A 288,358-nucleotide genomic window follows, 5' to 3' on the forward strand; every position below is an offset into this window, starting at 1 on the left:
AGTAAAAATAAAAACAACGGACATGAGGGACCAAACCACAAAGTACAATCCCCAGTGCTTTCCTTGCCTCGCCGACTGTTGGCTTCTTTTCTACATGTATTATAACGAGTACCCTCATTTCCCCTTCATTTATCTGCTTGTAGCCTACGGGGGTCTCGGTTCTGGAAGCCTTGAAGCCAAAGGTAGCATAAGAGGGTTCTAGCACAGCTTTCGCCATCGCTCTTGATCACGTTCTATGTGACGCTGGCGGTAACACAGGACATTCCATTTCCACCGCAATGGTTGAGGACGGCGCTGGTGAACACTCTCAAGGTTCGTATAGAGACAACATTAATACGTAAGAAAGTAGCAGGTGGAACAGCGGCCGATGTAGCTCAGTTGGAAGAGCACCGGACGCGATATTCGAAGGTCGTGGGTTCGGTCCCCAGCATCGGCACATTGTTTTTCCTTCTACTTTGTGTTTATCTTTCCCCTAAACAGATTATATTACTAATTTGTGTGATTACCTAAGCAAAAATTAAAAAAAAACAAAAAAAAAAAACAAAGTACAATCCCCAGTGCTTTCCTTGGCCTCGCCGACTGTTGGCTTCTTTTCTTCATGTATTATAACGAATGCCCTCATTTGCCCTTCATTTATCTGATTGATCGATAGGATATGGTTCGAAGGCCCTTTGAAATATCTGTTCGACTGAGGTATTACATTTTGTGGGGGTCTGATGCTGAACAGTCCGTATGCTCGAGTCAGTTCTTCAGATTTCTGAAGTTCAGAATCGAAACTTTTTGAATTGAATTGTTGTCAAATAATAGTATAGCACCTACTTGTCCCGTTCCCAGAATGTTTGGAAAGACAGCTGAATTTTTGGATCTGGGATATAGTCCTGCTTTTTTTTGCATTTTGCAGATGTCGCACAGTGAAAACCTGTATCCAAGCCCAAACCCAACAGGTGAAGAGCAGCAGAACAAGGGAACCTATATGCAAGCTGCAACCTGGTGGACCGAAAGTAGATGTTTTGTGACCGCGGTGTGTCAGCCATGCTGAGACATGGCATGAATAAAGCCAATCCAGGTTACCACATGTGTCTTTTCCAACATGCATGCTTTACACATGAGGCATATCTCATGGAGGGCATCATTTCTGCAAAACATTTTGTCACAACTGCAGCAAACACTGATTGAGGCCTTGCACAAGGCCTAAAGATGGGATATTAGTATTATGCGCAACACAAACATGAGGAGTGGTGTAGGAGCCTTGCAACCATGCAGAGTATCACTATAGCATGGTAGCATTCCTATGTCAATGTCTCTTGTCCTCCAAGATCACACTGCTGTTTTGCATCTTTTGAGTCCTGAGTCTCGAACAATCCTCACGCTGTGTGCGGGTCGGTAACCACGCACAGGTTTTTGCATGCCGTACCTTTTGAAGCGAAAGCTTGTCTACGCGTATCAGACTGCAGCTTCGCGCGGCTTCACATAGCCTAGTTCTGCGCATGCGTGTGACGTCACAGCCAAGGCCAGCTGTGCAGCCTCCTCGCCAAGCTCTGCCAGCATTTCCTAGCAACGCTTAAGAGGTGTGCGACTCCTCCTCAAAAAAAAATAAAAAATTGTCTCCACCGGGAATCTAACCTCCATCCCTTGGATCCCCAGCCAAGCGCTTTACCACTGTGCCACCCCCAAATCGTTAAACGCTGTTCATAATTCCGCTTGTCTACCGTGATACAATGGCTTGGCGCCACATTTGAATGTATCAAATACTAAAATATAGTTAAGTCAGTCAATTAGGGTGCGGCCGAGATGTATCAAATACATGTTAATTAAACCAGTCAAGCTGACGCCACGCTACCTGAAGTGGAGCCAAAAAAAGGGCATAGGAAAGGATTGGGCGTGCAATTTGAAAATACCAAAGACTAAAATAATCAAATCAGTCAATTAGGGTGACGTCAAATATGTGACACGCAACCGGAAGTAGAGCCGGAAAGGGGCATAGGAGGGTGTTGGCACGCAATTTGAAAGTACCAAAGACTAAAATGGGTAAACAAGAAGTGAATTAAGCAACCAACAGCAGCATCCGTGCTTTCATATTACTCCAATGCAGATTCTTCACTGCTCTAATTTATTACACACCTGTCATGCAACAGTACTACGATACATATTTTCAAAACATATTGATGCAAATACAAGAATTGTAACGCAGACTGAAGAGTCCCCAAACATAAATTGCGTGACATTACACTCCTGCTACATATTAAGGTTTGCACTTGATCGACGATGTCAAATACATGACAAGAAAGCGCAACTTCCCAATTCAACCTGCGAAGGGGACGGGCAAATCAGGTGGTGATAAACATTAAATTTTGGCATGCAGCAGACCTCAAGGAGCAGAAGAAAATAGGACATGAAACATCTGGCCCACAGACCAGTGGCAGCTCTTAACATACAGCTCTGCATATATACGCGTTTAGTATTGTGATGGGATTACGCAGTCATGCATGTCATGTATGTCGTACACTTCACGTAGGCTGTACGGCCACGTTGGGTGTACGTTCACCTAGGCTGTACGTTCACGTTGGTGTACGCAGCAATAATTGCGTACAGCAGTCTTGTACAAATCTCGTACAATTTTTCTAGTAGGGAAGTGGAGGTACTTGTCGAACAACAGGCGACTTTTTTATTGTTCTTATATGAGAGAAAATACTGGAAACAGCAGTACATTTCAGCTTCTTTTTGCCGTCAGTCCTTGCCGTTTCAGACATATCAAGATTGAAGTTATTCTCTAAATTAAAACTATGTCACACCAGCATGTCATCTAGGCTCTAGCGCATAAATTAAATACTGGTATGACTACGTAAAACGCATTCAGGCCAATTACATTTTTTCACATGCAGACCGTAAATTACAAAAGAATAAATGAACACCTAGCTCGCAGAGCTTTGTGTTTTTCGCCGGAGAAAAATTTTTCCGCTTTATCCTGTGAAGCCTAATAACACAACCTTTGTTGTAGTTTTTGCTGCTCGCAATTGCTAAAAGGGCTTTATCGGATTTTCAGCGGTTGGTGCACCTGAAAACGCAGTAACCGGACATATTTAGGAATTTACAGTCCCTTGACTCGGTTTTGTAGAACAGCAATAGCGAGAAGAGATGATATGCCACAGATGGCGTAAGCTATCTTCCAACTGAAGCAATGGCGCCAGGGAAGCCGCTGAAACACTTATGGCGCCGCGTGACCACGTGACCGCGGGAACCAGTTGGAGGCGCAGCCTGGAGTAGCGGCGGAGAGAAAACGGATGCGGTTCTATCTCAGTTCCAGCGACTTTATTTTCTGTCTGCGGAAAATAAAGTCTACCTCCGCCGAATAGTAGACAAATACACTCTTAGCCCCCCCCCCCCCCCCCCCCCACCCTCCTATCTAATTTCTTCGAAAGTCAGAGTAGGCTCCACGTTTCCAGCAGCCACAATAAGAAGGTTTTCTGGACTAATGCCAGGAGGCCATCCTGCTGTTGGGGCGTCTTCAACGCGCTCCGCGTCTCTGTATGCGCACACAATCCTACCTACAGAGTATCTTGAACACCTTATTATTATCACAATTTCTCGACTACTTCGGCCAGCAATCGCAAAGCCAAGTTGCGCAGTCGGGTGTTAAAATCCATGCTTGACATCGCGACTCCCTCGCGATGACTAACCTTCTAAAGGCCCCTTAGCAGATTATTCTCCTCGGTGCCTAGGATCTTGTGGCTTGGATTTCACGCGCTTCTTTTGGTAACGTAAAGATCGGTGCCTGTCTGGAAGGACCGAAAAAAGACAAAAACTTACAGATATCATTCGTTGCTCCTGTTGCAGAAGAAATGTATACTGCAGCCTTTCTGAAAAGGATTGATAATCAATTGTGAGCGCGTTACATTTTCACCATGGCGGCCGATTTATGCTACATAATCCTGCCCGGAAAAGCCGTGGCTCTAGAAAATACACGGCAATAGATGAGGCGTTGGCAGCACGGAGCGACTGCCCTAATGACTTGGAACAATCAGGCTTTGTGGGTGAAACCACGCTAATTTCCGTGCCTATGTCTGTACAGAACCGGGTGCCGGAGAATATATCAGTTACCATAAATGGCGGCTCGGACGACTGGATGGACCACACGCCGCCGTTAGCGATTCCGGAGGGCGTTTCGCGACCACAAATAGGATGGTGTACACCTGGCGGCCCAGTGTCAAAAACGCCGGTGGTACCAGTACACAGCCGGTGGGGCTGAGACTCCGTGCTTGACGTGTGCGCGAAAGATCCGATGATCGAGACGAGACGGCTGAGTCCCGTGGGGTAGGCTGCGGAGTGGGGCGGCTGAGGTGGCAAGCTCATCGAGACGCGCCTCGAGGCGCGAAATTACCGGGTCTGTACGCTGCAAAACAGCAGTGACTGGTGGGAAGGTCACCTCATGAATGTTGTCGGCGACCTCAGGCAGGCGGTCGGAGGTGACGTCAACGATCGCCGCAAGGGTGAGGCGGATGGGCTGGGGAAGGCCTTGGAGGAAGAGCTGCCGAAGCAACGCTGAGTGGTTGGAGGCTTCGCTCTCACCGATAAGCTGGCGCATATAGCGCAGAAGCTAGAAAGGGCTGCGATTCCCGATCTCTTCCTCGGTAAAGAGCTGCTGAAGGCGGGATTGCTCTGATGTCATACATATCTTCATCACCTTAGGTTTCAAGTGCTGATATGGTGTATCGCCCATGGGACGGAGAGAAGATCGTAGAGCTCGCCCGTAAACCCGGGAGAAAAGGTCGAGGCGACGTACTAGTATCGCGTCATCTCCGTGGTTATGCGGGCAAGGCAAAGTTGCGCCTTGATCTGGGGGAAAGAAACTTGCGGGGTCTGGGACCAGAACGGTGGAAGACGAACCTGCAGTGACGAGACATACTGCGGAAGTGAGACATGTTGCGTAGATTCTGTCAGATCGGTCATTTCATGTCCGAGTCACCAGAGGAAGGCCTAACGCCTCAGGAGCGAAGGAACAAGACTGCTGTTGATTGGCACCAGAACAAGAATGGCTGCCGAGACTGCACGAGCCACAACCAGGCGCCGTCTTTATATTCTTCGTCGGGCGGCGCGCGATATCTGGATTCCCAGCGCCGCCCAAGAGGGCGCTAGAAACTTCAGCACTTCTTTGAGCAGCTAAATGTCAATTGCTATTGTGAAGTGATTCCATTCTTCACCTCCCAGTGGGCGGTGAGGCAATGCGGCAGGTTGCAATACCAGCTTCTGGCACGGCGTGGTACACCACATTGTTCTGAGGCTGCTGCTACTGTGATGTGATGTATTCACAACGCGGTGACCCGGTTTTTTTCTTTAAATGGGTGCTATATTCGCGCATCTATTTTTCATTGAATTAGCCTGAGTTTCTAAGCAACGCATGGAGCTACTATGAGCCGAGTCAAATCATCGTGGTAAAATGGGCCTTCCGCTGTACTCCCGCTGCTCACATGCCTGCGATGAAACGGCTGCAAGCGCAGTCGGGTCTCCGCAGCTCCCGCAACCCAAACGCTATTGTGCTACCCGGTATGTTTATGGTTTCTAATTAAGCAGAGACCAATGGAACGAAAATAGATATAACGTTAAGAGACAGGAAGCGCGAGGAGTGGGACAAATAAATAATTGCAACTAATTTTAGTTGTACATGAAAAAGGTAAAATTGATTTGGCCGGCCATATAATGCGGAGCTAGGCTAACGAATGCTCGCTAAATCAATAAATCGGATTCCTAGGGAAGGAGAGCATAGCAGGGACTAGCAAAATCTTTGGTGGGCGGAGGAGGTTAAAAAGATGGCAGGGGCCAAGTGGGTGCAACCACAGAGGTGTCGGTAGTTTTCAGCAATATGGAACACACTTTTCCTTAATCCGTGAATGCCTTGCTGTGGAGGAACACTGGGCAATGAGCTCAAGGTTTTGTGTCCTCATTCTTTGAAGGCATGGTAGGACTGAAGTATAGAGAACGTCTCTGAGATTCAAAGCTTAGTCTGGACTAGAGTGTCGAATGTTCGTTGTCACGTTGTTGCAAAACATTTTTGATGTATAACGGGTCCAATGTTCATCGTTATAAAGGTAATCATCGTTAACTTGAAACACATGCATTTGCTCTCATGTTCATGAGACATGTCACCCATTGCACTAGCTTCGAAAGAATGTAACCTACCCACACGGCTCGTGTATCGCACTAGTAACCTTGTCACGAATAAGCGGAACGCTTACATGAAAATGAAACAGTTGCGACCGACATCGAGTCTGCGTTGCCGCCCTCATATGTCAGCGACTTAACACTTCAGCTACGATAGCAGCGCGGCCTTCTGTTTGAATATTTCATTGCATATCCTAATTTTAGCGCACATTCGTGTAATAGACATTTTTGGTTTATGTTTTGTCTAAGTCTCAGATTCTGCTAGGTGTGAAAAATGTTACCTCGTACAAGATAGCCACTATGCCAGTAAAGGGCTTCTTTCAAATATATTGCACTGCATTTAAATTGAAAAAAAAATAACTTTGCTGGCAAGTCAAGATGCTCGAACATTTTGCAGCAGTATATATCAACCGGATTTGATGATAATTTAACAACGAGCTGCCAACTTCGTAGTCTAAAATGTTCATAAATATTAAAACTACGTACACTATTCATAAATTTTGTGAAATCTTAACATGTGTTGTAAAAACTGCTGACGACAAGTTTTAAAGACGTCATAGATCTCTTCACTCAGAGCAGCAGCAGTGTAATCATCAGTCGGCTGCAGCGTGCAGCGTGGGGATTCGTTGAGAGTTGGCTGTGAAGAATATGGAACAGTTACACTGTTTCATTAGTCCTCTATAGAGAACAGTGGACGTTCCTCCCACACCGACATCCAAGCCGTTGCCTTGACACACAAAGAATGCGGCGATTGGCGATTGACAATGTGGTGATGCGTAATATCCTCACTATAGCATAGCAATGAGTATTGGAAAGAGCAAATACGTTTATGGCCCTTTTTCGCAATGTTAAATGAAGGCAGCATATACTGAGGCTAATTGCACCAAAGGTAGGCAACAACCGCCGCACTAAAGATTTATATTTAGCAAATGTTCATGCATTTAAATGATTTAATTAAAGGAGTAGAAATATTTCATGGAAAGGAAATGCATACGGATCTAATAATAACCACGGATTGTGTGTGAATTGTAGTTCATTGTAGTACTTTCCTTGCGCATTGTCTTCTTTTCGTGCATATGTTGACTGGTGGCCGAAGAAAAGAACGCACCTGAAACATACATAAATTTCAATCCCCAGACAGTAATTAGACATTTTTAGCGTAAAGCAGAATTCTTTCCAGTTGCAAAATCTCCTGGTCATGCCAAATTTGAAAACGTTATTCTTTCAAGCTGCGGCAGGAGTTCTATAATCCTCGAAGATATGTGGATGCCTTTTGTTTGTAGCGTGGCCGGCTACACAAGTTCTTTTAAAGAGTGTGGGGAGGGAAGAAACAGTCAGGATGGATTCGTACAGCGCGCGCAGCGCCCCCAGGAGAGATGAGCATTTCTATTCAAGGCTTTACTATATGGTACCGGGGCTCACTCGCTCCCTCCTTCTCTCCTGTCCCTTTGTACCACTCAAGCTGCCATCGCCTCATGGGCCGGGGGTTAATGAAGAAAGAAGGGATGGTGTCATCTGCGATGTCTTTTCAGAGAAGCCAACAATAGCAAAAGTAAAAAAAAGAAAAAACTTTGGAAGGTGGACGGGGAGGCTGTTTATTTTTTCAGGTCAAGCGCTTGTTGATGTTGCTGCGCGGCTGCGCTGCCTTCTCCATGAGCGTTTACTTTAAAGCTTGTTGGAGACGCTACAAGACCTGTGACCTCTTTTTATGCCTTTATTTAATTTATTCCTTCGTTAATTTTCTTTTACTTTGTCCTGTGTATGATGTTCCTCTTTTTCACCTATACATGTTACATGGCTCCAGTTTGTGCTTGCCGCTTATTTGTAAATAACAAAGCTGTGAAATTTCCCCGACGTACGGAGTTCAGAAAAGAACCTTCACACAGAAAAGGGCCCTGAAATGCAGACAAATGGTTTAAAGGAACTTGTAGACAGGCTTGATGGTTTTCAGCTGGTGGAAGTACAGCAATGGCAAGAAAAAATCGCTGCTATCAGACTCGGAGAACATCGCCAACTTAAGCTGTGAGTATATATCCTTGCAGCATGCCTTTGGGCCTTACGGGTTCTGTATAATCTCCTATCAATACCAAATGTTCTGTTATCGTATCCTGCTCGAAATAACTGCGCAAATCATGACTTTCTGCATCACACTGCTGTAAGAAGTCTATACCTATATTTATTTCAATTTTAGAACGAGGCAGAACTATGAATGGGTTCGAAACGCTTGGTCGCCAGTCGCAATGTTCGCGCAGCACACACGAAGAGGCACCAATGATTCACCGCCAAGACCACCGAATGCCCCAGCGTGATTCACACTGAATATAACTTTACGCCCAAATAATTCTTGGTCCTATACTCATAAGAGAGACCATTGCCCCATTATCAATTAATGGCATGGTGTGGATCCCGTCAATGAATACTTCGAATTTGTTCTTTACCATGCATATACACCGGCAGATGTATTGGGAACGTGAATTCTCTGGACACCTTACTTCCAAGGGCCGCCTCTTCTAGTTTTCCGAAGGGGAAGAACGTTGCCGAGAAGACGGTGAGTGTCGCTGTCTTTAGGTTGGTGGCATGAGGCTGTGGTGGGAAGCAAGCGGTCCATTTCGCATTTATGCCGGGCGATACCTATCCAAAGTCGGTGCCGGATAATGTTGAGACAATCACAAGCGTTGGGAAGCGGACGATGGTCTTGTGGCAGCAGGCCCCGTTGACGGGAGTAACGCGAGATGCATCCGGGCACGCCTTCGCTATAACACACGGGTTGCGGGCGCTACCGGTCAGAATTCAAGTCACTAAAACTTGTTCTGGATGCCTGTTGTAGTCGGGCTTGCGTTACTGACGGCCTACCCCGCGTGCGTCAGCTGTTCGTCGGCCCATACGAGGCTGCGTTCGTCAAAGTGTGACGCATTTAGTGGCGGAGTCTAAGCTCGGAAAAACTACAGAAAACTTTCTGATGTTACGACAGACTTTCTGTGCGGTTTTTGACGGTCGAACCTGTTCTGACAACAGAAAATTCTGTAGTAACATAAGAAATTTCTGTAGTTACAACACAAAAGTGCTACAGTACTACAGACAACAGAAATATACTGCAGAAAACAACAGAACTACAGAAAAGTACTACAGAACTACAGAAATATCTGATGGTTACGACAGAACTACAGGATATTTTGTCGTAGTTTTGACACAGTTCTAGTTTTTTTCGTCTGCAGCGTGCAACCGTCATACTGTTGTTCATCACGGCAAACAGAATCTTTGGTACGCTGCAATTCTTTCAACACGATCCGGCGTATCAGATCAGGAATCGACTCCGGTGCACTGAGAATAACGCTCGCGATGGATGTGACGTTGGCCAGTAGTCCAAATTAGGCGTGACACGGGGAACTTCAAGGCTACAAAAATGCGGCAGTTTCTGATGAGATCAGCTGTGGGGTTCAAATTGTTTTTATCTCTTCGCGGTCTCAGCCTCCCGGCAGACGGCTTGTTGCTGCCGAGCGGGGTATTCGCTCCGCAGCAGGGCTTTCCAGCTCTCTCAGCTATTGATACTTTCCTCTACTCGCGGGGAGTCGACGCATTTTCATATAAGGTGGTACAGAGTACCCCTCTCCCCACAAGCTTTACAAAGATCATTTTCCTGTTCCTCTGGTGGTATGTGAAAGGCCAGTGCTGGTTAACGAAATTTCACGCCTGCAGTCGCCATCATGCGATCGCCTCTCTATTACTCAGTGTCTTATCCGGTGGTGGCAGTAGTTTTCTGTTTAATCTATAATTCAGAACGATTTCACAATATGTTTGCGCGCGTTCATCTAGGTTCTGGCAATCCGGCGGTTGTACGGTTGTACGGTTGTACCCGGAAGCAGCTAGCTCGGGCTAACTCGTGCACTGCATCATAGCCAGTAACCGACGCATGCGCTGGGGTCCATATTAGGTTGACTTTGCATGTCAACTCTTTGCCGGCCGGATCCTCGCCGCTTCCGGCGAGATTCTGCCTTTCATGAAATTCCAGATAGTAGTTTTACTAGTATCGCTGACTACAAAGTTTGCTTCCGTTCCAAAGCAAACGAGCGCTATAGCAATCTCTTAGGCCCTCTCTATGTTGCGGCTGCGAATGGTGGCTGCCGACATGGAGGCTCCTAGTCCGTTGACTACTTCGGCAAACGCCGCGCCAGACTTCCACTAGCTGCGTCCACGTAGGCGATCTCTGCGATATCCATTTTTCCAAAGCATTTGTTAGCTCTTCAGCTCTTTTGTTCCTCCTCTCGGTATTATGCTCCGCATGGATATTTCTCGGGAGTAGGGGTATCAGTACTTTCTCCCTACATTTAGGGGAGATGTTAGTTTAGGGTGCAGCCCGTGGTCAGACTGCAATCCTGCCATCTGCAAGATGGCTCTGCCAGTGGTAGTGCTGCTAAGTCTCCATAGATGAGACATGCGAACTGCATCCACGTATTCTTCCCAGTTATTATGCACCCCCATGGAGAAAAAGTTCTCCGTAGAGGTGCACATGGGGAATTCTAGGGCACTCTTTATACATCTTCGGATGCGAGAGTCTAATTTCCTCTTTTCATCAGCTCAAAGATTTAGGAAGGGTGTAGCGTAGCACACTCGGCTGAAGGTGTAAGCCTGCACAGCTTTCATAGGCTTCTCTCTTTAAGGCATCTATCTGCCCCTAAGAGAGATTCTCCTAAAGATGCCTAGAACATGCGACGCGTAGTCGTCTAGCTTTTTATGACGCCGTCATTTTATCCGTTTTCCTGGATAAAGAAGCCCAGGATTCTTATTAGTGAAGGTCCCATCCCCTAGACCTGCGTGCCGGGGGTGGGGAGTAAGGGGCCTCTATTTAGGGTGGACAATGAAAGTTGTCATCCATCCATGAAATTCGTTTTTGCTGATCAGGAATGTATAGACATCTTCAGCGATCTCTTTGGGAAATTCTCCCACTTTATCTTCGTCGGGCATTTGTGGGTTTGCATTCTTGCACAATTTCACAATATCCTAGATATATGTGGTGCCAGTCTCGCCAGGTACCTGGGCTTGCTGCAGAAACGTTCTCCCTGCGCGTTTCCTCTTCACGCATCCATCGACAAAACACTTCTTTACTTCTTCTGTAAAACAATCCCAACTGGTAAGTGGGTATTGATGATTGCGAAACCAAATTAGTAAAGTACCTTCCAATACGTACATACATTCTCTAGTTTCGCGGTCGAATTCTAACGATTATACTGGCTCACTCGTTCGTAGTTGGTTGGCCGCTCGTCGATGTACTTGTCAGACTTTCCACCAAATGTTCGCGGCCCCAATTAATGCTTCCAGTTTCCCACCGCAAGTGTTGCTCGGTTGGTTTCACCGTCGTTAGCATTATTCGATGATAGGAACGGTAAACCAGCGATTCGGCGGCTTCGTCGAAGACAACTAGGATCAGTGTTGATCTGCCGCGCACCTCTAACCCAATTGTTACCTACTCAGTAGGTAACGGGGTTTATTTCTAGGCTGAACACTGCGAGTCCACAAGGCACGCCAGCCTCTCCTTCGTTCTCAGCATGTGACAATACTGCGAAATCCATTTATGACAAATATTCTTCAATCCTGATATGAATCCGTGGATTCAAGCAGTTACTTTCGATGAGAGGCAGGCAGAGCATTTTACTCCTGTTAAAACCCCTAGCAAATATCTACAGCCAAATATTAAAATCTGACCCATACGGGCACGCGTTTTTTCCTCGAAATGCGTTCTGGAAAAGTGGCCACGATGAAGTCCAGTTATAGTGCAGGTTAAGTGACAACGCTGCATGTGTTTTGCATGAAAAGCAAGATCATGCAAAGAACGGTCAATTGCGTGCCAGAATATTTGAACGTAGGGTGTCAAGGGACTACAGTAGTTATATTCCAATTTGCCAAATACCGAAATGCCAAGACAAATAAATGAAATATATATGGCTTTATATTAAGACGTGCCACTGCTTACGTGCATTTATTAAACACAATTTTACTGTTATATGAGGCTTAACAGGGCAGGGTACCAATGCAGTTATTTGGAGTTTAAGAGAAGCCTCCAATTTCCGAAGGATTAAATGGCAGAATGTGTAGAGAGGAATTATTTCCGTGATTGATTCTTAGGCTGAGTGGGAGTGTTGATGGCCTTCATTTATATAATTGTGTGTTTCTTTTTTAAGTAGGAAAGCTTAAACCTTCTGAGGATCTTCTTTCGCTTATGTATGGATTCTACTTCAAGACGTTCTGCCTCGATCTTGATAATCATCATCATCATCATCAGCCTGATTATACCCACTGCAGGGCGAAGGCCTCTCCCATATTTCTCCACTTAACCCGGTTCTGTGCTAGCTGCATCCACTTGACCCCTGCGAACTTCTTAATCTCATCCGCCCACCTAACTTTCTGCCGCCCCCTGCTACGCTTTCCTTCCCTTGGAATCCAGTTTGTTACCCTCAGCGACCATCGGTTATCCTCTCTTCGCACTACATGTCCTGCCCATGTCAATTTCATCTTCTTAATTTCTACTAGAATGTCGGTAACTTGAGTTATTTTTCTGACCCACTCTGCACGCTTTCTATCTCTTAATGTTACCCCTAACATTTTTCGTTCCATAGCCCTCTGGGTTGTCCTCAACTTAAGTAGAACTCTTTTGGTTAGCCTCCACGTTTCAGCGCCATAAGTGAGTACAGGTAAGATGCAACTGTTATATACTTTCCTATTTAGCGATACCAGTAAGCTGCTAGTCATAATCTGCGAGTGCTTGCCAAATGCGCTCCATCCCAATCTTATTCTTCTTGTTATTTCCTTTTCATGGTCTGGATCTGCGGTTACTACCTGTCCTAAGTAGACATATTCGCCTACTACTTCCAGTATTTCGCTACCTAATGTAAACTGCTGTTCCTTCCCGAGGATGTTGAACATTTCCTTAGTCTTCTGCATATTTATTTTCAAGGCTACCTTTCTACTTTTCCTGTCTAGGTCAGCAATCATTATTTGCAGTTCATCCCCCGAGTTGCTTAGCAAGGCAATGTCATCAGCAAATCGCAGATTACTGAGGTATTCTCCATCTACCCTTATCCCTAACTGCTCCCATTCCAAGTCTCTGAATACTTCCTCTAAACAAGCTGTGAATAGTACTGGGGAGATTGTGTCTCCTTGCCTAACACTTTTCTTTATGGGAATTTTGTTACTTTCTTTATGCAGAACTATGGTTGCTGTGCAGCCACTATATATATCTTCCAGCACTTTCACGAACGGCTCGCCTACACCCTGATTTCGCAATGCCTGCATGACCGCCGAGGTTTCAACTGAGTCAAATGCTTTTTCGTAGTCAATGAAAGCTATGTATAAGGGCTGGTTATATTCCGAGGATTTTTCTATCACCTGATTGATGGTATGGATATGATCGATAGTAGAGTACCGTTTCCGAAACCCTGCTTGATCCTTTGCTTGATTGCAGTCTAAGGTTATCCTGATTCTATTAGCGATTACCTTAGTAAATACCTTATACGTTACAGACAGTAAGCTGATTGGTCTGTAATTTTTAAGGTCCTTAGAGTCCCCTTTCTTGTGAATGAGGATAATGTTTGCATTCTTCCATGCTTCCGGTTCTGTCGATGACACCAGGCACTGCGTATACAGGGTGGCCAGTTTTTCTAGCACGATATCCGCCCCGTCCTTCAGCAAATCTGTAGTTATCTGATCCTCCCCAGCTGATTTCCCCCTTTTCATAGTTTCTAGTGCTTTCTTGACCTCGTCCTTCGTCACTGGTGGAACGTCTGACTGTTTTTCCCTACCGCCAATCTCATTACGGTCCTGACTACTTTGGCTACTGTAGAGATCTGTATAGAACTCCTCGGCTACTTTGACTATCTTGTCCATATTAGTGATGACGTTGCCTGCCTTGTCTCTTATCGCATACATCTGGTTTTTGCCTATGCCCAATTTCTTCTTTACCGCTTTAAGGCTTCCCCCGTTTTTTACAGCATGCTCACAATTTTCTCCATGTTATACTTCCTTATATCGGCCACCTTGTGCTTATCGATTAGCTTTGATATCTCTGCCAATTCGATCTGGTCTGTTGGATTGGAAGCTTTCATACTCTGGCGTTTCTTAATCAAATCTATCGTCTCCTTACCGGTATCCTCTCTAACTATCCTACCGCCTACGTCTACCGCGCACTCACTAATGATATCTGCGAAATTATTGTTCCTTGCCTCTAGGGTAATGTCGCCATCCTCAATTTGAACTGAATACCTACTCTGTAGCGAGATCCTGAACTCTTCTGAACTCCCCCTCATCGCTAATCCGTTGATGGGTTTCTCTCTTACTAATCTGTTGCGTTCTTTCTTCAGATTTAGGCTAATTCGGGACCTCACCATCCTGTGGTCACTGCATCGCACTTTCCCGATTACCTCTACATCCTGCACAATGGCGGGGGTTGAACTCATTATGAAGTCGATTTCATTTTTAGTCTCTCCGTTAGGACTTTTCCATGTCCATTTCCGGTTCTTCCGTTTGCTGAAGAAGGTATTCATGATTCTTCAGTTATTGCGCTCTGCAAACTCAACTAGTAACTCCCCCCTGCTATTCCTAGAACCAATGCCATAGTCACCTACTGCCTTGTCTCCTGCCTGTTTTTTCCCTACCTTGGCATTGAAGTCGCCCATTAGTACAGTATACTGCGTCTTTACTTTTCGCATTGCCGATTCTACATCTTCATAGAAGCTTTCAACTGCCTGGTCATCATAACTACATTTAGGTGCATAGGCCTGTACAACCTTCAGTTTATACCGCTTATTAAGCCCAATTACGATGCCTGCAACCCTCTCATTAATACTATAGAATTCATCTATATTACCCGCTATATACTTATTGACAAGGAAACCTACTCCTAGTTGTCGCCTCTCTGGTAAACCTCGATAACACAGTACATGCCCATCCTTCAGTACAGTATATGCCTCATTCGGCCTCCTAACCTCACTAAGCCCTATGACATCCCATTTCATGCCCTCTAGTTCCTCTAACAGCACTGCTAAACTAGCTTCACTAGCTAGGGTTCTAGCATTAAACGTTACCAGGGTCAGTTTCCAATGGCGGCCTGTCCAGCGGAGCCAGGCTTTCTTAGCACCCACAGCTGCGTCACAGGTCTGACCGCCGGCGTGGTCAGTTGTTCCGCAGCCTCTGGTGACTGAGGGCCGGGGTTTTATGGAGCTTATCATAGGAGGTTGCGGCCAATTACTGCACCAGGGTGGCCAACTCCTGTTCTGGTGAGGGAGTGCGTTGCCGGAAGTGTTCTCCGGCATCAGGTCGCAGCCCAAACCGGTTTATGCAATTCCATCAACACGCGGATTTTTTTTTCATCCGGTGGAGAATTGCGCGGCACCGGGATTTGAACCCCGGTGCTCTTGTATGCGAGGCGAATGTTCTACCGCTACGCCACCGCTGGGCTGATCTTGATAATTGTGTAATCATCATTATTATGATCTTGATAATGATTACACAATTTTCAAAAGTTCTAAACGACGCAGTTTGTTTTATTGCGTGTTGTAGAAAGTGTTAAATGAAGACCCACTTAAATCTATTTATTTAAAGAGCATTTGAGACCTCCTTATGATTTATTTAACAGACCTCACACTGCAGGGAAAAGAAATCCACAAATCTAATGCGCCCATAAAATTGGTTTATTTTGTCACATAACCAATCAGGTTGAAGCATTGCTATCCACTTCTAGTTTTCCATTGTAATAAATCGCAAACATCTTTCTCGGTGTTGTAGACTTCAGAAACTTGAGGCGAACATGCCGTAAGAATCGCGAACTGGCAGCAGGGAGGAATAGGGTTTCGATGGCCGACCGTCCACAGAGTGCACTCACTTCTTTCTGGAATTTAAAAATGCATTGAATACGCAAACTTATCAACTGCAGCATTTCGTATTTTTGAGCACTCCTCTTGCAATCGCTTTTCATTAAAAAAAATAATGGGCAGTCGTGTGAAGCTTATACACGACAGCCCCACCGAACGAGATAATTAGACGCTTTTTTCCGACACTTAAGTGATACACAGTTCATTGTACGCACCAAAAGCTTGGTGCTGACGTCGGCTGCTGGCCTGTTCTTGTGACTGCGACAGCAAATTTGAAATGCTCGCTGTACTGTGCTATGTGATGTACAATATTTCGCTGCGTTCCTATAGCCGAAGCTGCGCTTGTGGCAGCCAGATACTGTGGGTGTCTAACGAGTAACCAGTTAACCAAATATTTCACGACTTTTCAAAATTAGCCTCTCAGTTCGAATTTAGTGCCCTAGTCATTTCAATCAGTAGTCCAGTGGACGTCGCGCTCGTACTGAGATGCCTCTGCGTCCAATGCGCTCATTCTAAAATTCCAGCCTAAAGAAACACCGCAAGTCGTCCTATTGCAGAGCTCAGAAAATTTCACTTTCCTTGTTTCAAAGCTAATATGGTATTACTTTTCCGTGGTTTCAAACTCTGTATTTACGCTCACAACCTTTCTGCATTATTTATTAACAAAATTATTGTATTTATTTTTACTGTATTTTTAAGAGACACTTTCAGTAAACTGTCTCATCAGCTACAAGTTTTGCTCCTGCAGTTAGTTTGGTTTCGTTCGCTTTTTTACTTGCAAAATTTTAATATTGTTTATATAAACGGCCGGCACACACATGTATATAATGAAATGATCTGGCGGCTGCGAATACCTATGTTCAAATTCGAAGCGGACACTAAATACAGCTTTCTTTATAATACTTTTGTCATAAATCATCTGTTCAGTCCCTGATGTGAGAGGCAAAAAATGTCTAATTCGAAAAAGATGGGTGCAGAATTAACCAGAAAATCCGATCGACTTTTAGATTCTTACCAGCAAGGCTAATGTCCGAGATAATTCAGGCTTTTAACCAACTGCGAATGGTGTCGGTATCGTGGTTACAAAATGGGCTATATTATAGACAAATCAAGTCTTTATTGATCAGTTACGCCCTAAAGCTCGGATATAAAATTTACAACCCAAGTGCTAAAACTCTATCCTACGTTTCAGGTATAGACATATATTTCTCAATTAAAGCTATGAACAATGTATGCAGCCTGTCACCAAAGTACCACTGACAGTGGCCTCTATACTAGGTCCCTTAGGCTGCTGCAGACAGCAGTTTGTGCAATCACATCCTTAATTTCCTTTTCAAATGCTATTGGTGTTTTATATGAACTCTAGATTACCCAGTCAGTTTCTCGCCTTGCATAGCATGCACCTTATTGAACTTCAGTGTTATCTAAAAAGCGATTTTTCTATTTTCAATAACCACACTATTTTCTAACCCTTAACCAATCTTTATTCTTTAATCCTCTCATGCAGAGTAGCATGTCTGTGAATATTCATGCTGGCTAAATTCCTTTTTCATTAAAGAGCTCTCTCTCTAAATACCAGACCCGCCCCGTAATGGTGGAGCAAAGAGTAGAATGCAATATTGAGTTTAAAGATACCCATTGTACCTAAAGAAAAAAACTCGCGGAGAGCCATCGAGAGGTGTTGGAAGATGCACTATGAAAATTTGTTTTTTTCCGCTCTGAGACCTGCCAGCCATGACAATTTTGTCGTTTGAAGGTTAGGTTTAAGGTTAGGGGGATTAAAGCCCCAAAGTAACTCAGGCCATGAAAACGCCGTAGTTGAGTGCTCCTGAAACTTCCAACACGTGAGGTTCTCCATCAACTGACATCTCTCATTACACGGGATCCTTGTTTTTGCCTCGATCGAAAAGTGGCCGCCATGGCCAGAATTCGAACACGCAGCCATGAGCACAGCAGGGGAGCGCCATAAAAAATCCCCCACCTCGGCGGGGCTTTCCGTTAAACGGCTTTTCGATTTCTTGTTTGGGAATCTCGCAAATAAACCTACTGTTGGAGTCTTTATATTGCATACAGTTTTTATTTGAATTTCAAAACACCAGTGCGTAGCTGAAACAAGACGAAATATCTACACAACTCATTTCCCTTGGATTTTATGTGCTATACTTTGTAAAATAAATCCTTCCTTTTTCTCATGTGATTGTTTATGAGATAATCAAGTAATTACTGCTGAATAATATTACTGCGGCTGGCCATCATTTTGGATGATGCCGCCTTTCTATGGTGACTCGCTGGAGATGTGACCTTGCTTGCAGTTCGCGGAAACATCACAGCCGTTAGATTAGGCTCACGACTTTGGGAGTCGCACTATGTTTTGTTTTGGATGATCTTAGGATTGTGCTTCAATCTGAGTTGCTCTCTCTGATTTATGATTTACAGAAAATATTATCGGTTGTTGATGCAAGGAGACCTTGCAGCTGCCTAATGGCATACGTAGAAGCTGCCAAAACGCAGCACATGGTTAAAGGCCAGCAATAAACAAAAGCAGTTATATCCAGCATACTCTCCATGTGGTTAGAGTAGATTCTATCTTTAATTATGTTCCCCAGAAGCTCTTTCAGACAACCCTCTATAATAGGTATGCAATTAATGCTCTGTTCTATTCTAATCGTGGAATGATTCCGCTGCAGTGACGTTGAATGTATCATGGAAATTGTGATCAGGCGATTTGTTAATCTGACATCAGAAGTAAGAATTATAATAATATCTGTCACCAAAACATTCTTGTTAGTAGAAGGCCCTTTAAAAACGTTAGCGCCACCTAGTACATGGTGGGAGAGCTGCGATGCCTCCATCATTACTTGAGCATGCGAGTACGCCTACCAGGGCAACAGGGGCGTAGCCATGAGAAGGGTTTAGGTGGCTTCAGCCCCCACGAATTTGTTTCGCACTTTCATGCGCCTCAGACCAAAACATCCATCGGCGCTGAAAATCTATACATATTTTGCGTAAAATGCCTTTTTTCATGCTGAAAAGGTGCAGTCTTTATACAAAAGTGTATTTGACTATTTTCTTGCATTAAAAAGACATTTCAGAGCGAAAATAAAATTTTCACGCGAAAGGTGCATTGAATTATTGATAGTGAGCATAGCCTCATTGAAATAAGACAAGCCGCACTACCTTACAAACTGACAAATCACGAAGTACGATGCAGTAGAAAAAAAAAACTAGTTATGAGGTACTGGGACGCCGAATGAGCTGTCTCTGAAGCTCTACCTGCTCTGATGCTCCTGCCATTTTCACATAGAAATTTTATTCGCAGTGAATCGCTGTCTTTAAGGTAAAAGCGCATTATTCAGCAGAAAATCGTCTTTTAATGTGGTGTGCAAAATGTCGGCGTTTGTTTTGTACAGATCTCGCATTCTAATAAGTGTTAAAGGCGCACTGTTACACATTTTCAGTTCTGCATTTCCTATACTGCGTTAACAATCTCAGCCGGCAGCAATACGCGAACAGTATACTCGATGGAAATGAATTCACTGGCGGTAGTATTCTTTCGTGCAGTTTATGCATCTCATGTATGCAGCATTTATGGTGGTTTTGATTAAAGCCATCCAAACATTGCAAAAGACACAGGTGAACTATGACGGCGGCTCCAGTGCATGTGCCCGTGAGAAACTGCAAAGTGTAATCGTCTGTGCGAAGCGCAAGGCTCAAGGTTCAAGCGTAGGCATCGCGTAGCGCCGCCAATATTTCATGACCAGAGCTTGTGCAACTGCAGCGGAAACCAGGTAAGGGCTACAGCATCCCTTTTATGTGTCACATGACGGCCAATTCCCCTCTATGCTTTCTGGCATATATTTCGGACCAAGCTTTGCCTCTCTTCCATGCCGCTACCTGCAAGTTCTGTGTGGTCCGATGTTACAAAGTTCTGTAGTGATTAATTTCCGCCATCATATCAGAGAAACTGATATGAGAATTTCTTTTATCTTGCTCCGCAGTGTCCAAGAAATTAAAACCTGCACAGGTAAATACTTTGACAATTATTTTTTCTGTGTAGACTTCTATTAGGAAGCGCACAATGAGCCTCTTGAATTTTTGTGGTTCTCGACGCCCGCCTGCATCCGGAGCAAGCAGCTCTCGACTATACCACGGCGCTTTTATCCGTACCGTCGTGGCCAAAAGTAACCAGACAAGATGTTTCGTTTCTCGCTTCTATTATAAAGCCAATAAGTATTCCCACTTTATCACAACTAGTTAATAAGTGAGGACAGGTGCTCACCTTTACATTGCAGAGATTTAGAGCTTAAGAAGTGGTATGAATCTGCCAGCAGATGGCTGAGAAGCAGGTCCTGCAACCTGGTTACTTTTGGCAAAGATGGTATGTTATGCGCGCTTATGCGTGGCCCTGTGGATATTGGCCTTGCAGCGTTTTGGGGCTGGCTAGCAGACGGGAATGAAATTGTGGTCACTCATCGCCATCCCTATGAGGACTATATAAATGCAACGTGTTCACTTAGGGGTATCATCTTCACTCCGATTTTATTGCAGTGTTACTAAACGCTTTTTCTATCTCTGGCCTAGGGCACCGAGCAGTATGCGTATGACACCATGGGAAGGTATTGTGAGCACTGTGTGGCGCTTCATCTTCCACACTGCTGAACGTGCTGCTTCATCTTCATCCTGCTCCCTCTTGTAGATACCCATCGTCATCGCGGAGTGTGTTTGGCTGCAGTGTGCGACCAAGGCTTCAGGTCTGTAATAAAGCCTGATTCCCCAAGTCCGACCTTCGCGTTGCCTTACACGTGGTGGAGGTGCGGGTGTCAGGTGCCAACTTACGCCCAGATCACGTCCTTGCCGCCCGCAGTTGGAGCACCTACGCCACCGGCGCCTACCACTGCTCATGTCGCTGCATTGGCACCACCTGCCGCCGCGCCGACATACTACCCCAACTGGCGCCCAGCCCGCCCTGTGTGTTATTACTGCGGGTACCGAGGCCATATTTCCCGCTTCTGTCGTCGCAGGCTCCAGAATGAACGCCGCGGCTACGAATCATTTGAAGCAGACTACCCTCCTCGCTTTTCCGGCTCTAACCACCGTTCATTCCCTGATTATCCCCGACGTTCATCACCCCCGCCAGAAAGCCCCGCTCCGCCTGCTGGTTACAGGCCTTCAAGACGCCGTTCTCTTTCGCCTTTTCGCCGCTCCACCTCGCCTCTCCGTCAAGCTTCTCTGACGACTCCCCGCCTGTCGGAAAACTGACCACTGCAGTTTTAGGAGGGAAAACTGCACTCTTCGGCCATCCCAAAAATCCTCCGGAACGTCCCTGGAATATTATTTTAGTGCGGGTTGAAGGATTATCTGTTGAGGCTTTGGTTGACACGGGCGCCGCTGTTTCTGTGATACACACTGACTTGTGCTCCCGCTTGCGAAAAGTGAAAACGCCTTATGATGGACCTGAACTCCGCGGAGCTAATGGTGCAATAATTCGGCCTTCTGCAAAGTGTACTGTGCGAGTTTTTGTTGATGGTGTCCGCCACCATGTACAATTTGCCGTGATGTCACCGTGCGCTCACCCAATTATTTTAGGCTGGGATTTTCTGTCTGCCGCATCAGCCAGCATTTCGTGTCGCGACAGGGTCATTTACATGAACGAGAGCGATCCGTCTTCTGAACCTCCCGAGCCCCGTTATCGCCTGCTTGCCGCTACTAACTCAGTGTTGCCCCCTGGATGCGAACAACTTGTCGCGCTTACTTCTACTGACATTGATAACGGAGATGTGCTAATCGTGCCTTCTGATCGCCATCTGACCCGCGGAATCGCGCTACCACCAAGTCTTGTTCGGTTTGAGCACGGCACAGCGCTTGTCGCTGCTTCGAACACTTCCCCAGAGCCCATTGTGCTGACTAAAGGGACATGTTTTCCTTGTGTCCTGGACATTCACCCGGTGTCCCTCACCACCCTTACCGCCCCCTCTTCCTCACCAGCAGCTTCTTCCGATGCTTCTCTCTGTGTTCTCTTTGGCACCATCAATCCTGACCTTCCTGCGACTCACCGCCAAGCTTTGCAGGAATTACTTCGAAAACACCAAGCCTCCTTTGACGTCACTTCTCCGACCTTGGGCCGAACGTCTTCTGCACAGCACCGCATTATTACAGAAGGTACTTCTATTTTTAGCCGCCGCCCTTACCGTGTTTCCTTATCAGAATGTAAAATCATAGAAGATAATGTGAATGATATGCTCCGGCGAGACATTATTCGGCCATCAGCTAGCCCCTGGTCATCTCCGGTCGTCTTGGTCAAAAAAAAGGATGGGTCCGTGCGTTTTTGCGTTGATTACCGCGCACTTAACAAAGTCACTCGAAAAGATGTTTACCCTATGCCACGAATTGACGACTCCCTCGACTGTCTTCAGGGCGCCGAATATTTCTCCACTTTGGATTTGCGTTCCGGTTACTGGCAGATACCGATGCACGAAGCCGACAAAGAAAAAACCGCATTCGCTACTCCCGATGGGCTTTACGAATTCAATGTCATGTCTTTTGGACTTTGTAATGCCCCCGCTACGTTTGAGCGCATGATTGACACTGTTCTTAGAGGACTTAAGTGGAAAACATGCTTGTGCTACCTAGACGACATAGTTATTTTCTCTGCGACTTTTTCTGATCATTTATGCCGCCTTGATCAAGTATTAACGTGCCTGGCATCCGCCGGTCTCCAGCTGAACACAAAAAAGTGTAATTTCGCCAAGAAAGAAATCAAGATCCTGGGCCACCTCGTCAGCCGCGATGGCATTCGACCCGACCCTGACAAGCTTGCTGCAGTTTTGAACTTTGCACGCCCTCAGCGCACTAAGGAACTACGCAGTTTCCTTGGCCTGTCTTCGTACTTTCGCCGTTTCATTCCAAATTTCGCTACCATTGCTGCACCGCTCCACCGCCTCCTTACAGACCGTACTACTTTCAATTGGTCCGAAGAATGCGAAAAAGCTTTCCAAACCCTAAAGAATGCCCTCACTTCGGACCCTGTTCTCGCTCACTTCGACGACACTGCTGCCACCATTCTTCACACCGATGCCAGCAGCCTCGGTATCGGCGCCGTACTTCTGCAACGTGATACAGCTTCTCGGGAAAAGGTAATTGCGTTTGCCAGTCGAACTCTAACAATAGCGGAACGCAACTACACCATCACTGAGCAAGAGTGCCTAGCCGTCGTTTGGGCAGTTCAGAAATTCCGCCCCTACCTTTACGGCCGCCATTTCACGATCGTTACCGATCACCACGCTCTGTGCTGGTTATCAACCCTCAAAAATTTGACTGGACGCCTGGGCCGTTGGATTCTGCGTTTGCAGGAGTACCACTTTGATGTCGTATTCAAATCGGGACGCAAACATCGAGATGCCGATGCTCTTTCCCGCTGCCCGCTCTCAGATTCACCACCTAGTGCTTCCTCGAGCCTTCCTGTGTGCACCCTCGACGTCCCAATGTCGTCCAGAGCCCCAACCTTAACCTGTGCTACTCTTGCCGCTGCTCCAGATCGCTACGCCATTATTTCAAACCAGCGAGCAGATCCCTACTGTATTTCCCTAATCGACCTTCTCACCGGTGCTTCTCACCCTCCTACCGCTAGGATGCGCAGGCAACTCCAAAAGTTCAAACTTGACAACGGCGTGCTCTCCCGTTATATTTATTGCTCCGAAGGCACCCGTTGGGTCCCCGTTATTCCGAAAGCGCTTCGCATCCGTATCCTGGCGGCTTTCCACGATGATGCTACAGCCGGTCACTTAGGCTTTCATAAAACTTACCACCTCGTGAAAGCCCGTTTCTTCTGGCCAGGCCTCGCCTCAAGTGTGGCAAAATACGTCGCCTCTTGTCTGCCATGTCAGCGCCGCAAACGGCCCACTTCTCCTCCTGCTGGCCTACTACAGCCGCTACCTTGCCCTGCTACTCCCTTTACCGTTGTTGGCATAGACTTATACGGGCCACTTCCATTGTCCGCACGAGGTAATCGCTGGATCGTCACCGCCGTCGACCACCTAACACGCTACGCTGAGACCGCTTCCCTGCCTAATGGCTCAGCACATGAGGTCGCGACCTTCTTTTTGGAATCGCTCGTACTGCGCCATGGGGCCCCTCAAGTGCTTCTCAGCGATCGTGGTCGGACATTTCTGTCGAAGATTGTAGCCGAAGTTATTGAGGCCTCAACCACACATCACAAATTGACCTCCAGCTATCACCCGCAGACCAATGGGTTGACTGAGCGGTTCCACCGCACGCTTTCTGACATGTTGTCTATGTATGTCGACCAGGACCACCGAAACTGGGACGTAATACTTCCTTTTGTTACGTTCGCCTACAATACGGCTGTACAGCGGACCACAGGTTACACCCCGTTTTTCCTCGTCTACGGCCGTTCTCCCGCTACCTTTCTTGACGCCTCTTTTCTTTCTACACATGCCAGTTCCTCATCCTCTCTTCCTGACCAGTTCTTTTCCCGAGTGGCCAAATCACGCCGGCTTGCTCGCGTCAACACGGAAGCTAGCCAGGAAGACCGCAAGTACCGCTATGATGCAACCCATCGCCAAGTTTCGTTCCGTCCCGGCGACGAGGTGTTACTTTGGACCCCATTACGCACTCCTGGCCTTTGTGACAAGTTACAGCACCGTTACATTGGTCCTTACACAGTTGTTGCAAAAACCTCCCCGGTCAACTATCGCGTCTCCCCTGTTTACCCTCCTCCGGACTGTCGTTACCGTGGCACTGAAGTTGTCCACGTTTCACGTATGAAACCTTTTATTCGGCGCAATCCTGCGGACTAATTGCGGCCAGGTTGGCCGCTTGAACTGCGCGGGCGAAATAGTGTGAGCACTGTGTGGCGCTTCATCTTCCACACTGCTGAACGTGCTGCTTCATCTTCATCCTGCTCCCTCTTGTAGATACCCATCGTCATCGCGGAGTGTGTTTGGCTGCAGTGTGCGACCAAGGCTTCAGGTCTGTAATAAAGCCTGATTCCCCAAGTCCGACCTTCGCGTTGCCTTACAGTATCTTCAAAACACCCTGAAAGCCTATTAGCACGAGCCTATTAATGTGATGGGTGCGGGCTCTATGTAATGGAGACAGAGTGCGTCTTGCGGTGTTAGCATTGCTTTCTTTTGAGTTGCTTTGAAGTGGTAGGACGAAAGTAGCTGCTGCCACCGCATTACGTCAGCATTTTCAGAGTAGCTGTATGCGGTGATGAAAAATATGTTGGCGTCCGGGTAACGCCATGCTTGCTGATTTAGTTTTCTTATGTGCTACTGTCGCTTTAAACACTTCCCTCATCCGGAAAAACTGCGGCTTTATTTTGCAAACAAATATCACACCGCCTAAACATAAGCATCGCCGGGGATTAAACCATTTATTTATAAGGCGCGAAACGAAGATTCGATAAGTACTTGCTTACCACAAAACAAAATTACTGGCTACTTCAACACTTGAATTGTCGATCAGGACTGATTGACTGTTTGAGCCAACTGAGGGTTCGAAGAACCCGTATTTAAAAAAAACCACCACCTAGGGGGCGCGCTGGATGGGATAGACTGGTTATATATTCTCTAAAACGTGTACCAAGCTTTAGTAACACGTTTATCCTACAAAATATTTAATTTCTAGTAACCTGCTTTTATTTCTTTTTTTTTTAACAAAAACCCTATACCCGCTTTGCTTTTGGGGGCAGAATAATTTTGTAGCTGCACAGCCTGATAAATGCACCCGTCGGTTTCATTTCTACATTCCTCCTTTATTATACTATCGACATGATAGTGACGCGGCAACGCAATCGTCACCCCTAGTGCTTGGGCAGCCTTCTCGGCAGCGGGTATAGGGTGTTCGAAACTCGCAGCAGGGTGCAAGCTTTCCTCATAACCTCCCCGGTTATGAGGAATTATGTTCCAAGCCTATTTCCGCAGGCTTTGTGCGTGGGAGGGTACCAGAGGGTACCAGCGCACACTTGTGGGTACTAGCGCACTATTTACGTAACCCGCCGGGGTGGGGCAGTGGTTACGGCGCTCGACTACTGATCCCAAGGACGCGGGATCGGTCCCGGCCTCGGCGGCCGCTTTTCGATGGAGGCGAAAAGCAAGGTGCCCGTGTGCTGTGCGATGTCAATGCACGTTAAAGAACCCCAAAATCGCTAAGTTTTGTAGTGCATGCGAACAGGATGCAACCCCATCTTCTCGAGACCTATGACACCATCACGCGGAATGCAGCGCCGACTTTTAAAGCTTCAGAGCTCTGATGAAGCGTTAACACAGCAAGAAAAGCTCGAGATGTTTAAGGGCATGAGTGGTACATCTGAGGCTTTACCCCAGTACTGCGAAGTTAGCTGCCAGAAAATCGCGCTGCTTCCCAACACAAAGCAAGAAAAACCTGACCATGCCAAGGCTGAGAAAACATTTTGTAACGAGAGAAGTGTACTGACTTTGCGGGAGATTGTCGTGCCTGGTGAAGAGAGGCTTCCTCTCACAACAGAAGTTTCGAGGGTAGCGGTAGCAGCATGCTCGTCCGATCGCATTGTCCAGCAGGGAATTCATGCCAGCTCAAACCGAAGCGATCGAAACACAGAGGAAGGTTTTGCAGTCATGTGGGCGCCTGGGAAATTCGACAAGGGACATTTCGGGGCTAATGTGAAGGTCGCGACAGACCGCAAACCGTTCAGTTTCCTGACCCGTTCAGCGCCCATTAGTGTGCAATTGATGCGTTGGTTGCTAGTATGGCAGAAGGGTGACCTGGAGGTTGTGCATCTCGCTCGTCGGGAATGCCACCAGCAGCAGCCCTAAGAGATTGTTTTTGTTTGTTTGCGCGTTTGCTCTGTTGGCAGCTGCAAAATAGTGATGTGAAGTTAGTTGTTTTTGCGTCATTAAGTGTATTGATTGTGCGGTAGTGCCTGACTAGCTCCCTGCGGCAGTCACTGCGAAAAGAGATGGTTAGGGCCTAGCCTGACAATTAGCATACAGAGAACGAACATGGCAGGTTCTGGAATGTGCTGACTTGTGTCCTGACCTTGTGTGCGCGAAACGAACCAATTCTGTATGTGCGCGAAGTGATGCTAGAAACTTTGCGGCTGAACGCAAATCTCACACTGACAGCAAGTGTCCTTGAAACATTCTTGGTTGGGAGGTGTGAAGATCAGTGAACTTTTGCGCCGTTAGGTTTCTCGCACAGAGCATAGGAACCGAGGTAGATACTTTGCAATGTACACCTGTTTCCCATCGAAGGGTTAACAAATTGGTGGAACCGCCGATGCATAAAGGAGGCGCGGTGGCAGCTCTATTGTTGCCAGCGTAGAGTGCTCCTTCCCTTTGTGCAGTGTTCAGTGTTGAATTTCATATCGTGGACCAGTGGAGGTTTCTTTTGCATGCTTTCTCGTATTGCTACGTTCGCGTCTTTCCCTCTGCTCATGTGCATACTGCCTTTGTGGGGTAGCAGGTTTGCGGTGGCTGACCAGCGCGCGATGTGGCGCAATGGGTCATTGAGCCACAGGTGTTGTTCACGCGGGATACGTTGGTCCCGATGCACGTGTGCGAAGAAAAACAAGGGAAGGCAGAGGTTCGGAATGTAGTAACGTCAGTGCCTTTCATATGTTTGCTTGGGACCTCTCCTTTCCCAAGTGTTTGTGTAGTTAATATCCTTTCCCTAGGCTTTGATTGGTGAGAAAGGTTGTCTTATTGCTTATTAGTTGCTGTCCCCGCCAAGGGCGGAGACAGATGGCTTAGAAGTAAGCGCTCTGGATTAAACCAGGGCTGATTTTATCCGACCAACGGGTCAGTCACGTAAATAGTTTTCTCCTTGCTTTTTATCGTCTTGTTTCATTCATATGTAAATAAATAGTTCATCTTTCTGTCGTGCCATCAAGTAATGTGATTGTTGCCAGTCTGAATCTTCAAGTTATCTAGAACATCAATATCATAAAGTGTTTCCTCACCTGGCCACCTGAAGGGGAAGCTCAACTACCTCTACCAGGCAGTGGTCCTAACCGGCCAATAATGTTGTGCACTGCACCACCTTGTATCACGTTGCTTTCAAATTCGGACTAGCACGATATGGTATACTATCTGTCATGAGGCCCTATTCTGCATAATACATTTCACCATTCATGAATACACATGTGCCCTTACGTAGTTGTTGAAGTATTGACCAACAGCGATCTTTGACGTAAGCAAGACGCGGTGACTGGGGGTGAAAAGCACGGTTAGCGCAAATAGAAATACAGAGAACCGAAAGATTTCAAAGCAGTTTCCTCATTTCATGGACCACCTATGATGTCGTTATTCGTCACAAAGGAACCATGAACTTCTTAGAACAGATCGTGAAAGTAGGAAATCTCATTACCGAGGCTAAGTATTCTTAAAACACCGCTTAATGTATGGGGGTGCGAAATGGGAGGGCGACCCATAAAAAAACATGCAAACAGAATTGCTGCAACATTTTTCTTGTTTCTCGGAGCACCAGAAGTAGTTGCCGGTTGTTAAAAGTTGACCAGCGCTTTGAAGAAGTGTGTGACAAAGTACGCTGCTTCATTACAATCTACTGCTAAAACCCCTTGTAGTCAAGAATCTGAGCTAGAAATGCATTGCAGTAACGCAGCCCATACACAATATATGTAAAGAAAGGTTCTCAAAGAGGCTGACTCAAAAAAGAAGGCAAAGGCAGTTGTTTAAGAGCTGGTGCATTCTTGAAACACCATGAATATACGTATTCAACAACATTTCGCGTCTGATGTCTCTGTAAAGCATATTTATCAATAACTATGTGCGGCGCGTTTTCAGACGAAACCCCAAGTCTGGGAGGCGAGTCGCACAACCGGCGTTTTTGTTTCTTTGGTCAACGTCTTCTGCCACACCCCAACATCATGTTGCAAGGCGGAACTAAAAAAAAAAACATTCCAAGTGCTGGCGAGGCGCATGAGCCGAGTAATGATGCCATCGCCACAGTTCATTTTGTAAATTGAGATGAATAAAGTGCAAAATAACGGGCACAACGTCATTCCGTTCTGACCAATCGATCGTGGATAAGTAGAGGCGGTATTAAAATGAACGCATATGTAGTTGAGTCGCGATGCAATAATGTGGTGGGTAAGTCATAAATAAGTAAATATTTTGAGAGGATTTGTATTCCGACGTTCGTGCACGCGCAGGATGGCCTGCGCCGTACAGAAAGAAAAATAGGAAAGACGACGAAGCCGCACAGAAAGCGCAGAACGATATGTGAGAACAATCGAGATAACACGGGGAAAAGAAAGTAAACGAAAAAATAGCTAACTAGCATATCTGCCCGTTGAGGACCTTGCGCACCCCCCCCCTCCCCCCCCCCCAGATTGAATATAATTGTAGGCCTCCAGGGACTTGTATGCCTGGACGATCTTTACAGTGGAGCCACTCTCTACAAATACACTACAATATTTGCTATGCCCAAAGGTGGCAGAGAGCCCACGTCAGTTCAGATGGCTTCTCAATGAGTTTCAGGCTAGCATGTTGGTCCGAGTGCACAACGACGTCAACCTACAGCTTTTCATTCTAGCGCTGTTTAGTCGATTCCGACAAGCTTTTTACGCAGTCCGACATTGCTGCAGCGCACAATACATTACTTGCAAGTATTGCAAGTCTGATGATCTACGGGCCGGTTCACAACACGATAAACTGACCGCGCACAGTTGCAGACGACCATGCACCACCGGCGCCGTTGCTAGCAGACGCTCCTGAGCTGGAGGCGGCGGGTATCGCCTGCTGCAATGCGCGATTCATGCATGGCCCATATTGTCGTATAGCGTTTGAAATTTGTTTTAAAAGTAATTCTTTCTAGGATGCATCATTTGAGCAACAGTATTATTAAGCTAATTTACTCCATGCGGCAGCATAGCAGACTGTAGACAAAACTGTGCGATTCGCATGATACTTTTGGGGGTGCCCGAATTCACACCATAAATTTTTTAGGCGTTTGAAAAGTGGGAGTGCCGCTGCAATGACGCAGCATACTTTTCACACGCTTCTTCGAGGCGCTGGCCAACGTTTAGCGACCGGCCACCACTTGTGATGCTCTGCGAATCGAGAAAAATGTTGCGATAATTTGTCTTTACGTGTGTGTCCATGGGTCGCCCTCCCATCTGGCACCCTGGTATGTTTCGAGGTGTTTTAAAAATACTTCGCCTCCCTAATGAGATTTCATACTTTCAAGATGTGTTCTAGAGTGTACATGATTGCTCTGTGTCGAATAGCGACATCATACATGCCCGCGAAAAGGGAACACTGCTTTGAAATCTTTCGATTCCATGTATCCCTATGGATGCTAACCCTATATTTCACCCTCAGGGGTATGCCGTGCATCCAGCGCCCCCTTTTTTGTAAACATGGTGTTAGTCTATATACCAGTGTTGTGACCTCATCTATCTCTTCCACAATTCACATCACTTCCCCTGTGGGCACCCCTCAGAGGGTTCTTCACTCTCCGTTCCTGTTTATTTGGCATTAATCAAGACCCCAGATAGACTCTTCAAATACCAGGAGTACCGCACAGCCTCTACACGGAGTAGGAGGAGAAGGAAAACTTTTATTAAAAAAAACTGTAAACACTCCCAGGAGGACTTATTATTCCAGGAGCCCTCTGGCTATTCTTTCCAGCTTAGCCAGCTCGACTAGCCGCAACTGATCTGCAGGCTGCGTGGCTAGAAGGGCAGCCTGCAAGGAGGACGGGGTGGTGTGTTTGACGGAAGGAACAGGGATGGGATGTGGGCAATCCCGTAAGTAATCGTAGAGGGTGAGTGGGGTGGCGTTGCATGTGGTGCAGTACGATGGGAAGTCCGTGAGGTGAAATATGTGAGTAAATTGAGGAGATGAGTACGAGTGTGTTTGGAGTTGTCGCCAGTACGTGCTGTCGATGTGAGAAAGCGTGTGATGTGGTGGCGGGTACGTAGCACGGCAACGACAATTGTAGTGAACAACTGTAGTGTAGTCAAGGTGTTTGATGGGGGTGTATAAGGAAGGTTTGGGGAAGCCATCCACTGGCGCCCGGAAGCTTAGTTCTCGGGCAAACGCCTCAGCGTGATCATTTCCGAGGATGTCCTCGTGCCCAGGTACCCATGTGATGGGGATGGGATCGGGAAGGGTAGGTACAGTAAATAATATTTTAGCATCTGAGTGTGGGAGCGCTCATCGCAGGAGATATCTATATGCTGTTTGGGAGACTGTGCACATCCTGGTGTGCTGAGTCGACTAACGATAAGGGCGTCTAAGAGTCTTAAATTGTCTTTTTCCTTGAGGTTATGATTGCGGCTTGAAATGCGACGAATGAGATGTGTGATCTGTTGATTTGGCGCTGCAGGAGGTGTATAGTGTGGGTGGCTCTAGTGTCCTGTTGAATGTGGAGACCCAGCAGTCGGAGCGGTGGTACTTTGGGAATCGGAGCGTTTTCAAGGAGTACGGTGATTGTTGGGGCACGTGGGGAAGGTTTGACGACTAGGAGCTCAGATTTCTGCGGTGCACACGCAAGACCTATAGCCTGCGTATATGTGTGGATGGCATCTGTAGCGAGTTGCAAAATATGTTCAATTAGGCGAGAGCAACCCTCAGTAGTCCATAGTGTGATGTCGTCTGCGTATATTGCGTGCTGAAGGGCAGGTATAGTTTCTAATATCCGGGCTAAGGGAGTTAGGGCGATGTTAAACAGGTTGGGTGAGAAGACTGAACCCTGCAGTGTGCCTCGGTTGGGTAAATAGATTATCCGGGATGTGTAGGACCCGAGTGTGATATGAGCCGTGCGTCTGGTTAGGGAATGCCTCAATGTAGCTGCAGATGCGTAGCCCGCCGTTAGTTGTGGCAGGGGTAGAAATAATTTGATCATGGGTCACGTTGTCAAATGCCTTATGTATATCAAGGGCAAGTATGACCCGTGTGGCATGTTTATGGAGGGTATTGTTTAGGACAGTCTCTTTCAGGTGCAGTAGAATGTCTTGGGTGCAGAGATGTGGCGGAAGCCGTATTGAGAGTGAGCAAAAAAGGCGGTAGATTCAAGTTCAGGTTGAAGTCGTCTGGAGGTTACGTGTTCATAAAGTTTGTCTAGACAACTTGGCTACGTGGACGATATTACGGTGTAGGCAACCGAGGGCTCTCATGGTGAAATCGAGGCCGCTCTTCAAGCATCTGCAGACGTCATCGATGAGGAGGCCAGGAGAGCGTGCCTCTAATGCTACCCTGAAAAATCAGAGCTTATAATGTTTAATAAAAGCAAATTAAATGCGCCTTTGACGACAGTCATTATACAGGGCGTGGACGTAAGAGATTTCAAAGGGATGAAGATCCTGTGTTTCAGGTTGCAAACAAGCACTGGAAACGCGAAACAATCAATTAACTCAAATGGGCGGTTCGCCAATTAGCCAGACTAGTGCAAAGAATACTAATTGAAAACGAGGCATGAAAGAAACGAACACTTCAAACTCATAGACACCTTCATCATAAGTAGGATTGCATACTCACTCCCGTACTTAAAACTACGAAGAAACAAAGTTGAGAGAGTCGACACCATCATTAGAATGGCTTATGAAACCGCAATGGGCCTGGTTCGCTCGACTCCCAACGAATAGCTTTTCAAACTCGGGGTCCACAATACCGGGAACTCAAAGAAGCACAACGAAATGGCCAAATAAGGCGCCTGTCTAGCATGGCCGCCGGTAGGAAAATACTTGAGAGTCTAGGTATTGAGGACGAACCCCTACAAGACCTCCCTCAAACTATTCGACGTAATATCGGAAAGAGCCGATATTACGCAAACCTTAAACCAGCAAACCTCTTCCTCGGAACATGAACCCCCCACGCACATCAAGGCTGCAGTTAAGCATGAGCTAAGAGCTTGCATAAGACCCTGAGCCAGCTACAAGATGTCATCTACGTCGACGCCACAGAAGACGCGAAAAATTCTAACAAATATTTGATATGGAGAGTCACACACACCAGCAATAACCCAGCAAGACTCGTTATGGCGAAGACGGCTTTCACATCCAGACCCTTAGTGGCGGAGGAGGCCGCCATCGCCGCGGCCATTGCCTTTCCTACAACAGACATAGTAAGCGACTAGTGAGCGACTAGAGATCCGAAATTTTGCTTAAGTAATTTTGCTTGAGACATATCGAATTAATAAGGACCCCAGCTCGTGCGGGGAATCCGGAAAGTGAGGCTGCCCACCAATACGCTCCAGAGTTAGCCGGCCGAACGGTGGCGCAAAATAAGGAACCGGAACCATTCGGTGAGCAAGTCGTATCATACCACAAACTCACTGCACAATACAAAGCAATAAGAACATTCCCACCTCTCATAAATCACTGACCAGACAAGTCATATGGAGACAGCTACAGACGGGTACACTCCACAAACTAAACTACATGTCAAAATCCCTTCTGCCGATTTTGCGGAGAGAAAAACAACTTCGAACATATTGTTACTTAGCTGTATTCGGTGTTCGTGATGAGGATGAAGAAGTGCAACAGACTCCGAGAAGACGACGACTCTGAGATGTGAAATCGGTGCCCTCATCAACGTTATTTGTGCGGACAGCTTTGGGACTGTAAATCATCAACGTAACATCTCTTGGTGCAGGTGAATCTATTCGATTCTCTGTAACAAGCTGAATCTCCGCAGCGGCCGCCACATCGGAACCACCACAATGACTACAGACGCCTCTACCTCTACAGCCGCTGCACCTGCTGTTGTAATGGCCCACCCCCGTAACCCCGGAACCTTCTGCGGGACCGACGACGTCGACGTAGACGACTGGCTAGCCCTATACGAGCGCGAGAGCAAGCACGACAAGTGGGATGCCACACTCATGCTCGCGAATGTAATATTTACTTAGATGGTACCACGCGGGTGTGGTTTAAAACCCACGAAGACGAGCTAGCATCTTGGGATATTTGCAAACAGAAGCTCCACGACCTATTCGGAAAGCCTATTGGCCGCCACATTGCCGCCAAAAAAGCGCTCGCCTCTCGCGCCCAAACGTCTACGGAGTCTTATCTCACTTACATCCAAGATGTCCTGTTTCTATGCCGCAAAGTCGACCAAGGCACGCATGAGGAGGATAAAGTCGGCCATATAGTAAAAGGCATTGCAGACGATACCTTCAACCTCCTGTTGTGAGGGATTGCTCCACCGTAAACCGAGGACTCTGTGCTGCAGGTGTGCCGACGTTTTGAGTGCGCGAAACAGAGGCGCATATCTCATCATTTCGACCGGCTGCCGAACACGACTGCTAGCTCCTTCTGTATCGATATCCCGATTCCTCGACCGCCTGCTAACGACAGCACTTTGACACGCATTGTCCGCCAAGAGCTTGAGGCAATGACTCCCGCGGCCTCGCTGTAGCATACACCCGACAACACCCTGGCTACTATATAACTTATTAAGGCTGTTGTTCGCCAAGAGGTTGCGAATATGGGCCTCCCTTCTATCAGCACCACCGGCACCACGGATTCAGGACCTGCCCCTCCAGTAAATGCTGCCGCCTCAACCAACGCCGGTTTCTCGCCCGATATCGTTACCGCAACCCAAATGAATGGCGCACCCACGACAATCGCCCCATCTGTTTTACTTTTCTCGCGTTGGCAACATTTCCCCCCACTGCCGTAGTCGCTGGTACACGCCATCTCGTCAGTACACCTACGTCGACCGCCGTGGAGACTATGCCCCTCGCTATTCCCCACCTCAACCCGATCAGAACCGTGCTGACCCCGGTTCCACTGTCCGTGCTGCCAACCCCTCACCATCCCCGCAAGCACGACGTTCACGTTCTCCTCTTCCTCGCCGCAGTTCGCCACCGTACTATTCTGGCCACGCACCCGAAAACTAGCCAATGCAGCTCCCGGAGGTGACGCAGCATTTATTACCCGGACCGAAAAACCTCTGTTGACCCCAGCCCTACAAAATAACTGTATCGACTTCCTTGTGAATGGAGTTCCCTTTTCTGCTCTAATTGATAAAGGCGCCCAACTGTCCGTTCTCATCTCCTAATTTCGCCGTCGCCTCAAGAAAGTCCTTACGCCAGCCATCTCGTCCACAATTCGCGTCGCCAATGGCAGCCCTGCTGCCCTGGTTGGCATGTGTACGGCGCGAGTTACAATTTCTGAGCGTCATGCCCCAGTGTTGTTCACCGTCCTACATGAATGCCCCCATGACGTTATCCTTGGCATTGACTTCTTAGCAGCCCACTCTGCCCTTATTGACTGCTCTAGCGGCCTACTTCGCTTGGACCTTCCGCTCTGCTCTGAAGACCCCTCCTGCTCCCCCCACCTTCGATCAGCATAGTTTAGCCGCCTTCCTCCTGAAACTGCCGTTTACATCCCTATGTGCCATTTCCACCCGTCCCAGATGGCGTTTATCTCGCTTGTCCCATTACTGATATTATGCAGCAGCGGCACGTCACCCTTCCTCATATACTTGTGCACATCTCCCATAACCGCATCACTCTCTCTGTCCTTAACCTCAGATTTTCCACTCAAGTTCTGCCCGAGAGAATTTCATTAGCTGCGCTGTCCCCGATTATCGATTGTGCGAATTCAGTTCTGTCTAGAGATCATACAACTGCCGTCCCTGCAACAACTCCTCGACGTCCACATCGCGCCCTGATCCGCTTAACAGCATGATTGCAGCTGATATGCAACCTGAATTCGCCGCTGAGTTACACAAGCTTTTGTTTACCTACAGTGATTTTTAGACTTTGGTGCTCGCCCATTGGGTAAAACGACAGTTGTCACCCACCGCATTGACACTGGTGACGCCAGTCCTATTCACAGGCGGCCCTATCGTGTTTGGCTTGCCGAACGACGCATCATTCAAACGGAGGCTAAAAAGATGTTAGTGAATGACATAATCGATCCTTCCTGTAGCCCCTGGGCATCCCCTTTCGTGTTGGTCAAGAAGAAGTATAACAGTTGGAGATTCTGCGTTGACTGTCGTGATTTGAATAAGATATAACCAAAAAAGATGTATATCCTCTTCCGCGCATCGACGACGCGCTTGATTGTTTGCACGGAGCCAGCTACTTTTCATCCATCGACCTTCGCTCCGGCTACTGGCAGATTCCTGTCGACGAGAGAGACCGTGAAAAAACAGCGTTCATCACCCCTGATGGCCTTTACGAATTCAAAGTCATGCCATTTGGCCTATGTAACGCCCCTGCAACTTTCAAACGGATGATGGACTCATTGCTGCGCGACTTCAAGTGGATGACTTGTCTTTGTTACTTAGACGACGTCATTGTTTTCTCTTCCACTTTTAACAGCCACCTCTCTCGCCTTTCTACCATTCTCGAGCTATACCGCCGCGCCGGCAACTCAACTCAAAGAAATGCAGCTTCTGCCATCGGGAAATCAAAGTGCTTGGTCACTGGGTTAATGCTTCCGGTGTTCAGCCTGACCCTGACAAGATACGTGCCGCCAGATTTTCCCACTCCGCGTTCATCCAGCGATGTTCGAAGCTTTATTTCCGACGATTCGTCCCGAACTTCGCAGTCCTTGCTCGTCCGCTCACCCAACTCCTCAAGAAAGACGTTTCATTCTATTGGGGGCCTGAACAAGTTGCAGCTTTCTCAGAGCCTATTGCTGCCCTAACTACTCCACCAGTTTTGACCCACTTCAACCCTTCCGCCAATACTGAACCCCGTACCGACGCAAGCGGTCATGGAATAGGAGCTATACTCGCTCAGCGACAACACGGCCGTAAAAGGGTGATTGCGTATGCCAGCCGCCTCCTCTCAACACCCGAACAAAATTATTCTATTACAGAGCGAGAGTGCCTGGCGCTTGTCTGGGCTATTACGAAATTCCACCCTTATTTGTTTGGCCGCCATTTTACTGTGATAACAGACCATCATGCCTTGTGGTGGCTTTCCTCTCTCAAAGATCCTACTGGCTGTTTGGGGCGCTGGGCGCTACGATTACAAGAACACACCTTTTCCGTTGTCTACAAGTCCGGCCAGCTTCACCAAGGTGCAGACTGCTTGTCACGTCATCCCGTCGACTCCCCTAGTCCTACAGACTCTGACGATGATGCATGTGTCTTGTCTGTCTCCGCCTTTGCTAACATTCCCACGGAACAGCACTTAGATCCTTCTCTGCATTCCATTATCCTCCGCGGGGGGTAGTGTTACTTAGCAGTATTCGCTGTTCGTGATGAGGATGAAAAAGTGCAACAGACTCCGAGAGGACGACGACGCTGAGTGTTGTGAAATTGGTGCCCTCATCAACGTTATTTGTGCAGACAGCTTTGGGACTGTAAATCTTCCACGTAAAAATATGATCTGGACCTGCAAAGCCCATAAGCCTCCCGAAGAACTCTTGTCTGATCCCTCTAAAGTAGCATGGGACAACCTAAGGTCCAGCAATGACCCTGGCATTCAGTTCAAGACCGTCGAATGGGCCGGTGTCGCCAAAGGTCTCCATGACCTGCGGCACACTAGCTGACTTCCCCTATTCCTCCTACTTATTGCGAATAAAGTTTTATCAGCATCGACTGTGGGCTACTGTGCTCTGGGACAGATATTGAGACTTCCTAGTAGTGCAGTGTAACACAAGGTTTCTGTGCCCAGTGCCTTTGTGCATGCCGTTTTAGGACGTTGCTTCCTGAGGACACTGATTCTGCGCCCCATCAAGAATAATTCATTCAATTTATTTTGGCAAATCCTGCTGGCAGTTTATCTTGCTATTGACACAGAGTGAGGCCTGGCTTTCCTCCTCTTCGCATCTATAATAGAATTCGCATGACAAAAATTTCAACAACTATCGCAAGTGGCTTTTGCAATGAAAATTTATGAGTCTGCTTTGTGCGATGATAACAAGGCTTCCTCTGTACGAAAAATTCGTTTTGTCTAAGTCTCTACATTTCTCAAGGCCACGCCTCTTCCGGTGCCACAAAACGGATACCATAGACACCTTCATGTCTAGAATTCATATCAGTGGCAAAGGTCCACCTTCTAGACGCCTGCTTCGTGAGCTCAATATCGGAGAGATTGCAGTGGGATTTCCGCACTATTCGAACACTGTGACATATATGTTGGGCTTTGAGTTTCATACCGCTGTGAGTCAAGTGATGCGTTCAAATGCTGCCTTTATAAAATCCGAGCCCCATATACCTTAGGGGCAGATGTTCCTTTGATTCAATTTTCCGCTTTTGCATCTCCAATTTACGATTTGACGTCCGGCGCACAATACCCCTTTTCTTTGCTCCTGCTGCTGCAGTGTTTATGTCATATAATGTGTACTTCGCATTGGACACCTGTTGCTCTAGTGTGGGCCATCGACCTAAAATCGCGAACTCCGATCGGTCTATAGGGGGAAAGTAGCATAAGCTCAGTCGATTCTATTTAAGATAAAAGCAGACTGCCGTTGCGCGGCTGCCCATATTCAGCCTGCATTCATTCAACTGGTAACCCACATATTTAAATCATCAGTACTGCTTAAAAATATATGAGCAGCGCGCAAAACATATTTGCTTTTGCTCGGTTACTCCTGCAATACTGACAGGAGAGTGATGCTTTTTTTAAAAGGACAAGGGTAATCCCAGATTTCCGAACATTCCTCACAATTGCCGATGGTGGCATTTTAGGTGTAGCGTAAGGGTCTTATAAAAATATGCAAGCCAAAAGCATCAGAAGCACCAACTACACTTTTACGGAAGTATGTTGCAAAACAGATCCCTTTATTTTGGCTTTAAGAGCATTGCAGCTTTATATACCAGATACGAAACCTGAAATAAAGCTATCATGTTAGTAATACATGCAAAACCTCCTGAGACAGGAAAGTGTGTTCAGAAATCATGTCAACCTTTCGCGTAATTTAGACGTGGACGCGTTCTATGTAAAGGCCATGCTTGTCTCCTGAAGCATATTGAATATTGAAGATCACAAATAGTTCATTGCGGCATCTAAGCTAAATACGTATTGCCCGCGCTTAGTGGACCATTAAAAACAAATAACCTCAGTGCGGAAACCAAATCGTGATACTTCAAATCCTTACGTAAATATACTGAAAAGCGTACAGTAGTCTTCTTTTAGAGGAAGGTACGGTTGCGCATACTGGATATTATTGAATCAAATAATGCATGCAGAAAAGATGGAGGCTGGCTGTAAATCAGTACCTTTGCGGTCGCCATATGACTGTCTGCGGCAATGCATCTGTCGCAAAATATGGGCTTGCCTTGTGGTACCTACCGTCATGTCCTAATAAATGCAGAGACGGGAGGCGCCACGTGAGCGTGTTCATGTTGCAGCCGAGCAGAGAAAGATTTGGACCTTGAGCACTTTAAGTAGATGCTATAAACTGATTTTTCAAGCAGAGTGCCTAATTTATTTCATATTTTTTGTCAAATTTTTAGAGGCCAGGGTCTGCTTCTGAGCCATACTATGTGGCTCGTAATGAATTCCCAAGTTTATAAACTAGCTGAAGGAAAGATTGTTTCTGCTGAACTCCCTAATGGCTCGGACATGCATGACTGTTAAAGAAGTCCTAATACACGGCTAAAAGCAAACCCTCTGGGTTGTAAACTTTTGACTGTGGCTGGACACCCGTCCTCAAGTGACTACTATCTTGTTCTTCATATTCATATTGTTCACAAAGGACCAATATGAATATATATATTGCATGCCTGTTTTGTAGCACACCACAGTCTACAAGAGAATTACAGCGGAGTTTGGTGGAGCAGCCTCAGTTCAGCTTAATGAAACACCTCTTACATAGTGCTAGTATTCATGATGCACCTGCTCATTAAAGAGATTGCAAGGTACCCCTGACAGAGGGATTTGTCCATGCCTGCCCTTCAGCTCCAGTGTTACCACAGTCGACGTCGGACATACAGCGGGTTTGGTTTGAGAGACCTACACACGAAAGGAAGATTTTTAAAGAATGTAACATCTGCTGTCGTGTCGCTGATAAGGAGCCGAAGGAGTGCCTGTGGAGTGCGCGCTTTCCAGCCGTGTCCGCCTTGTACCACCTTATTGCGTTTGTGGGTCCTGCCTCATTCATACTTATGGCGAATTCGAGTGGAAGAGCAGGCACCCTCGAAAGCACTTCGAAAGTGCTCTTAGACAAGTGGGCGCCCTCCAGTGGGAGAGCAGGAGTAGAATCACTGGCTTCCCATGGTAGAGCAGGAGGGCTTTTCCTCCGCTGTGATCACCCGAGTGCACTCCCAGCTGCGGCCTAGTCTAAAGCGAGTGTAGAGAAGGCTCATGCATAGAGCGTCATATTCGCGCCATATTTTGTTCCCCTTGAGTCGGCGACTCTGACAATGGCATCTACAAAGCGTAGACACTCGGAGAGCGAAAAGAAATCCTCAGGTACTGTATGCATGTTTGAGAGTCGCTGCTGGTGTCGAAAGGGCCAAAGGAGGCAGATTGCCACGCTGTTCGAACAAATACATATCAAACAAGCGGTTCTACACGGAGCGTTGGCATCTCCTCGGTTTGCAAATGCCGCCACTGCGGGCAGGCGGAGAATATTGGGAAGAGAAGTGCGGTCACATGGTCGCGAGGCGCAGCTCTCGATACGGAGACAGCGTTCCCGTGGGAGGACAGGTACATCCTCGCTCAACGTGCTCCTGTATTGCTCTGTACTGCTCGAAACCTCTGCTCTCGCACCCCCAACCGAACGCGCCATTAAGGCGGTTAAGACTACTTTACATTGCATCAGCCTGGATATACCCACTTCAAGGCGAAGGCCGTTCCCAGCTTCCTCGTATTAATGAGGTCCTGTTGAATATCGCTGTTTAAGTCGGCGCCTTCATTCTCAATTTGCCATTAAGCCGTTGCCGCTTTCAGCGCGCCTCTATCGAACGCTTGGCCTCTATCAGATGGGCCAGAGGCTATCCATATCTACGACGTCCTCGTTCGTTTCGATGGTACTTATGGCCTAGTGCATTGCCTCGCGGAGCTCTGCTGTCCAGGGTTCAATGTCTGTGACTGTCTTGCGTTGTGGTTGGCCGTGCTTTACGGAAACCGTCCCAGCCTGTCCACTTGTGTGTAATGGTGTTGCCCCGGAATTGGTTAGATATCGCAATTTCGATGATTTAGCGGTCGCTTCCTAAGTCGACGTCGGTTTTGCGCCATGTTCCTTTGCCAGTGTGGTCGTTCTTGGTGAATGTAAGGTCTGGTGAGTTGTCTCGTGCTACGGAGTTGCCGATTCGGATAGGATAATCGGGATCCGTGATCAGGGTACAATTGTGGTCCAGGGTATTCTGCATTAGGTCCCGCCTCTTGGCCGTGCCTTTCACGTAACCCCATGATCAGTGCCATCAGCAGAGGGATGAAATTTGTGTTGTGACCGTGCATTCTCCGCGCTAGCGAGCATTGTTGGCCTGTGGGCATGGTATTGATATGTGCTGTAGGTGCAAGGGCTCTAAGTGAGCCTGTTTCCGTGAATCTTTTTGTGTGAGCATGCTTTGATTTGTCGTGACCCTGCAACTGCCAAGTTGGCCCTGTCAAGGGAACATCAAGGAAAATACAAAGAAACGTCGCCCTGTGAGAAATAGCCGGAATTTCTTTTGTTCAACTGTTCATCCTTCCCATCGAGAGGCGCTATTGTCAAGTGGGGAATGCCTATTGTCCAAAGGAAACGATCGGAGTGACACGTCCTCTGACGTACAGGAGAAGAAACGAGCATGAGGATTACGGTCATTAGAGGATTTCCCGTGAATGCAGGAAAGAGTTGCAATTGCCGGAAAGGGACAATGCTAGGAGCAGTATTCGTGACGCGCACGTACACTTTAATTTCTGAGAAGGAAATCCACTTGCCGAAACCAACATAGTGGATCTTTGCAGAGGAATCGAAATTTACCTCCTCACCGTTCCCAAGCTCTACCCGACCACAAGTGACCACGCCCGACGAAACAATATTGGATCAGTTAGTGCATCAGACCATCAGTGCAGTGATGTGTTTGATTGGTTGCCGATATCTGAGGGGTGTGCCCTGGACCTGATTGGGCAGCATCTTCAGAGAGTGGCTGGACATAGGGGGATTTAAGAACATTGCAGAGCATGAAATGACGCTCTGAGCCCTGGATAAACGGCTCATCCCGACGCTTCTCGCTATGAACTCTTAACGCTTGCCATTTTGCTGATATACCCTGCTTTCATGTAAATAAGTTTTCTCAAAGTCCTATTAAACCAGATTGTATATATTTTACCAACGTCGACGATTCAATCCATCATCAACCCGGAGTCTCTGCACGCTACCGAGTGAATGCCGGGTCGACTTAGTCCCAGCGTCACGACAACTGGTGACCAGCGTTGGGATCTGAATCTACAAGCCACAACATCTGGGGATTGAAGGTGGATCGGAATCTACAAGCCACACCATCTGGTGATCGGAGGTGGCATCTGAAGCTACAAGCCATTACATCTGGTGATCGGAGGTGGCATCTCAAGCAACAAGCAGGAGCAACAATCGGCGAACAGGAGAGCAGCTCGGAACATTGATCGCATGTGTGGGTGAGTGCTTGGCTTTCCTTCTGATGTGGACCAGGTTCTAGAACAGGGTTAGATTTTAGAACTGGTAAAGAGTGTTGAAACGCCTTTAGGTTTGGGAGTTTGCACAGTTGTTTTGGAAGTAGCCGACACTCGGAGCGATGATGGACCTACAAAAGCTGCTGAAACCGGAACTGTTGAGACTGTGTGAGAAATTCGGAATTGATACAAGTGGTTTGGCACGAAAACCTTTGATTTTAAAGGCACTCACTGATTTGGGAACCGATCATGAGGAGCTCAGTGAAGCATGGACCCTCATCGTACCAAAAAAGAAAGAGCGGGAAAAAGAGGAAAAGAGGCGTGACCGTGAAGTTGAGAGAGAAGCAAAAAGGCTGGAGCAAGAAATTGAGCTCCGGAAATTAGAAGTAGAGTTGAGCAAGAGGTCGGGCAATTGTCCCCAGCTAGCGGTACCCCTTCTCAACCAGGAGGCAGATTTCAAGATGTCAAAATGCATGCAGCCATATGTGATATCGGGGGATATCGGTCTGTATCTAGTTAACTTGAGCGAACCTGCGAAAAACTGTCCTTCCAGCGAGACACTTGGTCTCAGAAGTTATTGACGGTTCTGCCCTGCGAGGCAGCGAAGGTTGTCGCGCGGCTAAGCAAGGAGGACGCGGACAACTACAAGAAGGTCAAGGCTTGCCTTCTGAAAATGTATAGGCTTAGCGCCGAGGCGTTCAGACAACGTTTTCGGAATGCTACTAAGTATAGGGACGAGAGTTACCCTGAATTCCTGTACAATTTAAGAGTCAATTTGGGCGAGTGGCTAAAGAGCACTGATTCCTACAGTGATAGGGACGCTGTAGTCGAGCGAATTCTTTTGGAGCAGTTTTATAACTGCCTCCCAGAAAAAGAAAGAAATTGGTTACAGGACCGACGCGACATTAAGTCGGCAAGTGAAGCTGCCGAACTCATTCAGGAGTACGCTTCGCGCCTACAGTACAGTAACAAAGCAGTGGATAGGCCCCGCAATCCCAAGTTGAGTCCGAATAAGCGTCACGAAAGGCACTTTGCTAGAGTTGCAAACGAAGAAAGGAAGGCATCTTCAGGCAAACTCCCTAGAATGGACGGCAGTGAGAAAAGAGGGGAAGTGACCAACGCGCAGAACACAAAGAACAAGCTTGAGGCTAGGAAGCCGCTCACATGCTTTAGGTGCAATGAGCAAGGTCACATTGCCGTCAAGTGCCGGAAAGAAAAGATTGCTTTCTCGTATGTCAGTGACTGCGATGAAAACACGAAGCTTTTGGAACCCTACATGCATGACCTAGTAGTCAACGGGAAGCCTTGCAACGTACTGCGCGATTCGGCCGCAACGATGAATGTTGTCCATCCGGCGTATGTGTAACCTTCCGACTATGCAGGACAGTGTGCATGGATCCGCCTGGTAGTGGAGGACCAGAGTGTGTGCTTGCCAATCGCGAACGTGGTCATCGAGGGCCCTTTCGGCAAGTTAACAACCGAGGCTGCCGTTTCAGGAAAGCTTCCTAAGTGCTGTCCGTATTTGTTTTCCAACAAATCGGACATGCTGCTGCGAAAGAGGGGCATCCTTTTCGGAGACAGAGCTGTGCAAGCATTAACACGTTCAAAGGCGCGAGAACTAGCTACACTGCTCATTCCAGAAAATTCCACAGCGGAGGAAACGGCAGTAAAACAGTGGTGGATGCGGAAGATAGCGTGTCAGAAAACTTTGAGAGCGAGGCATCTCAGATAAGTCTACTTGAAAGTGAGCTTGATGAGACGCGGAATGAGGACGTTCTTGAGAGTAACCTCTTGCCGCCAGTGTCTAGTAATCTCACGAGACTTCTAAGTGGAACCCGAGAGGACTTAGCTATGGAGCAAGCCAATGATCCCAAGATACAGGCGATAAGGGAGCGCCATTGCGCCACTAAGACAGCAAAGAATATTTCTTTCGAGATGAAAAAGGAAGTGCTCTATCGCTTATTCAAGGATAAGCGCGGAGTAGAGCGTGACCAATTAGTCGTTCCCCAAAAGTACCGCGAAGACTTACTGCGACTTTCCCATGGCAGCTCATGGTCATGTCACCTTGGAATAAGGAAAACAAAGCAGAGGCTGTTGCAAGAATACTATTGGCCTGGATGTTTTAGGGACACGGAAAGTTTTGTACAGTCATGCTACACGTGCCAGCGGGTTGGAAAGGCGCAAGATAAGTGGAAAGCTCCGATGGTGTTAGTACCAATCATTACTGAGTCGTTTCACCGCTTAGTAATAGATGTAGTTGGGCCACTTCTTTTGACAGAGTCAGAGTACCGTTATATCCTCACTATGTTATGCCCAGCCACAAAGTTTCCAGAGGCTGTTCCGCTGCGCAAGGTGACGTCCGAGAGTGTAGTGGATTCGCTGCTAACAGTGTCTGCACGAGTTGGATTCCCTTCCGAGGTCCAAAGTAATCAGGGTAGCGTTTTCACAAGTGTGCTCACCAGCTCATCTCTCGAGCGATGCGGCATTAAGGTAGTGCCCAGCTCGGTCCACCATCCGCAGAACAACAGCGTAGAAAGATGGCATTCTGTTCTCAAACGCGTCCTGAGGGGACTGTGCTATGAAAACAAGCGCGAATAGGATATATGCCTGCCTGCAGCACTTTTCTCTTTGCGGTTAGTGCTGCACGAATCCACTGGATTTAGCCCAGCCTAGTTGGTTTACCGAATGTCACTGCGCTCACCTTTGCGAATGGAGCGCGGAACCTGGAAGGGGTGCGGAGAAGACCCAACAGTACTATGATTCATTCTGAACCTCCTGAATCGCTTACATAACACTAAGGAACTCGTTGAGGCCAGCATGAAGTCAGCCCAGGCTCGTTCCAAAGTGTACTATGATAAGTCAGCCCGTCAAAGAACGTTTCGTATCGGGGACCAGGTGATGTTGCTGAGAGGTTCAGAGCAGAATAAGCTCGAAGTACAGTGGGAAGGACCTGCTGAAGTCGTTGCAAACCTTTCTAACTCTAACTGCGCAGTGAAACTCCCCGGTTGGCGTAAACGAGTCTGCTTGCATTGTATTGGCCATTCAAAAATTTCAGGGCTATCTTGGAGGGGCAAAATTCACCGTAGAGACGGACCATTGTCCCCTGTCTTGGCTGCAAAGATGAGACATCGAAGAACAGTCGCCTTCTGAGGTGTTGCTTGATTTTACAGCAGTACAATTTTAAAATAAGACACAAAAAGGGGAAGTTAAATGGGAATGCGGACGCGCTTAGCCGCTGTTTTTAAGCGGTCCGTAAGGCTCCTCACCATGTATCCAAATCGATACTCAGGTTTTTTTTTCGTGCGCTTGTATATATGTGACTATGTAAAGCAGCAAGTTTGGTTTTCTAGGCATACATGGGTCGTGAGCGTCTTGAGTGTGGGCTTTTCTCGGACAACGATGGCAGTTTTCTTTTGACCTGGTCTCTTCAGACGGGAGCTGAGTGCTTGCTTAGACGTGTGTTTCAGTTTCAGAGACAGCTCAAGCAATTTGGCCTACGACAATCAAGACAACGCGACAAGCGACAACGAGCTTCAAGCGTTCATGTGCAGGCCAATAAGTCGTCTCTTCATGCAGCAGCTGCGACTGCTGCCCTCCGTGACTCTTCTGGTCCGTGAGGAGGCTGTTGTGACCGTGCATGGTCCGTGTTTGCGCGCACTATTGTTCGCCTGTGGGCATGGTATTAAGCTGTTGGTGCAAAGGCTCGATGTGAGCCTGTTTCCATGAATCGTTTTGTGTGAGCGTGCTTTGCTTTGTCGTGACCCTGCAACTGCCAAGTTGGCCCCGTCAAGGGAACGTCAAGAAAAATACAAACTAACGTCGCCCTGTGAGAAATAGCCGGAAGTGCTATTGTTCAACTGTTCACCCTTCCCGTCGAGAGGCGCTATTGTCAAGTGGGGAATGCCTATTGTCCAAAGGAGGCGATCGGAGTGACACGTCCGCTGACGTACAGGAGAAGAAAGGAACATGAGGATTGCGGCCATTAGAGGATCTCCCGTGAAGGAAGGAAGGAGTTGCAATTGCCGGAAAGGGACAATGCTGGGAGCAGTATTCGTGGCGTGCACGTACATTTGGGTTTCTGAGAAGGTAATCCACTTGCCGGAACCAACCTAGCCGATCTTTGCAGAAGAATCAAAATTGACCCCCTCGCCGTTCGCAAGCTTTACCCGACAACAAGTGACCACGCCCGACGAAACAATACTGGACCAGTCAATGCATCAGACCGTCAGTGCAGTGATGTGTTTGATTGGTTGCCGATATCTGAATGGTGTGCCCTGTAACTGATTGGTCAGATCTTCAGAAAGGGGCTGGACATAGGAGGATTTAAGGACGTTGCAGAGCACGAAATGATGCTCTGAGCCCTAGGTAAACGGCTCCTTCAGACGCTTCTCGCTAGAACTCTTAACGCTTGCCATTTTGCTTATATACCCCTTTTTTCATATGAATACGTTTTCTCAAAGTGCCATTAAACCAGCTTGTATATATTTTACCAACTTCGAAGATTCAATCCTTCATCAACCCGGAGTCTCTGCACGCTACCAAGTGAAGGGCGGGTCGACTTAGTCCCAGCGTCACGACACCTGCAACCAAGCTGACAGACAACTACATCGTGGTTGCACATGGAATCTATTTCGGAATCTCCTAAACGAAACGAAGATCAAGTCACAAAAGAACAGCCGCCTGGCCTGCCTCATAGACACCACCACGCAACAGCAAGAAAAGACGCCGTTATCAAGAACCTGGAAGCCAAGTATCTGCCACACACGCCAACTGAAACTCACCCACCATACGTGGGGCTGCGCAACGCGTGACTCGACTGAGACATTATCATGTGAGAGGTTCGGGAAGCGCTTCACGAGCTCAACACCCGCTCAGCAGCCGGAAACAATCTTATTACCTATAAGATGCTACGGAACCTCGACTATGCATCGATCGAAGCCCTACTCCGCCAGTACAATAAATTCTGGTGTTTGGGCAAGATTCTCCGATAGTTGAAAACGGCGAGAAGATTCCTGATCCCGAAACCGGGCGAGCCAGCGTACATCGGCAACCTGCGCCCCCACTCTCTCACGTACTGCTTGAGCAAGGTGGTGGAGCACGTGGTTGCCAACCGGTTGCAGGAGTACCTGGAGAAGAAAGGCCCATATCCGGATACGATGACGTGCTTTTGGCGCAAACTCAACGCACAAGACGCTACCCCGCCGGGGTGGCGCAGTGGTTACAGCGCTCGACTACTGGAGGCGAAAAGCAAGGCGCCCGTGTGCTGTCCGATGTCAGTGCACGTTAAAGAACCCCAGGTTGTCGAAATTTCCGGAGTCCTCCACTACGGCGTCTCTCATAGCCTGAGTTGCTTTGGAACGTTAAACCCCACAAACCACACCAAACTACCGCTATTCTGCAACTCAGACAAAACATCATAGACAACAAGACACAAGACAGCAAAGTAATTCTGGGGTTCGATTTACAGTGCGCAAGATTCAACATGAGGGTAGCGAGCTTCAATTGCATCCCAGACTTCTTGACGAACCGCACGATAGACCTGCACGCCGGGGAGCATAAGCTCTCCGAATAAAAGCTCGGCAGCACAGGTACCCCGCAAGGCTCACACTTGTCGTAGTTTATTTATTGATACTGCGATCTTTTACAAGACCTTCGCAGTAGCTCTTCAACAACGTCATAATCGGGGTACCGAGCGAAGTAGAGGAGACCGGCGTCCGGCATGCGATCTATGCAGACGACATTACTCTGTGGGCGGCCGGCGGCACCGACGTCAGCATTCAGCAGCAGCTCTAAAAGGTTGTTACTGCTATCGAGCAGCACTTTAACCGCACATGCCTAGTGTGCTCGGCCGCCAAATCCGAGCTGTTGGTCCTCACACCATTACGACGGGATGGAAACGCGCTCCCTTTCGGGAGTGCGATCAGATAAATTTCGTGACTGCGTTGGGGTAGCGCATCCCCGAAGTTCCCAAATCCAGGGTCTGGGCCTCCTATTAAGCAAGATTGTCCGCAACGACGAGACCATCAATAAGATTACCACCAAGACAATGGAAGCTTTTTGGCTCGGACATCGAGTCTCGACACGACGGGCAGGCATGCGTGAAAACAGCCTGCTGCCCCTCGTCCAGTCGTTCATGATCAGTCACATCGCCTAGGTTAGTAACCTATAGTAACCTAAAGGAGACCACTCCCCAGGATTGAGCTTTGCAGCTTATTTTATAATTGCGGTAAAAACAAAGTTACTATTAAAGTATTCGAACAGATACTTTATGTTCGCTTACGGCTGAGGTAAGCAGTGTCAATCCATTGCGCCACTTAAGCAACGAGTTCGGAAAGCTTTAAACCCGCTATTACTCATTTTTGCAATATTTTCGCTATCTGTCGCCAGGTGACGCTGCTCAGAGGACCCTACTAAAGTCCCTTGATAATTTGAAAGTAGCGACACTCTCCTCCGCGCCGCGCTTTCCTCCTCGATTCTCCTCGCGCGGCGGCGGCGAGCGCTGCGCACGACACGCTTTTTCCCTCTGACGCCCGCCGGCCGGCCGCAGCAGTGAGTGAAGCGCGAGCTTTTGGGCCAGGTCTGCGCTCCAGGAGTGCACAAAATTTTTGAAAAATTGCGAGAAAAGCATTGAGAATGCCGATAGTAAAGTTCATGAATTGATTGGTTTCTTCTTAGAACTGTTTGAATGGGGAATACTGATAAACAAAGCTTTCAGGCGAGTTCTGTGCTACAGACACTTTTTAAGTCTCATGATAAGGTTTTACTTCGTGCACTTAATCTAGTACTGCCTCTGACTTTGTGTTTGTTTTTTTTTAGAGCGTGAAATCTGTCACCGCGGTAAAACTTCAGAAAACGATCCAGGCTGGTGCTTTGAACTTCATGATTAGAGAAGGTTAAAGCAGGACTTAGTCTATTTCGCTACTGTCAAGCTATCTCTCTAAGCATTGTATATGTCACGTGATTAACCATGAGATTGGATTATTGTTAAATTGTACATGTATTTCAATCAATCACTGGGCCAAATTAATTGATATTTAGTAAATTGCAATTAAAATCTAAATTTTAGCTGCAACACCGAACGGTATACCGTTGGAAAGCTTAGGCCAAGTGTAATGGCACTGTGCTAGTTAGCGATCCGCGATAATCTGCGTTCATTAGTTAATTTTGTATAAAATCAAATTTTGAGCTGTTCCTTGCTGCTTCAAGGCAAGGAACAGGTTTGCCACGGCAGTCTTGATATGATGCTGATGGAGGAATTAAATAATTTTATGAGTACGTGGCCCCTCTCTGACTTCGCGTGTGGTTAAAAGACAGCAGAGTACACTGGGAGAAGTGGTGGGCCCTATTGCCGATACACTGAAGTTCTGGGGCAAGCATGCTGTGGTCTCATGCGCTGTGTAAAAGAGCTTGATTTTATTGAACGCAACAATCAAATAAAAAAATTACAAGGTGCACATAGGTCTTCAACGTGCGGAAATGAGAAAGCATATAACTGCCAATTCATTAACTATCGCTATCCTATCTATCACTATATCTACTAATGCCAGAGACCTATCGTAACTGTCACTATCCGCAACGAACACTATCACCTCACTATCCGGGCCTATTACTATAATTTACTATTATTATCCGTAACAGTCACCATCATTACCTATCACTATTCATAACCATCACTATTTAATCTGATGCCGTCCCATGACCCATTGATATACTTCAATTTTCATTGACTTACGTTGTCAGTCATATCTCTATTATCTCATAATATCTGACGAGACAACTATACATTGACTTTTAATTCTTATACTTTCTTGTTTTCTCATAAATGGAGGTGGGAAAAGTGCAAGCCACAGAAATAACAGTCATATCTCTATTATCTCATAATATCTGACGAGACAACTATACATTGACTTCTAATTCTTATACTTTCTTGTTTTCTCATAAATGTAGGTGGGAAAAGAGCAAGCCACAGAAATAACTGACTACTATCAGCGCGAGCTTCATGTCTCTGTCGAGGAGGCTTCCTTTACTTCAGGACAGGTCGGTGAGAGAAAATGATGGAACTGCGTTTGGTCTGTTTTTTTTCGAGTTCGTGTAATATTGGCGGCTCAAGCTGGTCTTCAGTGAAATGTAGCTAGAACATAGAGCGATGAGATAATTACCCAGGCTAGGTGAAAAAAAAAATCTTGCATACAATTGAAATAAATAATATGTTACAGTGTTGAGAATTGTTGCTCGCAAAATGTTCCCCTATTTTTACATAATAACTATAATTATCATTGATTGTTTAAGTTTCGTAAATACATAAAATTGATGCAATGATTCCGGCTGATTCGACATCGATGGGATAACTTTTCTCGCAATAAATGAATACGTGGAATCGCACTTTTAGAGCTCCAGCTTTCAAAGCGAAGGTAACCTGCCAACGCCTAGTAGTCATGGTCAAAGTGAAGCGTGTGTGATCATATGAACACCTCCTGCACATTGGCCGTATCCCTGATAAAACGAACGCATATTTTTTAACCCACGCGTGCGTCGAAGCATGGCAAGACACATTCAAAAATTGAAAAAAAAATGCCATACGACCTAACTAGTGCAGATTACCCGCAATACCTCGGGTTTACTTGCCAAAGAGTTTTTCGGGGCCAGCATTCATTGCTCCCTAGTAACCGACGCACACTACAAGTAAAAGCTGGAAAGGCTAGCTCCTCTACAAGCCCGAATTTTGATTTTTAGTGAAGGAGGCCAGGGATCCTAGCATAATCGCGACAAATGCAATCGAGAGACTGTAATTTTCCAGTTATTTCTGACAGCAAAAAGCAGATTATAGCGCCCTGTTTCTCACTGTACAGAAGTCGAAGCGTGTTAAATGATGGAGCCTTGGAGCCCCGCAGAATATTCAGCATGCTGCAGAGGACAACCTTATTTTTATACAATGAACATACTGCCGCCGCAAAAATATTGAGCAGCAAGCAGGAATAAAAAACGCAGCGTCAGGTGACGCGTTATTACGGGGAGTGAGGAAGGCACTCGACGTCGCAAACAACTCTGTTGTTTCTAGGAATAAACGTCTTTCGACTAATCTTGTGAATCCATTGACTCGTGCGCAAGCCGTCACGCTTGCCTTGAGATATCATGAATACCGCATAACCATCTTCAGGTCGCTTGCTGCAGTTGTACGCGCAACAGCACGGCATAGAGCTTGCACGCTGCAATAAAAGCACAGCGCTCTATATTCGCTCGCCGAGACTAGGGGAAAAATGGAAAAATGAAGAGAAACTTGGTTATCCTACCAATACTCGTTATGGGTCAGCAATCCTTAATAAGTGCTAATTATTGACATTCCGTTGTCCCTGGGCTTACTATTTATGATAACAATACTTTTTAGCTCCCTTTTTGACGATAGCACAAGGCATCCGCGGGCAGCTTGCGGAACGCGCTGCGTGAGCGATATATGGAGGCAGTGCTGCATTCAGACGATGCTTGTCGCGCTGTTGCCGTGCGAGCAGGAAGGCATTTTAGACACTGAGTTATAAATGACTATTGCAAAATACAGTTTAGTCGGCGCCGAAGCTCGCGACACGCCTCTCTGCAAAAGCTACATATCTGGTGATTGACCCTAAGGAATCCTTAAACACGCGGAACCTTCAGCAAGAAAGACCGAACTTGAGAAAACAAACGGCACGAGCAGACAATTGCGCTGATCCGTCGATCGCGAAAGCGGGAAATGGAATGAAGCAAGTGGTCAAAACAGGCGGCCAGCCTTGCCGGCTGGCCTACGTTCCGCGATTGGCGTCACATCCACCGGTTCTCCAGTTTCGGCGTCCCGAACCCGCAGCTCCCAACAGCGATTAGAGCGTGACCGTCCTGTGTTTTATTGCGAAAGCAACACTACTTTCACTTTTCAGCCGATCGCGTAGCGAGGCGGTAGCTACCATTGACCTTTAGCGTGACCTTTGGCACGCCGCCAAGCACAGCTGCGCAAACACAGGGGCCCCCAACTCGCGCCGTCAACTCGCGAGGCGGTAGCTATCAACCGCGGCCTAACTCCCGCTCCTTCCACGAGAGGCGCTACAGCCGGTGTGACGTCATCTCATCTGCCGGAAAAACAGGGCCCCAACTCGCGCCGTCGGCTCGCGAGGCGGTAGCTACCAGCCGCGGCTTAACTCCCGCTCCCTCCGTGAGGGAGCGCTAGAGCCAGAGTGATGTCATCCCTGAGACTGTTGTGAGACCGTATAGAACGACGTTTGGGGTGCCGGTTCGGGTCCCCCCTTACATACCGAGAGTTAAGGCCAACGTTGATCTACGGCCGGGCGGAGCTGCATTTGTGCCACGTGCTCCTAATGCTGAGAAGAATTATGGGGCTGCAGCCGCAGCTACCGCCGGAGGTGCAACGTTGGATACTATAGGAGGTGGCCTAACAGCAGGTGGAACCAACGCAGTCTCCAGGGATGCTTTCATTTCTACTGGCGTGAAGAATGCCATTGCAGGCGATGCCGGAGCGGCAGTTGTACATTCTGCCTTAATCTCACCCACAACCAAGTATATCGTTGCAGCCACGGCACTCCTTGCCTCGCTGCTAGTTATGCATAGAATAACCAGGTAGCACACTGCAGTAAACAATAGTTGAACCATATGCCGTTGCCAGAGTGAAACACTGCATAACCATAAGCATAACCACAAGCACCAAAACCAGCTACACCACCAGCTGAACGCGTAGCCATAGCTATTGCTTTCGCAATTAACAGGCTTAACCATGCTAAGCACTGCCAAATTTTTGAAGCGATTTAGGCTTTCCTTATTGATAATAAAATTGAATTGAATTGAACTCATACAATTATAAAAATATACACACGTGATTACCAAAAAAACTACCTTTCCATCCACCGAAATATACGCAATTTGAAAATCGTTTCAGCTTCCCATTAAGGATTTTAAAAATTCTTCCGTGCTTGTTCGCAGAATTTATAGCTAAACTTGGAAAACTGGCCTCAACCTAACCTGGCAAATTGATCGTAAAATGGGCCCCTCGTATCACGAAAGGACATAAAACGGTTAACCACCTGGCGCAAACACAAATGCGCCAAACCAATTCCTCCAGAGTGTACACGATGAAACAAGGTGGTTCGGCGGGTACGCTCCCAAGTACTTCACTACACAAACATGGCTAAAACACGGTGCAATCTCGTCACATTGATTATAGAACAACGAAGTTCTTGTAACATGAAACATATCATGGTAACAAAAATTAGTTACAAATCGTAGCACGTGCAAAACAGATTGACCTAATTGTTTCAGTCTCCCGCCCTTTTCACGCAAGTTCAAAACATGCTGGTTCAAATCGGGGTCACTGTCTTTGTTTTCCAGGGGCACGCCTAAATATTTCACTGGAGTTGTCACCCAAGATATGCTCGCGAAAAACGTTGGGGTTGTGAGCCATTCTCCGTGCCTGTGTCTCAGACCCTTATCCCAGTTCCATGACTGTCGCTCACAGAACAAGTCCTTGAACATTTGGACAACATTGCGAATGCTTTACTTCAGCACAGAAGACGGCAATGTCATCGACATAAAGGAGTATGCGGACCTCAGCCGCATCCAAACGAAAACCTCGGACAATATTGCTCTCGATAATGCTCAGACAGAATGATTCAATATGAAAACAACAAAAGTAATGGTGACAGGGGCATTACAGATGCACAGAGCATTGCACTAAGAAGCGCTTACGCACCCACTGGTTTAGCCGCGTCTTGCACCCTCTATATGTCATTGCCGCTCCCTTGCCCACATTCGCGTCCTCTAAAATTGAAAAGCAAACATCATATAGCAGCCTGTCGAAGGATTTCTCTAGGTCAAGACGAAGCATGGCAATGATTTCATGCATGGCGTCGACACGTTTCAGCACCGACCGTGCCTTGCGGGTACTAGGTCATATGGTTCGGCTTTTAATGCCGCCGGTCGGACGTGGGATTATTATTTCTTGCATTACGGTTTGAAGCCTTTTAGCTGGAATATTCATGAAGACCTTATAATCTGTACTCGTCAGGAATATTGGTTTGCAAGCGGTAACTTTTTAAATTTTGGCTTCGTCCACGCTTTTTGGTACTAAAATTGTATGGCCTTTTAGAAACGACGCGGGAAAAATATAGTTTCTATAGACTTCATCGAACTATGTGGTCAAAACTGATGCAAATCATTTTTGAATGTCTTATAAAAAGTAACTGTAAGCCCGTTTGGCCCTGGAGGATTGCAAAGCGTTGAGATCTTCTATGAATTTCATTCCTTCAACTTCGGCCCGTCTGGCCCTGGAGGATTGCAAAGCGTTGAGATCTTCTATGAATTTCTTTACTTCAACTTCGGCGATTGCCAATTCCAAATACTTTTTCATCTTTTTATCGTTCACCCGCGGCATAAGAGAGAGGAAGCTGGATATGAATTGTTCGATTTTCGCTTTTGTGTAACTAAAAATCCACTACAGAATTCATAAAAGGCACCGTCTTTATTACATTTATATAAGAATAATACACCACTGATATGTTATTCTTGCGGGCATGCTACTTTTTCAATCTAAAAGTCCGGTTTGAGGGAATTTCGCTCGCTGACAGGTGCTGTGCTCTTGATACCGCTCCGTAACTATTGCCTTCAATTTCTAAATTCTAGAGCGAATTTCTTCAATGCACGCGCCCGGCTGCTTGCATTCTTCCGACACTATATAGAATCACTAAATCGTTCTTAAACGCATTTTCCGTCACCTTTTCTTTTGTTTGATGGCGCAAGGTTGTTGCATAGCAGTCCCCCCTATTCTTAGCGCCTGTTTAAAATTTTCAACTTCTCCATTTGAGATTATTTACCAGCAATTTGCATATCGTCTAAAGCTGATGCTACCTGTTCCACAAAACTATCATCTTTCCAAAGCTTCTCAATAATTTTTCAGTTTCCCGATACAAATTTGTTTTTTGTTCCATTCCTTTTTTCCAACCCCTATGACAAAAAGACAGTGGTCCCTAATTGCCACTGGTTGTAGGCGGCATTGGCAGCTGTGCGCTATTGGTTGGGCAGCTATGTTTGTCTGATGCAAACGTGCTTAACTTTTTTCCTGAAAATGACTGAAAAGCGCTCCAGTAGCGCTTCCACGGCAATCGCCCACATCACCTTGGTTAATTATGTTACTCCAACAGGCAGCACTTGCACCTCTGAAGAAGGTAGTACTAGTCTAATTGAATCTCCAGTACTACATTCGAACGTTGTACAACAGCCCTTTTTTAAGTTTTCTTTCTGTTTCACCGACCGTATGAATTGCCAAAACGTGAAGAAGCTTAAGAGAAACTGCCCTTTGCCGTGATTTTCTTTCCGTTATGCCGAGATACAAAAAACATTGCCCCACAGCTTCTCACTATTAGCTTTGCATTATAATAGTTGCAGTTTCTTCACGTGCTATAGGTCTAAAAAACTGCCTCGATGTCCTATAGGTTGGTTTATGTATTCACAGTGCCTTCCCAAACATCAGAGTGTTGAAGTTTTGATTAACAATAACGGACTATGATAAAGCAGTAACAGGAAAGAATTGTAAGTTCAAATAACTTATAACATATACAAATTGTCTTCATTTATGATGTTTGACTGCTTAATACATCCTAATTCAAGTAACGACTGCAACTTTAGAGAACTCTAATTCTTCAGAAAGAAATACGTCAACCATTGTTTATCTTTGAATTGGACACATGAAAGCAATTTCATAACACTTACGGTTCTTCTCGGAGCCTCCCAGTACAATACAGTCATTAGAAGAATATAGAACAGGTACAGTGTGGTGGGCATCGACGTACAATCTTCCTAAGATACAGATTTGTTGAATATAAAGAGACGTTATTAAAATTCTGCATAGCAGAATAAATATACCGACAAGAATTATTTAAGACAAACATTTGAGAGGCACTAAAACGTCATATTGCAACATCTACATGCAAAATAAATACATAAATATTGATATTTTTCAGGAAACCCCCAAAAATCTCATTCCATAGGTTTGGAAACTTAAGTTAACGCATTATGGCATTTGGTGAAACGTCCCACAAACCAGGTGCTTTTTTAAAGACCATGAAAACTATTATTTCACACGTATGCATTTTCTTCTCTGTTATTACCAGAATGCAATTCTTTTATAAAGCATTTTTTCTTCTATTTCTCAATTTGAATAGAATATAAACATATCTACTTATTTTGTGGGCTCTGGAGTAATATGGGGAATCACAAAGCGAAACCATAGCAGTGGCTTCGAAGCCTATGCTAATGCCACTGTTTGCCCCTCGAACACTCCTGGACGCGCTCGGATCACTGGAAAAAAGGCACCACTTATGATGATGCATTAGAGGACAAAAATGAGCCTCAGAGCTAGGTGCTTTGCCAGGTTGCGCGTTTCTCTACCCGTAAAGCAAAACGTAGAGCATGTGGTAGCAGCTAGGTTAGACTCGCTGAATCTAGCCCCTGCTTCTGTGACAAGCTCTTGGTCGTTTAGTTTGAGGTTGAAAAGAGAGTGGGTTCATTCGAACTAGGACATCGCCTTGCAAACAAAAGGAAAAAAATGACCGGACTCAGGCAGGCGAACAAAAGGCACTTTGTGAAGCGATGAAGCGGTATCGAAAAATTATATTCCTTCATCCACTTCATGTTCGTTGTTAAGCACTGCCCTTCCACGTCTGCAAAGGTCACCATATTCCACGCTATATTCTGGCAGGAAACAAATGTATGAGAGGTTTTAAGGACGCAAGTTCAAAATGCTGGCGGTACATGTTTAATCAAGCTGAAATTCACGTTTGGATAGGATGAGATTACTCATCTACGGACTCGAGCGCCACGTAGAGAGAGGGGACAAATGCAACGCCAGGAGACACGTTCATGTGACCATTGAAATGCCGACACACAAGCATGCGTCTGGTCAATAAATAGGGTAAAGTATATCGCATGTGTGCTGCTGCCTATGTGCGCATGATTTTGAAATGAGTAAAAATTGAGGTCAACAATATAAGCTGCTCTGGTGACACCTGTAAAATAGAGCATGAACGAGGCGACCAGGAGCGCTCATTATGAACAGCGTTAGCAATAAATGGCCAGGATGGAAGCTTGAGCGAGTTGGTGACGGCCATATAAGCATTATAGTGCTTATATTGTCTTCTTTCATGCAATAAAAGTTCAGTTTTAAGTTAGCGCCCGTCCTGTGTGTCTCGCTGTGCCCCTGTCTGTTTAGCGCTATGTGGCAAGAAAATAAACGGCCATTTTGAATTTGGCGTGCGCTGTCTCAAGACGGATGGAATGTAAATCAGTGGATTACTACAGAGCGCATCCGAAGAATTATAATGGTGGCGTGAGTTACCTTCCTATGATATTTAAACTTCATGCTCATGACGCATAATTTCTGGTCGTTAGTATAGGAAAAGGAAGGCGAGCACACACACGTACTTTTCGTGTTATAGTGGTCCTTCTGTATTCCGCTGAGACACATAGTCTGCATTCATGAGGCGCTTGTCATTTTCTCAACGTAACCAGTTTCTAGTTCTTACACCGAGCGCCAGGTTTTCGAAAAACGTGCTAATGACATCACTCAAACCTGCCCGCATCCTTCCTCCACGCGTCAAGAAGAGGCCCGGCTGCATGAATCAGGAACAATCACTGGAATTATCACCCAATATTTATTATCTGCACGCTGACGTCTCATACATGCTCCAATGTTGGACAAGTTTCACGTGTGTTTTTTTTTTTATCCCAACATGTGACTGTCTGGTTGGTGTCTCTAAAAACCCTTTTGGCCTATCACAAGAGGCACTCTACTTGGGCTGTTGATTTCCTGAATTTAAGTCAAAATAAAAAATTAGGCCAGCCAATCTTTCATTCTGCTTCTAACATGCCACCAGTAATGCCGCGCATGGCCACTAAACACTCGACATGATGAATGGGCTCCCATTGATTCGTAATTGGTTTATTCTGTATGTTATTACCCCATACAAACTAGGGTATCCAACTGGCGTGTGGGGTATGGAAAATATTAGGTAATGTCAAGTTACATGCGTGGGAAAAGTAGCGCTGTCAGGAAGTATGCAAGCGGTACTGCAAAGCTTGTGCTGGGCTACCAAAAGTACACCCTCCAGGTAAAAAAGGGGGAGTATGATCCTAGAGACTGGTTTGTTTAGGGGTATGGCAATACCTTTGCATTTATATCCTCGCAAATATTAGTCTTTTAGCTTTCCAACAATATTCCAAACTGCTTCAGGAAACAGTTGCTTATGGCTGCATGTGGTCAGAATTCTTAGTGTCTTACATGTGTATTGCATTTACGATCATTGCATCAGGAATCATTTATTCAACAAAATAAGGGCTTCCACTGAGCAGTGCCTATAGGACTGTCGAAGCACATATCATGTGTAATGCTCAGATTATTTTTCGTCGTCGAAGGTACTTATTATTTACTTTGTGCTTCAGACCAACCTACCCATGCTTTTCATAGAAGAATGAAGAAACCTTTTAATTATGGCTTTAGCTGCATCATCTGTAATCTAGCTATATTGCTAACAATATTTTCTTCTCTGTAAAAGGGAACCAGTATGCACCCTGGAGATAGCTGACGTATTTATATTCAGTTCTTTGTTTTTCCCAAAAACAATACATCCTGGAAAGGGGCCATGGGTTAAAAGCTACCTTGTCAGTTTGACCAGGCCCATTACCCCTTTTGTTTTGCACACACTTGTAAAATGATATAAAAGGTTGCTATCATAGAGCATGTAAATCTGCTTAAAGTAAAATATTATATTTTGTATCTTTAAATGGAAGGCAAGGTTATTTTATATACTTAGTGGTTATGAGTTTTGAAATGCAATAATAATACATTTTGGTGCTCCATAAACCACACACACGCTCGATGCTGGTGATATAGAATTCGAGGAGATCTTGAAATTGATCGAAATATTATTATTTCATATATAAACCTCAACCACAAAGGAGCATCTGTGAAACGAAAAAATGCTCACAGGGTGTAGCTGTAATACCTGCCTCCTCTAAACGCGAAGTGGTGGCAGCAGGCATCCTGAGAATGCACTACGAACTCGCCGACAGTACGGCGACGAGCCTCGAAGCATATGCTCCCGCGCAGGTAGCCGTATGGCACTACGGACCAGACGTCGAAAAGAAGACCATACATGGTGCAGCTTCATGTGCCGCTCCGTGCACACTAGCTTGTGTGTAATGTTGCAGAGACAGACCATAGCTGTTGGGTTCGCACTGTTCATGTATCGCATCTCGTAGTCGGATGAAGTTGATGAAGTTGAGGCTCTCTTCCAGTAGCATCGGATAGTGCATTGGAAAAAGCCATGGTGTAATATGAACGGGATAATTAATTTACATGGATCTGTATGAGAAACAATGGCTCAATTGCAAGTAAGGTATTTTTGATTACAGCGTCGACTTCAGTAGCGAAGCAAGTGATGTGACAGTCGCCTCAGCAGCATGGCTGGGTTGACCACATAACCTGTGCAAAGAAAACTGGATTCACCACTCGACAGCAATGTCAGGATAATAACGCTGCAGACCAAAGTTCACCTTAGAGCGGAGACCATGTTTATCTAGGCCCGCTGTTTTACAGAGCCCACGTAGCCAGCAGTTGCCAGGGTATCGTGACCAAGCTGTTCTATGCTCGAAAAGTGATCGTCAGTAATTGGAAGGAGAACCGCCCCTGACCTGTCAGACGCCTACATTTCTATATAAGTGCAATAAACGCCAATAACGCTGCGATACACATCCGTGAAAATTTTCAAGGGGATATTCTGAGAGATTTATGGCGACAACTTGGTATATTTGGTTCCGATATATAAGATAACAGCATTTTTAGAAAAAAACGCCATATGAATCTGATAAGGGCTGTATCTGTTTAAGTGTCTGCATTGTGTTTACAGCCACACACACTTCAATTTACTGAGAGTGGTGCTCTCGGCTCGTTCGCGAAGACGTTAATGAACATGAAGCTGAACTGCTTCTACACTGTAAGCCAGTAGACGAACAGGCGCCTATTTCTAAGCAAAACACATTCAGCAGAACGTGATTATGTGATTGGTTCATAAGTGTGCTAGGTATGGGGGATTAGGGGCCCAAAGGTAAACTTTTGATCTTTTGCACAAATTTCAGTAAACTTTCCAGGGATGGTTTGTAGTACCGTCACCGTAGCACAATGACAAAAAAAACGTTTCGGCTCTCAAATGCAGTTATTAAGCATGTAGGTTTTAGAAACTCATTTTCAAAACTAACGATGATATACTAACCAGTTAAGTTTGCGGGCTTTGGTTGGTTGGTTGGTTCATGGAAGGGAAAGGCGCAGTATCTGTCACACTTGCTCTGTGGACACCTGAACCGCGCCGTAAGGGAAGGGAGGAAGGTGGGAGTGAAAGTAGATAGAGAGAAAGGGGGCCGTAGTGGAGGGCTACGGAGCAATTTCGACCACCTGGGGATCTTTAACGTGCGCTGACATCGCACAGCACACGGACGCCACTTCGTTTCGCCTCCATCGAAACGCAGCCGCCGAGGCCGGGATTCGATCCCGGGAACTCCGGCACAGTAGTCGGGCGTCTTACCACTGCACCACCCCAGCGAGATTCCGAAGGGGCGACCAAGGTCGAGGGGCAGCTCGACGCTGGCTGATTTATGACGGTCGCGCCGGCGGCCACTTTTCGGAGGTGATGCCAGAACACATTGCAGCGGGCGACGCTGCCGGCTCTGTCCATCCCGTGCCGCGAGGGAGGCAGGGCAGTGCAGTTAGAAGCGTAGCGTAAGCGCAGCGGTTGTGAGTTCGGCGCTAACTGCTATGTCTCCCGATTAGAGTGGAGAGGACACGGAGGCCAGAAATTCCGAAACGCGGCGAAACGCGGGCCTGAGAGACCGCGCTGCAGAGGGAGCGGCTGTTGACATGTCTTCCCGGGAAAACGCCTAAACGTCCCTTTGAATTCGCCGACTGCGCGGAACCGACCAAGGGCAAGGATCGGAATGTTTGGGCCTAAGGTTGCGTCTGTGTGTTTATATGTGTGCATTTCGGAAGCGTAACCATCGACGCCGTTCATCTTTGCGACTGCTTGGCGCCTCTTGCGTGGGAGAATTTTGGAGAGGCAGTAAATGGCTGATGTATGTGTTTGCGCGCGCAACCACTCGCTGCTCAGTGCGCGCGTTGCGTGTGTTTTACTTAACCTGCGTAAGAGAGAGGTATACGTGGCACAATGATTGGCCAGCCCATTTTGAAACACTGCATTTTATTGGCCACAGAGTGACTAGTCGTTGATTGGTCAACGGACTAGACTCAAATTTTGGGGACGCTAAGGAAGCGGAAGTTGAGCAGTTGGGCTCGGAGCAGAGTAAAGCTGAGAGGAGAGTTGGGCTCAGACGAGGGTTGTGGGCAGACGGGTTGTTCGAGGAGGGAGGCTAGGTTGACGGAGGTCTTAAGGGACTGCGGCCTAGAGTGTAGCGGAAGGCCAAGGCCTGATTCTGCTAGCTTCTGACCTCTGATCGTTCACCCATTTGCAGTTAGCCCTCCATGTTTGATGTCGCATCCGACGACGTATTGTATATAAGTTGTAAAAAAGTGTAAATACATGTACAGTCTCGAGAAGGAAAGCTCTCATCTCCGCACCGCAGTGTGTCACTGAGCCACGGACGCAGCGGCAGAAGAAACAGCAAGAAACACCTGCTCTATAGGGAAGCTCATCAATTCCTCACGCCCCCTTCGCACGTTTTCAAAATAACTTAACCCTTTGTGCTTATTTAAATTCTAGAAAATTCATCGTGGAGGATAATGTCAGTTGCGGGTTCTTTATGAAATATTTTTAAAACTCTGAGTACGTTAAAACGACTTTATTATTTCTTCTGTGACTACTGCTGATATTTGATGTCTTGTTTTTTAGTGAATAAATAGATATCTAAAAAGCACCTAATCTTGTTGGGAACAAACTTTTAGTCCTCAAGCAACACTGACATCAGCTTTAGGCAACATTGTTTGAAACGGTAGTTTTACTAATGGTTGTGTCCTATCTAAAAGTGTAAAATGAGAAAAACAATTTCGAACATTACAGACGACGGTATATTTATATTTAAGGTGAAATTAATAAACGAAAGTTGCCTGAATCATAAGCTAGCCGCCCTTTTCAATGCTACAGTGCCATGTAGCGATAGCTACGAAATGCCCTATTTTACCTTTAGTGATGTCCTGCGCCCTTGTGGGCACGCGCGAAGTTGTTTCCTTGGCTGATTGCTCGGCGTGCCTCTACTTCTAAGGTAAATATTTAACTTCAGCCTGTCGGGCACTTTGTTTAGCCGGGCTTCCTATTGTGCGAAAAAGCGTTCGAAGGTTATGTTCTGCCTTTCTCTCAATTCAAGTTTCCATTTAGGTTAACTAGTGAATGTGCTGTTGCCACGGCCAAAAATTTGCTTTTTCTTGTCGATTTTCATTTGAGCGGTCTGTTGTAATATCGACAGCATATCCTTTTTACTACAGCATAGAATTTCTTACACTTACCTAGAGGGAAAGCTGCGCTGCCATCTATGGGAGTTCACATGGTGTTTCCAGACGACCAGTTCAGCTACCATGGGCGCTCAAAGCATCATGGGCCGGAGAGCTACCGAGTGCAGAACTACAACTTCTGGCCCAAACCAATCCAAAGATAAACGTTGTTCTACCGTAAATAATGTCCTAACACTGAATATTGTGATAACAAATTGTAAAAAGAGAGAGAAACAGCATGTCAGTGTGAGATTTATCGAATCTAAGCGATGGCTCTTTATCCTATTAGCTTAGTTTTGAGCAGCACAAATACCAGTAGTTCGCAATTAATAGGCAAACTTTGAAAGAAAAAAACGTGATGAAAATATTTATGATTGTGCAATCACTTAAGGAAGTTTTTAGTGCAGTCCGGGAAACAGAAACCTTTTATTGGCGACGTCTGCTTTTGCACCTTCGCTACTATGACTTTTGCGGGCACCTTAAGATGATGATGATGACGAAAAAGAAGCGTTGCAGTAATGCCACTTCACGCACACGAGAAAAACCGACTGTCCCCCATCAAGTAGCACACTGGCCCATGATTCCTAGCGCGCCTATGGTGGCTGAAGTGCAGCGCCCTGAGCTTTCCCTCTAGTTAGTGTAAGGAACTCCATGAGCTACAGAGCGATAAATAAGCATTTTAACTTCGGGATACACTCTACGTTCCATTTCTTGCCCTCTATCTCACGAGAAATTAATATTGTAAATTTTCTATACAGGGCAGATGAAAACGATACTTCGTCGACAATAAGTTGCTTAGTCCCTGCACAGCCCCAGCAATTACTAAAATCAGGTCTTTTTGAAGAAATTGTTATTTTAACCCCACGTCTCCCATACGTATTTGTTTTAGGGAAAGTGAGTCCTCTAATCAGAGTTAGTGATGTTCCCGCAGTTGGAGAAATTTTGCAGCTCCATATTGGCATTGATGAGGCTTAATTTGGAATGCAAAAGTACAGGTTTTCCCTCTGAATTTAATCCTAGCGCCAGCGGGAATAATCTGAGCGGCGACTGATATAATCTAAGCGCCATGTAATTTAATTCGAAGGCCAAGCATTTAATCATAGCGCCAGCATATTTAATCCAAGCGCCAACTCCACTAATGTCAGCGCCAACCAATTTAATCCGAGTGCCAACGCAATTAATACAACCGCCAGCGAATTTAATCCGGGTGCCAACCAATTTAATCCGCATGTGGAAAATGAGTGTGGTGGAGGGCTCCAAAGCACGAAACGTGAATTCCAGAAATAAATGGAAAGTTAGATCACATTCCAGACCATGCGACGAGTAAGTGAAGCGTCAGCTTATGGAATGACTTTCGTGAATATTATGACAAACGCACAATCTCGGCACTGAAATGCGGAAGGGCCCCAGAGCTGTGGCTTACTGGCTCTATATTCCAAGAGGACAATTTATCCCACAAATGTGCGCACTACTGATTACAGAATATATACCGAATTAAAATGCCTTCGATGAAACACACAATTATTTTGTCACACAATTAAGAAAACGTTTTAATCAACTGTGTCTATTTTAGCTATATGTAATTTCATCAGCCAAACATTACACAGCCAATGCCAAAGAGTTACAAAGCAGACGGCAAGTTTTCCGCCTCCGTTTACTCGGTGCCGAATTGTCGTCAGTTTTTGGGCTATGTTAGATGGATGAAAGCACAGACACGTGAATCCACTATTAGAAATAGGTGTACTTTCTTTTGCAAGAAATATAAATGTTCTCTCAAGAGCATAAAACAAAAACTGCTAGAAACGCAGAAGACAAGAGATTTCAAAGCAGGCGGCAATCCTCGCGCCTCCGTTGTGTGTGTCGCGTTGTCGTTTGCATTTGCACGACGGAGTAGAGCCGGACATTGGTGGTGCGTACTCGTATATTATAGGCAGGTGGTAGTCTGCGTGTTTTCATTAATTTTGAATGAACTTTAACGCGCATTATTTTCTTCCATGGAAGCTGATGATCGGTGCCCGTAACATGCTAATCGGGCACCGAAAACGCGGACCCGCCGTTCAAGCCTCCAGGTGCACCAAGAAGAAAGAACAGCAAAGTCTCCGAGCATGACAGGACCAGAATTCTCGCAATGTCGAGGCGTGGAGGAGATATAAAAAAACTGGCAGACACGCTGGGCATCAATTTTAAGATGGCGGGATCCATTGCAGCGAGCGATAGAGAAGCGTTGAAGAAAGGCGGAACATCGAAGAAATTCGGAAATGAGGTAGTAACGGCTCTAAAAAATATTGTGGATAACAACCCTGCTTTCACGCTAAAGCAAATAAAGCAAGCATTGGAAGAAGAATTGCCGAGAATTGCCATCAGCACAAGTAGCATTGATCGCATACTGGATTCGCACGGTTACGCTATGAAGTTGATGACTCAGAGGCCGACTGACTGCAGCAGAGACGACGTGAAACGCAGCCGCAAAACATACGCGCAATGGTTGCAGTGTGAAGGACCTCACTTGCGCAGGTTTTACATCGATGAGACTAACTAAAACATAGGGTGTTCAAGGAGCTTCGGCCGTGCAGTGAAGGGACAGCCTGCGGTGCAGACGACGGCTGGCACCAAAGGAGCAAACCTTAACATTCTCGCCTGCACGTCCGCAAATGGTGTCATTCATTGGACGGCCGTAGACAAGGTTCACTGGGTCGTTTTCAATGAATTTTTGAACGACATATCAGCCCGTGTCGAAAGTGAAGAACCTGGTTCTGAAGCGGTTTTTATTTTTGACAACGCTCCAGCTCACAGTCGTGCGGAACAGGCAAGCCTGGCCAGTCAGACGCACTCGGTCAAGCGGCTGCCTCCTTACAGCCCGTTTTTAAACCCTATAGAGGAAGTCTTTTCGAAGTTCAAGTCGGAAGTCAAAGCTTTCCTCAGCGAGCAGAGAGACCTGGTGCTAATCACTCCTCCCGGAATGACTAAATCGGAGCAGTTTGTTGCTCGACGCTGCCCGACACTCTATGCAGCAAATACAACGGGTAGAGTGTGATGCTTTTGACCGCCATAACGTTTCTTTTATACGGGCAGCTTTGCATGAAGACGATATTTAAAACGTTCCGAGTTACACTTAGACCTGCCTAATGTCTCCTAGAAAATAAAATTGCATTTCAGTCCGCTACTTCTGTGCTTCTACGTGCTTATAGATTGTTGGCAACCTCCGCCGCTAGGATTGCCGCCCAGGTAAATTAAGTACTGCTGCTAAGGTGATCATAGTGAGAAGCCAGTAGCTATTCCTGGCCTTGGTTGTAAGCTCCGCTCTGCATAGTTGCATTCACTCTGCCGTGTCGCGGCCAGACTGAATGCAAGGGCGCGCTCTCTCTTTCCGTGGTAGCGTTACTCTAAGTCTTCACGCCGAAACCAACTGTGCGTTACACTGATTCTTTTCTGCTAGTGGTGTTAAATCCATGATTAGAAACACAAATACATTTCTGCAATAGTTGCAATTTCTAAAAAGAGCCGGCTGTTGTGTGAAGGCCACACTTGCCATCACGACGCAGATTTAGTGCATATGACAACCCATGATAAGCAGTGCTTAACAAAACAATTAGAAGATGACAGGTATATTTATTCACTTGCCATGCGTCTAAGCTAAGCTGCAAGAGACGTGTCAAAAACCGCATTTTTTTTTCAGCTGCACGTGGTTCTTGGTTGTTGCAAGATATAAGAACAAAGCGAAATAGTGCATGCAGATGTGACGCTTACTCGTCGCATGTTCTGTAATGTGATCTCGATTACTATTTATTTCTGGAATTCACGTCTCGTGCTTTGGAGCCCTCCGCCATATTTATTTTCCACATGTGGATTAAATTGGTAGGTACCCGGATTAAATTCGCTGGCGCTTGTAATAATTGCGTTGGCAACCGGATTAAATTGGTTGGCGCTAACATTATCCGAGTTGGCGCTTGGATTAAATATGCTTGCGCTATGATTAAATGCTTGGAACTCGAATTAAATTACATGGCGCTTAGATTATATCAGTCGCCGCTCAGATTATTTCCGCTGGCACTAGGATTAAATTCAGAGGGAAAACCTGTAGAAGTCACCTCCTCTTTCTTACTTGTTAATAATGTTTATTAGTTACAAATTAAAATGTATAGCTATTGATTATTAGGATTGTAAAGAGGATATAATGTCGAAAAAAGATGATTCTCTGTCTGATCGAAAATGCACCTGGAGCTTGATCAAGGATATATGAGGGACGAAAACTGCCTCAAGCAATAGGAGATCTGTTCGGGGCCACCTTTTGAGTGATGGTGAAACAGTTGTAACGGACTGAACAGATCTCGTTCTAGTTTAATCGGCGTAGTTTTACAGATTCTGGGCACATATTGCCTACAACACCACTTGAAAAATCTGCATACCGGATTTTTATCACCGAGCATAAGCTCTACGTTCTGCTTGTTTCTAACTGACATTAACCATGTTTCTAACGGACAATAACCAAAATATTGTAACCGCCTAATTAGAGGTATTAACAAAAAAGGCCATCATAATATCTTGGTTAGAAAGTGGTACGAGAACCAAGGTGGAAAATTGTCGCATTATTTACATTTTAGGTCTCGTATCTAAAATACTAAGAGAACAATCTGTCCAAAGTATTGAGGTTTTTGATAAACATGCTGTCATTTCTGCCACTAAGTATGGATTAGTGCCGTGCAGAACAGCCTGGTTCTTGAGCATTTCGCTGAAAACAAAATTCTGCGTTTGAGTGTAACAACATTTCATATGCATTACTTATCAAAGTGACCAAAGCCTTTGACGGTGTTTCCTCACATCATACATTTTTTACTAAACTGCATATGTTTAGTTTATACAGATTTTGTTCTTTGCTATTACTCCGGAATATTTTACAGAATACAGGACATGTGATCTCGGTCGCTTTTTTCGACGTAATTTTATTGGTATATGTTATGATGTTCTTAATGGCTTTACCCAGTCGGAAAAACTACAGAAAATTTTCTGATGTTACGACAGAATTTCTGTGCGGTTTTTGACGGGAAACTTGTTGTTACAACAGAACATTCTGTAGTAACATAAGAAATTTCTGTAGTTACAACAGAAAAGTGCTACACAACTAGACAGCAGAAATATACTACAGACAAACTACAGAACTACACAAAAGTACTACAGAACTACCGAAAAATCTGATGGTTCCGAGGTAGCACAAAGTGGGCTATGAAGGGGGGCCCCTGGTGGGTCGGATGTAGGCAATGCAGGACAGCACCGGCGGGCTCAATGTGGGTGCTGCAAGAGGGGCCGACCTAGGCCTGAAGGAGCTGTCGACACGCCCCGATGGGCCCCACTAGGGACCGATGCAGGCAGCTCTTGTGGGGCTGCCCACATCTTTCCCGCATCACCAAAAGGGCACATCCCGCCAACTCACCAAGCTGATCCTACTTTGGGCAGATTCGGGCAGCAGCTCTGGATGAACACTTACTTTTTAAATTTCGGTTAGCCTCTCAGATATTCACATAGGACCGATGCGGGTTCTATACCGGAAGCCGCACTTGGGCTTGCCCACATTATTCTCATAGGGGTCCGACGCAGGAAATTGATGGAAAGCTCTTGTCCAAGCTTTCCAAATCATAATTGATGCACATAAGTAATTATTTTGTGCATGCCTGCCCTTCCTAAACCGCCACAATATTAAATTTTACACTATTTCATAACATCAATCTAGCCTAAACGACTCCGTGTGCATCTTGTTCATTCTACGGAGATGTGTTTCCTGAACAGTATATGGTGCTGAGTGTTGCAGGATATCCACAGCAACCACATTAGGAGCAACAGTTAGCAATCAGTATATTTTAGTATTTTTAGCACAATTTGCATGAGCGAGAACTAAAGCCACGTAATATTTCTAACCGACTAAACATGGCAACAACTGTTATACAAATCATCTATAATAGTAATATAGGGCAACATATAATACAAATAAAGGTTGGAAATAATCATTACACAATTGCACGCACGCCTTCTGGCCCCATTGCTGCCGATGTGGGACCTACAGCGGTTTTATGTTTGCAACCCCAATTGGGCTGGGTGTTGTTTTTGAACAACAAAGCCCACTTGCTGTTGCGCGTGCCATCAAATTCCCCACAAGGGACCGATTTTGGTATCATGCGGGCCGGCCCGCCTTCCAGCCCCATTACGGCCCATGTCGGTATTGAAGCAGTTTTGTGTGGGCAGCCCGAATTGGGCTGGGTGTTTTTTTTTTTTTTTTGAACCTAGAGCCCACCTTCGGTTGCACGTGCCTTCAAATTTCCCACAAGGGACCAATTTTTGTACCTTGCTGGCACGCCCGCCTTCCAGCCCCATTACAACCTAGGTGGGACCTACAGTGGTTTAGCTAAGGCTGCCTCATTTAGGCTTAACGAGGGCTTACCTAAATTGAGCTCTTATTCATATTTCACCTGCCCTCAAGTTACCTACAAGGGCCGATTGGGGCAGTATGTGGGCATGTCCGTATTTTTCCCCACTACGGCCGATGTAGGTCCCACAAAAATTTTATGAGGGCGGTCTCATTTCGGATGTATGAGGGCTTTCCCATAAAGAGCCCACATTAGGTTGGATTGTCCTTAAATATCCGATAAAGGACCCTTGCGGTTTGGACGCAGAAATGTGCTCGGCATTAGCCCGAGCAACGCCTCTATGGGACCCATGCAGACGAAACAGGGGCAAGCCCAAATGGGGCTTGCCCACATTTGCCCCATCGAGGACCGATGCAGGTTTTATGATGGTTGCCCCAGCCCCACTTGCCTACATCGGACCTACTGGGGCCTCACATTCTGTGCTACCTGGGTTATGACAAAACTACAGAATATTTTGTATTTTTGACCTGGTTCTGCAGTTTTTTTCGACCGGATATTCTTGAACTTTAGTCATTTATTACTATTTAAAGTTATAGTTAGATGTCTGTCTGGTTTCGTGTTCTAATATGTTATTGATACAGCTATCAGTTCCTGGGCATCGTAAAAAATTGTATTATTTAGTGATTTTAATGAAGGAGGGCAGTAAACCGTTTCCGTTTTGATAAAAATCGAACAAAACTCTGGTGGAGCTCCCGAGCCGAGGGTTGTCTATCGCGATTGCAGCTGAATGTATCCTTGTTATTCGCTTGCGGCTAAATCAATTCGGACACGTTGTCCTGTTTGCCGGGATACTGCACCAGCCAAGTTAGAAAAGCTTACCGAGTGCAAGCTTATCGGCGCTGAAGAGGTTAGGGTCCTCAAAGGTCCAGCCACAACAACAGACAAAACAATAAGTGAATTGATATAAAGCCTAGCTTATTTAGTGATCAATTGCTAAGCCATAAATTCCGTTCCACAGAGGCTAAGGTTAATAAAACGGCACCTAGTAAGGCAATCTGTCTTGTCTCCAATCAAGGATCTCACATTGAAGAGGTTGAAATCCAATTCTGCCAAAATACCAACTTTTTATGTGTCTTTGATACTCAATCTAAATAAAACCATCGTGAATCCGAAAAATGAATAATAGATTTTATAAACAGTTGCAAAAAGTAATCAAATCTATGAAAATAGAACGAGCACATGGCTTACGGCGACCCTCAGACTACATGAATTGCCTAATAATCATGTCGCAGTGAATCCATATAGTAGTTCACTAAACAAGCCGTCGTTCCCAAAGCTCAGCCACCTCCTTTTATTAGATATTACCTTTCGGTTTCCGTCCTCTACACTAATGGGCACGTTCTTTTCTCAAAAGGTTACATATTGTCTAATATATCATCAACCACAGCAGTTTCCTCCATGAAACAAAACTTGGCTGGTACTGATGTTCTGGAAAACTAAAAACGGCGCCGCGAAGACAGACAAGAATGAAACCTCTATATTACGCGCACAGGCCCAAGAAACGTTTGGCTGCTTTCTTCGTCGTAAGAATGGAAAACCTGGCTACAGCGGCTGTTTAAACCAGGATTGCGCCGGAATTACCATAAGCACTCACCACATGACCAAGAAATCTTATCTGCTGATATAGAAAGGGGCATTTTTCTGGCTTCAGTGTCAAATCCGTCGAGCGGAGAGCATCCAATAGTGTTCCCTATAGATTAAGATGTCGTCCAAATGTATAACACAACGCGATGAGGTCGTCCAAAAGAGCTAAAACGTTTGCCACTTGAGGTCACAAAGTACGGTCTCCATCATTCGCTGGAACGTTGCAGGCACTAAACCCAGACCGAAAGGCAACGCTTTAAATTATTTTAAGTCATTGGCCATGGCAAAGACCATTTTGTGCGATAGCGCTCATGAAGTCCTATATATGCCAATTATAACCACTTTTTAAATCGATGGAGGAAATGAACTTGGTGTGGCGAAGTCGGTCGAGCGAATCATCCATATTGGGCAGCGGATAGACTTCTTTTTCGTGATGCCATTCAGTTTCATGTAGTCAGCGCAAAAGCACAGCGCGCCACACGTTTTCTTAACCAGCACCACTGGTGCTAACCACAGACCTTTGATGTCTTACTAACACCCTCGTTTAATATTTCCTAGACTTGTGTCCAGATTACCTCACGTTCTTGGGTTGAAATGCAATGCGGCTGTTGTCGAGCATCCTCAGACGTAAAATGCAATATTTGGTGGCAGGTTTTACCGGACACCTGATTATTAGGTAATGCACGAGGCGTACTCCAACAGTAAGGCGCGCAGGTCGTGTGCCTGACATGCCGAAAGGTCAATGGCAACCTGAAACTACTACCTGGAATTCTTTCCCCCTATCATGACAGTATATTTGCGTGCCTCCGTTCTTAGTGGGGTCCTGTAATAAGAATATTGCTCTGCTGCTACTGCATAATACGTAATTTTGTTGCGATAGACATGCTGCGCTAGGTTTCTAGCTGTCGCGTGGTCTCGACGGAGGCGAGGCTTGATCTTGAACATCCGAGGAGTAGGAGGAGTAGCAGACGAAGCAGAAGACCAAAAAGGAGAAGAACAAGAGGATAAAGAAAAAGACTAAGAAAAAGGAGAAGAAGAAGACTGGGAACTTATGCTCTCGCTTCATACTCTTAAAGGATGAGCTTAATTGTCCCCAATAATGCAGCACCTTACACTGATAGGGCTTGATAGGGGAATAATGTAGCAGGCAAATGAGCTTCCGCTGTTGCTATCGCAATTCAACTAGGCTTAATCAGAGTCAAATCACAACAATATTTTCCATTGCTGCTTGTGCCCGCAGTATTTGCAAATAAATAAATCAATAAATAATTTATTTTTAATGATGCGCATTGCCATGACACCTCTAAAATATGAACAGGCAGTGAATAGTTAGGAATCGGAGTGCAAATAAAGGGAGCAGATACAGTATGTCTTCTTGAAATCTCTTTGAAGCAAATAGCTCAAGTGGAGACTCTTCCATGAATATTCGGAAATAACAAATAAGCGCGGCTGGCGCATAATCTTCATCTTTTATGCATGCGAATATACGCGGAATACTAGCTGAAAATAATCGCCCGAAATGGTGGAAGCACCTAGGGCTGCCTTTTTTTTAATTGGTTCAGAGGAAGGGAAAGGCGAAGTATCTGTCACACGCACTGTGAACACCTGAACCACGCCGTAAGGGAAGGGAGGAAGGTGGGAGTGAAAGTGGAGACAGAAAAAGAGGAGCCGTGGTGGAGGGCTGCAGAGTAATTTGGACCACCTGGGGATTTTAACGTGGGCTGACATCGCGTAGCACACGAACGCCACTTCGTTTCGCCTCCATCGAAACGCAGCCGCCGTGGTCGGGTTCGAAACCAGGAAAAAAAAACTCCGTACAGGGCTTCATTTGAAATATTCTAAAATATTAAGGCGAAAGCCTTTAATGGCTCACACTATCGTTCGGTTGCGAGACGTGTCACATTCCTTCAACACGTCATTACCTGGTGACGTCATCTGTCTTGTCTATCACGGGAGAGATAGTTAAGAATAAATAAATAAATCTTGTCTCTACCGCGAATGAAAACTCCAGCCTAGAGCTTTGACCAACTGCACCAAGTCCCGGATCGGGAAACTCCTCATAATTCCCCTCGTCTACCTGCACGATGATAGCGAGATTTCGCCAGTGACAGATACTGCGCCTTTCTTTTCCTATGAACGAAATGTAGAACGCCAATAAACTTTGATGCGTTCAATGGAATGCTTGTTTGACAAGGTGCCCGCGATGTTCCGTCAGGACTGGTCATGACGTCACCAGACGATTCGTGGAAATTTCGAAAAGGGAGGCTTTCTAAGGGGGCAGCAAAAATTTTAGAGAAAGGAAAACTTGAAATTAGGATTTTAATCATTTGATTCCCGCGCACGAACCCGTCCCCGGCACAGAGGCGCGCACCAGCTAGACCGAGCTCTCTACTTGCGGGCAGCCATAGAGCCACGTGATTGCGATTAGATGGACGAGAAGCTGCAAACATATACGGAAATCTAAGAGTACTACAGAGTGAGCAGAAGGTCCCTGCCCCCCCCCCCCCCCCCCCGGACCGAGCGCTAAATCGCAAGGAAGCCGTCGCTTGGAGGCGCCTGCGAGCTGGGAATTTTTCAAGGCCCGTCTGGCTTTGCCACACGCAAGTGGAGGAGAAACCGGAAGATAAATGCAAGACCTGCAGTGAAAGTGGTACTCTGGATAGTGTAATCTGGCAATACCTTGATTCCCCTGATGCTAAGGAAAAGATAAATATTAGAAAAGCCTAGGATATACTACTGCGGAGCGAGTACCCGGCATTCCAGCAGCAAGCTATCCGCCTGGCGGCTACAGCAACGAAGAAACACCGTCGCTTCGCCTGTCTTTAGTCGCGGAGGCAGCGGTCTCCATCCCACAGGCCTGCGTGCCGGGGGCGGGGAGTAGGGTCCCCCTACATTGGTGGAAAAATAAAGCTCTTAAAAACAACATGCATATACGAAGCTGAAGCCACCGGGCGTCCGATCAAGGCGTACAGCTACACAAACGACTGGAAGTAGCCTTCGCTGAGTCTTTTTTCTTTCAAATAAAGCAATAGTCGCAATCAATATGAAGGTAGCGCTCGAGCCGCAACCAAGACAAGGAGCAGCGCCACGTTACGTCATCACCTTCCGTGGCGAGGGAAACATCTTTGTTAGCCCCTCTTTCTCTTTTCGCTGTTCCTGTAATAGCTGATACTCCTCGCTAGCTAGAAACAATGTTTTTTTTTTTTTTTTCATGCGTCATCAAGCAGGGTGCGATAAATCCGGTAAATCTCTGATAATCCGGAATGAGCGCCGAACGCTCCACTCTAGTGCCTCTCGGCGATGTTTTTCTTCCATTTTTTTTAAGAACGTTGAATTGCGTTCTGTTCTCCTTATCAACTTGAGCACAGAGGTGTCATTGTTAGCCAATATATTAGGCAACGACAAACAAGACTGTTATGGGAAGAAAACACAGGAAAAAAAAGCCGCCGAGTTAGTCATGTGGGTGATGCTTGTAGCCCGGAAGAGCGTAGGAGGGCAAGAAGACAGCGCAATCATTATCTTCACAGTTCCAAAATCGGCCGCTATGCAGCTTGAAAGGCCCACCGGTCGAAACTGCCGCGATCACCTTCATATTGATTGCGACTCTACATGCGGCGCTTTTCTTTTGGCTCTTCTTGGAACGTCGCACCATAGCGCAAACAAAAGCAGACCCAGATTTTAAGGATGCGTTAGTACAGCATGTATCAGCGGTGTTTAAAATTGATTTACAACAAAGAAAAGGCACAATATCTGTCAAAATTCTTCCTGGACACACGTACCGAGTCGTCAAGGAAGGGAGAAAGAAAAGTTCGAAAGAAGAGAGGGAGATAGGCGTGCCGTGCGCTATAATGGCTTCCGCCTAATCGCACTTTTGGCGGTCCAAAGTGCCCTCGAGTATTTGTTTTCTAAAATTATTGCAATCTTGCAGAAGTTGGGAAGACATCGTACTGAGCCTTGTCTAATGATATTTGCTGCCATCATATAGCATTTGAAATTCGTTTTTAAACGCTTTATATTTATCATATCCGCTCGAACTTACACCTAAGAGGATTCCCCCCCTATCTATTCATTTAGATTATGTCTGCCTATTTATCTCTAAAATAATACCTTTTCATGCAAAAGGGACCACGGATGCAAACCTTAGGTAACTTTGTGGAACACATTAGCAACTCTTCCCACATACGAGAGCTTTCCTAAATGTTTTGAGCAAGACCAATGGGTCCGGGAACAGAAATATATTGTTTTAGCCTACCTGCTCCACTGGAGCTTCGAGGGGCAAGACCATTGGTTTCATCCTTCTTGCCCTTCTTATTCTTCTTTTTTCCTGGCTTCTCCGGAAATGTGTCTGCATCGTTTAAGTGACAGTTAAAGATATAAAGATCCCGAAAAAAATAAAACAAGACAGATGAATTTATTAAAATTAGAATTCAAAACCCTGTGAACAGATTGGTTTTAAACTAGTAGTCGGTCTTATTAGTTCCATAGTACGAGATACAATGCCTCAGCATAATTGCAAACACGTTATATGTAATGGTATTGAAACCCGTTGAAGAGACACTCTTATCCTCTACATGAAGAAAACGTTCTTGAAGAGGGCCATCAAAATAAAATTCGAGGTTTTCGGCCCTTTCACTAGACTTTGACTCTCAATATATGCACTGAACTTGAGAAATTATTGTACAGCAATGATTTTATCTACCTAGCAGCAGGTTCATCAAATGTGCGAATTGTAAGAGATCTGAGCATACGCTGCCTTCAAGAAATTAGGTGCAAATTAAAAACACCTTGTTTTCAAATTCAGAATTTCCAATTTCCGAACGATAACAATGTTAATCATTCTGAGGACACATAGGAATTCATGTTTAATTAATATATACAAAAACACATTATCTAAATGAACGCCCGTATTGAACCACTGTTCGAAATAGGCTTGTTGAAGGAATTGGTCGAACATTTTTGTAGGAAACATGAAAGTTCTTAGCCAGATAATTTCTGTACCCAAGTATGCACTCTATAGTAGTATCATTTCATAAGCTGGATACAACTTAGTAAAGTAATGACCTCTTTAAAAACGTCGAACGTAAATATTTGCAGTGGTTTTGTTTTATAACATAACAGTGTTCCCGGATATGGAAGGACGCATTATTTATCTAGTGCGCTCGTTCTCGTATTTCATAAGGGGCAAATTATGTTCACAAAACGAGACTCCCGAGACTACGACTTACAAGGCGTGGTGTCAAGTTTGTAAATGCGAAGAGCAGCACAGCGCTGAGTGCAAATCCTTAAAACACTTCACGCAGTAATGCACACTTCAAAGGCTCGCTTTCAAAATTCGTACGGCTATCCTAAACACAAGCTTTTTTCACCGAATGTATATTTAATCTACTGCATGGGCTAAACAAGAAAGTAGGAGTAGGATTGCTCCAATATTAAAGAGACGAGGTTTCTGTGAAAGCCTGGCATAAACTGGCACGCATTGATAGGTGTTGCTGTTTGATAGAAAGTGAGCTTATTTTTTTTACTAGTCGTGCATTAAAGCGAGAGTATACTTAACCACAGTACTGACAATACTTTCATTTTAGGGGTTGTATAAATATATTAGACTTTATTAAGGGTAGCTGAACGACGATATTTGAAAACTTAGTAAGAATGAGTTGCCGGAGCATCTAAGTCACATTATGCAGAGTGTATCTTGATTAGTGCCAGAAGAGTGCTCCAGTACAATAAAGGCATCTTAACTCTCAAAAAGAGTATTGCTTTTAAAGACCATATTCAACATGCTCCTCTCGAGGGCTGAGGAACGCATGCTGGCTGCTTAATTTTCACACACAAAAAAAAAAACTATAAATGTTGCTCGTTTAAAGGATCAATGATGGCCATCTCAATATGTAGACACTTTCTATGCGATGCAGATACTTTTTTGCAATGTATAAAAATAGCAATAGCCGAAGCAAATTGAACAATCTAAACGTTTATTCTATATCAACGATAGTACAGCTAAACAACAAGAGAGAGTAGAGTGGACTCGTTTACGTATATCGGAGAAGAATAAATCAAAATTTATTACCAGATATTGCATTAGGCGCGTTGGCTCACGATTATTTTTATTAATAATGGGAGACAGACAAAGCAATGACTAAACAGAAGAGGACAAACGCTGTCGGCACTTGTGTCATATTGTATTTCTTGCCGCTTTCCTATGTGTTTGTTACTGCTTATGCAAGAGAATGGCGGTATGACAGTTTTGTGCTACATCTTTTGAGTGTGATACGAATGCAGGTAAATAAAGGTTTAAAGAGAGGAAAGTGCATACCTCCGTTACTGTACTCCACTGCGTCAATAAATACATTTTCATTTTCTTCTCTCACCGTCATGGATACATTTAGCATCCTGCAAAGAAGGTCGTTTTACATTTTGATACTGAGTAAAACAGTTTGTTTTACTAGTGAATGGTATTACCCCAAAGCAATTCTACATCGCGTATTTTCGGATGCTTCGGTTGCATGCCTCATCGATACTCGTCCATATGAACTGCATTGCTAGCAGCGTACTTGCATTAAGAGCTTGCGAACTGCATTGCTAGCAGCATCTGCTTAATAGCTTGCAAGGGTCTCGGTTCTGACTGTCTGGAGGTCTCAAATGCAGCGTAAGAGGGTTGTAGTCCACCTGCCGCACTGCCTAATGATCACGTGCTACGTGACGCTCGCGGTATAACAGGATGGTTCACATCCGCTGCTAGGGATGAGGATGGCGCTGGTGCACGCTCACAGTTTTCGGTTAGTGAACACAAATACCTAGCAAGCGCAACGTTGGGCAGCCGTCAATGTAGCTATGTTGGAAGAGCACTAGAAGCGACGTTCAGAGGTCTTGGGTTCTACTCCCACCAACGGTGCGTTGTTTTTCCTTCCGCTTTGCATCTAATCTTCTTATTCCCGATAATAACCATAATCTAATTCCTGCCAATACCAGTAGTATATGCAAAAAAAGGAAGCAGAAACCAAACGTTTACCTTGCACTAGGAGAATTTTCGCTCCATTAAAATACGAGCGCCTTATTTCCCTATATATATATATATATATATATATATATATATATGTATATATATATACTTTGAGTTTAATTATCTTTCCTCTAAACAGATTACATTGCTAATTTTTGTGATTATCGAAGTAAACATTAAAAAAAAAGACATAAAGTACCATCCCCAACGCTTTCCTTGGCCTCGCCGACTGTTGGCTTCTTTCCTTCATATATATATGCGTATATATATATATATATATATTGAAATGTGAATTTGAATTGAATAGTTTGGTTGAACGTCTAGCGCTGCCGTTCGGATACAGCAGGATGGAATTGCCAGCCGTAGGGCAAAAAAGCTTCAGCGCGAAAAATGGGCGCCGGAGACAAGCGATGGTGATGGCGATGCCTAAGCGTTGTCTGTTCTTCGTCTTTTTTACATTTCTCCCGCGTGAAGACGTCGCCATCCTGGCGACTCACGGGGAAGAGACGACCAGAGGTTTGTAATACGGCTTGAGTAGGCTAACATGGACAACCTCGCGGTCGCGACGGCGTGGTCGGAAGAAGGGGTGATTGGCTCGATGACGTAGTTTACAGGGGATGTGCGTTCCAAGACGCCATAAGGTCCTTGGTATTTGGTTTGAAGTTTGCTGGCGGCAGGAATGAATAGCCAAACGAATCTGTCGGCCAGGAACGTCGAAGAAGGGGTATCGCTATCATGCTGATCTTTGCAATAGCCTTTTGTGTTGGAGATAAATGTGCGAGCTAACTGACGGAATTCCTCATCCTTCTTTACAATATCTGACAAAGCACTGTGCTTAGAGGCAACTGAATGGTATGGCAAAATTGTGTCCACAGTACAAAATGGTTCACGGCCGTATAAAAATAAAGAGCGAAAAAAAAATGGCAGTGGCTTGGCTTGGTTAAGCCTGGTAATTGCGAAAGCAATAGCTATGGCTACGCCTAGGTTCAACTTGTGGTTATGCTAATGGTTACGCAGTGATTCACTCTGGCCACGGCATATGGTTCAGCTATTGTTTACTGCGGGGTGCTACCTGGTTATTCTATGTATAACTAGTAGCGAGGCAAGGAGTGCCGTGGCTGCAACGATATACTTGGTTCTGGGTGAGATTAAGGCAGAATGTACAACTGCCGCTGCGGCACCGGCTTCAACAGCATTGTTTACGTTAGCCGAAATGAAAGCATTCTTCGAGACTGCGTTGGTTCCACCTGCCTCTAGGCCACCTCCTATATTATCCAACGTTGCACCCCCGGCGGTAACTGCGGCTGCAGCCCCATAATTCTTCTCAGCTTTAGGAGCATGTGGCACAAATGCAGCTCCGCCCGGCCGTAGATCAACGTTGGGCTTAACTCTCGGTGTGTAAGGGCGTACCCGAACCGGCGCTCCAAACGTCATCCCAAACGGTCTCACAATAGTCTCAGGGATGACGTCACTCCGGCTGTAGCGCTCCCTCACGAAGGGAGCGAAAGTTAGGCCGCGGCTGGTAGCTACCGCCTCGCGAGCCGACGGCGCGAGTTGGGGCCCCTGTTTTTGCGCCGCTGTGCTTGGCGGCGCGCCAAAGGTCATGCTACAGGTCCATGGTAGCTACCGCCTCGCTACGCGAAGTGCTGAAAAGTGAAAGTAGTATCGCTTTCGCAATAAAACCAGTTGTTGCTTGGGTGGCAGTGTTGTATGCGAAGGTTACGAATGGCAGTACATGGTCCCAACCGTAAGGTTGAAGCGCTCCGTGAGGCCGTTTGATTGCGGGTGGTACGCGGTTGTAGCCCTATGTATCAATTTGCAAGACAACAGGAGCTCTTGGACTACTTCGGAAAGAAAGACACGACCTCTATCCCTCAGTAGCTTACGAGAAGCGTCGTGTTGAAGAATGATGTGGAGCAGAAGAAAACGGGCTACCTCTCGGGCTGTCGCTGCGGGAAGTGCAGCAGTCTCCGCGTAACCGGTCAGGTGGTCAACAGCGACGATGACCCATCGATTACCAGCGGCATTGTATGTTAGCGGACCATAAAGGGCAATTCTCAGGCGATGAAATGGGCGAGCTGGACACGGTAAAGGCTGGAGAGGGCCAGCGGGGTGGCGAGAAATCTTGCGTTGTTGGCAGGCGGTACAAGAGCGAATGTAGCGACGTACGAAATTTTACATTCCCCGCCAGTAGTACCTCTGACGAATTCGATCATAGGTTTTCAGGGCGCCGGCATGAGCGCTTTGCGGGTCAGTATGATGGTGGGCACAAACTTCAGAGCGAAGGTGGCGTGGAATGACAAGAAGCCATTTCTTGGCATCTGAGTTGTAGTTCCTTTGGTAGAGGAAGCCGTTTTGAATGGTGAAATGGGAGGCCTGTAGGCGGAGTGTCCGAAAATGCGTAGCCGCGGAAGTAGTGCCAAAGAAATCTAGCAGGTTAGAAACTCAAGGATCTTGTCGTTGCCCGAAAGGCGAGTGGTGAGTGCTGTCAGGACGATGGAGGGGACGATGAATCAGGCGAGCAACCGGTGACCGAGAGAGAGCGTCGGAGTCATAGTGCTTGCGGCCAGAGCGGTACACTGCACGGAGGTGTATTCATGAAGCCTGCGAGCCCAGCGCCCAAGATGACCAGACGGATCTTTCAGAGACGCGAGCCAGCAGAGAGCGTGATGATCTGTAACTACCTCGAAGGAGTTGACTTATAAGTAAGGGCGGAATTTCGTTATAGCCGACTCGATTGCTATGCACTCTTTCGGCAACGGAGTAGTTGGACTCGGCTTTGAAAAGAGCACGGCTTCCGTAGGCGACAACATATTCGGAGAAGCCAGGCTTGCGGTTGGCGAGGACGGCGCCGAGGCCGACACTAGCGTGCATCGGTATGAAATTCTGTAGGTGCAGTAGCATCGTAATGGCGAATGATTAGCGCTGACGTCAGAACATTGCGCAGCTTCGCAAATGCATCATCATAGGCTAGTGACCAAGAGGAGAGGTTACGGATGCCTTTCAAGAGCTGTATAAGGGGGGCTATGATGGTTGCGAAATTCCGACCAAAGCAACAAAAGTGCGAGAAGAGGCCCACGAAGCTTAGCAGCTGTTTCAAAGTGGTCGGTTTCGGAAAGTCAGCAATGGGCGCGCAGCTTCTCACGATCAGGCCGAACTCCATCTTTGCACTCAACATGTCCGAGTATTGTGAGCTGGCGGGCACTGAAGCGGCACTTTATGAGGTTCAGTTGAAGACCGGTGCGGGCTAGGCAGGTGAAAACCTGGCGAAGACGACGATATCATCAAGGTAGCATAAACAGATGTTTCATTTCCAGCCGCGCTGTACGGTGTCTATAATTCTTTCAAACGTGGCTAGGGCGTTACAGAGTCCGAATGGCATAATATTAAATTCGTATAGTTCGTCTGGGGTAATAACAGAGGTCTTAGCACGATCCGCCTCTGCCATAGGCACCTGCCAATACCCGGAGCACACATGTAGTGAGGAAAAGAATTCGGCGCCTTGCAAGCAGTCTAGGGCATCGTCGATTCGTGGGAGGGGGTACACATCACGACGAGTAGTTTTGTTGAGGCGGCGATAATCAACACAATATCATATTTAGCCATCCTTCTTCTTAACTAGGACCACAGGAGAAGACGACCATGGACTACAGGATTCTCTAACTACTCCGCGTTGCAGCATGTTATCGACTTATTGGGCAATAACACGGCGCTCAGTCGGGGACGCACGATATCGCCGCTGATGGAGAGGTGGGTGAGAGCCAGTGTCGATGAGGTGCGAAATGGTCGTCGTGCGGCCCAAGGAAGATTGGGGGATGTCGAAGGAGGAGCGGAATTAGTGTTAAAGATCAAGACGTTGCTCGCGGCGGCGCGGCCCCAGAGCGCTGTCCACAGAATGGTCAAAAAGGTCCCGCTGTAGCGGATCGGAAGCCGCACGATTCGGAATCGAGGCATCAACTTGGCAAACAGGTAATGACACATCAAAGGCGAACAGAAGGTCCACTGGCTCGACGCGGCCGAGACACTCCTCTTCTATCAACATAGCGGGAGACGCAAGAGAATTGGCTACTAGAAGTGTGCAAGCGCCGTTGTTCATGTCAAAGACGGCAAGCGGCAGCGGTAAGTAGCGGCGGTGGCAGACACGTTGGAGGGCACATAGAGCACTGTCGCAGCGGTGGTAAAAGAGGCAGTGAGGGGAACCAGAACGGCGCGAACGGGAGGGATGGTTGTGTCATTAGCTACAAGGAGTTTGGCCGCAAAACGAGGACACGGCTCGTGGAGCAGGGAATCAGACGGTGCATCACTTGGTTTAATAAGCTGTACTTGAGGACTGGCGCAGTCAATTATAGCATGATGCTGGAACCAAATATCCCAACCGAGAATGACGTCATGAAAACATGTGGGGAGAACGACGAATTCAATGATGTACAAGGCTGCAGCAATGACGACGTGAGCAGTGCAGACAGCTGTCGGCTGTATACTGTGAGCGGATGCGGAATGAAGCGATAGTCCCTCGAGAGGTGTAGTCACCTTTCGCAGGGAGTGGCAGAGTTTTTCGCTGATAACTGGCACAGCGGCACCGGTATCGATGACCGCAAGTGTATTGATACTTTCAATGATGATAGCAATGACATTTGCGTAATTAAGATAAGGACTTTGAAATTATGTCGAATACGCAGTTCGTGCCTCGCCTACTACGGCGGTTAGTTTTCAGGCTGGGTAGCCGGTCGTCGGCACATTGTCGAAATGGAGCGGCGACGTGGTGATGACGAACGACGAGGGTGGAAGTCCGGAGGATTAGGAGGTGCTGTTGGAGGGCCCGAAGGGACTGGGAACTAGGGGGCCAAATAAGGTGGCGCAGGCCGTGCAGCAAAGGCCATATTTAAGCTGAGCTGGCAGTAGAGTATAGTGTGCTTAGGAATGCCACATGGTGGCAAATAGGCCTGTTGTTTGAACTGTGCCATGGAGATGTTGTCTGAAGCAAGGGGGAGCAAAAGCTGTTGGTGCTCAACGAATAGGGGGCAAGCACAGGCATGTGCTGGCTCCGGAGGTGGACTTGAAGTGACTTTGGCATATGTGCGACATAGTACCTTAGCAGAAGTCGGCGCGAATGCTGAAGCGTAGCTCAGTGGCGCTACGCCACTGAGCTATGCTCTTGCCATAAGGCCTATTTTGGGCCTAAGCGGGCAATTACTGCTTTGCGTTTATAGGCGTTCAAAGAAAATCATTCTTTTCCCTTTGGATCTGTAGCAGATAGCACGAAAAGGTGTTGGCTCAGTGCAATATTTGAGCGGAAAACGCGTTCACGTCATATTGTTATGTGGACTGCGATCGAATACTAAAATTGAGGTAAACGCTGTAAAATTGATGATTTTAATTAACACTTTTAAGAAGCCCTACTTATTATGACTCTTTATTACCCCTCGCAGTATGTTTTATTTATCTTGCACAATTATTAAGGACTATGTGGTAAAAATTACCTACACATCAGCAGCAGCGCTTACCAACCATCATACTGCTATACATTGTTAAGACGGGGGTATGATATCGGAGCGCTGCACAGGTTGAGGAGGCAGAAAACTCAGCTTGTCAACGGCTACGTGTACGGCACGGGTACAAGAGTCTCCACGTCATTCTCAACGTCTTTTTTTGTCTTCGTCTATAATTTCCCTCTTCCTCCGGATTGCTACATTTCTCCCTGGGACAGCTGAAGCTATCCAGGGCGAGGGAGTGGGTCGTTCTCATGGGAGTGGCACGGCTTCATCCGGACGACATGAGAGACTTACGTTGTGGCTGATTGACGACCACTTGCTGTCATGCGCGCGAATTTGTAGTTCAGGTCACTGACGCGGTCGAGGACAACGTAAGGCCAAGCGTAACGCACCAACACTTTCTGAGCTAAGCCACGTTTCCGGAGATGTCGCCAAAGCCACATTAAGTCTTTAGGTGCGTAAGACAGATGAAGACACTGTTTGTCGTACCGAGCTATGGAACGCTCTTGCGGAGCTTGAATCCGCAAATGTGCGAGACGGCCAGCTTCTTCGCCCCGACAAGGAGTTTATGCGATGCAAGGTTCGTCATGTACGGCATAGAGAAGAATGAGCGGGCTGTAGCCGGTTGTCACATGTGTTGCAGTGTTGAAGGCAAACGTTTCAAACGGCAGTATTTTTTTCCAGTTCCAGCGGTCTGATGCAATGTACTAGAGAGCATGTTGACGAGTATGCGGTTGGTGCGCTCCGTCAAACCGTTGGTTTGAGGGTGGTATAGTGTGGAGTGTCGAAAATGTGACGGGCACAAACGGAGAAGCTCATCAAAAACATTTGCCGCAAATTGTAGACCTAGTTCACTGATGATCACTCGCGGAGGTCCATGGAGCAGGAAGACGGGACAGAGCAAGCACATGGACACGCAGTGAGTGGTGACTAAATAGCGACCATTTCGCCGTAACGGGTTAGGTCATCATCATCATCATCATCATCATCAGCCTGATTATACCCACTGCAGGGCGAAGGCCTCTCCCATATCTCTCCACTTAACCCGGTTCTGTGCTAGCTGCATCCACTTGACCCCTGCGAACTTCTTAATCTCATCCGCCCACCTAACTTTCTGCCGCCCCCTGCTACGCTTTCCTTCCCTTGGAATCCAGTTTGTTACCCTCAGCGACCATCGGTTATCCTCTCTTCGCACTACATGTCCTGCCCATGTCCATTTCTTCTTCTTAATTTCCACTAGAATGTCGTTAACTTGAGTTATTTCTCTGACCCACTCTGCGCGCTTTCTATCTCTTAATGTTACCCCTACCATTTTTCGTTCCATAGCCCTCTGGGTTGTCCTCAACTTAAGTAGAACTCTCTTGGTTAGCCTCCACGTTTCAGCCCCATAGGTGAGTACAGGCATGATGCAACTGTTGTATACTTTCCTCTTGAGCGATACCGGTAAGCTGCTAGTCATAATCTGCGAGTGCTTGCCAAACGCGCTCCATCCCAATCTTATTCTTCTTGTTATTTCCTTTTCATGATCCGGATCTGCGGTTACTACCTGTCCTAAGTAGATATATTCGCCTACTACTTCCAGTATTTCGCTACCTAATGTAAACTCCTGTTCCTTCCCGAGGCTGTTGAACATTACCTTAGTCTTCTGCATATTGATTTTCAAGCCTACCTTTCTACTTTTCCTGTCTAGGTCATCAATCATTATTTGCAGTTCATCCCCCGAGTTGCTTAGCAAGGCAATGTCATCAGCAAATCGCAGATTACTGAGGTATTCTCCATCTACCCTTATCCCTAACTGCTCCCATTCCAAGTCTCTGAATACTTCCTCTAAACATGCTGTGAATAATACTGGGGAGATTGTGTCTCCTTGCCTAACACCTTTCTTTATGGGAATTTTGTTGCTTTCTTTATGTAGAACTATGGTTGCTGTGCAGCCACTATATATATCTTCCAGCACTTTCACGTACGGCTCGTCTACCCCCTGATTTCGCAATGCCTGCATCACCGCCGAGGTTTCAACTGAGTCAAATGCTTTTTCGTAATCAATGAATGCTATGTATAAGGGCTGGTTATATTCCGAGCATTTTTCTATCACCTGATTGATGGTATGGATATGATCGATAGTAGAGTACTGTTTCCGAAACCCTGCTTGATCCTTTGCTTGATTGCAGTCTAAGGTTGTCCTGATTCTATTAGCGATTACCTTAGTAAATACCTTATACGTAACAGACAGTAAGCTGATTGGTCTGTAATTTTTAAGGTCCTTAGAGTCCCCTTTCTTGTGAATGAGGATAATGTTTGCATTCTTCCATGCTTCCGGTACCGTCGATGACACCAGGCACTGCGTATACAGGGTGGCCAGTTTTTCTAGCACGATATCCCCCCCGTCCTTCAGCAAATCTGTAGTTATCTGATCCTCTCCAGCTGATTTCCCCCTTTTCATAGTTTCTAGTGCTTTCTTGACCTCTTCCTTCGTCACTGGTGGAACGTCTGACTGTTTTTCCCTACCGCCAATCTCATTACGGTCCTGACTACTTTGGCTACTGTAGAGATCTGTATAGAACTCCTCGGCTACTTTGACTATCTTGTCCATATTAGTGATGACGTTGCCCGCCTTGTCCCTTATCGCATACATCTGGTTTTTGCCTATGCCCAATTTCTTCTTTACCGCTTTAAGGCTTCCCCCGTTCTTTACAGCATGCTCAATTTTCTCCATGTTATACTTCCTTATATCGGCCACCTTGCGCTTATTGATTAGCTTTGATATCTCGGCCAATTCGATCTGGTCTGTTGGATTGGAAGCTTTCATACTCTGCCGTTTCTTAATCAAATCTTTCGTCTCCTTAGACAGCTTACCGGAATCCTCTCTAACTATCCTACCGCCCACTTCTACCGCGCACTCAGTAATGATATCTCTGAAATTATTGTTCCTTGCCTCTAGGGTAATGTCGCCATCCTCAGTTAGAGCTGAATACCTATTCTGTAGCGAGATCCTGAATTCTTCTGCCCTCCCCCTCACCGCTAATTCGTTGATGGGTTTCTTTCTTACTAATCTATTGCGTTCCTTCTTCAGATTTAGGCTAATTCGGGACCTCACCATCCTGTGGTCACTACATCGAACTTTCCCGATTACCTCTACATCCTGCACAATGGCGGGGGTTGAACACATTATGAAGTCGATTTCATTTTTAGTCTCTCCGTTAGGACTTTTCCATGTCCATTTTCGGTTCTTCCGTTTGCTGAAGAAGGTATTCATGATTCGTAAGTTATTGCGCTCTGCAAACTCAACTAGTAACTCCCCTCTGCTATTCCTAGAACCAATGCCGTAGTCACCTACTGCCTTGTCTCCTGCCTGTTTTTTCCCTACCTTGGCATTGAAGTCGCCCATTAGTACAGTATACTGCGTCTTTACTTTTCGCATTGCCGATTCTACATCTTCATAGAAGCTTTCAACTGCCTGGTCATCATAACTACATGTAGGTGCATAGGCCTGTACAACCTTCAGTTTATACCGCATATTAAGCCTAATTACGATGCCTGCAACCCTCTCATTAATACTATAGAATTCATCTATATTACCCGCTATATACTTATTGACAAGGAAACCTACTCCTAGTTGTCGCCTTTCTGGTAAACCTCGATAACACAGTACATGCCCGTCCTTCAGTACAGTATATGCCTGATTGGGCCTCCTAACCTCACTAAGCCCTATGACATCCCATTTCATGCCTTCTAGTTCCTCTAACAGCACTGCTAAACTAGCTTCACTAGCTAGAGTTCTAGCATTAAACGTTGCCAAGGTCAGTTTCCAATGGCGGCCTGTCCAGCGGAGCCAGGCTTTCTTAGCACCCCCTGCTGCGTCACAGGTCTGACCGCCGCCGTGGTCAGTTGTTCCGCAGCCGCTGGTGACTGAGGGCCGTGGTTTTATGGAGCTTATCATAGGAGGTTGTGGCCAATTACTGCACCAGCGTGGCCAACTCCTGTTCTGGTGAGGGAGTGCGTTGCCGGAGGTGTTCCCCGGCATCAGGTCGCACCCCAAACCTGTATATGCAATTCCATCGACACGCGGATTTTTTTTTTTCTCATCCGGTGGAGAATTGCGCGGCACCGGGATTTGAACCCCGGTCCTCTTGCATGCGAGGCGGATGTTCTACCGCTACGCCACCGCTGCACCCAACGGGTTAGGTAGCCGGCATAAACCACGATCCAGCGATTTCCGTGGGAAGACTTCGGAAATTGACCAGTAAGGTCCCTTCCACCACGAGGTGGAGTCACTGGATGCAGGAGTCCCTGTGGCGTGGACGTAGGACGCTTGAATAGTTCGCAGTGAGTTTATCTCGCCACATATTGCTCAGTCGTCTGGCGCATCTTCGGCCAATACAACCGGTCGCGGGCACGGTGGAGGGTTCGTACAGAGCCCAGGTGACCAGATGGGGGGTCTTCGTGCAAGGTACCCAGGATGCCCGAGCGGTATTTTTCGGGAACCACAAGTAAAACATTTGTGCCGGTGCTTGAGTAAGCCTTTTTGTACAGAAGGCCACTGTGGAGACAAGAAGTGGGAGCTGTGGCATCCCATGCCACCGCAAGCAGTGGCTCCCTCGGGACGTATATCGGTTTCTTGCGCAGTCCGCAGAGACTGGCATACGTCCCGAGCCGGGAACGACGGAGACGATGCAGTGATTGAAGTTATCAGAGTCACATTTGGTCGCAGGAAGGAGGAGACGTGAAAGACAGTCTGCATCGGCGTGTTTGTGGGCACTATTTACCAAACAGTGAAGTAGTACCCCTGGAGACGAAGGGCCCGGCGTTCCAGACGACCAGACGGATAACGGAGGTTCACGAGCCAACACAGGGCATGATGATCTGTCACAATTGTGAGATGGTGTCCGTATAAGTAGCACCGAAACCGCTGAAAAACGAAAACTACAGAGATACACTAATGCTCCGTAACAGTGTAGTTAAGCTCAAGTTTGCTGAGGGAACGGCTTGCAAACGCAATTACATGCTCACCGGCGGCCGAACGTTGCACAAGAACAGCGCCAACACCAATCCCACTTAAATGAGTGTGGACATCGGTCGGGGCCGAGGGGTTGAAGTGCCTTAGTATGGGATGTGACGTAAGCTTAAACTCTATCTCGTAGAACGACGCGTCACAATCTGAGGTCCAATCGAAAGGGACGTCATTTTGTAGAAGGAACGTCAAAGGTTAAGCGGCGTGGGCAAATCTTGGGATTAATTGTCAAAAGTAAGAGCACAGCGCCAGAAACCTTCAGAGTTCCTTTTGAGTCTCGTGTCGTTAGATTGCTGAAACCGCTGTAGTCTTCGGTGGATCTGATCGATCTTCGTCGCGGTTGATGCTATGCCTGAGTACCAACGCTTGACACTAGCCAAAACGCAACTTTTTAGAATTTAAGACAAGGCCACTCTTCCGCACGCCATCTAAAACAATAGCGAGTAGCGCGTTATGTTCAGTGAAAGTCCGGCCAAAATAACAACGTCGTCTAAATACCACATGCAGGTATCCCACTTTAGGCCATGCAGTACTGTGTTCATAAATCTTTCGAATGTGGCCGGCGATTCCCATAGGCCGAATGCCATCACATTAAATTCAAATAAACCATCCGGCTAACAAATTCAGTTTTTCTTTGTCAGCACGGTCCTTCGCAATCTTTCAATACCCCGATCGCAAATCAACCGAAACGAAATAAGTCGCGGGGCAAACCCAATCTAAGGCATCGTCGATGCGCGGGAGAGAATAAACATCCTTTTTAGAGATAGAGTTGAGGCAATGGTAGTCGATACAGAACCTCCATGTTCAGTCCTTATTTTTTTTACCGATGCCACGGGAGCAGCTCAAGGACTGGAGGACTCTAGCATTACGCCCCTAATCAACATGTCTTTAATTTGCTCAATGATCCCCTTCCGCTCTGACGGCGACACGTGGTATGGCTTTTGGCGGATCGGATGGGCAGATCATGTGTCAATCCTGTGTCGTGCGCGCGACAGCGGAAAGCGTTGCGAGCCATCGGACTGCGCGAAATCAAAGACTGACACGTGCGGGGTAAGACGTTTTTCAATATCTGTCGCTGTGATGTGTTCAACGATGCGCTGACTATCGGAAGAAGCTTCTCGTCAGCAGGTGAGTTAGTGACGCGATTATCAATGGAAGGAGTAACCAGAGTCACGTAATTCGGGGGAGCTGCGCTACATGTAGCTAGTTTAGAGCCCGCAAGAAAAACAACTGGTTACAGTATGGCCCTATTTCACGCAGACCAAACAATGCGGCACTAACAATTTTTCTTTATGCACTTTAAATTAGGAGGCACCACAGTAGTCTCAAAAGAGTCGCTAATAACATAGAAACCGGACACCTGCACGCACACTGCAGAATGTGGCTGTACAACGACTTAATCACACACACACACACAATGTCTGCATAATGTGAGGTGTCTTGCAAACGTTCACGAGGAAGAGAACCACTAAAAGAGCGCTCCCGTTCGAAAATCAACTGTAGCACCGCACATAAGCAGGAAGTCTATTCCAAAGATTACGTCGTGTGTAAAATGGAGCCGTACTGACCTCTGCCAGAAATACTATGCCCCCCAAAGAAACTCTAACGCTGGTACCCAAACCTAATGCAATAACTCTCCACTTATTCCATAATAATTAGCACTTTCGTCCAAAACAAAGACAAATTTGTTCTTCAAAAGGTTCTTAAAATCTAAACTCGTTACCGAAATGATAGCACCAGTATCTACCAACGCCATCGTAGGGAACCTACACCATGCACATTAACCTTGTTCTTTAACATGTACACAGATGTCGGAATAATAGGTAAAAGCTCACAAGGTTCAGTAACCTCACCTCCATTGGCCGCGCTGGCTAGATTTCCTGCAAGGGTGGCGGTGATCGGCGACGTGGTGAAGGGGAGCGGCACACCCGCAATGAGGGAGGCGGTGTCACACCGCTGTCCGACGCTGGAGAATGGCAGCGGAGCCCATCATTTTAAAAACGGCACCTCCGGGTAGGAATGTTTTGGCCGATAGATGTCGGTGTAGGACTGGAAGCGCATTGTTCTGATGCCGTTCGAGGATTCCTGAATTGTGCGCGCCGATTGCAGTAGCGAGAAATGTGACCAGCGACACCACACTGGTAGCACACGCGAGTAGGCCGATCAAAAAGCGGCGCTTCAATGCACTCTTGCAAGGTAAGACGCCACGAATATTCAAAAGTAGGTTCCATGCCGACGTAGCTTTCCGGCGGTAGGGGTGGTGTACGGTTGGAGTAAAATTGAGGATGTCTGCGCTGATGATAAGGGAATTGCCGGTAAATCTGGTGCGGCCTTGTTAGCGAAGTGTCCAGGTCATCGCGGAAGGCTAAGTCGACGTAATAGGCTGATGTGTAGCTGGACGATGGTGGGCACGTATGTGCAAGGCCTGGAAAAGAGTATGCTCCATGCGCGAAGCCAGATGGCCGGGCAAGCAGCTCAAGTCGTGAAATTTTATCCGTACAATTTAATGAATGACACAAAGGACACTTTGTGATGAAGATTCTTCGACGCTGACCATGGTAGTGACTTTGCCAGCCGCACAAACCTCGGCCTAATGCATCGTGTCTAGAGGGCCTTTTGAATCTCTGGCAGTGTCGAATAACGTCGGTGACCGACCTCATGTTGTCCTGGCAATGAGGAAGTGGTAGACGTCTTCCTCAAGGCCCTTCAGCAGATGGCCTGCCTTGTCTACCTCGGTCATCCAGCTGTTGACAGTCTTGCATAATTTCAGTGCTGCCTCGATGTATGCAGTGCGTAGCACCTGCTGTCTGTGCTCTTTGAGGAAGTGGCTGCTCGGCCACTCTTATTTTCAGCTAATCGCCAAACATTCTTTGATAGCTTTTACAAAATCCTCCAAAGTGTTCAGAGTCTTTGTGGGTCTCGTACCGCGCCAAGAATACAACATTCGTGAGCTTTGCCACCGAATCCTAGCGGTCGAAGCGGCTCACACTTTCAAAATGAGTGACCCACTCATCAACATCTTCCCCTGCTTGACCGGTGAAAGAACAAGGTTCTCAAAACGGTAGAGTCGCGTTTGAAGCGGTGGGTGGTACATCACCAGACGGGGAGAGAATGCTTCACGTTGATGTTCGGGACTGCTCAGTTGTCTGCTGTATTCTCAGAGCAATTGAAGGAACACCAGCGAGGCGACGGCTCCGGCGAGGCTCCAGTGGTTGAGGATGCGTGATGAGGGTGTTCGTACCCAGCACCTTCATCAAGTTGTTACGTCGGTGGTTTGACGAAGGAGCGCTGTACAGGTCGAGGAGACAGGGAACTCAGCTGGTAAGAGTTGCGAGTGCGGCACGGGCAAGAGAGTATCCGCGTCTTTCTCAACGATTTTTTCCTTGTCTTCTATGTTTTGCTTCTTCTTTAGCATTCCTACGATATTTTGATATCAGTCCTTATGCTTATATAAGCATGCAACTACATTTGTGTGGACTGTTAGCTAGGAATGTGAAAACAGAATTCGATGTATGCTACAAAGGGAGCTGTGTAAAGAGTTAGCAACTACAAGATGTATATTCCAGTTCACAGGCACCCTTACTTTAGGGAGCGTAGATGTTGTAGCGAGAAATCGGTGTGTTTTTGGCAAAACGAAAACCCAAGTTTATATAAAAATATCGCCAACAAAAATATTAATATTTTAGGCTACATAGTCCCATGGTTAGACTTCATCATGCTAGGAATGCATGTGTGTTGTCCAATGTTCTAAAATTATCCACACACCTATGCGTTGTGATCGCCCAATGATCACAAGGTATTAGCCATTGTTCATGAAAACATCTTTTTTTATCATCGTTCCGATAGAAGAATTTTGAAGTGAAAAGCTTCACTAGGCTAGTCATCTCCAAGTCTCGCATGTGTTCCATCGTTAGAAACACATATAAAGCCCCGCTTTAACCAAGCCGTATGAACGCGCCTTAGTGGCCTTTAGGGGTAACGTGAATTCAAGGGCCCTGGAAGGCTGAGTCTCACATAACCGTCCCATGTGAAACGAGAGACTTAAATTGGCAGCTCCTGCCAGGGGACCACAATCTTGGACACGGACACGGCACACAGCGACGAGCGGTTAGACCTGGAGTAAAAATCCCCAACTGCGCATGCGCAAATCACTTGACGTCACATGAGAGGCACAGGTGGTCGGAGCCGCCGCGGCCGCCGCAACCGTCGCCGCGACTCCACCGGTTGACCTTTAGCCTGTGCCGTGCACTTTCACCGGGCTGTGTTTATGTCTATAGAGAAGTGTAACGATGATGATAATGTGGAAGTAAAATAAAGTTTATTTTTGTGTGTTGTACGGCTGTAATCAGTATTTCGCCGGGATGATAACCCATGGAATATCGATAAGGTGCAACCGTGAACAACAATGGGAAGCCACAACTACATCAAGGAACCACAAGCTAAGCCATTGCATCACCGAAGCTTTTCGCTTCTGGTATCCAGGCTTAAGCAAACTAAGCCACCACGCATTTGCTTTATACTTTGGCTAATTTCAACATCTGTACTGCGCGCGAGGTTATTAGAGACTTAGTTTTCCGCTACCGCTTACCGCTACCACCTACCACTAAACTAAATGTCTCTACTTTCCTTCCTCCGATAAGAGGAAAGAGCAGCGTACAACTGCTTTCCCGATCATACATAATTTATATAGGTGGCCATCAATCGACGCGTGAAGGATGCACAACCCTTTTAAGAGAAAAGTGCAAATGCAAAGAGCACGTGCGTTCCCGTACACAAGAAACTGTCTGAGTAAATTATCACACGTGCTCGAGTGTGAAAGAAAACGCATGGGATAGAAACAGGCGAGTATATGAAACACGAAAATTTATAACACTAGTCACTAGTCAGAATTTTACAAGTTTTTTGTTGCAGTAATTGCAAATTGCAGAATCAACTGTATTCCTTCAAATGTTTCTCTGACCAGCATGCAGAGTTCATTTCGTAATGGCGGCATATTTTCTTGAAGCTATTTTTACTGGTGCTGTATAGCATCTAGAGCTGTTTTTTTTTTCCTTTGCTTTCGACTCCTACTTTCTGCATGCGTCAGAGATGGTAAGGCAGTTAAAGCAATGCGGCCGAATGAGCAAACCGGTAGGTAGTTCAATGCTAAAGGGTACTCTAGGGTTTTTAAAGATATTTTCGCGCCATTGCAAAGCTCATTAAAAATAAACAATTGTGCGTCTAAGAAGCTGATCAGCACATCCCACATATTTTAACTTTAAAAGTTCCATTTGTTATTTCCGTTTATAAAGAGTAGCTGACTTCTAGAAGCACTCAGAATGGAGACACAATATTTATTTAAGTATATGTATGTACACAACATATTTGTATGCTTTTGCTTGTATGCTTGTATGCTATGTCTACCGGCAGTACCCACGAACAAGCCGGACCCTCTACCTCGGCTGCACCACCCCCTCCGACTGTGCCCACACGACAGCGCGACCCGCCGCTGTTCGCTGGTCGTCGCGATGAAGACGTCGATGACTGGCTTCACACCTATGAACGCTGCAGTGCCTACAACCGGTGGGACGATGCTCTGAAATTTCTAAACATCTCTTTCTACCTTATTGAGGTCGCCAGGACTTGGTTCATCAACCGCGAGCCCCACACAACTAACTGGACCACCTTCAAACAGCAGTTCCGACAGTACTTCGCCGACCCGGCAGTTCGGACTGAGATCGCGAAGACCAAACTCGCTTCACGCCTTCAAGGTCCTGATGAGTCATATGCGTCTTACATAGAGGCCATACTTGCACTCTGCCGGCGTAGTAGTCCCACCATGGCGGAACATGAACGAGTACACCACGTCTTGAAAGGAATTAATTCTACGGCGTATAACATCCTAGTTGCTCAGAATCCTTCAAATATTGATTCCATTATTACGACCTGCCAACGCATCGACCAGCTGCAGTCCTCCCGATTGCAGCCCGCCAACGCTACTGGCCCGACCTATGCTGATCTCGACCTGCGGGCACTTATTCAAGCGATCATCCGCGAGGAGCTCCAGGCCCTCAAGCCTGTCTGTAGACACGGGTGCGATCACTTTTCCGCAACATCTAATGACGCCGGTCTCCGCAGCATCATCAAAGAAGAGCTGGCAACAATCACCGAACCTATGACATCTGGTCCTCCGGCACCCCGCTCAGTACCGACTTACGCGCACGTCGCAGCATCCCCCCCTCCTTTAGTTCCCCCGCCTCGACCGGCACCAACCTACAATCACGTCAATGCAATAGCGACGGCTCAACCTGCACCACCCTATTACGCACCTTGGCGCCCCTCCCGACCAATTTGCTATTACTGTGGCATTAGAGGACATATATCCCGCATCTGTCGCCGCCGCCTCCAGGACGAGCGCCGTGGTTACGAAACCTTTGAAAGTGACATCCCTCCAACGTCATATTATCAACGCCGGTTTATTCCAAGCCCACCTCGAAGATCATCCCCACCTCCACAATCCTCGTCTGAGCCTCGTGGAACCCATGCATCCCGACGTCGGTCCCTATCCCCATACCGCCGCTCAGTTTCCCCTCTCCGACCCGCAACAACTATCCCTGTCCGCCACCCGGAAAACTAAGCGTTGCAGTTTCCGGAGGTCAAACTGCACTCTGCGAACTTACCAAAAGTCCTCCAGATCGCCCGTATAATGTGATTTCTGTTTTCGCTGAAGGATTACCGGTCGAAGCACTGATTGATACAGGAGCTGCAATTTCTGTCATTCACGCTGATTTGTGCTACCGTTTGCGAAAAGTGACGACACCATATGATGGGCCTGAACTCCGTGGAGCCAATGACGTCCCTTTGCGCCCTTTAGCAAAGTGCACCGTACGAATTGTTATTGATGGCGTCCGCCATCATGTGCAGTTTGCTGTGCTCTCACCATGTGCGCATCTGATGATTTTAGGATGGGATTTTTTGTCAACCGCTTCGGCGTTAATTTCTTATGGCGAAAGTGTTATCCATATGACAGACAGCGATTTTTCATCTGAAGTTTCTGAACGACATCATCCTCTCGTTGCCGCCGCTGATACTGTTTTGCCTCCTCAGTGCGAAAAACTACTTACTGTTGTTTCTGACCACATCACTGACGGGGACGTACTCATCGCACCATCTTGTCGTCATCTTGCACGCGGTATCGCCTTCCCGTCTAGTCTTGTGAGGTTCTGCAACGGCTCAGCGACAGTAGCGGCCACTAACACTTCACGTGAATCCCTCGTGCTCCCAAAAGGAACTTCTCTCCCCTGCATGGTGGATGTTCAACCTTTGTCTTTGATGGTGCTCACTGCCCCTCTGCCTCAGCGCCGTGTTTCGCCAGACGTCTCTCTTTCTGTTCTCACAAAGACTATTAATCCTAACCTCACGCCGAACCAACGCCAAGAACTGCTGACATTGCTTCACTTCCCCACCACTGGGACGGACTAGTGTTGAGCACCATCGCATCATTACTGAAGGTAACTTTATCGTTCGCCGACGCCCTTATCGGGTTTCCCTCTCTGAACGAAAATTAATTGAAGAAAATGTAAATGACATGCTCCATCGCAATATTATTCGTCCCTCGACTAGCCCATGGTCCTCCCCAGTAGTGTTAGTGAAAAAAGGACGGCTCGGTACGCTTTTCTGTTGATTACCGGGCACTCAACAAAATTACCCGCAAAGATGTATACCCAATGCCAAGAATTGATGACGCCCTTGACTCTCTCCAAGGCGCCGAATATTTCTCGACTTTGGACCTCCGCTCAGGTTATTGACAAATACCTATGCACGAGGACGATAAAGAAAAAACCGCTTTCTCAACTCCCGATGGCCTTTACCAATTTAATGTTATGCCTTTCGGACTTTGTAACGCAGCAGCGACATTTGAAAGAATGCTCGATACTGTGCTTCGTGGCCTAAAATGGAGAACCTGTTTATGTTACTTGGATGACATTGTCATCTTTTCGTCAACTTTTAACGACCATCTCACGCGCCTGAATGAGGTCCTCACGTGTCTCGCTTCAGCGGGCCTTCAGCTCAACACCAAGAAGTGCCACTTTGCACAGAAGAAAATTAAAATATTGGGACATCTAGTCAGCCATGACCGTATTCGTCCAGACCCTGATAAAATCAGCGCGGTCTTGAACTTTCCTCGCCCGCAACGGACTGCAGATTTGCGCTTGTTTCCTCGGCCTGGCGTCTTATTTCCGGCGTTTTATAAGGCATTTTGCAAGTATTGCTGCTCCACTTCATGAACTACTTAAAACACGCAGCCCTTTCGTGTAGACTGAACAGTGCGAAGCCGCTTTTAATAATCGGAAGCAGGCCCTCACATCAGACCCTGTTCTTGGCCACTTCAGTGATAGCGCTCCAACCATCCTGAACACAGATGCCAGTGGTCTCGGTCTTGGAGCTGTACTCCTGCAGCGCGATGCAACTTCGCGTGAGAAAGTGATTGCCTTCGCCAGTCGGACTATGACTCCAGCTGAGAAAAACTACACCATTACCGAGCAGGAGTGCCTTGCCGTCGTCTGGGCTGTCCAAAAAGTTCGCCCTTACCTATATGGTCGGCATTTCACAGTTGTGACCGATCACCATGCTCTTTGCTGGTTGTCCTCGCTCAAAAATTTGACAGGTCGACTTGGCCGTTGGATTCTACGACTGCACGACAACAATTTCGACGTCACTTATAAATCGGGTCGCTAACACCAAGACGCCGACGCTCTTTCTCGCTGTCCACTTTCGGAATCGGCTTGCTGTTTTTCTTCCCAATGCATTTCCACCTATGACCACAGCCGACCATCTCTTTCCCCGACGTATATCACAGCAGTTTCATTTGACGACTCTGAGAACAAACACGCTCTCCGCTCACAGCAATTAGCCGATACCTACTGCCGGCTCATCATCGACCGCCTTATTGGCGCTTCGGACCCACCCAATGCTCGGCTTCACCGACAACTTCGCAATTTTAAGCTCGAAGATGGCATCCTACTCCGCTTCGTATATTGCCCTGATGGAACTCGCTGGATCCCAGTCGTGCCGCGTGTGCTTCGCCCACGTATACTGGCGGCTCTCCACGATGACGCTACTGCAGGTCACCTTGATGTTGACAAAACCTACGACCGCGTGAAAAAACGATTCTTTTGGCCTGGCCTATCTTCCTGCGTTGCCAAATACGTCGCATCCTGCCTTCTGTGCCAACGTCGCAAACGGCCGACGTCTTCGCCCGCTGGCCTTCTACAACCTGTTCCCTGTCCCGCCATGCCATTCGACGTAGTCGGCATCGACTTATATGGTCCCCTACCTCTCTCCGATGGGGGTAACCATTGGGTTATAACAGCTGTCGACCATCTTACACGCTACGCTGAGACAGCACCTGTACCGACCGGTTCCGCTCAAGAAGTAGCAAATTTCTTTTTGCGATCAATTGTATTGCGTCATGGCGCTCCTCGGGTGCTCCTAAGTGACCGCGGGACGGCCTTCGCATCGGCAGTCATTGCCGAAGTTCTTCACGCCTCATCCACCCTTCATAAGACAACTTCAAGCTACCATCCCCAGACTAACGGGCTGACTGAGCGATTTCACCGCACCTTATCGGATATGATCTCCATGTACATCACACCGGATCATCGAAATTGGGACACTATTCTACCATTCGTCACTTTCGCCTATAACACAGCAGTACAGCGGACTACCGGTTATTCTCCATTTTTCCTCGTTTATGGCCGTCCTCCCACTACAATTCTCGACGCTTCCTTCTTCTCTACGACCGACTACTCCACATCGGTACCTACCCAGTTCTTATCTCGTGTGGCCAGATGCCGTCATCTTGCCCGCCTAAACACAGCAGCGTGCCAGGAAGACCGCAAGAGTCGCTACGATTCGACGCATCGCGTGGTCTCTTATCGTCCCGGTGACGAAGTACTTCTTTATACACCACTGCGCCTTAGTGACAAATTCCACCTCCGCTACCTTGGTCCCTACGAGATCATCAGCCAAACTTCTCCAGTTAACTACAAAGTCACGCCTGTTGATCCCCCAGCCGATCGACGCCACCGTGGAACTGAAATTGTTCATGTTTCTCGCTTGAAACCGTTTGTGCGCCGCGGTGCATCGGTTAATTAAGAGCGGCCAGGCTGGCCGCTTCCGACCCCCCGGGCAGATTGTGTGAGCCTTCTGTGGACCTTCTTTCATTTGTGCATGCCATGATCTTCTTCTTTCATTTGTACATACCATCATCATCGTCCCGCGGCGCCGGCTCCGGCGCGCGCCTGGGTTCGTGATCGGATTAAAACGCTAGACAAGGCTTCGCTGTCCTTGCCGTCACGACATCGCCGTCTCGACCTAGCCTTCTTTTACAATATATATATATATATATATATATGTTGCTCTTTATCTCATTATATTTATACTGCTCTTGATCTGTATTTTCCAATCTCCAAGACTACACCAAGATAATTGCTCCGGGCCTCTCTCCTCCACAAGCTCATGCACTCTGTCGTCTGATGGCATCTTTCAGAGCCATTTTTGATTTTGATCAGCGTCCATTGTCTCGAACTGCTCTTGTGCAACATCGCATACACACCGGCGACGCTCCTCCTATTCATCGCCGTCCTTATCTCGTATACAGTGCTGAACGCCAGGTAATACAAAAGAAGGTGGACAAGATGCTCGCTGAAGACATCATCGAACTTTTGGGCAGCCTTTGGGCGTCCCCAGCCGATCTGGGTAAAAAGAAAAACGGCAGCTGGCGCTTTTGCGTCGATTATCGCCATCTCAACAGTATCACAAAAAAGGATGTGTACCCTCTCCCCTGAATCGATGATGCCCTATATTGCCTCCATGGAGCTAAATAATTTTGTTCCATCGATTTACGGTCCGGGTATTGGCAGATCGCTGTTGACGAACAAGGCCATGAAAAAACAGCCTTTGTCACACCAGACGGCTTGTACCACATTAAAGTGATGTGGTGATGTACGCTGATGACACTGCGATAGTTTTTACAGGCAAAACTCTAACTGAAATTGAGGCTAAGACACGCGATTTAAGAAACGTCTCTGCATGGTTTAAGGCAAATAAAATGACATTAAATGCTGTGAAAACAAAGTACATCCTGTTTAGGTCAAGGCACAAACATATCACAGATACGCGATTACATATTTACCTCGACAATGTTTTAATCGAGCAAGTTGACACCATTAAATACCTCGGCGTAACCCTAGATAAGAACCTTAATTGGCATGAACATATTGATAGCCTGTGTTCCAAGCTTGCTTCAGCTTGTTACATTCTATATAGAACACGGGGGCTGCTAGACATATCTGTGCTGAAGATAATCTATTTTTCTCTTTTTCACTGCCATTTGACGTATTGCTGCGAGTCATGGGCTAGCACATACAGATCTTACATTCATCAAGTTATCTCTTTGCAGAAAAGAGCACTAAGAATATTAACATACTCTAATAGGTATCAGTCCAGTGCTCCTTTGTTCAATAGGTTACAGGTTTTGCAGTTTCCATTGTTATATGAAATGAGAATCGCAATGTTAGTAAATAACATTATACAAAATAACTACCCGCTTTCAATTAATATTTTTGTGTTGCCTATCAGGAGCACTAGAAATGCTAGCAATATTAATTTTAATTACCCGGTAACCCGCAATGCCTATGGTCAGCGCCTAATTCAATACTGCGGGGCGAAAATACGGAATAGTGTACCACTCGAAATTAAAATGGCTAACAATTTCCTGTTTTTAGTTAAGCGCTTCTACTTCTCGATGATTGAGAATTATGTTTGTTGATCTTTTTATATCTGCTGTTGAGTGTTGCTCGCTATTACTTTGTTCACTGATCATTTATAACCGAGTCTTATGTTGGTGTCTTCTGTTGCTGTTATAACAAATGTGTACAATGGGCCTATACTAGCTTCGGCTATTGGCCCAGCAGTTTTTGCAAACGTTTTGTATATGTTATGTGAAAATAAAAAAAAAAAAAGTCATGCCGTTTGGTCTCTGCAATCCACCGGCGACCTTTGAACGAATGATGCACTCCCTTCATCGCGGATTTTAATGGACAACCTGCCTGTGCTACGTCGGCGACGTCGTCGTTTTCTCGCCGAATTTGTCTTCGCACCTTGAATGCCTTTCCAGTATACTCAATGTATTCCGTACAGCCGGCCTCCAGCTCAATTCATCAAAATGCCAGTTTGGTCGAAGCCAACTCATCATTCTTGGACACATGTTGACGCCTCCGAAGTACGACCTGATCCGGCTAAAATTCAAGCAGTCAAAGACTTTCCGCGTCCCCAGTCTTCGAAGGATGTGCGCAGCTTTGTCGGCCTCTGCTCTTACTTCCGCCGCTTTATCAAAGATTTTGCCCGCATCGCTCCTCCTCTCACCGACCTAATTAAGAAAGACACCGCTTTTATGTAGAGCCCTGACAAGCAAGGTGCGTTTTCAACGCTTATAAGCTTAGTGACGTCTCCCCCCGTCTTGGCTCATTTCGATCCCTCAGCTTCCACTGAAGTTCGAACAGACGCCTGCGGATATGGGATCGGTGCAGTGCTGGCTCAGCGCCAACATGGCAATGACAGCATCATTGCATATGCTAGCCGTCCTCTCTCTAACGCGGAACGCAATTATTCGATTACTGAGCGCGAGTGCCTCGCCCTTGTATGGGCTGTCGCTAAATTCCTACCTTACTTATTCGGCTATTCTTTCTCAGTTGTCACCGATCATCATGCGCTTTGTTGGTTGTCATCACTGTGAGATCCCTCCGGTCGTCTTGGTTGGTGGGCTTTGCGCCTTCAAGAATACTCCTACAACGTCATTTACAAGTCGGGGCGCCTTCATCCAGATGTCGCTTTTTTGTCACTATCTTGTAGAGCCCCCTAATCTCGGCGACGCAGAGGCAATTCCTTGTGTCTTCGCCTTTTCCAATCTCGCCAACATAGCAGGCGAGCAATGAAACAACCCATCTTTAAGAGCCATCATTGAAGGCCTGGCATCTGGAAGAACAGATTCTTCTCTCCAGCTTTTTGTTGTACAGGATGGTATCCTCTACCGCCGTAACTTTCATAATGATGGCTCTCGCTTCCTGTTGGTGATTCCCAAAAAGTTCCGCTGCTCTGTTATTGAAGAACTCCACAACCTGACCACAGCTGGCCATCTCGGTGTGTCTCGCACTTACGACCGGATACAGCGTCGTTTTTTTACCGGAACTATAGCGCAGCATCCGGCACTACATCGCAGCCTGCGACACGTGTCAGTGCAGGAAAAAAACCATCGCGGTCATCAGCCGGCCTTTTCCAACCTATTGACTTGCGCTTAGAACCATTTTATCGTGTTGGGCTTGACCTTTCGACCTTTTTGGCCCTTTCCCCACGTGAAGGTCGGGTCACAAATGGATCGCAGTGGCAACCGATTATGCAACATGCTATGCCATAATCCGAGCTTTACCCACGAGCTGCGTTACGAATGTCGCTGACTTTCTTCTACACAGCGTCATTCTCCATCACGGCGCTCCTCGTCGATTAATCACCGATCGTAGTCGCTACTTTCGTCCCGAGTTGTTGAAGACATTTTGCGTTCACGTTCTACGAAGCACAAGCTCGCGACCACGTACCATCCCCAAACCAACGGTCTTACCGAGCGCTTCGACCACACACTTCATCATCATCATCACCAGCCTGATAATACCCACTGCAGGGCGAAGGTCTCTCCCATATTTCTCCACTTAACCCGGTTCTGTGCTAGCTGCATCCACTTGACCCCTGCGAACTTCTTAATCTCATCCGCCCACCTAACTTTCTGGCGCCCCCTGCTACGCTTTCCTTCCCTTGGAATCCAGTTTGTTACCCTCAGCGACCATCGGTTATCCTCTCTTCACACTACATGTCCTGCCCATGTCCATTTCTTCTTCCTAATTTCCACTAGAATGTCGGTAACTTGACGGTTTTCTCTGACCTACTGTGCACGCTTCCTATCTCTTAATGTTACCCTTACCATTTTTTGTTCCATAGTCCTCTGAGTTGCCCTCAACTTAAGCAGAACTCTCCTGGTTAGCCTCCACGTTTCAACCCCATAGGGAGTACAGGCAAGGTGCAACTGTTGTATACTTTCCTCTTGAGCGATGCCGGTAAGCTGTTAGTCATACCGCATACTTACGGACATGTTATCTATGTATTTATCTCCTGGTCACCACGACTTGTATCTCCTGGTCACCACGACTCTTCTAAGCACGACACGACGGGTTATTCACTCTTCTTCCTGCTCTTTGGCAGGTACCTCGCTTTATCTTTGGACACGTTGGTTCCGCATACTGGCCGCCCCATAACTACCTACGCACGTGACGCCATTGCGCAAGCCACTGAAGCGCGCCAAGTAGGCCGTAGTCGGTTAGTCGCCTCTCAGACTTCTCAGAAGTCTACCTACGATAGGCGACATCACCACGTAACCTATGACCCTGGGTCCTTGGTTCTTTTGTGTCTCCTGCACGCCGCATTGGGCTCTCGGAGAAACTTTTGTGCCCCTACAGAGACCCTTATCGAGGGGTGCGCCAAGTCACTGATGTGACATGTGAACGTGCCCGTCTTGTGCTCGCGTCCTCCTACTCTCACCCCACTGCTGACATTGTCCATGTTTCGCGCCTGAAGCCATACAAATTCATGCCTTCTTTACCAGTTTGCGCCGGGACGACGCTTACACCATCGGGGGGACATGCTACGCGATGACGATGACGAAGTGTGTCCTTTTGCCTCAAGAAAGGGACAAGGTGATGACGAAGTGGGACTGGTTCTGCGTTGCTGCTCGCTGCTATGCCAGTACAAACTGTGCTGTATATATACTGTATATACATCGAGTTTCCACGTAACAATATATTTATTAAAGGTGTGGATACTCTGTGCACTTATAACGGCAGCCTACACGAGAGCCCTGTTGCCTAAGCAGGGTGCAGCGGTATTGATAAGCGCTACAATAAAAAAACATCCGCACTTATCACTGAACTCATAATTTTCAGTACTACAGTAATCGTATACAAAATTAATCTTTAAATGAACTAAATAACTCGTGATATACATATCACAGTTGCTAAAACAATGCTTTGCCTGTGGCAGTGCTTAAGGGGCCACCTCTGCTACAAGTGGAGTATGAGTTGAGTGGTTTGCCCCTCAAAAGCAAATTAATGATGAAATGAATTAAGATAAACAGCAAATGTAACTGTTATTTATTAAAAGAGAAAAAAGGCTGCCTTAGATTGATCTGAACAAAACTATTTCTTCCTCTGAAGCTTTAATTGTCATCAAACAGTGGGTGCCGAATTCAAACGCATCAGGCGTCTACCTTGCCGCCACAACCAGAGTGTTCATCATAGCGGTACCGCGAGCTAAGTGACTCTCATGATGAATTGAAGAAATAAATTCCTGCCTAAAAAGCGACTCCTGTCCTCTTCACTGCGAAATTGCGATTTGCACGACTGGAATATGTCAATATTGTATACAGACCTCTATGAGTAGACGGTCAGTAAATGCATAAGGTAGGAAGGAGGAGGGCAACGTAAGGGAACATATAGTCCCTGAGAAGAAGTGTGTTCCTGCTAAGGTGGCGTCGCATCTCTCCTCTGAAAAAACTCGCCACCTACGTGCTGGTCGACCGGCACCAGATCTCGGCCTGTTTAGCTTGTGGACTGCCCGCCGTCATCCGAACTGGTTGCAAGGCGAGACCCTATTTCGACGGAGGAAGTACACGGCTGCGCTATCTTACTGCTAAGGCTCGTAGATGTGAACGCGATCTCTCGCGACGCCAGTGGCATGCATGGTGCGAACAATTTTCTGCAAAATCCTCGAATGCGTCACCCTGGCGAACGTTTCGTGCAATAGAACATGGTCGCCATTCTAATGACGCAGAAGCAACAGCATGCTTTGCAGTTAATTTGTTGCCGGATGATTTCACCAAAGAAGCAGTACAAAAATTTTTCCCAAAGTATGATATATTGCCTCCTTCAGCTGCTAATTTGAATTTGGCAAGTATCCATGCAGATGCATACACAATACCATCTGCTAACGCAGATGGAATTACGAGTCCCTTTTCTATGCCTGACCTACTGGCTGCAACTGATGAAGCGAAACGGAAAACAGCGCCCGGCCCAGATAAAATTCAGTATGAGGTTTACAAGAACACGAGTGCCGTTGCACTCCCTCAACTACTAAACACCATCAACAATGTATGGCTGCATGGTGTCGTACCTGAGAGCTGGAAATCCGCTGTGGTGATCCCTACTCCCAAGGCAGGAAAGCCCCCCACTGACCTTGTGACCAATCTCATTAACATCAACGCTGTGCAAGCTTGGGGAGAACATGCTGACTACACCACTTTCTTGGTGGCTGGAACAGCGTGGTTTTTATCATCCCGCTCAAACTGGATTTCGTCCATACATAGCTACAGATGACGGGGTGGTGGTCTTGACCACAGCAGTACTGTCATCTACCCACAGCCGCAATGTGCGTACCATAATAGTAATGGACGTTGAAAAAGCATACGACAGCATCAGTCATGATGCAATCCTCAACGCATTTGACTTGCTCCACCTCCATTTGAGAGTGCGCAGTTTTGTCGCATCATTTGGGGACAGGAGAACATTTGCAATACGCCTCAGTGGTGACGCAGTTGGTTCCTTCGTTTCTCTACGTGGCGTACCCCAGAGATCACTATTGTAACCGACATTGTTCAATATTGCTTTCATCCCACTGGCATGGTGCTTACATGACATCCCTGAAATCAAGTTTTTGCAATACCCTGATGACATCACGGTATGGAGCACTTGCCAAGATCTGCTCACTCAGAAGGCTGCTTTCAATCAGCTTTAAATATTACCTCTTATTACGCTTCGTCCATTGGCCTTTGGCTTCCCGTGTGTAAAAATACACACACGTGTGTCGCTAACCGCTGGCGATGCCGTAAACTTACAGCAAATCCAATTCGTCTCTGTCTATCAGGCACCACACTACAGGGAAGTCCGAGTGTAAAATTTCTGGGCTTAACAATTCATCAGTCAGGATCAGCGACTGCTTGGCTTTCTCAAGCAAAAAAGCAAGCTATTCAGAATATGGGTTTGATGAGAAGAATTTATCCTAAAACGGGTGGCGCTGGCTCGTCTGTTGCACGCCAGTTGGTGAGGGCGATGCAGCTGCCACGTATTGTTTATCAAGCCCAGTTCCAGCATCTTACAGCAGCACAATGGGATCGCCTTGAAGCCGTGAACCAAAAAGCAACGAGAACCATTACATACCTTCCACGAATCACTCCGGTCGTAGCATTACAGGCGAATGCGCAGCTCAACACCATCGATAAGCTGGTGCAGCAGCGCCGTGATGCGCGCAGACCTAAATCCTCCTTATCACATTCCATGCAAGCACTGAGGGCGTACGCAACTTCACATATTATTGTTCAGCCACCTGCGCCTGTTCTCCATCTCTGGATGTTTGTACAATTAGGCAACAACAAGCCAACAGATAACCGCAGACCAACGTCTGGCAACTCGACATCGTGCCTTCACCAGAGATTTCACCAGCAAGATGCTCACCTGCTCAAGGATTCATTGTAATGTACGTGCATGCAAGCATACAAGGCTGTGAAGAAAAAACAGCAATCTACTGTCCATTGAAACCTAGCCTGAATCAGACATCTACGTTTAAACTTTCGGAACAACCTTCATCTTTCTGCGCTGAGCTCGTGGCAGTTGAGGAGGCGCTCTGCTCCGTGGCCGCCATTACTGTGCTCCCTACGGCCCAAGTTGTCATCCGCACTGACGCACTTCAAGCGGTACGTTTACTCCGACGTGTCAGCCGTTGCCCAAAAATATGTCAAGATATTCTCCAGCTCCCGGCGCGCGCCCGGAAGTCAGTACGTATTGAGTGGGTCCCACGGGACCTTCTGCCTTCACAAAGTCAAGCTGATTTAGCCACACACCTCGTGACCCAAGATTCACCATTACCACGGCTCCTTGATGTGGACGACGCTATCCTCCTTTTATCAAGAGGAAAACACCTCCGGCGCCGCATCACGTGCTCTTATCTTTCCGTGTGCGGTATCCTTCCCCCGCGGTCTCACCCGTGCAGAGGAGGTTGCGCTTAGGAGGATCCGGTTTGGGGTTGTCCTTACACCAGCTATCACTCGGACATGGTGACATTTTCGAAACTTGTAACCTCACCCATGGTGTCCGATATGTAAAGACGGAAATGTTAAAGCCGACATTCACCATTTTCTGTGGGTATGCCCAGCTTTGAAACCAACACGTATCCTGCACTTTACGATAGCTGGCCTTCAGCCAACAATCCTGCCTCGTATCTCGCTTGGACTCAAGGACCACCTCATCACTCAACCTTAAACTTCATAAAATCAGCCAACCTTTTTCCATTCATTTATTCATTAGCTCATTATTCATCTCATACCTTACTGATGCCCTGTGGCAATAAATATCGTTACAAAAAAAGTCCCTGAATAAGCTAAGCATGGCGCCATCTACCCTCCTGCGCCGGCGCCATCACTCTTTTCTCGTATTTCAACCACGGATTCCTCTATGCATAGCACCTAGCTCTTCTGGGTAAGCGCTTGCACCTGGATTCAATCCAGCTTATCAGCATTACTTTGGTTGAAATACTTTTACGTTTTATTATGGCTAACTGCCGAACATTCAGAGGTAATATCGATAGTGCATTCTTCTTGAACGCTTCTGTCAGCTGTCAGACACTGTGGAAGAGTATTCGCGACCTTGGGATGGGTTCATCTACATGTGCCTCCAGCCATCAGAATAACATTGCCCGTCAGCCGAACTATAGTGCATTAAAATACTGGAATGTGTACAGAATTTGGCGAACAGCAGAGGCGAGGAGCCTGCCCTGGTTGATGAAAACCTTACAGGACGCTGACCATGAGAGGAGTGCGGTCGCTTCATCGTGGCGCGGGGGAAGTTTTCTACTATGGGACCCTGTTTTCCGCTTGTACCATAGAGCGACTTCACTGAATAGACGGGAAGAAGACGCAACAGGAGAGACTGCACGTACATAGTAGCACGCCATACCAATTGTCAGTCATGCTAAAAAGCCAGATCTGCATTTGGCTTTGGGCTGCTATCCTAGCGACATTAGGCAAAATAATGAATTATAAAAATTGCAATTTCGTCGCGTTGTAAGACAGTTTCCTGGCGATATATTGATATTAGCAATATTAGCAAGTCTTAGTTCTTCAACTCACTCAGAATCGACTGTTGTTTAGCACAATTCGTAGTGACAGGTGGATTGATAGCTTTGAAAAACCTAGGATATTGCTATAGCACACTTGGCCACTGGAGAGTGGTTGCACCACTATTATAATTTGCGAAACGAATGAATTAGAATGGTTTGTACACTGTCGAATGTCCAAGTCGCGATCGCTTCGATTTGATATATAAAGTGGTTCTTACATGCAGATATATTTATTATTTCAGACGTCTTTTCAAAACGCTTAGAAAAGTTCCCTAGAGAACAGCGCTGAATTCCCATGTCAAATAATAATGAGAGCTAAAATTGCAACTTTAAATATCTGATGTATTTCGATGCATAATTTTTTGATGTTACCGTGGCAATGCAAATATTAGTAAACATTACAAATACGCTTTCTTGCTATGCCTGTATCTCGAATGTGATCCGCAAGATATGGAACCTATAAAACCGTACCACAGATATATTGGAAACATTTGTACCTTAGCTAGAGTGTTTCTCGTTCATTCAAGACTGGTAGTTTTCGCAAAGCGCGAATTGTTTCCCAGTTTCGTTTATTATTTAGGCGTGCACTGTTATTATGCATTAAACAGCGTGTATACAATTAGGGAGTAATTACTAATTGACATCCACCCAAGCGCAGCCATACGGCTACAAAGGAAAGCTATACAGCTTTAACAGAAACTTCGTAGTTAAAGAAAATTCGTCCTGCCCGGGGATCGAACCCAGCACCACCGCCTTTCCTGGGCAGTCACTCTACCGAATGGCCTAACCAGGACGGCTAGAAGAACAGATGGTAGGGCTAGCCGTCCTGGATAGCTCAGTCGGTAGAGCAACTGGCCCAGAAATTCGGTGGTGCCGGGCTCGATACTCGAACTGGGACGAATTGTTCGTTAACTACGAAGTTTAGCTTTCCTTTGTAGCCGTATGGCTGCGCTTGGGTGGATATCAATGAGTAACTATTCCCTTATTAGAAATCTACTCCACCTTGGGGGTTTCCTCTAAATATTCGACTGGTATACAATTAAGCCGCGAGAGCTATTATATGTGCGTTTAGCTGCTGTTTTCCATTGCAGTGGTTGTCATCGTCATTAGCGATTTTTCGCGACTGCCAACTTCCAATCGCACTGATTTCTTCGTTGGCTTCTGAAAAGACACTGTTATTATCATTGAACATAAAGCGCAGTTTTAAACCAAAACAAAACAAAAAAAAAAACAACTGTAGCCGAGGATGTGTAATTATTCGCAGTTTCTCCGCAATGAATATATGTTTTATATTTGCTTTATAACGTTTATTTGTTCCTAGCGCTAGCCTTCGCACTCACCTTGCTTGTGTTTTCATTTCTGTATGCTTTCCCTGTGGAAACTACAAGTACACGGGCATTATTGATGAGTCACACCAATGTACGTCCGTTTATATTTTATTATAATATAACTACCCTTTCAAACAGGGAAAGACTGTTGAGTGCATGGTTCTACCTGCTGCCTGCAAGTCTAGGTTGTATGACTTCTCGCTAAATATATGGCTTAGGTTTTGGTTGTTTCGTTTTTGTTGCATCGGAACATCCACTTTATTATAATTTTCCCATCTACCGTTCCTGAAATAAAACATCCACCAGCACTTATTTTCTTCTTTTCTTGATGTACCCTTTGCCAATAACAGTTCCAGCATGTTTACGAACGTAAGCTACCCTGCACGCAAACATGTGGCGAGCAACTTCGACTGCCTACTTGGTGCGAGTAACCAAATTTTTATATGCACAAAGAGGATTAACTATATTCCCCATGAGTACGCTGGTCAGAGTTGTTTTTCCTGCATGTACGTCCTACTTCTTTCAGAAAATCATGAAACGGGCTCTAATGATATGCGTTAATTTGGGCGAAGCTCCACGATCGGATACATTAGGTATATAAGCATTACTATGCTCGATTTAACGCCTTCTCAATGCCAGCAAAGACATTCATTACAGTGATCCAGCTGGCTCACCAAGCTGTTTGTTAGGCGCGCACAGCAGTCCTCTTTCATACGGCTCCCTCTTGAGGCATTCTTCTTTGAAATTACACCGTGTCCGCTCGGCGACGGCGCTCTTTCCAGTATTTCAGTACACTATAGGCAAACTGCACAAACTGTCTTGCGCGCTTCAACTTCGCAATGAAATTCAGTTATTCCCCCGAAACCTGCACGCATTTGAGCATAGAGGTGTCGCTGAGTTGCAAGCTACCGTTAACCATGCGAAAGCGCGATCTGGATTGTGCCATAGAATTCCTATTCTAGTGACGGTCTGCTCAGCCATATACCACATGTAAGAAACCTTTATGTCATGCAATAATTTGTTGTTAGCAATCCAATGGTGGACGGAGTAGTCTGCCAAGTGTCTTGCATGACGCTTTCTGCAGATCATATCAGCGCTAGCGTATGTGGCTCGTGTAAGACACAAGCACCGTTCTTAGCACTGCTTACCTCACCAAACCTAAACGTTAGCAGAAATGATCGGTTGAATTGCAGCTGTATTCCGCCCAATAAGAGATCCCTTCAAAGGCTATTTCACCTATAATAATGTACCATGTGGTTCCAGCAGCAGTAATGTATTATTTGTACTGATGATTCATTTGTTTTGTTATAGTGGATAACTGAAGAAATTTTAAACCAACATATAATCTCGATCATGCTATTTGGTCTTATAATATTTAAGGGTACACTATTATTTAAGCATTCGCATGGCCAGGAGCGGTTAAGTCGTTGGACTACAAAGCCGATTGACCCGGATTCATTTTTGCAGTGGCTGCTGAGTGTTGATGTAGGCGCAGCGCAACTGGCCCCTGTCTGACAACTAGCAGGTGGCTTCTTTAGTTTCCGCTGCTTCCAAAGAGCAAAGGCCAATGAAACAGTATCGTGGTTTGATCTTTACGTGCGGAAACTGTGCGGCGTCAGCAGAGTCAAACTCATTTCCCGTGGGTAAAGCCGAAACGAACAAAACGCACTGTAGAACCGCGCCCCACCGGGCGTGAAGCTCAAAGCAACATATTTCGCGTGAGATTATTAATGGAACGGCCATTGTGTCCATGTTAATGCGCGAGTAGAATTATATGAAAAATATTCGGGGGCCGATGGGGGGGCACATTCTGCTATATTGATATAGTGATACATACAATGCCTTTGAGCGTGCCTGACTCGCCGTAACAGTCAACTTGATTAACCATCGACTTGTTTGATGGCGCGAAGCCGGCAGAGTAAAACATGGTTCAGGAGTCAAGGGCAAGTTTATTCAGTGTAGAGGCACTGCATCGGTGAATACCGCGATGGATTGACAAGATGCAGTCAGCATAAATTCAAGCGAGTGACAAAGAAGTAGAAATCATGAACGAATCAACAAACACCATTTGTTTCAGTTCGAAAGTATTAGACGGGCCAAATATCCCAAATATACGAATTTGCGGACATGGGACACATACCAGAAAATTAGAAGGGTAGGCTTGAAAATCAATATGCAGAAGACTAAGGTAATGTTCAACAGCCACGGGAAGAAACAGCAGTTTACATTAGGTAGCGAAATACTGGAAGTAGTAGGCGAATATGTCTACTTAGGACAGGTAGTAACCGCACATCCGGACCATGAAAAGGAAATAACAAGAAGAATAAGATTGGGATGGAGCGCATTTGGCAAGCACTCGCAGATTATGACTAGCAGCTTTCCGGTATCGCTCAAGAGGAAAGTATACAACAGTTACATCTTGCCTGTACTCACCTATGGGGCTGAAACATGGAGGCTAACCAAGAGAGTTCTACGTAAGTTGAGGACAACCCAGAGGGCTATGGAACGAAAAATGGTAGGGGTAAAATTAAGAGATAGAAAGCGTGCATAGTGGGTCAGAGAAATAACTCAAGTTACCGACATTCTAGTGGAAATTAAGAAGAAATGGACATGGGCAGGACATGTAGTGCGAAGAGAGGATAACCGATGGTCGCTGAGGGTAACAAACTGGATTCCAAGAGAAGGAAAGCGTAGCAGTAGGCGGCAGAAAGTTAGGTGGGCGGATGAGATTAAGGAGTTCGCAGGGGTCAAGTGGATGCAACTAGCACAGAACCGGGTTAAGTGGGTGAATATGGGAGAGGCCTTCGCCCTGCAGTGCGTATAATCAGGCTGATGATGATGATGATGATGATGATGATGATGACACATACCAGTGTGCAAACTGGGAGCAGCTAATCTCAACTAAGCATGATTTTGCAAACGAAAGCTAGATGTCTCTTTTTCAGTTTCCAGCGCCGAGGTCGTGGCGGAAGCAGAAGCGGACGCGGGTGTCTCCAAGGGTTGTATCAGTGGTATTTCTGATTTTTTCAACTTTTTGATGTTGGCCTCTTGAAAAATGGCACGTACCCGCCATGGGCGATTGACCAAAGTGTGCCAACGTTCCAGCGTTGCAGTGTGCAACGTTGAGCCAGTAAAAGCTCTCGTTCTTCGCCGGTCTCTGCCGTAGCGTCGCACGTAGAACTTCCCTATCTCGAGCTAAATACTTTGCACGACTGCCAGTGTGAGCCGGAGTATCAAACAGCACATGCTCCACGAGGCCATCTTGACGGAGTAGATAGTCCCGGTTGACTCACTTGACCCATAGCGGAAAACGTGAAGGATGCATTGTTTATGGGAGCTCGTATTGAGTTACCCATAGATTGCAGCCATCGGCTTGTGAGGAAAAGCCGAGCGAAGTAAATGAAGCGGGCAGCTTAAGAAGGAAGCGCTACCTGCTCTGCGCGTACACATTGCGAAGAAGCGGGCGACGCAGTCTACTCTGGCTGCACCTGGGGTAAAGTTTAGCGCACCGATGATATTGGCCCGTCGAGGCTACTACAGCGTTCACTTTGAAAACTAACATTGGTCACATACTGTGATGCGCCATATACGCGATTAGTGATGAAAAAGATTTCGTCGGCTTACTAATACACCCGTACACATTGTGATACGTGGAAGTCAGCCGAGTCCATTCCATTCAATAAAACTGTCTTCTAGGCCGCATCCAGAATTCCAGCTGGTATCGTAGAGGATTTCTTACACTTTGCCCTGTGCTGCACTCGAAAGCATAGTAAGTGTCCATGAACTTGGGGCTATGTTAACGACAACAGAAAAGAGGCGAAAAGAGGCGCAGAGCGTAGTGAAATGGGCTATTCATGTGCGGTGCAAGGCCTCTTTTGGGAGAAGGGCTGAAGAGGTAACAACTAAACAAACAATAAACTGGCACGCGAAAAGACATGAAGTGTTTCTGCTAACCATATTATTAGACGTCTTGACGAGGGAGAGGGAAGAGGTTGGCGGCAAATTCCAAATTAGTATACTATTTGTTTACTGCCATGTTATAAGGTAACCTTCTTAGATTTCCACTAAATTCGGACAAACGATTCGCTCACTCTAACCTTTCCGAAAAACCATTTTCACGACAACATAAGGCTTTCTGTCCCATGATTAAGAATAATGCATTAGTAACCTCAGCAGAAAGTGAAATCAAATTTTGTAGGAACGCAACAATGCTTTTGATAACTAGCTACAGCATGACCACTGTTCTAACACATAGAGGTACGTTCAATAACAAGCAGGCTTCACGTGGTGGTGCAGTGTTTAGGGCTCTCCACTAGTGTGTCAAGGATACTGGATCGAATTCCGGCCATCGCGGCCCTTTCCCATGGCGGCAAAAAGAAAGGCGCCCGTGTCTGTACTTGTCGGTGCACGTGAATGAAGTCGTTGAAATTGTCTTTTATAGCCTGAGTCGCTTTATGACGTTAAACCCCACAAAACCACAAAACCACTTCCCGAGGTCTCCTATATGGCGCCTATCATATCCTCCGTTGCTTTGTGAAGTTATATCCCACAAAACTAAAAATATCGGGAAATGGTTTGCAAATCAGATGTATTACAAATATTGCTATAATGCCTCGAACTTCTTCAAAGAACACACTTCGAGCATTAAAATTTGCCACTGACTCTTTCAAGACTTGAAGGCTCCAATATCTTAAGGGCTGTGGCGCGAGATTCTTTTCGTGCGCTTCGGGACGTCTGGTAGAGCCATTTGAGAAAGGAATTCCATTGTGGGAATAGTACCTACTCTGCTCGAATCGCGTCGGAATTGAAAGGGGTGTTGGGTAATCATAGAATTGATGTTTGTGGTCAGGTTCTCCTTTGCCCTTCGTGCTTTCGTTGTTGGTTGCATTCTCAATACGTATTTTCCTTCAGGACGAGCATAGCGCATAATTTTCATATCGCCTAAATTTCAGTCATAATAGTTTCATCTTACCATTGCCAATTTTACCTGCGACTACCTACGAGGGTATGAATACGCACTTCGTGAACACGCGGCACAGTTTCGTCGGTTCATGACATCAACGGCCGTCGAGCACGGGGCTGTCTCACTATATTCTCTCGTCCATCTTTGAAGAGCTCATGACACTTTAAAACTTCAGTTTTTGATATGCTTTTTTCCTTAACATCTTGGCGAATCATGCCCAATCTCTGTCTACCTGATTGCTTTGTTCCGAAAAGATTGATGGCGTGTCCTTGGTCATTTAATGCCAAGGACACGCCATCAATTTGTGTGCCTTTTGTGCTTGTACCCAATTATTTGCCAAGGGTCCAGTGGGAACGCCACCTAACCTGAACGTGCGCTTGCAGATGAACTGTACATGGTGCGTCCTGAAGCTCACAACCCTCACCATCATGCATGTGCGGTGCGCGTGGCACTGCGATGTAATGTGGAATAAGCAAACAATTGTTTCCTGTACATTTCAACAAATACTATATTACGGTACATAACAGAAAATGTTCCTTCATTCTTTCACTTTTGAATAGCACGCAGGAGGATATTACTGATTCTGTATACATTAGCTAATTCAAATTACGTAGCATTTTATCGCCTTTTTACTGCAATATATACAAGCTAAATAGCTGCACTGTGAAAAGGTAAGACGTTGTTGCGACCAATGACGTAGCTTCAGCATTACGATAGATGAAAAATGCAAAACGCCAGTGTATGCGCGATGTCATTGCAGCGGTGCATTGTGATGAGCAATAAAGGTTCTAAGTTATCTGGAGCTTTTGGCTGTTGTCTACCACATACCTGCTGCGGTATGTTGCTTTGTACATTATAGATTAAAAAATACCAATTTATGATAACAAGATTGTGCAAAAATGAACAATGTACTCACACGTGTTTCAATGTTCCCCTGAAAAACAAAATGCAGTGGGTGTTTTATCGCAATAATTTCGTAATAGTATTACGAAATAATAATAAAGCAATCAAAGCATTTCTTTACCAGCACATTTTTTGAACTCTAGGCGCTCGAAATATGGTGAGGAGGTACCAGATTGATAATGATGCGACTGCCCTCAGATGCCTAAAAGAGAACGTGTGACACAAAGCCAGAGTACTTGCTACATTGTTACAAACCCAAACACCGAATACGTCGTGCCTTTTATGTCTACAGGGTCTATTAAACACAAGAAAATTCAAAACCTGTTATTAAAAGGATGAACCGTCAGGTAAATTTTGTAATCTTCCACAAAGTGATTTAATCTAGACGGAGTGGGTTATAGTAACTATGTGAACTGTTAAATGTTACTTTGGTTTTTCTTAAACTTTTTCCAGCGCTCCTGAAGCATTGTGGACAAAAACTAAATTATTCTGCATGCTGCTCTTGATAATTCATCTTATGCGCATACTTCTTTTCGGGCTTAAGTTATGAATTCTAAACTTATGGTAATATCACACAGTATTGTCATTCTTTCTGCCTTCACACTTCACCTTTGCCTTTGCCAACAATTTAGAGTAGTTGGCCATTTTACGTTTATTTCATAAATATATTTTCCAAAAATTTTATGCTAACAATTTTTGTCAAATCTATGCTCGCTATTCTCTCGTAAGGTAGAAACGCAGGGTATGTCAAAAAGTAGTGGCTGCTTTCCGAGCTCAAGCTATATGGAACGAAATTTTATCGGGAGATTAGCAGGCGCCATTGTGAAATTAGCATATCACAAGGCACGACAAGTGCTGGTGACTCCTCTCGTTTGGTTTACTATATTTACTTGACGTCAACGTTTAAGCACGAACTGCTTATTTTAGTTTTTGAGCGAGATTATAAGTTGGATGTTTGAAACGCCGCTTACGAAGCAAATATGAAGCAGCTATCATGCGAGATTATGAAATATGTAAAAATATCATGTATAGACCAAAATGACATATTTTCGTTGCAGCACTAGCTGTTCCCATGTCTTGGAGTAACGAGCTGTCAAAATGTAAAGGCTCTGTAAACTTGGACGATAAGAGCATTTTCTGTTCCTTGGTAATATATTAAGATAATGATATAAATGCAAAGGCAGCACAGGTTGCGTTCTCCAGAAACTAAGCGTTAATGTTTTTGTAATCGCCGTCCAGGGCGAAATTTCACGCGCATTTTTTGCTGGTGCGAAATGGCATTTTACGTGGCCGTGCACCGAACGGTAGTCGGGTTGCGTGGCGTCAAAACGGAACAAGGTATTTGAGCGGAGGTGTAGATTGCCTACTCAGGTTTCCGCTCACTTTTGTTAGGAAATTTTCGCAAAACATAATTGTGACACATGAGCTCCACATTACAGAGCATGACGCGATAGCATAGGCTATATCTCCAGATATTTTCTCGTAGTGGTGGCAAGGCCGTAGACACCAAAAGAGGACATAGGACTGATAGTCTATATTGGGCTGACTTGCATCCGCAAAATAACTAAGCAACTCGGCAGCGGCGAAAGCAACAAACATGCTCGTCGATCATTGAAATAAAAATGCTTGCCTCACACATCAACGCTCAATTTAAAGGTGGCTCAGAACCATCCAGTTAAGGTCCCAAACTGTTACTAGGACAACATGGAATATTGTTGAAACATACGCGAGTGGTAGGAATCTTCGAGACAGATCTCAGCGCATCTTGCGCGACAAATTTATAAAGGCGTATCTCGCGACATCGAGCATCAAGAAACAAGGACAACATAATCGATATACGCGCCATAATGAGAGTAATAAGGTCGTACGCCAGCGGCTGTCAGAAAACAAATACAGATTTCAAGGTTTTGCGGCATTACACCCCCCTTAAAAAGCATCAACCTAATGTTCTAAAACAAACAAAGCAACCTAAACATATTGAATACAAAGTATAAACACCTTGGCTTCTTTAACGCACGTAATAAAGCTTCAGAGGAAGCACATGTACGATTTATGGGTCGCGCTTCGCCTTTTTGATGCTGTCGTACCGTCGGGAAGGACTTCACAGTCGAGTTGTCCGACGTGGCGAAGCATTTTGTATGGCCCAAAATATCGAGGCGGCAACTTTTCCCTTAGTCCACGGCGGCGAATTGGAGTCCAAATCCACACTTCGTCTCCTGGCTTGTACTCAGCGTGGAATCGTCGTAAGTTGTATCCCTGAGTGCCGGTACGCTGTTGGTCTTTAATACATAGCCTAGCAAGTCGTCAGGTCTCCGCTGGACGCTGCAGGTAGGCAGCGACGTCAAACTTGTCCTGGCCGGTGACGTGCCGTAGCATTGCATCGAGCGTCGTCCTGGGCTCCCTGCCATACACAAGCTTAAACATGGTCGCTCTGTTAGTTCCCCGGACTGCTGTGTTATACGCGAAGATGACGTATGACAGGATGGCGTCCCAGGTCTTGCGTGCGGCATATACGTACATGGCGGTCATGTCTTGGATTGCTGTCCTACGGTGGCTCGTTTGTAGTACAAGATGGCGTTCGTGAGCTCCGCCGTATATGCAGTTCCGCTGGCGATACATTAGTGGTGCGGGCGGAGTCTGTCTTTGAACTCCATCCTTCCTTATGTCCGTGATGAGCACCTCAGGAGCACCGTGTCACTACAGTGTTCGTTCAACAAAAAAAACTAATAACCTCTACTGCGTAGAGTTGGGCAGGGCTTTGGCTGCGGAGTAGCGGGTCATGTATGCAGTTGCCCCGACGATCCATTTGCTCCCCGCTGTTCAAGTTGGGAAGGAGCCGAGTAGGTACATCCCAATTTGTTGAAAAGACTTGATCGGTGGCAGTATCGACCTCAGAAGAAAAGCAGGTTTCATACACGGCACGTTCTCCCAAATGGGCAAAAACGGCAGGTAACCGTGGCCAGTAATATATTTTCTTGTATCCTGTGCAACGTGCACGCAAACCTGAGATGCCCTGCTGTCGGCTCATCGCGCTGCGCCTGCAGAATCTCGTGTCTGAGGGATTCGGGTACAACAAGAAGCTGCGCGTTTCGTTTGGCTGCGGAGTTCTTCACGACGATATCATTGTCCAGGGAAAACACCGAGAAATGACGCCGAAACACACCAGGAGGGGAAGCGATCTTTCTTTCGAGGTAATCAGCCAGGTAATTTTGCTCAAGATTCGAGCGTTGCTGCTGTGCGAAGCTGCTGGCACTCGATGGTTCCAAGAAGGCGTCTTCGTCATCTTCGTTTGGTGGCACATCAATGGGGCTCACGACAAGCAGTCTGCATCGGAGTGCTTGAGGACGTACATCTCGTGGAGGTGCTGCCCTTCGAGGCCCGTTGCACCCCTTCAAGCAAAGACAACAGCCCTTTTCCTCTCACCCTGGGGGACCAGCGAACAGGACACCGAACCAGCCGCCAACTTCAAGAGCTCGAACCCGAACACGGTCTGCTGCCGGACCCCGTTCGACCCATTACTACCCCTCCTGTCGTAGGTATGCTACTCAGAGAAGAAATTATTTAGAAATACCTCTTGCTGGCCTAGGATTGCAATTTCCAGTTTCTGTCCTTCTTTCCCTTTGGTGCAACCATCAAAGGGTATGTCGTAAAACCGGTGTGTGAGTTACTTCACAATTATAATATTACTACTGGAAGATTTGTGTGTTAGCGCTGATGTGTCTGATTTGTACACTTTTTTGTTTTCTATTTATTATAATTTTTAATATTTTACAATTGTAATCTATTTTCATTGTTTTCTATTCCTATCGCCTCAAAATTTAAAATTATTTCAGCGACACTAACTCCTAATTATTAGGTTATATATCATACAGTCAAATCGAGAATATCAATTATATTATGTAACCTACAATGAAATCTGGCCAATCCCCAACTGTGGATATGTGCCATTATAACGAGGGAGGAGAAGAAGAAGGAATCAGCCAGAGCGAGCTTCTGGCTGCCCTCAAACAACACTTGCTTGAAACTGTCATCGTCTCTATTTTTAAGACTAGTGGGCAGTCCTTGGAGTTGCGGTTAACCTTTAGTAAAATAAAAATTTCATACCATTAATCTAGCCTAAATGGCTTCGCGTTCCACATTTTTCAGCTGTTTAGAGCGGTAATACTGTACATAACGTATGCCAAGAACCACCCTATTTAGGCCTATATTAATACTGCACTGCAATCCTAACCAAAGTTTGGCTTATTTGCATAGTTCTACGGGATAACATATAAGGACCTATCAATTTAAAACGCATCGCTGTCGATGTAGAACTCACCTAAACCAGCACTGTGAGATACTTATCCGCAGCTCTGGCTCAATGATTAACTGAACCGGCTTCTGAACCGCTTACCCTGGGTCCGAAACCGACCACGGCGACCATGTTTTCAAGGAAACGAAGTACACAGGTGTTCATTTTCTCTGCGATTGCAGTGCGTGCTAGCAATCCTCCGCTGACCGAATTCATTCCGCAAACCTCCACTACGTGCCTCTCTCTTACTTGTTTCATCTAAACAGGATTGAGGCGGCACATGGAGCCCTGGACTGAGGGCTCCACTCAGGAAGAAAATGAAGTTTACATAATAAATGTTTTTCCTCCTCCTTCTCCTCCTCCTCCTTTAAACTTCCTCTATTCTCATTTTGCATTATGCAAGTGCACATTCAGCCCTGGTAGCCATATTGTGGTTTTCCTTTTCACTAGACCATTAGCACAAGATGTCAGAAAAAAATATGCACAGGGCATTGTACAAAAATGGTGAATCAACTATTTTTTTTGTGAGCAGCGTTCAGTAGTTTCCATGATGTTTCGCTTGTCATGTTACATTTATCACCTTGTCAAGTTGGAGCTATTCTGCGACAGATGTTGCAACCGAAGATGTGTGGTGTGTACCTGCACTTCTATAGCATTCATTACCTGTTTACATTCTCACGGAGAAAAGACACTGCCAAGAAACCAAACTTGTAATATTTTTGCCAAACACATTCTATGCTCTGTGCCATTCTGTTAAGACGTGAAATTTGCGTAATAAAAAGACGATGTTACTAGCGCGATTCTGTATATATTTAAGGATAATAATAATCATTATGTGCCTTTTTGTAAACTGCATTTACTTTAGAGCAGCAATGAAAATGTCTTTTCTAGCTCATGTATCACAATATGAGGGCAAGTTAGAGGTTCCTTCTCTAAAAAACTCTTCAACGGTTCAGTAGATATACAAGGCAAATGCGTGCCGAAAAACACTAGACGAATGTTATCTGCTGCTCTATTTTTATACAAGTGATACAGAAGCCACCTTCTAGATTTTAATTTCACCTCGTTCAAGAAAGGAGTACAACTAACGAATACCCTCAAATCAGTTGGGACCGCCACTTCGTATACAACGATGCATGCATTTGACAGAGTTCAATATAGGATAATGAAAAACTCACGTTGGTAACTCGTTTTGGAAAGCCTCCCTGCAAAAAAAAATTTGAAACAATCTTTAGTGTCTTGAGATGAGTAAAAATGTTCTCGACTTTCTTTCAAAATTCTGTAGTTCAAATGAAAACCATACTTTTCTCTCCCACAGAAGCTCGGTGTTGAGCGCTCTCCAGTACATAGACAATTGATTCTTGTTCGGTCCGTAATGGGTTTGCAAATTTTTTGTAAAAGGGAACAGTTCAAGGACTGTGCAATATACGTATGAGCTCGGTATCTGCGTTTGGACTAGATTCGGCCTCTATACATATAAAGGGCGTCTGAGAATCACGCGCGCAAGAATTTGTATATACCGCCAGTCGGAAGGAATAATAATTATAATCATAAACAGACAGCTTCTATCAAACTTTTTCTTTGACGTACAACTGCCCAGTCCCCATGTTAAAAATATATTTTTCAAATTTGCTGCATATGTTAAATGCTAGTTTGGCATTGGCTAAATTGGTTTAACACAAAACCCCTCGGTAAGGGGAGGCGCTACCCAGCCAAATTGAATCCCAGTATAACACACTGCGGAGGGGTTTCTTGCAGCATTTCTGCAAAGCCTCATTGTTCTTGGTGATTACTTCACTTTCCACGCAATTAGTGTTTATCAGAGTATCAACTAACAGTGAAAATACTTTGCTTTAACTTTGGCTTCCGCATTTATTTGCAGTTAGGTGTGCCAATAATTGAATAAATGACTGGTTGAGAGAGTGAAAAACGTTGAGTCAAATGGATGTAGAAGGTGAAGTTTTGGTCACATTTCGCTTGGGCACTTGCCGAAAGTCCTTGTACTTTGGTGGCGTCTACGGCCTGTAGAAGCAGTTGCAGTTGTGTCTGCTGCTCTATATTCAATGTAAAGTTAGCTACCCATATTTTTTCAGACCCAGATAACAATCCGGACTCAAGTGTTTTAATAAAATTTCGTTTGTGCCTAATATATTAATAATTTACTTAAGGTACTCATGAGCGCAAAGAGTAAGCGATCCACTACGAGGAAGGTCTGTCTTCGTCTCTTCTCCGTGATTCTTCTACTGCTTACGCTCACCAGTTTCCTCAGAAAAATCATGTTTGAGGTGCGCCCTTTCGGTGCACCTATTTCACTTGTCAATACTATGTTCTCCATGTCGAAAGCTGCTCCTTTTTGGTTCTGCCAAAAAGATTGCTTCGACGTTCTTCAGATCAAAGCTGCGTCTTGATTGATGATTTCTCTGCAGGTAGGTATAAAGTTCTGGCTAGCGAATACCGCTGCAGGATCCCTCTGCGTCTGTTGAGTCTGTCTCGATAGGTAAATAGTCGGATAGCAATGGGGTAGCAGATGGGCATTTTGGGGATCGAAATGGGGCGTTGGCTGCCCCTTGGAGAAAGGTGCGAGCAGGTTTATTGTTGCGCATGTTTGGCTGTTATTATAGATGGCCGCTGATTGAGTTCTACCTGACGGCAAACTATCCCCATGTTCAAAATATAGGAAACTGTTCCCCAATCGCTTACAATGTTTTACCAGAGATCCTGCTATTTCAAGGGCCGAAGCAGCCTTCTCTCGTATAGTTTTATGACATTAGAACAGTCCCAACGGGTACGCATTTGCCATCCTTTTCGCGACAGCTGCTTCTACTATACTGGCACCATCATAACATCAATGTTGAGTACCTCTTTGTCGTTTTAGAGATTTTTATCATATGCTTTGGCCCGCCTTTCTCGGAGTTCTATGTGTTGGTCAAGACTCATGTTCGTTTGTGTGAAGGGAATACTTAATCTCACCCAGGAAGTTCACTTAATTTTCTCTTTGCTCTTCATAATTCATTAACACTTACGCTGAGTTCAAATTCTTAGAGACATATACGTTAAACGTATGTGGTGTAATCCGTGCTACTCCTAGATTACTGAAGCAGAGCGAAAAGTTGGGCATATTGGTACTGGTTCATCTTGAAGGAATAATAGCGCAGAATAAAGACATCACTTCAAGGAACGCACCACGAGCCCTCACTAAGAGCAAAAGCGTTTATTCAAATGCATCAGAATAAATACAGAAAAACAAGACAAAAACCAAGGAACAAAGTCATAAGACTAGCAATGGCAATCTAGAAAATAAGCTACTTTCTCCGTCAGGGCAAGGGATGGGTCAGTCATGCTGGTATCTGTCTTGGCAATTAGTATACTTCAGTAATCTCGAGAGTCATTTGATCATGATTAGTAAAGATTCCTATTGTCTGGTCGAGGTGGGCTTCGCAAAATTTATCAGTTTGCCGGTGTTCTTGCACATGGCATGTGAGATGTGTGCCTGTGCCATTTTTATTATCGCTGCTGTGATACGTGAGTCGTGTGTTTATGCGACGGTCAGTTGGGCCGATGTATGGAGGAGGAGGAGGAAAAAACGTTATTTGCAGAAGAATTCGAGGCACGCAGGCCTCCTGCGTCTCCGCACGACCCCACTCACGATCTAAACGTTCATATTATGTTTATCCATGACGTATGCGGCCCGGCTGACGACGATCTTCTGCCTGGCCGGGTCCGCTGATCGCAGTGAGGTCTCCCAGTCCTCCCAGGTTCGGAGAGGCACCGGCCCGGCGGGGGGAGGAGACGCCGGGCAGGATAAAAGAATGTGGGTAAGAGTGGCCTTGGGGTGGGAGCACAAAGTGCATAGGGGGGATACCGGCTGAAATTTCGAAAGTAGAGCTGGTGTCGGTAGAGTTCGTGTCTGCAGACGACGCCAGATTGACTGTTCTCTGATAGTGAGGGATGGGTGGGGTGACGGATAGATGAGGCGCTCAGCGCGGGAGTTTGCGGTGAACTCAGCAAACGAGTGCATACGATCCTTCGAGAAATCCCCCATGAGGTCCCCCTGTGCCCGGTTTCTAGACCCTCGGGCTAAGGAGTCGGCAGCCTCGTTGCCGGGATTTCCCGAGTGCGCAGGCACCCAGATGAGCTCAATCCGTCGGGGGAGGTGGGAGGTGGGCATGTGCAGCAAGCGGTGCGCCGGAGGATGAACCCGGCCCCTGGCATAATTTAGAATGGCAGTTTTTGAATCACTGAGTATGTAACTGGCATCGGTGTATGCCAGAGCAATAGCTATAGCGGTCTCCTCGGCTTCTTCAGGGGTCGTGCCTGAAGGAAGCTCAATAGTTAAGGGGGAAATGTGGGGGTTGTGGACAACTGCAGTGGCTCCGCTCTCATCGCAGGCGGCATCTACCCAAACGGCATCGGGCTCATTCCCGTACCATTTGTGGAGCGCTGCCGCGCGCGCCTTCCTGCGACCTTGGTCATAGTGGGGGTGCATGTTCCGCGGTAATGGTTTGACATAGATTGAAGTGTAAATTTGGCTAGGGAGTGTTAATAGGGATGAATTGTTTGCAGGAATAGTGATGCCTAGCTTAGTGAGTATATGTCGCCCGGTAGTTGTAGCAGCTAATCTGAGGTATTGTGCTTGTAAATGGGCCTCTCGAAGTTCATGTATGGTATTATGGACTCCAAGTTCGAGTAGTCTCTCGTTACTAGTGCTTTTCGGTAATTTAAGTGCTGCCTTTGTTGCTTGCCGAATTAATGAGTCTATTTGGTGGACCTCACTGCATGATAGTTTGAGGTATGGTGTAGCATAAAGAATTCTGCTGAGGGTATAAGCGTGCACTACTCGAAGTGTGTCCGCCTCTCGAAGCCCATGTGCGCGTCCTGTCACCCTTTTTATGATTTGTGTGGTGTTTGCAACCGCCTTTTTGAGCCGCTTAATTGTGTCGACACCTTACGAGACGGGAATCTTGTTAACTACATTATTCCCCAGGCTACTATCGGCTTGTCGTGCTTTATGTTGCATTTTCTGCACGTGCTCGCGCTATTCCTTGCAGCGGCCTTTTTTTCAAGCGCAACAAAAACGGCTGAGTTTGTTCGGCGCTAAAAACCTTGTAGCGTGCAGCACCTTCTTAAGCTCATGAGCAGTGCGTTGAGTATGAGACAAAACTGCAAGTGTTCTCAGCTGTCTATATTCTGGGAAATGCTTGTATTTTCCACAGACATCTTTCACCAATCTTGCCATCTTCTCGCAGGCCCTAGTAGACATGATATGGATAGCCAGCACTTACCCGCCGAAAGATCTGTCCTTCGAGACGTGCTTTTACTACATGGTAACAGGACTCAATTATCCTCTAATGCCTGACTGAGCGATGCCACCCTTTAGAAGTTTTGAGTGCCCTGGGGAGAAGTGCAGCAACTATAGTGGTGTGGAAATTGAAGGCGTAGGTCGAGAAACTGCAGCACGTTGCCTTTGGGAATCTGCATGGTGACATTCGGGCCGACTGCTCTTTTGTTAAACACTTTTAGCACGTCTACGCCATGCTGGACTCATGCTGAACTTCTGAGGCATGAGAAATGCAAAGAAAGAGCACGCCGTATGGTGTTCTGGTCTGGTCTGAGCACTGACATCACTATAATGGCCCAAAGTTTTCCCACTTGTCGAAGATTTCCTAACAAGGTACCGTAAGAACCGTTGCTCATGGACCCTGTGCCTGAATGTGCATGGTGTCGAGTTTGTGTGAGTATTTTTCCGTTTGATGAATCTTCATACACCCTAGCATAGAATGCACTCTCAAAGTTCTCAGAAGTAGTGCAACTTCAAAACACCACAGCAAGGAGTGCAAATGCAACACTCAGCGCCATGTTCACATGCTACGGTATACCGCTTAAGGCGCGGACAGACAACGTACCACAATTAGGACGATCGCTGTATTCGCTAGAACATTTGACCGCACTCACGTCACATTAAGTTCCCATTATTCGGAATCCGACGGATAGTTAGAGAAGGGCATATAGGTTATGAAGCGAATACTGAAAAAAACTGCATTCGCAAGGGATGAGTTCTTGCTGGGGCTCTTGGCCTACCGCTCTAAGCCCTTGGAGGATGTTTAATCGCTAGCAGAACTTCGTCAGGGCTGGCTCCTCAGAGCCACCGTTTCATAATTTTGCCCAGAATCGAAAGCTGAAGTAAGGAAGCAACACCAGAATAGTCGCGGGAAGTCCCTATCATCTTTGAATATATGATCAACTGTGAGACTCGGGAAAGGCGTGGTCAAACAAAGCAAGTGTCATCGCCACTGCGGCCCCTAGGTCCTGCGTGGTAGAAACCGTAGATCATCGGATGTTTAGACGCAGCAGAAAGTATCTTCTCCGTACTAGCGAAGATTATGCACCGAACGCCAGAGCCGAAGACGACTGGGCTTCCGTTGATCTCGAGCTATTCAACACCATCGCGTCTGGTTCAAAACGCTCTGCTGCGCGATCGGCGCTGGGATCTACTGGCTCACCCTGCAACAGTCTTACGCCGGTAACGCAGTACCCGCCAGCACAGTAGGCCATACACCACCAACTGATGCGAGGCTTACTTGTCCTTAGGAGGCCACACAACTTGAATACAACGCTAGTTTCCATCAAGTACCCTGAACTCTCATTTTTTTTACCCTTCATGGGATACATCGGACAAGCGCTGTACTACCTTACTATACTGATATCTAGAGCAGCCAAAAAGTCTGAAAAACAATGCCATTGACGGTAGGGAAATGCTGTCAGACGTTCTGCCAGTGAAGGAAGAAGAAGTTAAAAAAGCTTTAGAAACTATGAAAAGGGGGAAAGCAGATAGAGAGGACCAGTCAAATATAGATTTGTTGATGGACGGGGGGATATCGTGCAAGAAAAAAATCGCCTCCTTTTATGCGGGGTGCATGGTGTCATCAACGGTACTGGAACTATGTAAGACCGCAAACATTATAATAATTCATACGAAAAGGCACGCTAAGGACTTCAAAAATTACAGACCAATCAGCTTACTCTCTGTTGCGTATAAGGTATTTACCAAGGTCATCGCTAATATAATCCAGACAGCTTTAGGCTGCTACCGAGAAAAAGATGAAGCAGGTTTTCGGAAAGAGTAGTTTACTATCGATCATTACCATACCATCTACCAGCTGATAGAAACTTGCTCTGAATATAACCAGTCCTTATACATAGAATTTATTGATAACAAAAAGCATTTGACTCAGTAGAAACCTCGGTGGTCATAGAGACATTGCGAAATGAGGGTGTGGACGAGCCGTACGTTAAAGTGCTGGAAGATTTATATGGGCTGCACAGCAACCATATTTCTGCATAAAGTAACAAAATTCATATAAAGAAAGATGTTAGGCAAGGAGACATAATCTTCCCAGTACTATTCACAGCTTGCTTAGAACAAGTGTTCCGAGACTTGGACTGGGAGAAGTTAGTGATAAGGATAGGCGAAGAATACCTCAGTAATCTGCGATGTGCTGATTACATTGCATTGCTAAGTAACTCAGGGGATGAACTGCAAGCTATAATCTGGGACCTAGACAAAAAAAGTAGAAAGTTAGGCTTGAAAATCAATATGTAGAATACTAAGATAAATTTAAACAGCCTAGGGAAGGAACACCAGTTTACGTTAGGTAGCGAAGCACTCAAAGTAGTAGGCGAATATGTCTACTTAGGACAGTTAGTAACCGCAGATGCGGACCATGAAATTGAAATAACAAAGATAATAAGATTGGTATGGAGAGAATTTGGCAAGCACTCGTAGATTATGGGTAGAAGCTTACTGTAAAGAGAAAATTGCACAACAGTTGCATCTTAACTGTATTCACCTATGGGGCTGAAACGTAGAGGCTAACAACGAGAGTTCTACATGAGTTGAGGACAACGCTGAGAACTATACAAAGAAGAATTTTAGGGATAACATTAGGAGATAGGAAACGCACAGAGTTGGTCAGAAAAATAACTCGTCACTGACATTCTAGTGTAAATCAAGAAGTAGTGGGCATGGGCAGGAGGTGTAGTGCGAAGAAAGGATAAGCGATGGTCTCTATGGGAACCAAGTGGATTCCAAGGCAAAGAAAGCGTAGCAGGGGGCGGCAGAAAGTTTGGTGGGCTGATGAGGTTAAGAAGTTCGCAGGGGTCAAGTGGATGCAGCTTGCACTGGACCGGAATAATTAGAGGAATATGGGAGAGGCCTTTGCCATGCAGTGAGTATTGTCAGGCTGATGATAATAATGACCTTAATATCGCGCCGCCTATAGCACTGCCCACCGCTTCTATAAATAAGTTTCGAAATAAACCACTCGTGTTCTCGTTCCTGCCAGCTTGTAGTCGTCTCGGTCTCTTGGTAATTCACGTCACGATACAGCTGCTTGAATACATTCCTTGATAGTGCTGCCTATGCAATGCCTGAACTAAACTTCATGAGGATTCTGTGTAATGTGGAATGTTTGCATGCACAATCCTATTGACGTTACGCACATCGGAGTCTAGGCTTTCATGCTGTAGAAAATCAAATGTCCAGACTTGAAGGCTGCCTCTCTTTTTATGAGGTACCTTTTCATTTCTTCTAAGCTGCTATTTGCTTCATAATTCCCGCCAAAGAGGGCACCTGTTCAAAGCATGCTGTATGCCATCTGCTCACGAAACACGCACAGACTGACAAAATCACTGATCGTGTCTTTGGAAGCAATGTTCAATCTAACTGCGGGTAATCTGTATTTCATGAAACGTAAGAATAGTTTCGTGTTGCTTTGCTACTAGGGGCTGCTCATTTGTGGTTCTTAAAAAGATGGCACATTGCCAACTTATTGTTTATTAAAGATAATCCAATTTTTACTGTTCATAAAATCTCATGCGGAGGTTAGGGCATACATAGGGTACCCAAAAGATAAAAAAGTATATATAGGCTCATATATTGAAAGCCTACAGAGCGGATCAGAGAAGTACCTTGAGGTAATGACATTTTACGTTTTACTCTAAATCAAGAAGATGTACATGGAAAGTGCATTTATTTCAAATAGAAGATAACCGATGTTACAAAATTGTAACAAATTAGATTCCGAGGAAAAAAAAGTGTCGCAGGGGCGGCAAACCTTAGATGCGTAGATGAGGGTATGTTTGCAGGGGTCTCGTGGAAGCAGCTATCACAGGGCCGGGCTAATTGGAGGAATATGTGAGATGCCTTTGCCCTGCTGTGGGTATTGTACAGCTCATGTTGATGGTGAGGATGCTTCTTTCATGCTGAAGTGTTTATTCTTGATTCTCCCGGCGAGTAACATTACTTGCTGCGAATAGCTCTATGGAACAGTTTATACGAAGCAAGCAGGAGACCAAGCAGGAAGCATGCAGTGATCTAGCGTCACTGATTTGAAAAATAGTCTGTTTACAAGCAGTCACAACGCTGAACAACTTCTAGACTTAAATTTTTCGGTCAACTTCATCACGGACACTTGAAAATTACGGACACAGACACATACCTTCAGCAACCATTTAAGTTTTCTGCAAGAACTAATCATACCAGTACAATACGACAATATATTTCTCGTATTAACACACAAAAACACTAGTTGTTCCGAAGGTCTGTCGACCTTTGGATTCGTTTGCCTGTCGTAGCAGCAAATTGCACTACTGTTGACGTTTTTTTTAAACTATGTGTGAAACCTTAATTTCTGAAGCCTTGTGACAAGCATTTTGTGTCCTTGGACAACCGCACACTTTTTATTGCTTCACTCAAGACATTACGGTGTTGAATTCCCTTGCCTGCATAGCTGTTTTTTCGAGTGACCATGAACTGCGTCTACTTTGTGAATGTTATTGTAACCACTTCTGCTTGAGCAAGAAAAGGCCGGCAGTTTCTATAAATAAGAAAACGTATTCTCTAAACAGATTCGTTGCGCCGGTCTACTCTTGCCTGTTCCGATTGGGCTCAGCATTAGTATGCTTTATCCATTTCAGAGCGGCGTTTCTCCTCAGTATATTTTAATTAAAATATATATATCTTTATATTAGTACATATCTAAGCAGTAACTTTAGCGGTTTAGCAATGCGTGATTGTTGAATACTCAAATAATCTATGTAATCTTGCGTATACGGATTTTATTGACTATTTGAAATGCAAACCTATGTAGAAAGCATAAGCATGCAACTACGGCCAATGTGCTGCTGTCATAGGTTTCTGCTTCACCAGTTTCGTGTGGAGTTGGACTTAAATCACCGGGACACGCTCCATATAAAAAATACAGACTTGGTACTAAGGACAAAGCTTTTAAATATTATCAATTTCACTTCCTCCATCGCGTAAACATTAGGACCGCTCTGGCCGTGTCTTTCGCAACCCTCCGTGTCTAAGATAAGTTGGACCTACTGCGCCGCCACCCGAAGAGCGTCCCCTGATTTGTGCACTAAAAGGCGCTGACAATGAAATTGAAGTTCCTGCAAACATTAAACAGAACAGTCAAACACCTCAACACCAATCGTAACTGTGCGGCCGTTTGAGGTGACTAGGGAATATATTCAGTAACCGCGAGAAGGATCCTGGTAGAACAGTGAGTGTAATCGGCAGAAATAATTCCAAAAGCCGCATGCGTAACATTTGGTGCTCATTTCATTCGTTCAACCGTCGGTTCCGCTCAACACCACAGGCTTATTATAACTAACCTTGCCGGAGAATAAAACAGACATCTTTCACTTTAGGTTTACAGTTGTAGGGCTCGTGGCGCGCCGCGCATTCGAAGGCCGCGCCACTTCCCAATGCTCCCTGCGCGCGTGCCTGTTTCCCTCTCCCCGCTCGCGCGGGGATAACCGGTCCCGCGCGAGGGGGCTATAAAATAAGGCACGCGCCGCGGTCTCGGCTCCCTTCTTGGTCCCTGGCGCTTCCTGGTCCCTGGCTCGTCGCTCCCGCTTCGCTCCCGGCTCTCCACGGAAACGACCCGCAGCCACCCGGACGACGACCCCGGACAGCCTCGACGACGCCCGCGCTTAACGTGAGATTAAAGAATGTTTGTTACACGGCCCACTGTGTGTTTGTCGTGCGCATCCCTCGGGCAGAGGAATCGCCCACAACTGGCGCCCAACGTGGGGCTGAATTAGCACCCATGTGGACGATTTTTCTGCCAACGTGGTAGCGCACGGCAACACGACGGGCCGGTCCTTTGTAGGTTAGGCGCGACGCCATTTTGAGTTTAGGGCTATCGTGTGTGCAGATGACACGGAGTGTAGTATAGTAGTGTTTGTACAGTGTTTTATTTTGTTTTGGGTTATGTGCGTGTTTGTTAGTGTCGGGCGGTTTGTATTTTAATTTTTTTTGTGCATATGTTAGTTTTATGAAGTGTTTAGCCTTTGTGACTAGCCTCTTGATGCGGGCTAGGTGGTAGTCGTGCGCGTTTAGGCTCCCGACCGGCCTTAGTTGTTGAGTGAAATGCCTCCGAGAAAAGACGTGCCAGATAGGGCAGCCGCTTCGGACGCCAGTGCGTCCGGAAGTGAGGTAAAGGACGCGGTAGAGTCTGTGCAGGTTACCGATGCGGCCGCCTTGATGAGGCAGATGAACGAGGCGTTGTCGATGTTCGCCCTTCAGCTCGGTTCGGTGGCTAGCGCCAACCAAGCCACAGCTGCGGCGGCAGTCTCGCGTTCGCGGATAAATGTAGAGGTTCCCTCCTTTTCCGGTTACACGGACGTAAAGTCAGTCCACGAGTTCCTGCAAGAACTCGAGGATTATCAGACGGCACTGGGTTCCCCAGACGACGTGGTGCTAGCGCAGGTAATCCCCGTGGCACTTGTTGAGAGCGCGGCGCGGTGGAGACGCTGCCAGCCGGCCTTCCAGTCGATGGCAGACTTCACAGATCGCTTCCGCGCCGAGTTCTTGCCGCCCGATTACGAACGCCGGATGCTTGAGGAGCTAGCGTTGCGCACACAGCACCCAGAGGAGAGCCTCCTCGAGTATGTACGCGCAATGCAGGAGCTCTACAAGAGGGCAGATCCCACGGCAACCGATCTTGAACAGGTCGCGCGCGTGATGAGGCAATGCCATCCGCGCTTCAAGCCGTATTTGCGGGGACGTGGTTTTGCAAACCTCGAGGCCCTAGCACAGGAAGCGAAGGTAGCACAGGCGGATTTACTCGCTGAATTGCGCTACCAGCCACCCCCCAGGCCAGCCGAATCGCTAGAGCCGCGATGCGCCTGGGCCGGAGGCCAAGACTACGCGCCGCGCGCCAGGGGCGCCGACGTAATGACGGTTGGGCAGGAAAGGCCAGCGGAAGGCTCCGATATTCCTCGCGCTCTTGACCCGTACGCGTTCGAGCAGCGGCGTCGAGCTGGGCTCGCCAGCGACGTCCGCATAGGCGCGGAGAGAGGGGAAATACGTCCCCAACCGCTTCGTGCAACGCGGCATCCCCCGACCGCGCGGCAGGTGAACGATCGGCTTTGCTGGAATTGCAACCAGCCGGGCCACGTGGCACGAGAGTGTCAAGCAAGGCGTACGCAGGGAAACGCGGACCGCCGGCGGCCATAATTGGTGACACCAGCCTGTCGCCGTCGGCGGGAGAATTTCGTGGTAACCACGGCGGACAATGGGAAATGTACTCCCACGCCGCGTCACCGGGCGACCGCTCCGGGGGCGCAGAGGCTTTTGTCCCCCTTGCCTGTAGAGCGCAAGGAATGTTGTCGCGCTCGAGCCCTTTTATGCTAGTGCGGTTAGTTGGTCAAAGCTACTCGGCACTCGTTGACACGGGCTCAACTCTGTCATTGGTCGGTGATGATGTTTTCGAAGCCTGCCGTAGATGTAACATCCGTGTAAGGCCAGCAGAAACCCCTTTGAGCTTAGCAGCAGGGACAACAAAAGCAGAAGGAGCGGTGCGTCTGGTCCTGCGTTTTGACGGCAGGAAGCGGAGGCATCGCTTCGTCTATCTGCCCGGCTTAGCCATACCAGTTATTCTGGGAAGAGATTTTCTTTCGAGCGAAGGCATTGTGCTTGACATGGGGGAGAACGGCTATCGCTACAGCCCCTTCACCCCCCTCATTCCCTTTGTTAGTGCACCCAAACAGGAATGCGTGGCTGAGCGAGCGAGCGTTCACGCTTTTGTCGCAGAGGGCTCCCCCGCGACACTGAATGGTAGCCCATTAGAAGCAATTATCGCGTCCTTCTCGGGAACCGGTAGTCAGCGCCGAAGGCTCGTAGAAACTTTACTCCCGTTTTCGGATTGTTTCACAGAGAAACCAGGCAGGACCGACTTGCTTCAGCACGAGATCGAAACGGGTGATGCGCGCCCTTTCAGATGTAACCCGCGGCCGTTAAGCGCGCATAAGAGACAGCTTCTCGACAGCGCCCTTGACGAGATGATAGATACCGGCGCGGTGAGACCCTCACAAAGTCCCTGGGCGTCCCCAGTGGTTCTAGCGCCAAAGAAAGATGGTTCGGTCAGGCTGTGTGTTGATTATCGAAAGCTCAACTCACTGACGCCTACGGTTGCGTATCCTTTCCAGTCGATCGAGGCTGTGATGTACGCGTTAGGGAACGCAAGGTTCTTCACAGTCCTGGATGCAAGCAGAGGGTACCTGCAGATTGAGGTGGCGGAAGGTGACATTCAGAAAACCGCATTCACCTGTCACCGCGGGCTCTTCGAATTTACTCGACTCCCGTTTGGTTTGTCTAATGCACCGAGCACGTTCATGCGATTGATGGACATCGTGCTGGGCGATGCAAGGTTCAACTACGCGATGGCGTACCTCGACGACGTCGTGATATTCTCACAGTCGTTCGAAGAGCATCTCATTCACTTGAATTCCGTTCTTGAAAGAATGAGACGTGCGGGTATAACGATCAACCCAAAGAAAGTACAGTTGGCATCGAAGAGAGTGAACCTCTTGGGATTTGTGGTTGATGATGGCACTTTGAGACCGAACGATGACAAACTGCAGGCAATTTTGAACTACCCCTGCCCGACGGACGTGAAAAGCTTGCAGAGGTTTTTGGGAATGGTTGCCTTCTACAGACAATTCATCCCTAGTTGTTCAGAGCTCGCTAGGCCGTTGAACCAGCTGTTGCGAAAAGGCTCGAAGTGGGTCTGGGGCAAGGAACAGAACGACGCTTTTGTTGCCTTGGCTCGCGCGATAGCGAACACCGCTAGTTTGCGCCTCCCCGACCTGAACAAGCCGTTTGTCTTGCAGACAGATGCTAGTGATGCCGGTGTAGGAGCTGTTTTGTTGCAGGAACACGAGGGCAAGCTGCGCCCTGTCGCGTTCGCTAGCCGCACGCTCACATCAGCGGAGCGGAATTACTCCGTGACCGAAAAGGAATGCCTGGCGATAATGTTCGCATTGTCAAAGTTCGACATGTACCTAGACGGAGCGGTTTTCACCGTGCAGACAGATCACCAGGCACTTTCGTGGTTAAAGAGGCTGAAAAACCCCGCAGGCAGACTCGCGAGATGGGCGCTGACGTTGCAACGTTACGCGTACGCCATTGAGTACCGCCGGGGCAGCATGAATAAGGTGGCCGATGCGTTATCGCGCGCACCGTTGAAGGCTGGCAGAAGCGCAGAAGAGGCGCAGACCAGCATTACTGGAAGCGGCGTCGCCGCTAGTGGAGAGGAGGAGAGGGCGGACGCGAGTGTCGCGCCCTGCGTAGTTAAAGAGAGAAAGGAGGTGGACAGAGTTGCCGCGCTGTGCTGCGAGAGAGAGAAGGCGCAGCAGCTGGTGGCGGCGACTACTCGCCTGCCAAGAAGCGAGGCAGAGAGAAATCTGTCATGGGGAGTAGCGGTCAGTAGGGAAGAGCTAATTGAGGCCCAGAAAGCAGACGGTCTATGCCAGCGGGTGCTGAAAGAGCTAGCGAGTAGTGCAGCTTGCACCGGGAACGCTGAGGGCAAGTACGACGCGTATCTGCTGGGCGATGACGGCTTACTGCTCCGCTACATCCCCCAACTTGACGAGGAAGAGGCGATTGCATCCCCCTTCCGAGTCGTGGTCCCGAGGAAGTTGCGGAAACGATTCCTCCAGTACTTCCATGACTCAGCGCTGGCAGGCCATGGCAGCGGCAGTAAGACTTATGACAAGTTATGCCGTGTCGCGACCTGGCCAGGTATGAGAAAGGATGTGCTGGGTTACGCCCGTACATGTCCTGTTTGCCAGGTAGCCAAGCCTCGGGCGGGGAAACCCGCTGGCATGATGAAGCCGGTAGTTAGCAACTATCCGTGGCAAGTGGTCGCGTGCGATATCATGGGACCCCTCCCTCGCTCCGCGCGCGGACACCAATATATCCTGGTAATAACGGACCACTATTCCAAGTGGGTTGAGGTTTTCCCCCTTAGGAAGCTTGTGTCAGAACGGATTTGGGAGAAACTGTTGGAGACATTCACTCGTTTCGGTTTCCCTTCCGACCTCATTACAGACAATGCTTCGTATTTCACAAGCAAAGTCTTTGCTGATTCCTGTCGGGCGCTTCAAATCCGCCACAGGAAAACGAGTCCCTACCACGCTCAGAGCAACATAACCGAGAGAGTGAATCGGAATGTTAAGAGTATGCTGGTCGCGACGACCGAGCAGCACAGAGATTGGGACGCACGGCTGTCCGAACTGGCTTTCGCCACTAGAACAACCGTGAACAGGTCGGTAGGTATGACACCTGCTTACTTGAATTTTGGGAAAGAGATCGCTTTTCCGCTAGAGAACGCCCTACTTGACGCGGCGGGGCCCGCGCCCCCTCCGCTTACACAGTACGCGGCAAAGCTCCGCGAGCGCCTTGAGGCAGCGCAGCGCGCGGCTCGTGAAAACCTCGATGTCGCGCGCATGGAGCAAGCGGATCAGTACAACAAAAGTCGTCGTCACGTCGTTTTCAACACGGGCGACTTGGTACTGAAAAGAACGCACCCGCTTAGTAACGCAGCGCGTGGTTTCGCCGCGTCGCTAGCGCACAAGTGGGTTGGACCGTTCGAAGTTACGGCACGGACTACGCCACTCACCTACCAGCTGCGGTTGTTGGCGAGCGGTGAAACCGCTGGTCCGGTGCACGTCGCAGACTTGAAAGCTTACCACCTTCGCAAGGACGATAACTGCGAAGCGGAGGAAGCTCAAAACGATGCAGGTAGCAACCCGGTTCGCAACCGACGCTATAACCTAAGGCCAAGGTAGTGCACTACTTTGTCTAACGTTTGCTTCTTTCAGAATGCATTCTGATAAGATTTTGCAGCAGCCAGATGAACCACCGTCGCTGGGGCAGGAAACCGCACCCAGCGCTTGGTTCAAGGAGGGGCCACTTAAACAGGGGGTACCCCCCTAGTTTGTGGCCCATTATTGTGACCAGCGCGGCCATGCTGGCCGTCTTCAACGCGTCTGGAGTGGAGCCCGCTGCCCAGGCCTGGAGTACGGGCCTAAAGAAGCCAGGTGTGCCCGGGGCGAAAACGCCTGGCTCTGGCGGGATGCCATCTCAGCTGGTCCGTGGGACGGGAGAAGCAGCAGGCATGGCGGGACTGTTCCGGCTGGTCCCTCTCCGGCAGCGGCCACATCCTCGGGGTCACAGCGCCGGGGCCACATCCTCGGGGTCACGGATACGCCTGGCAGCGGCCCTGAGCTGCTGCTCTACATCGTTGACTCCTTTCCACGTGGCGCCGTGCTGGATGCACATTGCAGCAGGAAGCCTTCATATTTTACGCTGACCCGGGCTCGGACATGGACATGGCCCGGCTGTTGGCGGAGCCCGGGTCGGACGCTGAGGGGGGGGAAGATGTAGGGCTCGTGGCGCGCCGCGCATTCGAAGGCCGCGCCACTTCCCAATGCTCCCTGCGCGCGTGCCTGTTTCCCTCTCCCCGCTCGCGCGGGGATAACCGGTCCCGCGCGAGGGGGCTATAAAATAAGGCACGCGCCGCGGTCTCGGCTCCCTTCTTGGTCCCTGGCGCTTCCTGGTCCCTGGCTCGTCGCTCCCGCTTCGCTCCCGGCTCTCCACGGAAACGACCCGCAGCCACCCGGACGACGACCCCGGACAGCCTCGACGACGCCCGCGCTTAACGTGAGATTAAAGAATGTTTGTTACACGGCCCACTGTGTGTTTGTCGTGCGCATCCCTCGGGCAGAGGAATCGCCCACACAGTAAATATTACAAAAAATATTTTTGAAGTGTGCAATATTAATGAACCGAATTTGGAGAGGAAGTTTTCGCTGAGGGCGACCGAGTGCTGTAAACACAACCAGCGTTTCTATGTGCATCAAAGTTCACCGACTTTTCAGCCAAATCCACTTTCATGCTCTGCGAATGCGAATGTGTATGCACCCACTTGCTTGTTCGAATCGGTAGCGATGCGCGACTGCGCAGTGAAGAAACTTTGTTCTCCTCCTCTCCACGCCTGTGCACTCATCTGCTAGCATACCGCTACCAACAGCTCTGTAGAAAGCGCTGAGGCGGGACAGCTGTTGAACGGCGCAACTGTTTACCATGGTAACGGCTCATGCGCAATGCAGGTCTTCTTCTGGAACGGCGAAATGAGCGAAGGGTAGCGGTGCAGCTTTTGGCTACACAATTCATAGTAAAGAAATTTTCCGTGATCGGAAGCAGACTGCCGACTCTCTTAACTCAAACCACTGCAATCTAAAGTGCCGCGGCTTAGTGTGGAATACAAATGCCCGTAAACACTAACAGGCTCACCGCTAGTGGCGTGCGAGAGAAATATTGTGTCCACTTTGCCAGCGCGTGAGGAGAAAGCCTTTCTTGAAGCGAAACTTTGTCTTCACACTACTAAGGTGTCATGCTTCCCGCGCTGTTGGTGCTGCGGACGACGGCGGGTCCGGTTGCTTACTCACGGCAATTTCTTGTGTCATACTACTGAGCTCTGTATGTGCTGTGTGCGGGCAATTGTAACGCCCTTGTAATAGCTTGGAAGTAATTTCTTCCTATTGGCTCAGTCATATGCATTTCCCTATTATAGCACACGTCTGTTCTAGCATTGTTCGCGCACTAAAATGCGGATGCCGCCACCGCGGTTTTGTCTCGATATGTTATCAAGACCGTAAGTGGGCCTTTAAGATTTGTGTCGCTGCGAGCATAATGTTAATGCAGTGAAGTTTTTCGACCTATGATGCACTTTGGAGGCGGATACCGTGATATATGTTTGAAATAGATGTAAAATACGGTCACTTGATGGAAGCATAAATCAACGTATTTGTATAATATGAAGGCTTTCTGATGCGTTCATATGAAAGACAAAATCAATTCTTTCATCTCCTCTACGCCAGGTTTTAAGGAGTTGTAATGGCGGCCTGAATTTTGCGTCTATAACGCTCGTTATGATATGGGCCGTAGATTTTGGTAGTAATAGTGGCTCTAAATTGGAACATTTCATGGAACCCTACCTGATAAATTGAAAATGGTTAAGAAATTTCTCCACTGTTCATCTAGATAGATTCGATGTAACATTTTATTGCTACCACTATACGTGTTATAAACCAGCTGCGGCAGGCTTAATTATACGAAAATTCATGCAGTGTTGTGGATAATTGAAAACATATTAACAAAGACGGCGCAAAACACAAATTGCATCTTAAACTTGGAGGGTCGTAGTTAGTAGTACATAATCATGAAGTTTGCAGCACTGAATGTTTTACAAAACGGTGGGAAGAGACAAAACAGAAAAGAGGTGCTTCTTCACGCTTGCGCCATATAATAAAGCACCTGATGTAAATGCAAGCTTCTAAAGCGCTAAAGATCGCCCATCGATCGCTGTAAACACACGCTGCACGAAAGAGTATACCGCAAAAATTATGACTGCGCTTAGGTGTGCTGAAGAGCGGAAATGACGAAAACCACTTTACAGGACTGTTTTCAGAAAGTGCATAGTGATTCAAGCCTACTATCACCATCCTCAACATATATCTGTGCTTTCATCATTATCAATCGAATGCACCGTCTTCCTCATCACTGCTATCATAACTTTTATTTTCACTTTACGAATCGTTGTTGTCATTGCTACAAAATTACAACAGGTTTGTCACAAGCTCGTCATATTTCATTTTGCCTTTGTTGCATTTATTTTGCACACTCGGCTTGGGATTGGAAGAATAGCGCTACTATTACCGCTGGAGATAGATTTTTGTCGGTCAGTTCCTGTAAACATTTTCGTAGCCCATGAGCCTGGTAATGCATTCGCCTTAACACACATTTACAATGGAGTCCCAAATTCTCTATGTTGAACTTTGGTCCCAAAATGACAATGTGTTTTTGGAGCATCAAATATCTAAGGTGGAAAATTAACGTGTTCCAAATAATGTGCTTTATTTGTGCGAATGTTCTTATTCTGCCCTTTCCTTCAAAACGTGCAGAAAAGTTGACTGCTGCAGAATAAAAGAATAGATAGAACTGATAAGCCCCCTCTCCCCCTTCGTTATGAATTAAAATGTATACTTTCTGGAGTGTTTTGTGAATTTGGTTCCATTATCTAAACCTAGCTACACCAGAACTTTTATGTATCTGTTGTAATTTTGGCAGGCACAACAGTAATCTTTATTCATCCCAATAATATTATCTAATTGTTCTATTCAATAAATGCATTTGCTCTACTTACAAGCGTAATTAAAAATGAACAACAATAGCCTTGAACTACGCTTGAAAATCGTCATATGCCAACAGCGTGCTCCACAATTTCAGGCATTCTTATCTGAGACATTTAGACATTAGGTCCTCACAGTAACTATCACCATTCGTCTAAAATAAAAATTACCTCTATTTCAACATTCTAAGCCATGGAATTGTATGAGAATCGTAGGTGAATACTATTCAAAATCTCAAAACGCTGCCCGCCGATGATGTCAAGACAATTTCTCTGGTCACTTCAGGCATCTTTCTCACGGCAATAAATATAATAGCAAATCATTTCCCAGTGACTGCCAATGGCCTTGTTTGTACAATTAATACAAATATTTTGTATGCTTGAGATAGAGCCCTTGGGCCTGTAAAACCTGCACAGCATATATTATAACCGTTAGCCATGGAAAGTAAACATCCTCGTGCAAAGGAGGCGAGGATACTGTCTCGTAGATTTTCCTAAAACAATTTTGTTCAACATTACTTGCTTTGATGGTTCTTTTACAGCATGAACTCTTACTTGTCAGGCATGCGACAAACCTATAATTAGCCTCAGATTTGAGAAACAAAATGTAAAGCAAATGTTTCCTAGGATAATTAGGTCTTGCTAAGAAAGCTTTTCTAGTATGAATTACATCCTACCTGACTACTAAAATTGGTTCAATCTTTAGCAACTGCAAAATTTTGCAACTAGCATTTATTAGTACTTTCAGCTTTGCAGAAACGACAGCATTATAGTTGGCATTACATTTCTATAAAATCTAAAATGTTGTCTGTGCTAAATTCGTAAGGTGTTTCTATTGTAGACATAGTATAGTATTATAGTATTGTACTAATGTCTAAAATTTAAAATCTAAAATGTAGTTAGTACTCAACTCGAACGGCGTTTCTAATGCGGACTTCAAAACCTTAGGAGGAATTTGAAAAATGCATTTCAAATTTCCATGATGACATTATATTGGCGCAATCTTCATAGTTCACATTATGAAATCTGCAACTTTGAAAGTAAATATGTTGAAATATCTACGAGGTGTCTTAGGAAATATTCTCTCTGTATATTCGTTTTGAACAAATGTTAGGACCTGGCCTTGTTGCCCTTTTGATATATCTTAATCACTTACACTTGCGAAGTACTGGAAGTAGCAGGCGATTATGTCTACTTAGGACAGGTAGTAACCGCAGATCCGGACGATGAAAAGGAAATAACAGGAAGAATAAGATTGGGATGGAGCGCATTTCGCAAGCACTCGCAGATTATGACTAGCAGCTTACCGGTATCCCTCAAGAGAAAAGTATACCACAGTTGCATCTTACCTGTACTCATCTAAGGGGCTGAAACGTGGAGGCTAACCAAGAGGGTTCTACTTAAGTTGAGAACAACGTAGAGGGCTATGGACGCAAAATGGTAGGGGTAACATTAAGTGATAGGAAGCGTGCAGAGTGGGTCAGAGAAATAACTCAAGTTACCGACATTATAGCGGAAATTAAGAAGAAGAAATGGGCATGGGCGGGACATGTAGTGCGAAGAGAGAATAACCGATGGTCGCTTAGGGTAACAAACTGGATTCCAAGAGAAGGAAAGCGTAGCAGGGGGCGGCAGAAAGTTAGGTAGGCGGATGAGGTTAAGAAGTTCGCGAGGGTCAAGTGGATGCAGTTAGCACAGAACCGGGTTAAGTGGAGAAATATGGGAAAGGCCTTCGCCCTGCAGTGGGTATAGTCAGGCGGATGATGATGATGACGAATCACTTACAAGTCGGCCGTATCATATTCTATTGTTCTTTTGTATTCGTTCCGCTCTTCATCCTTGCTCAAGAACCTGGACATCATGCACTTGCAATTGTCTCGTTGCCAACCCGGTGGTCCTTGACGCAGGTAAATTACTTTTGGCGTTCCAAGTATCTGAAAACCCATATAATATATTGTTTTATCATACAGTTCACTGGGATGCCCTTGCTTCCTTGTATCAGTCTATATATGCAATGTCAAAGGTTATACTACGTCCCATAAAGCTTACTCTGCAAATCAAAACAAATATAATTTTGCTGATATAAAGCAGTGGTTATTCGGTGTGAGATGCTGTAGGCACAAAACTGAATAACTTCATATACAATAATAAAATGTTCCTTTTGGCACGCAAGAGACACATGTTACTTCGAAAGACCAGAATAGCGTTATTGCTTGTGGGCACTTTAATAATTTGCCGTCCCATAAAATCATTTCTATAAAAAACATCGCGTAACACCTTTATAATATTTCCCGTTAGGTGAGGCAGGGGCCAGCCTAGGAACAAATTAATTTGTTCCTTCTAAACCTCTAGAAAAACGTTCTAGAGCTCCTGAAGCTATTATGAGTAGTGTTCAAATATTAGCTAAAATTGAGGTGTCACTTGATATTTAATACTTCAAATATTCGATATTTTCAGGATGTTTTGTTAAGAGGGTACACAGGGAAAGGCTTAAATTTGAAAGAGACCACAACAGGCAGCACAACGAAGTTCAGCGCTTACAATTTAAATTTTAAATCTATTTGCCTATGCGATTCTATCATCGAGAACCGCTGAAGCAAAAACTCTGTTAGCGCAGGAGAAATAACCAAGTTCTTCGTCAAGCGCATTCTCCTGCTACAATGCGTCATCTTGAAGTACTGAAACACAAGCCGTCGAAGGACGACCGCCTACAACCCGCAGACTAACGGACTTGTGGAGGAGAAGGAGGAGGAGGAGGAGGAGGAGGAAGATGAGGAGGAGAGGCAGAGAGGTTAACCCGTAAAAGAAACCGGTTGGCTACCCTGCACTGGGGGAAAGGGGGGAGTGAATATAAAAATTGTGGGAGAGGGATGGTTGAAGTTAGTACAGTCACATCAATGACATGCCACATCACATCATCGTCACTGTCATATCACGTAACATAACAGCAAACTCATAGTTATTCGATTACGCCTATGCTTTTCATAAAGCGGAGCAGTACCTGGGAGGGCTTCACCGTAGACGATCGCTGTGGAGAGGGACCTAAAATCTAATTGCAGTCCATGGGCGTCCATCTAGATCCTCCAGCGTACGGCGTAGACACTGTCTTTCCTCACTGTATATGGGGCACTCACAGAGAATGTGGCTTATAGACTCGTCGCACCCACAGTTTGTATATTCAGGGCTGTTTGCCATGCCTATTATAAAATAATACGAGCTTGTGAATGCTACACCAACCCACAGGAGGCACAGGAAAGTTTCTTCGCGTCGGGACAGGCCAGGTGGAAGGCGGAGCTTCAGGTCATGTTCCAGGGATTTTAAGCGGCAGTTCGCAAACTTGCCAGAATTCCAAAAAGAGAGCGTGTGCGTCTGCCCTGGAAACGCGAATCAACACACAATCGCCGTCTTGGTGGTCTGTTCGTGCGACCTCGTCCGCCCGAAGATTGACCGCTACTCCCTTGTCTCCTGGAAGCCATAGGAAAATGATGTCATGTCCTCCAATTATTGCACAGTGATGAATTTGCCGTATTTCCGCAACGAGTTGTTCATGGGCTCCACGGCGAAGAGCCGCTTTTAAGGCTTGCAGTGCTGCTTTTGAATCTGTGAAAATAGACAACCACTGAGTGCTCTGCTGACTGATATGCCTAATTGCGACACGAAGAGCGGTTAGCTCTGCAGCTGGTGAAGAAGTCTGGTGAATTTTCCTAACTTTTATTTCTGTAATATTGTAGGGTATGACCATAGAGCCTGAAGAACTCACGGCATTCACTGAACCATCGTTGTAGACGTGCAAACGATTTGCATGGTGCTCATGGAAGTAATCAAGACTGAATTGTTTTAGTTCTGTCGGCGATAGCTCGACCTTCTTCCTGATGGCGGGTATTGAAAGAAGCACAAGTGGTTTATTTAGGCTCCATAGTGGAAAGGACGGTCTAGATGCGGGTGTAAACTGCGACGGCAAAATAGCGCGATGCGCATCAATGGTCTCTGTAGACGATGTACGTGGCCTGGTAATAGAAAGACTGGCGAAATGATGACAGGGAACCCGGGAGGTGTGTCGGAAATGTGCCCTCAGGACGTCAACTGTTAGGTAGGTAGATATGAGATGCTCCTGTGCAATTAAAATGGTAGCAGCCGTAGAGTCACATTTCGGCAATCCCAGCCAGGTTCTCAGAGCTTGAGCTTGAACGCTCTGTAGAATTCCTAAGTTGGTTTTCCTGATATTTCTAAGTGCAGGTAAGCTGTACCAAAGAAGTGCCATAAATAATGCACGGTATAGCTGGAGCATCAACCGCACGGATGCTCCCCATGAGTTTACCCCAATAAAGGCAATTACGTGAGCAATTGCTGTCAGCCTCTTTTTAATGAATGAAATATGGGAGTCCACGAAAGATTTCGGTCGACGATCCCTCCCAGAAAGCGATAGATACTTGCTTAGGATATTGCTTTAACATCAATGTGTACAGTGTAAGGTGACACGTTCTTGCGTGTAAATGGAACTAGCGAACACTTTTCAGTTGCTATCTGCAGACCTTGCAAGTGGAGGTAGGCCGCAACTATACTTGTCGCCTTTTGAAACCTCGCCCTAACCTGTGGGCGCGTAACTCCTGATGCCCAGATACAGATGTCGTCTGCATATAATGAAAGTTGCGGCGATTGTGGTATTAGGTGGACAAGCCAGACAAGATTAAGGTTGAAAAGCGTTGGGCTTAGTATTCCGCCCTGTGGGGCTCCACGGGAAGTTAAATGAGATGTTGGGCCATCCTCAGTCTGCATAAAGTGAGTTGTTTTCGATAAATAGCTGCGTATCCAGCAAAAAACACGACCGCCAAGCTCGGCAGCTTCCCGAGCGTCCAAAATGGCCCGGTGAGTGACATTGTCATATGCGTTCTTTATATCTAGAAACAACGTCGCGGGTAAGCGCTTCAAAAATATTTGGCGTTGTACAGATGATACCAAGTCCACCAAGTTGTCATTTGAAGAGCGTCCACGTCGAAACCCTGATATTATATCTGGATATATGGGGTAGCGCTCCAGGTACCACTCAATACGTGTAAGCAGCAAGCATTCTTTCCAGTATTTTACCAACGTAACTAGCCAGTGCAATTGGACAGTATGATGTCAAGCCAGAGGTGATTTGCTAGGTTTCAGAAGCGGAACTTAACGACTGCACTTCCACTCGTCTGGAACTGTACCCTCAATCCATGATTTGTTGTGATATTCGAAAAGAGTGTGCCTAGCTTCCTGTTCAAGATTTCCAAGCGCCGCGTATGCTACACCGTCGGGACCCGGCGATGATGACCGTCTGCAAGAAGCCAGAGCAGCATCAAGTTTCTCCACGGAGAAGGGAAGGTCCATTCGTGAATCCCGTGAAGCTGGAACATCGTTGAAATGTAGCGTTGCCTTTGGAGTCAATTGGCCTGCTACCCTAGCGCAGAAATCTTCTGCTACCTCGACCTCACCACGTGTTTGGTACAGTGCGAGATAATTGAATGGGTAGAGCTGTTTAGGGGATGTTCGGCGACCACGAATCACATTCCAGATGTGTGATAAAGCCTTGCGGGGATCAAGCGTTTCACAAAATGTGCGCCAACGTTTTGCCTGGAGGGCTTGAATTCGGCGCTGAATGTTGTTTTGCATGCGTCTCGCATCTCTGAGGTCGAGGCCCGAATACGTGCGTCGGTATGTACGCTCTGCCCTCCGTCGCAATGCTCACAGGCGCTGTAATTCCGTATCAAACTCTGTGTAGGTAGGCATTGGGGTAAAAAAAGACGTCGCGTTTATTATGGCCTCCTTAATTTTCTCTTCAATGCCTGCAGAGAGGCCTCCTGTGCAAGCATCTTTCATAAGTGCTTGAAATGCCGACCAATCGATGTGGCGCATTCGTGGGACAGACGTGGATGTGGAAAGGCCATCAATGATCACATAAGAAGGAATGTGGTCACTTCAGTGTGTTTCTATACCTGCAAACCATTGGACATTTCTGGTAAGGCACCCAGACACCAAAGCTAAATCAAGACATCTGCTGTAAGTTGCCCCTCGAATAAAGGTCGGTGTACAGTCATTAAGACAGTGCAGGTCATAATCAGAAGCGAAGGACACAAGCTTTCTTCCCTTGAGGTTCATTAAAACACTTCCCCACTTGATGTGGTGAGCGTTAAAGTCCTATGATGATTCAAGGCCAGGTGTAATCGCCATCACGTCGTCATCGTGTGGAGTCAAAACGTGATGTCGACATATACGCACCCACAAGTGTAAACGTAGGCTTGCGCTTCGTCACTGTCAGGCAAACGCACTGGTTATCGTAGCTGGGAGAAACCCAATGGATTACATATGTGAGTTCTCGCCGAATATAAATGATGGCCTTGCTGTTTCCCTGGTGCGTTGGAGATGCAAATGACTCATAGCCGGACAGTCGTAAGATCTTTAGAACATATTGTCGAATATCTTTAATTCGGTACTGAAGCCCACGGGCATTCCAGTGAAAAATAGAGGCATCCTTGAGTTTTTTTCCAAATGTTAATGCTGGGGGAGCCATTGTGTCTGCTACTGTAGAGCCGCTAGAACTGGTGTTAGCGCGTCCAGAACCTGAAGTGCATTCTATGCAGCTGGCGTGTGCAGACTAGATAGCACAGCGCGGGTTGCATTCATCATGGACGTGAGAATGGCAATTACTTGTAGGTCTTAGCCATGTCCCACATCCTGACGTTTCTCTAGTTCGGTAGTAGGTGCAGGACATTCAGTTCGCGGCAGGTTTCCTGGCCCAGCGGACGTGGAAGGTTTTGGTAGCGGTTGCCAGTTAACATTTGAGGCAGCACCTCCAGATTCAGTGCCCGTCGAGGTCCCTTAATTTAAAACTGCAGTCATATGAGTAGGACAAGATGCCGGAGTACTCGAGGCCTTGCTATCAAAATTAACAGGTTTCTTAGATGATCTTCGGTGACGCGAACGACGCCGTCGCATCTTAGCAGCGGCCTCTCTGTGTGTAGAATGATCACGCACTATTATACTTCAGCACTGCCTTTTATGTCTTTAAGCGGGCGCACTCCTTTGAGTAGGATTCATGTGGGCCACGGCAACTAACACACTTCAGAACAATCGCGCAGCAAATTTCGCCGCTATGCGACTCAGAGCATCTAGAACACATGATGGAATTTTTGCAGACGCACTTAGGTTCCCGATCTTCATACACTTTCTGCATTGAAGTGGCTTGGGCACGAAAGGCCGGACCGGGTGTCGGAAATGTCAAACCTTCACATGCGATGGTATACAGTCTCGCTTGAAAGTGAGCTTGATACATTTAGATCTCGATCTCGGGAGATCGGACTCGTGGACCGTCTGAATAAAATGATAGCGCACATGTTCGCCATGTGTGTACGTTCATGCCGAACACAAGACCTGGGAGGCCATCTTGGCGTACCTAATCTTCGCGTATAACAAATAGATCCAGGAAACGACCAGTGTGGCCCCCTTCAAGCTTGTGTACAGCAGGAGTCCAATGACCAAGCTCGATGCAATGTCGCCACATGCAACCGATGAGAACCTGGACCTCGCCGCCTACCTTCAGCGTGCTGAGGAATCTCGACGACTTGCACGATTGCGCATTAAGGACCAACAATGCACCGACGACGGACGATACAACTTGCAACGCCACCGGCACAGTAAAACTCGGGGACCAAGTCAGGGTATGGACGCCACTTCGCTATCGTGGACTAAGTGCAAAGCTGTTTCGTCGATACTTTGGGTCATACAAAATCCTTCGCCGTGTCGGGCAAATCGACTATAGAATTATTTCCGACGGTAACGATAGCATCACAAAGGCGACGCGCACGCCCAGAAATCTTGCCTAGTGTTCGTCTGAAGCCATTTACCTGGCTTAATGAATCCGTGGTGTTTAAAGTTTTTAATGTTTGCGTTTAAGTTGCTTTGTTTGTTTTGGAGCATAGAAGCGATGTTTTCTTAAGGCGGGAGTAATTGTGCGACACATTGAGATCTTTAATTGTTGTTTTTTAGCACTCGCCGGAATGCGTCTTTATCACTCTGATGCTGGCACGGGTACCAATTGCGTATTCTTTGTTTGTTCATGTTCGCTGTCGCAAGACGCACTTTATTGATTTCTTTGTCACGAAAAATGCGCCGAGATGCATCTCGAAGATTCCAGCCTCTCATGTGTATTTCTGCAATGTTCCAGGTTGTACTATCACTGTTCGCGACGTTATGTCGATGTTTCTGAGCCGCCTTTCAATTGAGCGTTGACAGGTGCGACGGGGATTCTTTGTTCGACGACCGACGAGCACGATTGCTGCTATCGCCGCTATCGAGCTGTTTTGTTCTGCGGGCGCCAGTCTGCCCAATAAAGAGTTGATTTCAGTGCTATTAGGGTGGTCTCCTCTTTCGTTGCCCACGACCTTGGCACCACTACGTGACACTATGCTATCCAACTAACCTGACACCTCGGAGTTTCAGAAGCTGGCAAGCACACCGAAGATTGCCCCCATATAGCAGGGTCCTTCGCGACAGACATAAAATGCAACCAAAAGCCAACAAAGAAGATCCACCTGCCCCGCATGTTTTGCCTGGCTACCTCGTATGGCTATGGATACACCCTAGTGAAAAATTTCGCAAAGTACGAGTTCCCTATCGTGTCTTCAACTGACATCTCGCGTGAACTATCTTGCCGAGGGCCTTACGCCATCTACCGATCCACGTCGCTATGGCAAAGAGACTGGGAATGCCCGACTTCTTAAGATCTACGATGACTTCAGCGTCTCTTGCGCTCTTGAAGTTGCTAGGATGGCTCATCTTCAGTCCTGGGGCAGCTGTAAAGAATACGGGTTTACACTCGAGCAGCATGATGACCGCCTTTTGCTCGTGGCTGGCTGTTCTGGCTGATCTCATCTGCTTGAACATCAGCTTCAATTTTCAATTTTCACGCTTGTGCAGATAAACCCCTGCCACACAATACATTCTTTCCGGTGGGCAGTCGAAACAGCAGGACAAAGAGAACCGAGAGATTTCCGATGGCGATCATAAATGACTTTGAGGGAAATCGGCGGGCCTGGCGCGAGCGCACTTGCCACACCAGTGTCCGTTTCTTCTTCCTCGTCCGTAACAACACCCGTGGGCACCAATCGTTTATTCCAATCGATGAACGAAGTTCATGTTGATCAGATAATGGCATCACGATGGTCTTGTGTGGATCGGTGAAGACACCAGAAAAGGAAGCTAAAACTGGCAGCAAAATTACCGATGCTGCCTAACCCAGAAAAGTTTTCATGCACAAGTCACTAAAATTTGGCGGCTGAATCCCAGGCACGCATCAAAAGGCACAGGCGGGGTCAGTGTTTTTAAGTGTGGTCTATTGTGTGAGTGGGCTTGTCTCGGGTCGGTGGGTTGGGTCGTTCATTCGCTGTGTCTTGTTATGTGTCTTCACGTGTTGGTGGCGGTTCTGGTCAATGGGTTCTTCACGTCGCTTGACTTGTTAATCGTGTCTTGTGGTCAGGCCGGGGTACTAGGCGGGGAGAACAACGATGAGGTCAGGTTGAGTCTGGGTAGCTCGGAAACAGCCAAGCGATGTGTCCCGGGAACCCACTGCCGAAACAGACGCTGTGCACCGAAGCTCCTGGCCAGGATTATAGAGAATGTGCTTCATTTTATCAGCAGCGCGTACACTATCAGGAAAAAAGAGAAGAAAGGTTTACGAATCACCGAACACCTCTAGAACTAAACGTTACCGGGCGGCAAGCCAATGAAATCAGAAGAGAACGGAGAGAGGTCCAATGGTGATAATAGAGGGTAGTTAATGAAAGTTGGCGGGCATAGCGCCAGCGTCTCTGCCCACGCCAGTGTCCGCTTTTTCTTCGTCCGTAAGAATATATATGTGTATGCGTACCTATGTATTATTGTTATGATTATGATAATGTGTACAATCTCAACAAAAATTTAATATTACGGACGCTCCTGTCCATCAGCTCGGAACCTGCTACATTACGAAAATGTCGAGGTAAGTTTCCCGGAAGCCTCGGCTTCAGACACTCAACAATAGTATTTTAAGCTTGTGGCAAATATATCCTGACCCCGATTTTCACCTGTGTTGCAACCACACGGGAAAACATTGATACGGTAGAGAGGATTATCGGTCCTCTGCTCAAAATCCTCAATGTTGGTACAGCTTATACAAACAGCGTTGGCAAGCAGCCTAGAATTTCATTATTCATGCTCGCTGATCAAAATGAAAATTCTCGATACTGGCTGCTCCTATTGTCCATGAGGTAAACATTCCAAGTACTCGTATATTTCTTCAAAGCAAAACGATTTATCATGTAAGGCTTAGCATCCTATATTTATTTCGTCAGCTTCAGTGGAAAGCCTGCACTGCGTGACAGCCAGCTTTATTCGGCCTATCATTGCTCGCAGCAAGCCGAGTAGAGAAATATACGAGAGGGGCGTCAACGGCCGTAGTGGTCGTTCTTAGAAAAAAAAATAATGTTTGTAATTGATGCCTTTCCTGAAGAATGCGGTGATTTTCATCCACTTTATGCTATATCAAGCCTGCATCTAACTTGTAATGAAAGAACCGGCCTTCTAAATCATAAGCCAATAGCCCCCTCGCCTATTCAGGTGATCGTGCAAGCACTCAGCATCGATATGGATCGCTATCTCAACTTAGTAATTAAGTTGCTGCTCTAGCAATCTTTATTAGCCACCCCATCACACAGCTCTATCTAGAAGTGCCAGAAGCCACCTAGCCAGAAAATGCACTCAGAGAAGCCTGGGCGAGTGGAATGCGAATCTGTTTGAGAACTTCGGGTTGCTAAAAAAATTGCTCACGGTTACGTTGCTTCCTTATGCGAAATTTGAGCGCCGCCCATCAGCTGCTTCACCCTTTCAATAGATTAGGCAAAGAGTTCGAGCAAAACATCTATGTAAAATTACAGACTTTTTTTTTTATTTTTTTCACACGTATTCCTTCAAGGTACTCTCCACTAACCGTTTTTGGCTGTCATGAAGGAAGCTTTTTGGTCGAAGAAATGAAGAGAGCAATTGAGTTATCGGGAGGTTGCGCCCATAAAAACGTTTCGCGATCAACAGATATCAGCGACTAACTGATGCCGCTGACGCCGCTAGCGAGCGAAGAGAGTGAGAGCGGGATGCACGCAGCGTGATCCGCTTAGAGCGAGCCTACGTTTTGGCAACCGGAGAACACCCTCGCCGCCACGCAGGAAGAGGGACCCCCTTCTCCTCTTTTTGCAACGCGGCGACGGTGTTCTACGCAGTCGCGCTGTCTTGACTTGCTAGCGGCGTCAGCAGCATCAGTCAGTTGCTGCTAGCACTGCCTTCGACACCCCCCCCCCCTTCTTTTCTCGTGTTCTCCGGTTGCTACGTGCGCTGCTGTCCCCCTCGTTCGCCGCTGGATGTACCCCCCCTCCCACTCCTCCTGCGAGGCTCCGGTTGCCGAAGCGCCGGCTCGAACTAGGAGGGATGAAAGGGGGCGGAGCTGGTTACGAGTCCGACGCGGCCGACGCCGACCACAACGCGAAACACAGGAATGGGCGCGAAAGAGCGGCGCTCTAAAAGCAGAGGCCGCACCTCTAGTGATTTCAAACAATCGGGGCTACTTGTAGGTAACATCCGGGAATCAAAAAGTGGCGAGCGTCAGAGTTATGATGGGAGGTCTGTATAAGGCACGTTACAGACCACGAGTGTGTCAAGAAAGCATAGATGCATTCCTCAGTATTTGAGGCTTTGGGCACCTTCAATGTTTCCGTTAATATGTAAGCTATGCCTGAACAAGCAAATAAGAAACACATTTTAAGCAAGATACAGTGGAAAGGGCGGACAAAAGAGCAGAGAGTATTTAGGATCAGCACTAAGTATTACCTACTTGCTTTCTGGAAGTAACCCACTTTGTCGTCGTTGGGAGGGAAATATCACAGGTACGATTTGGAAATTTACATACTGGGGCACTGTTACGTAGTAGTGTGTGAATTTTGGTGCTACCTTTTTTAGGTTGAACTTGTGGTAGAGAAAAGGCGATTATCGAATACACATCCCAAAAAATTGCTACTTTCGTTCTTCTTGATACGCCACTATCGCCATAATTCCAAAAAAAGGTATAACTTGCCGCGCAAACAGCAGCACTGGTATTCCACTGGTAAGCGCATTGCTATGTCGCTTAAAAAACAAAACTTAACATACCTGCGGTAGCAGTGTAGAAGGAAGCGCTTATTTAGCAATGAAATATTTAGGAAAAAAAATTGCGGATGTTTTTTTTTATTTTTAAATAAATTGCGGATGGTTGTGATTTAGCGTGAATGTCCTTATCCAGGACTCTATTGGTCGCAGTTGCTGCCAAGCTCTCCAGACCATCGTCCGCTATGCCTCTATATACGAGCAAGAAAGAGCCGGCTCTCAACTCTCCATATTTGAATGACGTATATTATTTCTAATTTTGGTATGATGGCAGGTCCGCAATGCACGGTATAAGTTAGCGTACTGCCTGCAGCATTTGCAACTAACAGAAAATGTCCGGTCGACGACCGAGCAAGAATGCAGCCTATAGTCAATTTCTGTACTTGACAAAATAACTTCCGATATATTAGTAAGTGTAACAGCGATATGGCTGGCTAATTTAAATCTTGCTTTTTTGTCCAGTGACTGCGGTACAACTGAAGATGGTGCCGGTAAGATAGCTATGACGAAGCTAGAGGGGCTCCGAACTTCCAGATAGCGCCTGGTTATTGTGTTAATCTTACCCGGTCAAAGTTTGCTGCGCAAACCTTATGGAAAGTGTATTGTCTACAAATTCTGTTGGCAAAAAATTGTTAGCATTCATCGGGATTCCTGAGGTTACAAATTGTTGGTCGGCTTCTGATAGGTGTTGCGTTTTCAAACAAGCATAGGTGGCATAGTTACTTCCATCACATTACGGAATACCGGGGGACATATTAATTACCTTTCACATCATTATCAGCCTGGCTATAACTACAGCAGAGCGATGGCCGCTCCAATTTTCTCTAACCCGCTCTTATGCTGGATACATCCACTTGTCCCTAGCGTGTTTCTTAACAAATATATCCGTCATGAACTAACACTGAACCGAGGACTATATTCGTCCTATTGCTTCTAGTTGCACTCACTGACATCAGATGGCAAGATTTGTCTATGTGCTATTTGCCAATCTTTTGCTTTTTTACCCGCCTCTTCCACCCATGCGTGAAACATGGCTACCTCTTGTGCCTCAAGAAAATGACAGCGGGCGTAAAAACAAGTATTTTCACAACTCCTCTTTAGATGGCAGCCCTCTAGAGCTTTGCTCGGAAACAGAAAGTGACGTGTTCTCATCTGAGGACTCTGACGACGAAGATTCTGCCGACGGAACAGAAGACCTCGCGACTGCCCGTAGTGGTGCCCTATCCATGATTCATATAAAACTGCTGTCGCCTCACTTTTCCCGTTTACTCAAACGCCTATAATAACTGATGCACTACCTGACTGACAATTTAGTGGCTTGGTTTAAGCTTTTTTCGATGAGATGATTTTCCGAAAGACAGATTTGCTAATAAAAGAAGCCAACTTTAGGCAGTATGTTGCTGCAATTTTTCAAGTAATGAAACAACTTGGAATTGAAAGAATGGCATTGTTTTATTCAGAAAAAAAAGAGAAACATGAACTGAACGAAAAAAAACTCCTTGTATATTGGTACAATATTTCTTTATTTTCGCGGTAGTGAAAGCGTTAATCTCATACACCTGCTTGCTTGCCTCTCGCAACAATTGTTTATTTGCCCAGAAGTCGCCAGGCTGAAGGATCACCAACTAATCTTGTTGAGAAAGTATATTTCACCGCTGAAGTTGTAAAACACCGTAGTTTTGAGGCGTGAATTTGGCCTCACCTTTCCCGCCATTTAATCTTTTAGGAAGAATTTTCGGCACAATAGAACCAGGGAAAAGCGAAAAGTGAAGCCTGGTTGCTTCGGGGAGGGACAGCAGAATCTAATTTAAAGCAAGGCCTATGCGTTCATGCAGAACAGAATGCCGAACGTTTCCATGCAAAGTAAATGGAAAATGCAGCACATGCTCCACTCAATATAAAGTCGGAAAGACCAAGCTAAAGAAAATACAGTGCACATCAATGTTTAACACTAAAAACAATGCACGGAGATGTATGAATAAATTAAGGAGAGCAAAATATAGTTAGGTTGATGAATATTTTATGCTATGAACTTCAACTATTACTACAATATTGTTCGGTAAATATCCCCAGTCATGCAAGAATGGTGAAATCTGGTAGTAGCCAACGCTTAAGTAAGAACTGAATGATCGGTGCTATATCTTCTTTGAGAATGTAGAAACTGCCAAAAGGTAGAGGTCTGCCGATGAAAGACAGTAAGAAGGACGGCGCATGCTTTCCATACCTAAGTGACCTTATCCTGGCTGCAAATGGAGCGTACATACTCCTTTGCCTACTCCCCGGTGCCAATAGTCGCCTTCCTCATCCTTCTGGTTGAAAAGGAGGCGCGTCTTCAGTAGATATATGTACCCAATAGAAAAGCTGAAGCTGCCCAAAAAGATTGCAGCTCAAGCTCAATGTTGTACATGTGTAGCTGTGCGACCGAACATTGAATAGTCTCCAACGCCATGCTCTGTTGCGAGCCGGATGTTTATTTCCAAGGCCTTTGGCCAGTCGTGTTGTTACCTGTGTAGATCTGTGCGATGAGCAAGCGCCCTCACAATAACCCGACGCTAATTTAGCTTGGTTTAATTACATCAGACAAGAGTTTTTTAGTTTTCGCCCAAGCTCTCCGCAATGTCTACATTTTGTAAGCACTAGTGTGGAAAATTATGCAGGATATTAAAGTAGTACTTTGTGAGAATCAGTACTTAGGAGAATCCGCAGAAGCTCACGTTTTCCTCCTGGACTCTGTCCATTTCAGCATGCTCTCATTCAGTGAATACAGTGTTGTATGTTCTGTCCTGTTTTTTTTCTGTGCTTTTAATGCGTTGATTAGGGGATATTGCTCCTGAACCAAGCGCTTGAGCAGGTTGGCAATACTGATTTCGTTAGTGATAGTTCGTTATAAGTAAATCACTTAAGAAACTGTAAGCTTCAAATTTCTCCTTCTGTTCTTGGTCCAAAAACATTTCATTCAATCATATTGTCTTCACTTGCATTTGAACTGGTATGGCTGGCACAATTATTAACTTAGTCCAGGAGTGCCCCTTCTGAATTGCTCCTATCGATATGTTTTTGATTTAAATGCATGATTAAGAAGGCAGTGGTGCTCTATGGAGATTGCAGAAATAAAATCAGGGAAACTAGAATATATTGTTACAATCAATGTATCGGCGCAGTTTTAGTGTATCAGGCATCCATGATGTCTTTGGAACCGCCTTACTTAGTTATGTGGAGTGGGATATTGGCATGCAGGAAAGGATACATTCATAATACTACCGGCACACAGTGTCCACGCCCTCCGATTCGGCGTAAAGAATTGACACCACAGACGGTGGTAGCGAAAAACGACGATTACGTTCCGAGTCGCAAGACCACATAGACATAACCTCGCGCGCGAAGATAAAACACCTCACATTAAAATAAAGCTAGTGAATTGAAGCGAGGCTCGAGTGAAGTTAAATTCTTGTACAATATTTCTTCAATACAGGTATTGCAGAAGCTATTCATTATAATCATCATCATCATTATCATCCTGACTATACCCACTGCAGGGCGAAGGCCTCTCCCATGTTTCTCCAATTAGCCCGGTTCTGTGCTAGCTGCATCTACATGACTTCTGCGAACTTCTTAACCTCATCCGCCCACCTAACTTTCTGCCGCCCTCTGCTACGCTTTATTCCCTTGGAATCCAGTTTGTTACCCTAAGCGACCATCGGTTATCCTCTGTTCGCACTACATGTCCTGCCCATGCCCATTTCTTCTTAATTTTCATTAGAATGTCAGTAACTTGAGTTAGTTCTCTGACCCACTCTGCACGCTTCCCATCTCTTAATGTTACCCCTACCATTTTTTGTTCCATAACGCTAGGAGTTGTTCTCAATTTAAGTAGAACCCTCTTGGTTAGCCTCCACGTTTCAGCCCCATAGGTGAGTACAGGTAAGATGCAATTGTTGTATACTTTCCTCTTGAGCGATACCGGTAAGCTGCTAGTCATAGTCTGCGAGAAGCTATTACCATATAATAAACACGTGTACATGGATGTTTGAACCTAGGCCACATGAATAGCTGACGCGCAGGGGCTCACAGGGAAGAAAAACGATGCTACTAGACATGTGGTGCAGCTAGTTAATGTGTTGTTGTTGGTTTGACTTACTAATAATAATAAATTGGTTCACAGGAAGGGAAAGGCGCAGTAACTGTCACACTTGCTCTGTGGACACCCGAACCGCGCCGTAAGGGAAGGGAGGAAGGTGGGAATGAAAGTGGAAAGAGAGAAAGAGGAGCCGTAGTGGAGGGCTACGGAGTAATTTTGACCACCTGGGGATCTTTAACGTGCGCTGACATCGCACAGCACACGACTAAAATTCATTTTTTGATGCTTGCAAAGTTTACCGTAATATTTGCAAAACTTTTCACCCCCGACCGATTATAACTTAGAAGCTTTGCACTATGGAGAGCCGATGATAAACTCTATTCCATCTTCACTGAAGAAAACGCTGCCAGCTTTCCTAATTTTAATACCAAATGATGTAAAGTTTTCAATTGAAATGGCTTTCATATGAATACGCCAAACCTTTTGAGCAGCATCAATGCAGTGTGCAATTGCGTGCTTTTCATTAGAAGCAGCAGCTGTGTTACCGCCATGTCTGCGAGGGTATATGTGCTCGTCTTCATTAACAGCGCCTGTTACCTTTCCGTGGCATATTCCTTGTTAAAAGCAATAAATAGCCTCATGGTCCTTCAGAAAGCACAGGCTGTTTACGGAATCCTTGTGCTCTATCCGCATTGACCAAATCCCACTCCAACGCTTACTCGCGTTGCGGTCCTGTTATATGTCTAAACAAGCTTTTCGTGATATAGTAAAAAACATTAACCTTCATCTCGTTTCGTATAGCAGACCAATACTGCCATTTGTATCACATCAATCCGTATATCACCGCAAGCATGGACAATGGTTGAAAAACTTCTAAAAGGTCCCAATTTGAATATTTACGAACAACTTTCGAGGCAGCCGAATTGATTACAGCCCCCTGTTTTCCCGCTAGACCACAATAAAGCTGGCTGCTCAGATCTCGGTCTTGGCAACACTTAAGTATAGACTAAGCTGAACAGCAAGACTCCCTGTAGGGAACAATTTCTCCGTACGTTAAAGTAGCCCATTTCACGTTATTTATCGGATGTCACTGAATATATATATATATATATATATCGAGAGAAGGTAGGCAATCAGTGCGATAGCAGCACAAGCAATATTAATCAATTATAGAGTTGGTTGACTCAACCTTCAAAACTTAACGAGGTTTGTTTAGGTTCCACTGAGAAAACTGTTATATTTTGAATGGCGTGTCACGGTGGCTAATTAAAGATTTGTATATTACAAAGCGTAAAGACAAGTACATGCCTCATATAGAAAAAATTGGTATTTGACTCGAAATTTTGACCTGAAAAATATCTACCCTCTAATCGAAACATCAAGCCTGTATGTTATGTGACTGTACTAACTTCACCCATCCCTCTCTCACAACATTTATATCCACTCACCCCTTTCTCCGAGTGCAGGGTAGCAAACCGGTTTCTTTTCCCGGTTAACTCCCTGCCATTCCTCCTTATCTTCCTGCTCCTCCAAAAGATGTAACCTTTGATGAAGCATCTACATCATTGTTAATATTTAATTGTTTAAGAAGTCAAGTAAGTCTTGTTCTCGCAACACCCACACACACTTTATACTCTGTAGAAAAATCTGATCCTGATGAAAATGAGAAATGACATCAATTTTAAAAGTATTTCTGAGAACGGTCTAATATATATGTGAAATATTTCCTGGCCACACAATCATAAATAATGATCAAAATAATATAATACATAATTATCAACTGTAGACGCCTTAAACTCATTTGGGCAAAATTTATTTAGTCCTGGCCGCAAAACTTGTGCTTTGACTGGGTATGAGTGCGACCGCTTATGCATAATACAAATCTTTGCATGAACACCGCCTGATTCACGATTCACTCTGCAAGATGTATTTGAATGGGAGTGCAAGAGTGACCCTTAATCTAATCAAAATTATTTATGGTTGAAAAATCAAGTTGCATATGTGTAGGCAATGCAGACAGTCATATAGAAAGCTTTTTAAATGATGGTACGGACATCCGTTGAGATTACATACGTTTCTTGGATTACGATAGTCACGAAGTCTTTCCAGAGGTGAAAGGTCGTACTGGCGTGCATTTCCGTGATAAAAAATTACCACAAGTAGGAATACACTGCTTGTGACTTGCAGGACGTCCATGACTGAATGAAGAGTAAAGATGCTTCTAATTTCTTTTTATAAACAATTTGCCGTCAGGTTCACATTTCGAACAGATGTGAAGTGACTTACAAAGATTTTGTGTGAAAACAAATTAAAGTGACCTTTATTCTCTTCGAAAATGTTAGGACACGCTGTTAAATACGCTGCTAGACTAAACGAGCTTAGAATTTAAAAATGATATATCAGACTGCCTGCCGTATGTTTTCTGACGTCATCTAAATAGGTGTTAATTGTATAAGAATACATTAAAGGTAAAATAAAGTGCGTATCCTATTTCACAGCATGTACACCATTTAAAAGTTTATCTAACAAAAATCAAGGGTCATGCGGTGCTCACAATTGTTTACCTAAGAGCACAAAAAATCTCCCCATGGATAATTTATACCTAGTTTCCCAGGGCATTTCGACAAAATATATATACACACGCAATGCGATCATGATACTCTAGCAATGCTGTGGCGCTGTAATTGTAATTATCTGAAGGTATTGTTCGTTTCCGAAAAGTATTTTATTACTTATCAGCAATTTCCTATTTTACAGATTGGGTTAAAGAAAACTTTCCGCTCTTGAAAAAAACTATTGAGGCTTTTGTTCTTTACTTCTCAGCATGTGTGCTTACGTGTCACAAACGCTTTTGCAGAATAAAATATTTTTCTTCAGTAGAAGCAGTATTTATTACATTATAAAGCACAATATGTTCAATAATTCTATATGTAAAGAAGGCAAAGGACACTCCGCGCTGCGGCCTATCATAGCGCTCGCTTTTCTCTCGCGCTGAAGCTGTCACCTGCGTTCAAAGATTCTACCTAGAGTTGCTATATGGGCTTTGCCAAAGTTCCGCGTTCTCTTTCTTTCGCCGCCAAGCAACCGCGTAGCGCCGTGAAGCCGACCCTATGGTGGACCTCAGCTGCATTGCATCATCCGTTGTGAGTACAGCGCTCCTGCGCTGTGTGTCAGCTGTGGATATGAGTACTTATTTCGATTAGAAGAGAAAAAGCAATTGCTGTAGACTGGTTTTCTGTCTGGCTGATTGGCGCCTGCAGAGAAGGCATACGGCTTCCGTGCATAACTTGGTTGCTTATGCGGTACCTTCGCGTATCTCTGGCAAAGCCTATATAGTAACTCTAGGTACTGTAGAAACTGGCTCTAGCAGCCAGAATGAGGTTGTGGATCAGCGTGTTCCTGCAACAGAAACTTCACATGACCTAACAGGAGTTCAGAATTCTCAGAAAAATGAGATTGTGCCCTCCTAGACAGTCACACAGTCAGTGTTTGCGACGTGTTCGCCTGTGTTTCGGCTGGACTCCCGGGGATCACCCGCTGCTGGCAAGCCCACGGACTTTCAAGGGAGCGGCGCTCGTCTCGTATGGCGGCCACATCGTGACTCTTGAGGCGTCGGACTGCAACAGTGCCCGGTGAACAATTTGGTGTTTGTTTATGTACTCTCTCGTGTTTCATCTGTTGTAAAGCCTCTACGTTATTGGATACCTGTGTAATTGCATGCTTAGCGTTGGTATTCTGTGAACCTCTTGTCTATGTATTTCAAGTGATCTTGTGTATTCCTTTGTATCGTCTCTTGCTGTGCATAAATTGTGTTTTGTTTGTTACTTCTGACTCCGATCCTTTCTCTGGTTTGAACCGGCGACCGCTGGGCACCAAACGACCACCCCCTTCTGTCACCACAAGGTAGTGTAATTCCGGCTGAGCTTGCCACGCAGGTCGAGGGCATCTCCTTTGCGACCGGAACAGCTACCCCCATTCACTCAAAGGGTGTCTGGGCGTGTGCGCACCGTTAAGGGCGCATCGTTAATAATACCCCCTAATTATTAACGGGTGACACCGAGGAACGCTCAGCGCCGCAATAACGGAGTCGATTCGACTGCGTCCAGGTTTGGCCTTCCCCGGCACTGGCACCCTATGCCAACGGGACCCCACTAACTTCATGGTAGCAGTGAAGATGACATTGATGATTGGCATTCCGCCTACGAACAGGTGAGCCATCACAACAACTATCGCCAACTCAACAATACCACCTTTGGTTTTGGGCGATATCACCATCCTGTGGTTTCGAAAACACGAGTCAGATAAGAACATCTGGATTGTCATCGAGAACAAAGTGTTATAGATCGTAAGCTGCACGGGCGTTCGCACACTTGTGTACAATATCGCCACTCTCAGCTCGTACATTATTGCACGTCGCTGCATTCGCTTTTGTACTGTCCGTCAAGAAAGGAAGACTGCTTGCCACCCCTTTGGTCCTCTGCAGTCATTACCGTGTCCAGCTCGCCCCTATTTGATCGCGTGGTACTTGACGTTTCGGCACTCTACATGTAATGCCGCTGGTAATATATGGGTCATTGTCGCGGTCGTACCGCCCGTTAGGCGGAGACCGCTGTACGTCCAACGGCGAAAGCACGAGGGGTAGCCCATTTTCTTCTCCACCACTTCATTCTCCACACTGCGCCTCTCCGCGGGCTAGTGAGTGGCAGAGGTCGCGTTTTTCCTTTCGAAGTCATCCAAGAGCTCATATCTTCTTGCAAATTCATCGTCGTTCTAAAACCACGTACCATCCGCAAACGAACTTTCTCACGGAGTGGCTCAACCATACTTTTAGGGACGTGCTCGCTATGTATGTTACATCTGTCTCTGGGCGCTCCAATACCCTGGGCAATCGGGATCAGGTACTGCCGTTTGGAACAATCGAGTACAGCACAGCCACTGAAACAACTGACTTTTCGCCCTTCTTCCTCTTATACCGTCTTTAACCATCTTACATCCTCGACACAATTTTTCCATACTATCCTGATGCCTCTACGTACACTCGTTTGACAGATATTGCGCAAAAGGCTCAGGAATGCTGCCAGCTAGCTCGCATGTTACCTCCTACACATGCATATCGCAACGATCAGCATAATAGCGACATACCTGCTCCGACGTATGCTCCTATGAGGTTCTGCCACTAGCCAATACAGAGCCAAGAATCACGGTCCTTACCTCGTCTTTGAACACTTACTTTAATCGCTTGCTGTTTTTGTGTATAACTATGCAGCGCCAGAGGTCTACGGAGTCGTACAGCCAACTAGCCTGATCGCAAGTCCTACTGAACGCTCAATGCCTCTGCATCTCTCACAGTCACTCCTCTCCGGTGTCAATCTCTCGCACTGAAGCTGTGACCTGAGGCTGGTGATTCTACCCTGCTGTAGCTGTTGCACCAATTAAAGAAATATTGCTTTCATCTGAGGTAAATCGCTTTGGTTTGAGCAAATGTAACTGTGAGCTTGCACGTTTTCTTTTCAAAATCAGGCACAATTTTTTAATGTTTTTAACAATGCCCCAATCTCAATCTAAAATCCATCTTTCTCTCAATAGAAGAATGCCCGTCATTGCATATATATTGTTGTGGTGCATAGCAGAAGCACTCAATTGACATCATCAGCATCATCATCAGCCTGATTATACCCACTGCAGGGCGAAGGCCTCTCCCAAATTTCTCCACTTAACCCGGTTCTGTGCTAGCTGCATCCACTTGACCCCTGCGAACTTCTTAATCTCATCCGCCCACCTAATTTTCTGCCGCCCCCTGCTACGCTTTCCTTCCCTTGGAATCCAGTTTGTTACCCTCAGCGACCATCGGTTATCCTCTCTTCGCACTACATGTCCTGCCCATGTCCATTTCTTCTTCTTAATTTCCACTAGAATGTCGGTAACTTGAGTTATATCTCTGACCCACTCTGCACGCTTTCTATCTCTTAATGTTACCCCTACCATTTTTCGTTCCATAGCCCTCTGGGTTGTCCTCAACTTAAGTAGAACTCTCTTGGTTAGCCTCCACGTTTCAGCCCCATAGGTTAGTACAGGCAAGATGCAACTGTTGTATACTTTCCTCTTGAGCGATACCGGTAAGCTGCTAGTCATAATCTGCGAGTGCTTGCCAAATGCGCTCCATCCCAATCTTATTCTTCTTGTTATTTCCTTTTCATGGTCCGGATCTGCGGTTACTACCTGTCCTAAGTAGACATATTCGCCTACTACTTCCAGTATTTCGCTACCTAATGTAAACTGCTGTTCCTTCCCGAGGCTGTTGAACATTTCCTTAGTCTTCTGCATATTTATTTTCAAGGCTACCTTTCTACTTTTCCTGTCTAGGTCAGCAATCATTATTTGCAGTTCATCCCCCGAGTTGCTTAGCAAGGCAATGTCATCAGCAAATCGCAGATTACTGAGGTATTCTCCATCTACCCTTATCCCTAACTGCTCCCATTCCAAGTCTCTGAATACTTCCTCTAAACAAGCTGTGAATAGTAATGGGGAGATTGTGTCTCCTTGCCTAACACCTTTCTTTATGGGAATTTTGTTACTTTCTTTATGCAGAACTATGGTTGCTGTGCAGCCACTACATATATCTTCCAGCACTTTCACGTACGGCTCGTCTACCCCCTGATTTCGCAATGCTTGCATCACCGCCGAGGATTCAACTGAGTCAAGTGCTTTTTCGTAATCAATGAATGCTATGTATAAGGGCTGGTTATATTCCGAGCATTTTTCTATAACCTGATTGATGGTATGGATATGATCGATAGTAGAATACCGTTTCCGAAACCCTGCTTGATCCTTTGCTTGATTGCAGTCTAAGGTTGTCCTGATTCTATTAGTGATTACCTTAGTAAATACCTTATACGTAACAGACAGTAAGCTGATTGGTCTGTAATTTTTGAGGTCCTTAGAGTCCCCTTTCTTGTGAATGAGGATAATGTTTGCGTTCTTCCATGGTTCCGGTACCGTCGATGACACCAGGCACTGCGTATACAGGGTGGCCATTTTTTCTAGCACGATATCCCCCCCGTCCTTCAGCAAATCTGTAGTTATCTGATCCTCTCCAGCTAATTTCCCCCTTGTCATAGTTTCTAGTGCTTTCTTGACCTCGCCCTTCGTCACTGGTGGAACGTCTGACTGTTTTTCCCTACCGCCAATCTCATTACGGTCCTGATTACTTTGGCTACTGTATAGATCTGTATAGAACTCCTCGGCTACTTTGACTATTTTGTCCATATTAGTGATGACGTTGCCCGCCTTGTCCCTTATCGCATACATCTGGTTTTTGCCTATGCCCAATTTCTTCTTTACCGCTTTAAGGCTTCCTCCGTTTTTTACAGCATGCTCAATTTTGTCCATGTTATACTCCTTCATATCGGCCACCTTGCGCTTCTTGATTAGCTTTGATATCTCGGCCAATTCGATCTGGTCTGTTGGATTGGAGGCTTTCATACTCTGGCGTTTCTTAATCAAATCTTTCGTCTCCTTAGACAGCTTACCTGTATCCTCTCTAACTATCCTACCGCCTACTTCTACCGCGCACTCAGTAATGATATTTCTGAAATTATTGTTCCTTGCCTCTAGGGTAATGTCGCCATCCTCAGTTAGAGCTGAATACCTATTCTGTAGCGAGATCCTGAACTCGTCTGCCCTCCCCCTCACCGCTAATTCGTTGATGGGTTTCTTTCTTACTAATCTATTGCGTTCCTTTTTCAGATTTAGGCTAATTCGGGACTTCACCATCCTGTGGTCACTGCATCGCACTTTCCCGATTACCTCTACATCCTGCACAATGGCGGGGGTTGAACACATTATGAAGTCGATTTCATTTTCAGTCTCTCCGTTAGGACTTTTCCATGTCCATTTCCGGTTCTTCCGTTTGCTAAAGAAGGTATTCATGATTCGTAAGTTATTGCGCTCTGCAAACTCAACTAGTAACTCCTCCCTGCTATTCCTAGAACCAATGCCATAGTCACCTACTGCCTTGTCTCCTGCCTTTTTTTCCCCTACCTTGGCATTGAATTCGCCCATTAGTACAGTATACTGCGTTTTTACTTTTCGCTTTGCCGATTCTACATCTTCATAGAAGCTTTCAACTGCCTGGTCATCATAACTACATGTAGGTGCATAGGCCTGTACAACCTTCAGTTTATACCGCTTATAAGGCCTAATTACGATGCCTGCAACCCTCTCATTAATACTATAGAATACATCTATAATACCCGCTATATACTTATTGACAAGGAAACCTACTCCTAGTTGTCGCCTCTCCGGTAAACCTCGATAATACAGTACATGCCCATCCTTCAGTGCAGTATATGCCTCATTCGGCCTCCTAACCTCACTAAGCCCTACGACATCCCATTTCATGCCTTCTAGTTCCTCTAACAGCACTGCTAAACTAGCTTCACTAGCTAGGGTTCTAGCATTAAACGTTGCCAGGGTCAGTTTCCAATGGCGGCCTGTCCAGCGGAGTCAGGCTTTCTTAGCACCCCCTGCTGCGTCACAGGTCTGACCGCCGCCGTGGTCAGTTGTTCCGCAGCCGCTGGTGACTGAGGGCCGGGGTTTTATGGAGCTTATCATAGGAGGTTGTGGCCAATTACTGCACCAGGGTGGCCAACTCCTGTTCTGGTGAGGGAGTGCGTTGCCGGAGGTGTTCACCGGCATCAGGTCGCACCCCAAACCTGTGTATGCAATTCCATCGACACGCGGACTTTTTTTTTTATCCGGTGGAGAATTGCGCGCCACCAGGATTTGAACCCCGGTCCTCTTGCATGCGAGGCGGATGTTCTACCGCTACGCCACCGCTGCGGTCCAATCCTGCGGGGCAATGTCGCCATAAATGCAATAGGGTAGCAAAGTCTGCCGCGGCATTCATCTGTCGTATGTATTATATTCCAGAAGAAACGTTAAACAAAGCTGGTGGGCGTTTTTCTTTGCAGGTGTCGCAAAAGTAGCTCATGGCTGCTTTGTTCTTGAGACCAAGACATCTGCCAGCCAAACGCCCAACTTCGACCTAGATGCGAATCCCGTTCTATCAGCGACATAGAACGATAGCCTCGTCGGGCTACTCTCCTAGTTTAAATACTGCTTCTTGTCCTCTCCGTGGTTAAACAGACAATCCTGAACAAGCGCCGCATAATAACTGACCACCGTACCCCACCAGTCCTACAGAACCCCTATCGACTGTCACCGCAGGAACGCGAAGTCATTGCTCAACAGGTAGACGAGATGTTATATGATGGTGTCATATAGCCATCGAGGTGTCCCTGAGCTTCGACTGTTGTTCTAGTTGTGAAGAAAAGGGACGTTTAGGGCTCTGTGTGGACTACCGTAAACTCCACCAGGTCACAAAAACGACGTCTGCCCGCTGCCTCGTATTGATGACTGATTAGACCGGTTGCACCTTAAGAGCGGTTAGTGGCAGGTTGATGTCAATGAACGTGATCGCGAGAAGACAGCGTTTGCCATGCCCGATGAACTTTATTAACTTTAAAAGTCCTACCTTTCGGATTATGCTTCGCCCCAGCGTCATTTCAGCGGATGACGGACGCAGTCTATGTGGTCTTAAATGGCAGATATGTCTAATCTACCTGGACGACGTTATTGTGCTTTCGGCAACGTTTGAAGAACACCTTCAATGTCTTTACTCTGTGCTAGGGACTATAAAATCTGCCGGGCTTGTGTTAGAACCCCAAAAGCATCAGTTTGGTTATGAAGAGCTCCTCTTATTGGGCCACGTCGTGAGCCATCGAGGCATTCAGCCCGATCCCGCTAAAACATCAGCCGTCACCAAGTTTCCCACTGCGTCCAATAAAAAGATAGTTTGCCGTTTCTTGGGCGTTTGCGCCTATTACCGCAGATTTATTGAAAGCGCTTCGTGAATTGCCGCTCGGTTGACAGGTCTCAACAGGAGATAATGTAACCTGCACCTGGGCAAACGAACAGCAAAAGTATTCGACGAGTTACGGCACTGCTTGCAGACAACACTAGTGTTTGCTCACTTCGATGCGCGTTCCGTGACTCTGGTCCACACAGATGCCAGCAACATGGGTTGCTGTATTCGTTCAGTGGCAAGACGGTGCTGAAATAGTCATTGCATACGTCAGCCGGACTCGAACTATTCCACCACCGAAAAAGAATGTCTGGCTGTTGTATGGGCGCTGATGAAATTTCGACCCTATCGTTATTACCGGCACTTTCGGATAGTCAACGACAACCACACTGTATGCTGGCTAGCCAACTTGCGAGATCCCTCCGGACGCCTTGCAGGATGGAGTTTTCAGCTACGGGAGTTCGACATGACCGTCGTGTATACGTCTGGGCGTCAGCACAATGATGCCGTCTGCTTATCCCTTTGACCTGTAGAGGCTGCGTGTGGAGACGACGAAACAGACGACTTTCCTCTTATTGAAGCCGTCGACGCGCTCACTGGTTCGCAGCAGCAACGTAAGGACTCGGCTGTCGTACCCCTCATCAATTTTGTGGAAGTGCATACTGCTGATATTCCCCGTCTTGTCGCCACACCGTAGTCATCATTTTGGATGCGAAACAATGTTTTATAAAATATCAACGTCGCTCTGACGGGAAGAGATTATCTCCTAGTCGTACCAGAGTCTGCAGGCATGTGATGAAGAGCGCCGCCTGGCACCGTGGGTATTCCCGAACTCTGGATCGAATTAAAAAGTGATTACTGACCAAACCTTGTGGTCACAGTACGACAGTACGTGCGAACATGCCAAGGTTGCCAGTGACGGGAAACGCCACCTGTGAAACCGACCGGTATCCTGTTCAAGTGCCAAGATACCCATTTGAGCAAGTTGGCATGGATCTGCTGGGTCCTTCCTCCCCCCCGGCGAGCACACGAGGTATAACCTCTGGTGTCTCCCAGGGGTGCTCGCAAATCTGCTGCTCCGCGAATATTCGTTCCGGTGGCGCCATCCCGCGGACGCACATCATTACAAAAAAACTTGCGACTTCTGCTTCGGGAAACAGGTGGATGATTGTCGCTACCGATTACCTCACGCGGTATGCTGAAACGAAGGCCCTCCAGAGCGTAATGGCAATCGAAGCAGCGAAAAATTTCATCAAATGCATCGTCCTGAGGCACGGCGCACCGATAGTTATAATAAGTGACCGAGGCACTTATTTCACTGCCAAGCTACTGGAATCTGTCATGCAGCTGAGCGGCACTACCCAACGCAGGTTATACTATCCACCGGGTTATTCCTTGACAGAACGGCTGAACAAACCTCTAGCCGATTTTCAACATCCATGTACATTGATGTTGAAAATTGGTCTTGGGATGACGTCCTGCCGTATGTCACTTTTGCTTGCAACACAGCGCTGCAGGAAACAACACAAATGACGACGCCGTTCTCCATATTGTATGACCGCGAAGTTTCGTCAATGCTAGAAACCCTGTTGCCCCATAACGGCCGCGAGCTTGAAGTTAGCGCCGAAGTGTTTACGCAGCGCCCAGAAGAAACGCGACAGCTGGCGAGGGTACGCATCCAGAACCAGCAAGGCCTAGACGCCCAGCGTTACAATCGCCGCCGCCGTTGAGTGTCTTTCGGACCGGACGACAGTGTGGCTCTGGACTCCGATTAGTCATCTGGGACTATCTGAGAAGCTTCTGAAAAAGTACTTTGACCCATACAAAGTGCGTCTTCAGCTGAGTATTGTCACCTACACTCTTAATCTCGTTCCACATAGGTTCCAGTTATAAGTGGAATTTTTTTAGAAGTTCCACTTATAAGCGGAATGCATGTGGAACCAAATTAAAAGTGTACGAAGTGCTTGCGGACGGCTTTTCTACTACTCGTCGCCAGAAACCTGAGGTCCTTCACGTCGTGCGCATCAGGCCGTACTTTTCGCGAGAACTGCCCTAGAAGATTAACACACCCCCTTACTGCCTGTTTCTTGCTTACTTAATTTTTTTTTTCTTTCGAGTTGATCAAGTCGACGATGAGCAGCCGCACAGCGGCTGCTCATCGAGTCTCATGCCTCAATGCGAGTCTCAATGCGAGTCTCATGCCCGACTTGAAGAAGAAGGGGCCCCGTGGCGTGCAGTGCGAAGAGGCTGAACTGTGGTGCTGACTGTCTCTCGGTGCTCTAGACTTGCTCTCCGTGCCTTTTGGATCAACCCCAATAAAACCAACCTTCTGGTTTCAGGCATAAACGGCTACGTGACAATAATTCTCGTTTTTCGAAGTTCTCAATAAACATTAGTTATTCAGAGTTTTTAAGAAAAACGAATTTGCCCTAAACTCTCCTCAGTTTGCAAGTGGCTTAGACAACGCGTTAAATGCTTTATTTTAAATTTCCAATGTTTGGTAGGAGCGGCAATACCCGAAAACAAAGAATCAATGTATATATGATCCTTGTGGCAGCATTGCGTTGGTGAAAATGTTTCGTAGCTTCCGGATATTACATTAGACTTGCCTATTGCGATGACTTCCAGCACACCACTTCGCGCGCAAATCGCCTCGAAGATAGCGTTTTCATCAAAATCAACGTCCATATGCAAGGGCCCTTCATTAGCGTGCAAAACTCGCTTGGTAGCAGAACAACGCACGAGAAAAACGCCTGAACCTCTTTCAGCTCCTTGTTACAGATTGTATCCTTCGTGCACTTTTATTCGGATGTTGTCTTGTTTCTCCTGCCAAGGGCGGGTTTTGCCTTCCAAAGTCTTGTTTTTGTGATGGTATGTGTGACAGCTCGGTCACTTTTAGAATGATAAGAAGGTGATTAAGCTTAAAGAAGAAATAAAGGCTGGATCTCGAAAGCATTAAGTTGAGCTCCGCCAAGAACTAAAGCTTTCACGTGAACATTCTGAATGCAGCCTTCTTACGGAGATGCACAAAATACGAAACGTGCACAGAACCAAAGCCCAGAGTGTAGAATATGTGGATGCCTTAGTTAAATGCAGACATTGCCAAAACAGAGAACTGCTGAGAACGAAGAACATCGAGTAAAATGTGGGCCACCAGAAAGCAGTGCAGATGAAAGCTAAAAGAGAATCGTTAGCTTGGAGCAATACTCAAGGAATGCGAACATTTATTTAAACGTCATCTAAAGAAAGGACAATTAGGACTTTCTACTCAGAGCCTCTAAATAGGGGACGCTAAAAACTTCGCATCACTTCAGATGGCATTGAAGCTTGCACTGAGTGCCAACACGCAACACAAATGAAACCAATATCATTGCCCAGTTTGAATCGCGTGCGAAGTGCGATGCAACATTTCGAAAGGAAAACAAAGAAAGGCTTACATATCCTGACTTGAGATATGATGACTTGGTCTTGTTCTGAAACAGTGTATGTCAATAAGCATAAATGTCAGACGCTGAAGAAACTGCATGGGGCGGCAAGCAAATGGAAAGCTGAGAATATGCGGAAATCGGTTTGGTCGTGCAATAGATAATCTGCTTTAAACAGAGATACAAATAGAAGATCATACATATAGTAGGGTAGCGTGAGCTTTTCCTGATAACGAAGTGTAAATTAAAGTAGTGTCCTAGACGCACAGAATAGAACATTGCGCGTTTTATCTGCCGGAATAAGTTCGAAATCACCCCGAGAGCCTTTCTCTTCATCATATGAACACCCAATCAGCAACTAACGCGTACGATACTATCAGCGATCTGCGATCATTTAAGCAAACTCCACTGACATTCACTACCATAATGTTAATTGAAGCTTTTATTACAAAGGGTGTCGACCAAGGATGTAAGGCATTTTTCGAAACCGACCATGACGGAGAGGCGGCGATGCTGCTATATATACTGAACTCAGGTAAAAAAAATAGAAACTCTAGCTGGAATAAGACGAGAACTGTGGACCATGAAGTATTGACACTGCGTAAAAACAAGGAAGTATTATCACATGTACATGCACCACCCAGTGGCGGCATATTATATTTTCTAAGCTTCTTTGAAGAGCTCTTGAAATATGTCTTGGAAATGCTGTTACAACTTATATCATCCATCGACTTTAACATAGATGTATTCCAGAAAGTAACACAACTTTACACTGTATGACTGGGCTGTACTATGCTAGTTTCACATACACTTCTACACTCACTTGCATCAAGTTGCAAAGTGCGACTGCACTGGGTCTAGTATGTAGCACACAAGTCGCGTCCGCGAACGTAGCCTGTGACCGCAGACGAGGCGTTTTCGTAGACTGCTGCTGAGCGCGGATCGCTTATCGTGCTGTCTCAGGATTGTCTTCATCTTGAATGTTTTATCATTAGAGCGGCAATATTGAAGAGGGAATGTACCCTGCGATGCAGCATGTAGGCCAACACTGGAAGCTGTCGGGATTGCGACAACACGGCGAATGGATACTTTCAGGGGCATGTCGGTATCTGTAATGCAGTGCTTTAGATCACTTTTAAGAATAATTCGCTCCTCCACATCACTATCTAGCCCACCCTCAAACGGCAGTTCCGTCAGTACTTTTGCTGATCCGGCTGTTTGTACTGAGGTCGCATAGAAAATTGTGGTTTCCCAAATTGTGGTTACCCTCAGCGACAAAACCCAAGCCCTCTGCCTTTTCTACTATCATGGGTGCGATTATTATCTGGAATTTTCTCTTGGCGCTGATGTCAGCACCATGATTCCAGAATAGTTAGCAACAATCACTGAACCTATCTAACCCGACCCTCTAGCATCGCTCCGGGCGTCAACTTATGCTGATGCCGCTATATCATGCACACCCTTTATTTCTTTACTCCAGACCCCACCAAGACCCTGCACCATTATGCAACCACATTAACGCATGGTTTTAAGCTGTGTCAGCCTATTACGCACCTTGCTGCTCCTCCCGATCGGTGTGCCATTACTGTGGCATTGAAGGATACTACCTAGCGCTTCCGCTGTCTGTGACCGAAGGACGAGTACAGTGTTTTTGAATCCTTCGAAAGGACGTTGGGTTCTCTATTACGCCGCTGAGTCCCAGTGCCCCAGCTCCAAATCTGATTATGGGCCAGGATAACGCTGGAGACAGGGCGTACTGAGACGCTGTATATTGGCACGCTCCGTACTGGTGACACTGGTCGCCACGCAAAAATAGGCCTCAGATAAAAAATTATTTAAACGGTAACAGATCACCACAAATACACTAAAAATCTGAAAAGAAAAAAACTTCACTTACGGGATTCGAACACAGTATCTCTTGTTCCCTATATTCCTACGCTAAACAGTCGGCAACACCGAGATCTGCCTGTTTTTTTCTGACATGGTAATTATTGCACGTGATTATGTACAGAATGTTATTTACATAGTACATAGACGATTTACAGAGCACTCAGCCGCTGCTGAGCTGAACAACAAAAAATTAAACTAAAAGGCAGGCAAAGATAAACACCGTGTCACCAGCGGAAACCAATCACGTTGAAAGTGATTTTCGTTATAAATGCCCTGCAGTTGCAGCATCATTCTGCTAAAATGAAGTCTAGGTGAAACAACAGGTTCAGCGTTGGGATCCAACATTCGTGTCTTCCACAAGCTATGAAGTCCAATAAGAAGAACATGTCATATGGTTCGTAATCAGATGGTGTAACAGCAAGATACCGCACAAAATCCTTTTTTTTAGAGTTCTTTGCAGCTCGTCCCAAAAGAGAATTGCGTCTTTGCAATTAATGAAACAGTGCTCAGTTGTTTTAGGCACATCACAGAGACAACAGTTTACAGAAGATACAAAAATATTTTTCCTATGGAGCCAGGTGTTAACAGGTAGAGCTTCGGTGTGTAATTAAAAAAAAAATGTTTTTGTGCAAGGCGAAATCTGAATTTTACGCACCCTTTTTAACACATCCTCACCCTTAAGACCAATGTATAAAGAACAATGCAGTGGTGGCGGAAAAAGTATTGCTATCCATTTCTTGTATAGCATCTTGCGCGAAACAGAATATAAGTACTCATTCGATAATCACACTGTCAAAAACTTCACTGAAGCATAAACTTCTTGCATAAATCCTAGTAACTATGGGCGGTTAGTAAAATCTGAAAAACAACCACTAAGTCGGGAAGCAGATTCATGAAAATAACTTGTAGGAATGCTCTAATAATCGGATGTGAACAATCACGAAAAAAGAAGAAATGGGTAACTAACTGCCTTACATACAGATGCCCTAATCGAGCCCTCCTCTACAAACAGGTCTGTATATGTATCACGTCGAATCAGTTTGAAATTTGATGACTAAATAAACGCCGCAATTATTAGGTGAAAACACTGGATGTAATGTCTAGCACAGTGAAGGACCTGAAGCACGCAATAAATTTTTGTCGCCAAAAACATGTTGCAGGCTTGAGCCCTACCGAAGATTGAGAGCCGATAGGGGACAAATTTATTAGCATAACGTTGGACGACTGGAACTCGCTCTTTCGAGTAATTTGCACTTAACTTAAATGCATGCAGTGGAACGCCCAGATATTTAGGGGGCACACTTGACCATTCAACGCCTTCATATAGGGGCGGTGTTGAGCCCCACGAACCAAACCAAAGGCCGGAACTCTTGGAGTGATTCATCTGATCCCAAGGAACAATGCCAAATTGTTCTATGCTGGATATAACGTTTTCTATGCTTGGTTTGTCAGTGAAGAAAAATGCAAGATCATCCGCATAAGCAAGCATTTTAACCTCATTTCCAAGGAGAGGGAAGGCATGGATACTACTGTTATGAAAAACACTCAGACAAAGTGGCTCAAAGTAAAAAGCAAAAAGCAGCGGAGACACCGGACAGCCTTGCTTCAAGAAGAGTTGATAGGTATGGTGCTTGACAGGCGGCCATTTACAATCAGGCGAGTCGAACAGTTCTTATAGCAAAGTTGCACCCCCTTCAGTACTGCAGAACCAACATTCGCTCGCTCCAGAAGAGAAAGCAGGCATGAAGGACGAACTCGATCAAATGCTTTTGCGAGGTCGACCTGAAGTAAAGTAACCTGATCATGAGAGCAAGAGCCCGATTTGAGGATTGTGCGCGCAATATGTACATTACTTTGATTGGCACGGCCCCTCAAGCCGCACGTCTGGTGAGGGCCAATGATAATTGTCATTCCGAAGTGTAGGCGGTTTTATTAAATTTATTGTTGTAATCCACATTTGCCAGTGAGATTCATCATCATCATCATTTATTTTCCTTTAAGGACCCCTAGGCGGGGCATTACATAAGATGGGGGGGGGGGCAAATATAAACGAAATCACAAACAAAAGGAACATCTGGAGTATAACATTGAAGAAAGCAAATATAATCGTTAAAAGAGCATTATAAAACGAAAGAGTGAACAATCATAGATGCATTGAGGCCATCGCGCTATATGAAGAAGAGGAAAATGGGAACACTGTTTTGCATAAAAAGATTCAACAATATTAAAAAAAATATATGTGCAGAGGCGGTGCTCGAAAGTACGACTAAGGAAGAAGGTAAGATACAAGCACGGTTTTGAATTTATTTCGGTCACTCTCACTTACAATCGCCTCAGGTACACTATTCCACTGTTCATAGGCGAATGGCAAGAAGGATTTATGAAATCCATTGGTGGAACCATGTAGACGCTGCAGGCTCAGACACGATGTTCTATTGGGAGGGAGTAGGAGTGTGCAGTGCAAATAAGGAAAACAGTAGTATAGCTTGTGGAAAAGGCAGAGTTTGGCAATTGTACGGCGAGAAGACAGTGGCGGTATATCAAGCGATGATTTTATGCCAGAAACACTGTTCCTAGGGTCGTGACATGAAGTAATAAATCAGGCCGCGTGACTCTGTACTGATTCTAATGCGTCAATTAAGTAACTGGTGTGCATTCCAAATGGGTGAGGCATATTCAGGTTTAGTGCGACTGAAAGTTTCGTAAGCACGTTTGGGGATAAATGGAGGGGACACGGCTAGCAACCTTCTCAGTTGGTTGAGCGATTTCGAACTTTCAGCTACTATGTTTAAGATGTGCTCGGACCATGAACGTTTGCTAGTGATTGTTACTCCTAAGTACCGGTGGGACTCGAGTTGTGTTAGGGGGACTGACCTTAAAGAATACTGATAATTTAAGCTATTGCGCTTACGTGACACTGTCATGAACTTGCATTTTGAAATGTTTATTGTTGTCGCGAATTTGCAGGGTCGCAATGGAGCACCAGAGCAAGATGCCCAGCTCGGCAGGTTTCTCATTTTGGACAGCCAGTGCCGTGCTTGCGCTCCGAGCACGTGCTGTACATCCTTATTTTCCTCTGACCTCCGCGCCTGCGCTTTATAGCGTCAGCGGGCGCTATAGTGTCATCAGCCACCAGGTGCACCAGTTATTTCGTTGAGGTCATTTTGGAGGCGGTATTGGTCGTTGTTCGATGATACGCATCGATACAGAACGCAGCCTCCTGCGAAAAGGCGAATCGATGATGAGATAAGCTGCAAGGAACGTCGTTAATTAATACCAAAAAAAGAAGACGACCGAGCACACAGAGGGAGAAGAAGAAGAAGAAGAAGAACACCCGAAATGATCTTTGTAGCTGAGGAATGGTGATTATCTATGAAAGTGCGTTGCGAACGGTTAGAAGGGAAACAGTGGATCCACGATAAAACCAGGGCGTCAAGACGGATGCTCGAAAGTTTAGCTATGAGGCGATGATGGGGTACGCAGAAAAATAATTTTGATTAGTCGATATGAATGATGTCAGTTTGAAAGCCGGAGTCAAGATGAAGGTGAAGGTCTGTTGTGAATTCGAATAGCTGTGTTTCGCATGAAAGGCCTCGACGAAAACCGTGCTGTTCCAGAAAGAAAAAGAATTGACCTCAAGGTGTGATGCAATGGCTGAGTACAGCACATGCTTTAGCAGTTTGCTGAAGATGCACGTCAAAAAATAGGCCGGTAATTCGAGGGGTCAGAATGACTGTCAAATTTATGTACAGGGATTTAGGTGCTATTTTCCAGTCACTTAGAATTGATGATGTGGCGATGGACTGATTGAAAATTATCTGTGAAATCGAGCTGAAAATCAGTTTGGTGCCTTTATGAATTTCAGGCGGAATAATGTCGGGGCATGGACTGCAACAGATCTTAAGGTTGTCTATTAGGTTCACTATGCCTTCGGATGTGATTGTGACTGGCTGGATTTCAGATAAATTAAAACATGGTTGGAAGGGAATGTCGGAAGTGAGTTCAAGGGTGAACACAGAAGTCAAATACGCGTTCATGACCTCGGCGCACTTTACCCGGCACATGCGAGCCATCAAGATTGGTGAATGTCATATTTGGCGGGAAGCGTTTCTGGGTTAATAAGCACCAAAATTTTTGCTGCTTTTCGCGAAGAATAGTTAGAAGGTCTTGGTGAAAATAACTTTCGTTTGGAGCGCTTCAATTGGCCCGTGTATTCACGTAGTACATTGAAGTAGGAAGACCACTTCTGGAGGGGGTTTGCTTTCTTAGGTTCTCGAAAACTACGTTTGTTTCTTCTGGCTAGTTTGCGCATTGACTTAGAGAACCAAGGTTTGCATCCCCCAGAATGCGCACTAGGGGGACGTACCTGTCAATGAGAAAAAGTATTATGGGTGTGTAAGAGGACAAATTTTGTTCAACTGTTCTATAATGAGCAACAGGACTAAAATGTTGCAGAAAGTTATCAAGTGTTTGTATTTATCTTGTCCAAATTAGCTTTGTGGTAGTCCCTGATGTACTTTGTTGGAGGTGGACGATTTTGTGACGTAAAGGAGAGGTGGAATAAGAGAAAGTTGTGATCGGTTGTGCCGTTTATGCTTTGAACTGACCTAATTACCTCAGGATTAGAGACGAGGATCAAATCCAGAATGTTGGAACTACGGGTTGGCATTGTCACCATCTGAGTTAAATTGAACGTGAAAGCAAGGTCGACAAAGTTTTTTGATAGGGTGGATTTAGCAGTGATATTATTCCAATCTATATCAGGGACATTGAAGTCACCGGACAGTAAGAAGCGGCACAAGGGAAGCGGAAAAGAAAGTTTAAAATGACAGAGTGAATTTCATTAACTAAAGAATTATCGCTGTAAGGTGCGCGGTAGTAAGAAATAATTATTAGCGTGTTCGTCGGAAATAAAACATGGAGGCAAAGACTTTCGTAATGACAGTTTTTTGCTAGGCGCTGACAGATGAGTATGGGATTCATAAATTCCAAGACGCCTCCTCCTCGACGCCCTATGCGGTCATGCCTATAAAAGGTGTAAGTGGCGATATTACATAGAAGTTCGTGGTCCTCAATTTCTGGGTTAATCCATGATTGAGTTATTATTGCGATGTCAGTATTGTTATCTGTAAGAAAGGTTTCCAGGCCTTCTTTTTTGCACATGTAACTGCGAACCAGCTGTTGGAGGGTAAAGGCTGAGATAAGGTGCATGTGAAACCAATGTAGCATGTGCGCATTTTAATGGCTATGACAGTTCGACGACTGAATCGGACTCAGCTTCGTAGACGAACTGTTTATTATCCATGAGTAGTTTATCATACCGGATTTTAAACTTGGATTCACTGGAATGCTTATAAGTAAAATTTTTTCCTAGCTAGATGCACTCGTGCTGATAAGCTTTCTCTAATGGAGAAAGGCGTGTCGTTCAGTTCTGATGATGCGGCAACGATTTTAGATTTATCTTTGAAACACAGCAATTTTACGATAACGAGACGACTCTTGAATGCCTGAAAGCGGCTCAACCTGTGTGCTCTTTCAATTTGTTCGGTTGTGATGGTGATGTTTAGTTTATGCGATAAAAAAGTAACGATATGCGTTTTAGATTCAGCCCATATTTCCGTGTTGGAATCTTGAATTCTAAAGAACAGCAAATTTGACCAACGCAGACGACTTTCCGCCTCTTCGCACTTTTCTGTAAGTGTTCTGATTTCAGTTGTCAGCTAGGCAACGTAGCCATTTGAGCTAAACGATGTGTTCGGCTCTGCGGCCTTATTCTTTTCTACTGCTTTTTCGAGGATGTCAACGTGGGCGGAAACACTAATACGAAACTGTGTATTATTCTGTGCTGAACGGATTAATGCTATTTCACTCGGTATTGTGCCCTGGATTGGCTCAAGGCGCGACAGAGTTTGAGAAATTTGTTCCAGAGAAATAGGTGATTCGCTGTTCTCAGGTCCGGGGTTTAGTTCCACGTCACCCGACATGATGAGTAGGAACAAAAGGTCGCAGTATGTTTGGCAGAAAAAACAAAGTAGGCGATACAGATATCTTCGTACACAGTCGCACAGCTCGATGGGGCACGACACTGCAAGCAAAAAAGGATCGTTTGTTCGTGCACAAGTGGTGTGTGCCATGTAACTAACCTGGAATAACTATGACGGATGACTGAGCATGTTCCTCGCGGTGGCGTGCCCAAACTGGCCGTATAACAGTGGCGCCTGAAGTAGTCGCGGCGAGTCGCCCGCGCTGGAGGTAGAACCAGGTTGTCAGACGAAGGAGTTCGTTCCGGCTAGGGATGGCGTTAGGCCGCCTTCTGTCGGTTTGTTTTCACTTGCTGAAGGAGGCGGTTGTACCAGCCCGTGTGGCTGAAGCAGCAGTGGCTCTTTAGGACGGGCCTCGCGCGAGTTTGCGGCTATGGTCCACAGCAGGGCTACCTGGAATAACAATGACGGATGACTGACCATGTTCATCGCGGTTGCGTGCGCCGGTCTATAGCTTTCCACTGAGCGTAATTTTTCTTCATCAGTGCCGTTTAAAATGGGGACTTTGTGGCATTCTGTAAAGGTCACGGGAAGGGCTTCTAGACGATCAAAACTCATTACGAAGACATCTATCAGGATAGGAGCGAGAACAGTTTAAAAGCTTTGTAAACTTTAGAGGAAATGCCATTGATAGAGGTAACTGATCAATTGCGATTTTTATCTCCTGCTGCGTGAAAGAGCTAGTAATTACAGAACAATCATCTTCTGATAGAGGTGTCACCAGGGATGTGAAACGCGATATAGTGTCACAATAAAACATAAAGATTCTTAAAACGTCATCTACATTGCGCGCCTCAACATGTTAAACTCTTAGCCTATAATTCACTCGTCAGGTCTAAACTGGAATTCGCGTCACCCATTTGGAACCCCCATCGAGCTTACCTCATTAATTCTCTCGAGTCCGTTCAAAATCGTGCTGCCAGGTTCATCCATGCCCTGTATTCTTATGATGTTAGTGTCTCTGCCCTAAACACAGCCTCAGGTTTATCATCACTATCTCTCCGTCGTCGCACTTCAAGCCTTTCTTTATTCCATGAAATATTCAACAGTCCCATGCGGGCAGCTCCTTATATTCTTCCCCCAGCACGCATATCACCCCGCACCAGTCATCGCCTGCACGTCGCCCGTCCATTGTCCCGCACCGTTACCTTTTCGAATTCCTTTTCCCCCGCGCAGCTGCAGACTGGAACGGCCTTCCAGGTGACATCGCTGTTATCACCTGCTCATCCAAGTTCCTTGAAAATGTCAAAAAATATGTACCATACTATGTTTTTATAATGTTTCCCACCCCTTATGTAACACCCCCTCCTGGGGCCTTTAAGGAAATAAAATGAAAATGAAATGAAACTGTTCATAGCAGGAGTGGCACTAAACAACATCGAGTGGAAATCCACGAAAGCTGACGTAACCTCATTCGTACTCATAACGAATCTGACACTACACATTAATCCCGGAATCAGCTTTACAGTCACATGATGACATTCATCAAGCAAAGCTTGCCGCGTCGGGCGTTCGCAGTGCAAAACACGCTTGACACAAATATCGAATTAAGGCACCCCTGCATCGTTCCGCATCATGCCTTTGTAATTCACTTTTGACACTAGCAATTTCGTCCGTATTTGCGCCAGGGGTTTCACATTCTAGTTCATACGGCTAACAAGTTTTTGTTAAGTGGCTGCTCCAGATGGTTCTCTGTAGAAAAATTTAACTGAGCCAATTTCAATTGCTATCGCACGTATTATTTCTTGAACATTTTGCAAGCGTCGAACAATGGTAGGCTTCCGCAAAACATTATTGGAGCTGTGAGCGCGCACGAATGACAAATTCTTGATCATTTACCAGCAATGAGTTTAACTTCCAAAATTCCCACTGCGACCTGAACTTTGAATTGTCATTGCTACCAAGCCGGGCCACTACCATGGAATGATCAAAAAATGAAACCGGTATAGTTTCGCATATAAGCCCGCGGGAAACTAATGTACAAGATGCATAAATTCGGTCTATCGGAGCGTGAGAACGCCCCTGAATGTGGGTGAGTGCAGAAACAGGACAGGACACCCCTGTATCAACCAGGCCTGCATCTTCTGTGGCACGGAACAAAGTTTACGCTTCTGTCGCTGCGTGCGTCTGGTCTAGAACGATCTGTAGGGTTGCAAACACAGTTGAAGTCGCCCATTGGCACAAGATGTCGGTCACAGTAAAGTAAGCTGGCTATGTGTTAAAAGAAACTTATTAAGCTGAAAACATAAACGTTAATTATCCGTCATGGAAGAGTAGAAGATCGCAACATATCAACCGGTCCTCGGCGTCGATATTATCAGTTAGGCCAGAAAAAGGCAGTGTCTTTCACAGAAACAGAAAACCTGCCGAAAAGCCTACAGCATGCGCAACAATGACATTAAAATCTGCCACAAAGGGCTGCAACGCCCTTTCGGTCTCCTCCTCGCTCTATATCTTCGTCTTTTCGACAGCCACCTTATCTAGACGCCTGCTGTGGAAACGTCGGCGAAGTTGCATTTGTCTCTGGCGAGATCTAGGACACCGTACATTGAGGGTTGCAAACACTATATCTTCAGAAACCACCATGCATGTGACAGCATATAGTTTTGCCAACAATTCTATGTGCCTTTCGGAAGACGGCGAATCAGCCTCCGAACCACCGCCAGACCTCCTCGACCGCGAACGCCGGCACTTCCCTTTGTACTTCGACGATCGACCTCTACGGCGATGCTTGTTGCCAGTATGATCGTCCTCCTCACTGGACTCGGAGGCACATGATGCAAGTTGTTTCAAGACTGGCTCGTCGGCAGCAGCGCGCCCGACAGCCACAAGAACCGGGCACTGGTCTGGGTGTTGTTGCACCTCAACGGCCACAGGTGTCACAACATTCGCAGAGGCACACGCTGGGTGTTCAGGAACGAGTGCTGGCTCGTCGGCGGTTAGTTCCTTGTCAGAACCTTGACACGACATCCCGTCGAAAGCCTGAGGCGCTGCATTGTTCACATTACCCTCGCACGCATGAGCAGTATTTTCCTCCTCAGTAGCCTGTGGAGTGGCACTTGAAAACACGGCCACAACGCCGGCAGGAAGGTCGCCGGACGCATCAATTATTTAGGAGGCATCCATGAAGTGCTCCCGTAATGCATCTTCAGGAGGCCGGACTCGGTGCTGAAGCTTGTCTGCGTACGTAACCGCACACTCCTCTGCTGTGTAGCCGAAAAAACACTGGCAATATTCACAACGTGGCGTATGACAGTGCCCACGAATGTGTCCTACACGGTTGCAGTACTAGCACAGAGTTGGTCGGCCTGGTATCAAAACGAGGCTCTGCACCCCACACACAGTAGGTTGATGTGGGATGCCACCAACGCTAACCCCTTCGGCAAGAGTCAGTCACATCCCGGCTGAGTACCTTCATCTGTTCCTTGTCGGCAACGTTCCAGTCTTCCCTCGAAATCGAGGGGACTTTGCCATAAGCTTGTAGAGCCTCACAAATAAAGGGCTTACCCAAGCGTTCAGGCAGAAAGAGAAAGTTCGCCTTTACCTCCTTCGGTTCCGGATCCACAACTACACAGCGACGGCTATTAACCAATAAATCTCCACATGAGACTAGTTTTCCTTTAGAGTGCGCTGATTTATTGTGAGTGAGTGAGAAGACTTTATTTACACCGACATGGACCGCCGGGTCGGGTCTCAGCCAGGGAGAGGGTGTCCTTGCCGGCTTTCCTGCGCCGTGGCCGCAGAGAAAGTCTTGCAGTAAGCCTCCTCTGCCAGGCGTAGGACAATCTTTTGTTTATCCACATTTCGGCTGCGGATGTAGAACTCCCAGGTAATTTGATCAAGGCGATCAGTTTCTTTATCTCCCGGAGAATCGGGGCATTCCCAGATTAGGGAATTTTGACTGAAAGGTACGTTGCAGAGATTGCAAGCCTCTGGGTCCCCTGTCAACTCATTATGTAGAGTAACATGCGGAAAGAAACGATTGGCCTGAATGTTTCGCCAGGTCCTGCATTCTGAGGGCATTAGGGACCTATCTGGGGGTGGATAGATCCTTCTGTTTATTCTGGGAGTCTCAGAGAGCTCCTTGTAGGTGATCAGGGGGCCTTTGTCTCCGGGTAGCGGGGTCTTTATGGCCGCTCGGGTGTATACATCTCTAGCGAGGCGATGGGCAGCCTCATTGCCTGGTATACCCTCATGAGTTGGCGCCCAAATGACTGAAACCTCCCGGTTTAGCGGGTTCTTTCTCAGTAGACTGGCAGCCTGCTTGGAAATTAGGCTTTTGCCCAAGTGCATAACAGCCGCCTTATTATCTGAAATTATAGTTCTGACTTTAGTGCCTGTGCATGCTAGCGCTATCACAGCCTCTTCAGCTATTAAAGCGTTACGCGCATTAATAGATCCAATTACTTTCTGGGAGTGGTTCCCATCTACCACTGCTATGACCGCGGCCCCTTCTAGCCAGCAGGCAGCATCGCAATAGGCTGATTCCTCAGGAGGATCGTTTATTAGTTTGCTTTGAATAAATTTTGCTCTCTGCTGTCTTCGTTCCTTGGCATGAATCGGGTGCATATTCTTAGGGATCGGTGCAATTTGGATAGTTTCCGCGTCTCAAGCTCCAGGAGTTTAGCGATATAGGTTGGCTCACCTGACGGAAGCTGTAGTTCTTGCAGTATTTTACGGCCCACTACAGTGGAGTTGACCGCCAAATCTGGGCTTTCCTGACCGCTTTAGCAATCTCTTCCTAGGTATTATGCATTCTCATGGCTAGAAGCTTCTCTGTCAACGAGTTGAGGGGGATGCCTAAAGCCCTTTTGAATGACGTTCTGACCATTTTGTCTAACTTCTCTACTTCACCAAGAGTGGGATTGAGAAAGGGCGTGGCATAAGCTATCCTGCTGATTACAAAGGCACGAAGCAGTTTATTAGGCAGTGTTCTCTGAGGCCTTTGTTTATGAGAGAGATTCGCCTGAATATGCCCGTTACCTGGTCGACATACGTCTGCAGCTTTTTAAGGATTGTGGTGGTTTTCCTATTCTGCTGTAGGAAATACTCCAGGGTCCTAATGGTGCTGACTCTCGGTACCTTGCTCTCTCCCACGTATACCTCCACTAGTTTGTGTAGATGCGTTAGGTGGGATTCTGTGGTTAGTTGTGATTTGCTGCACATAACCATTCAGACATGCGGCATTTCAAATTGTCCGATAGAGCTTATTTCTTCCAGATCCACTACGTTCTGAAGGGCGTCTCTGAAGTCTTGGGCACGGTAAGGGCGTCCAGTGAGGTCAGCATGCACAAAAACAGTGTCGACGACAAGCTTACCAGTTGAGAAACGGGGAAGGACAACACGGTAATCATTACTGCTGGCAATAACCTGAGAAGTACCTCGGCCAGCGGCCGATTGAACCTTTGTAGCGGAGAGCATCATGAAACGCTACCACAGATATGGCGTCTTCGTCGTTCGCCGGGATCTGCCTTTTTTCTTTATTTCCTGTTTACAATGCAATTTACAATGGGGCAAAGTGAAAGTGCAATACCACGAAGAGCTCTAGCACAAAGTAATGCTTCACAAAGTTTCACAGCGTTTTAGGTTACCCAGTATGCTCAAAACTTCCATCCAATCAGGATTCTCACTTTGGGCATTATAGATGCAGATTAGCTAGTTTACACTTTAAATGAAATACTACCTTGCAGAGCAAGCATCTAGATCCGCGTGTCTCACAACCATTCTTGTTTTCGATAGATTGTGCAGACAAAACAACAAGAATAAGTCACATGGAACACCCCCTTGAATATGAATAGGCAAGAAACGTATATCATATAGTATAATTCGAAAGCCCTTTTTAACGTCCTCTGCAGTATATCCCACCTAACAACTGTATCCAAGCAGTCACGAAACACCGTAGGTAGTTGGCGGTGCATGCACTGATATGCGCATAAGGTTGGAAGAAGAAGAATTTAGCGAGTTCTGGAGAAGCCGACGTTCGAGCAGTGTCGGCTGGTGCTTGCAGAAAACGCCTATTATTTGAAGGCCTTGTCTTCCGTGTCCGCTCTCTGCAGTCCCAAGGTCAACTACCCCGTAACACCTTGGTGGAGGTGATTTTGATCCCCCTTGCCACAGCTCCCTGTATTTCCGCGCTAGAAACCTGGGTTTGCGCAGTGGACGCCATCTCACCGAGATCACCCCACCGACTACCACAGTAAGCATGGCATTCCAGGACGCATCGCACGCTACAGAAACTCCAGCTGACCCCATGGTCTTAAACCAAATCTGCCAACCGCCTATTTTTAAGGCGAAGACAAGAGGGATAGTGAAGACTGACTTGACGAATACGAAAGGTGCAACAAGAATAACCGGTGGGATGCTGGGCATAATACTTGCAAACATAACAATCTTTTTATCATCATCATCATCCTGACGATACCCACTGCAGGGCGAAGGCCTCTCCCATATTTCTCCACTTAACCCGGTTCTGTGCTAGCTGTATCCCCTTGACCCCTGCGAATTTCTTAATCTCATCCGCCCACCTAACTTTCTGCCGCCCCCTGATACGCTTTCCTTCCCTTAGATACCAGTTTGTTACCCTAAGCGACGATCGGTTATCCTCTCTTCGCACTACATGTCCTGCCCGTGTCCATTTCTTCTTAATTTCCACTAGAAGGTGGGTAACTTGAGTTATTTCTCTGACTCACTCTGCACGCTTCCTATCTCTTAATGTGTTCCCTACCATTTTTAGTTCCATAGCCCACTGCCTTGTCCTCACCTTAAGTAGAACCCTTTTCGTTAGCCCCCACGTTACAGCGCCATAGGTGAGTACAGATAAGATGCAACTGTTGTTTACTTTCCTCTTGAGCGATACCGGCAAGCTGCTAGTCATAATCTGCGAGTGCTTGCCAAATGCGCTCCACCCTAATCTTATTCTTCTTATTTCCTTTTCATGGTCCGGATCTGCAGTTACTACCTGTCCTAAATAGACATATTAGCCTACTACTTCCAGTACCTCGTTACCTAATGTAAACTGCTGTTCCTTCCCGAGGCTGTTGAACATTACCTTAGTCTTCTGCATACTGATTTTCAAGCCTACCTTTCTACTTTTCCTGTCTAGGTCATCAATCATTATTTGCAATTCATCCCCCGAGTTGCTTAGCAAAGCAATGTCATCAGCAAATCGCAGATCACTGAGGTATTCTCCATCTACCCCTATCCCTGACTGCTCCCATTCAAATTTTCTATGCTTTCCGGTTTATAGCAATTTAACCAGTTCATCAATCATGGGATAGACACCTTTTTCCCTCACCCATGGCTTAAAAGATAATGTACCACTGTGTAAAAGGCAGCAGAAAATGTTTTGCTGACTACCGTACAGGCCTCGTTCTATATCTTTTAGGACATCCCCCCCCTTCCCCTCCAAAGCATAAGGATCGTTACAAAGGCACTGGCCTCAATACATTAGGCAGGTTCTTTTTCAAGTGTTTTTGGGTTAAAGCTCTCAGGTATTTAATTGAGAATCTCACTATTAAAATTTTATAGGAAGCCGCAACCTCACGCAAAAAACACTCAGTCTTCCGGGTTTGATGTTGCTAGAGGACGCCAAAACGTGGCTCAGTCTAACTCGAAAAACGGTATGTGGAAAAGGGTAGGTTTAGTTACGTAAGAATATAAACCTAAATGTTTTGCTTTGGTTTGTGGGGTTTACCGTCCCAAAGCGACTCAGGCTATGAGAGACGCCGTAGTGGAGGGCTCCGAAAATTTGGAACACCCGGGGATTTTCTTAGGCACTGACATCACACAGCACACGGGCGCCTAGCCTTTTCGCCTCGATACCCAACGATCGTTTGGACGAACCCATTACTGAATCCGAAGTGCGAGCAGAGCTTGCTAGATTAAATGCTAATTCAGCGCCTGGGCCAGATGGGTAAGCAACAAATTGCTCAGAAATCTCGACGACAACTCTATAACAGCACTCACTGCCTACATGCAGAAATGTTGGGAGGCGGGTGAGATTCCTAAGCAGTGGAAGTCGGCTAAGGTGGTACTTATTCCTAAACCGGGGAAACCTCTGTCGATCGAGAATCTAAGGCCTATATCTCTAACCTCCTGTGCAGGGAAATTGATGGAGCATGTAGTACAGACACGTCTCAATAACTACATGGAAGACCACCATCTTTATCCTATCTCCATGGTGGGATTCAGATCTCATCTCTCAACGCAGGACGTGATGCTGCAACTAAAACATGAAATTCTGGACTCACAAACGCGGGACACGAAGGTCATCCTGTGTCTTGGCCTGGCGAAGGCTTTCGATAACGTCACGCACACGGCGATCCTGGATAATCTCAGCCTCCTGGTAGTAGGCCCGAAAACCTACAACTATGTTAAACATATCCTTTTCGACAGAGTGGCCCAAATTAACTTCGGGGAAAGTAAATCAGACTACATAGAGCTAGGTAGCAAGGGGACCCCGCAGGGATCTGTACTGTCCCCGCTTCTATTCAACGTGGCCATGATCGGGCTTCCTAGCAAACTAGCAGCGATTGAAGGTCTCAGTCATTGCATGTATGCGGATGACATTACTATGTGGACTGGCAAAGGAACCGACGGTCAAATAGAGGAGACTCTCCAAATGGCCATAGGAGAAGTTGAAAAGTACGTAAATGATAGGGGACTTAGGTGTTCCCCGCAAAAATCGGAAATGCTTTTTTACCAACCAAAGAGGAAATCACGGTCAGATCCCCCGCGGATATCTCTTAAGGCTCAGGGACTCGATATCCCGACGGTGGACAGGATTAGAGTCTTAGGGCTGTACATTCAAAACAACGTTTTCAATGGAGAAACAATAAAACGTTGGAGATATGCGCGCAACAGACTATGCGGCTCATCCGCAGAATCGCAAATAGGCGCTATGGCATGAAAGAAACGAATCTAAGAAACGAGTCCAAACCTTTGTAATAAGTAAGATTGCTTACGTAGCTCCTTTCCTTAATCTGAAGGCAGCGGAGAAGTCTAAGCTGGAAGGGATTGTTCGCAAAAGTGTCAAGCAGGCGCTGGGTTTACCAAATCGGACCCCCACCGCAAAACTTTTACAACTAGGTCTTCACAACACACTGGACGAAATTGTGGAATTCTCACAGTACGAAAGGTTGTTGGGAAGCGTTACAGGCAGGAAAATCCTAGAGAAACTAGGAATAAATTACGAGAGTCAGCGACGTCCGAAAGTGGACATGCTTAAGAGCGTGCGCGATAGGCTGATGACCCCACCACTGCCGAAAAACATGCATCCCGTCCACCACAAGGATCGCAGAGAGAAACGGGCTGAAGCCCTCGGCAAATGTTTCAAAAACTACCCGATAGAAGACGTGGCCTACGTGGACGCAGCTAATTGCGGGAAGGGGAGAATGGTGATAGCGGCAGCTAGCGCCGAGACATATCTCCGAGCCGGCGCCTCGATCACGACGGGCAGTCCCGAAAATGCAGAAGAAGCCGCCATCGCACTTGCAATAGTGGGCACGGATGCGTCAACGATAGTCAGTGACTCAAAGGTAGCAGTGATGAACTTTGCCAAGGAGAGGGTCTCCCCTCTGACGAACGGAATCCTGCGGACTGCAAGAGACGACCGCAAAATTCGCATAGCCTGAACACCTGCACACGCATCCCTGGCTGGAAATGAAGCAGCTCACGAACTGGCTCGAGGTCTTGCTTTCCGAGCCAGTGGCCATACCGAGGGCTTCGCAGACAGGGATCCTCTTGTGTGTTACAGAGAGATCACACAACATTATAGGCTTAATCGAACGAAGTACGCCGCCGCTGACAAATCATTGACAAAGAGTCAGGCCACCTCTTGGCGCCGTCTCCAAACTTATACGTTTCCGAACCCGGTTATGTGTAGTCGTTATTATCCGGGACAATATTCAAACGAGTATAAGCAATGTAAGGCCAAAGCGGATCTCAACCATATTCTCTGGAATTGCCCTTTTGCCCCCCTGGAGGGACAAAAAATAAAGTCACTTGAACAATGGGAGGCTCTCCTACTCAGCTCCGATCCGGAGACTCAAACAAAAGTCGTCCAACTGGCCGAAGACACCGCCAGGAGCCAAGACCTTCTGGCCGTCGTTTAGGCGAGGGGCCTATATGCCCTTCAGACTGTTGGCAATAAACGTTTTACAATCCAATTCAATTAATTCACATACCGGCTCATTACCAGTAAAGAAAAGTTCTGAAGGGAAGGGGCCCTGTTACAATGGGAAGCAGAGTGCTTACTCTCTAACAAGCCGGAAACAATAGATCATGTTTTTACATTTTTGGAATGTATTGCAATAGACCAAGAATGAGGATGGGGTTCCGTTTGACATAATTTTGCGCCACGCCCCAAATCGTGAAACGCTCTTCCTAATTCCCCTTGTCTACCGTGAATATAGCGCGATTCCGCGAGTGACAGGTGCTGCACCTTTCCTTTCGGTTGACTAATTATAGGTGGTGAACTTTGGTACGTTCAATTAAATGTTGGTTGTGTTCGACAAGGGGCGCAGCATGTACCATCACGACATCCCATCACTTCACCAGGCGATTCATGAATATATTGTTACTTAGCGGTAATCGCTGGTCGTCATGAGGATGATGAAGTGCCGCAGACTCCGGACTGTCGAGATGGCGCAGTGGTTACGGCACTCAACTACTGCTCCCAAGGATGCTGGATGAAATATCGGCCTCAACGGCCACTTTTAGACGGAGGCGAAAAGCACGGCGCTCGCGTGCTGTGCGATGCCAGTGCACTATAAAGAACCCCAGGGGGTGGAAATTTCCGGAGACCTCCCCTATGGTGTCTCTCATAGCCTGAGCCGCTTTCTGATGTTAAACCCCCACCAACCAAACCAAACCGATCTTCCCCGTAAAAATATGAAGCTGACCACGTCGGGCGTCCGATCCAAGCATTCGTGCGGCGCATTCCGTTCCCCGTTCTTCGAACGCCACAGCACACAGCAAATAAAAGCAGACCCAGATGCCTACATTGTTGTTGCGACTGGAGGAAGAAGGAAAAGAAAATGCGTGGGCCTGCTACTGGCTCTGTAGCTGAGCCACCTCCGCTGCCTCGTGTTTAGAAAACGTTTTATTAGCGAAACAAAGTGGCGTCCGTGTGGTGTGCGATGTGAGTGCACGTTAAAGATCCCCAGGTGGTCGAAATTACTCCGTAGCCATCCACTACGGCTCCCCTTTCTCTCTTTCCACTTTCACTCCCACCTTCATCCCTTCTCTTACGGCACGTTTCAGGTGTCGACATAGTAAGTGTGACAGATACTGCGCCTTTCCCTTCCTGTTAACCAATTATTTTATTTAAACATTAGACGTTCACATTAGAGACTCATATGAGCTGTGACAAATGACCAAAACAGGAAATCCGCATGATTAACAACAAAGGAAAGTGCGCATAAAATACATCCTAAGGAACAAATACATCACAAATCAGTATTTACATACAGAATAAAATTTGGCAGTTTGTGATGATGATATATACAATTATGAATGGCAATATACATGAAGGTATAAATAGTGTAGAATAATTTGCCAAATAAAATAGATATAAACATATACAGCAATCGCATGTACACTATGTATTGCACATGTGGGTTGTGATGTGAACATAAATATTTACATTATATTACAGGTACCAGTTAAAAACCATCCGGACACGTCCATCCGACCAACACCACCTAGACTAGGCGGTGTTGGGTTAGTCGAAGAAGTGTTGCGCCGGTTCGATGCGTCACCTCACAACGATTGCGCCACGACGCGAAAGCGCCAGCTACAATCAGCAATCCTGCAAAGCGATCGCGAGTACATCTACCATTTATCTGTAAGACCGAAGAGAAAATAGAGAAGAAAGGAAGAAAAAATTAGAGCACTGCAGAATCAACAATGGAAAAATGCGAAAGCGCGGATGCTGCTGTTAGTTGCTTCTGGTTGTTTCTAGTTGTTTAATTCACCTCTTGTTTACCCATTGTAGTCTTTCGTACTTTCAAATTGCACGCCAATTCCTTTCTATTCCCTTTAACGGCTCTACTTCCAGTTGCCTTATGTCACATCTACCTCACATCACTACACTTCTTGTTTACCCCTTTTAGCCTTTGGTACTTTCAAATTGAGTGTCAATCCCTTTCTATGCCCATTTTTGGCTCTACTTCAGGTTGCCTGTCGTCACATCCTTGAAGTCATATCTACTACTGTACCCCTTTCTTTTTCCGCTTTCACTCCCACCTTCCTCCCTTCCCTTACGCGCCGTTCAGGTGTCCACAGAACCAATTTGGCAGATACTTATTTATTTTAAATAATTGCTAATTAATCTATTGGACTAACTATTTTTTCGGCAACAACATTACGGCAACTTCTATCGATTGATACCACTCATGAACATCTACGACTTCTCAATCACTCACAACTGCTGCAGACACGATTTTGCGGACACGATCTGCGGACATGGCCTGCCGACATGGTCTGCGAACAGAAATCGGTGAACATAGCGAAGTAATTAATGCTTTCGCTGTAATGGAGGAGGGAGAGAAAGACGCGCGTCGCAACAGCCGTCGTCCACCACTGAAGCGGTGGCAGGTGCATTAAGGGCCTACAACAGATACAGATCCGGTGGCAGGCTAGCCACCGCCGCGGCAGCCACCTCCCACTGTGAGCCCCTCATTCCCCCCCCCCCCACCCCCGGGATGTCTAGAAAGCGTTAGTACAGCAGGCGTCAGCAGCGTCTAAAATGTATTTACCGAATAGAGAAGGCGCAGTATCTGTCGCAAATGTCTGAGGATACATGTAGCACGCCGTAGATTGATTGATTGATTTGGTCTGATTGAATTATAGGATGGGAAAAGGTGCGGTAACTGTCTCACTTGTTTTCTGTGGGCACCTCAACCGCGCCGTAATGGAAGGACCGACTGATTTACAGGAAGGGAAAGGTGCAGTAACCGCCTCACTTGTTTTCTGTGGACACCTCAACCGCGCCACAAGGAAAGAGAGGAAGGTGGGAGTGAAATTGAAAAGAAAGAGGAGCCGTAGTGGTGGTCTACAGAACGATTTCGACCACCTGGGGATCTTTAACGTGCCATGACAACCCACAGCACACTAAAGCCTCTTCGTTTCGCCTCCATCGAAACGCAGCCGCCGATGTCGGTTTCGAACCCGGTTACTCCGGCGCAGTAGTCGGGCGTCTTACCACTGCACCACCCCGGCGGGGCTCGCAAGGGAAGGGACGAAGGTGGGAGTGAAAGAAGAGAGGGAGATAGAGGTGCAATAGTGGAGGGCTACGATTCACCGTGCTATATTGGCTTTCGCGCCATCGTACTTTAGTGGTCCAAAGTGCCTTCTAGATTTTTTTTTTTCAGGCCACATGACCATCTACCATCTACCAGTGATCTACCATTTTTCTTTTTCTTGAATAAAAAAAACGAAACCTTACTAACATGCCTCACCGACCACAGTTACCGTCGAGGCCTACAAAATCTTTCTCGTCAACTGATCCTTATTCTTTCTCAAAACTGCTACGTTATTAAGCTCTTCTGGTCCCTTTTCTTATTACTCAGGCTACAGTCTTTGCAGTTCAATAGAAGATTTATATCACACTTGTCAGATTTTGCAGTGGCGTGTTCGCTTATTCTGTGGTTGGTACGTCTCCCAGTCTGGCATATGTATTTTTTTACGCACAACAAGGATGTCTGATATACCATCGCCTTATGCATTCTGAACATACATTTAGCTATGTTGGGAGCCATAGGAATAATAATGTAAATTACATGTTTTGAACGATCTTCATCAAACTATGGGGAAAACAAAGGATATAGGGTGCAAAGATCTTTTCTTTCTCTGCATCAATTGTCCATCCCTTATCCTTTTTCTCTACTTCTGCAACACCAAGCTTTCTGATATGTTGCCAAGAAATGCAACAGAAAATCCTACTTCTAGGAGCCTCTTACACTGGTTTAAGATACTGTTCCTCAAATGATGATACTTATGATGTATCGACTACAGTGTAAAAGAGCACGCCACTGCGAAATTGGACAAGACTGGAAATAACCTTCCATTGCACTTCCAAGACTGTAGCTACGTAAGAAAGAAAAGTGTCCAGTGCACCTTTATAGCGTAGTAGTTTTGAGAAAGAATAAAAATAAGTTTAGGAGAGACATTTTAAGCCGAGGGGATAACTTTGGCCTCTGAGGATTGTGTTAGTACGCCCGTGATTCTCTTCTTGAAGGAAGAGAAGTAATTCCTTGAATACTGAGAGTACAGTGAAGGGCGAAGTCTGGTGTACATGGAAGAAGCGGAGAAAGAAGGTGTGTAGGTATAAATCATTAGTTGTCAGTGCAGTATCGTTCTTGTCTTTGTGCGTGTGTGTGCCTTTTCTGTGCATTGTCTATTCAGCTTCAAGTTTCATCATATCTGAAGTCCAACTAGCTCAACGTTGTACTGTATTATTAGTTCATGCGGAGTTGTACCTAATTGATTACTTGCAAATAGTTAAATTTTTGTGAAGGTTTATAATTAGTCTTGTATTTCAGTTTTTTTTCCACCCTGCTATGATCTGTACTGCATCGCAGTATCTATAAAAAAATAAAATCACATAATTTACTATTCAAGCTGAAATATGTTAGGTAATTCATTTATAGTTTTTTTATAGCTGATAGCAAGTAATCACGTACTTCCTCGCTAAGAGTGTACAGGGGCAAATAATTCGTTGCAATGCGATTTGGTCACATTGTTCGGTAGCATGACGGTGCGCATGGCTACTTGTTCATGCGCGCCGTCAGCGGAGAATGTCAGCAATTCCCCTGTTGAAGGACGTCGATAGGAGGTCCACCAGATTTTGGCATAAGAATTGAACCTGACTGGTGTTTTGTGATGCAACGCCAGAATCCGCAACTTATGTTCCCAAATGAGTAACTAGTTACGATGTTTTCAGCTTTCCTACGGCCTTTTCTTAGGGCAAATAAAAAGCGTGGCGTTTCGAAGAGAACGTAGTAATTGCCATAAAAATATATTTACCGACGAGTTGGTGCTCTAGGTGGTCATAATTTATTTATCTTTTAATTTGCACTGAAGTATTTTACAAGACCTTAGCGAGGATGGCACTGATATAGAGCTACGTGGATCCTTAAAGCAACAAAAAATTATTATATATGAAGAATTTAATTAAAAAGTACGAACGCAGCAGAGATCAGTAGCTGTACCAAATATGTATGTTAATGAACCATGGTTCTTAAAAATGTATCTGGAGGTTTTGCTTCTATATCACTAGTAAGGCTATTCAAGTCTAGAATCGACCTGGAGGAGGAGTACTTATACGGTACTTATACTGATCAGGTTAAAGATATGTCTAAATCATGTCGTTGTGTTGTGTTATTCCAAGAAAATGACATAATTATCTATTTGTCAATATCTTTGGGTTCTTTCATTAAATGAAATGAGGATCTTAGATGACATGTGACATTGCTGAATACACCCCACAAAGTTACCAAGAGCACTGAAATTGTACTATAGTGTCAATACAGCCACATGTAAAAGCACTGTATACACATCCTAGAAGAGAGAATAATTCTTCTTATTCTGCATCGTTACCTAATTCGTTAACAGCTGATCAGGAATTCCTGCCTTCTGCTTTATCATGCGTGTTCATTCAAACCTTCATAAACATACGACTACTTCCCCCAAATTGGTGTCCCCGCTGATTTGGATTCCGTAAATATTTTCTGCCTCTAGCAATTTGCGTTTAAGCACAGTAAGTGTTTAATAACAATGATTGTAGAAAACGTTTTTAGAAATTATGAATAATAAAGTTCGAACAATAATTGTGCTTAAGGCAATTAAAGCATAAGTATTAGGTTCTTACAGGCCCCTTCTCCAACAACAGAATGCTATTAACAGGCACGATGCATAGCGAAAAGGGTGATACCCTTTCTTTTATAACTTGAAAGCGAAATAGATTTGAAAGTCAAGGAGAAATTAGACCGTCTAGCACTGAGACTCTTGGACTACATTACATTTTTGTGAATTCGAATTATTTGCTGTTGATAGTTGAAACTTTAACAAAGCCAACATTTCACTAAAGCGGTAATGTAGCTGTCGTCCCGATTAAACAAGCCTATTGATTCACTGCGAAACACACGTGCTTGCTCATAACATGCCTTATTGTCTTTCACGCTATTCCAGAACAGCGGATAGATGTAGCGCTGCTGCGCGTAATCTTAGAACTAACTTTCACTACTCTGCAAAAATAATCGCAATTTGTATAGCCAAACATCCTTTGTCCGCTCTTTATAACATATATGTGCAGTTCAATACTGGTATTTGTTAGGCATATAAGAAATTGCGCAGAAAATTGGAAAAGTGGATTTCATAAGAGAACTTTATTACAGCCTCTTTAAATTTCTGACATGTGAAAGCAATTGTTGTAGAGCTTATACTATCCAGATTTCACAATCCTTCTGGTTGGTGTATTTATTACTGTTCTTTCAGCGGCTTCATTCACGATCAGAGAAAATGAGTGACGCCTATGAAGACTATGGGTAGGGTTCTAAAAGGCATAATTGATAGTAATAGGCACCGTCTTAAAACAAAAACTATGCTTAAATATTTCATAGCTCCTAGGCTGTTCCCTTCATCAGTAAATACCATTGAAAAAGTGGGACGAAGCGAGACCATGTGAAAAGCTAGTCGAAATGCACAAGAAACTCTTACTGTAGCTGATAGTTGTGGAGAGATAAGTTTTTCTGCGCGCACATAATAAACGTTTCCTTATTCTTAGGTATTTTGCTGCATCAGTGTACCTCGTTTCCGGATTTGTTCCGTGCGCTTTGCTCAGGGCTTGAACTCTTGCCAGGTGCCGGTCTTTGTTGCATGCAGGATGCATATTTCGCGGGAAGGGGCCTGCGGTGGTGTACGAACAGATTTCGTCCGGAATGCTCTGCTTGGTGTTTATTTGTTTTAAACCCTCTTTGTATCCCAGTTTCTTGAGGGTTTAGGGTTGCACCTCCAGTTTCTGTTAGTTTTAAGAGTTTCAATTCATTTACTTTGTGGGCCTCGGCAAGCTCCTCTCACGGGCTATGAAGGCCGAGGTGGAGGAGACGTTGCGTAGATGCACGTTCAGATATACCGATGGCGAGTTTGATGTTTACAGATGAGACTATTGAGTTTTTTTACTTCTGCTTTCCTTAGATCTACCTATGGTGTTCCGTACGTTATGCGGCTTATGATGAGAGCCTGGATGATGCGGGCGGTCTCTTGTTCTTTGATACCGTGCCTTCTACTGGCCACGCGGCGGACCAGGTGCGCCACTTGAATGACAGTAGCCTGAAGTCTCGGGAGTGTTGCAGACCCTAATCCATCTTTCGGGTTGTTTAGGCCAAGAATGCAAAGAGAGCTAGCTTGAGGGATAGGGGTTCTGTCAAGAAAGATTTCGGTTCAGGAAAGTCATCTTTTGGTGGTCCTACTCGCGTTCTGGCTTTAAGAACCAGGAGTGCAGATGTTTCTGGTGCGCAGATGAATCCGCAATTTCTTAGGTAGTTATTTTTGCAGTCGACGGTTTCCTGAAGGGCGTCTTGCTGCTGTCCTAGCAAGCCGCCTGCAATCCGTATTGTTATATCATTGGCATAACATGGGTCGTATGTCGTTGATTTTATCTTGATCCCTCGGAAGTTTCATCATAGTGATATCAAACAAGAGAGGCGATATAACAGAGCCCTGCGGGGTGCCTTCGTCCGCTACCAGGAATTTGTCCTTCTTGAGATTCCCCAGGCTTATGGTGGCCGTACAATTAGTCAAGAAGGCGAGTTAGGTGGGTCGCGAAGTCGGATGAAAATACAACAATATCATCCGAGTAGCAGAGACATGTGTGCCACTTCAAACCGCGGAGAATATTGTCCATCATGCGTTCAAATGTGGCGGGCGCATTACACAGGCCAAATGGCATCACGTTGAACTCATAGAGCCCGTCGGGGGTGACAAAAGCTGTCTTGGGGCGATCGTCCTCAGCCATCGGAACTTGCAGTAGCCAGAACGTAAATCGATTGAAGAGAAAAATTCCGCTCCATGCAAAGTGTCCAGCGCGTCGTCTATGCGTGGTAGCGGATAGACGTCCTTTCGTGTGATTGCATTAAGGCGTCGGTAGTCCACACAGAACCGAATAGACCCGTCTTTCTTCTTGACTAAAACGACCGGGGACGCCCAAGGGCTACTGGAAGGCTGAATTACACCCCTACTGAGCATCTCGTCGACTTGCTCATCAATAATGCGGCGCTCTGAGGCTGATACACGATAAGGGCGTTGGCGTAATGGGGCGTGCGTACCAGTATAGATGTGGTGAGAAACAGTTGACGTACGACCCAAGTATAGCTGCTGGATGTCAAAGGAAGCTTGGAATCGGTTCAGTAAGTCGAGGAGCTTGGCGCGTTGATCTGGAGCGAGAGCACTGTCGATGGCTTTGTCGAAGGTAGCCAGAGGCGGTGAAGGAGACGAGGAACGAGGTGGGCTAAGGGCACTGACGTTGTGGGATATTGTGTCGGCACGGGTGGAGAAAACCGGTGGGACGGTCACAAAATTTTCTGGTCGAACAGGCTCAGCATGCCCAACGCACTCGGCACGTTGCAACGTGAGTGGATAGAACGAATCGTTAGTAATGGCTAGTTCGGTGCGTCCGCTTCGACAACTAAGGACGGCGCAGGACACGGGAAGACAGCTTTGCGAGACGAAGAGGGAAGATGGGGTGAAGAGCACTGTACAGTCTTGAAGAGAGGGACAGTTTATAGGCACAATCGCAGCAGATGAAGGCGGGATATCAGTAGCATCCGCAACGCGGCATTTGGCTTCCCCAAGAACGTTAGCGGCAGTCGGTGCGGTGCACAGCGGAAAAAACTCTACTTCGGCACGAGCGCAATGAATTACGGCGCGATTGCGACACAAGAAGTCCCATCCTGAAATAATGTCATGAGAGCAGTCACGGAGAACGATAAAACTGATGACGTAGAGAACGTTCTGAATGGTGACTCGAGCCGTGCAGGTACCGATCGGTTCAATGGGCTGAGCAGTGGCGGTGTGCAATGAAACCCCAGAATATGGCAGAACAACTTTTCGTAACAAGCGGCACAGTCTAACGTCAATAACCGACACAGCAGCACCAGTATCTACAAGCGCAAGAGTACAAACATTTTCAATGGTAACTTCTATTAAATTGTTCGGTGGCGAAGCAGGACTATCACTGTTCGACGAAAGCGCAGTTCTTGCCTGCGGAACTGCGTCTAGTGGTTTTTCCGGCATTGGCGAGGTAGAACGGCGGCGCATCGGCGACGGAGAGCGACGGCGCGGAGAGGTTGAGCGGTTGTCATAGGTTGAGCGGTTGTCATGCGAGAAGTGGTCAAAGTGAGAGGAGGGCTGAGGTGGCGTACGGGGTGGGGACGGTGGCTGTGCGTAGGCAGCCGGGCTCTGATCGAAAGCGTACGGTGTCGGACGACGGCGGCACAGGCGTGCAACATGGCCAGGGAGACCACATGCAAAGCAAATTGGCCGATTGTCAGATGTGCGCCAAGCGCGTAGAATAGGTGGCGCACGACGCTGAGTGAAAAATGCGCGCTGAGGCGGACCATACGATGGCAAAGGCGTAGGAGGGGGTAGTCTTGCAGCAACCTCAGCATAGGACAGTGGTGTAGGTCCAGAGGTCGGAACAGCGTCGGCATGAATGAGCGGAGCTGTCAGTGGTGTGGAATGAGGAGTAGGTTGTCGATGGGGCGGAAGTGCGTCGGCAACTTGTTCCTGAATAACCTGGCGTATGGTCAGAGCCAGGTGTGAGCTGGAATGCGGAACGTTTGAAATTAGCGATAATTGACGTGCAACTTCTTCCCGTACGAAGTCTTTAATTTCTTGAATTAGTGTGGAGCTGACAGGGGCGTCAGACATAGCCGCGATCGTGGCTTCAGGTTGTCGAGGGACAATGCGTTGCCGACGAAATTCGTCGTAGCTTTGACACATCGTGAGAACTTCACTTACAGTACGGGGCTCTTTTGCCATCGAAATGTTGAATACGCCTTCGTGGATGCCCATCATGATGTGGCGAATCTTCTCGGCTTCAGCCATTGATGCGCTTACACGATGACACAAATATAAAGCGTCTTCGATGTAGCTGGTAAAGGTTTCTCCTGTCTGCTGCCTTCGCTCGCGCAAACGGTGTTCGGCGCGAAGCTTGCGGACCGCAGGTCGACCGAAGACATCAACAAATCGGGATTTGAACGAGGCCCAAGTTGCAATGTCAGCCTCGTGATTTGTGAACCATAACTTTGCTACTTGGGTCAGGTAGAAGATCACGTTGTTAAGTTTTAGGACGTCATCCCACTTATTGTGGGTGCTTACGCGTTCATACGAAGAAAGCCAGTCCTCGACGTCCTGATCGTCGGTACCGCTGAAGACCGGCGGGTCCCGCTGGCGAAGCACCCCGGAGCATGGAATAGAAGGGGCCGAGGTAGCGGGGCCGGTGGTGTTAGAGCTGGAGTCGGTCATTGAGGTAGGAATTCGGCGGCTGCGGAGCTCCAGAGCGAATAAATGGAAGAGAAATCCCGCGACCTCCACCAAGTGTTAAGCGGGGATCCAGGCACTGGTAGCGGGCACTGGTAGCGAGCAGGACCGGAGCAGGGGTGGCTTAACTTGCAGTCAGCTAGTCCGCAAAATCACTTTCTCTTCCTCCTCAGTGATCTGCCCAATTAATGGGAACCTCTTCTTTACAGAACAAAGTTATATGCTTGCTCTGCGCTATTGGTGTAATGTAGGTTGCGAAGAATTGCGGCGTGCGAAACGTTGTCAAACGCTCCCTTTATATCCATTGCAAGAATGATACTCTTACTGTATTTGTCAAGATGTTCACTAATATCCTCTTTGAGTTGGGAGTAGGATATCTTGATCGGGTAGGTGTTGTCTGAATCCATAGAGCGTACTGGGGACGTGCCCTTGATCTTCCAAATGGTTTGTGAGGCGGTTCAGGACCATGTGTTCGTAGAGTTTCCCTGCGCATGAAGTGAGGGATATAGGTCGTAGGATCCCACTCCATTAGTGTCATGGATTGCACATTTACAGCAAAGACCTCTGCAACTATTCCAACAAATGATACTGACGCAGCCGAAGAGGCCGCAATTGCATCTGTGGTCTCGGCGAGCAAAGAATACGTCGTCATTCTAACTGATTCAGTCTGCGTGCGGAAACTACCAGAAGGAAAGAATTTCCAGCATAGCACTTTAAATCATCCGTCATACCATAACTCATCCCCTTCAAGATACTACCTACATCATATGGGCTCCGGGACACACTTACTTGTAAAGAAACGAGGTCGCCAACACCTCAGCCCGAGGACATGCTAACCGGGCACCACGTCCAGAGGGGTTTCGAAGCACACATGATGTACCCAGTAAATATAATGACATCCTCCTGCATTACAGACTTACAAACTAACCAGAGAAGAAGCAGTCGCCCTCTGAAAAATCTAAACCAACAGCCACGTCCACAGCACCTTACTACGCAGAATCTCGCTTACCACCTACAGATATGAATGCGCATTTTGCAACGTACCATACACCCTACAACATATGGTGCGGGAATGCAAGATGCCAACTGGTACTATAGGCACCATGGCCATAACTAGAAGCTGTGGGAGACTCTACTGTCAAGCCCCAGCCTGGAGGATCAGCATAGTCTGGTCAGCCGGACTCGGGAGATGGCTCGGTTCCACGGCTCCCTGGACTGAGGAGGCTGCCCACCTAGGGCTCAATATTTCACGCCTGCTCATAATAAATGTTTTCTCAGTCTCTCTCTCTCTTAATTCTTAGGTAGACTATGCCTGCTGAAATAGCCTTAAGAAAGAAAATCGTGGACGAAGAGCTTCTTTTTTTTTATTCGATGGACATAGATGTAGCTTGTAATCAGAGTTAATTCTGTTCAAAATTGCGTCGTATCTTTTGAAAGCGAATCTTGATGTACTATTTTGCTTCCATAAATATATTAGACCTCAGAACTGACAAATTCAATATATTATTTGAAAAATTTTGCTAGAAACTTTGAGAGGGAATATTCGAAATCTCAAAGGCACCGAGCGGTTGCCCCGCAGGGCTGGCGCAATGGTTAGGGCGCTCGAATGCTGTGCTCAATGCTGGGAGATCGAATCTTGGCCTCGCCGGCCGCTTTTCGCCGGCGCCGAAAAGCAAGGCGCCCATGTTCTGCGCGATATCAACGCCGGTCAAAGAACCCCCAGGTGGTCGAAGTTTTCGAAGTTCTCCACTACGGTGTCTCATAGCTTTAGAAGCTTGGGGGGTGAAACCTGCAAACCAAAGACACCCAGCGGTAATTCTCAAGTAATAGTTTGCACTTTTGTGTACTTTGCTGTCACAGAAATTGTAGTTTACAAAAAAAAAACAAATTTATTGTAGTTTACAAGAAATAGCCAAAGCAGCATACGAGAAATTTTCTTTTTATGAAATAGGAATCTTTTTCGCCATTACAAATATTTTACCCCCAGAAGTGAAGAGCTCAGTAAGTATATCTATATCTTAAAACACTAATTGGAACGTAGCTGAGTGTGATTTGCAAGTTTGCGTGCAACCTTGCCATGTAATCAGATATGCCTTTTATAGCACTTCAACGTTTGATACTAGCACTAGATAGCCGTGCTCTCTTTTTATCAAATGATTTTGAATTTTGCCTACCGCTATCCTCAAAATGTTTATTTATTATGTGTAATTCTTATACTTAATTATTGCGTTTCATTTACTAATCGCTAAAATGGGATTGTGATAGCCGACACTCTTTGTTCTTGTTTATCCATCTGTTATTCTTAAATAGAAACATATTCTCTATTCTTTTAGTACAAAATATTTATATAAGTTGCCGTCAGCAAAGAGTTTAAAGCGACATGGTGCCAGATGTCCTGGGTACTTTCCAGCAAAGGCTGATTTAACTTGTGCCCTCTAAGGCAGGAAGGAAGGTTGTGCTTATAATTATATTATTTTATTTCATTTACAATGTACCCAGCAGCGCAAATTAGAGCAAGAGAGTGGGCTTCACAGTTAGCATCAGGTTATACAAAACAAAAAGTGCATACGGATCTTGTGAACACAAAAATAGAAGCAAATAAGTAGCGTGGAAATAGATCTTGTTCACTAAAGAAAGGAAATGCTGCTGCTAGCGCCCGCCTCATGCGCTAGAAGCGTATTCTGTTCAGTGATTGTTTTTGGAAAAAAAGAAGAATTTCATGTAATTCGTCTTACGCCTAATTCTGCAAATATAATTTTCGTGCTCTCTTCTAGGTGATAGGTAGAGGGGTTGAATATATATTGGCCTCTCAATTATTGTCAGATTATAAAATATGAATGAAATCAGTTTGGGCCTGCTTTTTTCCCATTTCCTTGAACAGTTTAAGTGCCCTTGTAGTTTTCGTGTGAGTGACGCTAGCGTATATTATATATTACTTTGCTATAAACCTGCAGCCCGGTTCTGTGTAAGTTGTAATTTATAATATAGAAAGCGTTGGTGGGGTACCCTTACGTCGCTAGCATGCTCTAAAGTGTGGTTTCACCAGCGCCTTATAGGCTGTAAGTTTTAATTTTTGGGGTGCATTGCAAAGTTTCTGGTATACTAAGTTATTAATTCAGTTTGTGTTATGAATATCCCTATAATATTTTGACAGAATTTGAGATAATTAGTGAAAGTAACAAAATATTTTACTTCAGGTGGTTTTTCAGTGTATTATTTCCAATTTTGTAATCATGGAACCATTTACCCTTTTTCTCTCAAATGTTATATGATAACATTTCTACCAAGACTGCATCCAAGTTGTTTTAGTCTTCCTGCAGAAGTCTGTTTCGCGGATACTGAAAATGTTCATGTAAATTACACAATCGTCGTCAGATTATCTAATGTGGAAAGATATGTTAGCTGCGATGGCAATGATATATGTTAAAAAAACATTGGCCCGAGAAAATATCCCTGTGTAACTCCTGACGTAATATCTGTTTATTTGGATTCCCAATCATGACCGCACAAGTGTTCTTTCATTAAAATAGTTTTCAAATAACTTCAAAACTTGGTCACCAATTAGCAGATTCATGATATTTGATTTTAATGGTCATGCGAAACAGTCTGATGCTTTCCGAAAATCTATAACCATTGAATCTGATTCAGATCTGTTTCTAGAGCCGTGAAGATTTTGTGCAAAATTTTTAGCAGCTGTGTGGGACTAAACCACAGCTTCTGAAGCCATACTGCCCTACTGAAAATCTCCCATATGAATTTTGAGCATACGGTATTATTGGATATGGGGGATATGTGTCATATGGGACATATGGGGAGTACGGGTGATATGTGCAATATGGGCATATGGCCGATATGTGTGATATGGGTATATGGGCGATATGTGTGATATGGGCATAAGGGAATTATGGGTGATATGGGCATTATGGGCAATATGGGCAATACGGGCATTATAGGTGATTTGGGCAGGAAGGGTGACGTGAAATCCACAGCTATATAATTTCTTTTCAGGTGGTGACATTTGAGCAGGTGTCCTACATTATACAATAAGAGAAGGCTGGTAATGACTGAAATTTTCGGTAGTATTTATTTGGCTTCTAATATACATGACATATGAAGTTTCAAGCTTGCATTTTTCATCTGTTCGTCTTTCAGCATTTCTGTAATATATCTTTAGTTTCTGCATGCACTTGCTTGGAGGCAGCTGATCAATAGCATTCCTGCTAATATATGCGACAAATCCATCTGGAAAGCAACAAGTGAGAAAAAAGTCCGAAGAGAAGAAATGGTCAATTTTATATCATTGTAAAAATAAATTATTGAAATCAGTCAGGAAACACCAAAACAATTCACAGCAATATAAAAGAAATGGAATTGAACACATGAATTCTCCACAAATGTGAAGGATGTTGAGCTGTGTTTATGTAAAACAACATGAACTTGACTGAAAAAAAGATAATTAGATCACGATTGAAGGACTCACTTGTTACAGCTGCCAATTTGTGATAGGTCAGGGCTTTTTTGGAGGCTGAATGGACTAGAGTTCGGAAAGCGGCGACACGGGGCCCCTATCACACTCCTGTTTCTGAGACACAGGCAGCCTTCACTGGTTCTTTGAAAAACAGAGAATCCTTGGGCAGCGTCAGGAGCCACTGCCATCTCTCTACAGGAATGTACACACAATTGCCAAGGTGAACCTGCATGGAACAGAGAAAAGCATTACCCTCCGCATGCATGCAAAAATAAAATATGGACAATAAAGGATAAAATATGCACTTTAAAGAACCCTTAATCGAAAGGCAATTTCTCTTAATATATCTTGCAAGGATATTTACCAGTCATGAGGCAGTTATAAATATTTTTCTAAGTTATACATGTTATGACAATCTGATTAAGCTTTGTATTGTTCACCAATTTAATGTGTTTTGAAAAAAGATGTAAAACAGATGAATCTTCGGTTAAAAAAATCACTCTACTGGCACTTTTTGGTGCCTGATAAAAACCTTTGTTCACAGATTGTCTGCAAAAAATTTCAGTGTGAAAACATAATTTAACTTTTCATTAGACTAGAAAATTCAGAGGTGTTACATGATAGCACCTTTAAAGAAAATTGGCTTTGAACAGTTCAGTAAAAACCACAAAGATTTTGGAAGAAATCGCAGACCGTAGAAAACACAAACTGGTACATTTGTAGTATCAAATGACTCGTTATTTTCGATATTAATAAACAAAATAAATAATCCTCTATGCTTTTCTTGTTACGAGCGGCAGTAGGCTCACCTTGTATGCGCCATACAATGAGCCGCTTATGTCCCTACAGTTCGATCACTAGCCAAGTAGTGATTTAATATAGGTTATAGAGTAAATGTGGTGAAATAAGTAATTATTTCCATGTGTACCCAAGCACATGGTAATAAGCAACAGTAAAAACATGAATGAATACATAGACTTCTTGACCTTTCTTTCCCAGTTTTTAAGTGAGATGGCATAGCAAGAAACACAAAACAAATGTTAAAAGGTGTTTTTCTGGGTCTTATGGTCTCCTCCTTACGTATTTCTGTCTGCACAGTTGGACAAGTATAAGAGTGGTAAACATATGCAATTCCCCTACCTGGTCGTTTACTGTTGCCAGTACAGGTACCTGGTCCCCAGGCACATTCGAAACCTACAAGGAGAGAAAAATCAGTGAAACACGTACCAAACTGAAATCCGAAGTCACACATGTTTATAGATGGGCCACAGTAGAAAGGTAAAATGAACAAAAAAAGATATTGCTCTTGGTTTTGATGTTAGCTATGTGTTGTCTACAGCCACGAAGAAAAGCCACCCTTACAACTCTGATGTGCAAGCAATAGTAAAAACATGAATGAATGAACACATAGATTTCTTGGCCAATCCTTTCCAGTTTTTAAATGGGATGGCATAGCAAGAAACATGAAACAAAGTGAAGCAGTGCACATTAAAAAGAGTTATAAGTTAATCTGGGTGTTATGACTTTGTTAGGTAGTTGTGCAAGCATAGGAGTTGAAAGCATATGTGATTCCCCTACCCGGCAGTTTGCTGTTGCCAGTACAGGTACCTTGCCCCAGGTGCATTCAACACCTACAAGGAAAGGAAAAGCAGTGAAACAACAAACTGAAATCTGAATTCACACATGTTTATTTATAGATGGGCCACAGTAGACATGAAAGATGAACAAAAAAAGACAATCCTTTTGATATGGATAAGGTTAGCTATTTGATTTCTACAGCCATAAAGAAAAGCCATCCTTACTACTCTTTTGTTTGCATATTTTCAGTGCATTGTTCGCACTGTTTCCTAAAGAGCTAGAAACGGAAGGGATCTGTGTAAGTAGCAAACAGCTTAATGAATAGATCAGTGGTTATCGGCAATGGATGGGTTGGAGACCTCTTGTGAACCACTGAAAGTTGACTGTAGAGGGGGGTAGGGATTCTTGTGAGGACTGTTGTTGCTGCAGTTCCAAGAGATCAAACTGGGATAGGGTCCATACTAAAGTGACCTCTAAAAATGTGCACTTGATAAGCCAGTGGGCCACAGCTGCAGAGGACATAGACAGAGGCAGCATGTCAGTATGTATGCTGCTGGAAAAGACTGAACTCCTTCCAACACTGCGCTGCTCACTCTCCCACCCCAAATGTTTTGCCTGCAGCCCATCCAGCAGTGCAGCAAGAGCTCGAGTTTAACCGATGCCTGCATCAACAAAAATCCCTCTCTCGTATACAGACTCTCAATTTCCATACTCCTCTCCTGTGTCTTTGCCTTTGAGAAACAAGTTGGCTTTGAACCTCCATGCTTTTAATCCTGCAAAGCTGTCTTGCCAGGCCAGAGCACAGATCTATTGCATAAACTTTCTTTTTGGGGGGGAGATGTGTGTTTGCAGGCCCTCAAAATATTTTTGCGGACCCCCATTTGAGGAACACTGGAATAGGCCATCTGGAATACTTCCACCAGATTCCAACTTATCTTTTTTTTTTTCCAACTTACCTCTTATACTGCTGTCAGCCTTAATGCTCACTAATAGTTTTAAAAGCCATGCAGATGCACAGTGGCAATATGGTAAACTATAGTAGTCGTTGAGCAGTGGATATGCATAACATGCACAACTACAGCCAAGATTTAAAATCAAAAGGCACTTCAGAGACAACTGTACTGGTTGTTTCATGTTGACATAGACTACTGTAACTTAGGGTAATTTTTAATTCCCCATTAACTGACTTATTATGTAAGCTTAATTACTGAAAGTTGTAAATATTTGCTGCAGAGCCAGAGTGGGATATGCAAACTTGTATAGTGCCAGTGAAAACCAATCATTAAATTGTTTCCTATATTATATTTCTCATGCAGTACTTTCTTGCATTCTAAAATTCACAGAATGAGAAACAAAAGCCATGTGACCAGATGCTTATGCCAAGCTCCTGTGCTGCTCTCAAGCATGCAGTGACTGACTGGGATTCCTGCTTTTTACTGCACAATGGCACAATGAATGTTCCTGACCGAGCATTTCAAAGGAGAATGAAAATGCTCTTTTTTTTTGTAGTCAGCAATGGTCAGTCATTGCGGCATGCATTTGCACCTTCACATGACACAGGCTAGAGATCCAAATATATACAACACTGTTGCATCACCATGCCTACAGTCGTACTGCTGCCAACCTTGCCCACTCATTACATATTCTCGACAGCTGCATAATAGCAAAGCTCAAGCGCCCAATCAAGTGACCTTTTCTTTCATATTTTATAGGCTTTAAAATGCAAAAAAAAAAGAAGTTTGTGAAGCATACCGTGCAAGAAACAATTTAATAGGTGTTTTCTGAAGTTCTTATAAAACCTTGCATATCTCACTTGGGGGCTGCAGGGAATAATGTAGGAGTTAAGCAAATATAATCAGGTAAGGGCAAAATAACCTTTTTGAAATCCTAGCTCAAGTTGCTTGGAAAGCTTGTATAGCAGAAGCACTGAAGGAAGTCATACACTGCAAGTCCCACACTGAAGACCTATTAGTGATAGAACGTTCTGCTCAGCAAAACTGTTTTAATGCTTCAAAGTTTGGCACTGCCTACGGAAAGTGATAGCAGATTGACAAAGAATGATGATATGGACTTCTTATCAGCATCAATTTTACAGCAAAGTTGGCACAGCCCAGTGATCTCACAAGCTGTCTTTGTCAGGTTTGCAGCTACTATACAGCAGTTATGGCACAAAGCTCATATCTGGATGTCAGAAGCAACACTAAAAGTGTGAAGTGCATGCACACTGGATGCAACAAAAGGAGCATTCGTCTATTTTCATTGATACTCTGAAGAGGAGTCATTTTGACAGCTGAATAAAAATTGGTTGAAAGCATTGTGTACACATAGTTGAAATCAAAATGGTACATGATGGTTTCACTTGCAACTGCAGTCTGCTTAGTTAGGAAGCCAGACCACAGACCATCTATGCAAGGCCATCACTTCAGCTGAGCAGGCAATGTCCTTGAAGTAATTAATGAGCCACATTTACAGCACCACAGCATTATGCTGTGGAACAAATCCTAGCATTCAACTGCATTGTCTAGGGCAATGTGCTTGTTACTTGCTTTTATTCTTATACAGTATTGCTTCAATGAGAACACAGACTAAACCTGCTGTAAAATGTCACTTCCTTTGCTTTGTAGACAAGCTCGATCACGTCTATGCCCTACAAAGTTAAGTCAGTGTGTGTGCCAGAAGCTTGAGGTCATGAGTAGTAGACATGGGCATGTTCCTGTTTTCTCTTTGCCAGTGAGCTGCAGTTTACTGATAGCATGAATAAACTTTCTCTTCATCAATGAGTTCATCTGACCTAGCTTGATGCTTTTTTTTATTATCGGTGCAGCGCATTCACGACGAGGACGAGAGGAGACGTAGACATCTGAGCGTAAATGCACTGCACCGATGTCTAACCAGCATGCCCAAGCATCTACTATGTCTTCATTTTTTTGCTTGCACCCAGGTTCCTACTTTCTCAGATTCACTCAACTATTGCTGCTCTAGCTCTTCATTTCATGTAATATCTTGCAGGAAACACTAAATGTTTAAATATACACTGCACCAGTAACAAAAGTAAAAATATAAAGGAAACTAAAAAAAACGATGTTTTAATTGCAGCATTGACTATGACAAGGTGTGATTTGACAAATTTCGCCGCAGTCATTGATTTAAAAGGAGGAAACCTATGATGCCATTGGGAATTCTAAACTGGAAAGTGGTCACCTCTCAAAAATGCCACAACCACATGACAACTGGTAATGTGGCTAACTTGCCACTTGCGAGTTTTTGCATCAAAAGCTGCCTTCACTTCGGGCTTCGGCCCCGTTAGCATTTTTTGTGCGATGTTGGTTTTTGTGCCCTGGCCTTTAACTTTTTTTCCAGATTTTTCATGAAAAAAGAAACATGTGGCTACTGAGATTATATCTACTTTGTAGGTGCGTTTGCACGTTGATGCCCTTCTGTCAAATGTAAAGCGCGAATCAAAACATCCAAAATCATGTTGAAAGTTCAGCACATTTGTGTAAGTGTATCTCGTCCTTTTGTCCTTGTCTGCCAGCACTGCAATACCATAATGCTCGATAACCACTAACTAGCCCAGCAACATATCCTGCATTAGTTTTAATAGTGCTGATTGCACAAATTCAGTGATTTTTGCAATTGTTTCAGTTTCATGTTTTAAAATTGGAAAGTGGATCAGCAGGCCATGCAAATTTCAGCCATCACAGCTTGCAACATTCTCGGAGCTGGATTAACAGAAATAAGGGCCCTAGGCTAGAGTGCATGCCACCTCCCCCCCCCCCCAATTTGGAAGTCCCTCCTATCACTTCCATATTATACTTCTGTAAATACCCCATTTCATTTTACCCTACACCAAACTAAAAAAAAAAAAACAAGGTGTGATTACTGTGATTGGCACGAGAGTGATGGATTATTTTTAGAAAAAGACCTCCCGAGTGAAGGGGAATTTCTGTTTTTGCAGCTCCACAAGGTCTGACAAAGGCAAAAGCTAAACAAAGTAAGATCAGGTGGGGGCCCCATCTCTTCATTCTGATTTTCTCTCTTCATATCTGTCGCTCAACATTCAATACTTTGTGGTTCGGGCTCCCTTCTCACATCCTCGGAGATAAGGTTCTGTGCTTCAGCATCCTTAGCCCCCACCTTTATCCAGTGCTACATTCTATCCTATTCCGTACACACAACTGTCACAAATTTCTGTACAAAAAGACATGAAATACAACTAAAGAGTGCATTTTTAGTACACAATGACAGTTGTAGTTTCGAAGCGTGCCGTAAGAGTACGTAATTTTCAATGCAGCACACATTCTTCAACAGTACCTAGTACTATTTAGATATTCATACTCTCTCTTGCAATACGGCCCCCTCTAGTGACATCAACATCTACATTTACACCATAAGACAACAGAGACAGCGCAACTGCTTGGCATCATCTGTGTTCGCTCCAAATGTGCAAAGTGATCTTGGGTGCCGCCGGCACCTCTTGTGCTGGATGGACAAACCAGAGACTTAGGCTTTAGGCTGTGTGAATCAGCATCATAGAAAGCAGTTACTGCCCTTATTCATCTCACAATTTCTGCATGTATTATACTTTCAAAATGTAGACACAACAGTTTATATGCTGCAGGAACACAAGTAAATCGATGCCTACAATAAGAAATCATATTGCCTAGAACAGCTGCAAGGTGAATACAAGTACAGTAATAAGGTAGAAAGTTGGGCGAGTTGGTATATAGACATGGTTGAAAAAATCCATTGCACTAAAAAAGATGACGTCTAAACGCTTAAAAAACAGGACAAGCGCAGACTCACAACTATGGTTATTTGACTAAACAGATGAGATATATATGCAGAGAAACAAACAGATGCACCTGCGCAGAATCACCAGACAGTAAAAAAAAAAAGATTATGTTTCAAATTTTATCTAGGTATAAAAATGCACACTCTGCTAGGGAGACAAAGGCTGGGTGATGCATCTAGCACCTTTTTTCCTGATACAGTAGGCCTTCTTAAGTTCTCATGTTAGCCTATCTCGATGATGGAAAAGAATGCTAGTTTGTGAGAACTGCGGATAGCAGCCTTGTCTATCTTTATCACCATTCTTATTTTTTCCTTCGTTGCATTTCCTGCAATGCACAGCCACGTGCAAGTAAGTGTCGGACAATATGACCTCCAAATGCTCCTTCAGACATACATTTATACATCGGCCCATCTGGCCAACGTACACCTTACTGCAAGATAAATGGAACTCATACACAACCGCACATGCAGGGGACTTGCCATGATCTGTGCCTAATAGTAAACTGAAATGGGCCAATACTCTGGGACAAATCAATTTTTTTCTGTACACAGGCAAATCTGGACAATTTGAAGGGTGCAGAACAAACCACTGTAATCTCATAACAATGGGCGACATTCTTTATGTTATGAGAGAGTTGTGCTTATAAGGTATGATCTATGTTTAGAGTGTATAGTCGTGGTGTTTTTTAGCACAGTGGATTTTTTCAACCAAGTACAGTAATAACTGACTGCGATGATACCAATAGAGACCTTATTCCCACAGCTAATATCACTGATTCACCAAAGTTGCTGGCTACACTCAAGGTCGGTGAACACAGATGGTGCCCAGCGGCGACTATGTCTCTGGTGTCTTCCGGTGTAACTATACATTTTTGTCGATTTCTGACATTTTTGTTAGAAAACATTGCTTGCTACAGGCAAAATGACAACAAAGTTTGAAACAAGACTCCAAGCACAAATAGTATTTTGGCCTGTCCAAAATTGAACACATTAAAATTATTGGTTAGGTAATGACAGGCTATTACAGCATGTTACAGAGACGTACACCCAGCTATATATAATGCAGATTACTGTCAGCACATATCAAACAGAATGCTTATAATTCTGCGCTTACATCACTGCATTTAAAACTTAAAAACAAACCATTTCGCTTAAATTTCAAAAGAAAAGTGTTTATAACTTGCCAAATTTCTTGTGCAGCAAATCCTGGAGGCGGCTATCTTGATCTTCAACCATTTCAGCTTCTCCTCCAGCTTTCTGACCTTTCTTCGCAGGGACTTGCTATTTTCTTGCTCTTTCCTTAGCAACCATCTCTCAATAAGCTCATCACCCGAGCTTTCAGGCCATGGGAGTCTTGTCCGAGAAGGAGCAGATTTTTTTTTTTTTTTTTACTGCGTTTCACCTTCAGAATACAGAAAGTATAGATTAGCAAGTACCATCTTCAAGCATCCATGCAGCGTCTGAGCAAATAAAAGCATTAAGGCAAAATTCACCAACTTACTTCATCAAATAATCACCACAAACATTTTTGCCCCCAACACAAATACCTACATGTGTTATCTATAGTAATCCAAGATCTTGATCTGGCTGGCAGAAGTGCTGGCTCATGGCATCAGTGCCTCTGCCAGCATGGCGTCTGGACAAATGCACCCCCCCCCCTACTGGGATGAGCAAGTTTGGCTCCATAAGATAAAAAAAAAACATCCTGCCATCGCCCATGCACTGATGTGACATTCCAATAGGATCTGTTTTTCTATAGGAGAATTGCGCTGCGTTTGCAAACTACTTGCAAAAAAGGCCCTGAGAGACACTGCTCAAGGGGACCTTTTTTCTCATTCCTGCAGTAGCTAACAAAAATGCAACAAGACTGCAAAGACATGAAGCAACGCATGAAACAATGCCGAAGTATCAAAATCACCTAACAGCAGCAATACATTTCTAGTAGGTGCACTGGGTGCATGCTGATCTGTGCCTTTACAATAATGGGCCACCACTGTAATGAAGAACTCAAGTTGCTTTATTTCAGATATGAAACTGGAGAAAGCAAAAACATGCATCCACAGTACAAGTGGCATGGTGATCAGAGACATTTTGTTATTGCAATCAGTGCTGCAAATGTGCATGACCGAAAATCTAGCTTCACTGAAAAAGTCATAGGTGTAGTGATTCCGTTAGTTCAAATTATATAGCCCATCATGTACAAGCAGAATAAGATTGAAATTTCAAGCTAACTGCTTGAAGAGCCTCGATATATGTTACTTTTTGAGAATGGTGCATTGACTGTCAGCAAGCGTGCTCACGCAACGGATCTATAGGCTTTGAATTTTTCTCAAGTAAAAAAAAAACTGCACCACGTCAGAGTCTATGCAGTGATACGTAAGTGTCAATATAGTAATAGTCCAACTTTTTAGAAACATGTGCTCTTTTCTGGTGCACACAGATTACACACATACCCACTGAATCACACTGTTGTAAGCCAGAAGCATTGAAGTACTACAGCAGCTTCGATTGTGCAGGGTGAAGCAGCTAGGGACCAATAAGTTGATTATACGTGTGCGCCATGCCTCCTGACGTGTTACACTCTGCCTGCATACTGGAATGGCAGCCACTGTGGCCCAAGTGCAAGCTCTCTACATATCCCAACAATTGCCTTTTTTCCCCATTAAGTTTACATTACTCTCCCCCTACATTTCTGACCATTGATTCAATATGCTCAATATATGCTTTTCTGGAATCCTGTACACTTACTGGTCAGTTTTCTAGCTCTCTTCCTCCACTGCAAGTCCGCACTCTTCCTATACAAATATTTAGTTATTACCTTCGTTGCCCGTCGGTTTTGCCCATTCTCCATACCCATCCTTCTTATCAGCATTTATTCTATGCTTCTCAAGCTTTCAGTGATCTTCGCTTTATGTCACCCTGTACTGCCGCATCAGTGGTTTATTTCTAGCAGCGCTGGTCCGACTTCAGGAACAACTCTCCCCTTCTGAAAGTGATCCCTGGTGCCAATACTCCTTTTCTGATACCTCTCAGCACCTCTTACCCATTGTATTTTCATATTGCTCTGTGCTTCATTACTCTGACATGTCTGTTCCCTTTCAGTTAAATACTGTTCCTGCTTTCCCACATACATATTGTCCTCGTTTGTCCATCCTGCAAGATATCTATTTTTCTAAAAGCCTGCCCTTCCTTAAATATTGATGACATGCTGTATCAGACGACCACACTGAATGTGACCGCGGCTGGATAAATTTTAATGGCAACAAATAAATGCGCAACAGATGCAGGTCCCTTTTTGTCATTTGTCTGCTAATTGTGCTAGCCTATGTGGCATGCAGAGAGAGAAATTTATGGGAGCTAAACTTATTGCTAACTAAAGGGCACGTTACACAGCACTTTGCAATGGAATATGGAATGTATGTACACATTCTATTACGTTTTCAGTGGTCAGCGTCAGATAATATGAGTATAAACAATGAGCAGATAAACTAGCTGGCCGCATTTCTATTCGGCAAGCTCCGCCGCCCGTGCAACGTAAAAGTTTGCTTGCGAGAAGACGCACGCGGCTCGTGTCACCGTCCGGGACAGCAAAAATGTCTAAATATGTTTCCACGGCCATCAGCACGTCGAACTGTATGCGACTTCCACATTGCAAAATATGCGCCGATTATAATATGCCGCGCACGCACAGTGCAGCGGAGTGCTGCAAGTTAAATAATTACGTGCAAGCAGTTGCATAGTACACTGAGCACGTTCTTTTATCAGACACTATTCAAGCCCTGCGCACACGCAGGAATGTTCCAATAAAAGGGCGGGGAATGCGGCAATTACTGTGATTATGCGTACTCGCTGTCCGTTATTCCCTTATTCAAGAAGGATTAGGGGGGATGAGGCAATTACTCTGAGCATGCTTACTAGGTTTCCGTTATTGGTAAGTACTTTGGTGCGTATGCGTGGTTGTGTTTGACCGTACACACAGCGTTGACGGCGGGCCGACACCGATCAAAATCTATTCAACGCCTCCATCACCTTTTGCGGAACAATAATATAAGAGCCGCAAACTTACACAGAAGCTACGTCAGCAGGCAGTAATAGTACGATCGAGACAAAAAGTATTGCAATATACTTGTAACACATGCAGACTTACATCCAAGAAGCAGAACGTCGCCGGGGGGGTAGGATTCTTGTACCTCACCGTTGAACGTCTCCTTCCAGTAGATTCTCTTGCATTTAGCAGAGTCAGCGCATGTGACCGGGTTAAAATCTTTGATTAAGGAGGAGGAGCTTTATACCCATCTTGTATGCTGTCCTCCCTTCTCTCACAACACAAGCAGCAGAGGCACCGGCGAAGCACACTGCGTGGGTATAAATGGACGCGCGCCAGCAGCAGTAACACTACACCAACAAAAGTCGTTTCGGCGGGAGCAAACCGCGGAGGAGGAGAAAAGAGGAAGCAGACGGGAGAGAGAATTTAAGAATGCGGCGGAAAGGCGAGAGTGAAGAAAAAAAAGCGGAGAGCGAAGTTTTTTCCGGAGAGCGATAACTCGTTTCGGCGTGAGCTATGTGGAGAGAGCACGGGGGACTGCGGAGCAGCGTAGGAGGAGGAAAAAAAGGAAAGCGCAGCAAGTTACTAGATGTGGAGAGAATGACAGAACGCGGCGAAAAAGTGAGGGAGGAAAAGAAAAAGCGCAGAGCTTGGACAAGTTTTTCCTAACCCGGGAGACGCGAGGAAAGAAACATGGTGATGGCAGAAACTTTAATTGTCATATATACAAACGGGGAGGGAGAAGCCCACTGCGTGCTCTGGAGGAGACATTCCTTGCAATGCAAAATAAATCCCTTGGATCGCAAATTCGCAATCCCTTTCATGGCACTGGAAATGACGCGGCGCTGGCCTACTTCCAAGCTCAAATAAAATAAATCCAGTTATTTCATTCACGAATTATTAAGAGTATCCATGCTGCAGTGGAGGTTGGTACAACAATACGACAAAAAGAATGCATCATATCATAGCATAGGTTTGCAAACCAAAAAACAAAAATGTACAGTTGAACAAGTACAAGACGTAGAGTCTGTCAATAGCACATTCCGCTATGTTTTGTGCACATGTATCTGCAAATACCGATGATACGAGTTTTCCCAAATAATTGCATTGCCGTCAAGTTGAAAAAAAAAAAAACTAAAGAAAGTCTATGTCTGATCAGCTTCCTCCTTTCGTCAAGCCTAGGAGGTGACGTGTTGAGATAAACCGAATGTGAGGCAAGGACTTTCGATGTTCTGTTCACTTAGTGTTGCGACAAGATATTATTCCATGATATCGAAGGAAAGTTAAAGTCATCGAATAAAATGAAGGTGTACAGATATGATGTGGTTTATAGGATGAAGCATATTGTGGAATTCCGGTGCAAATGAAGCTGCCGCGTGTGGGAGCCGGTAAAAGCAGCCGAAAATAGCGGTTAGGCTAAAAGCTCTAGAGTGAACGTGATTCAGTTCAAAAGTTTGGGGCATTATTTATGGGGCGGCAGAGCAAACTTTCATGAGTAACGATAATGATGGTGCCGCCGCCCCGTATGCTAAAAGAAAGAAAGGAGTAACAAAAACATTGCGTAGCCGGTTATATGTTCCCAAAGACCATCTAGAGAAAGACCTCAAGCCATTGTTTACAAAATACAGTGGATACCACTTATAACGTAACCGCTGATTGTGAAGGAGGTACCATGTCGTGGGGGGCCACAACAGTGCACTAAACACTAAATGAGGATTCCTCTATCCCCCTCACCGCACAGCTTGTGTTCCAACTAAAAGGCCTTGCTCCGAGACTCCTCATATCATTTGTTTGAATTCAAAGAGACAAGGATGCTTTAGCCCACTGCGTTTGTGGCTGCTAAGGTTAGCACCAACGCCTTTGCGAAACTGAGCTTGCGTTCGCGGATACACAGTTCCGCTCGCGGCGGTCGCGGTATTTTACGCGGTCGCGCGCTGCGTGCGGTAAGCTGAAACTAATCTGTGTTCAGAGGACTTAGTGCGTTGCGTTTTGTTCATTTATTAATGAGATGCGTGTGTAGCTTCAGGTAAAAAGTGCGGTACCGCTTTCAGTGCAGCGTTCGAGGTCCCGCGACCTACGTTATAAGCGGTCTACACTGCATGTATACTAGTCCTCAACTGCAAACTGGCAAATAAGTGCCTAAAAAATATGCGGCAACGTAAAAATGGTATATAAGGAATTTCTTAACAAGTAGCAACACCATAACTGAACATTCCGAAGACTCCGACAAAAAAAAAAAAAAAAGAAAAAAAAAAAGCTTCCAAGAACCATCCGTCCTGGAGACCGAGACCAAGTATCGGAAAAAAGCGACTTCTTCAGTTAGATGACCCCGAACCACGTGAACCGTACGAGCTAGCCACAACGCAGAAAAAAAAAAAAAAAAAAAAAGATGACTCCAGCGAGCACCGCTGCTACCCCACACCTGAACCTGCTGGCACCTTGACTCAATATAGGCTTTTTAAATCTCCCCCCCCCTCCCCTTCCTACCCCTTTAAACCCCACTCGCTCTCTTCTTCTTTATTCGTCCCTCCTTGCCTCTTCTCAACAAGCCCTTCGTCACCCGCGCCGGAGTCGAGCAGTAGGAATTTAAGAAGTGATGGTTGGAGAAGTCTCAAGTTTAGAGAGCAGATGCGAGCGAGGGGGGAGTGGTGGGGAGGGCTTTAACCATTAAGCAGCTGCAGCAAAAGAACTGACCTCGAACAAGCAAAAAAAAAAGCAGGCAAAACGAAGTCTCAAGTTTAGAGAGCAGATGCGAGCGAGGGGGGAGTGGTGGGGAGGGCTTTAACAATTAAGCAGCTGCAGCAAAAGAACTGACCTCGAACAAGCAAAAAAAAAAAAAAAGCAGGCAAAACGAAGTCTCAAGTTTAGAGAGCAGATGCGAGCGAGGGGGGAGTGGTGGGGAGGGCTTTAACAATTAAGCAGCTGCAGCAAAAGAACTGACCTCGAACAAGCAAAAAAAAAAAAAAAGCAGGCAAAACGAAGGAAGCAGCATCGTATGCAGGGGTTGAAGGCGATGGGAGAGGGACAAGCTGGCGGTGCATGACAACACGAAAAAATTTGTGAGGGGGGAGGGGGGAGGCTGATCTTTCTTTTTTCTGCTTTTAATGATTACGTGTCGTTGTGGAAACCGAATATATCTCTTGATCTAAGAAAGGAATTGGATTATTGAAATTTTGTTATGTATATTTTTGTGATGATGGCACATAAAGTGCAATGACCTACTTTATTACATCAAATGAACAGCTTCTTTCAAGCCATTTAATTGTTGCATGCAGATAAGCAGAATGTAACTACTTTTGGGCATTGTCAAGCATCCAAAAGCACCCTCTATTCAAGAAAGCATTTTAGTATTGTACGATTAAGCAATCACGCCTGTAACTATATACTTTATTATTAATTGCTTCACACTTTCTTTATGTAACAGCGCCCTGTTGGGGAGTGATAAATTGTACCATCACTGTAGTATATATGTTTTGAGAAGAGTTGAGTGATTTCGACATCTTGGCATAGTTAAAGGTACTGTGTTGTTTACATATGGTTGCCCAGGTGATGTACATTTTCAACATAATACGACAAATGAACCATTGACAATCAAAGTTTGGTTGATATATGGGCGCCCATATGAACTCTGCACCCATATGCCCAGTGCCCATATGATCCATATGTCCTGCAATGCATATGGATATGGGCACAATATGGGGCACATATGGCCTCATACCACTTGCCCATATAAACTGCGCCTAGTCCTATATGCCCCATATGGTGTGAATTTGACCCCATATGAATCGATATGTGGCCTATATGAATTCATATGTGGCCTATAAGAATTCATATGTGGCCTATATGAAAATCATATGGGTCTTTTTCAGTAGGGTGATTCTGAAAAAAGAAACTATATGATTCTAAATGTTTTTATAGCACCGTACAAAATATATCAATAATATTACAGGGAGCCAAGAACGATGATAGGTCGAATACCAGTGATTTAGAGCCATTTTTATGCACCGAGACAAAGAAGGTTTGTTTCCATTCTCCAGCAAGAACTACCGATATAAGTGTTTTACTGAACAATGTTTTATGTATTGTGTTGCTGTGTGAGAGCCGTTTTTTTTAATCAATCAATCAATCACGTCTTTATTTCCTTTGAAAAGGAGGAGTACGGGACTAAAGGCTCGGAGAGCTTGACAAGGTCCCGACCCCTTACAAGTCAGCAAACAGCAAGATGACGGCCAGTCATACATCTCATTTACAAAAATAGACAAGTAGCAAAGAGCATGGAACAATGCACACTGCAAGTGGTAAACACAAGAAAAACAAATAAGCGGAAATGCCGGCACAAATAATTTTAACATAGAAGCTGTCGATCAGAATGCGAACAAAATGGAATCCATTATTTTAGTCCTGCAAAAAAGCAAGTTGGCAAAAACATTTGATTATACCCTTTTTGGTGACAGGTATGATCAAACTGCTGCCGGTTTAGTAGGTTTAGCAGTGAGGGTAGCGTGTAAGATAAAGATTGTTGATCATAACATGTTCTACGTGTGGGCGCAAGCCACCTTTCTTTATATCTGGTCTGGCGATCGCTTGCGTTCACCTGTAATTTTTCAAGACGAATTGCATAATCCCTGTGAAACTTAACAAAGTCTTTATAACGTAGCATCAACCTATAACTGTAGAAGCAAAATACAGGAAGAATTTCATATTTTGGAAAAAGAGGTTTCGTGGAGAAAGTGTAATGAACATCAGCAACATAACGCGCGGCTCTTTTCTGCAACAAATATAGCCTGCGCAAATTTGTCACACCAGTTGTGCCCCACACCATTATGCAGTACTGCATGAGGGATAACACTAAAGCACTGTAAAAAATGATTTTCACTTTGGCAGGGAGAATGCGCCGCACACAAGCAATGGCACCGGTGGCAGATGACAACTTCGATTGGAAATAGTGTGTTCATTCCAGGCAAGATGCTTTGAAAAATGTACTCCAAGACTATTTAAAGAGTCCAACATCTCTAACGCTTGGGAGGCAAGAAACAGACTCATCTGTTCTGTCATCCTTGGGAGATAATTCATAGAGACCACTGGGTTTACCTTCATCTAATGAGTTTCGGCATTTTGGGGCGCCCTCAAGCGTATTGTAATAGGAGACTTTTTAGTTTCAATACTGCTCTTCTAAGTAGGTAGCGCTGGATTAGCAATCTTTCCAAGAAAAACTGTTATAAAGTATTTATTGAAGAACTTAGCTTTGCCTTTATTTCCACTAAATTTTATGTTCATATACAAAATATTTGGAACTCCTCGCCTTTCTTTAGGTCATTTCCTTATGTAGCCCCAGGTTTTGGTTTGGTTGAGATAGACTTTTTAGCCAGACACAATATTCCTCCTTGGTACGGCTTACAGTTTCGGCATAGATAATGATCAAAAGATGCAGGCGGAGGTCTGTGCCTCTATTTGAAGCTTTTTCGTACATTTATTGTTTGCGCCTTGTTTTTAAAATATTATTTTAACTCTATAATTTATGCAGGATTTGTCAGCTTCACACGTTTTGATACATATCCACAAGTGATATTTTTTCTGACAAATGACAGCACAAGTTTTTAAAAATGCACACATGGTTATACTTCTTGAAATGATTTGGGCGCAAATTTTTCAGATTCCATTTCCAGCTGATTCATTAGTTCACTGACATTAGTGCTATGGTAGAAATAGACCAGTACTGGTGGTGACAGCTACATAGCAGCAATATGTGGTCACGAATTCCCGGAGTAGACCGATCCCACCGGCCGGTTTCACGACGCCACCGCTGCCGTGGTGCAAGCTGGTACAAGTACTCAACCAATTGCTCAGCCGCCCGGGGTGCCTGTGAGCCGTAGGTCCGCGCGCTGGAACCGAAGGACATTTATCTCGTGTGTATGCCAAAGCGCATGCGAAAAAAAATCACCTGTTTCCTTCCTGGGCGCTAAGACCTTTTCATGAGCCTCGGCAAAACCGGGTTGACTGGGCTGTGCAGCAGGTTTGGGAGAGAGAATCCTCAACATTTCCTGTGCTAGCAGCACAGCCCAGTATTCAATATGGCAGCGCCCATAACCATTTTTTGAAAAGGTCTATAAAAGCACATAAAACAAATAACTCTAGTTTTATGTATTTAGGCGAAGCTTATACAGCTCGTTCGGCCGAAAAGCTGTCGCCGCGTGTCGGAAATGACGGGGGCTGTGTAAAAAATCGTATCATGGTAATTTGCGCTTCTACTGATTGATAATTGATTTTTGTGCGATAGGCTTCGATGAGCTAATAAAACAAATGTGATTAATCGAATCATCAAGAAAATAAACAAAAATGAAAAGCGGTGGTTCAAGTGTCAAAACGGTCAAAATGGAAAGCCAATTCGATGACGCACACTTTTAAACCTTAGTGAAATTTACCAATTAGGTAGGTAAAATAAATGAAAAAGTTAAAACTTGTATGTTATTCTCTGAAGAAACAGCCAGTCGTTGGTGGTGCCGTTTATGAAAATTTAGAATGTAGAATTCAATAGAAAAAATACAAACACCCGCTAGAGGGGGTTTAAACTGTCACAATGAAAAGCCATTGATTGCCCATGCTAATTAAGAAAATCTAGTCTGTAATTAGTAATGTTTTAAAAATTGAAAAAAGCGAAAACTTTAAATGCTGAGGTTCAAAGCTGCTAAAATGCTCAGACAGAAAAGGCAGTGCTTGATTCTAAGGAAGACATGTTAGGGTCGAATTGATCAACTAAGTAATTAAAGTTATAGAAGAATAAGGAATTAGATAAGGGGTTGAAAGGTGTCAAAATTCTCAGAATCAAAAGTTAATGCCTGAGGATGCTAATTAGGAATATTTAAAGTATGTAATCGGTTAAAAATTGAAATAAGTGCAAAAAATAATAAGTGGTAAAAGGGGAGTTCAAAATGTCAGAATGCTCGTGATGAAATGTCAATGTGTGATGGTGCTAAGTAAGAAGATTTTGAGTGTAAATAAATAATTGAAGTAATTGGAGAAAAATGATAATATTGTAAAAGAAGGCTAGGTCGAGACGGTGAGGTCGTGACGGCAAGGGCAGCCAAGCCTTGTCTAGCGTTTTAATCCGATCACGAACCCAAGCGCGCGCCGGAGCCGGCGCCGCGGGGTGATGATGATGGTATGTACATATGAAAGAAGAAGATCATGGCATGTACAAATGAAAGAAGGTCCACAGAAGGCTCACACAATCTGCCCGGGGGTCGGAAGCGGCCAGCCTGATCGCTCCTAATTAACCGATGTACCGCGGCGCACAAATCGTTTCAAGCGAGAAATATAAACAATTTCAGTTCCACGGTGGCGGCGATCGGCTGGGGGATCAACAGGCGTGACTTTGTAGTTAACTGGAGAAGTTTGGCTGATAATCTCGTAGGGACCAAGGTAGCGGTGGTGGAATTTGTCACTAAGGCCAGGGGTGCGCTGTGGTGTATACAGCAGTACTTCGTCACCGGGACGATAAGAGACCACGCGATGCGTAGAGTCGTAGCGACTCTTGCGCTCTTCCTGGCACGCTGCTGTGTTGAGGCGGGCAAGATGACGGTATCTGGCCACACGAGATAAGAACTGGGTAGGTACTGATGTGGAGTTGTCGGGCGTAGAGAAGAAGGAAGCTTCGAGAATTGTAGTGGGAGGACGGCCATAAACGAGGAAAAATGGAGAATAACCGGTAGTCCGCTGTACTGCTGTGTTATAGGCGAAAGTGACGAATGGTAGAATAGTGTCCCAATTTCGATGATCCGGTGTGATGTACATGGAGATCATATCCGATAAGGTGCGGTGAAATCGCTCAGTCAGCCCGTTAGTCTGGGGATGGTAGCTTGAGGTTGTCTTATGAAGGGTGGATGACGCGTGAAGAACTTCGGCAACGACTGCCGATAAGAAGGCCGTCCCGCGGTCACTTAGGAGCACCCGAGGAACGCCATGACGCAATACAATTGATCGCAAAAAGAAATGTGCTACTTCTTGAGCGGAACCGGTCGGTACAGGTGCTGTCTCAGCGTAGCATGTAAGGTGGTCGACAGCCATTATAATCCAATGGTTACCCTCATCGGAGAGAGGTAGGGGACCATATAAGTCAATGCCGACTACGTCGAATGGCGTGGCGGGACCGGGAACAGGTTGTAGAAGGCCAGCGGGCGAAGACGTCGGCCGTTTGCGACGTTGGCACAGAGGGCAGGATGCGACGTATTTGGCAACGCAGGAAGATAGGCCAGGCCAAAAGAATCGTTTTTCACTCGGTCGTAGGTTTTGTCAACACCAAGGTGACCTGCAGTAGCGTCATCGTGGAGAGCCGCCAGTATACGTGGACGAAGCACACGCGGCACGACTGGGATCCAGCGAGTTCCATCAGGGCAATACACGAAGCGGAGTAGGATGCCATCTTCGAGCTTAAAATTGCGAAGTTGTCGGCGAAGCCGAGCATTGAGTGGGTCCGAAGCGCCAATAAGGCGGTCGATGATGGGTCGGCAGTAGGCATCGGCTAATTGCTGTGAGCGGAGAGCGTGTTTGTTTTCAGAGTCATCAAATGAAACTGTTGTGATATACGTCGGAGAAAGAGATGGTCGGCTGTGGTCATAGGTGGAAATGCATTGGGAAGAAAATCAGCAAGCCGATTCCGAAAGTGGACAGCGAGAAAGAGCGTCGGCGTCTTGGTGTTGGCGAACCGATTTATAAGTGACGTCGAAATTGTATTCTTGCAGGCGTAGAATCCAACGGCCAAGTCGGCCTGTCAAATTTTTGAGCGAAGACAACCAGCAAAGGGCATGGTGATCGGTCACAACTGTGAAATGCCGACCATATAGGTAAGGGCGAAATTTTTGGACAGCCCAGACGACGGCAAGGCACTCCTGCTCGGTAATGGTGTAGTTTTTCTCAGCTGGAGTCATAGTCCTACTGGCGAAGGCCATCATTTTCTCACGCGAAGTTGCATCGCGCTGCAGGAGTACAGCTCCAAGACCGAGACCACTAGCATCAGTGTGCAAGATGGTTGGAGCGCTTTCACTGAAGTGGCCAAGAACTGGGTCTGATGTGAGGGCGTGCTTCAGATTATTAAAAGCGGCTTCGCACTGTTCAGTCCACACGAAAGTGCTGCGTGCTTTAAGTAGTTCATGAAGTGGAGCAGCAATACTTGCAAAATGCCTTATAAAACGCCGGAAATAAGACGCCAGGCCGAGAAAACTGCGCAATTCTGTAATCCGTTGTGGACGAGCAAAGTTCAAGACCGCGATGATTTTTTCAGGGTCTGGACGAATGCCGTCATAGCTGACTAGATGTCCCAATATTTTAATTTCCGTCTGTGCAAAGTGGCACTTCTTGGTGTTGAGCTGAAGGCCCGCTGAAGTGAGACACGTCAGGACCTCATTCAGGCGCGTGAGATGGTCGTTAAAGGTTGACGAAAAGATGACAATGTCATCCAAGTAACATAAACAGGTTCTCCATTTTAGGCCACGAAGCACAGTATCGATCATTCTTTCAAATGTCGCTTGTGCGTTACAAAGTCCGAAAGGCATAACATTAAATTCGTAAAGGCCATCGGGAGTTGAGAAAGCGGTTTTTTCTTTATCGTCCTCGTGCATAGGTATTTGCCAATAACCTGAGCGGAGGTCCAAAGTCGAGAAATATTCGGCGCCTTGGAGAGAGTCAAGGGCGTCATCAATTCTTGGCATTGGGTATACATCTTTGCGGGTAATTTTGTCGAGTGCCCGGTAATCAACACAAAAGCGTACCGAGCCGTCCTTTTATTCAACTAACACTACTGAGAAGGACCATGGGCTTGTCGAGGGACGAATAATATTGCGATGGAGCATGTCATTTATATTTTCTTCAATTACTTTTTGTTCAGAGAGGGAAACCCGATAAGGCCGTCGGCGAACGATAGAGTTACCTTCAGTAATGATGCGATGGTACGCAACACTAGTCCGTCCCAGTGGTGGAGAAGTGGCATCAAAAATGGCTTAGTGGTGTCGAAGCAATGTCAGCAGTTCTTGGCGTTGGTTCGGCGTGAGGTTAGGATTAATCGTCTTTGTGAGAACAGAAAGAGAGACGTCTGGCGAAACACGGCGCTGAGGCAGAGGGGCGGTCAGCACCATCAAGGACAAAGGTTGAACATCCACCATGCAGGGGAGAGAAGTTCCTTTTGGGAGCACGGGGGATTCACGTGAAGTGTTAGTGGCCGCTAATGTCGCTGAGCCGTTGCAGAACCTCACAAGACTATACGGGAAGGCGATACCGCGTGCAAGATGACGATGAGATGGTGCGATGAGTACGTCCCCGTCAGTGATGTGGTCAGAAACAACGGTAAGCAGTTTTTCGCACTCAGGAGGAAAAACAGTATCAGCGGCGGCAACTAGGGGATGATGTCGTTCAGAAACTTCAGATGAAAAATCGCTGTCTGTCATATGGATAACACGGTCGCCGCAAGAAATTAACGCCGAAGCGGTTGACAAAAAAATCCCATCCTAAAATCATCAGATGCGCACATGGTGAGAGCACAGCAAACTGCACATCATGGCGGACGCCGTCAATAACAATTCCTACGGTGCACTTTGCTAAAGGGCGCAAACGGACGTCATTGGCTCCACGGAGTTCAGGCCCATCATATGGGGTCGTCACTTTTCGCAAACGGTAGCACAAATCAGCGTGAATGACAGAAATTGCAGCTTCTGTATCAATCAATGCTTCGACCGGTAATCCTTCAGCGAAAACAGAAATCACATTATACGGGCGATCTGGGGGACTTTTGGTAAGTTCGCAGAGTGCAGTTTGACCTCCGGAAACTGCAACGCTTAGTTTTCCGGATGGCGGACAGGGATAGTTGTTGCGGGTCGGAGAGGGGAAACTGAGCGGTGGTATGGGGATAGGGACCGACGTCGGGATGCATGGGTTCCACGAGGCTCAGACGAGGATTCTGGAGGTAGGGATGACCTTCGAGGTGGGCTTGGAGTAAACTGGCGTTGATATGACGTTGGAGGGATGTCACTTTCAAAGGTATCGTAACCACGGCGCTCGTTCTGGAGGCGGCGACGACAGACGCGAGATATATGTCCTCTAATGCCACAGTAATAGCAAATTGGTCGGGAGGGGCGCCAAGGTGCGTAATAGGGTGGTGCAGGTTGAGCCGTCGTTATTGCATTGACGTGATTGTAGTTTGGTGCCGGTCGAGGCGGGGGAACTAAAGGAGGGGGGGATGCTGCGACGTGCGCGTAAGTCGGTACTGAGCGGGGTGCCGGAGGGCCAGATGTTATAGGTTCGGTGATTGTTGCCAGCTCTTCTTTGATGATACTGCGAAGACCTGCGTCATTATATGTTGCGGAAGAGTGTTCGCAGCCGTGTCGACAGACAGGATTGAGCGCCTGGAGCTCCTCGCGGATGATGGATCGAATAAGTGCCCGCAGGTCGAGATCAGCATAGGTCGGGCCAGTAGCATTGGCGGGCTGCAATCGGGAGGACTGCAGCTGGTCGATGCGTTGGCAGGTCGTAATAATGGAATCAACAGTTGAAGGATTCTGAGCAACTAGGATGTTATACGCCGTAGAATTGATTCCTTTCAAGACGTGGTGTACTCGTTCATGTTCCTCAGTGGTGGGACTAATACGCCGGCAGAGTGCAAGTATGGCCTCTATGTAAGACGCATATGACTCATCAGGACCTTGACGGCGTGAGGCGAGCTTGGTCTTCGCGATCTCAGTCCGAACTGCCGGGTCGGCGAAGTACTGTCGGAACTGCTGTTTGAAGGTGGTCCAGTTCGTTGTGTGGGGCTCGCGGTTGATGAACCAAGTCCTGGCGACCTCAATAAGGTAGAACGAGATGTTGAGAAATTTCAGAGCATCGTCCCACCGGTTGTAGGCACTGCAGCGTTCGTAGGTGTCAAGCCAGTCATCGACGTCTTCATCGCGACGACCAGCGAACAGCGGCGGGTCGCGCTGTCGTGTGGGCATAGTCGGAGGGGGTGGTGCAGCCGAGGTAGAGGGTCCGGCTTGTTCGTGGGTACTGTCGGTAGACATAGCGATGGTGGCAGTTGCCAAACGGCGACCGGAACGTAGCTCCAGTGAGAGGCAGAGCCCAAGGCAGCAAGGGGATCAAATTTCGCCTCCACCACTTGTAAAAGAAGGCTAGGTCGAGACGGCGAGGTCGTGACGGCAAGGACAGCCAAGCCTCGTCTAGCGTTTTAATCCGATCACGAACCCAAGCGCGCGCAGGAGCCGGCGCCGCGGGACGATGATGATGGTATATACATATGAAAGAAGAAGATCATGGCATGTACAAATGAAAGAAGGTCCACAGAAGGCTCGCAATATAGAAGGCGGTTTATAGGTGTCAACCTCAGCTGGATACCTTTGAATGCATTTTTAGTGGTTTACAATTACTGAAATTTTAATTTATAAATTGGACACATTAAATTTTCATTGCCATAATCAAGCATTGAGTTTTCATTATGTGCCCAGGTAGTACATGCGACGGGCACGATATTGGAAATTGATTGCCGACGTCTGGTCCGCTAGTGGCCCGGCGTTGCCAATGCGCTACCAAAGAATGGTAGAGGAATGCAATAGCAATAACCACTCTATGACCAGTGATTTACATGTTCGTTCACCCCCATGATTGGCATTCATAGGCTATCAATGGGCAATAATGAGCTTGCATATAGAATTGCTAGCCAACATTCTATACACAATAATATATAATAGCCAATATTACCCAGTCATCGGCAATGTCTGGCCCATAAATCGCCAATCATGGCTTACATTGGTAAATATTTTCCTGCCAGTATGTATGGCTTGTCGACATTGAATATAGCTTGGCATTCATTGGTCAATATCATCCCGCCAGCCTTATGGTTTGCCAACATATTATGCATCATCAGTTAATATGGCCCATATTGGATCGTGACAGCTTCGTGATCGCCGATCGTGACAGCTTCTCAACATTGACTGTATTTGTACTGATAAAATAGTCGATGATGGTGCAGGTGGCTATGAAGCAAAAAGTGATAGGGGTAACATTAAGAGATTGGAAGCGCGAAGAGTGGGTCAGAGAAATGACTCAAGTTACTGACATTCCAGCGGAAAAAAGAAAAATAAATGGTTATGGGCAGGACACTTAGTGCGATGAGAGGATACCTACGGTCACTTTGGGTAACAAACTTGATTACGAGGGAATGAAAGTGTAGCAGGGGGCGGCAGAAAGTTAGTTGGGTGGATGAGGTTAAGGAGTTCGCAGGGGTCAATGAACACAGCTAGCACAGAACCGGGTTAATAGGGGAAATATGGGAGAGGCCTTCGGTGTGAAGTGGGTATAGTCAGGCTGATGATGATGATGATGATGATGATGATGATGTTGGCATACAACGGTAATTATTGGCCTGCCAGTATAGCTGCCTTGTCGACATTTAATATGTCTTGACATATATTGGTGAATGTTATCCCACCTATCTTAGTGACTTCCCCACAATATATACTGTTGGTTGCAGAGGGCAATATTGCCGCATGAGCTGTCGCGACTGGTCAGCATTGCACCATTATGGCATACATTGGCGAATATTGCAATGCCAATATTGATTGCTTCTCAGTATCGAATGTATTTTGGCGTACATTGGTCAATATCCTCTCGCCAGTCGTCATGGCTTCCGAACATCGTATATCGGCAATTACAGTGGTCGATGTTGCCTGATAAAATATAATGGCTTGTCAAAAAACATACATGTTTACATAGGTTAATCAATATTCTCTTGCCAACATTGACGGTCTGTCAGCTCGGAATATTTACTGACATGTAATGTCCAATATTTTGCTACTAGTTGAGACGGTTTCCCAATATTTTATTCATCATGGGTTATAGTGGTCGATATTTCATGCGCTGCTGCGATGGCTCGCCAACAAGGCACGCATCATTGTATGCATCGATTGTTATCATGATGTTAGTATAGCTGGCTTATTTCTATTGCATACATTTTGGCATGCAGTGGTCGATGTGGCCCCGCCAGTTTTGGGTACTTTGCAGCAATGATATGACTGGGTTAGTGTCGGTATTGTTCACTGAGTTTTGAATGGCTCGAAAAAAATTGCACATATAGCATGTGCTGACCGGAATTGTGTTGCAGATATTAACGATAAATGCGCCACCTGTACATCCTGATATATTTTTATTGTTTCTAACAATACTGTCATGTCCTTCATGATGGCTTTCAAGTACGTTTTATACTTCGTTAGCGATATAGTAGTAGAGAACAATGGTTCAAGAAAAATGACTTAGGCTGTAATGGCACGGTTGGAACAGAGTCCTTCCCCCTTACTCCGACTGCATTTTCTTGACAAACCCATGCCATGAGATAAAGACAGATTCTTGAGCCAAGAGATTTAGAAAGCCGCGAAATGAATTATTGGGTGACACTACGCCTGCAAACAGCGCATGCTTCGTGCTATGTTGCCATCGGACGCGTGAGTTATGTCGTCTACGAAACGCAAAGAAATGTCCGAGTGCTGCACTGTTCTCAACTGTGAAGGAGTTTAGTACAGAGGTGGAATGCGCAGTAGTTACAGACCCTACCATTCCTTCTATATGTCTGCAGCGTGATTCGTAAGGCCAGTCATACGACAAAATTTTAAGAATACTTCATCGCTCTCCTCGATAAAATCGCAACAAAACAGACGCATAATTATTTTTTAAGCTGGCAACTGTCGCTGCCTATGTATAAAACGCAATACGGCAGAGTATACAAGCATACAAACTTCAGCAATAAGCATTAAGCTAGTAAGACGTAGCCCCTTCAAAACCATATGTACTATAGGCTGTCAGCCCCGGTTAATTCATAGCGATGAGGTTTTGCATCCGCATCGTGACAACGCTTGTCCATGACTGGAAATGCTTAATTTATGCCCTATCTCATTTGCGTGGTGAAAGAAAAGATCAATAGCTGGAAAACAGATGTCGACGAGATTGTGCTAGTGAAGGCAGATGCTGCACCATTTCGTCATGTACGATAGCTGACTCCTCAACGAGACGCCACCATCGACTTTATTGCACCGTAGGTGGTCTTGTAGGGAAAGAAGACGGGCTAACTGCAGAATATTTTGTGTTGTAATTTATATCAGCCATAAACTTGCACTTGATTCCTATATACCGGCGTGCTCTGCTTTGAGTGCTTCAACAAGAGACGAACGATGAACAAACCCTTTAGGCTGTTGATGCACCATAGCTCATGGTTAAAAGGTAGATCCGCGCACAAAAAAAAATAAAAGCAATATTTTCTATACGTTTTCTACCTTTGCCTGGCAGAGAAAAGAAATCTAGCTTTCTCAGATGTTCTGGAATGAAGTGTATTTAAATTCAATAACATTGTGCACGCTGTCCAACTTTTTACTACAAGTTGTGTATTTGTAGCAGCTGTTTAACTAGTTGGGACCCAACATTGGCTGGGAAAGAGTAAAAAGAGAAAATATTGAAGTCGTTTGAAGCATAGCAACCCCATAATTGGGGACTTGAAGTAAGTGTCAATGAATATTTTGTTTCAAGAAAAAAAAAACACGAATGCGTGCTCACCACCGAAGAAATATTTGTCATAAAATTATTGTTGTCTGGTCATGCGGCTCTTCAAAGAAATTATTTTGTCCGAAAGCTGTATAAGCGCTTGTATAACTCTCATGACCTGCCTTCGAGTATTTTTGCAAAGTCGGCTTAACATCAAGCTTTTAAAGACATGTTTCTATGCAGTATTCTGGGAAGATTCTCTATGCTATTATGAGAGGAATATCAAAACAAACTGCTACCAGACAGAAGTTATTTCAATTTATAAATTATGTTTGTTTGATTTAACAGTTTAGACAAAATGTATGTTTTTTCTAGCAGTAATAGACAGGCGGCTATTTGCGATGCAGCCAACGCAGCGGCGCGAGACTTCGAAGTGGCAGCGTACGCGTTCTTCGTTCCCACGCCTCAGCAGCGGGCAGTAAACGTCAGTGGAATTCCAACCTGCGCTGCGGTGTCATATAAGACCATGCGTACAGCCCTGCCGCGCTCGCCCGACTGGCGCCGCTGGCGCCGACGCGCTCTCTCTCTTCTCTCTAGCAGCTCAGGTGCGCGCCTCGTGTTGTTTGCTACTTCTCCGCTCGCAATCGGAGAATACACCGTAGAACCCGGACATGCCTCCTTCGGTCTAGCGAATCTTGGAACAGTCTTGAACTCATTGTGAATACCACTGACCCTTTATTTTAAACAATTTGTTCGTAACGGAGTAGGTTTCGGGGATCATTTGTTGCTTTAATTCCATGCGATGTTGCTACACTTCCCTGCAGGAGTAAAGACTCAGGATCACTAGAACTGACCTTTGCGTGCCAATTTCCTTTGGGCTGCTTCGGTTGACGCTGCATGCAAGGCTTTGTTTTACGAGCGCTAAGATATGCATTTTTTATACAGTGCGGCGTATTAGCTGGAAATTAATCATTTTGTCAGTCATTGGCACCTGATAACTAAGATTAACAGAATGTGCTTATATGCTGTTTATTTACACCGAGAGTAAAAAAAGATTTTGCTTCAACTGTATTGCACCAAACAGAAAATATGCATTCTTCATGAATTGCAATTTCAGCACACTGACTAGTGAATAAGAATTTTATAGCAGTGGCAAATTTTACTGCTCATGAATGGTTTGCCCAAGTTTTACTAAAAAAAACAATTCTGCATAATGTTGTCTGTTCATTTTGTTTTCGTTTACAGATGGTTCTACGAAAGGGAGGTTGCTGACATCCAAGCGTCTCGACCGTACATCGGTAAGGACTGCTTAAAGCTGGTGTCCTTATAACCGAGAGCAAAAGGCTCATGCTAGACAAACTGGCTTGGCAGACACCTGAAGCTGCCTTTAGTGCGGCGTCTTCCGAAAACCTGAGATCTGCCGACACCTCGTCAATGGACCCAACCAGAGGTGAAGTCCTCGGAGTCTGAAAGAATTCTGCCTATAGTTTTTTTCACCATGTGCCACATGCACACCTAATAAACATCCATGAAACTACAATTCTGGATTTTTGTGTGAATGCATGTATACTTTCAGGATGCTTTATATATATTATTCAGTTCAGTTCAGTCATTCAGTCGTGTCCGACTCTCCGTGACCCAATGGCCCATATCACGCCACGCTTTCCGGTCTCTCACTATCTTCCTAACATTACATAACTTCATCTGCAGCGCCTCGAGGATGCCATCTAACCATCGCGTTCGCTGCCTACCCCTTCTCCGGTGACCTTCAACCTTTCCCAGCGTCAAATATTTCTCCAGCGACTCCTCTCTTCTCATCAGATGACCAAAGTAGCTGATCTTTAACTTTAGAATTTGACCCTCCAATGAGCAGTCAGGGTATATGGTAGACAATATCGACTAATTTGATCTTCTGGCCGTCCAAAGAACTCTCAAGATTCTCCGCCAGCACCACAATTCAAACGCGTGATTTCTTCGGCGCTCAGCCTTTTTCACAGTCCAACTCTCGCATCCATACATGACAACTGGAAATACCATAGCATGAGTTATACAGATCTTGGCTGGCAGACTAACGTCTCCGCTCTTTATTATTATTATTAGCTTTTTATTAGCTACATGTAAAACACCTGCACAAAAACAAACTCAACCCTGTGTTTGGCGCATGATGGCCTTTGCTGCCTCTGCGCAGTAACGCCCATCAAATCAACAAATGGTCACAAAAAACAACATTAAACAATAGTGGGATTGCCTGGATACCAATGATCCAAAGCCAGTGGACAAGCTTGAGTAGGCGATGTTGGGCAACCGATGAGCCTAGCTTCATAGCAGTTCTAAAAACCAAGTAAGTTTGGTTGTAAGTATTGAATAGCCAGTGAGAGTGGTCGGATCTACGTTGTATGGAGCCAGTGGGTATGCTTGGGTGGAAGATATTGGGTAGCTGTTGAGTGATTCTGCATGCCAATAAATAACCTAGTCTTCCATTGGTGGCCATTGTTGGAAAGCCAGTCTAGTAGATTGGGTTAAATCTTGGCAAGTATGCGCCCCAATGAAATGTCATCTTTTGGCCCCAATATTGGGGCCAGTTTCCCCCAATATTTGGCTGATGGCGGTCCAGTGATGGCGTGCTGCTTGGGTGTGTTTGACATCTCTTCACGATTTTCGAATATGTTCTTTATTTTGAATAAAGATTTGTCTATGGCACACTCAATTTTTTGTTAGTATACTAAGAAGTTTATTTTCGTTTCTTTACACTTTAACGTATTTGATGATCCTTTACTATTGTTTGGTTATTTGAATTATTTAAAAATTACAAACCTTAAATTAGCTTCAATACATCATGCAATTTATTTAATTCTGAGAATTCTGACACCATTGAACAGCCTTTTTATTTTTTTGTTTTTCTTTTCTTTATTCCACCAATTAATTGCAATGATTTCTTTAACTGGCAATCGCCAGCCCACATCAATCAACCATAAATCACCAGAGCTACAGATTACCATGATACGAGTTTATGTACGTAGCTCTCGATTACTTCCGATACGCGCTCGACAACTGAACGAGGCTATTCTTTAAAATAAAGGTTTAAGCACTCTTAAAACACTTGCATTGCAACGCAACAGGCACTGCAATTTTTTTAAATAATCACGACGAATTTTTCTCGGCGGTGCATTATGAGAAATGTGCGTTGAGTTCCTGTGGAGCAGAGACAGCAGTAGTGCGCTCACATGTGCGGCAGTGTGCGCGCGCTTATCAGCGGACCGCCAACTACAACAAACATGGCGGCGCTGCAACATGCGCAAAGCTGGCACGATGCGCTGATTGGTCGGTGGGATCGGTTTATTGAACATGTATGTGGGGTCATGCTTGAGCCATTGCACCATAAACATTTAGAATCGAGCACACCAGTGGAACTACTGACAAATCCATATGCAGTAATCACATGACAAACTCATTATCAGATTCCTGTAGGTCGAAAGGTTTCCGTCGAGGTAAGGTCATGAAAATTGAAATCATCGGTTATAAATGTTCATCGGTGAAGCAGGCCAAGATAGACAAAAGAACCAATAACAACCATTCCTAAACTTAGAGGCTGGGAAAACTTTAAAAGCAATGAAAGCTTAGTTTACTTATTGGGGCAAATGTATTGACACAATGATTTCATTTATTTTGAGTAATCCACGCAACATTACAAAACTATTTTCTAAAACTAGTCCTCCTAAATTGTGGCTGCTTAATACGCCTAGAGTATGACATTAAGTTTTATAATTAAAGAAGTTCTCGGTGTGTTTCGACTTACGTCCACATATGACCATAAGATTGGTAAATATTGTTGCGAAGGAGATCGACAGTGGCGAGAGAAGCCCTCGCGCTAGGCCACACATTAAATCATTGTTCATCCTGTCGCCATATTGTGCCGTCGCTTTGCTTGCCACCACGTAACATTTTGGTTGGAGATGCGGCTGATGTCATCCACACCCTCGCCTTGGAGCATCTACGCCATCTTTACACCAGGACCATCGACTGAGAGCCCTGACCACCCAGCAGCTTCGCCCCAGCCCTTCCTGCCCTGAGCCCCCCCCCCCCCCCCCCAGCTCGGATCTGAAGACAAGGAGAACAGACAGACCAACAAGAACCGAGACGAAGGACCCAAAAGACCCGAAGGACCCAAAGAAACCGGACATGTACACGTAACCCCCGCCCAGCCGCTGGTCACGACCACGAGCTATCGGTCCCGTGGACTCTGGTGGCGGATGATTTAACAGCTTCAGGGGAGGCGGATCACCCAAGCATCATCGTGTTCATCTTCATTGTGGTGGCAAGCGCGCATCATTCTCTTCTATCTTTTCTTGACCATCTACACCATCACGTCACCATCCACTTCAACGAAACGATCGGGACGATCGCTAGGTGGCCCTGGGAAGTGTTGCGAAGAAGATCGGCAGCGGCGCGAGAGGATCCCTCGCGCTAGGCCAGACATTAAATCATGACTCATCCTGTCGCCATGTTGTGCCGGGTCTTTGCTTGCCACCACGTAACAATATTTCCCAGGCACATGCAGTCGGAGAAAATGCCCAACGGTTGTTCCCAAAACACGCCCTTGTGAACAGGGCAAATTCAGAGAGGTAGCCAGAGGTAGTGCTCGCAATAAAACCGCACCGGTGTGAGCCCATCTGCTCTCCTTCCGAGCGTTCTCGATTACAGTGAATTGGGAATATTTATTCACTGTTTACCACACCTCCTAATATTTCAGAAATGTATTTCAGTGCATATGTATTCGCCAGAATAACCATCGGCTGCTATTGCGCAAAACAGGACAAAAAAGCAAATATAAGACCGATAAATTCCTTCCTAAGGCAGCTTACGCAAGATAAATGACAAAAAAATTTAATTGATTTACCGGCGTATGTAAGACACAAATGTTGTACATTAAAAATTAGACACACACAACACACACACACACACACACACACACATATATATATATATATATATATATATATATATATATATATATATATATATATATATATATATATATATATATATATATATATATATATATATATTCAGTTCTGCACTTCCTTAGTTATCTATTGATGTAGCTCACAAACTGGTTTGTGGGGCTTACCGTCCCAAAGCGACACAGGCTATATAAGTGTCTACATGTGTAATATTTGCACATGTATATAGATGCTAATTTATGAACAGCAGTAGTATTCATTTCGTTAAAATACTGCTGCGAACATTAAGACTTAAATTTTAACATAATGCATCCAGCTTTTAGTGTTTTAAGCATATTAATCTACAGAGTTTCTCCTACACAATAAAACGACTTCTAGGCTTATTTCTATTGCTGTGCAATCAGGATCATTTTGAACAAATTTGATTCTGTATAAACGATTAATATTTAAGGACTTGTGGTCATTTCATGACCTTTCTTAGGTGTTTACAGGCAATGTGTGAAAAGTAATCTGGTATTGAAACTGTCATTATGTATAGTTTAAGTGGGTAGAATGCTGGCGCTTTTCGCATAGCCAAGAGAACATAAAAACAAAAGGTTCGTAATAACCATTCAAATAAAAGTCTTTTGCCTTCCACAAAATTTTTAACAGGTTATTATACGGTTTTTTACATATACGACAGGCAAAGGTTTCCGGGCAACATTTGCAATAAATGTTAGGCGCTTCGCAGCCGACAAAACGAGCGACGTTCCTTCTAGGTATATGCTCCTGGGTCAACAACAGGACTACGTAAACAAGAAGATTCAGAGCAAAAGTGCCCTGCCTTATAATAAATGTCGAAATGAATTGTCACTTCGACGGAAGTAAGAACACTTAGACATTCCGGCACACGCGTGCAAAATTCGGACAAATAACACATATGTGTGAGGTAAAAAACACATTGAAGGAATTGCCTAAGATTGTTTGCACCGTTGGGAAATACTTATTTCTAGAAGCAACATCTACGTTTCAAAGTGCTCGTACGACGAAAGTTTATAACACTTGCGTTAAGAAACAAACTGTTGGTAATGTGCTAACGAAGGCCAACCTTTGCCGCTTTAAAACGTACCGGAAATCTATATGTAGGGTTGGTCTGGACCCAGCACTCAGAACACTAAAGTATCATAAACGCACTCGATTCACACCACTACAGCACCACAGTAAATTTGTCTTTACATGCTACTCTCACAACCCTCCGTCAGAAATCCGAGTCCGCACCATGTCCTTACTAAACATGCTAGCTCACGAAAACATTTCATTGTATAAGACCACAACAAACAATAAACTCATAAAGAAACAGAATCGCCATAACCTGTGCCCAGCTAAAGCGGTTGAGTGCTTTATTCATGAAGTCTGCTCAACATTGAATCTTCATTGCTATACATCATATAAAACGTTTACTCTTGCAAACACCAAACTCCATCTCCCGAGTTTGCAGTTCCTTAATTTTACCATGGGCAGAGGTACAACCGGCTAATGATCACCGTGGATTCGAAAATGTCTCCCGTAGGAATAATTGTGAAATTTGTTCACTGCCCATCTCATAGGCAATCACACTTTTTTAACTCTGTAGTGAATGTTCTCACAAACATGTAATATTATTAAGATTAGCTTTTATTTGCCGGAGGACGAAGGTCGGAATACAGCTGAGTCTACTTTCGAGACCAAGCACAAGCTGATTTTTTGTCATTCTCATCTTCGCCTGCCTCTTTTTCTGGTCGTCACACTTCCCCTTCTAAAGCCGAAGCCCGCTGGGTGACTTAAACAGAGTCGAAATAGCGATGGCGCTTCAAAAGAATAACGCACGCGGCTTCACATTTCGCAGAAAGACGGCCGCTTGTGGTGAGGTACGCAATGGAATACTTGACCCTGATAAGTTGAGCAACGACGACAAACGGTCCGTCGTAGTGACACTGAAGCTTTTGTGATTCGATCCCTTCCTGATAGGGCGCCACAGCGAGAACCAATCTCGAAGGCTGGCACGTACCTTTACGGTTGTGGGCATAGTTTCCTATTTCGAAAGATCCTGGTAGACTAGGATGCGAATGCCGGCAACCCAGCGGAGTTCTTAGGAAAAGCAGGTTGTCTCGCCTACCGAGGGATTCTCATTACCACTAGCAGAAAACAACGATGATGACCAGGCGCATAGTCGGGGGGAGAGTCTATAGAAGGTAATATATACTAAAGCAGGTCGTCTCATTGCTATCTTTATTAAAAGCTCAAGTTAAAAACGGCAGGACGCTGTGCCAGTTATTGTGGTTTGTATTAATGTACATGTAGCGCATGTTGGTGATCCTTATTGTTGGTGCACCCCGCCGGGGTGGCGCAGTGGTTAGGGCGCTCGGCTACTGTTCCCAAGGACGCGGGATCGAATCCCGGCCTCGGCGGCACCTTTTCGATGGAGGCGAAAAGCAAGGCGCCCGTGTTCTGTGCGATGTCAGTGCACGTTAAAGAACCCCAGGTGGTCGAAATTTCCGGAGTCCTCCACTACGGCGTCTCTCATAGCCTGAGTTGCTTTGGGACGTTAAACCCCACAAACCAACCAACCAACCTTATAGTTGGTGCGTTCAATTAGACTTTTGGTTTCGCAATGATAAGGCGATGAACGGCGAAAATGATAGGCCCATAAATGGAGCATCTCCTCCACGACATCGGCGGTAAACTGGCACCCACGGCTGCTTAAACCGTGACGGAGAGCATACCCCGTGGCGGTCTGCGGTGGAGAACAGTCGCCGTAGCTTAAGACAGGAGACTTGATATTCGTTGGCCATGGGTCTGGCTGCCGTCTCACAGTATCGAGGGAGGTCGGTCACGCAAACAACGATCCAATGGTTCCCATTATAGGATAGCGGAAGGTGCCAAAGATTTCTTTGCCTACTTGCTCATTTGGTGCACGAGGTGCATTGAAGGGATGAAGTGGCCCCGCTTGCACGCTTTTAAGACGTGTTTATCGCTTACCTGCGACGTAGCACTGAATATTTGCTCCTCTTTGCGTCCATTGGAAGCGCTCCTTGGCGCGTTGGAGCGATTTCGCAGTCCTGCGTTATCTCAAACTAGGACCGTCGTACAGGCCCTGAACAATAGAATTGTAAAGGTGTTTCGGAACAACCAGTAGGGAGCGGACACTCGTCGAGGATTAGTTTTTCTTCCAGAGCAGGCGATCACGCTCGCAAAATTGGTGTGCACCTGATCGAACACGAGCCGCTGCGAAGAAAGGTTCCAAAGTGAGATCCCTTTGCTGTTCTTCAATAAACACAAGGCGGTCAGCAAAAGCTGGTAGCACCAATGCAACGCAGTTCTCGAAATCATAGGCTTCAGGTCCCGCGCAGGCACGAAGGACAGCCTTCATCAACGTGCTTACGACCAGTTTTGTTGCGACTGTGAGGACATACCCTTGTAGCCGCAGGGCGATAATGCAAGGCAACTACTATGGTCCTTGAGGTGAACTAACGAGCATAGAGCGTGATAATCTGTGACAACGATTAACGAACGAAAGCTTTGTGCGGCAAAAACTACCAGTAGATGTTCCTGGTCTGCGAGTGTATGATTCTGCTCCGGCTTTCTAAGGTAGCACACGCGTTCGCTACAAACCACTCCTTGCTGCTCCTATGAACCGCGCCTATTCATACACCGATTGAGTTCGTATATACTTCTGTGGGCGCTGAAGGCTTTTTTCAGTAGCGGGAGGAATGCTGAATAAAGTGAGTGTGAATGAGAAGCGGGGGAGCACGCGGGGTGAGAAGACATTGCAGGCGGCGGAGGGCAGACACGCTCAAGTGTCCAATCGAAAGCTAGGTCTCTATGAAGGAGTCATGTCAGGGAGGATGCGATGTGAGCAAAGCATGAATAAAACGGGGAATCGCATCAAACTCTGCCCTTATCTCAGGGTCTGGGGTAGCTTGAAAGAGGTGACTGCTCCTGTCTTTGCGGGATCTGGTGTAACGCCATTTTTATCGAGATGTCTGAGAACTAACCCTTCATGTGCTCCAAAACTCTACTTCTTCCAGTTCAGCACAAGGCCAGCGTTCTGGATACACTACCCCACATCAGCTAAACGGTTACTGTGCTCGCTGAATGTTTTCCCGACATTTACGATGCCGTGCAAGTAAGATACATACCTCCCATTATAAACCGCGGAGTATCGTGTCCATGAACAGCTAGAAATTAGCGTGTGCATTGCTGAGGTTGAGGTTTTTAACAATATTTATTGCCTTAGGGCATAAGTAGGGTATGAGATGAAGAATGAGGAAATGAATAAATGAATAGGAAAAGCTTGGCTGACTTTATGAATCCAGAAGTGAGCGATGATGTGGTCGCTTGCGTCCAAGCGAGATACCAGGCTGGATTTCTTGCTAAAAGGCCAGCTATCGTCAAGTGGCGGATTCGTATCAGGTTTAGAGCCGCGAAGGCCCACAGCAAGTCGTAAATATTGGCTTAAACATTTCCGTCTTTACATATCGAGACCGAATTCGTAAAGACCGTCGGGTGCAATAAACGCAGTTTTTTCTCTGTCCGCTCAGTGAACAGGTATTTGCCAATAGCCCTATGTGAGCTAGTCGATGGGAAAGTATGAAGCAGAAAAAGACAGTAAATTGTGCTTACGAAACGTCGAAAGTGGCATGCGTCTTTATTATTGAACGCAGATAGAGAGCGGTAGTCAACGCAAAAAAGACCATGTGCCGTCCTTCTTCCTGAGAAATATTATGGGGCAGCCGGAGGGCTCGATGACTTTAGGGTAACACCCTTCGTTAGCATCTACTTCACATGTTCATTTATTACGCTTCGTTCAGACGCGATCACTCATAAGACTTTTAGCGAATTGAATGTGAGGCGTAAGTGCCGATCCTGTGTGGGATACGTCACGCAGGAATTAAAGATAGGCCGCCTGGTTATGAAAACTTAAAGAAGGAAGAGTGTCGCCCTGGAATGACAAGCTGTACATGGCGCTCGTTTCTGAGAGCGAGGGTCAATCTTTCGAATCAGTCACGATGTATCTTGAAAATCAGAAACTCTTTCAGGATGGCGTCAGTTATCAAGTCAAGAGACATTGGATAGTCGGTGCTGTATGTCCCAAGTTTCAAACCTGTTGAAAAGACAACAGATTTGCTGGAATGCGTGATTTGGCAACAGACACCATGGCTTTAAGAATTGAGGCATTTTCTCGATACAGGTGAGGTGCATTGATTCTGTAGTCGCCTTAGACATGTAGAGGGCATAAAAAGCGTCACGGCAGAAAATCTAGAGACACAGCTGATGTTGGAATCACAAATTTATCTCCGAAAACCCGCAACACGCTCACACTAATATACGAGTCTTCCATTAAACTAGGGTAATACATATGCCGACACTAAGCTCACCAACATAGCAGTCGACATTGGCCCCACACATTTTCAAACCACCGATCCCAGGGATGGCGTCATGCGCTAACCTAGCGAGCACTGCCATTTCCGCAAGAAACACTTCACACCTGAGGAAATTAATACCGCACTACCGCACACCACAATAGCAAGCAATGACTTGCCAGTCAAAGAGCCAAACTGAACACTTTTATCCCACGGAAATATCAGTTTTCTTTCGAGGCGACGCTTAAAAGCAGCACTCATTAAGGGCGTGTTAGCCCTGGTATCAACTAAATCCATGACAGACACAAAATGAACTAAAACGCCAAGTTTATTCCGGAAGATCGGTACAGGCGGGGATATATCTCTGCCAGTAGAGAACTCCAGCGACATTACCCCCATCAGTCTCACCGACTAGTTTTCCAGCACCGGTGAGCGGCACCGGGGCTGCGGAGAGCGGCACCCCCAACAAGCATGTATGTATGTATGTATGTATGTATGTATGTATGTATGTATGTATGTATGTATGTATGTATGTATGTATGTATGTATGTATGTATGTATGTATGTATGTATGTATGTATGTATGTATGTATGTATGTATGTATGTATGTATGTATGTATGTATGTATGTATGTATGTATGTATGTATGTATGTATGTATGTATGTATGTATGTATGTATGTATGTATGTATGTATGTACAGTACTCACGGATTGAAATAGGACACTCAGAGCGCGTGGCCGTCGCTGCATGCAAGGCAGTGTGGTAAACAGGCCGGCTTATTGGCGACCGGAAGGAGCAGTTCTGCTTTTTAGATGTTCTCCCCTTCGCGCTATACCACAATGCAGCACCTTGGTTCCATGAGCATCCACGGGCGGCGCTGAATGCAGCGACGGCCACGCGCTCCGAGTGTCCTATTTCAATCCGTGAGTACTGTATGTATGTATGTATGTATGTATGTATGTATGTATGTATGTATGTATGTATGTATGTATGTATGTATGAATAACTTTAAGATGCCGGCAAACGACGGTTTAAGGCGTCTTGACGCTGGCCAAGTGTCGACCCGGGGTTATGCCCTACTCTGTAATACCTCATGTTGGCCTGTTCGTGGTGGGTTGTGAGGACTGTGCTTTTCGAGCGCCCACTGGGCCTGCTGGATGGCCCATATTTGAATGTCTTCGTCTGTGCTTTGCAAAGCACTTTGAAGTTCCGGCGGGTATGTCTTGGATGCAGCTTCGGATAGTAGCAGGTTCGTTGCCTCACAATATCGTACTATAAAATATCGAATGTATCATGCAATTCCTTTTTTTTTTGCAAGAATATTGCTCCGGTGGTCTATCGAATGCGTCAGTGCCAAAAATAAATTTGTTCTCCAAGTTCGGAGCAAGCGGAACAGGTGGCTTTTTTTCATATGCTGTTGGAAAGTCACAAAATACTTTTCTTATTCAGCTGTTCAATTCAGTTTATTGCTATCATCCTTCAATGTTGAATAGACTAACGTATAGGTTATGGGAGCATAACCCAGAAAAAACTCTCTGTAGTATCCTGTTAAACACAGAAACAACTGCACTTCCTTCTTTGTTGGTGGAATCTGGGCAGCTTTTTGTCTTGACCAAGATACCCTCTTTGGTCGTGACGAGGCACATCCATAGCTCGCGTCATAGAAAAAAATAGCTTCAAAGCCTACATCACATATTGTAGATTTTATTTTCAACTTCACTTGCAGAATTTGGTCTGAGAGCTCCTATAGCATAATTACATGTTTGTATGTGTCTGTCGCTACAAAGATGTCATCAATATAGTGTACTACACATGGAAACCCATCGAATACCATACTCATCCGTTTCGTGTAAATTACAGACGCCGTCTTTAAATGAAACGGCACAAACGTAAACCTAAATAGCCCCGCCGCGTAAGAAGAGGCATTTAGGAGGCACTTTCAAGTTTCGAAGATTCCTTACTAGCATTTGCAGCGCCCGTTAGATCAATCAAGTTCAGAAAAATCTAATTTTGTCGTTTACTTCAGAACCCCAGGGCCGATTTTAGAAAATTTTTAGCTTAAGGTACTAAGATGCCACTGTGCAGCACAATGTGCGCACAATCTGTTGGTGCCATCAGGTTTCCTGAAAGCACAATAGGAACATTTTGTGCAGATCAAGACATCAAGACCTGTAAATTGTTCCTAGCTCAAACATATCCGCCCCCGACCAGTAAAGAAGTTTTTGGAAAGAAAGAATTTATTTTTACCTTGGGGTTCGCATTGCTTAATTTGTAAGCAGCCATAAACTATAGACCACGTTTTCCTACATTGTTGGGAAGGGGTATACATTTGGGACATTTTACAAAGGACTTTAAAAAAAGAATTTCCATTAGACTCACATGGTATTGGGTACTGGCCAGTAGAGAATGAGGATGGGGTGCCATTTGACCTTATTATGCTAATGGCCCTCCACTGTATTTGGCGCTCGAGAATGGCAGTATATCACTGCGATCCTGACGCACGGCCAGCACGGATCTATTTTCGGGAAGGCATGAATAGATATATTGAAATTCAGAAACTTGCTCCTGAAGCTCCCGAGTGTCTCGGAAGATTGGATCCATTAGTGACCCTAAGAGGATTTTTAGCATGACGACGCCACAACCCACCTGGCTGATTGTTGTATTATTGAATGCTCATTGTGCCCTGTAAGTGGTTTTGTGTATTGTGCTGAAGTGAGGTAATAAAAAAAAGCCGGGGTGGTGCAGTGGTAAGACGCCCGAGTACTGTCCGGAGTTCCCGGGTTCGCACCCGACCATGCCGGCTGCGTTTCGATGGAGGCGAAACGAAGTGGCGTCCGTGTGCTGTGCGATGTCAGTGCACGTTAAAGATCCCAGGTGGCCGAAGTTATTCCGTAGCCCTGCACTACGGCTCCCCTTTCTCTTTTTCCACTTTCATTCCCACCTTCATCCCTTCCCTTACGGCGTGGTTCAGGTGTCCACAGAGCAAGTGTGACAAATACTGCGCCTTTCCCTTCCTGTAAACCAATTATTATTATTCCAACATATCAAGCATGTCTTTTTGATTTCTGCACCACTAACATTAGTGGATATTGTTTCACAGTGATTTGTCTGCCTATAGACAGGTATAAGTTTCAGCATATGACATCAGAAATTTATTTGCCTATCAGAAAAAAAGTTATCTCGCATTACAGTGGAGGCCCGATCTGTGACCTTCTGTATTCTATAAAATTTGGGGTTATTAGTGCCTTTTTACCCTCCGGCACTGTTGTTCCAAATGTAAGTGGGCACCGAGATAATTTGACCTGGTTCTTGTTTCACTACAGAGCTTGTTACATTGGGACATCTTGTGCTGGAATTTTTTTAACATATTCGTATTCTCAAAGGACGATTTCTTAGCGTTATAAATATTAATTTTTAATATTCTTCTGTATCACAAGGTAATATAATTTTCACTGCATTAGTAACGTGTTGTCCATGTGCAATATAATTAGAACTGTACCGCTTGTCTTGCTATTCCTGAGGGGCTTTCTTGACACGGTACTCAATATGCATCGAGTTCTCTCTTCAGACCCTGATGTGCAAGCCTACTTGTTTCCTCCAGATTACCATTAAGTCGTATGAGTATGCCGTGTAGAGCTCTGACACAATCTCATAGTTTGCCCACAGCTCAATGAGTATTTTGAAAGTGTTCTCCAATAGAACATCTTGAAAGGAGAGAACGCACGGATAGCCGCGGTACCTCGTGGTAAGCTAATTCAGTCTCCGAGAGCACTGCAGAATCTGCACATAGAAATGAGAGACTGAGCGTTGCTGCTACAAATGATATGCGCGCGCCCCTTGCATATGGATGGATGGATGGATGGATGGATGGATGGATGGATGGATGGATGGATGGATGGATGGATGGATGGATGGATGGATGGATGGATGGATGGATGGATGGAAATATTTTCGTCAGGGAGAATGTGTGGACGATTCCGTGTTAGATGGCCATCAACCCGTGGCTGACGGCGACCTGCGTGGCCCACTCCACGGCCCTGGTCTGGACGACCGGCTCTGAGCTGGTAAACACAGCCTCCCGCTGCTCGAGGGAGGGATCAAGCATAATATCCGCCGGTGGCGGTGCTATGCGGCAGCTCCATATTATGTGGTCATAGGTTGCCAATTCCTGACACCATTTGCACTCCGGCTGAATGTCCGGGTAGATTTTGCTCAACACGTATGGGTTGAAGAAACATCTAGTCTGCAATCGTCGCTAGACGCATTTCTGCGCCTTCACCAATTCCTTGTTCGGGGGTGGGTAAACCCTCCGCTCAAGTTTGAAATGATTAGTAATGTCATGAAAGGATACCAGCCCATCTCTCGTGGACCTTCCCGGAACGTCCGGCTCACCTACTCGGCTGACGAAACCTCGAGTATTCATGTGCGCCGTCTCGTTCCCAGGCTTCCCAGAGTGTGCAGGTACCCAGAGAATTTCCGCCTCCGTAGTCCCTCGCCACGTGGCCCGATTCAGCAATCGCGCCGCTGTGACAGATATTCTGCCCCTCACCAAATTTCGGATGCCTGTTTTTGAATCGCTGAAGATCAGGTCAGCATTACTACATGTAATAGCTAATGCTATCACCGCTTCCTCTGCAGTTTCTGGGAGCGGGTTTTGACTGATCCGGATGCGATCAAGCGTCCCCGCCCGTCCACCACTGCAATTGCAAATGCGTTCTTGTCCTTATACTCGGCGACATCTACATAGACTGCCCCATTGTACTTCCCGTACTTAGCATGTCAAGCTTTGGCTCTTGCCTTCCTGCGGTCCTCGTGATGCATTGGATGCATGTTCTTGGGCAAATGTTTTATGTATAAGCCCGTGTGCATTTCCCGCCTAATCTAAATTTTAGTGTCACCAGCTAGAGCGTCAACTCCAATGCCGATCCTTCCCAATATGTCCTTTCCTGCTTTTGGTTTTGAATGCCTACCGAGCTGCATCACCAAGTGCGCCTCCCGTAGTTCTTCTAGGGTGTTGTGCACTTCTAATTCCAGCAGCCTTTCGGTAGACACACTGTGAGGCAACCCAAGAGCCGCTTTATACGCCTGGCTAATCATAGCCTCCACCTTGCCTTTTTCCGTCGCGTCCAAATTCAAATAAGGAGACGCATACACTATTCCACTGAGCATAAACACCTGCACCAGCTTACACAAGTACTTTTTCTTAACACCTCTCTTACGATTGGCAATTCTCCTGATTAGCCTCACGGTAGCATTGACCGTTTTTTAAGCCTTTTTAAGGACTCGCTATTCTTCCTGTTAGTCTGCAGATACATACCCAGGATCCTGATCGTTTGGAACTCAGCGACCGGTACTCCCCCCACTTTGACCTCTAAAGGTGGTGGCGGCACATAGTGCCTCGCATGTCTGGTTTGTCCTCTTGGTTTCTCCCTTAGCACAAAAAGCTCGGACTTGGACTGAGAGCACGAGAGTCCTGCTTCCCCTGCTAGATCCTCCACAATATCCACCTCGTGCTGTAGAGTTTTTTTCAAATATGCGTCACTGCCTCTTGTTATCCAAAGGGTAATGTCATCCGCATAAAATGTGTTTCAGTCTCATATCCCTTGCAGCCTGGGCGGTATCTTGATCAAGGCGAGAATAAATAGAAACGGCGATAATACCGACCCCTGCGGTCTCCCCCTGCCCCCCAATGGGAAGGGATTCGATTTCATTTCTCCGACTAGAATCCCCGACCCTACAGAAACGATCTGATGTACCGGAAGGTTCTACTCCCCCGGTCTTATGTCCGATAGGTTCCTCAATATTGCCTCATGGGTAACGTTGTCAAAGGCCTTAGTTAGGTCGAGCCCCAAGATAGCTTTGGTGCCCCTGCCGTACCCAGGATCAACCACGTCTTTGTTTAGCTGTATCATGACTTCCTGCGGTAATAAATTAGCCCTGAAGCCAATCATTGTTTCAGTTATCAACTCCTTGTCCTCTACATAACCTTGAAGCCTGTTCAGGACCACATGCTCCATCAATTTGGCTAAACACGACGTTAGCGAGGTGGGACGCAGATTTTCAGTGCAGAGCTTCTTCCCTGCTTTAGGAATAAATGTAATCCTAGCATGCTTCCACTCTGGCGGAATCTCCCCGGCCACCCAAAAATTATTCATCAAATTAATTCGTGAGTGCCCCCACTGACTTGAAATCCAGGTTACTCAGCATTTTATTAGTAAGTAACCCCGTCTGGACCCGCTGCGGACGTGGTACGAAGCTGACCCATTGCAAACTTCACCTCCGCCATCGTAAAGTCTGCATCTAATTCAAGGTTTTCCTCTCCCGAGTAATCCGACAAGCAACCGCTCGCCTCTGCGTTTATATAACGTCTTCGGAGTTCATGTATAAACTCCCCAGTCATGCCTTGATACCGATGCACTAACCTAGCCATTTGCCCCTTCTACGCAGATTTGGTTGCCGCCGGGTCTAAAAGGTGCCTCAACAACTGCCATGTTTTTTTGCATCCGAATTGCCCATTCATCCGGTCACAAATCTGCCCCCCCTGTTCGCACTGCAACTCCAATGTGTACGTTTCGATTTCTCGTTCTAACTTGGCCATCTTTCCACGGAGGACACCCTTATGCCTTTGTTTCCAGCACCTCCGAAGGAGACTCGCATGTGCTTCCCACATGTGTAACAATCTGGAGTCAGCTGTAGAGCCCTCCTCCTCCGTTGAATAGTTTTCGCTATTAAGGCTGACGTACATGCCGAACATTGGACATTTTCTTTCTTTAGCACTCGTGCATTGTAGTGCTGTGTATATTTAAAATTCGTTGAAAAAAAGGAAGGCTTAGAATCTCTCCCACTTTTTCATGTAAATTTGAAATTGAACGGTACACTTCACTTCTGTAGCGTGGGTATATTTTGCGCGCATTCATTGCAGCCCATATTTCAGCGCGGAAATGGCGGTACAGCGTCGCTCCTGTTGTGCGGCGGTTTTATAGCGACGTGACATTTGGACATAAGAAGAAGGAAGGAAGATAAGGATGAGTTAAGGCAGGGAGGTTAACCGATAAAATTAACTAGTTTGCTTCCCTTCCCTGGGGGAAGGTGGTGAGTGGATATAAAATTGGTGGTCAAGAGAGGGATTGCTGAAGTCAGTATAGTCACATTAGAGCCATATCACAACACATCACAGTCACATCACGTCACATAAAAGTAAAACCACAGCTTATCGATCACGCCAGTGGTTTTGGTGAAGCGTTTAAATGCCTGGGAGGCCTTCACCGTCGACTTTCGATTAGGCCTGTGCTTCTCATAAAGCGGAGCAGTGTCTGGGAGGCCTTTACCGCAGACGATCGCCGTGGCCAGGGACCTAAAATATTGATTTCACTCAATGTGCGTCCATTTAGATGCTCTAGCGTGCGGCACAGACACTGCCTTTCCACACTGGATATCGGGAACCCACAAAGAATGTGGCCTATAGACTCGTCGCATCCACAATTTTACACGCAGGGCTGTTTTCCATGCCTATCATAGAAGAATACGAGTTTGTGAATGTTACACCAACCTACAGGCGCCACAGCAAAGTTTGTTTGCGTCGGGGTAGGCCAGGTGGAAGGCGGAGCTTCAGGTCAGGGTGCAGGGATTTCAAGTGGCAGTTCTCAAACTGGCCATAATTCCACAAAGAGAGTGTGTGTTCCCGCGCAAGTGCGCGAAGCCTGCCCGCTGCGTTTACCCTCGAAAAGGGAATCAACACACAATCGCCGTCTTGGTGGGCTGTTCGTGCCTGCCTTTCCTCCTCGTCTTCCTCTTCCTCCCTCTTCACCGTCGATGATCGCAGCGGCCAGTAAACTTAGAATCTCAATTTCAATCAGTGGGAATCCATCTAGATGCTGAAGCGTATGGCAGAAACCCTGTCATTCCGGACTGTACTTGGGGCACTCACAAATTTGGCCTATATTCTCGAAACACCCGCCGTTTCCACATGCCGGGCTGTTTGCCATGCCTATCACAAAAACATAAGAGCTTGTGAATGCTACACCAACCCACCGGCGACACAGTAAAGTTGCTTCACGTCGGGGTAGGCCAGGTGGACGCCAGTGCTTCAAGTAAGGGTCGATTTTAATCGGTAGTTCGCAAACTGGCCAGATTTTCACAAGGCGAGTTCCTTAACGCAAAGAATCAGGTGTTTCTCACTTTCCCGGTGTGGCTCAGTCGATTAAAGCGCTGGGCTAGTGATACGAGGGGTAGAAGTTAAATTGCTAGTGGAGGATAATATTTTGCTTCTTAAACCCAGGAAGCACAAAATGGGCTATGACGTGGCGGCCCACGTTGGGCCAGTGGGGGCAGCCCATCGGGCCCCATGCGGGATTTGCGATACGTACCCAGAGGGGGTCCGCGTGGGCTGCCCAATCGTACGGCGATTGGTCCCAATCTGTACCCGCGTGAGCAGTCAAGATAGGGCTACCCGCATTCAGCCCAGGTAGCTGAATATGGGCAGCATACCAGAATCATTAATGGGTCCTACGTTTATCAAGGCAGTGCCGCCCTATTGATTACGATTTTAATTTTTATGTCGATTAATCCCTCCAATACTTCAATGGTTCCGGCGCGGGCTTTGCAGAAGCCATTCCGTTTCGGGCTCGCCCCGTGCTGCCCTCATGTGTTGAATCTGGTATTTTCAGGGCAGCCCAAGTTCTATTATTCATCAAGTGTGAAACATTGAGCACTATTTATTTTTCTTCTATTCGACACTCAGTCACATAAAAGAAATTTATTCCCAATTCACTACAATAATGTGAGCTGGCTCACATCACCCCCAAATGTTGGTCTGAATATTTATTTTGGTGGTGTATATGGACTAATAATGGCGCAGAAAAAACTTTGAGCTAGTTCAATACATACTCGTAAAGCGGAACAGTTACTGGGGCATATTGCCGCCAATACTGCATAATTAACGTAGATTTTAGAGTAACATTAGAGAGTCTTTATTTATGGCACTGATATGCATAGAATGTTTATGTGAAAAATCCAGAAGATGCAATTAGCGGCCGGTATAAGATGAATTACATAAATAAAATGGTGCTTGAAATATAAGGTGAAGACGTTTCAGAGCGGTAAGCCTACCAACGGCCAATTTTGGGCCCACTGCGGCCTTTCGTGGGCAGCCCCAATTGGGCTTATCTTATTTTTACCGCATAGAATACGAATATATGTTGCATTTGCCCGCAATTAACCGAAGAAATGTCCATGTGGGTGGCGTGGAGGCAAGCCCACTTTTCAGCACGGATGCAAACCACGCGGGACCTATTCAGTTCTTGAGTGGGCAGCCCCATTTGGGCTAGCCCGTCTACTATTCGCTTTAGGCCCACATTTGCATCGGATGCGCCCTAAAGTGTCCCGCAAGAGACCGATGCGAGCAGAAGCTGAAAGGAGCACTTTCCTGCCCCGCTACAGGCCATGCGGAAATTAGCTAGGTTCTTGATAGGGCTGCCCAGGAATTTTCTGCATGAAGCCTACATTTCCGTGTGACCTTCCCTCGAGAGCCCCTCAAGGGTCCCATGTAGGAAATGCGTGGGGATACTCGTATTTAGTGCCGCCGCGGCCCACGCGGGAACTGCTGCGTTTTTGAGCGGGCAGCCCCAATTAGATTAGCCCGGGCTTTTTCCACACAAAGTTAAAATTTTCTTTGCATTGGCCTTAAAAGTTCTCGAGCGGGACCCTTGAGGGCCAGATGTTGGCAAATGTACTCAGCTAGCCCTTTCCACGCCTATATGATGCCCAGATGGAAAAAGCAGGGGGCCCTAAAGGGGGCCCTCATGGGTGTTATCGTGGTTGCCGAAGCCCAACTTGCCCATACGGGCCGCAGGTGGGTCAAGTAATGTGTGCTACTTGGGAAGGTTTAAGAGCACCTCGTGTTATTTGATTTACAAGTTGTATGAGCCATTTTTCTGTGGACGGGCAAACGTGCACTCAAGAGCCTATAGAGGTTTTCGCTCTAAAAAAGGCTGGAAGGCATCTCTGCCTATTGGCGTATTTCCTGGAGCATTATCTTAACATTTCTGACGGTGCCGTACATTCGCTCCTCTAGAGCAGGGAACTTTAGACGACATGTCGTTATGAAAATGCATTATTAACAGAAGACAGTAGGCTACTTCGTTGGTTTCGACATGAAGTTCGAAACGTGATCACTTAAAATCACTTTTAGGATTACGAGAAAATTTCTCGAACACACATTCCGCAATATATATCTTGTCGATAGATTTCAATCGAATAGCCTCTGGATGACGAAAGGCAATGCCCAGGTAGGACCTGCAATCGGTCTGATATTGCAAGTTGGTAACCTGGCCCGACACTGGCCCGCTGTTGCCATTTCGCTGCCACTTTTGGCACATACATGCGCTAACTTTGACGAATTTTGGACCAGTGATTTACATGTTCCCCTATGTTGGCATTCATCTGGATAACAGCGGCAAATTTTGACATAGCGCATAGCATTGCTTGTCAACATAATGATATATACTGGTTAATATGGCCTGGTCATCTGCAATGTTCACCAATATTGCTCGAATCATTGCATTCATTGGTAAATACAGTCCTGCCAGTATAGATGAACTGGCGACATTGAGCATATTGTTGCGGATATCGGAAGTGGCGCGAGTGGAGCCCTCGCTCTAGGCCAGCTATAACTTCACCCTGTCACCGTGTTGTGCCCTTCTCTTTCTTGTCGCCACGTAACATTTTGGGTGGGTGTGCGGCGTACGTCATCCCCATCCTCGTGTTGAAACATCGACGCCATCTTTACACCGAGACGATCAACCGAGAGCGCTGGGGTATCGCTGCGCAGCTTTGCACCTGTCCTTTCGCCCCAGACTCGACCAAAGTCTGCCGCCCAGCCCCCAGCCCCGGATCTGAAGACTAGGCGCACATATGAACTGACCAGAAACCACACTAGAGCAATAACAGGGCGGACCCGAAGAAGACAAAGTCAAGAACACGCAACCCGTGCCCTACCCTGCCTCCCAATTCGACCTCGAGCATATGGCTGAAGAGCTCCTGGGTAAGCGGATCAAAAAAGCTTCATCGTGTTCACCGTCATCGTGGTGGCAAGAGCATTAATCTCGTGCACCATTTATTGAACATCTACGCCATCACGTCACCGTCGACTTCAACGAACCGAACGGGACGATCGCTCGTTGGGTCCGGGAAGCTTTGCAAAAAATAAGATCCGAAGTTACGCGAGAGAAGCCTTCGCGCTAGGTGAGCCAAAAAATAATCTTTTACCATGTCACCATCTTGTGCGTTCTCTGTGCGTTCTCTTGAATTCATTGGTCAATATTATCATGCCAGTCTTATACCCCTGTTACACGGGCACGTTAACGGCCGTTAAGGAAAACGGCAGTTGGCCTTAACGGCCGTTTGGCAGAATTACACGGTAGCGCGAGCGCCGTTGGAAATCCAACGACGATTGACACCAACGGAGGTGGCCGGTCTCCGTTCCGTCGCCGTTTCCTTCCGTTTCGTCGTGAAGTAGGCAAGATAGCAGCCCCCAGCAACAACGTGTCTCCGCTGCAGGCGAGCGCTCCGGCGCAAGAACGCTCTCCCTGGACAGCGTCACTGACGTATTTACTTATAACCTTTAAAACTGCGAGCGCAAAAACACAATGCGCCCGTGTACGCAAGTATGACGGCGCTGTTCAACCAGCGCCGTCAACCGACGGAACATGGAAAGTACCGCGTGAGCGCAGCCACCACCGGCCGTTCCCACGGCCGTTACGGCGTTCATCTAAAGCTCAACTGAACGGCCATTGAAAACGCCTGCGTAACACTGGTCAACTTTGATACATATTCAATTTTAGTGGTTGATATTGCCCAACAAGCAGTGGCGACTGGACAACATAGCACATATCATGGCGTGCATTGGTCAGTATTGTTCTGCCAGTATTGATGGCTTGTTAATATAGAATATATCTTAGTATATGTTTGTCAATATCATTCTGACAGTCGTGACGGCTTCCCAGCATTGTGTATATCTGCACTTACAATGGTCGATGATGACATGCTGCGGTAAATATTGTCCTGCCAGTAAAGCTGGCTTGTCGACAATGAATACTTCTTAGTGTACATTGTTTAATATTATCCCACGAATATTACTGCTTCCGAACATTGTATATTTCTTGGTTCCAGTGGTTGGTATTGACCAATGAACGGGGCCGACTGGCCAGCATAGCACATATTAAAGAATATAATGGCCAATATTGTCCCATCAGTTGTGATCGCCTGTACACATCGGATATATCTCGGCATGCATTGTTCAATATCCTCTCACATGTCGTGATGGCTTGCTAGCATTGTGTCTATCTGCAATTAGGGCAAACAATGGTGCCTGACGAATTATGATAGGTGGACGACATTCGTCAGTATGATGACTCATCAACACTGAATACATTTTGGCATACAATGCCAATATTGTCCCGTCCGTTATGCTGGCTATCCACCATTAAGTACATTTTTTTTTCAAAATACTGCAGCCCAATTTAAGGATATAGTAGGAGTGGGCATACAAAATTTCATACGATTCAACACATCAAAGACATATAACAACAACAATAACAAAATATTAGCGCAAAATATAACACCTTATGACGTTATGAATCAATTGACAACACAAATCCAGAAATTAATGATCAACGATTGTTTCCATGTAAGGAGTTCCATCTCTCCACACTGCGAAAAAAGAAACTATTTGAAATCGTTGGTATGGGCTGAAAATGATGTGTATTAAGATTATGATGATTCCTAGTCGCAGATAGTTCTGAAAACAAGATATATTGTGAAAGGCAATTGGAACAATGCACTATAGAATGAAGAATTTTGAAGGACTCAGTTTTGCAAAAACAGATTTAATTTAGGTTTAGAGAAGATATCGAAGATGAGGGTAAAAAACGAAGGTCGTAGTGACGAAAAAATAAATTTTACAGCTTTCCATTGTATACATACTATTTTATCAATTTCATGGTTATTATACGGTTTCTATACATTTCACGCATATTCGAATTGATGTTCTGTGCACCAGCAGTTCGGCCTCTTTAGGAGCTGCTCTTGCTGTGTGACTCAGTCAACCAATCTTTAATAATAACTTCAGCAGTGACGTGAAACCATCCCATATTGTGAGTCAAAACTACACCAAGTCATTTGTATTCATGTATTCCATGCAGCGATGGATAGTCGTAATAAGAAGGTGATAGGCAATTGTTTTGCTGACGTTTATATTCACAAAACACGTATGACCAGCTGCAGAACATACTAAAATACTCAGTAAGAAGGAAGGGATCACGGGCAGTGTTAATAGTTGGGTACATTGCAAATTCATCGGCGTGTAATCGAATTTTTGAGGCTATATTAGTAGTAAATCCTTATTATATAGTAAAAATAACAAAGGGCCAAACACGGAGCCTTGGGGAAATCCTCAGGTTACTTTAGCTACAGGTGATTCAACGGAATAGAAGCTAACATATTGGATGTGGTTTGAAAGCAAATTGTCAATCCAAATAAAGAGTTGAGAATAAAGAGAATGACAGTCAAAATGTATAACAATTTAGGGTAGATAACCGTATCAAAGGCCATAGAGAAGTCTATAAAGATGGTATCAATTTGGTCGCTGGCATCGATATTAATAAGAACGTTTTTATATGTAAATTCAAACGGAGTCTCTGTGCTAAATCTCCTCCGAAACCTGTGTTCAGCCCTAGAAAAATACTTGTTACAAGAAACTCAATCATCTGTTTATAAATGATGTGTTCTAAAATCTTACATGAATCTGCGGTTAAAGAGATGGGGCAATAGTTAAAAAGACTATGCTTTTGGTGGATTTATAGAGTGGAAGTACACAGGCGAGCTTTCATTAGGAGGGGATGATGCCGGTCGAAAGAGAATATTGGAATATTATTGAGAGATAATGAGATGACCAAAGGAAAAAAGCTGCAAGGAAAGTGCTCGAAATATCATCCGGTCTTATGCATTTTTGTTTCAAGACGTGAGATGATGTTTAAAATTTACCGAGTGCGCAACCTTGATATCCGGATGGGAGCGGTCGTAATTAGGAATGCTGTGAAATGCACTTGTGTCGTTATCCCATGCAAAACCGGTGAAATTATGTTTTAAAGGCATCGGATATTTCATCAAGGTCCGTGACAATTTCGTCATCAATAATAAATGAGGGGGGGGGGGTGAGTTGGAGGGAAGGCTTCAGCTCAGAAAATAACGATGGTTATCTGTTAGCCCTTTTAATGGAAAACGGCAGTATAAATTTTAGTGTGAGTGCAATTTATTACGGAGCTAAACTTTCGCAGCTTGAAAGCGAGAAACAGCATCAGGGTAATTGCTGCATATCATGCGGCTCAGCCGAGACGCACGACGTGATGTGTGAAAAGCGTCACGATTGATGCAAGGGAGAGAAATTCATTTCCTTCGTTTTAACGCGGACAAACTATTAAATGCACAGTTTAATAATTTTTCCAAAATAATCAACAAGTTCATTAACATCGCTTGCTAAATGCGCAAAAGTATTCCAAACACGCAGCCAGTTTGGCGTTATGGAGTTGTCAGTGTGATAGAAATGAAGAATTGACGCGAAGGTGTCCTGTAGTCTACCAGAGAAGCGGGTCATGATAAAAGTGCCAGATTGTTAAAAATGCTATCAACACGCCCAAACTGAAAGCCGGACTCTGTTAGGCTGAGTCTTAAAAAAATAAGTCTGCCAGTGAATCTAATATGTTGGGGGACGTACTTATTTGGGTAAAGAAAAGAGACAACAACAGATCTATCAATTCATTTGCAATAGAAGCGTCAGAACCAGAAGAGAACACTGATGGCATGTAAATATTAGACGCATAAAAATCACCCGTGAAGATAATGATTGGCACAGAAAGGTTGTGTATGTACTGGCTAAGAGAATGCAAAACATACAGGTTCTAGGGGGCCAGTAAAAAACACCAATAATAACAGTCTGTTTTTGTAAATAAAGCTTGCACCGAATTGACTCAGTGCTGTAGGGAGTAGGTAATATAAAAATTTGACATAAACGAAAAAGTAAGGCTGCACCACCTCTTGCGCCCTCTTGCCGGTCAGCTGATATTGGAACGTAAATGTCAGGGTTTAAATAAATATCAGTGATGCCGATTATGTGGTGGTCATGGGAGCACACAAGCACACGGAGATCCGGGAGTTTGTTAAAGGTGCTCCTAGCATCACAACATAGGGCGACGAAACTGGTTGTAGAACTAGGCAGCCATCAACGGAATAACGAAGGAAGGTGAGGAGATGCGGTCACATCTTTGAGGAGGCGGCGTCTAGGCTACTCGAGGCTACATCTCATGTGTACCTTACACTATCAATAAAAGCGTGGTCATTGCGAATCTTTACTTTGCAGCCAATGTCAAGATGCGAAGAAGATGCATTACACATTTTGTTTAAAAGGACTTGAACACTCGCACACGAATCCTCAAGGATGTAATAATCTTTACCATTAAGTTTCGAGAGATTCTTCCATGTCAAGCATCGTGTCACTGAAATCAGGGATCCTAAGTATGAGAGGTCGTGTACGTCTATTACAGGGTATACATCATAGGTATACTGGTCTGTGTTGCCTGACGAACTGTATTACCTATCCAAATATCACACATCATTTCATGGGTTAGTGAATATTCTCCGGAAATCATTTATGGCCTGTCAACTCAGAATATTTCCTGCCATACGATGGTCAATATTTTACTGGTAGTTGAGATGGTTTCCCAATAACGTATCCATCATGGGTTATAGCGGTCGATAATGTACGGTTAGCTGCAACGACTTGCCAACATTGCAGGCATCATGGTAGGCATTGGTTAATATAATCCAGTTAGTATAGCTCGCTTATGTACATTGAATATATTGTGGCATACATTTGTCGATGTTGTCTCCCCAGGATTGGGAACTTTCCAACAATATACATGACTGGATTATAGCGGTCGATATTGTCCACAGAGTTTGGACAGCTAGAAAACATTGCACGCGCGTCATGACATTTTTGGCCTGTATTGGCGCACGGATTATAACAATCAATTCTCAACCTGTATATAAATTTTTTACGGCCCGGTCAACACTGTCGTGCCCTTCGATGTGGCTTTTGATCACTTTTTATATGTTGTCACTATAAAGTAACAGTAGTAGAGAACATTTATTCAAGAAAATGGCTTGGGCAGTAAGGGCTGGATTGGCACAGTGTCCTAACCCACTGCGCTTTTGGCTACATTGTTCCTGAGGTAAGGCTTCATGTTTTAAACAAATCCAATGCCATGAGATAAAGGCAGACATTCTACAGCCAAAACTTTATAAAGGACTCGAATACATGATTCAGTGTCACTACGCATGCCAGTAGGAATGCTTGGTGCAGAGTGCACGTCTTTGCCATCGATTCGGACACGTGGCTTATGCCCTCTATGAAGCGCTTAAAACCGCTTGACCGGTGCGCTATTGTCAGCTGTGGAGAAGTTTAGTACTGCGGTGGAAAACACAGCCGTTATAGTCTCTACAAATACTTCTATATGCATTCAGAGAGTTGCATAAGGCCACTCAACGTTAAAAATTTAATAATACTATGTCTCCCTCCTTGATAAAATCTCAACAAAAGCAGAGCATATCTTGTTTTTTATTTCAAACTGACATCGATCACTTCCTACACATAGCAACAAAATGTGGCGCAGTGTACAAGCATACAGACTTCTAAAATCTGCAATGGAGCAATTTAAAGAGGTAGCACCTCAGTGTGCCCCAGGATGGTAGCCCGTCCTAATTTTTAGCGATGAGGTTTTAATCCTGTCAACTTTTATCATTGACTGGAAATACAAACGTAAATACATTACTTATGCATAATTTCATTGACGTGGTAAAGGGAAACTAAATGTGATTATGTTCTGGAAAATACAAACCCTTTAGGCCGCAAATCTTACAGTCAGTGTATATCTACCCCCAGAAAAAAAATATGAGCAACATTATCTATACGTTCTCTACCTTCTCCTGGCAGAGAAAAAATCTATCTTTATTGCTCAGAGGTTCTGGAGTGAAGTGCATTTCATTAGATAACATTGTGCGGTGCCTAATATTTCACTATAAGTTATGTACATCTTACGGCAGCTACCTTACTAATTCGAACTTAATATTAGCAGGTAAAGAACTACCACAGTCACTTGACCTGACGATAGCCTCTTTATCGTGTCACGCAAGCTTCTCTATCATTAAAGGGGAACGTTAATCTAGGATGAGGTTGTAGCTATGAGGCGGACATCCGGTGGATTCTAGCGGTGGAGACTTGATTAGTGGCGGGCGTACCTGCGTGCTTCACGTTAGGGGCGTCCCGTGATTTTGTCACCATGGCGCCTTCAACGCCATGGAACTCTTCGAAGACTCAGGTCTTCGACATAGTTGTCCCTTCGAGGACAAGTCCCGAGACCGCCTTCGAGGCGGCGTCCTCAATAGTGGGGTTCATCATCATCATCATCATCATCATCATCATCATCATCATCATCATCATCATCATCATCATCATCATCATCAGCCTGATTATACCCACTGCAGGGTGAAGGCCTCTCCCATATTTCTTCACTTAACCCAGTTCTGTGCTAGCTGCATCCACTTGACCCCTGCGAACTTCTTAATCTCATCCGCCCACCTAACTTTCTGCCGCCCCCTGCTACGCTTTCCTTCCCTTGGAATCCAATTTGTTACCCTCAGCGACCATCGGTTATCCTCTCTTTATACTACCTGTCCAGCCCATGCCGATTTCTTCTTCTTAATTTCCACTCTTCGCACTACATGTCCTGCCCATGTCCATTTCTTCTTAATTTCCACTAGAATGTCGGTAACTTGAGTTATTTCTCTCACCCACTCTGCACTCTATCTCTTAATGTTACCCCTACCATTTTTCGTTCCATAGCCCTCTGGGTTGTCCTCAACTTAAGTAGAACTCTCTTGGTTAGCCTCCACGTTTCAGCCCCATAAGTGAGTACAGGCAGGATGCAACTGTTGTATACTTTCCTCTTGAGCGATACCGGTAAGCTGCTAGCCATAATCTGCGAGTGCTTGCCAAATGCGCTCCATCCCAATCTTATTCTTCTTGTTACTTCCTTTTCATGGTCCAGATCTACGGTTACTGCCTGTCCTATGTAGGCATATTCGCCTACTATAGTGGGGCTACCCGAAGTTTAGTGCGTTAAGCACATGGGCGCCTAGTCTTTTCAAGTTACAGTAAAGAGCATGGCATTCATGTCTCTAATCGTTGACGCCGGCTGCCTCGTCATCGGCAGTGAGTGTATACCAATCGTTCCTGTCGGCCTGAAGTTACCACCGTGCCTGCCTTTTCCTACTGTCTTACGTTGCAACCGAAGCGCTTAAACAGGTCCTGAGCCAGCATGGCAAAGTCCTGTCCATCACTGCGGGCGAGATGGGCTCCCGTAAGGGTGTTCTCACTGGGACGCGGTATGTTCGGATGGAGATGCCTGCGTCGTCACCAGTGCCCAACTGCCTACTCGTCACTGAGCATCGCGCAACCTTTGAATGCAAAGGTATGCAGCGTGTTTGTCGGCGATGTGGCTCCTCGGAACACTTTAGTACGCAGTGTTCAGCGCCTTTTCGTGGACGTTGTGGTATCCACGGTCAGCAAGGCGAAGGCTGCGCCCTGTCCCGCCGAAGCTGCAGTGAAGACCACCCGACGGTTATGTGCGCGGTGCGCCGTTCCTACTCGGACGCAGCGGCAAGTGCGTTTCCTCCGCTTTCACCCATGAAGCCTACAGTGCCAGCCCTATCTGCCAAGCCAGCTGAGTCGGCTAAAGGCAAGAGGGAAGTGCAAATAGACTCTGTGGAGGGTACAAAATCAAAAACGTTGCCGAATTTGATTACTGGTACACTGGCGGAAGGAACGGCCAGCAGTGTTGACGTGCCATTGGACAAGCGTACAACTGGTCAATTCCAACCTGAGATCGCTTGCGTGAACGCGGCTGACACCGCGGTGGTCCCCAAATCATGGTGGGAGCCTTCAGCTATCGAGGCAGCTCCTGCCACATCGTCACCGGAACCTCAGAGTAAGTCTAAAGTTCGCGGCGCCCAGGCCAAGCGGGGAGTTTGCGGAAAGAAGGTGCAGTCGGCATCTAAGGCTTTGGCTGCACTGAAAACACGCGGTGCCCTCGGAACGCAGGCTGGTCATATTATGAAGATGGCGGCGACGCCGGCCACTGCTGGCGTTTCTAAGATTCGCGGAGCCTTGGACAAGTAAACGGGGCGCGTGAAAAAACTACCGGCATTACGAAAAGACTTAAAGGAGTCATCTGAGGTTGTGAGCCAAAAACAGAACGTGGACGATCAGCAGCTCTTTCAGCCTTGGTGTCAGACATGCCTCGTCGCTTTCAACGCACCGTGAGTGTGATATGGATATCTAACTCCAGCGAGAAGGGAATAAGGCTGTGTTTCGTCGCTGACCTCAGGATCGGATGCGGAACAAGGTCGCCTGGAGGAACACTCTCCCAAGACGTCCCGTGCTTCTTCAGCAGGGCCGGGAAGCTCCGCCTAATGTGAGTGCAAAGCACTTGTGTGGTGCCACCTCAGGGGGCGATTCTGCCTTAATGGCGTTCTCGAACTCAATACCCGATATGTCATTAGGACTGGAAATTCTTTAAACGCCCAGGGTTTCGCAATATGCGAAAAATGACAGAAATAGTAGACTTGGCTTTCCGAACAAACTGTGATATCTTGTGTCTTCAGGAGGAGGAGGAGAAGGAGGAAAAACTTTATTTAGTCCTATATTATTTGGCGGTTTTTGGACGTCTTCAGAGATGTCTGCTTGTTGTATCCACAAGTCTTCTCCGTCGACTTCGTCCACTTTTTTACAATGGTCGGTTGCCCTCAGTCCAGGGCTCCGCTGGCTGCTGCCGTTCGTTGGGCTCGCTGTACCAGACCTTGCTGGTCTTCGCAGCGGTCGCTGGACAGCAGTCTCCCATTGCTCCGCACTCGGGTTTCGAATTTTGGGGACCACATCTATGTTTTGACATGCCCATGTGATGTGATATAGTGTTGGTTTTTCATAGCACAACGGACATCTGTCAGCGTATATGGTAGGGTGCATTTTGTTTAGTATGTGTAGGTTTCGGTATAAACCCGTCTGTAATTGTCTCCATATGACAGTTTCCTCTCTGGTGAGAGAACTGTGCGGTGGGCGATATCGCATTCTTCTTCCTCTATAGTTTTCTAGTATGGCCGAGTATGCCTTGGGTGCTGGCAAAAGTTCCGCGGACCCGTCGGATGCTCGGAAAGTAGTGTATGCTCGAGCTATATTGTCAGCCTCTTGGTTCCCTGCCACCCCCCTGTGCCCCGGTACCCATATAATTTTGTGTCTGGTCTTGTTTTCTTCGTGGTTTTTAAATCTGTCGCTCGCTTCGAGGAGTATACGAAGAGCGTGACGACCAATTCTACCATTCATGAAATTTCGACAGGCTGTTTGAGAGTCCGTGAGTATCGTTAGCGACCGCCCAGCTCTATAGCCCTCCGCCACCGCTAGAGAAATGGCTACTTCCTCGGCCTCTGCTGCTGTGCAGTGTCGGATAGAGGCGCTGGTCACTTCGCGTAGAGACCAATTGACCACCGTGGCCACTGCAATTTTGTTCTGTCCTCCTCTAGAGGACGCGTCTGCATACACAGTCGTGTCTTCAGGAGCGTATGTTTTTTGAATAAAATTGGCCCTTGCTTCTCTCCTACCTTGGTGGAGGTTAGGGTCCATGTTTCTCGGGATTGGAGCTACCTTGCGAGACTTGCGAAGTTCGTCGGGGATCGTTACCGTCCTCGCTATTTCTCGCATCTGCTCACAGTATCCGAGTCTCTGTAAAAGCGCTCTTCCAGTCGTTTTCTGCAGCAGCCTGAGTTTTTGCGACTCAAGCTGCGCCTCGCGTAGTTCTTCGAATGTGTTTTGCAATCCAAGCGCCATGAGCTTTTCTGTAGACGTGTTACGCGGTAATCGGAGCGCCGTCTTATACGCTTTGCGTAGCAGGGCATCAGCTTGTTGTATTTCACTCTTGTTGAGGCCTTGGTAGGGCAGGCTGTACATAATTCGGCTCACTACCAGGTTTCTAACTAGTTTTAGTGTGTCTTCTCCGCGCATGCCATGCCGCCTGTTGGTGATGCGGCTGATCATGCGTGTCACTTGTAGCGTTGTAGTTTTGAGCATGGTAAAAGTGTGACTACTGCGTTGGTTCGATTGAACCCACATACCTAATATTCTTATTTTTGTTTTTTTCAGGAATGGGCATTCCTTCCAGGTAGATGTTGAGTTTCAGGCTCTCACTGGTTGGGACGGTCCGGTTTTGTTTGCCTCTCCACACTCGAAGCAGTTCCGATTTCTCGGTCGAGCATGCGAGTCCTCTTTCTCCCAGATATTTCTGTACACAGGAGGCCGCTTCCTGTAGTTTTTCTTCCTTCTCCCCGAGGGAACCGGTGTTCGTCCAGACTGTTATGTCGTCTGCATACATGGCGTGCCTGATGCTTTCGATCTTCTCTAGTTTTCGTGCTAGAACTATCATAGCTATATTGAAGAGGATAGGTGAGATGACTGATCCTTGTGGTGTTCCTTTGTTTGGCGCGTGAATTTTGTTCGATCGAAGGTCTCCCATGCCAATGGTGGCAGTTCTATCTGACAGGAAGGCTTTGACGTACCCGTGGATTCTGCGTCCGCAGTCCAGGTCGTCTAGGCCTCTAAGGATCGCTTCGTGACTGACGTTATCAAATGCTCCCTTGATGTCAAGGGCCATTATGACATTTTCACCTGTTCGGGGTACGTTGCGGAGCACATCTTCTTGTATTTGAAGCAGCACTTCCTGCGTCGAGAGTTTTGCTCTGAAGCCGAACATGGTATGGGGTACATGTTCATTATCCTCCATGAAAGTTTGCAGTCTGAGCATCACCACCCGCTCGTAAAGCTTGCCGAGGCACGACGTGAGCGATATGGGCCTGAGATTTTCAATTTGGAGCTGTTTGCCAGGTTTAGGTATCATAATTACTTCGGCGTGTTTCCAGTCTTCGGGAACCGTCTCCGCCTCCCAGTGTTTGTTTAGAAAACTTACGAGCTCTTGTATGAGGTCGTCACTCAGGTTTCGGATCAGGGCATTGTCGATTCTGTCGGCTCCTGCTGCCGTGTTTCTGGTCGTATTCCTTATGGCCGCATAAACTTCTTCCACAGTTATTGGGCGGTCGAGTCTCTCGTTTTCGGCTCCGCGATAGTTTCCTTGGTATCGTGAGGGGTTGCGATCACCGAAACATTTTTTTTCGTGCCTTCTCTAAAAGGTCGGTGTCCGAACCCTTGAAGGAGGGGATGAATCTGTGGATGCTTTTATTGTTTTCTGATTTTGTTTTGGTCGGATCGATTAGTGCTCTTAGCAGATTCCAGGTTCTGGCCGTACCTAAGGTTCCCTTAAGCGAGTCTCTGAATTGTTCCCAATTTTGTCTCGCGAGTTGCGCTGCGTACTCTTCAGCTTTTGCCGTAACTTCTGCTATCTTTAGTTTTAGTTTCCTGTTGTGTTTTTGCTTCCGCCATCTTTTGATGAGACAGCGTCTGGCTTCCCATAGTCGCAGAAGGTGCCCGTCTACTTCGGGCGTTGTTGTTGTTCGTCTTACACTTTTTGTGCATTTGTCTCGCGTTTCTGTCAACGTGCCGCTCCAGTCTTCTAGTGATTGAATGCCGCCTTCAGATTTTTTGCAAGCCCCGCGGAACGCGTTCCAGTCCGTGAGTTTTGCTTGTCCGATCCGGCATCTTACCCTTTCCGATGCTATTCGCGTCCGGAGGATAAAGTGATCGCTACCTAGGTTTTCCATCATGTTTTCCCACTGTGACTCCTTGCTCTTCCTTACGAACGTGAGGTTCGGGCAAGTGTCCGTGCTCACACTATTACCGATTCTCGTGGGGGTCGCAGGATCTGTGATTAGCTTACAGCAAAATATTCGGCTACGTCCGCTAATGTTCTTCCCTTGATATCTTGTTTCCGGTATCCCCAACTCGTGTCCATGGCGTTGAAATCTCAAACGATAATGAGTGCATTTTCTTTGGCCAGCTTGTGCGCTCCGTGGAAGAGTTCGAAGAATTTGGCTTTTCTTTGTCTTGGCGGGCTGTACACGTTTAGTACGAATGCGCTCCTTCCCTTTCGCTTTTTCGGAATGATTTCGACAAGCGCGGGCTCGATGTGCGTGTCGGCGATGGTATCGTGCCTGATTGCGGTGGACTTTGATGACTAGAACGGCTGCTTTAGCTCCGTTTTGGCTCTCGTAAACATCGTACCCCTGTAAAGAGGGCCTGGTTCCAGTCTCTTGGAGCGCAATCACATCGGGGGGTGTAAGCTGTGTGTTTATGTATTGTTTTAGTAGGGCCTGTTCTTTGCGGTAGCCTCTGCAGTTCCATTGCCAAATTTCTAAGTTTTCTTGGTCTTGCTGACGCGTCTTGGTCATGTTTACGTGTTCGTGCTGTTGCCTTGTTCGACAGCGAACGCCGTTAACGCTGGACGGTTGTACGCTCTTTCCCTAATGTTTTCGTTATGTCTTTGTTTTCGAAAAGCACTTTTGATTTCTGAGATCTGCCCCTGAAATTGTGCTTGCATCTGTTGCATTTGAGATTGGATTTGCCGCATCATATCCTGCATCATCTGCTGCATCATCTGTTGCATTCGTGTTTCAAGTTCTCCATTGTTGGATGCTTGTGGCTGTTTCGGAAAGGCTCTAGTGATTTCAAGCTCCCGCTGTAGTGCCTTTAGTGTTTTTGTTAGTTCCTCGACCTTGCGTTCGAGCTCATTTTGTTTGAGTCGAGCGAGTTCAAGCTCGCGTCTGAGTGCATCACTGCTCACGTCTTTAGCTTCTTTGACAGGAATATTTTTGTTGTTTGTATTGTTTGTGTTACTATTTTCTACCGAGTGCGGATCAATGGTAGATGCCCAGCTTACCTTGCTGCCGCCTTTCTTTGAAAGCTTCGTTTTCTGCTTTTCTTGATTGTTCCCCTCCTGTGAACCGGCCGGCGATAGAGGTGGGAAGGAATTGGACCTTGATCGGCTCCTCGAGGTCTCTCCTTCTGAGCTGAACCATCGCTTTTACTACTCTTTCTGATGTAGTGGTTAGGGCGTCCGTCTCGGCTGCGGAAGGTGGTTCGTTCGAAACCCGCCGCCGGACACCCACCGGTAAAAAAGGGTACAAGCGTCCCCCGCCGTGGCGCCCGGCTCTCACATGGGTGTGCGCTTGGAAGAGGCTCCGCAAACCCCGCTGCGCTCCTTCTGGGGCAAAATACTTTCGAACACTTCAGCCTGCAAAGGTGGTTCGAGTTACCGTGTTTCACGGGGTTCAAAACTGAAAACGAGTCGTGTCCTGCACACGCGAAAACTCAGAAAAAGCCTTGTTTCAATTGCGAAACGTTTTAAGCCAGCGTGTCGAAAGACGTAAAGGTTCACTGTCATTGATGAAGTTCACTTTCTACTCTTTCTGATCGCCTTTAAGTGCGATTTTCATTTGGAGTGCTTTTCGTTCGCCACTTCGCGCTCGAGTGGCGTAGGAATTTTGGTGCGAAACAAATCCCTTTTGCGCGATCATCAATCACTTCATGTATGGCGGGTTTGGGCGTGTGCTAGCGTTCGATTGCTTGTGGTTTCTTTGAGGTTGCGCATCTTGTGCATTTATGCTCCGGCGGACTCCAGCCTTTGTAATAACTTCTTTAAAGGGTGGGATGTTTACTTTTTAGACTGCCGCCATGTAACAACAGTGGGCGATTTTAATTGTGTTATAGACTCATACGTAGATGTTCAAGGCCCTGGTCGGGGGCGACCGACTTGGAACGCACGTGAATTGCAGCGCCTGGTTCAGAATTTTGCGCTTGTTGATGCCCAAGAACTCATGCATGGGTCGCGTTTCTACTGGACATGGCGTCGTGGTTCATCTGCGAGCAGGCTAGACCGCGTATATGTGCCACAGTCCCTTTCAACGTATGTGTCGGCTATGGATGTTGTACCTTGCCTCAGACGCCCATTCATATTTCTGACCACCGGCCAGTCATGCTCAGCCTTTCCTTTCCTAGCGCTGGCTAATTGGTTGGTTGGTTCATAGGAAGGGAAAGGCGCAGTATCTGTCACACTTGCTCTGTGGGCACCTGAACCGCGCCGTAAGGGAAGGGATGAAGGTAGGAGTGAAAGTGGATAGAGAGAAAGGGGGGCCGTAGTGTAGGGCTACGGAGTAATTTCGACCACCTGGGGATCTTTAACGTGCACTGACATCGCACAGCACACGAGGAGGGAGGAATCAACATTTATTAAGCCCGAAATAATTCGGTGGTGCATGCTTGCACCAGACGGGGTGGTTCCCTAGTTGCGGGACCCATATGTTTCCAGCAGCTCCTGGCCCCTGTCTGTCAGTGCGAGCTGGATCGATAGGGCGGCGCTGGACAACAAGGTCTCCCATCGCTCAAGGGGTTGGGGATTGGGGGTGTTGGCGGGAAGGGAAGGAGGGGGGTTTTGAGTTGTTTGCATTCTGCCAAAACGTGCGGCAGGGTGCCCTTTTCTTTTTTACAAAAAGGACAGAGCATGTCGTGTTCCGCAGGGTACATGCGGCTCATCAATACGGGATGCGCAAGCGATCCCGCCTGCGCTCGGCGCAGGATCGTCTGTTGTTGCCTGGTGAGCTTGGGGTGCGGTTCTGGCAGTCTGCACCTTTCCTCTCGGTACATACTTGTAATTTCCCGAAAGCTGGTAACCGGATGCGGTAGCTCACGACGCCACTTCGTTTCGCCTCCATCGAAACGCAGCCGCCGAGGCCGGGATTCGATCCCGGGAACTCCTGCACAGTAGTCGGGCGTCTTACCACTGCACCACCCCGGCGGGGCTGGCTCATTTCGTCCGCGGCGTTTTTATGTGCGCGTTCTACACGATTCGCGTTCTCGTGAGAGCTTGCCGCTAGCTTTACGCCTCTCGCTTTTTGACAGTGCCGAAAATAAATGGGACATAATCAAATCAATTTGGCGCATGCACAGTTCGGTAGACGGTCATGCACTACGTCGTCGCGTGTCTCTGGAGCTGGTAGACAGGGCTGCGAAGATCCGCATTGCACACAGAACGGGTTGGCATACCGCTCTGACGCGCGCACGGCGCGACGAGTTACATAGCCGGTATCAGTGCCTTATTGGAGCCTCGTCCCTTTCGGCGGCGGCCTCGCGTGGAAGACGTCGTTCATCTGCACATCCTGAGGTGCTTCGATTTGCACGGAGAACTTACATCCATAGCTCAGCGTTGAGCGGGGTGTCCCACTCTGCGTCCCATCAAACGGGATTGTATGCGTTTCTTGACGCACTTCAAAGGCATGGCGTGTTCAGATGCTACGACTGATGTAGGAGCTGTAGAGACACATCCAATGGTAGCTGGGTTGTCGCTGGTCAGCCCGGAATGCATGATGTGCTTTGTGCACTTCCCTGGTAAAGACAGCTTTAGAGTCAATGAAACGCTGGTCAGCGCCTGGGCCTGATGGACTCCCTGTGGAATTTTGTTTGGTCTTCTGGAATGTTGTCGGCCCAGCACTGACCAATGTCCTTCGACAGTTCTTTGAGCATTTAGGTTTCCCGGCCAGTTTTGGAAGAGGGCGAATAATTTTGATTCCAAAACATGATCCTGGATCATCTCGACCAGAAGAGTGGAGGCCGATCAGCCTTCCAACGTAGATTACAAGGCTCTCGCAGCCATCGTGGTTCGGCGCTTGAGGAGTGTGATGGCCCCTCTTATTGTTTGTCATCAGGCGTGTTCTGTTCCTGGCAGGGAAATACATAGGTTGTCGTATGGCACTCGGGAGATTATTGATTACACACAGAGACGCTTAGCTAGTGGCATCCTTGTTTCTTTAGATCAAGAAAAAGCTTTTGACCGACTAGAACATGACTACATATTCGGCGTTCCCGATCCTTTTCAGTTTCCACAAAATTTCATATGTTTAATTAAATGCATATATGATGGCATTCAAAGCGCACTGGCGATGGATAGGTGGGAAAGTGCCCCTCTCCTTGTGACCCCAGAGTTCTGGCAAGGTTCTCCGCTCTCGCCTCTTTTGTTTGCTCTCAGCTTAGAGACTTATTTGAGGGCAATAATTACCGACCAAAGTATCCGTGGTCTCCCTTTCCAGGGTGTCAGACGCTGCGTATGACTGCTTACGCGGATTATTTTACGCTGTATCTGCGTGATCAAGCGAGCCTGCTGCGCTGCCTCCATCTTTTTGACAGATACGGCAAGGTGTCTGGTGCTGCTCTCAACTTTCAAAAACGCAAATATCTTTTAATTCGCAGGCCAGAAGCGCACCCTAATGGTGCCTTGCCAGTTATTCACAGTAACACCATCCGCATACTTGGCATTGATTATGAGGCACGTGGGATAGCAGTTTCAGTGTGGACTTCCGTCTTAAACGAGGCGCGCAGCAAGGTGACTACAGCCAGTTCCTTTGAACTACGCATTGTGGAGAAACGCTACCTTGTCCACACCACAGTGTTTTCTGCGGGCGAATATGGTACCTCGCACATGTAACGCATTCACCTCTCAAAATTTTGCGTTTCCTTCAGTCTCTTGTAATAGCCCAGTGAAGCGTGCAAGTGCACTTACGCGGAGTTCGCAGTTCGAGACTTTACGCTATGCAGTGCTTAACTGGAAAGTGGAGTGCGTTCGCATAAACACTTGTTGGTATGAAACTGATAACTGTAAAACATGTTTTAAAAATGAAATTGGAAGCTGCAAGCGCAAAGTTCAGAAACTGCTTTTTAGAGTATAAAACACTCATAAAATGCTTAAAGTTCGACTCAGGGCCATGATTCGGAGACCCCCTATCAACCAACACCACGAACAATAACAACCGCCCCCCTAACTGAAAATGGCGTAGCTGCAGTGGTGCACTACGCCTAATATGGAAGTTGCGTACGTGGTTACATCGTGTTTTTGTTATGCGGTATTTTGCCCGTCGCTATTATAAAATAATTCGTCAAATGAAAATATGTAAAAAACACATAAAATCAGTTTGTATAGATATCTTAGTACATGATACATTTGTGACGAAGAAATTTCTGCCGGCGAGGCTACGTACTCGGCCCTCACCCTGTTTGGCAAACGCACTCCGACCTGAGTGCGCACTTTGGCAAGTGCACTTACGTTACGCCGCTTAGCAGCGGTAGAGTGCACTTTTCATTACACTGGCCGTAAGTGCCCAGGGGTATAAGTTGATTTTTTGGGGCAGGTCGCACGGAACTAGTAAGCCGGCGGCACTCGGCCAGCCACGTTCAAAGGGTGGGTTTGCCTTCCCTTCTCTGTCAGTCTACTGTCGGCTGCTGGCTCTACGCTTCCTTCATCGTTTGCTGCAGGGTGATGAGTGCCCAGTGCGGGTACTAGCCTTCTACTTTTTAGGTACAAATATGAGGGCGCTAGTCCCTGACATACCACTCAATAGGGGACCTCAGGCTTTCCGGATGCCTGTTTTTTATTCGTGTATGGTGGCATTGCGTCGCCACGTCCGCCATGTGAGCCCTGACTTAGACGTATCGTCGAACAGAGTAGTGGAGTCAATGAGAACGTTGCTACTTCCGCTGGTGCCTGCAGAACGTAGGCGGATTCCGCTTTTTGGTTACCACTCACAGCATCGTTTCTGCCAGTGCCTTCACGTGACTTCATGTGGATTTTGGAGGGGTGGGGCGGGGGGGGGGGGGGGGGGGGGTTGCCTACACGAGATCGGCTGCAACGATGGGGCATTGTGCGGACCGTGCAGTGCTCCAACTGCCCACTTCAGGAATCCAATCGTCCAGTGGCCCAGCTATGCATCGCTGCTCGCGTTTTTTCGATGGCAGTTCATGCCGGTTTCAGAAGTCTAGGTATTAAATGATTTCAGATAAATAGTAAATGTCTTCGCGGTCGCTTTGCACGATTGCTGATTGTAGCTGGCGCTTTATCGTTATAGCGCAATCGTTGTGAGGCTGTCGTATCCAACCGGCGTCGATGTGCGCTTTTCCCTATCCTGACGCGTTCACGAAAGGAGATCATAAGCTTTCTAGCTGAGGAACTTTTCTACATTGGTGAACGAGAGTTCCTTCCCCAATGCTCTTGCCCTTTTGTTTCCGTGTCGGATAGACGTGTACGGGTGGTTTTTATAAATAAATATTTATGTCAACGTACTCCTGCATACATCACTACACACATGTGCATCCACACATGTCGAATGGACGTTTATTTAGTGGTTTTTAACACACCTTGGTACCTACAATATAATGCAAATATATATGTACACTCACTACTGTTCACGTTGCAACACCTATGTTCATTACATACTGTGCATACGATTGCTGTATATGTTTATATTTATTTTATTTGTCAAATGTTCTTCACTGTCTATACCTTCATGTACATTGCCATTCGAAATTGTATATATCATCATCACGAACTGCCGAAATTTTATTCTCTATGTAAATACTAATCTGTGATGTATTTCTTCGTTAGAATGTATTTTATGCACACTTTCCTTTGTTGTTCAGTTCAGTTCAGGCGTTCAGTCGTGTCCGACTCTTCGTGACCCTATGGACCATGTCACGCCATGCTTTCCGGTCTCTCACTATCTTCTTAACATCACATAGCTTCATCTGCAATGCCTCGAGAATGCCATCTAACCATCGCGTTCGCTGCCTACTCCTTCTCCGGCGACCCTCAACCTTTCCCAACATCAAATCTTTCTCCAGCGACTCCTCTCTTCTCATCAGATGACCAAAGTAGCTGAGCTTTAACTTTAGGATTTGACCCTCCAATGAGCAGTCAGGGTTTATGGTCGACAATATCGACTGATTTGATCTTCTGGCAGTCCAAGGAACTCTTAAGAGTCTTCGCCAGCACCACAATTCAAACGCGTCAATTCTTCGGCGGTCAGCCTTTTTCACAGTCCAACTCTCGCATCCATACATCACAACTGGAAAAACCATAGCACGGGTTATACGGATCTTGGTTGGCAGACTAATGTCTCTGCTCTTTACTAGGCGGTCAAGGCTAACCATTGCTCTCTTTCCCAGAAGCAGGCGTCTCCTAATTTCATGGCTGCAGTCTCCTTCCGAGGTAATCTTGGCGCCCAAGAACAGAAAATCTGTCACAGCTTCCACTTCTTGTCCATTCATGCTTGCATAGGGCAAGACGCCATGATCTTCGTCTTTTTAATGTTCAGTTTAAGCCCAAACTTCTCACTCTCTTCTTGTACGCGCATCAGAAGTCTCTTGAGTTCCACTTCACTTTCTGCCATTAAAGTGGTATCATCCGCATATCTAAGATTGTTGATACGTTTTCCAGCAATCTTCACTCCAGCTGAAGACTCGTCCAGACCGGCCTTCCTCATGATGCACTCTGCATATAGGTTAAATAGGCAGGGCGACAGTATGCAGCCTTGTCTCACCCCTTTCTCAATCGGAAACCAATCAGTAAGACCATGCCCAGTTCTGACAGTGGCCTCTTGCCCTTCATAAAGGTTCCTGAGGAGACAGATGAGGTGAATTGGAACTCCCATCTCTTGGAGAGCTTGCCACAATCTGCTGTGATCTACGCAGTCAAACGCTTTCGCATAATCAATAAAGCAGAAGTAAATGGGTTTCTGGAACTCTCTTGCTTTTTCCATGATCCAGCGAAGGTTGGCTATTTGGTCTCTAGTTCCTCTGCCCTTGCGAAACCCAGCTTGCACGTCCGGAAGCTCCCGATCCACATACTGCTGCAGCCTACCTTGCAGGATTTTTAGCATCACCTTGCTAGCATGCGAAATAAGCGCAATCGTGCGGTAGTTGGAACAATCTTTGGCACTGCCTTTCTTTGGAATGGGGATGTAAACTGACCTCCTCCAATCCTGTGGCCACTGCAGGGTTGTCCAAATCTTTTGACATAATGTATGCAGTGTGTTAACAGCGTCGTGGTTTAGGTTTTGAAGCAACTCAGCTGGAATACCATCAATTCCGCTAGCTTTGTTCTTAGCAAGGCTGGCTAAGGCCCATTCAACTTCACTCTTCAGGATGCCCGGCTCGAGATCAGTAATCACAACCGTCCTATGTTGGGTTTGCACATCCGGGTCCTTCTTGTACAGTTCTTCTGTATATTCCTGCCACCTCTTCTTTATCTCTGAGGCTTCAGTGAGGTCCTTGCCTCGTTTGTCCTTTATCACGCCCAGCTTAGCACAGAAGCTTCCTTTGATATCTTTGATTGTCTTATACAGAGCTCTTGTGTTCCTTTGTTGTTAATCATGGGCAATTCATTTTTTGGTCATTTGTCGCCGCTCATGTGAAAGTCTAATGTGAATGTGTTATGTTTAAGAAAACGTTTTCTAAGCACAAGAATATTTCAAAGAAAAAACATTCAAGAAGCTTAAAACATAGCAACCCCACCATTGGGGACCGGAAATACGGGCAAATAAATGTTTTTGTGTTACAGAAAGAAAACATTATCGAGGGCACTTTGACAACTAAAGTGCGATGAGGCGAAGACTATTATAGCGGGGTGGATCGCAGCCCTCCAATACGGCACCTCTATCCCCCCTCTTATTTGATTTACACCACCTTCTCTTCCTTTACAGAATTGCTCATGTGTCCGTGCAGATACGCGCCTTTTCTATCATATCGGATAATTTTAAACGCCGCTGATTCCTGCAGTACTAACGGATCAAAGACATCTGGTTCTGCTTCTGCTTGCTGTGTGGTGCGGCATTTGAGGAAACGGTAAATTAAAAGCGCCATGGATCGTACGCCTGGCGGGATCAGCTTCGTATATCCATGAATCGCCTAGTGACGTCATTCCCTGTCTTGACTGTGCATCGCGCGTCCCTTTTCGAACACAACTAACATTTCATTAAACGCATCGAAGTTCACCAGCGTTGTAACAATAATTAATAACAACAGCGTTGTATAATTCGTTTTTAGGAAAGGAAAAGCGCAGTATCTGTCACTCACGGAATCCCGCTATCATCCTCACGGTATAATAGGGGAATTAAGAAGAGCGTTTCACGATCCAGGGCGTTTCGCAGATGGTAAAGCGTTGGGCTCCAAGCTGGCTGGGGATCCAATTGATGAGGGTTCGATTGCCGATGGAGACGAGGTTTATTATTTCGTCTTTAACTCTCGCTCTCAAAAGCATGACACCTCTTCTGACAACCTTCTATCGACAGAAATGAGGAAATGAAGGCTTTCGCCATACAATTTTGGTGTAATGAATGCGTGCTCACTCCCGAAACGTTAGTCATAAACATATTGATTACCTGGTTATGCTGCGTTTCAAGGAAAGTATTTTGTCCGTATTTTTGTCCGAAATTTGTGCAAGCGTGCGTATAACTATTGTAGAGCTGCCTTCAAATAGTTTTGCAAGGCTGGCTTAACATCACGCGTGTAAGGACGTCTTCCTGCTCAGTTATTGTAAGTTTCTCCATACTTTTTTGGCATTATTATTAAACGAAGTGTCTAAAGGTACGTTCGATGTATCCATTCGATTCTCGTAATGATACGGCGAACGTCGATATACAGGCTCATGGCTATATGCACGTCGACCGCGGCCACATTCCGCTTGCTACGCGTGAATGAATCTTATCCTCTATGATGTCAGCTAGCCGCGACTCTCGATATGAGGTGCTACGAAGAGTAGATCCGTTCTAACATAGATCATGGTCTTCACTCAGTATTTTGTACGGCAAGCATCGCTGTCACGAACATAGCTGCAGGCGATGCTACGTACTACACCAGCTCCACCAGCTGGCATCGAGATACGCACATTCAGGAGCAGCTTTCGCTTCGCACTAAACTATCACCTCGATCTTCCTGCAATGCGAGCGAGCTATTCCTAGCATTTACGCTGTCTTAGGTCCTGCATCGACCTCCGAAGATCTAGTGTCGGCACAACACACACACACACCTCGCCGTACAGAACATTCGGCAGTCCAAAGTATGTATGTGAAATGGCAATATGTTCGTTCCTCACATGCAGACCTAGGAAACGGGATGTTTCTAGCTAAATTTTTCGTTTAAATTCTACCTCAGAGTCGTGGTAAAAGACATGCCGAATTTTCTAGAGGCCTGCGCTGCTACTGCGGCGAGCTGCACATCGACTCGTCGAGGCGAAGTCCTACTGCACCGCACTGCAAGAATGCACAACCGGAAAGCCGAAAGCGCGAATGATCCGAATTCCCTATGAACAGCAATGTTATTTGGTATTCAGGGGAAGACTAGACTAAAGTGCTTAGCCTGCATCTTTTTCTCGTCGTTGAATTTTGCGTACATGTAGTTTAAACCCCCGCATGCTCGAGGTTAGCGTGACCCGACAACGGCCGCGCAGCTTTGAAAGGACCGGGGTCGATATGCATGCGTCGCCGGACTTAAGTACGCGGTAGAAAATGTGCGCTGCACATTTCGTTGCAGAAGCTGACCCTTGGAATTTTGCAGAGTGTGTCATGCAAGTGATCGTTGCTACAACCACACTTCCATGTTCCCACGGCTGGCCTACCCCGAGGCGCATAAATGTTCAACCGTGGACGTATGAATACTTAAAAAGGGGAATTGCGCTAAAAAAAGACACGGACGAGCAGAGGACAAGGACGGGCGCAAACTCGCGACTGATTTTATTCAGAAAGAACACAAATATATATACCTTGAAGCTTATCCAATCAATGCCTAGCGCACATGCCATGAAAGTTCTCTCTTTCTTATACAATTTGATACTAGAATCGCTTACGCATTCATCACCTGACTTATCAATGAAAAAAGCCTCTGCGAGTTCACGTGCTACCTGGTTACGACTGCGCCTTAAGAAAATGGTCAAATTTGCCCTTACATTGCGGCGCATGCCCTTTGGCTACGCCTGATAAAGCATGCCAGCCTTTGCTGGCTAGAACCAAAATCTTAAGGCGCAGTCGTAACCAGGTAGCACGTGAACTCGCAGAGGCTTTTTTCATTGATAAGTCAGGTGATGAATGCGTAAGCGATTCTAGTATCAAATTGTATAAGAAAGAGAGAACTTTCATGGCATGTGCGCTTAGGCATTGATTGGATAAGCTTCAAGGTATATATATTTGTCTTCTTTCTGAATAAAATCAGTCGCGAGTTTGCGCCCGTCCATGTCCTCTCCTCGTCCGTGTCTTTTTTTAGCGCAATTCCCTTTTTTAAGTATGCATGACCGACTAGCCCAACAACGTGCTCTCTTAAATTACGTTTCTTCTGCAGTGGGCCCTTTCTTTTGTGTTTCTCCGTCAAGCTGTAACGTACCTACTTTGATAAGCTCCATTGTGTCTGCGACCTGCCGTGCCCGATTTTTTGGCTATTGCCTCAAGAAGAATCTAGTGCCGATAGAATTCACAGCTCTTTTTGGCCACGTTTTGCCGTCTGTTGGTCATTTGAAGCGCCTCTACAAGATATTGAGATCGGAGCTATGGCGCCAAATGAGACTTCGGAATCACTGGCTGCGTTTGCTCGCCTTTAGCACAGACTCCGGGTGGATAGGTGAAGCCAGGTTACAGTCCTATCGGCGACAGACTTCCCAAGCGGTCGAATTTTGGTGGAAGTGCCTTTTGCTGCGCCTTCCGAAAGGCAAGCCTAGGGAAAAAAGTCTTGGCTGTGCGATTTCTCTGCTGGCCGACACGGAACTACCACCCAAGATAGCCGATGTGCTAAAGAAAGGCCCGAAGTTCAGCATGAAGCCTAACGTGCCAGCGCACGAGTTGTTGTCGTTGAATCGACAAGTGGCGCGCAAAGCTAGTGAAGAAGACCGTGAAAGGCGTCTTCTGGATGGGGTTGATTGCCTGCTGCGGACGGCCACCAAGCCTCAAGTATCTGCGGGCCGAAGACAGTCAACTGTGGAAAAGGACGCCGAAGAAGTCGTATCCTTCTTCAGGGATCATCAGCTGATGCTTCTGCAGGCAGACAAGGAGGGAGGATTTGCCGTGCTACCAGCGGGACTGTTTCACGACAAGGCCGTTGACGCCGTCAGAAGGAACTTCATTACCAAAAACGTGAAGACAGCCAAGGTAAAGGCTCAAGCCGTAGAACTATGCAAGGATTTGGCTTTAGATAGACTGTCAAGAGCCGTTAACAACTGTAAGCGCAATATCCTAGAACTGTTTTTTACCGTGAAGACGCACAAATATGACAAGCCGTTCCGGTGCATTGTGAGTGAAAGGGATACGTGGCAACGGGAGATTAGCTCTTTCCACCAGAAGTGTTTAAAGAATTTAGTTATACAAGACCCTTTTGTTGTAAAGAATTCAGGTGATGTGGTCTCTTTCCTACAGGGTTCCTCATCTTTAGGTTACGCTGTATCTTTTGACATAGAGAACCTGTTCTTTTCTATACCGCATGATGCCCTATTTTGTGCAATTAGGTCTTGCATTGACGATAATGGTGTCGTAGATTTTCAGAACACGAGCGGCCTAACCCTGGACAATTTCATGAAGCTACTAGAGTTTTATCTTGAGTCCACTTTTGTAACTTTTGACAATCATTTTCATGTTCAACGTCAGGGCATTTGCATAGGGTCTTGTGTGGCACCTGTATTGGCTAACATTTTCTTGGCCAGCATTGATCTGATCTGGTGTGCTATTTGGACGACAAGATAGTTCTTAAAGTTTTTAGATACGTGGACGATTATTTGGTGATTTTTAAAAAGCAACCCGGTTTGACACACACGTTCACCGTGCAAGAGACGTTATCTGTCTTTAAACGACACGGGAGAGGTCTAACCTTCACCTACGAATTACCTGAAGAAGATAGATTACAGTTTTTAGATATTAACATCACTTTAACACCAGATCACACATGTTGGATGTATTCACCACGAGCCCGGAAAGACCTGTTGCCGTTGAATCTTCTCATTCTAAGACGGTAAAACGCGCCATTGTTATGCTGTGCCTGAAAGAAGCCTTGCAGAAATCATGTGTTCATCTGGTAAACGACGGCCTCACCAATCAGGTTGGCAGGTTACAGAAAGCTGGTTTCCCTGTTTCAGTCGTGGCTGCTGTGGCAGAGAAGCTTCTGCAAAGTTTTAATGCTAGAACACCTCAAGAAGGTGGCGGTCAACCGAAGACCAGACCGGCGGTTGTCCCCTATATCCATAGGGTGTCCCACAACCTGAAGAATGTAGCCAATCGCTACGGTGTGCCGGTGGTATTTTCTGCCCCGCGCAAGTTGGCTTCTTTGTGCCCCCGGATTGTCTCCGGTGAGGAATGCGTGCGAGACTGCACGAAACGTCACGCCACTCAGTTTGTCAGGTGCTCTGTTGGGGCTGTATATGAGATCCCCCTGACTTGCGGAAAAGTTTACATCGGCCAAACGGGCCGTTGTATAAATGAACGACTAAGGGAACATCAGCTCTCTATGAATAACGGAAAAGGGTCAAATTTGCCCTTACATTGCGGCGCATGCCCTTTGGCTACGCCTGATAAAGCATGCCAGCCTTTGCTGGCTAGAATCAAAATCTTAAGGCGCAGTCGTAACCAGGTAGCACGTGAACTCGCAGAGGCTTTTTTCATTGATAAGTCAGGTGATGAATGCGTAAGCGATTCTAGTATCAAATTGTATAAGAAAGAGAGAACTTTTATGGCATGTGCGCTTAGGCATTGATTGGATAAGCTTCAAGGTATATATATTTGTGTTCTTTCTGAATAAAATCAGTCGCGAATTTGCGCCCGTCCATGTCCTCTCCTCGTCCGAGTCTTTTTTTAGCGCAATTCCCTTTTTAAGTATGTATGACCGACTAGCCCAACAACGTGCTCTCTTAAAGGACGTATGAATGATCGAAGAGAGGACACATTTTCACAATATTGGGCGCGAAGTCGATAGCTACCAGTGCTCAGTGTTAGAGAAATTCTGCCTTCACCATGCACAATTCAGTGTTTCAGGTGTGGTCAATAGTTATAAGTTTGAACAGTTCGCCTTTCAAGTCAGCAACGCCAGCGATGGACCGGCGGAGCGATTTTCCACGCTACACAGCTGTCTTGCTAGAAAGCCTACCTAGGCGGCGTTTGACATTCAGCTGCTTTTTGTGGGCCCCGTAATTGAAAGCAACGCCTTCAGAAACGCGTTAAATGTTTAAAAATGTATTCTCTTCTGCAGTTTCACTCCAGGTTGTGAAGGCAGGCGGACGTTGATAAAACAGTTGAGCACTACTATCTTTAGAAAGCTGTAGAATCGCCTTCAGTTTTTAAATTATTGGAATAGGTCACTTTCCGATCGCTGGGACATAGAATCTCTTGACAGCGCTGTCACGTGAATAAGGACCACACCAGACCGAAAGCTTGTCTCATATAACATAGCTAACCAAAGTATACCTTACAGCATTGTGTTGATTTTTATGGTGCATAAGCGACTAATGCTGCCCTCCACCAAGAACAAGGTTTAATGTATTTATTTTGTGTGTAATGACTAAAATCTTCTTTAGGATGTAGCTCTAAGGATCATGCTCTCTCATAGGATCATGCTCCTAGGATCATGCTGGGATGGAAAGGGATCTGTTGCAAAATTGTACAAAATGTTTTCCTCTTATTTTCTCGACTCTGGCGCACGTTTAAAGATATGGTTTATTGTTAGTTTATCTCCACTCCTTGCATGTTGATTTGTCCTCTTTCATAAATATGAAGCTGTGTGTGAGGTGTGGGTATGTGTTTTGTAAAGATGACCTAAAATGTCCTCCATGTTGTGTTTTTTGATCACGGTATGATTTCCATTCCTCGAGGACAGGTTTGACAAGTATAGTTTGTAGTTCACTTCAATGTTTCAAAAATCCTGCCATTTCACTCTCACTTTTCTTTGTACAAGCTTCTTGGTATCTTCATGCAGCATATTCACCCTATGTGATTTAGCATTTCGTTAAGGTAACATGGTTATTTCTTTTCATCACCTTTCAAGACAGCTGTCTCAATTTCATAAAGTGTAGGGTTTCTGACGACAGGAACTCCTTGGAAGTCATAGAAATAAATGAGATCCACAATCATGAGCTAACTAGGGTATGCATATACATGTCCATCGCTCAGTAGAATGGTGTCAGTACGCTGTTAGAACAGGTCTTGTGGTAACAACAACCATTGTCTGAGGTGGTCCTTTAATGGGCAGTGAAATGCTATGTAACTACAGGCACTGATAGAACTCTTGATCATATTATGTGATGATGCGATCCTTGCATGCATATAGGTATACATTTCAGAATTTGTAGTGCACCACTTGACCATTGGCCACCAATTTGCGTGAAAATGTATTTTTCATGCATGTTAACCAGTATTTAACAGATGAACCCTGTGCACAAGCCAAAAGTGCCACGAGCCAAATGTCACGAGGCCACACGACATGGCAGGAGCTGTTAAGTCAAGCTTACAAAGTTACATTTGAAATATGTTCTGGGACGTTTCAACTCCGATTAAGAAAGGTTACTCCTAGGCCATGGAGGCATGATTGTACAGTTTGGTTAACGTGAGGCTTACAGAGGTCTATGCCAGGTTGTCTATCACCTAAAAGGGCAGCCTACGACTGTATGCTAATGAGTATATCTGAGATAACAGAGACATGAATTAAGGAATTAGTAATTATGTTTGTAGCAAAGGGCATGTAAATTAACGGGAATCCACAGTGGGATCTGCAGACAAGTACCATTAACGCTGGCGCACCATACCCTTACAGGTGGAGAATTTTTTGCCTGCTCAAAGCTTGTCATTTCTTTCGCTCTTCCAGATGAGGAAGATGTGAAAATGATCACATCGAAAATGCGAGAGACCATCGTTAACAAAGATGCTGATCCCAACAGCGTAAAAAGGAATTTCAGAAACGATGGGTGGCTAGTAATGCTGGTAACAGTTGAAGCTAAGTGGAAAGGCATGAATATGAAATGCGACATATGCGGAGATATGTTGCGAGATGACCACTCTGTGGTGTGCGACATCTGTCTCCGTTAGTTTCATCAAGTGCTTGGCCAAAGCAGATGGGGCTTGTGGTTTTGTGATAAGTGCAGTGTAGTAGCATAGATGCAACCTTGCCCATTAATAATTGGAGTGTAGTAAGTGCATTATTTTGTTTTTGTAAGATGTTCATGGTTTCCATGCAAACATTATGAAACATTTTTTCCTAGAGAATGTTTGCTGAAATGTGCATATAATGTGCAATAAAAACAGTGTTTTCTTGCTATTTTCTTTTCCTTGTATGCATTAGTTCTGTGAAGGAAATCACAGACTAGAAGGAAATGTAATGATATGCATTTTGATACTTGGCCCCGTTGTGCTGGCTCAGTAGCTAGAATGCTTGGCTGCTGAACCCAAAGATGCAGATTTGGTTCCAGCCAGAGCAGGGGCATTTCAATAGAGACGAAACAATAGGCCGTCATGCACCGTGCGGTGTCAGTGCATGTAAAAGAACCCCAGGTGGTCGAAATTATACCGGAATTCCAACTGTTTTGTTCCTCATAGCCTTAGTTATTTTGGGATGCTAAACCAGATATTATATATCACATCATACTCTGAGTAAGATGCTATTCATGGTCAGTTAATCATACAATAAATGATCAATTTTTTTCTGCATGGTACAGCAGCTGTTGTACAATTTTACATTAGCCTTCATGAAGAATATCACACTGGCTCCACATGGCCTTCTGTTGACCCTTGATATGCGTCACAATCACACACCCGAGTATGTATTTGTCTAAGGGCACCTATGCATGCAAGGAGGGGACCGTTACTTTCCATTTGTCAAAACTGAAAGCATGATCCACATCATTTGTGTAATTTAACTGCCTGCTATTTGAACTGTCCAGCATTGATGCAAGTTTCAAAGAACTGCAATTAGCAAATTAATCCAAGCAGGAAACTATGCCAAGAACTGCTTCGGTTTCATCTTTAACAACTGTTTGAGAACTAAAATTAGCCAAATGTTGCAAAACATAGATGAGAGGTTACAAGATCTAAAAAACAATCCAGCCTACCTGTGGCATGTAGAGTTTCACATCCTAAAGTGACATATGTAGCTATGAAGAATACTGTAGTGGACAGCTCCAGACTAATTTGACTGCCTGGGCTTTGTACTTTGCGTTGACATCTTGCAGGAAACAGAGCCATTTGCATTTCACCTGCACCAAAGTGCGACTGCCATCACTGGCATTAAACATCACGACCTTGGGGCAAGTAGCGGAACGTGCCGCTAAGATGTCGCAGCGTGTACGTGCATGCACATGCTATATACATCAACTTTTTTAGCATTAAAGCTGTCACATGCATGGCAGATATTCATGTTCAGCTTAGGACTGACAAGTTTAAAAGTGTACTATTTGTGTTTGTCTAGCATGAAAAACAAAGGAAACTAAGGAAAAACGAAGAAAAAAAGAACATAACTCGTTGAAAAAGCACTAGTCATTAACACATAAAGCATATTCGTTCCTTTCTTAATGATAAAGTGGCCTTCAATAATAGTACAAAGCCTGAACATTTAGGAAGGTGCTGTGCTAGGCAGTTATTTTACAGAAACCTGAACTATTTCACCCGTAGTAATGCGCATCCCGGTAGTGTGGGCTGGGCACTTATTTTTCAATCCACTCCAACATGCGAAAACTGCATTATGTGCATTCCCATTTTCCGAGTTTTGAGCTCTGTAGTGCAGGCTAACAAATTGTCGATGACTTATTTTCGCCTGATTGTTGCACAGCGCGTGCAAATAAATTAGCACTGCAGCTAATAAACACTGACATGCACGTGCAACATCGCCGATCATAAACGGACACACTGATGTCCGTCTGGACATCGGCGCACTCATCACAGCACTCTTCGTAGTCTCACGCAGCACTCTCGTAGGACGTAATCCGCACATCACAGCATCTCACGGTAAGCACAAACCACACCTCCAGTTGTACAACAAACACGAATGACGCGATGCTTGGGCTAGAGACACGCCGGCGGTACCCAGCTTTTTCAGCGCCGCTTAATTGTATGTGTACTACGTAGAACTTGCTGCACCAAACCTCAATGCGAGCAGAAATCGATGCGTTACGTGACCCATCTCATCACAGATGGAAGTGAAGAAACTTTTAAGAATCAAAACTACATAACTACATAACGACCGTCGTAGACGTTAATCCACATGATAACGAGGACCAAATGAGCGGGCGTGCGGGCCGCGGGCTGGCCGTCAACACCGCGATTAGATGCACTTGCGCTCTGGTCGTGCTCACGTAAACCAACTCACGTAATCCTATATCATCATGCCATCACGTAGTATATCACCCATTCTAGGCAGTATTCTTGCCACTGTACTATTCTTTGTAATTTCACATTTCACGCAGGCAGTATGCAGTACATTCTTGCAACTCGCACGAACACCTCATACTAACTTCGATTTGGCTACATATGGCTACCATGTTGTTGCTACAACTACATCTGGGGATCTCGGATCCGTCCGGCTTTCCCGACGGATCCCAAGGCCATATCGGAGAAAAATGCGTTGGGTCCGTCGGGCGAACCCTACCGATCGGGTCCGTCCGCCATACGTCTGAAAAATATTTCCCGGATCCGTCCGGCGTATCCCAAAGAAAAACGCACTGCGTCCGTCGCACGTACCTTTAAGACCATTGGTCGGGTCCGTCCGACGTACCTTTAGCCATGGCCATTATTAAAACATATTGCAATCAGACCGAATGCATTACGTTTTCTCGCTAACAGTTTATAAAATACGAATGTTATATCTATCAGTGTTAAACACGCGGGTATTTGTGACGCAGCGGCACAATTCCTCGGCGTGGCAGCGTACACATTTTAACGCGGTAGCTTTAAAATATGTACGCTTTAAAGGTAATGTGTAATGTGCAAAATGCAATGTGTAAATGCAATGTGTAGATTTAAAGGCAATGAAAGCTACGTTTACTCATCGGACAAAGGTATTGACATAACGATTTCATTGATTTTGGGTAATCCATGCAAAATTACAAACATATTTTCTAGAACCAGTCCTCCTAAATTGTGACTGCATGTTACGCCAAGAATGTGACATTACTGTTTATATTTGAGAAGTTCTCGGCGTGTTTCGATTTACGTCCACATATCATTACAAGATTGTCAAATATTTTTGCGAAGAAGAAGATCGGCAGTGGCGCGAGAGAAGCCCTCGCGCTAGGCCACACATTAAATAATCGTTCATTCTGTCGCCATGTTGTGTCGTCTCTTTGCTTGTCACCACGTAAAATTTTGGTTAGAGGTGCGGAGTATGTCATCCGCATCCTCGCCTTGGAGCATCTACGCCGTCTTTACAGCGGGACGATCGACTGAGAGCCCTGATCACCCAGCAGCTTCGCTCCAGCCTTTCTTGCCCTGAACTGACCAACATTACCACCCATACCCCAGGCCGGATGTGAAGACAAGGAGAACAGACAGACCAACCAGAACCGAGACGAAGGACCCGAAAGACCCAAATGACCCAAAGGAACCGGACATGTAAACGCAACCTCCGCCCAGGCGCTCGTTGCGACCTCGAGCCATCGGTCCCATGGATTCTGGTGGCGGATGGTTGAACAGCTCCATGTGAGGCGGATCACTCAAGCATCATCGTGTTCATCTTCATCGTGGTGGCAAGCGCGCATCATTCTCTTCTATCTTTTTTTGACAATATACACCATCACGTCACCATCCACTTCAACGAAACGATCGGGACGATCGCTCGGTGGCCCTGGGAAGTGTTGCGAAGAAGAAGATCGGCAGTGGATCCCTCGAGAGGATCCCTCGCGCTAGGCCAGACATTAAATCATCGTTCATCCTGTCTCCATGTTATGCCGGCTCTTTGCTCTCCACCACGTAACAATATTTCCCAGGCACATGCAGTCGGAGAAAATGCCCAACGGTTGGTCCCAAAACACGCCCTTGTGAACAGGGCAAATTCAGAGAGGTAGCCAGAGGTAGTGCTCGCAATAAAACCGCACCGGTGTGAGCCCATCTGCTCTCCTTCCGAGCGTTCTCGATTACAGTGAATTGAGAATATTTATTCACTGTTTACCACACCTCCTAATATTTCAGAAGTGTATTTCAGTGCGTATGTATTCGCCAGAATAACCTTCGGCTGCTATTGCGCTAAACCGGAGAAAAAAGGCAAATATAAGACTGATAAATTCCTTCCTTACGCAGCTTACGCAAGATAAATGACAAAAAATCAAATTGATTTAACGGCAGAGGTAAGACGTAACTCTTTTACATTAAAAATTACACACACACACACACACGCACACACGCACACACGCACACGCACACGCACAAATAGTATATATATAAATATGGTTTGGGTTGTGATGTTTAACGTCGCAAAGTGACCCAGGCTATGTAAGTGTCTACATGTCTAATATTTGCACGTGTATATGGATGCTAAATTATTAACAGCAGTAGTATTTTTGACGGAAAAATACAGCTTCGGCTATTGAAACTTAAACTTTAATATATTGCATCCAGATTTTAGTGTTTTTTAGGCATGTTAAACTGCAGAGATTGTCCTACACAATAAGACGACCTCTAGGTTTACCTTCTGTTCCTTTGCAATCAGGATGATTTTGAACAAATGTGTTTCTATATCAACGATTAATATTTAAGGACTTGTGGTTACTTCATGACTTTTCTTAGGTGTTTATAGGCGACGTCTGAAAAGAAATCTGGTAATGAAAGTGTCTTTATGTCTAGTTTAAGTGGGTAGAATGCAGGCGCTTTTTGCAAAGCCAAGAGAACATCGTCAAAACAAAAGGTCTGTAATAACTATTCATTGAGAAGTCTTTTGCCTCCCACAAACTTTTTAACAGGTTATCATACGGTTTTTACACATTAGACAGGCGAAGGTTTCCAGACTACATTTTCATTAAATGTTAGGCGCTTCGTGACCGACAAAGGGAGCGACGTTGCTTCTAGTTATATGCACCTGGGTCAACAACAGGACTACGTAAACAGGAAGGTTGAGCGCAAAGGTTCTCTGCCTTATAAGAAATGTCAAAAGGAATTGTCACTTCCACGAAAATAAGAACACTTAGACATTCCGCACATGAGTGCAATACTCGGACAAATAATACATATGTGTGAGGTAAAAGACACATTCGCAGAATTGCCTAAGATCGTTTACACCCTTTGGAAATACTGATTGCTAGAAGCAACATCTATGCTTCAAAGTCATCGAATGACGAAAGTTTATGACACTTGCGTTTAAGCAACAGACGGCTGGTAATTTGTTAACAGAGGCCAACCTATGCCGCTTTAAAATGTACCGGAAAATCCATATGTAGAGCCAGTCTCGACCCAGCACTCAGAACACCGAAGTGTCATGAATGCACTCGATTCACACCCCTACAGCATCACAGCAAATTTGTCTTTCCGCGCTATTCTCACAACCCTTGGTCAGAAATCCGTGTCCGCATGATATCCTTACTAAACATGCTAGCGCACAAAAAATTTCATTGTATAAGATCAAAACAGACAATAAACTCATAAAGAAACAAAACAGCCATAACCTGTGCCCAGCTAAAGCGGTTGAGTCTGCTATATTCATGAAGTCTGCTTCACATTGTCTCTTCAATGATATACTCAATATGATATGTGCACTCTTGAAAATGCCAAACTCCATCTCGCGAGTTTGCAGCTCCTTAATTTCTGTTTGGGCAGAGTTACAAGCTGCTAATGATAACTGTGAATTCGTAAATTTCGCTCGTAGAAATAATTGTGAAATTTCTTCACTGCCCATCTCATAGACAAACCCACTTTTTTAACGCTGTAGTGAATGTGCTCACAAACATTTATTATTGTTAAGAAGAAGGTTTTATTTGCCGGATGACGAAGCTCGGAAAACAGCTGGGTCCACTTCGGAGTCCAAGCACAAGCTGATATTTGATCATCCTCATCTTCCCCTGCCTCTTTTTCTGGTCGTCACACTTCCTCTTCTAAAGCCGAAGCCCGCTGGGTGACTTTAACAGCGTAGCAATAGCGATGGGATTTTAAAAGAATACTGCACGTGGCTTTAGATTTCGCAGAAAGACGGCCGCTTGTGGCCAGGCACGCAATGGAATACTTGACCCTGACAAGTTGAGCAACGACGACAAACGGTCCGTCGTAGTGGCACTGAAACGTTTGTGATACCCTCCCTTCCTGACAGGACGCCACCGCGAGAACCAATGCCCAAGGCTGGCACGTACCTTTACGGTTGTGGGCATCGTATCGTGTTTCGAAAGATCCTAGCAGACTAGGATCCGAATGCTGGAAATCCGGCGGAGTTTTTAGGCACAGCAGGTTGTCTCGCCTACTGAGGGATCTTCATTACTGCTGGCAGAAAATAACGAATGTGACCAGTCATATAGTCTGTGGGAAAGTCTAGAGCAGAAAAAATATACTAAAGCCAGTCGTGTCATTGCGATCTTTATTAAAAGCACAGTTATAAATGTCACGACGATGTCCCAGTTATTGTGGTATGCATTAATGTACATGTAGCGCATGTTGGTGATGCTGATGGTTGGTGAGTTCAATTAGACATTTGGTTTCGGCATGATAAGGCGATGAATGGCGAAAATGAAAGGCACATAAATGGAGCATGTCCTCCATGACGTCGGCGGTAAACTGGCACCCACGGCCGCTTAACCCATGGCGGAGAACATACCTCGGGGCGGTTTGTGGTGGAGAACAGTCGCCGCAGCTTAAGACAGGAGACTTGATGTTCTTTGGCCCTGGGTCTAACTGCCGTGTCACAGTATCTAGTGAGGTAGGTCACGCAAATAACGGTGCAATGGTTTCCATTATAGGATAGCGGAGGGGGCCAAAAATTTCATTGCCTACTTGCTCAAATGGTGCACGGGGTACAATGAAAAGATGAAGCGACCCCGCTTGCACGCTTATGAGACGTTTGTACCGTTTACCCAGGGTGCAGCTGGCGACGTATGACTCGACATTTGCTCAACGTTTCGTCCATTACAAGTGCTCCTGGGCGCGTTGGGCGATTTCGCAGTTCTAAGATATCTGAAACTAGGGCCGTCGTACACGGCTTGAACAATAGAATGATATAGGTGTTTCGGAACAACCAGTCGGAAGCGGACACCCGTAGAGGAATAGTTTTTCTTCAAGAGCAGGCGATCACGCTGGCAAAATTGGTGTGCACCTGATCGAACACGAGCCGCTGCGAAGAGAGGTTCCAAAGTGAGATCTCTGCTGTTCTTCACTAAACACGAGGCGGTCAGCAAAAGCCGGTGGCAGCAATGCAACGCAGTTCTCGAAATCATAGGCTTCAGGTTCCGCGCAGGCACGAAGGACAGCCTTCATCAACGTGCTTACGACCAGTTTTGGTTGCGACTGTGAGGACATACCCTTGCAGCCGCAGGGCCCATAATGCAAGGCAACTACAAGGGTCCTTGAGGTGAACTGACGAGCATAGATCATTGTGATCTGTGACAACGATTAACGAGCAAAACCTTTGTGCGGCAAAAACTACCAGTAGATGTTCCTGCTCTGTGAGTGTAGGATTGCGCTCCACCAACTAGCTGAATGACCATCATAGTTATCTTTTATAACCTTCGGCAAATATTCCGGGCTTTAGACTCGGCCAGAAACACATAAGAATACACAGCCTGGCCCCATTAAACTATATGCGAGACTGCATGAAGTTGTCATTAATGACTGCTAATTCTTACGTTATCCCCTTAAAGCAAGCAATAAATCTACACTTAGGCATGTAAGCAAGCAAGGAAACACACTTTGTTTGAATCTTCGACCCTTAAGCATGAAGTATTCAAATAACTGCATTTTCTACATTTAGAAAATTATCAGATATTTCTCGAGCATGCACTACGCAGGCGATTATGGCTTTTCAACCATCTCATAGAAGGAAATTTGAATGCTTTGTGTTCACCTAGATTTGCAAATGGAACTAGGGGGTCTAACAACTGTACCAGAAAACATCCTAAGGTTTAGGAAAGCAACTGTTGCTTGTGCTGAGGAATAGCTGTAAAAGGCTAGAGGATGTGGTTTTCGCCAGATAAGCAGTGCCTATGCGAAGAAAAGCGTACGAAGGGGAGCTGATGGCTCATGAAATCCTAGGGCTGCTGACTAGACCGAGTATTGCCCTCTTTTGTTTAGCTTGGGATAGGGGCAGAAAGTATCATAATTCGCAGCAATGTGGTGCTCCCAACCTACTTTCTGGGTTGTGCAGGCGGCTGCTTCTGACATAGTAAACCCGTACTGCTAACTGTGCGGCGAGCTTGCCACCTTATACTATATAACCTGGGACTGCGCGGAGAATCCGCCTCTGACAGATCTAGTACCATCTACCTCGCTTGAACACTGGGAAGCTGTTCTCGCCAGCCAGAACCCGGAACTTAAGTCCCAGCATCGGCAATGCGTAAGCGGTCGGTGGCAGACTCAAACTGCCGGCTACCTGTAGCAGCTGAGAGCAACACAAGACCAAGAATTCCTAAATCACTAACAAATCAAATTTCTCTTTCTCTCTCTCTCTCTCCTAGAGCTCGACAGTTCTTTTTGTTAGATTGTCGGGAATTAAAAGGCCATTTTTTTCTTCTTCCTCTGAAGGCGCCAGCTAATTACTGGTACTCTTAATTCGGTGATACGTATCTTTAATAATAATAATAATAATAATAATAATAATAATAATAATAATAATAATAATAATAATAATAATAATAATAATAATAATATAATATACTCTTCCTTTTCATCAATGATGGAGGGGACTCCGTTTAAAAGTCGCTTTAGAAACAAGCAACTTGACAGAGTCCGCAGTCTCCTTTACGAGGCATGAAACGATAGAAAATGAAGCAGACATACTTAGCATTTGACGTATTGCGAAATATATACTCACAAAAATGAAATCATAAATAGAGACAGATCACCTTAAAATTATTGCTTAGCTATTTAAAAAATCTTAATGAATAAACACTTCACGTAATACTCGTACATGAGATGTATGAAAATCAAGACCTGATTTTGAAATAATTTAGAAGTGTTGGCAATGTGTATAATATTTTTTTGTACAATAATTAGCTCGCAGAGTGACCACCTTCCACTGTTCTCTGCATCTTGTGACATAAGAATGTGTGTGCCTGGTAAGATGAGATAATTTATAAAGAAACTTTAAATTGTCTTTTATCTCCTGTTTAAAAGCTTCACTTAACATGTAGTTGCAAAAGTTAAACACAGGTATTATATGCGCTTTCGGAAATAAGTCGAACGTGTGGGCATTGCAAGGTAAGTCGCATTGTGCTTGAACAAACTTTTACTGCGATATATGAATCTTCTCCCAATTCGTATGAGATGTGGTACCCAAAAAGAGCAAACAGCGTACCAGAAAAGAGGGTGTTGCAAACAAGAACCTTTATTCGGTAGGGTGATAAAGCTCTCAGCCGCAACATTATACTAACTACACAAGATAGCTTGCCCAAAATGTATTCTATATGCATGTCCCAAACCATAATATGTGTGAAAATAACTCCAAGTATTTCAAAGATAGCTACAATTTCAAATTTTATCATCATAAATCACACTCTTTCCGTATCACACTGTTTCTGTACCGAGCTGTTCTGCTCCAATGTAGTATGACCCCCAATGTAGTTGGTGCAGGCAGTGAAGCTATGATGCAAGGGAGCACTTCAGTTGAGGCTCAAAGGAAGTACCTTTGCAAGACAAACAGAACCACCTTTGCAGGCTGCGAGGTTCGAAACTGGATTTGGGCCCACTGCGGAGGAGGGGCGCGCAGCGGGGTTTACGGAGCTTCTCCCAAACGCACACCCCTGGAAACGCCGAGCGCCAGGACGGGGGACGCTTGTACCTATTTTTACCGGTGGGTGTCCGGCGGTGGGTTTCGAACTAACCACCTCCCGCAGCCGAGACGGGCGCTGCGATGTCTTCCACAATCTCGGTAATGCTCATGGCATAACTATTGTAAACCGATAGCTGACTTATTTTCAAAGCCAAGCTACATCTCCGCTGCACTATACCTTCAAGAGAAAATTATGTTTTGAACTGTCTGGCCTCGAGTCTGCTTGAGAATTTGAATTAAGTCACCTTTGAGCGTGCTAATCTGGTCTCTTTCTTATGCCCGCGTTTTACATAGTGCAGCGTAGACCAGGACAGGATACAAGAAGAAACGAGCAACACAAGCGCTAACTTCAAACAAATTTTATTTCACACATGCAGCACATTTACATGCCAAAGTAATAATAACAGTTGTATGTTTGCCTGAGAAACGAGAGTTCCTTATCCCATAAAAAATAGAACGAGTACTAAGACATGTCTCTCTGGAAGCATTTATCCTTTCTGCTTCAATTATAAATACTTCCAAACAGACATATGTTAGCACTTCTAATTCTTTATGTGATAAGAACTCTCGTTTCTCAGGCAAATATACCGTTAGTAGGACTGATATCACGTCTTTGGTGTGTAAATGTGCCACATGTGTAAAATTAAATTTGTTGGAAGTTAGCGCTCGTGTTACTCGTTTATTCTTGTGTCCTCTCCTATTCTGTGAAACAATCTTGCTATGTTCAAGTATGTTCAAGCACCAAAAAGACCAAAAAGCCACGCGTTTTCTTTTGCTTAAATCACGGTTTATTATTCATATTATCTATTGAAATCCGTGCAATTGTGCTTTTTCTTTTTGTTCCCGAGATACGCGCCATGCTTTCTATGCACGTCACTTCCATAACATTTACTGAACGAACAAAAAGCATGCTGTCTTTCTAAATTTCAATTTCGGGCAGGTTTGCTGTATGAGGAACGTATTTTTATTCAGGTAATGGAATAAGACGAAAGATGTCTTCATACTGCTCGTCTCCCCTTCTTTGTTGTTATGCTGATGTAAGCTCAGCTATGAGGTGAAATTTTGTTTGTGATTTCAGTTCTTCATTTTAACCCAAAATGTACAAAAGGATTCAAGCATATGCTAATACTAGGTAGAGAAATATGAGTGTACAAATACTACTTTATTGTGGTGTTTTACATTTGTTAATTATTAATTAGTCGCGTGCTTCTACATTTTGCAGTCCTGATAGGCTGTAACTGTTTCAGTCTCTGAAAGTGATAAAAAGCGTTCTGAAATGTAGTATTGTTGCACCTCAGGGTTTCTGAAATAGAAAGAAGAGCAGGAATTCAGATACGCTATTGGGTCTTGTCATGCTAGCATGATAAAGTAACAGCAGTTAAACAGTTTCTTTCCCCATCCTACGCCACCTTTTTCAGGAACACTTATCCATTAATCGCGCAACCATCAACGCCAGAGGCATTATGCTGGGATTGGGCTAAGCAAAGAAATGTAAAAAGAGAGGAGGAAAGTAATCACTGTTAAGGAAGCTTAATCCAACCACACTGTACTGTTTCATAGAATCCTGCAATGAGAAATAAAAATATAACAAGCTACTCAATCTTTTTTTTTATTTATTTAACACACCCTCATCACGCACATGTGCATTACAGAAGGACGTCGCGGATTAATTGTAGATAGAATACGAAAACAGAATGCTAATAGCAAAATGAACCCAATGTTCAGAAGACGTGCACTATAGAAGCTCACACAAGAAAAGAAACACGAAAGTAAATCTAGGTATAAAAGGAAAATTGTAGAAATTAGCGTGTGAATCAAAAAGGTATTGCAATATGTAACAAAGGAACAAAAAAAAGTAAATTATGATCTTTAAAAATACTTGGCAAAACTACTAAAAAATAGTTCTGCAACAATGGCACACACGGGTCTCCTCCAGTTATACTT

General features: G+C 45.8%; 1 protein-coding gene and 1 long non-coding RNA gene across 5 annotated transcripts; both read right to left on the bottom strand.

Annotated features, from left to right (window-relative positions):
• Positions 1-15,825: 15,825 nt before the first annotated feature.
• LOC146170906 (uncharacterized) lies at positions 15,826-157,316 on the bottom strand. Of its 4 annotated transcripts, none has more exons than XM_084586704.1 (8): positions 157,169-157,316; positions 140,611-140,759; positions 120,460-120,486; positions 115,004-115,021; positions 77,356-77,432; positions 75,295-75,387; positions 56,265-56,347; positions 15,826-16,033 (listed from the first exon to the last, which is right to left on the bottom strand). In XM_084586704.1, the coding sequence occupies exons 1-8, from the start codon at positions 157,289-157,291 to the stop codon at positions 15,857-15,859; spliced, it is 747 nt and encodes a 248-aa protein (XP_084442830.1). In that variant the 5' UTR covers positions 157,292-157,316; the 3' UTR covers positions 15,826-15,856. The 4 variants fall into 4 exon arrangements, with proteins under 4 accessions (XP_084442830.1, XP_084442832.1, XP_084442833.1 ...); XM_084586705.1 differs by having other exon boundaries at positions 15,843-16,033; positions 56,265-56,351; XM_084586706.1 differs by lacking the exon at positions 115,004-115,021.
• Positions 157,317-201,412: 44,096 nt separating this feature from the next.
• LOC146170907 (uncharacterized) lies at positions 201,413-212,107 on the bottom strand. Its single transcript, XR_014703076.1, has 5 exons — positions 211,845-212,107; positions 208,882-209,099; positions 202,904-202,956; positions 202,466-202,519; positions 201,413-201,551 (listed from the first exon to the last, which is right to left on the bottom strand). It is a non-coding gene; the product is annotated as an uncharacterized LOC146170907 (long non-coding RNA).
• Between the last annotated feature and the right edge of the window lie 76,251 nt (positions 212,108-288,358).

This window comes from Amblyomma maculatum, unplaced genomic scaffold (genome assembly GCF_055883805.1).
Source record: "Amblyomma maculatum isolate TAMU_Amacu unplaced genomic scaffold, ASM5588380v1 scaffold_28, whole genome shotgun sequence".
Classification (NCBI taxonomy): Eukaryota; Metazoa; Arthropoda; class Arachnida; order Ixodida; family Ixodidae; genus Amblyomma; species Amblyomma maculatum.

Coding starts and splice junctions, on each gene's coding strand:
- LOC146170906 (XM_084586704.1), bottom strand. CDS start 157,291: ATGGACGTCCTGCAAGTCACAAGCAGTGTATTCCTACTTGTGGTAATT. Junction 140,760..157,168: donor ACTATCGTAATCCAAGAAAC/GTATGTAATCTC, acceptor ATGGGTTTTCAG/ATACTTGGAACGCCAAAAGT. Junction 75,388..77,355: donor AGTGGAGTACAGTAACGGAG/GTATGCACTTTC, acceptor TAAACGATGCAG/ACACATTTCCGGAGAAGCCA.